The sequence below is a fragment of the Tinamus guttatus genome, unplaced genomic scaffold, assembly GCF_059628265.1.
Source record: "Tinamus guttatus ecotype Peru unplaced genomic scaffold, ASM5962826v1 Tinamus_guttatus_pri_ptg000194l, whole genome shotgun sequence".
NCBI classification, from domain to species: domain Eukaryota; kingdom Metazoa; phylum Chordata; class Aves; order Tinamiformes; family Tinamidae; genus Tinamus; species Tinamus guttatus.
This window is the reverse complement of record NW_028288728.1, coordinates 1,460,325-1,699,832: the sequence shown is the minus strand read 5'-3', so window position 1 is coordinate 1,699,832 and position 239,508 is coordinate 1,460,325. Positions and strand designations below refer to the sequence as shown.

The 239,508-nt window shown below is 45.5% G+C and overlaps 11 protein-coding genes across 15 annotated transcripts; 7 read left to right on the top strand and 4 right to left on the bottom strand.

Moving 5' to 3' along the window:
* The first annotated feature begins 25,643 nt into the window (after window positions 1-25,643).
* Window positions 25,644-70,428, top strand: RIMS4 (regulating synaptic membrane exocytosis 4). The gene is made up of 6 exons (XM_088523606.1): window positions 25,644-25,888; window positions 53,545-53,686; window positions 64,023-64,135; window positions 64,784-64,885; window positions 65,130-65,269; window positions 69,314-70,428. The coding sequence occupies exons 1-6, from the start codon at window positions 25,792-25,794 to the stop codon at window positions 69,530-69,532; spliced, it is 813 nt and encodes a 270-aa protein (XP_088379732.1). The 5' UTR covers window positions 25,644-25,791; the 3' UTR covers window positions 69,533-70,428.
* Window positions 70,429-79,109: 8,681 nt separating this feature from the next.
* Window positions 79,110-83,577, bottom strand: LOC104570883 (potassium channel subfamily K member 15). The gene is made up of 2 exons (XM_010217940.2): window positions 83,238-83,577; window positions 79,110-80,103 (listed from the first exon to the last, which is right to left on the bottom strand). Exons 1-2 carry the CDS (start codon window positions 83,518-83,520, stop codon window positions 79,190-79,192), a joined length of 1,197 nt encoding a protein of 398 aa, XP_010216242.2. The 5' UTR covers window positions 83,521-83,577; the 3' UTR covers window positions 79,110-79,189.
* A 17,843-nt stretch (window positions 83,578-101,420) lies between these two features.
* LOC148594854 (protein-glutamine gamma-glutamyltransferase E-like) lies at window positions 101,421-117,781 on the top strand. Of its 2 annotated transcripts, none has more exons than XM_088523613.1 (13): window positions 101,421-101,523; window positions 107,162-107,329; window positions 107,630-107,872; window positions 108,419-108,537; window positions 109,031-109,159; window positions 110,094-110,271; window positions 110,435-110,570; window positions 111,813-111,916; window positions 112,370-112,615; window positions 113,492-113,797; window positions 115,149-115,306; window positions 115,501-115,634; window positions 117,535-117,781. In XM_088523613.1, exons 1-13 carry the CDS (start codon window positions 101,517-101,519, stop codon window positions 117,680-117,682), a joined length of 2,076 nt encoding a protein of 691 aa, XP_088379739.1. In that variant the 5' UTR covers window positions 101,421-101,516; the 3' UTR covers window positions 117,683-117,781. The 2 variants fall into 2 exon arrangements, with proteins under 2 accessions (XP_088379739.1, XP_088379738.1); XM_088523612.1 differs by lacking the exon at window positions 101,421-101,523 and adding an exon at window positions 105,895-106,032.
* A 3,786-nt stretch (window positions 117,782-121,567) lies between these two features.
* LOC104570882 (protein-glutamine gamma-glutamyltransferase 6) lies at window positions 121,568-133,276 on the top strand. Its single transcript, XM_088523640.1, has 13 exons — window positions 121,568-121,574; window positions 123,861-124,034; window positions 124,255-124,494; window positions 125,955-126,073; window positions 126,491-126,619; window positions 126,785-126,965; window positions 127,215-127,350; window positions 128,945-129,048; window positions 129,128-129,370; window positions 129,829-130,146; window positions 131,036-131,199; window positions 131,909-132,033; window positions 133,114-133,276. Exons 1-13 carry the CDS (start codon window positions 121,568-121,570, stop codon window positions 133,262-133,264), a joined length of 2,091 nt encoding a protein of 696 aa, XP_088379766.1. The 3' UTR covers window positions 133,265-133,276.
* A 2,294-nt stretch (window positions 133,277-135,570) lies between these two features.
* On the top strand, window positions 135,571-151,011 carry LOC104570881 (protein-glutamine gamma-glutamyltransferase 6). The gene is made up of 13 exons (XM_010217938.2): window positions 135,571-135,577; window positions 137,307-137,480; window positions 138,253-138,492; window positions 138,830-138,948; window positions 140,289-140,417; window positions 141,574-141,751; window positions 142,551-142,686; window positions 143,586-143,689; window positions 145,558-145,800; window positions 146,410-146,754; window positions 147,747-147,904; window positions 149,292-149,425; window positions 150,858-151,011. Exons 1-13 carry the CDS (start codon window positions 135,571-135,573, stop codon window positions 151,009-151,011), a joined length of 2,121 nt encoding a protein of 706 aa, XP_010216240.2.
* A 12,159-nt stretch (window positions 151,012-163,170) lies between these two features.
* CCNDBP1 (cyclin D1 binding protein 1) lies at window positions 163,171-169,924 on the bottom strand. Its single transcript, XM_088523605.1, has 11 exons — window positions 169,840-169,924; window positions 169,713-169,772; window positions 169,030-169,109; window positions 168,208-168,289; window positions 167,690-167,786; window positions 166,468-166,541; window positions 166,085-166,161; window positions 165,408-165,661; window positions 164,962-165,022; window positions 163,873-163,919; window positions 163,171-163,478 (listed from the first exon to the last, which is right to left on the bottom strand). The coding sequence occupies exons 1-11, from the start codon at window positions 169,922-169,924 to the stop codon at window positions 163,370-163,372; spliced, it is 1,026 nt and encodes a 341-aa protein (XP_088379731.1). The 3' UTR covers window positions 163,171-163,369.
* Window positions 169,925-170,065: 141 nt separating this feature from the next.
* On the bottom strand, window positions 170,066-181,657 carry ZNFX1 (zinc finger NFX1-type containing 1). Its single transcript, XM_088523604.1, has 12 exons — window positions 179,668-181,657; window positions 178,750-178,881; window positions 178,346-178,494; window positions 177,989-178,132; window positions 177,378-177,495; window positions 176,894-177,141; window positions 176,629-176,768; window positions 176,167-176,321; window positions 175,447-175,592; window positions 174,987-175,097; window positions 174,085-174,180; window positions 170,066-172,498 (listed from the first exon to the last, which is right to left on the bottom strand). The coding sequence occupies exons 1-12, from the start codon at window positions 181,637-181,639 to the stop codon at window positions 170,066-170,068; spliced, it is 5,844 nt and encodes a 1,947-aa protein (XP_088379730.1). The 5' UTR covers window positions 181,640-181,657.
* Window positions 181,658-183,003: 1,346 nt separating this feature from the next.
* Window positions 183,004-188,867, top strand: DDX27 (DEAD-box helicase 27). Of its 2 annotated transcripts, none has more exons than XM_088523603.1 (21): window positions 183,004-183,101; window positions 183,179-183,304; window positions 183,410-183,469; window positions 183,752-183,908; window positions 184,264-184,307; window positions 184,482-184,568; window positions 184,825-184,930; window positions 185,011-185,184; window positions 185,472-185,622; window positions 185,766-185,865; window positions 185,967-186,108; window positions 186,183-186,336; window positions 186,427-186,508; window positions 186,590-186,767; window positions 186,910-187,016; window positions 187,168-187,273; window positions 187,394-187,488; window positions 187,591-187,717; window positions 187,973-188,057; window positions 188,411-188,485; window positions 188,753-188,867. In XM_088523603.1, the coding sequence occupies exons 1-21, from the start codon at window positions 183,012-183,014 to the stop codon at window positions 188,766-188,768; spliced, it is 2,262 nt and encodes a 753-aa protein (XP_088379729.1). In that variant the 5' UTR covers window positions 183,004-183,011; the 3' UTR covers window positions 188,769-188,867. The 2 variants fall into 2 exon arrangements, with proteins under 2 accessions (XP_088379729.1, XP_088379728.1); XM_088523602.1 differs by having other exon boundaries at window positions 184,264-184,310.
* A 927-nt stretch (window positions 188,868-189,794) lies between these two features.
* Window positions 189,795-192,436, bottom strand: SNRPB (small nuclear ribonucleoprotein polypeptides B and B1). The gene is made up of 7 exons (XM_010224238.2): window positions 192,418-192,436; window positions 192,199-192,350; window positions 191,595-191,706; window positions 191,192-191,344; window positions 190,650-190,788; window positions 190,215-190,340; window positions 189,795-189,983 (listed from the first exon to the last, which is right to left on the bottom strand). The coding sequence occupies exons 1-7, from the start codon at window positions 192,418-192,420 to the stop codon at window positions 189,946-189,948; spliced, it is 723 nt and encodes a 240-aa protein (XP_010222540.1). The 5' UTR covers window positions 192,421-192,436; the 3' UTR covers window positions 189,795-189,945.
* Window positions 192,437-193,948: 1,512 nt separating this feature from the next.
* On the top strand, window positions 193,949-213,765 carry ELMO2 (engulfment and cell motility 2). Of its 3 annotated transcripts, none has more exons than XM_088523595.1 (22): window positions 193,949-194,293; window positions 199,164-199,288; window positions 199,436-199,476; window positions 199,925-199,997; window positions 200,329-200,379; window positions 201,207-201,388; window positions 204,425-204,524; window positions 204,722-204,873; window positions 205,188-205,266; window positions 205,872-205,907; window positions 208,385-208,435; window positions 208,725-208,847; window positions 209,457-209,591; window positions 210,004-210,108; window positions 210,185-210,293; window positions 210,894-211,030; window positions 211,358-211,521; window positions 211,604-211,716; window positions 212,005-212,112; window positions 212,489-212,571; window positions 212,886-212,963; window positions 213,553-213,765. In XM_088523595.1, exons 2-22 carry the CDS (start codon window positions 199,211-199,213, stop codon window positions 213,751-213,753), a joined length of 2,199 nt encoding a protein of 732 aa, XP_088379721.1. In that variant the 5' UTR covers window positions 193,949-194,293; window positions 199,164-199,210; the 3' UTR covers window positions 213,754-213,765. The 3 variants fall into 3 exon arrangements, with proteins under 3 accessions (XP_088379721.1, XP_088379720.1, XP_088379722.1); XM_088523594.1 differs by having other exon boundaries at window positions 205,869-205,907; XM_088523596.1 differs by lacking the exon at window positions 205,872-205,907.
* Window positions 213,766-214,148: 383 nt separating this feature from the next.
* SLC35H1 (solute carrier family 35 member H1) lies at window positions 214,149-218,426 on the top strand. Its single transcript, XM_088523600.1, has 9 exons — window positions 214,149-214,264; window positions 214,338-214,488; window positions 215,498-215,561; window positions 215,783-215,855; window positions 216,052-216,220; window positions 216,462-216,545; window positions 216,885-217,060; window positions 217,474-217,603; window positions 217,750-218,426. The coding sequence occupies exons 1-9, from the start codon at window positions 214,166-214,168 to the stop codon at window positions 217,869-217,871; spliced, it is 1,068 nt and encodes a 355-aa protein (XP_088379726.1). The 5' UTR covers window positions 214,149-214,165; the 3' UTR covers window positions 217,872-218,426.
* The last annotated feature ends 21,082 nt before the right edge of the window (window positions 218,427-239,508 follow it).

The following is a 239,508-nucleotide window of genomic DNA, read 5'->3' as shown; positions in this document are numbered from 1 at the left end:
CACCCCATAACAGCAGAGCAAGGAGGAGGGCGCCCCTCTGCGCAGAGCACGACCCGCTCCGCAGCCCTCAGCGCGCGCCGGGGATCCAGGGTGCCCTCCCAGCACCTGCCGTGTCCCTCGGCCCCTGGAAGGGCCACCGCAACCCTTCCCCAAAGCTTTAACTGGTCACACTCACACATACCGCCCTTTGAAACCCCCTTTGTCCTGGAAGATCCTCACTGGTAATCACACACCTGCCATATCATGTCCCTGGTTAGCGTTTAAGCCCCTCATATTAGCTGTGAGCTCCGTTTTGCACAATAAGAGTATTCCTCACATTCCCCCACCCTTCCCAAAATCACAAGTTAGTAACAGAACTGCTTGTCAGAGTAGCATTACTGGAGCAAAAATAGTATATTTAGTTAAATTACCCTGGAATCCAACCTTGTGTTATATTTTCAAATAAAATACTGGTGCTGGCAGAGTCACTGATGCCCCTTTTTGGTGGTGAAAGGACTTCATCAGAGGTTCCTGAAAAGTCTCAATCTGAAGGTCAATTACTTGGAAAGCCAGGAGAAAAACACAAATCAGCACTTGCGAGTAATCCTAGTGATTCAGCTAGAAGAGTCCCCTCATTTTGCTTATCTAGACTAAACTTCTCACTCCAGCCCCCGTCTTCTCTCCAGGCCTTATTTTCTAGGTTTCCACCCTAGCCAGCACGCTTGTTGAGGCCTTAGGGCTCATTAATGGTAAAATTACCTTGTGTCACGTCCATGACACTCCTTTAGGGGTATCCCACCACCCTTTGTAGAAGGATGTTGTCCACTCTTCATCTGGTCACCCCTCATTCCCACTCCCTGGCTACCTGCCCAAGCTTTCAGTTCATCAGCTCTTCTTCCACTAGGCCTGCCCTATTTCTTCCATATTATTTTCTCCAATTTCAAATTATGATCATCACTTCAAGTGCTTACAATCCTTAGCTTTTTTTTTTTTTTTTTTTGAAATTTCATAGGTATATTTTCCATTGCATTATCCAAGTAGAGAGGTTCAGCACAGTGTAGTTTTATGTAGTTAAAACCATTGCTGTGTACTTTTACAGAGCATGTTACTGCTCCTGCATTTGGGTGCATGTTGAAGCAGAGACTACTTTGTTAATATTAGTTAATTACTGATTAACTAATTAGTTAATGTTAATATTAGTTAATTTTCTTTCCCTCTAGGGTCTTGCTAATCACTGTATTCCTGGTTCACTGACGGAGATAAGAAACACTTCCTCCAGTTCCTATGGGCACAGAAGGGCAATGGCTAGAATAAATACAAAACCTTAATTCTGAAACAAGTTGCAACAGTGTCAAGTGTTTACAAGCCTCACCCTTTAGAGGAGGAAATAGATCAATCCAGCTCAGCTTCAAGAAACTAAAAAGAGAGCCAAAACTTTGCAAAATGACAGTTTTTCTCAGGGGCACACTCAATCCACGAATAAAAAAGCTCAGCACACACCAACCAACCTGCCCAGCTCTTCAATAGAAAATATACTGCAAGTCTTCCAAAAGCAATACATTTTGGGGAAATAAACAGTGAAGCACAAATCCTATTTGGTTTTCACAGCTGGCCAGTAGTTACTGGTGTCATTGGTCTGCCAAGCACAGACTCACCAAGCTGAAAGCTCAGCAAGTTGCAGACAGGTGCAGGGAAGTAAAACCACAAGGACAGAAATCACACGTTGTGCTCCGAGGAAGGGACAGACAGCCCATTGCCAGGATGGAGCCCCCTCATTAGGGAAGCAGCTCGTTACGGAGCTGGGAAACTTGTGCTGTTACCTGGGTGCTCAACGTGCTTCACCCTTTGAGACCTCTGCAGACAGCCAGGATGTGGTGAAAGGGCAGTTTGCTTCTGTGGATGCATCTGTTTCATTACAGAGAAAGGACGATAGAATATTTCTCTAATATCAAGTTGACTTGATATCAATAATAGTACATAGAGGAGGAATAATTTCATTATTAAAGACAGCCCCGCTGATTCTGCTCTCCATGCAGGCAGTTACAGTCCTCTGTTTCCAGCAGATGGCACAAGGTACTTGCCCTTTGGTGTCCAGCTTCTTGCAGCATGAAAGCCAACCCGAGATATGTAGCAAAATAATGTATTTTAATTGATAAATAGTTGAACCAGTGACCACATTTCACATTTATCCTTAAGGAATTCAGGTAGTATGTCATACATGACATAATTATGCCTAATGTGTAAGGCAAACCATTTTTTTTCATCAAGAATAGAAAGAAAGTTTAGGTTCTTCCCTGACTCCCTAGAAGGGGAGCAAACAACAAAATTATCCCACTCTTCTAACCAGCTCTGCACCCTCTGAGTCCTTCCCATGCTGAAGCTGCTTAGCCTGCTTCCAAGGGCCAAAGCCCAAAGAATTGGCTCAGTTTAGCTTTTAAGCAGTTTAGCATCTGCATCTTCAAATGAAGGACCAGGTTTCTGGCCCTTCTTTTATATCAGGGGTCTTTGTCAGTTGTGAGCCTATCTCCTTCTGCTGCCTCTCCCACAACACAGTCACCCTCCCTGTCTCCTCAGTGCTGTCCCCTTGGTATCCAGTCTTTGTAGTTCCTTGTCCTAATTCTTCCTTCAGTCTCATTCCCAAAGCTCTTATAATTGCTCTGAGCAAACTTTTTTTTCTCCTGTGCATTTTATATCATTGACTTATCTTATGTATTTCTTCCTCTCACCAAGTTGTAGCCTGATGTTGGCTCATTGCATTAACCAGATTCTGAAGCTTTGGAGCTGGAAAGCTGCACACATGACACTATCTGCCAAAATAATTGGTTCCAAGCACAGTGTCTGAGGCACCAGCCATACTGCAAACTTATTAAAACACTTCAAAGAAATAAATTTAGCAAGAGCTTATGTCACATATAAATAAAATCCTGATGTGTTCATTTTTGCCATTTTTCTTTTGAAAGCAATAGATCTCAAACATGGATGCCAGATACAAATGGTTGATGGCCTTGTATGATCAGTCCCTGCAATTTAAGTTTCCCCACCCTGGCCAACAAGCTTTCTGTCAATGGAGAGTTGCTCTTTCATACTGTAAGAAAAATACTCAAGGTTTAATAATCCACTGAAAAAAATTCACTTCTCAATTCTTTTGTTATACATTTTCCCTCTATTTTTCATTTTTCTATTGAGCTTTAAAGTTTGGACATATCCTGAGTTCTGTTGTTCTACAGGTGGATCTCACAGATCACTAACTGTATTACCTAATGGATCCAAAGGGAATTAATATAATGGTTTGTGACAGATACCTTCCTTGTAGAGACTGATGGCTTGGATGTCCAGCAAAAGTCTGGTCAGATATATTAAAAAACCACATTACTCATGGCACTGATTGCAGTTGCATCCACTGGAGATAGCAGAAGAGCCTTGAACAGAAGCAATACTGAACAAAAGAGGAAAATAATGACTATTTTTTTTCAAATGAATATTTATGCAATAGGAAAAGCCTGCAAAGAAGAATTTTACATCTCACAGCTGTCTGCTATTTCCTTTCTACATAAGCTGCCAGTGACATTGACAGCTGTGATGAAGTTAATACTAGAATTAAATATATAAGTAATAACAGTACTTATCAATGGACTGAACCAAATTGGAGGTTCAATCTGCAATTGAACTGGGATCAGGGATAGACATTTTGCATAGAATTGAATATTAGCATTATTACTAGGTTCAATATTTAATTCAGAGGAATAGTTTTTCCTTGTGATCCCTTATTTGTGTGATCTGGACAGCAAGATACTAGACTAAATATGCTGGGCATCTTTCAATTCTCTCTCCTTTCCAAGGAAGGCAAATGACTTATTAGTTTTCCTATTAAATGCCACCTGGACTGAAGTCAAATAGCTGTTCTGATGTGGAGGTGTCTAAAGATGCCTTTAGATAACACCGTGAAGAGCATAATTGCAAAGTAAGAGAGAAGCACATAATAGAGCATAAATGTGACAACCCTAAGCAGCATAAAATGACAGGAAATACAAGTAGAGTAAATTTCTTGGATGAAATAAGAATTCAGCTCTAGGAACACAATTCTGGCAGTGTTATCCCAAAGACAGTGCTATTTCTGGGGAAATTTACTGAAACTCTAGGCCATGAATTAAATACAGGCAATTTATATTCACCTCAGTAAATAGCAGCAGTGCAAGAAGCAGCCATAAGTGGAATGGAATGGTGTTGTAGATTTTATGGCTGTTAGGACCTGTGGAGTAGGGTATATATCTGATCATGCCTGATGCCTAGCCAAATTAAAACCAACAAACAAACAGCAAGTCTTTCAAAGCTACCAAGTGAACAACCTTAAGCAAATCCAATTTCAAACCAGCAAGATAAGAGGGTTGAAGCAGCAGCTTCCCAAACACTGAGCTATCTTTATTAGCCATTTCTGATAAGCCCTAAAGAAAGGCTTGATTTTGAGTTGCTTGGCAAGTATTCATCATGTAAGGAACTCTGATCTTTAGAAAAGAGTCTAGTACCAGTTCACTTCCAATTTCTTTTTCTTCTTGGTATTTCACACCAGTGCCCAGGGATCTTCAATCCAGAGCACGTTCCAGGCCTGGGCTGCCCGGGACCCCAGAGCTCCTGCTTGCTCACAACCAGCTGCCTCCCGGGTATCTCTGAGGTACAATTTCTGTCAGAAAGATCTATAAAAACATACACATGAAAAACTTATATGCCTGTACTATAATCAGGATTAGGTCCCCTAAGTCTTTGGTGATGTTTCACTTCCCAGGAGGCCCAGGGCAGTGACCTTCCTTGTAGGGGAAGCGAAGGGGAAGGCTCTGTTGGCAGGAGGGTGAATCCCTTTGGAGACTGATGGGGATTGACAAGGCTGGGACCCATAAAGCGAATATGGGAAAGCCCTTCCTGATGCCGAGTGCTGGAGCTCCTTCCCTGGTGTGAGGCATGGGAGCCTGGCACATGTTTTCTTCAAATGTCTCTGGGAAAGGCAGCTTCTCACAGCAACATATACCTGTTCCCAGGCCATATGTGACAATAAACCTTTTTTAATCCCCCCCCCCCACTAAGTTTTAAAAACTATACAAGCCACAGAGCTCTGAAGACCTTCTTTCCAATTGGAATAAATATTGGAAAATTTTATGCCTAGATTCTGTACAAATCCAGACTTTCAAAAGAGCCAATAGCATAGGGTGGGTTTTTATCTATTTCTGAGTAGCTTCCCTCCTTCCAACTTTGTCCAAAAAAATCCAGTCCTTGCGTGATGGAGCAATTACAGAAGAATAGGCCCATTGCTCCCGCTCTCATTTTCCTTAGGATTTTTCCTTAGGAAATCAGGATGAGAGCCTTGGAATAACACAGTCTTAAGGGGATTTTTGTTCTTTACTCTCGTTTGCAATTCAAGGTGTCTATTGCTTAATAAACACCAGACACTAGACCATTAATTTAACAGTCCAAAGCTTCCAAGAAAATACTTACCAGCAGCCCAAACAGGAGAATGATTCTGGGATGGCAGAGGTCCGATAAAAGGATTAACAAATCACAGCACTGAGGGCTGTGACTTCAGCTTCTTCCCAACACGGCCACTATGGATTATTTCTATCTACTGCTCATAGTTGCTTCTGCTTCCCAGAGCCCAAGCCAACGGTTCAGTGCATTCAGCTCCTAGGACAGGATTTTAGGGCTTTCGCCCCAAAAATGACTTAGTAGCTTTTTTTCCAATTGAAGGTCTGTTTCTCAAAAGCTTGTATTTGAAGGATACTGATTAAACTGACAAGCTATACAGCATCAATTGAAACCTTCTTTCATTTTCATCATGGCAGAAGTAGGCTTTTTTTCCTCTCCAAAATAAAACTAAACAGTCCTAACCTGCTCTGCTATTGCACTTTTCTTGGAATTGTTCCTGCTATTTTTCTGAAAGTGAAAGACTTTTTGCTCCTGCTGCCTATTACATATATATACAAAAAAAGAGCTGTTCTGTTATGATGAAGGTACTATCTCTTCCAAAAGCATTTTGGACCAAGAACATTAAGTGATCTTCATGAAACTTCAGTAGCCAAATTCAGCATTACTAGAACAGATCCCTTGTCATAAAATGGAAAGGGATTTTCACACAAATTTCAAATACTGCTTCTGTTTTCCAGAGTGATTTCTGCTGAACTTTAAGACAGTCAGAACTGACAAAATGAGAAAGAATAAGAATAAGAACAAAACCCATCACACCAATAATCACTGTAGCATTCACATTTTTACTTAATGGAAAGTATTTAGAAGACAGTGTTTCACTTCCAAACACAAACCATATTTCTACCCCAGGCACAAACAGAGGAAAACAGACCAAAAGTTACTTCATGGCAGCCTCTTGATGAGAGCAATGGTTGGACATTTGAGGTGGCTCAAAGTTTGCCTTCATGCAAGCCAATGTCTTACAGATTCACTTGTGCTATTTAAAAAACAATTCAGACTTGTCTTTTGACTTCATGAGTAGCTTTCAAAATAGTCATCTCTACACCCACCTTTTAATGAAATCACTGATTTTATGAGCGCTGTTCTCCTAAAAGCATAGGGCAGCGAGTCCTGCTTTCCAGGCAGAGAACAAGAAATAAGTCAATGGGGCTGATTCAGGACCACCTGAACGTTCTCAGCAAGGTCACACAGGAACATTGCCAGCTCATCATCATGTGGAATTGACTGTCTGTAGTGTCTATATGCATGCAAAACTTATAATTCTATTTGCTTATAGAATATTCACAGATCAGCCAAAGCCCGGACAGCATATGCAAACGTGTTAATGCATTTTGGATTGACTGTAGCAGAGCACAACGATTCCCTTCACCCCTTAGCCCAGGCCCCAGCTGACCACAAATAACTGACAGTGCCCAGGGATGACCAGGAGGAACCAAGTGATACTGGTTGCAACTGGTGAGGCCAGGAATGGGCATGAGATCACCAAAAAGGGGTATATTTTCTCCAGCATGGCATGAGGTCACCACAAAGGTGTATCTCCAAGCCAGATACTGTATGATCATGAATCAAACTCCATGCCCATACAGCTCTCCTGCACAGCAGTGACTCTGTCCTTGACTTGGGATGCCTTAAGGATACTCTGCAAGAATTAAGAAAATTTCTCACAAGAAACCATTGGTAAGCTAAGAAACCAAGACTTAATAACAAGTGTGCAGCAAGATTTGCTTGCTATGACTACACTAGAGAGCCATCTTCAGTAAATCTGTTTGGAATAAACCTAGAATTAATCATAACACCCCCCACCCTACAACATTGACAGAACATTATCTAATTGTCTGCAATAATGTCAGCCCTCAAATAGCCCTCAAATAACTAACCCCAGTAAAGAAATCATGGAATGAAAATAGCAGGTCATCATTTCCCAACCTAGTCAAGTTTGAGATGCAGAAGAATATCAAAACCCTCATAAATCCACCCATAAACATTCCACCAACATAAACGTATCCAGACTGGGTTGTAGCCCCAGGAATAGAGTGTGCCTTTTTATTTTAAACCCATTTCCTGCCAGCTGCCTTGCTGGAAGAACTGCAAAATTGCAGTAAGCCCTGAAACTGTGGAAGTGACACCAACCACTAGATGTCCCAATACTGTATTAAAACCTGCAATACATCTGCTGGAAAAATGCAGAGGACAGTCTGTGATGCAGAAAAGGGAGTATATTTTAGTGGATTAACTGATAGAGGTAGAAAAACGTGAATTTTTGATCCCATACACCCTTCTTGAGCTCTTAGAGTCTCAGGGTTGTAACTACCATGGTACAAGGAAGCGAGCAAGGTCCTGAAGGGACAGGGTTCTGAAGGAGGGTGCCTGGATTTAAGAGCTCACTGTGCACCTCATTTATTACCTAATGAAGGGCTACAACAACACTGCTACCACAGCACAGAAACACGGGGAGGTGGGGAAGCCAACATCTGGAGAAGGTAACAGGGAAGAGCAGAAGAAAGAGGAGGAGAATGTGAGCTGCTGTCCTTGGCAGCAGAGCCTGTCCCTCCACAGGAGCGGGGCAGGCCCCAAGGGGTGACCAGGTTCAACCAAGGCTCCAGACCAAAGCACAAGTTCCTGATGATGGGGAGGTATGAAACCAAGCCAGGAAGCCTCCCCACAGGTCATGGGCAGCTCTGCTGATTGCCAGGCAGGTCCTTGGTGACCAGTCAGGGCTGAGGTCAAGCCCAGAAAGCAGCCTGCAGGTCTGGATTAAAAATGCCCATGGCCAGGCACAGCTGTTCTAGGACTAGAGAGCAGCACTCCTCAACACAGCTCAGGAAGGGAGCAGGGACCTTGGGCTGAGCTTAAGTAGAGCTCCTGAGCTATGGGCAGGGCTAGGTGGGAGCCCCAGGTGAGGCTGGTCAGGGCTGTTAAGGCTGATAAGTGCACTGGGCATCCTGACAAGGAAAAAAGTATTTCTGCTTCTGTAAAGATAGTATTTCATGAGCCAACAATGTGGCCTGCATGTGGTGATCCATAAAAAAAATGTGATGTCAAGTTTGCTTTTCATTTTCTGTTGCTTATTTGTGATTCGGTGGCTTTGCTGAGCAAGCTGTGATGGTGCAAGCTTCGCTACACAGCTGTGCACACCGCTTTGTGCTGCTGTTTTTTAATTGCCTTGACGTATTGATCGGAGCCGTATTTAGAGATGGTGCTGGTTTGTGATCCTCTGCGTAAGCAGCACAGAGGAAAGGTGCAGATAGCTAATTAAGAGGAGGGAAACAAAAAAAATGTTTTCAGTAGTCACAGTTCTTCATAGAATTCTTCATAGAATTATTCCCATAAACCCATCCTTACCATGCCCCCAAGTGCCTCATCTACACCCACACAAGTGCTTTGGAAATGGACACCTTTCTAGTGCCACACGACCCCCCGTGCCTCCCTCAGCCTTGGCCAGTTCGGCCTCCTCTGCTTCTTCTCTTCTCCTCTGACCATCTTCAAGCTTGCAGCCCGTATCTCTATTTGTATGAAGCCTTTCACCATGCTCGCAGTAAGGTGTTAGGGCTCTCATATTTCTCTTCTCCATCTTTTTTTCCCAAAATGAGCCATGCCATCGTACGGTATATCTGATATGTGTGGAGCAAAATGTTTTTAGAAGGCAGTGTCAGCGCTGAGGGAGCTCCTTCCTCTCCAGGGTCTGTCGGACGGATTGCACACGTACTCCGGGATTGCTTTGAATGCGGCCCCAGCATCTGGTTGGGAATTCGGGTGCCTTGCAGCTTCCAGGCACTCGGAAACCATGGGGAATTGCACACACTCATCTTTTCTTGCTTGCAAGATTTCTGTGTGAAAAAGGGGATCTGTCTGAGGAAACTCAACAGGAGCCTCAACCCTCCACTGCTCTGCTTCCTGCACTAAGATTTTTGTGCTTTCATCTCATGATTGGGGGAGTTAAGAAGACTGTGGCCATGTTACATATCTGGATCTGCCTTTTTCCTTGGTGTTCTTAACTCACTTGCCATTCAGTTGCTATTTCTTCTCTCTGAGCAGTAACATACACTGGGAAGCAGCCAACATATCCAGTAAAGGAATAGAAGCAATTTAATGTGATTCATGATCAGCAACGAAGCTAATTTTTGGCATTCTTTCCTGAGAGTAAGGATTCAAGAAAAAATAATAATAAAAAACCGCTATAATAGATTCAAAGAAAGAATAAAGTAGAGGAGTCTGCAACCTACTCACAGACAGACAGAAGGGCAAATTAATCAAGAAACGTTATTTGTTCCAAATTATTCACCACATAGCTGGGTGGGGAGGGAGAAAGGCTTGTGTCCAGCCACCCTGGTGCCACCACTTGCCTCTTCCCAAGCCATTCCTGCCAGAGGTATCACCCCTGGAAGGTATAAAAACTTGCAGAAGGCAAGGCTGGATGTGGTCATATCCCATCTTTGCAGTATTCTGAAGTATTCTTGACTCCTTCCTTCTGAATATATCTGCCTCAAACCAGGGTGAGATAGAAATGGGTGTCTTGGTGGGATCTGGAGGCAGGAGGGCGCCTGCTGCTTTCTTTTCTGGTGCAGAATGGGTGCTCAGCAGCTCCCAAGGACGAGTGAGAGAGGGCTAATGAGAACATCAGGAAGAAACCATTTCTTGGTGTGTCCATTGGTAGGAAAATCCATCACCTCCTTCTGTTCCTTCTACCTTACAACTCAGTGACAGTGGCATTTTTCTGCTTAGTCATTTTATCAACCCTGTGAGATAAATCACTGTCCAGTGAAGGAAATTAGCTCAGCACCATTTATAACGGTGCGGAGTCTCATGAAATCTTAATTTAAAATCTTTAGGTAGTAATAGAGGCAAATGTGCACCACTGTGAGGGGTTCAGGTCCATCCCACTTGGCAAATGGATTCAATTGAATCTCATCATTTGCATCTCTGACGACTCAGAGCCTGTGCCACAAATAGGCCCCACGTCCAAATGTTCCTCTCCTTTAGTCTGATGAATGTGTGCTGAGTGCTCATTTCTGCGGCCAGGGCTACAGAAGGAGGACTAAAGGCTTTTTCCCAGGACACAGGCAATGCTGGGAGCTTGTCAGCTGGTGAAAGAGCTGTCAGTGCTGTGACTGCCAGACGTGGGCTTTTATCTGGGCGCTCTAATAGTGTCCAAGAGCTGGCAGGAGAGGGGCAGGACAGCAGGCTGCAGTCCTGCTCTTTTCCAAGGTTGCTGTGGTGGCAGGAGCCTCGAGACAGGACCTGCTGCACCGCGAGCAAACCATGTTCCACCAAGGAAGCTGCCGCTTGGCACCTCCGTCCTGGGAGCAGCCATGGAGGTAGGAAGGCAGCCGAGTCTCCATCCTGGTATACCCTGACAGCCCTCCTGGTGCCTGGGAGCCTCCCGTGGGTCCATGGAGCACCCTGATTCCTAACATTAACTTGACACAGGCAATGAGTGCAATATATCAGGAAAAGACACTGGGAAGCGTCCCCCAAAGCCTGGCAGTGACACTGTGCTTGCACGGGACAGAAGGCAGCAAGGTGCAGAGGGGTTTATTTGGGCAGGTGAGCTCAAACTGCCTTCGTAGTAAGTTCCTTTGATGCCTACTTCTTCTTTACATGGATGTGCCTCTGCAAATTTCTCAGCATTTCTAGCTCAAATAACAGAAGCAAATCAAAAGAGGCACCACAGAACTTGTGATGCCACTGTCCTCGTAATCATCATCGTTTGTCATATCTATTATCAGCTCTGCATTGCTCGAGCTGGGTTTTATCCAGAAGATATTCCCTGCCGCTGAGAACATACAGTGCACTGCGGGGTGTGATGCAACACATGGAGACGGTCCAGACCAGCGGGCAGATGATCCTTCCTTGCGCGATGGCTCCGCTTTTGCCATGGCGACGGATTCCTCTGTGCTTGGCCAGAAAGCAGCCCAGGAAGCAAAGGCAAAGTCCCTGATCCCAGCCCTGCCCCACGGCAGGAGGGGGAGGGCAGCTTGGAGCTGGATTTGCTCCTGGTGGTGGGACCGTGCTAGCAGGAAGCCTGGCCAAGCCTGTCGGGCCTTGCCGCTGCGCACAGACCATCTGCCGCCAGCCGGCCCGGGCACAGCTTGATGCGAGGCTGCGAATGAGACGCACAAAGAGGAGGCCGGTGACAAATGCCACCCCACGCAGGGGTAGCGGGTACGGAGCATGGCGGATGATCCACCCACATCCCTGTGAGCGCAGAGCCCGGACACTCTGCTCTGGTAACGACCCGTCACCCGGAGGAGATGGTGCCTTGGTGCATCGCAGCGTTTGGGCACTAGTCACAGCAAAGCCAGCAGGGGAGGTGCCATCCTGAGGCCTTGGGCACATTTTGACAGGGCTCCCTCTTTGGAGCTGTGCGCTGGCCCCACCGCGCCTCATCCCGACTCATTTAGCTCAAGCAGATGCTGAGCACGACCCTCAGCCCCTCTGGCGATTCCCTGTGAACCCCAGAAGATTCATCATCTTTTGGGGCCCACACAGCCCTGATCCCTCCTGGACTGTCCACAAGGCTGAGTTTGGCCTTCACGTTCATGATTTAGCCAGGAACTACACACTGATCCCTCCCATGGAAGCTCAGACTTGGTGTCTGCTTTCTGTAAACCAAGGCCATCCTGGGGAGGAACTCACTAGCTTGTCATTTCATGTGATTGTCTTTATTTTCCTTATATCCTTATATCCTCTCACCTTTTTAACTGCCCCATGCAACTCTCCAAGAGCTAGAGGAGTCGGCCATTTTAAGAGGAAACAGCTATTGATGAGCACTAAGGATGGCATGTGTCTGATTTTGCTCCTCTCTTCGCTCCCGCAGACTCCTGGCTATTGCAGACAGACATCGGCACTGCCTGCCCTGCCCTCGGGATGAGGGTATCTCCAGGCAGCCCCGAGCAAACCGCTGCGTGAGGAAGCCTCTTGGGAATGGAGTGAGGAAGCAGCAGGCCCAGCCGAACGCAGCATTATTATCGTTATTACCGAGGCTGCGCAGCCGGCGCTGGCAGCGGGACGGCTGTCCCTGCGTGTCCCTCTGTAAACGGGCTGAGTTCAGCAGCATGAGGCTGATCCCGCCGTGTTACTCTGTGGAGCGGAGGGAAGTGACCGCGGTGCTCGTGGAGAGGCCGCGTTGCCACGGCAAGCCCGGCAGGCAGAGGCGGCTCCTTCCCTTCCGAGGGCAGGACAGGCCTGATGCCTGGTGGAGGGCAGGTAACACAAGTAAAGATGTTTTTTTTTTTTTTTTTTTTTTTTGCTATTTTTTGCTTTTTTTTTTGAATTCCACTACCAGGAACTTCTTCCTTGGAAACAGAACTGGGCTCCTCTATTTTCTTTTTCTCTAAAAACTTACTCATTTCTTCCCACAATGCTACAGCAAATTAGACTCTTTGGAGAACTTCAAAGGAAAAAAGCCAACTGTTGCCACACTTTGGTCCAGGTTCGTCACAGGGAGCCCCGAAAGCACAAGAAGCACAAGAATAGGACTGGTCCATTAAAAATTAGGACATTTTCCTCCTTAAAGGTCTTTCTTATTGCCATGGGAAAATGGCAGCACTGTGATCACCCCCGCCCTGGTGCGTGGTGAAGAACAGGCCTGAGGGCAGCTGGAGGATCCCATGACCCGCAGGCCCAGAGGGAGCCTCTGCAGCACAGGTGAAGGGCCTGATGCCACCGCTCTGCTCGTGACCTGCTGGGAGGGTTTAAAGCAGGGTACATAACACCCCTGGCATGGGCAGCACGTCAGCTGGGCAAGCCCACCAGGGCTTCCCGGGAAAGGCATCTCCCTAATCCTGTGCTGACAAAACCCGCATAGTCCTGACACTCGGCACACTGGGATCGCTGCCTTTGCAGGAGGAATAAACTCACCTGGGGTGACAAGCTGCCCAGCGCACTGCACGGGTGTTTGGGATGGGAAATCAGAGAGAACGAATATCCTGTCAAAATATCAGAGGACAGCGGGTAGTTACCTGAGCTGGGATGCGGCCAGGACTCCATGAGCGAAACTGCTGCGTGAGCAGAAGAGCTGAGGAGGAGGAGGGAGGGAGGAGGGAGCAGCGTGTCCAAGAACCAGGCACAAGCTTTTACGCGCTGTTAGGAAGGCAATAGCCGAGCAAAGTGGCACTGCTGGTCTCCAGGAAATCTTCTAGCTTTCTGGGAATAAAGTACAGGAGTCTTTGCTGAGGAGTTCTTCCAAATGAGGCAAGCTGTCCTCGATAGATTTTGCATTTGCATTTAAGAGCTCTGGATGTGCCTAGGGTGATGCTGTGCTGTTTATGTTAGGGCTGTGACGGGTTCCTTTGGGTAGCCACGTTTCAGTCCCCTTCCTCTCCTTGCGAGCAGTTTGGTTTCTGGAAGAGCAGCAGTTACACGGCCAGGTAGGTCAGACATGGGAGCATTCCTGGGCACCAGCCTCTTGTGCCTGTCTTGGTGCGGTTATCTGACAGCGAAGGAAAAGCAGCCTGGTGGACCAGGCTTCATGGAGGAGATGCTCCCACCGTGAGAGCCTGGTAGATGCTGTTCCAAAGAGATCTTTCTGCTTCGTATCTCTGGATCTGCTAAAGCTCAGCACAGGAGCAAAACCCTGGTGGGGAGCAAGGGATGCCTGGTGCGGATGGGCACCGCTCAGCAGTCGGTGACGTGTGTGATCCAACCCCAGCCCTCACCCCCAGACCTCTGTGTGTCAGTGAGCTCTCCCAGCTGGTGCTGAGCTGGTTCCAAGCCCAGCCGGGCCTGGCGGGCTGTGCCTTGGCCCCCAGAGCATGAGGACACGCAGGTCCCTCTCTGCACACAAGCAGCAGCCGTCAGCTCTTCCGTCCTGCTCGTATTGCTGCATATCCCGTCACACTTTTCAAGAACAATTTTTCTGCTTAAGCACCAGCCCCAGCTTTCAAAGTTAATTGGGACCAGCGAGGTATAAATAGACTTTGGACCAGATGGAAGCTCTGTCGTGATTTATAGCTAGCTGAGCCGTCACATGTTCCATTTGTAGCCCGAGCGAGGGCACCATTAATTATGGCGCTGCCCGGGCAGAGAGCATGGGACATTACATCGATGATATCCAAACGGGGGACTTAAATATAGCCCCACGGTGACATTTGCGGAGTGCGCGAGGCGCAGAGCAGGCTGCCTGCCGCAGCAGCCCCGTCTGCAGCGCGTTTGCCCTGCCAGACCCCAGGAGCCCCTTGGACGGGTCACCAGGGCGGTGACCGCAGGACCCTGCTTTGCCAAAGCCACAAAGTGCAACGAGCAGAGGGTGCCCCTCGGGGATGGGGGCTCCGGGTGCAGGGGACGTCGGGAGCGCCCCGCGCCGCAGACCCTGCACGTCCTCGCAGGGCTCCGCATGGAAGCAGGACGTGGCCCCCGTCCCAAGCGCCCACGCCAGCCCGAGGAGCTGCCGGCCGAGCGCGAGGGAGGGCGAGCGGGGGAGTTGTCTGCCTTTCCTGGCGGGATCTACGGATCAAAGGACTTGCTGAGGGTCGTCTGGGAGAGTCTGGAGCTGCACCAGGTCTCCTGGCTCTCAGGCCTCTTTTCATCACTGCCTCCTTTACCTTCCATCCCACACTAATAAAAACCTCTTCAGCTCTCCACTGTGGATTGGGATTTTGCTAATTACTGGTGGAAAATGAAACCCAGGGCAAGCGGGGTGGCCTTTCCCCAAGCCTCTGGGCCTGAAGAACATTTACCTCCTCTTTTAAGAAAAGTCTTTTTAAGAGCAGTTTGCAGATGTCCTGATTTTTCTGAGACCTGCTGCTTGGTGGTAAAACAAGAACAGGAACCGCTTGTTTTTAGCAGTCCTAGACTTGCACTCCCAGCATCTCGTCACAGAGCCATGGTCCCCCTCTTTCCAAGTACATATCCGTGTCACGCAATATTGTAAAATACCAGGAAATCTTTTCAAGAGCTTCTTGGGAACTCTTTGCATCATAAACAGAATAAGATTTGCAATTACAGAGCCATGATTTAAGAGCCTAAAACCCAGCTAAGCTTGATAAAGGGTATCAGACTTACAAACAATATGTAGAGAGTATTTAATCTTGCAGTGGCTACAGTTATTTGAGGGGAGAGATTTTGTTTGGGATTAAGAACCAAATTACTGAGTAAGTTTTTATTAATTCTTTATATTTCCAGCCATACCTTACTATGGCTGTTTGGGAACAGACTCTTTTTTTTTTTTTTCCTGATGGGCCTAAATCCAAAAGAAATAGCTCAGATTCTCTGACAGGGGCAAATGCACGAACAAAATGGATTTCGATCTTATCTGGGCTGCTGACTACTTAAAGCCACCCACGAGCATGTCATTAAGGCATGTAATTTTCCAGAAAGCATCGAAAGGAGGCAAAAAGCATCTAATTTCCCTAGTATTCCCAGGACTCGAGAGAAGCCCTCAGCCCTCAGGGACACCTGCTCCCCGGAGACATCCTCCCTTGTCACACGTGGATGCTGGAAGTGCCTGGCCGAGTGTCGAAGCGTCTCTGATTTTCAGCTGGTCTCAGTTGAGGCTGAATGCAGGAACATTCCCTTGGGGACGCCACAGTCAGGGGTAGGGAAATGCAAAGCAAAATGTTAAGCAGATAGACTTGTCCCCACGGTGGCATCTCCCCGGGGGCTGTAGGACACACGGCCACCCCAGCACACACTCCCACTGTGTCCTCATCCCATCCTTCTCTGGAGAAATCGCCCTGGAGAGGCAGGAGGGCTGCGGATCCGGTTGGCAATAGGGCCACGGAGTTTGCAGCTGGGTCAGAGCACATCCACACCTCATTCCCGCTGCGTATCCGGAGGGATGCGGCCTGCTCCATGGCAGCTGCTCTGTCCCTGCCCCCATGCCTGTCCCCATCCCAGGCTTCCCCGCGCAGAAACTGGAGCAAACCCTGCGAAATGGGATGAGATTAGCAAAGCAGTTAAATTATTCTAAGCTAATAAAGCGCCTTGTCCAGATGGCTCCCTCCATGAATACTATTAAAGAGAAAATTCTGGGCAAATTAAGAGATTTGAAGCTGAGGCTCTCAATTCGCTTGCACAAGGTGGTCTGCGAGGTGGGAGCAGCCCCTGCCCGGCGGCACCTGGGCACCGAGAGCTGCTGCCTCGAGGCTCTGCAGAGACCTGAGTGTGGCCCTTACACCCGTTTCTGTTAGTTTTTTCCTCAAAACCCATTTTGGGCTCATGCTGCCTCCTGGCACTCCCTGCTTGAAGGAAGCTCTTTCCCATGGCATATGCAAACCCCAGCGTGTGGGATGCATTTGCTGAATATTTCCCTGCCTGAGGGGTCCTGAGCCCTCAGACCCCCATGCTGGTCCCCTCTTTCTGGCTGATGGACAGTGTCACTCGGTGTGTGGAACAGGCCTATTTACAGCTGTATATTGCAGGCCTGGCTGGCGGCTCCCGGCCAAGGATGGACCTTTAGAGCACATCTTTCTTCCAACGGAGCTAAAAAAGCACATGGAGACAAGAGCTGGTTTTACCCGAACCCTCTGCAGCGCCTGGGGGCTGGATTCCTGGTGGCGTTAGCTTTGGAATTACCCTGATGAGAAGCCTAAGCTTGTTACTCGTTTTAATTAATCTGGAGGAAGCTGTCAGCGCGCCAGGAAGCGCCATGAGAAGGGAGCCGGGAGATGGAGACGGTCGGAATTGCGGCATCCTGTTAATATCGCTGCTGCTGCACGGAAGGTCAGTAACGAGAGATAATGCGGAGGTGAGGTCTGGCCTCCCATGCTCCAAGCATGCCGCCTTTTCCATTTGCACCAGGAAAGCCTTGTGATCCCCAGGGAACAAGCGCCGAGGACGAGATGGGCTCCTGCATCCCAAAGGTGGGGACTCACCGGGGTCTCGCAGGAATGAAGCTTCGCTTGCAAATTCCTTGAACTTCTCCTTTCCCCCCAGCATCTCCCCTGGCTTCCCACCCATTTTGGGACGTCCCTTCTTGGAAAGCAGGACGCTCCGTGGGCAAGGCCCTCGCCTGCACGCGGTTTCATGCCTGCAATGCCGGGCGAGCAGCGGGGATGACATGGGCTGCGCGTCACGTCCTGATGGCATCTCCACCAGGATGAGGAACAAAGACCGGCAGCACAACCTCGCTTTGCTTCCCGTGCTGATCCAGCTTTTCCCGAGGCCGACATGGCCAGCACGTGTCCCCAGCCCGCGCCGGAGCAGGGACTGCTTTGCCATGCTGGAAACAGGAGGAAACGATTAAATTGAAGCCATTTGCTCAGTGTCGCCTTATGCAACCGGGCGTCATAGATTAGGGCAGGGAGCTCCCGCCACCCATGGGGATTTGCCCAGCTTGCCCACGGGATGAAGAGCGGGAGGAAGAGCCTGGGAGCACCTGAGCTGCTGGGATCGTTGCCCGGTGGCCACGCAGAGGGAGGCCGCAAGTCAGAGCAGCGCCGGCTGCCGGGACGGAGCAGCGGGATCGGCTTCGTGTGTCCTGCCCTTGGAGCCGGGCGGGAAAACGGCTGAAGATCACGGTCACCCTACGGAGAAGGAGCAAGTGCTGGGTGTCAAACCCCCAGTCTGTGCGTGTCGGGGAAGGAGCGGCAGCATCTATAACTAGCAGCAGCTATTTTTGGCATCCTAACCTATTTTGCAGCTCCCAAGAGGACAAAACTGCTTCTGTTTGACTTTGCAAAGCCTGGTTTTCCTTCTGTGTCTGCAGCATGCTGGGTTCTGCATTTAAATTCTTCTGCCACCTCCTGCCTTCACCAAAACACACGGATGCAGGCAATTATTGTTCCTGCTTGTTTTACACGGAGCAGAGAGCCGGAAAACAAGGCAAGGGCAGCGCTGTGGAAGGCGCCGATCAAAGTAACGACGCAAACGGTCCTGCGGGCCTGAGAGCCTGAGGTCAGGCGGACACGCGGAGCGAGGACGTGCTCCCTTATTGCCCTCTTCACAGAGGTCCCTGGGCCACGGGCATTTGCTGGAGGACCTTGGAAAAGGACGTGGGTCCCTGGGTGCTGGACTGGAGCATCCTCCTCGATGCGGAGCATCCCCCTTGGCCCAGCCAGGGAGCAGGAAAGGCTGGAGCAAGGAAGCTGCTTCCTTGCAGAGCCTTCCCCCTCGCTGCCCTGGTTTTGCGGCCGGGTTCCAGGCGATGCGGAGCCCGGCCCATCGCGCGGCCTCAGGCCTTTCACTGGGCCCAGCGCTCCCGCTAAGTGGATTAGAGCAGCCGCATCCCCACGCGGACACGGAGCGCACGGGGAGCCGCTGCGGACCCAGGAGCCGCTGCACGGACAGGAGCAGCACGAAACCGAGCACAAACCCCCAGGTGACCCCCGCGACGGGGATCTTGCTGCCAAAGCCAAAGAACAGCTGGTGATGACGTGTGACGCGTAAGCAGTGGCAAGTACCTCCTTTCCATATCTCTACATCCTCCACAATCCCATGGAAATAAACAGTACACGGTGCCTGGCCCTTGTAGGACAAGGGATTCCCTCCACAGCCAGCTGCAGATTTACCAGCCTCTGGAGCACGTTCAAACCATATTTTCCCTCCAGGACAAGTGTCCTACTTTATTAAAACAATTTTTCAGCAGCCCTGAGTAACCATCGCGACTCTGTTTGGTCAAGTGCAAAGCCAGGATGGATCCCAGTGTAGTCGAGAAAATGGAGCGTCGCACAATAGAAAACAAAATCCTTTAATGTCAAGGACGGGAGTAGAAAAGAGGAAGGTTTTGAGACTGTAACAATAAATGTTGTAATAATTGAACTTGGAAGGCAGTCATTTTTTGCAGCAAAATTAAAAAATATGGCAAACTTTCTACACAACTCTCGCTGAATGTTTGAATGAGTGGGTCTAATATTTTGAAGACTGGAAGCAATTCGATTGAACTTGAAAAATTCTTCTTAGCAAAAAGTGTGAAACTCAGTACAAATGGCACTAGGAACTTGGACAACAAGGCCCCAGAAACATTGACAAAAGTGAAGAATTTTGTGAGTTTGCAAATATAAAACAATGTTGAAAGTAAATATGAAGATGGAAATAAAAATAAGACTGGGGAAGTAAGAAGTGGAGTGACGTATTCAAGGACTTCGTGTCAACTATAATCTCAGTAATAACATAAAAACATAAGCTGGGTTTTTATGGTACTACCAGCAACCAATGTTTCTTTAGAGACAGATGATAGGAAATATAATAAGCAAGAAACTTATCAAAGCAACCCCTGTGAAAATATATTTTCAAGATATACTTGCACTGAGTTTTCTATTATGCTTCTTTAAATTTTAAAATTCAGAAGATATATATTCTTCCCAATTTAAAAAAACCTTACTTTTTTATAATTATAGAATTAAGAGAGGAATTGCAAAACACGAGAGAGCAGTATGTTGGTGACACACATTGATAAGGCATTTTGCAAGGTATATCACATTATTTTTGCATTCAGGCTGGGTTATGGCAGAAGTTCTGTGCTAAAACTTGTGTTATCACCTGGTCTTGCCTGGAATCACAGCTTCAAATTTTTTGTCTTGTGTAGTCTTCTGTAAACAGTCTGTTTGAGGCTTCTTATGTAACCTCATCCCTACCAACTTCAGCAAAAGAAGCTGCTGTCATGAGAAAGGTGCATAATGTTACAGCAAATGGAGCCCTTTTGGTAATTATAAGTGTTTTTTTTCTTCATTTTGGAACATGGTTATGGCAGGCTGGGGGAGTGAAGATGGGGAAGGGCAAAGGGAAACAAGAAAAACAGGAAAAGCAGCTTTTGGAGTACCATAAAAATACAAACACATTTAACCAAACTTTTGCCAGCTTTTAGGTGAGGAGGAGGCCTCTGTGCCTTCCTCCCTCGTCCTGCAGGGTCTTGCCCGCTGCTCAGCGCTGCAGGAGCCCTCAGCCTTGGCGCCGGCGCGAGACGCCTTTGGAGTTAAGAACCCTCCAGTGTTTGCTGCAATTTCTTCTTCCAAGATGAAACTTTGCTGTCGCCGCTACGTTGAATCACGTCTTGCTCCATAAACCTGTCCCTGTCTATCCCGGCCCGACGCAAGTCCGTTTGCCGCCACTTTTACAGGCACCGCGGCCCATCGGTAGGGTGCTGCACGCAGGGTTATTTCTCTCCTCCTCCTCTCGCAGACGCAGCAGACTTGGTTCAAGAAGCCCTTCCACAAATGCGTGGCCTCCCACGCACGGAGCGTGTGCTGGAGCCTAGGCCAGCCCGAAATCCAGGGCCTCTGGCGGCTGCCGTGACCCTGAACACGCCGCTCCGGCCACAACGAGGAACGTTTTAGCCACCGGATTCGATATTCAGCAGCTGAAGGGCTCAAATCCCAACGTTAACTCCAGGCTGAATTGCCATGTGCTACGCAGAGCTCACCCAGCGCTCACATGGCCTTTTTATGTCAGGTTTCTCAGCCTTCTGGCCCAGGCTTTGCTGCTCCCCGGCTGTTTTGGAGCCAGGTTGGGGCTCTCTCCATCTCCTTCCCGTTCAGACACATGCAAGTGCCCAGGGCCTTTCCAAGTGGCCCCTTCAAAGGCATCTTTCATCCTTCATCATCACTGGCCTTTCCACGTCATCTTTCTAAGCAGGAGCTGGGAGAGGTGCCACAGCATCACTGAGTGATTGGGCCTGGTAGTGCCGAGCCATCGTAATCCTCCTGACTTGGCTGGCTATCACACATGCACTTCTGTATGCTGGAATATATATGTTAGCAGGGAGGAAAGAGGTCGGAAGTTTACAGTTGGAGTGGATGTAGGATTGGAGCGAAATTACCCACCAGTTGAAGTGTTATTGTGTTTTACAGTAATTGCTGATTAAAATTGAAATGCACTAAATTCCGCCTGTCACTCCCAGTGTTGCCTCTGCCGGCGTCAGAACGGAAGCGGCTTCTCCGCACTCTTCCAGGCTCCCCCCTCGGGATATTTTCCACAAAATGCCTGTTCTGCAGGATGCTCTGGGAAATGAAGACACCTTGGCTCCCATTTCCCTCTTTGCTTTCCCACCCTGCAGGACTGGGATCGTCCTCTGCGGCAGCTGTGGCCGCTTGGGCTGCTGCTTTTAGTGGCCAGAGACTATGGTCGCTGGTCTCCCATCCGGGTGGGCTTTTCTCCTGTGAAGCTTTTTAGGGCAGCTGAATCTGTTGTTCAAGGACAGGAGCTCCTACTCAGTGTGTGGGGTTTGCTGTTGGCCACAGGATGTGCCCCAAGCCCAGTTCTCCTTGCATTTCTCTCCATTTCTCTTGAACATGTGGCTGCAAAACTCCTCCCGACCATTTAACTCCCCAGCCCTTTGCCCCTTGCGCGCTGTCCAGCTCAGCGTTCTCAGCCTCCTCCTGCTTTTCCTCTTCCATCCTCTTTTTCGCAGCTCCAAGCTTTCCCTTTCCTGGCTGTATTTGCACTTTCTGGCCCAGCAGACTACTGAGCTCAGCCCCCAGGGAGCTGCTCCGCGCGCGGTAAATCTGGGAAGCGGATCAGCAAACACCTGCTCTTAGCAGGGTTTTCTCTGTGCATTTTCCTCCTCTCTTCTGCTCCTGGCTGAACGGGGAATATTTTTAACTCTGTGGTGAACAGAGCGTGGGTTCCGGCGAGGTCCCTCGGGATGGGCTCGTGGGACGCGTTGCCTGGGCAGGCACCGAGCCATGCGCTCCCGGCTCACCTGTATTCCAGCCCCGGGAAGCCAAGGATGCTGAGAAAGCCTCTCCGGCTGCAGAGTGTTTCCCATGGACAGCGTGATTGTGCTGAGGCCAGAAGACAGGAATGCTTACAACATATCAGTGAGAAGCTGAAGGAGGTCTTGAGATTAAGGCAGGAGATGTTGGTTCAGTTCCTAGTCGGTGATGAGCTCTGCTCTGGGGAAGACAATCAGGGAGAGCCAGGTAGCCCTGGAGGGCAAGGATATCGGTTTTGCATCTGTTTTGGGACCTTATACCTAAGTACATTGTGTACAGCCACCAACTGGGACTGCCCCGGTCCCGTAAAGGAAGTTTGGCTGGATCTGCAAACACAGAGCCATGTGGAGAGCACGAGGGGCAGAAGGCACCATATCCCTTTACCCTGGTAGATAAAAATGATTTCCTAGGCTGGTTCCAACACCTAAGACCCAGGACAAAAGTAGAAACTAGTGCCAACAGGAGGAGGCAGCAGCAAAATCCATCCGAGCTTTGTAGGCTCAGTCCATCAGCACCTACGGCACTGCAGAAACTACGAGTGAGCCCTCGCGCTACAGCAGCCATGGACAAGGTATGGGGGCAGGAAATCTTCGTGTTTATTCTGTTTCCCAGCTGCACTCTTATTTCCAGCATCGCAGAGTATTCCTCCCTGTTTAAACTCACTTTTTGAAGTTTCTCCCGGGGATTTTTCTATCACACTGATCAACAAAGAAGACCAGTTAGGAACTAATGGTTTCCAGCTTCCCTACAAATCTGGACTTCCTTAACATGCAGCCAAAACAAATTGTTTCCTCCAAGCATGTGGGCTGGGGCATTAGCTCTTTAACTCTCCATCTGATTTGCAGCTGCTAATGTATTTTGTCTTGCTTTAAGGCAGATGTTTTTGGGCTGGGATGTTTCGGTCCTCCTGGTGATCAAAGGGCCCTGCCAAGCCCAGATCAGGCAGATCCCTGCCCTGAAGAGCAAAATGTCATAACAGGCAAATGAGAGGCAGATGACACTAAAGCTGAGGATGCTCCAAGGAGCATCTCCCTCCGCAGCGAAAGGGCCTGGAGCACAACTGGTACCACGGAGATGCTAAAGAGGAAAGTGGGGGACAGAGCTGGGAGAAGGAGCCCCAAAAGAGCATTAAGAAGATCTAACTACAGTAAAGCATGAAGCTCACGTTGAGATTTAGGAGGAAGTGAGAAGCTATGCAGAGACTTGAAGGGTCTGAGCTGTGTCTGGAGCAGGGCACAAAGCTGACAGAGGCGTAGAGAGGGGGACAAAACCAACACAAGGAAATGAGACGCATCTAGGTGATGGTGGCACACTACAGAACTCAAATCTCCATGCTTCATCTACATTTTTTCCCTGCATATTTTAAACAGATAGAAATCAGCTCTCAGCACTTCTAGGTAGCTCCTGTGCCTGAGAACCTGGAAGCAAATTCTGATTCACAGATGTCTCCTGCTCTGCAGGTTGAATGTGCTGCCAGGACCCATAGACAGGAGCTGTCTAACAGCTTTAACGCACTTGGGTTTGTCCCTATAGAGGCTGCTAATGTCTTGATTGGTGCTATTGAAAACTCTTGTCAAACATATGGTAATAGGCTCCTCACGGATGTTCCTGCTCTTCAGAACTCAGACCTGGATTCATTGTTTTCTGTAACGAGTTCATTCCTCCACTTCTGCATCCTTGCCTGGCCAGATATGACAAGGAAAAAAAATGTATTCGATTTTTTATTATTAACACTAGAGGGGAAAAAAAGAACTGTTTAGATAAAAAAAAAAAAAAAAAAAAAAAAACCTTTTTACTGGTAAATCTGACAAATCCATTCTGCAATCTGATAGTCAGATAATCTCTGCTACTTTTCACACATCACCTGTAATAAGGTCTCTGGGTGTCAGGGCACTAATAGGTCTTAATTGCCCTAACTGGCTTCACCTGGGTCTCCCTGCCCGGGAGTTCCATTTAAACCTGGGACCAGCTCTTACCTGAGCAGGGTTCTAAAGGGTTTTATATCCTGTTTCTTCTTTTCTTCCTGCCCAGTTTGACTAGACTGGGACTTGGGATGTTACCTGGGCTGCTGCTAAGACCTATTGCTGTTGCTAGCCTGCCCTTTTTGCTGGTGTGAGAGACTGTGCCCTGTCAGTGGCTGCAGTCCCTGGCTCATTCCTCTGTGACTCTAGTAGGTCTTCCCAGTAAATACAAGGCTCTCTTTTAACTGTTCCAGAGAAAAGAGTAAGTATTTTTATGGACAGTATTTCTTCTGTTATGTTGCTTACTGTGCAGGGAAACAAAAGCTGCTCTTGCAAGCATGAGCACTCCAGTTTTGCTATAGCCTTAGGTTCACAGGCGGGTGAGCCAAGAGCTGGGAGCAACTGACCCTGGGACAGCACATCTGGCTCTCCTCAAGCTCGTGTGTATTAAGTGCTCCAGCACTTAAATATGTTCTTTAACTCTAGGCAGTTGTTCTGCAGCACCCAGGTTGTAGCACATTTGGCTTTTTTTTTTTTTTTCTTCCTCTTTCCTTCCTTTCTTCTGTCTTATGGAGATTCTAGGCTCTAATCTGTGTCGTGCAGCAGCAAACCCAGGCCTGGTGCTTGTGTAGATTACATGAGAGGGCAGTGGGCCCTCACACAGGGTGGATGGGAGCGCGTGAGGAATGTTTTCCTTGCACATCATCCTTGTTAGGGATGCTCAAGGCAGTGTCAGGAGCCCTGCGCTGCCTCCTCCGTATCTGAGGTTTAGTCACACCAAATAATCCATGATGTGCTGGGTTTCTTTCAAATAAATGGAGCTGGGTGCCACAGAGATGTCTCTGCTGCTTCTGGAGCAGCGTTCGGCTCCTGTGGACACATTGGACTTGGAGCTGTGGGTCAAGCAGGTCCCTCTGGGGATGATCTGGGTTTCACCCTGCTTGTGTAGCACCCCAAATTCCCCCAGCATCAATCCAAGGCTCTCTCGTGATGAGTGTTCCAGGGCCTGGTGGAGGGCAACAAATTTCCAATATATTTTTACCCTTTTATAAACAATCAAGGAAAATAACTTTGTATATGCTTTCCACTTGGGAGATGGGATGCTTTCAAGGGCTTATCTCAGTGCCACAGAGAGAGATATCTGGGAAAAGGAGACACTTCCCAACGGATGGCGATGACCTGCAGCTCTGGGAAGGGGGAGGAAGAGAGGGCACCATGTTCAGTGCATGGATTTGAATGCTATCATGGCCTTGTTTGGAGCGGAATTGTCCAAGGGCACGGGGCACCTGGTGTTAATTAATAGGACAGTGTCAGTGAGGTACTCGTCGATGCAGCGCGTGTTGGGAATGCCAGGGATGTTCCCACTGCGTCCCCCGGCTCCCGCTCGGGAAACCAGCCCCGGCTCGCGGGGCCGATGGCCGCGCGGCCACGCTCAAAGCGCCTCAGCGGGACCCGCCCGGAGCGCGCGGGGGCGGTGCCAGGCGGGAGGCCCCGCCTCCCGGGCGCCACCGAGGGCGCTGATTGGCGGCGACGCCGAGGGGCGGGCGCTGATTGGCGGCGGCGCTGAGGGGCGGTGGCGCAGCCGGCAGCAGGTGGCTCCGCTCGGCTGCGCTGCGCCCCGCGCTCCCGCTCCGCGCCCGCCGCCCCGCTCTGCTCCGCGCCGCCTCGCCGAGGCCCCCGCCGCAGCCAAGACGCCGCGGGCCGTGCTCCGAGTGAAGAATGGGGCGGCGAAGCTCGCCAAGCCGCCGGCGGCCGCGGCCGAGGCGCCCGGCAGCGCGCCCGGCCTCTTCATGGAGCGCTCGCAGAGCCGCCTCAGCCTCTCGGCCTCCTTCGAGGCCCTGGCCATCTACTTCCCCTGCATGAACAGCTTCGACGAGGAGGACGCGGGTACGGCGGGCGCAGCGGCGCCGGGCGCGCGGGGCGGGCGGCGAGGGCGTGTTGGGGCCGGGGCTGGGGGCACGGCGGGAGGAAGGTGCCCCAGTATCGGGGGCGAATGTGGGGCTGGGGGAGGCCGCGCTTGGGTCCCCAGGGAGGGAGATGAGGGCAGGGGCAGCCCCTGGGGAGGAGGAGGAGGGTGAGGAGCGGGGAGGAAGCCGCGCTGGAAGGAGGTCCCGCGCACAGGAGCCGGGGCAGAGGGGACGCGGGCAGCGCTGCTCTGCCGTCACTCCCCGTGTCGCCACGGCCCCGCTGCCGCGGGGGAGCCGGGCCGCTGCGCGGGGACGTGCGCGGCAGGCGGATTAGCGGGGAGCTTCCAGCGCGGTGATGGAACGCGCCGTCTCTGGGCTCGCCGGCGTCGGGACCGGGGGTGTTTGCTTAAGCCCCAGCTCTCCCCCGTGCCGAGCCGCCCCGTGCAACGGGAAGGACGGCGCTGGGGACAAGACGTCTCTGCTGCTGGACCCGGTGTCCAGCCCGCGCTGGCCTGTGAGCCGGGGGAACTCGGGGCAGTCCTTGTGCGGGGTCATTAGCGCAATACACGGTGCCTCTTTCAGGACGAAAAAGGGGATTACGTTGAAACCGAGGTAAAGTATTATTTACGTAATCCTTGCAGAATAGATGCAGTGATTTTTTTTTTTGATTGCTTTGTGAAGGCATCTTTGGCTTAAAGGAGTTGGCAGCATTAATAAAACGCGACCAAGCCTCAGAGGCAGGGAGGTCCGTAAGGAGAGCAGGGTGCAGGGACAGCGCAGCAGCTCTGGAGGGCACGCAGGGCAGTGTGTGGCGAGCCGTGTTCAAGCCCTTTCTCCTTCCCAGGGGTTATTTTAAAATGAGTCATGCTTTTTGTGGTGCACGTTGTACCAGAAACTGAACCTATGCTGAAATCTTTCAAATATTGAATAATGACACTTGGTAACTAAACCATATTTTAATGCTGGCTCTCATGTGTGCATCTCAAAATGCCGGCGCGTTCTTTTGTCTGGTAGCTCATCCCAAGGCATGCAGATTCCAGCAGGAATACATGGGCGAAGCGGCACGTGAGCTGCCGCACCTATAGCGCTGTCGTTTTAAAATGAATTGACGTAAGAATCGCTACCTCATCTACATGATTAACTTATGATAGTCATCAGCAGCATGCCAGGCTCCCAGGAACCCGGGAGAAGACCGTAGCTTCCAACTGATATATTTTTCTCATTTTGTTTTCAAAATCTTGCTAATGATTGATTTGCTCTTCGTACGCAGTTTGAATGCTAGGGAGCATTTGTGGCAGTAATGGGAGCTCTGGGAAGTCTCGGGGCTGTTGCTTCGGAAATGATTTATAGTGAGACATGTTGGAGTACAAGAACCCGGCGCAGCGACTCGAGCAGTATTTCATTCCCGGGTGCCTGACCTCCTTTGCTCTGAGCAAGTTGACAGTTTAACTGAATACTTCCTGTCCCAGTGCTTAGAAAAATGGTTTTGCACAGAATTTATCTATTCATTCTCGCTGAATGCTCATGCATGAATGTTAATAGGCTGCTCTTAATAGAACACAAGTCCTTGCCTCTGAATTAAATAAATCTACCATTAAGACCCCATTTTCCAAAGCATTTTTAGTGGAGCTTGCTTGCCTGAGTTAGTCTCATTAGAAGATCTGCTCGGAGTAACGCTGAGCACACCTGGGGCATTGCAGTATTGCAGCTTTATTTTAGAGCTATGCATATGTATTCAGATATGTACAAGCAAACAGCAAGAAAGAAAAACTGCACACATTGTAGCTTTTTTCTTTTTTTTTTGCAATCAAATTTGCAAGCGTATAATATTTTTCAGAAAAATAAATGTTGTGGAGGAGAAATGATACAAGGAATGATCCAATTGTGGCAGAGCAGATGCTATGATACTCATACTGATGCCTGCTCCTGAGATGGAATGAGTCTTTGACCGGTTTGATTGCAGTGTGACTCCTATCAAAAAGCCGGTTTTGAGAGCTAGTTTTGAGAGGTGAATACTGCGTTTGGCAAGATGTTCCCCATAGGGGATGGCAGCGAAAAAGAAAAGATTAATCCCACAAGCACTGACAAAGTAAACAGTCTTATTTCAGATGGACACATCATCCATTTTGTGTGAAGCTGAGAACCACATTTTTAAGGGAATAGTTATCCTACAGAGAAAGAAGAGGAGCTGATAAATGGCCAGCCTCAAAGGAAACTTGTTGTGCTTCTCTGAAAGGAGAGAATGGCCTAATGAGAGCTAGCTGAAATCTAAATAGGAAAGATTCTTGAATTGTGTTATTTGTTACTACAGGTGGGTCACATTAAAGGGTAGAAGGATGTTTGCAAAAGTGCCAGTTCTGAGAGCTCTGCAGTTGTGGAAACGTAGCTGGCTGTTCTTGATCAAGACTAAAAATACCCATGAGTTTTAGCATTTTCTGCTCCACATCTTGAAAAAATGGAGCAGCTTTTGAAAAACGCTTTTATTTGGAGAATATTTCAATTTCTGCTGTGGTACGTTGGTTCTTTACTGTTCATTTTCCCGTCAGTAGATGAGAAAACTGTTTTCATCCTCCTTGTTTCTTCTACCTGCCCCAAAGCCAGGGGTGTCTAAAATCATTTCTCAGAAATGACGTGGATGCAGATGGTTCCCGCTTATGTCAGTGTGTGTGAAAGCAGAAAGGTCAGTGAATGCAGGAGGGTAACAGCAACGCAGGGCTCGGAGCAAGAAAACTGACTTCTCTTTCAAATGCTCCTAGAACTAATCATCCTGTAGTGGTGTTGTGGTTGAGCTTCAGATGTCCCTGGCAAATATGGTCATGTGCTGGCTCTCCAAAGAACTGGATATGGAGTGGCACTGAAATTTGCACTCCTACCTTATAATAGCCAGTTCGTTTTTCAGCTGCTTATGCAAGAGGAGCTCTGTTCCCTGGTGAGGTGCAGTGGGGCTTTGAAATAACAGAAATTACTGCCTGGAGTCCCTACGTTATTGAGTATTGGTCCCAGAATGATAACATTGCTGGGCTTCCCGTTGGCCACCATCTTCACTCCATCGGGCTCCCCATCAACAGCAGTGAAAGGACTCCTCTGGGTCTGGTACTGGAGTTAGGGAGAGTCACTGGATGCTTCCTGCCATCCCAGGCCTGGTCTCCTGCCCCTGACTGCCATGACCGCTGGCCACCACCAGCACATGAATCGTTTCAGTGTGACTGCACTTTCTGTGTGCACATTTTGAGAAAGGCCTATGCATATTTCTTGCCATTTGAAAACAATCTTAAGTTCACTAAGAATCTGCTGTGTGCTCTGTCTTGGGCTTGGCTGGGTGCAGCCTTTTGCTGCACAGATTTCATGTGGCATCATGTCCTGAACTGCCTGCGCATGTGGGTTAAAAATAATGTTGAGGATTTATGACTGTGGGAATCTGCCTGTAGACAGATTATGAATTAAGATATTGTTTGCAACTTAAGCAGCAGTTTTATGGCATGGTGCATGAGATCTACCTTTTCCTGACAGAGGCCTTAGCCTTTACTGAATCCAGGCGAGGTCCCTAGGGTTAGTGATGAGGACCTCCTTAACCCTGTCTTTGCTGATAGGGAGGTGGACCAGCTTTCCCTGTGTGGAGTTTGGAGTTTGGAAAATTCCCTAAAGCAGAAAAAAAATTGGGACTTTTGATAGAGAGCAGTGGAAACTGCCTCTGAGTTACGTGAATGCACAAACCTGGTGAGTTTTGAACAGGGAAGAGAAGGTGGTTTTAGAAGAGGGGATATTCAGTTTGGTGGTGGACCCACTCCAGGTCAGGAAGGCAGAAGTGGCCCTCAGACCTGAGAGGTGCAAGCATCCAGGGAGGACCCTGTGTGCCAGAGAGGACGTGGGCTGCAGCTGGAAAGGCAAAGCTAGAGCAGTGCACAGAATCATCGGGTGTAAGCAGAAGGTCACCTGCCTTGAAGTCTGTGTGAGCTCTGCAAATTCTCTGCTGTCCCTCATGTCTGTGAAGAACGACATGGTCAACCCTGAGTGCTTTCAAGGTTGCAGCTAGCGGAGGAGGTTTCCCACAGCTACTGTATCTCACCTGCAGGATCCAAGAGCATTACTCTGGGTCAAGGCGAGTGTCCCAACAGGCACATCGGTGCCCTTTTCCTTCATTCCTTCCTAATTCCCTTGGGAAGGAAGCCACCCCACTGGCCGAATGGGTGTGAGGGAAACCCCAACTGGGATGTGAATTTGGTGTTTACACAGACCAGAGCCACAGCTTGTAGTGCAGAACGCCTGCGCCCCATGTCCAGCTATGACTTGAGCATCTGGGAAAAGGGAATGTCGGGAGGGTTTTGGGCCCCCTCACTCATGAAAACATGGACAGCAGAGAAGCTCTGCCCAGGACCTCGGTGAAGTTATAGCATGACAGCAAGGCACGTGTGAGAATCCAGTGCATTGGGGTGCCTGGCTTGGTGAATCTCTGCTATGGCTGTGAGAAGGCTGAATAAAATCATGTCTCAGCTGGAACCAAGTGTCTGGCAGACAGAAAATGGTTTCCAAAGTCAAAATGTCTCCTAGATACTGACAGTCAGCTCTCCTTGTGTCAGCTGCTCATTCAGGAAACAGTCAAGTCAGAAATAACAAAATCCAACCTAGGAGGCTTTTTTTTTTTTTCTTCCCCGCACTATCGAGTCCTGGCAGATACACTGCTACTGTCAATTGCTATGAAGAGAAGCTATGTGAAATGTTAATTTAAGGCATTGATAAAAACATATTTAAAACATGTTGGACTGGAGTAATGGGCTAGCTGTGTACTTGTGGGATAGCCTCAAATACTTATTTTGTCTGGGTTGTATCTGCTGAACTCCTCTATAATTTAAACATTAAAGTGTCATCAAGTTATTAAATAGAGAGAGCCCCTATGCGTGTTTCCAAGTTGCCATGGATATTTTTCAGTTGCCCTTCCGTATTGGATTGGAGTACACAAATTTAAAGAAAATGATGATTCAGATCTTTTCAGCTACACTGTACGCTTCTTAAACGTGTGTTGGAGGATGTTAAGTCTTTTTGGTGTTCTTTTTTTGTTGTTCTATTTCCTTAGCAATTTTGGATTATCTTGCAAAATTCTAACAGGTTTTGTTGTTTGTCAGGTAGATAGGACATATGGGAGAGTGGGGAAGTTATCTGAACAGCTGGCATGTTAAGTATTGTTTTTAATCTGTTACAAATGAAATGATAGCTCATCCCTTCAACCCCGGGAAGATGCAAACTGGGGTTCATCTGGCAGTGTGTTATCCTAGGGATGCTGCAGGACAAATCTGGATCCTTCTGGAAAACACAAGTATGTAAAGCCCATGGCTTAAACCTTGCTGCAGACCTCACCAGCTCTCCTGGTGGGTGCAAGAGGTGCTAAAAGCTGTGGCTCTTTCCTCTCCTTGTGCTTGCTAAGGTGCGTTCCCTTAGCCCTAGGTTATCCTGGTGATTTTAAGAACTGCCCCTCTCTGCTGGCTGCATCCCAGCTCTCGGCTCGCAGGTGTGTGTGTTATAGAGGGATTAAAGGAGTTATATAAAGCAATGACAGCAACTTAGAGCTGCTTTCAAACCGGTCTGTTATTGGAGGCTGGGGTACGAAAGAACGGCGAGTGCAGAAGAGGCCGCGGGAGATGTGTGCTGCACGTGGCAGTCCTTGTCCCCAGCCAGGTCCCCTGGAGCCAGACCTTCTCCAAACGTGGGGTGCAGCGGCAGCCTCCATCCCCAGGAGGCTGCAGCCTGAGCCAAGATCCACCAGACGGCTCTGGCCGCGCACGTGGGAGCGTGTGAGGGAAGAGCGACGGGATAGCGAGCAGTGCTCGGCACGGCCGGCAGCCTTCCCGGGGCTCTGGCTGCCACGCGGCGTCCCTGGCAGCGTCGGCCACGCTGGGGCCCGCGGCTCGTGCTGAGGGCTAGAGGAGCCTGGGCTTGGGCTGAACAGTCGGTTTTAAGAATAATGGTTATATGGGGTGGGAGAAGCAAATGGAAAGGCAGGTCCGGATCTATTTCCAGGGGCTTGCGTTGCAGGAGCAAGGGCAAGTTCCCAAAAGCACGGGGGCTACTTGGATAGCTCTAGTTTGGGGACAAGGTGAAACTGGTGCAACTGTCCTGGGACCAGAGCTGGCACCTGTGTCCAGCAAAGCTTTGCAGGGAGGAAGCGGCTAAGGCCAGGGTCTCGAGGACAGTGCTGTGTTAGGCTCTGTGGACCCTTCCTTAGTGCTCAACCAAGGGGAATCACAGGGAACAAGTCCATGGTGACACTTCCTGTGTGGCAACTGACTGCTGGAAAAGCAATCTCATCTCCTTACCTCGTAGATGACTGCATCTGGCCTGATATACATTAAAGGTGTTTATAGGGAGGTGTTTAGCTCCAGCCACAGGTCCTGTAAAATATCTGGTTATACCTGATGGCTTCCAACCACAAGGGAGGAATGTCCCTTTTTCTTATTTTGCTGTCAAGCTTTCCGCCTAGGAGAGACTGTTCCCATATTGCATCTATTTCATGTGAAGTAATTCTAATGCAACATTTATTAATTCAAAAGCAGTATTCTGTAAGCTAAAGAAAAAAAAAAGTTGTTCTGTCAGATTCCTGCATCAGGACAAGTTGTGAAATGCTGTAGCTACTTTGCTTCAACATTTTGGTTTGACAGAATGTGTGTATCTGCTTGGGCAGGGAGGAATTCGGCTTAATTGCGCTCATTGCTTTGTGCAATGATTTATCTATACAGTTATTTTCTGAAGCACTATCCACTTGTATTTGCGTGCCTTCAGCTAGATTAGAAATGTGAACACTCTAATTTACCTGCAAGTTGTTAACATGTTTTAGTGGGGCAGTGAGAACTGGTGTCCAACACTTCCCAGTCCCGCGGTCCTGTCTTCTGTGTCCGTCGTGAAACTGTGCACCGTTAGCATCTCGGAATAAGGATTTCCATCCTCTGCAGAACTGTGACAGAATGTGAATATCCATCTATGCAATAATGTGCCTTTGACGCTTAGTTTTCTTTTCTGGAAGAGGGTGTGAAAACCATGCTATGCTATGTGGGAATGTGTCGAGATGGATCACGCAGCGCAGCTGATGCCTCATTAGGGGCTGTTGGTTAAGTAGTGAGTGCTCGTTGTATGCACAGGTTGGGCCCTCTGCTCTTGCTATCAAATTATGCATTCCTCAGGTTCTGCATTTAAGTTACGTCACTGGCTTTGCTCTCAGAAAGCAGCAAGCCTGTAAAGCCTGAGAACCCTTCACTGAGCCTGACTTCACGTGGGAATAATGCAAAGCTCAGCAGCCCTCTCTTATAACCAAATCCAGCCACAGATAAATTGCTCTAGCAGATAATCCCCATTTCAGCTCCTCACCATTGGCCTGTTATATCATCATCTCTCACTGCACAAAGAACCCGAACGGCCTTGTGGAAGCCAGCGGTCTGCAGTGCTCAGGTGCTCACAATTTGGAGTACAGCACGTACAGAGGCGAATTTCCCATTTTTTGTCAAAACTATTTTATGACTAAGAGGAGCTCTTAGTGCTAATGCCTGCATGTCCTTATTCTTGGAAATATTGGGGTGGAAGGGGTCTTGATGTCCCCTGTTTCAGCTCGCCAGGTAACTCACTTTTTCCAGTATTTAATTTTCTGACTAGAAGGACAGTTTTCCATAACATTTAACCTAAATTTTGGAAGTTAAGCAAATTACTCTTGCCTTGACCCCTAGGCACATGGGAAGTGATTGATCACTGCAGTCTTTAGAACAGCTCTTTGTGTTACAAGGCTGTTTTTGCCTGTGCAAATTTGCAGGTCAGGAAATGATTCTGGTCATGACCATTGCTGTGTTTGTCACCCTCCTCCCTCCTTCTGCAGCCTGATAAACCTGATTATTTATTATTATTATCTTTTATTTGGAGCATAGAGCACAGCATTACAGGCCTTGTCTTGGCCTTGTTGCTGTGCTCCAGGCTCTCGTTTACTCAGACCCCTGCAGACACTGCCCTCCGTGAGGCTTCACTAGCTCCTCGTGGAAATGAATAATTGTCTCCTACACCTCATGTGCAACATCCCTATAAATACGTGTTTTGCAAGAATGTGCCCGTTCCTGACTCATGCTCAGGATGTGATCCATGCCACTTTCCAGATCATTCTCAGCAGGGCTGCTAGCCATTCTTTTTTTTTTTTTTTTTTTTTTTTTTTTTTTGGCCTTTGTACATTTAATTTCCCCCCCTACGCACCCACGCATCCTGAAGTCGCTGCATTTTACTTGGCCTTCTTGAATTTCCTCTCACTGATGTGGAGGGCTGAACTCGTCTGAACTGCAGCTCTGCTCCTCAGCAAGACCGTGCTGCCCGTGTTGGTGGCGTTTGGAGGCGGGCGAGTGTCTGCGAGAAGCTGCTTTGCCCTTGGGGCTGTGGAGCTCTGCGTCGTTTAATGGATGGTCTGTCCTGGGTCTGCTTTGGGTCTTGACAGCAAGAATCTTTGCTTTTTTAAAAATGTTAAACATCCAAAGTTAGAATATTTTCAGAAATGCCTCTCAGGCTTTGAGTTGAAAGTGAAGGGGATTTGTCCTGCCTTCAAGAGTCTCAGAAGTCACCCTCCACCCCAGCAAATAAGAGGCTGAAACTGCCCCTTTGCCAAAGGCCAAGCCCTGGAACAGCCTCCCGTTTAGATCCTGCAATTCACATAAGTTGGTGGAGCAACATGCAAAATGCTGCTCTGGAAACTGGGACAAGAACTCCTGGAAGTGGGCGTGCAGTTCTGGGCTCGGGCTGACAGACAACCCGTGGTAAATCAGCGTGTGGCTTGGGGAACTGTTTCTGTTAAAAGTTTCCAGGTGCACTTCAGAAAACCCCTTCGGTCGAGGCCAGGCAGTTCACGATGGCTGCAGCAAGAACCAGGCTGAAGCTCCGGGGGCAGCTTTGCAGCCAGCCCCATCGCTGCCGTTCCTCACGGAACAGACAGCGTCAAAATGTGACATGGTACGAGGACATCGCCATGGCAACGCAGCATCCCGTGACGCCCGCTCTCGTACGGTGGAAGCGGCACATGCCGTCACGGCCGTGCTTCCCTTCCCCGTCCGCGGCCCTGACCGGTGCCATGGCACAAATCGTGTGGGTTTGGTTAGTGCCTGTGCTGCTTGAGGGGCTGCGCACGTCTCCATCCATGGTTTTAGCCTGCCCATAAATAATTCAGTCCCTGCTGCTGCTGCTGCCTCTGCAATGACTGTGATTCTCAGTATCCCCCTCCCTCTCCATTCTCCCCCTCTTCATTCTCTATTTTATATTCCTACTAGGTGATGTTTTCCAGCATTAGCATCATGGGGCTTTTTCCTACTGTGCAGATGTGTTTTGCGTCTCCTTTTTCTTGACATAGGAAAAGTCATTCTCTACATCTTCCAATAAATGACAGTTTTTTTACAAAATAAAGGCCATAATAAAGATATTTTCAATGCTGTACTCCTTGGCTTTTCCAACCCTCACGCTTTTCACTTCTATTTGAAAGTACAGTAAGGTGATATTGGTTGCCCTGAAGGAGGCAGGGCCCTATAAAGAGGAATAAGAAAGGAGTAACACCTCTTTTTTTTTAAAAAAAAAAGTGCAAATGGTTGTTTAGTTATTGTGTGTGCATGGTTTCTGAAAACTGTATGGGCAAAGAGGCCCTTAGTCACCTAATAAGCAATTTGCCCCTGAGGTGCATCCGCTGTGGATGTATGAGCTAGGTATGCGAGTGTACAGTGTGGCCGTTGCTATTGCTGTAGCTTAAAGGGGTCCTGTGATAAAGCTTGGGCTTATGACTAATATCAGGCCTAAAGTGTTTCACTATAAGGGAATGAGGCAGATAGTACAGGTAGAAAGTAAAAGGACAACTTGATTATATCTGTTCTTTAGGACTCACTTCTGGACTCTTCCAGAGCAGTAATTTTTGGCTGTCTTGTTTGTCTATGCTCCACTTTAACGTGGTTTTCTGGGTTGACTCAGCTTTCTAGAAATTTTTCATCCATTTCCACTAAATTCTTAGTCCCTGCCTAGTAACAGGAACCTGCCGGGCCCTGCGAGTGCAGAGACTCAGCCCTCCTGCCCAGGAGTCTCCTCCTCTTGTTGGGTTTTGCTCTGTGTTTTCTATGTACAAAGCACTTGGGTTTCCCCCAGACCCAACCCAAACCCAAGCCCATCTAGTGTGGCATAGCGCCAGCCCTGTTCTGCTCTTTTCCTAATGATTAAGTGCTGTCTGCCTTACCTATTAGGGAGCTCCAGGTAATTTTTATGATTGGTAATGCAGAAGTTGGCTTGTTCTTCTAGGAATAAAACCAGGCAAATTACTTGCAGTTCGTTTTAGGTGGTGAGTTTGACACTGTTTTCACAGTCTGTTCACTGTAGCCATCTGCTGCAAAGAGCCTGCAAGCTTGTAGGGCAGATGGACTGTGAAATTCAGGAAATCAATTTTGTTTAATTTCCTAAATTCTATGAAATTCCCTGTTTCCCTGAACACCTTTTCCTTCAAGCCCTAAGACGCGAGGTTTCCAGAGACAAGCTGTACAAGGTATTAATTTTATATTCATGAGAGATGGGAGAAAAGTGAATCCCCCAAAAGGTGACAAGAGATGGACTGAAGTGTTTCATTCATCAAGGTGTTCATCAATAACTTCCTAAGCTTCTGTCAGTTTAGTTAAGGAAGTGCTTTTGTTTACAGGTTGACCAATGAAAAAGTATTCTACAAGTGTCAGCAATGCAGAATCAACAGCATTTGGCCTTTCGGCTCCATAAATGGTTTGTAAACAGGATTTTGCCTGCTCTCATGCTTAGCTGAACAGCTATTTAAGGAGACTCTTAGTCTTTCAGTCTGCAAGGGCGGTGAGAAAAGCATAATATCTTGATCAAGTACATTTTTACAAGGTTTAGGCATTATAAAAGATTTATTGACTTGTTCTATTAAGCTCTTACAGTCTTTAGAGATAAGTGAAATTGCAGGCAAAAGGGAACACTTTAAAACTCGCTGATCTAAGTGTTCTAACAGGAAACTGTTTCCCCTTGGTACCACAGAGCTTGTCTCCCAAGACCAGCAGGTTTTCAGTCCACTAGAGCTGTTGTGCAGAAGAGGGAAAGAAGAATTGGAAAACTAGGACAGATTTGGTTTATATTTAACGCTGCTCTATTTCAACTTGACAACCAGCTATCGAACACCTACAAGTTTGCAACTGTGATTCACTCGGAAACTGGCATAACTGATGTCACGTAGTATTAATAGCTACATAATTGTAACGGCATTTAGCAATGAGTTTCATTAACAACCTCTACAAACACAGTGACACTTGTTTGAAAACCTGAAAATATTAGGTGTGTATGAAAGCAGATTATGTTGTAAAGGAACCTCCCTGTGCTGCCAAATGTTTACAGCAAGTTCTTGCAGTTGTTATGCATAAAAAAAATCCTCTTTATCACTTTAGGAAAGTCTTCTTGATGGGAAAAGGCTTTTGCAGGTTGATTCATGCTTTGATTAATAAGGAGCTGCTGATCTAATGAGCTTCATGACAGGAGCGTAGTAGGGAGCTGCTGTGTTCATGGGGTTCTGTTTCAAGAAGTCCTTACTCCAAAAAATCCTTATTTCTAGGGGCAAGTGGAAGCCGTCCAGCAGCTTACTGAAGAGGGTTGATTTTTGGGGAAGCTTCTGGTCTTTCATTTGTTTTATTTGAACATGTTGAGCATTCTCATCCTATGAGCTCGTAGGTGAGATCTGGTCACCAGGATATCCAGAGGGTGCTTCAGAGTTTGCAAATTTCGAATTTGCTTCCTTCAGATGACTCTGTAGGGAGCTCTGTGCACCAGTTGCCTGATCTACATGCCTCAAGTTAGGAGCTGTGAATTTTCCTGTTCTGATACCAGACTGAGTAAAAGAGAGAACAGACGCTCTTTGCCCTAGCTGCAGCCTCCCCTGGAAATGTCATTTTCACAAACTGCATCGATTGTGCTCTGTAAATTGTGCTAAGTCGATTCAGCTCAGCTCTCCCTTGAGCTTTGAATGTTTTCCTTGACGTGGGCTGCCAGCCGCCTCGGAGCCTGGTGCGGAGAAGGCGACGGTGCTGACGGCTTCCAGCCATCTTTCTTGCAGATGGTGAATTGGTAGCTGATGTTGGTCTGTATAGTTGGTACTACGTAGCCTCTGTTAACTGTCCTCTGGACCGCTGTCTTCCACATTCTCAGTACACTCACCTCTGCATTAGGTGCATCCAGTTTTAAGGGTCGTGTGGCCAACGTAATAGGTCAAGACTCACTATAAAAGTTGCACAGAAAGTGAGATCTTAGAGATCAAGTGTTCAGAGCAGAGCTGGCTCATGGTTGTGTTGCTCAGTCTGAACCTTGCAGGGATCTACAGCTTCACCTCTGAAAAGGTTGCTGGAGGTAAATCCGTGGACATGTAAGTTTTGATTGGGTTTTCTAGTGCATTCACGTGCAACACTAAATGGTCATTCACCTTTCCTCCTTTAGAGTGCTTGCTGTCTGTTTCCTCTCTGGATAATTAAGTATTTTCATCTTCCCATATGATGGTTTATATTTTATATTCCTTAATAGTTAATGAGTCATTGGGCATATAGCACAGCAAGTGATTGAGCCACCTCTGGCTCGATTTGTCTGTGTTGGAACAGCCCATCACAGTGAAGGAGGGTAATTAGTGAGACACACAGAATGGGATTGAAAAGATGTGAAAATAAGCAGAAGGATTTGAAAGGGATTAGGAAAGTAAATGACAAACCAGTAGTTAAATGGTCCATGATTAACGACTGCAGAAGTAAAAGGTTGACTAAATATTGTGACTCTGTAATGCTGCCCGAAAGCAAGAGAAAATATTTTATTCAGACACTCCAAAAGTGGGCTTAGATTTTTTGGCTCTTGGGTTAGACAGGTTTCTTCTTTGATTTTTGGCTTAGATCTGGGTGATTGTCCACTCACACCTTCCTGTTTGACTTGATGACTCCACATTCATCTTCCTGGCACAGCAGAACTAGTTACATCTGTTCTTCATGAGCAGCACCCGTGCGAGGGGTGCCCAGGTCCTGCCATCGTCTGCAGACTCTTTGGTTGGGCAAACTGCAATTTGGACATGTCTGGAGTTAAGTCCATTCTAACCAGTCCCTTGGTGGTTGCTTCTTGTGGCAGAGCAGAGGATGGACCAGAATTGGCATTTACTTTAGCAAAGTGCTATATCTGAATCTCTCCTGTGTCCGTGTGTGGAGATTCCTGGGAACCTTCTTCGTTCATCCAAGTCAAGAATCCTGCTAAATCTCCTGGGCTTGTGGGCTTGAGACAGCTCCGAGCCTTAACAAAGTCAGAGACCTGGGGTGTCAACTGTAAGTAATCTGAAACTGCAGTAAATAATTAGCTCTCAGCAAAATGTCTGCAGCGACTTTCATCTCATCAGTGAAGTCATTATTAGAGGTGCATATGAGAGATCTATTAATCTTCAAAGATCAAACCATCTGTATAAAATGTATCAGTATGAAATGTACTGTGACACTGTGGGAGAAATCACTTTGTATGAGAAATAGATTTATGTTACATGATGCTTTATAATTGAGAAGTTTAAATACAATTCTGTGTTTGCTAAGCACAAATGTGGGGGAAAAAAGACTTTAATGCAACTGCTTTTTTATTTATAGTGTTTTATAGGAATATGTTTTCATTGTAATCAAACAGTCTGTGTAGGATGCTTTTGACTTTAGCAAGTTTAGAGGAATTCTGTTCTCCTGGCTGCATGTGTCCAAGCTGCACTGTGCAGGGACTTAATGGGAATAGCCAGCTACGAGAGGAGAAGAATACATCTTGAAGACAACATTTTATCAAAAAAAAAAAAAAAAAAAAGGTCAGCTGATCCTTTTGCAGGGCTAGTGATAGAAACTGAATGAGGTGGGGTAGAGATATCAGTGAATGAGTTGCTGCTAGCTGCACATCATTTTGGTGTCAGTGGCAGATTGGCAGATGGTGTCAGAAAGACCTCCAAGGGTTTTCCAGTGAGACTTGTGGATTATCACAAGTTTTATCTCCCCATGTTCTACAGAGGAGCTCTCTCTGTGGCTGTAGTGGTGTGGTGTTGTCTCATGTTTTGAGGATATTTGCTGCTGGATTGGTTGTTTTAGGAAGGGGATGGCCTGAAGTAAAACCAGGCTGGTCGTGCTGACTGTGTAAGACATGAGGAAGAAGCCATGGTAGGACCACAGATCTGCCACAGCAAAAGAACAAGCACCGAGCTCTTGGTTAAGGGCTGATAAACAAGTGTTGGGCTACACCTCAAAGTGAAGAAGACAGATAACTGAACAAAATATCCGCTGCCATTAAAAAGGGGTATTATTTCATAGACAGCATTGACTTACCATGTTTTAATGAAGAGATGAGCTGCAGGGTTTCCTCTCTGGGATTTTCAGTGGACTGGCAGTCTACAGCTTATCAATAGAACTGCCCTAAGGCAAATCAAACTCCATATTTAGTAGCTCCTAGGTTGTACAGTTTGGGTTTCTCTCTGAGCACTAAATTGCTTTGAGTTCAATAATTCATCTCCCTCCAACTGCTTTATTGTCATTTATTAATGAGATGGCTTGAACAGCTGTCCTAATGCTGCATCACAGCAAAGGAAAACGAAGGGCTGTGCAAAACACAGATTGCAAATGGGAACACATATTGTGGAACGATATCCCATTTCCCCATAGCCGGTCCCGGAGGGACAACGTGGTTAGCAGACTGGGCGTGCAAAAAATGGAGCTCCTAAATTCTAACCTTGTTTTGTCAGTGTCTCTTCCCAAGACTCATGCCCTCTCTCTGCAAAAGAGCTTTAGACCAGGCTTGCTTTTTTTCAGAAGTGGATTGTGCTGCTTAATTAGATGATGTTTGTAAAGCAGAGCACAAAACCTGCCAAGGGTTACGGTCCTCGCTGTTATTATTAGAGCCAGAGGAAGACTGCCAGGAGGTATTGATTACTTGGTAAAAATAAACCCTTCAAACTTCCTTGGTCTTTATTTGTTACTGCTTTTTATCTTTGCTGTCTGCAAGCGTTTCAGAGGGTGGTTTTGTTTGCCAAAAGATGAAAACAAAAAAGTTGACAAATCCGGGTGCCAATTCATAGCTTCCTGGGTAGGTGACATCAGAGGAGTTTGGGCAGCTCTCTTGAAAGTCTCTCTAGGATTTGCATCCAGTTAGATCATGGAGTTACTGTATGGCCAAAGCAGCCCAGTAACCAGGTACAGAGAGCAAACCAGGTGTCAAAAACAAGGACAGCATCTTTCTGGGCTTTGTGAAAATTTATATAAACTTCTGTAAATAATATATATAGTAAAGTTGTTATTTTGATAAACCTTTTAAAAACTATCCCCTGGATTATAGTGGTACCCTATGAGCAGTGATGGAGAGAGCATCTGCCTACCTCACTGCTAACCGTTGCCCTGAATTAAACTGCTGTTTTAGCAGTCAGCACTAGCCCCATCTAGTGAAGTGGCCTATTAGTTTGGTACAAAATGAATCTTGCAACGTACAGGGGGCTACTGAGACCTTGGGGCTTGTGGCTGCCTTTTGGTTTTCCTTGTTCATTTACAGGTTCTCATATACCTTGCTGTGGAGGAGAAAATGTCACACTTTGGATTCATTGAGTGGCTCTGCAAAAGAGAGAGGGTGTTGGAGGCAAAAATTCTTTCATACAAATAGTCAAATGGGAGAGGGGGAGAGACACACGCTCTATAATAGAAAATATATGAAAAAGAGAAGAGTTAAATGACATTCAGAAGGTCCAAATCATGCTGGGTAGAGTGAAACCCCTCAAGAGAAGTGATGCAACAGAGGGCCCTTAGAGATGGGATATGGCTTACAGGATAGCAGAGGGTCAAGCCAGCCGTCTATGGACCTAGAGGTATAAAATGTAATAGTGTCTTCAAATCAAGTGCAGCCCTATATGCTCTGATTGAAGTTGGCAGCTGGCACAGAAGCCAAATGCCAGCTCCTCTCTGAAGTAGGACAAGGCAGAACCCTCCAAACATCTGCACATATTATGACCTAGAAATCCTTTCAGCAGGGCAAGTAAAGGCAGGGTTGGGTGATGCCTGAGAAATGCTCTCTGCACATGTCAGACTCGCCAATAGACTCGCCTCCGTTGTCGCTAGTCCCTTTGGGTTCATTTTCTGACGTTATCCCAGCCGTTGAGCTGCTTTGAATGAATATTTGGGAAAATGGTGAGTTTTTAAGCAAATACTGATGCCTGCATGAAGTGAGTCATCTGATAGGTTTAAGAACCCTCCTGTCATGGAGGAAAGGACGCGTCTTGTCAAAGCTCCTCGTTACTGCGTGGATGTTGAGCGCTGAACTGGCTCGCAAACCTGCTTGCTCCCAAGTGCCTTGACCAGTCTCACTCTTCGGTAATCTTTAATAAATGCCAGTTTCTTTTCTTTTGAACTGGGGGCAATCCACACACAAAGGAAAGTCAAGAGCCAGCAACAGAGTATTTGCTGTAAACTCACTGCCTAGTGCTACTTGCTCCTCTTTCTTCCAGAAGTAACTAAGATGTGAGTAAGTCTTCCAGCTGCCTGCTACTTATGAGTGAAGCAGTTTTAAAAAGAGCTAATGGTGGAGGAATTCATCCGCAGCAGGTTTACTACCAATGGAAGGCTGATGGGAGGAATATTTCTGATGCTGAGAAGTGGCAAAGAGGTTTCTTCTATAATTAAAATGTGCCGTAACCCTTCAGGAACTTAAGAGCCGTGGGATTTGGGACAGAAAAGATTTGAGTGAGACTTGAATGTTCCTCTGTGTTGGGGCTGCTGCCCGGGTTTGTCTGGCTGGTTCTCCTGTGCCCTGGCGCAGCCTCCAGCAGCCCAAGGCTTCGCCTTCCTCTCCTGGTGGCAATTAGTGCTTTTTCCATTAATTTTGCCCCCTTGGTTTTTGAACCGTTGTCAGTGTCCAGCCGTGCCCTGCGGGCAGGGGGTGCAGCCGATGTTGGGTTTTGTGTCCGGCTGATGAGCCCTGCGCGTGGGCGGCCCCGGGGCTGTGCTGGGGCACAGCCCAATTTAGCTCCTTCTGCTGGGTTAATGACAGTAATAGAAAGTCAATTTGTAGGCAAGAACAAATTGCCTTTCCGTGGGGGGAGGAGGAGAATTCCTCCCCTGTGTTGCATTATTAAATTTGTAATCTTCTCTTCTAATGCTTGTCAAAAGTGAATATTATCAGAATCTAAAATGCGGATTTTAAATTTATGAGCTGCCCTTTTTTTTCCCCAAACTCTGTAAGTTCTATAATTTATCTTTTAAGGTGAACTTCAGTGAGGTAGGATTTTAAAAATTTTATTCAATTAAAATTCCTTACTCGCTACCTCTTTCTGGCCTAGCTTACATACCCCCAAAATACTTCATCTTTGAATAGAAATGCTGGACAGCTATTTTCATCTTCAAGGGGCGAGTTCTGCGCTCAGGTTTATTCTCCAGCAATAAGCGGCAGCGGAGACGACAAGGGACACGTTTGTGTGTGGTGTTGGCTGGCGAGGAGGCCGATGTGATGCTCTTTGGTTGCCAGGGAAACCTGAACCCTGAACTCATGGCTTTGCAGGCAAGAGGAGGAGGGAAAGACGTTATTAAAACCCTGCCTTGCAATTTTTGATCCAAGGCTGAGAGTGGTTTGGGATTTAGGGTCGCTTTCTGAAGCTCAGCTTTAAAATTGCACGTGTTGAGCCTGTCCGTCTCGTGTTGCAGTTGTTTCCATGTTAATTGAAGTGAATGTGAAGGTTGGAGCCTGTTCCCAAAGCTTCGCTCTGGTGCTGGTGACACCTGGGATGTGACTTGGTGCACATGGGCTGCCAGCAAGATTACAAGATTATTTCCTACAGCAGAGTGAAGCAATGCTCTGAATGCAGCTCGGGAAGGCAAAGGATTGTATCTTAAATTAACTTCTGTGACCTTGCCAGGATTTATCCTGAGAAATTTCACTGTCAACCCATTCTTGCCATGTGAGAATACAAATGTAAAATCTTAGAAGTGCAGGGAGCAAGAACTGGGTAAGTTTTGCAGAGCCGAATACTTTATAAGCAAATCTAATGTACAGTGCCCTGCTCTGGCCTTGCTGCAGCCCTGCTGCTAAACCATTGCCTGCACTTTCTATAAAGAGGTTTTGCCATCAAACGCTTTCTTGTTATTTATGGTAGAATTATTTTTCCCCTAAATAGAGGTACGTGCTGCTCTGTAGTTCATATTGGATTTTCCTGAGCTGGTAGCACAGTGTGCAAAGCTGCATCTGTATTGGCTTTATCACAAGTATGTACTTGGGTATTTCTTTTGTATGTCCTATCCTCTTTCCTGCTGCCCTGGTGTGGAGAGAAAGAAATCAGCAGGATGATCTACAGCATTTTACTCATCCCTGCTCCTTCTACAAAATATATTTAGAAATATTTGGTGTGAAAATGGGGTTTTGATGAACTTGCTGCCATGCCTGTGTCAGTTGTGGGATAGCCACAAAGAGCTTTCATAAATGAGGGCCAGCAACCAGATGGGCTGGTGTGCAGCTGTTTTACAATATGAGTGGTTAATCACCTGCAATTGCAAGAACCCGTTTTCCTGGTAACTGAGAACTGTTTAAAAGTAGCTCTTGGTGTTGCTCCTCAAACACATGAAGCTGCTACAGCGATGGCTTTTACTCTCTTAATCCAAAGTAATCTTTAAACAAGCATGAGCTTCTGATTGAACTCCCACATCCTCCAACATCTTTCCTCAGAGATGAAGTCTATTTTCCAGCTCCGGCCAACAGATTTTTTTCCTCTACTGGAGCCTTCAATACTTTGGTTAACAAGCAGTGGACTGAATTCCCCAAGTGGCTGGAAATCATTGGTTTGTTTTTGTTGTTAATTTGAGTGCTCCTTTTGCACGTACAGAGGACAGATGTTGGAGGCAGTAACATCTACCATAGTTGTCTGTGGGTGAGTTTATCACTGGATGGGAGTTTGAGTGCATGTCTTCAGGGTCTGGGCTGTGAAAATTTTGCATGAATTATATATATAAATTTCAAAGTAAATATGAATCACTTGTATTTTAGGTTACCATTGCAATAGGAGGATGTTTTTTCCTTGCTTCTATAAATAGGAAGATGTCTCCTTTGGTGCATCTGTAGTGACATGTGGTGGTTGCACGGTGGAGCACCAGCTGTGGTTGAGGAAACCTTTGTGTGAGCTTAAGCAACATGTAGAATTAGAGGGGTAAAACCATATTCCCCTTTATCCTTTGCATGGTTGTTTGCTACGGGTGTTCCTAAAAGCACCTCCCGGGAAGCCCAGTGTAGGTGGTTAGACTGCCTGGTGAGAGTGGCTGAAACCAGATGCTGACAGTCTGAACTTGTTCAATATTTTGGAGACCAGACCATCATCTCCCCCTCCCTACTTCCACAGGGGATTGAGCAATTGCTCCCAAGTGGGCACAAGTTATTAAACCACACGTGCAATTCAAGTCAGCATCTTGGGAATCAGAACCTTCATTTCCTTAAGGAAAATAAGCTGGAGTAATTACAGTCCCAGTGCCATGGAAATCAGACGATGGCTGCAGGGCTTTGTTCCTGCTGAAGAAAGGGTGGCTCTGCGCTGCTTAGTTATTTTTGCACGTGTTTCAAATGGATGAACGAGGTTGGGTGCCGCCTCCTTTGTGTCGGGACCATTGCTGCTCGTGTCCACACACGTGGTCTTGACAAAGCGGCTCCCTCCTAAAAGCCCCTCAGTGGGACAAGAGAGAAGGACAGAAAAACTTGTTGCAATTTGGGCTTGTCAGCTGCTTTCCCCTGCACTTTGTCTTTACCAGAACTAAGCCTAACCTTCCTTAGGTATCAGTTTGAGGCAGGCAATTATTCCTTCAGTACTTTAAGCAAGGGCAGTGGCAAAGCATAGGCAGGACAGCTCTTTCACCGGATGCCATCACCCTCTTGGGATGACGCTTCCCAGCTACTTCACCGCTGCAAAGTCACCTCCTTTTCCTGTTCACAGAAGGCTCAGGCTCATTCATATTTCAGCTGCTGGGCTGCGGTGATGTCCTCAGAGTTATTAATAGTATGAGATGGATGGCAGAACTGGGGCAGAGCGCTCTGCTTCTCTTGTGCTCCCGAGTTAAGCAGTTACCCTGACCTGGCTGTTCTGTCATCATCTGGTCCCTCCAAGAGCAGGGCCATGGACCAGCTCTCCCCATCCTCCTCATGAAGGGACAGGAGAGCCTTGAGACGGGCCCAGCGAGCAAACCCGGCGCTCTTCGCAGCACCCGGGTCTTCACCGTTTGCAAAGGTTTAGACTTTTGTACTGAGAACGCTTTGCAGTTATTAGCATTAAATTGGGCATTTCCCCACCTTCCTGGGGAATAAACATTACAATGCAATAGTTAACAACGCCTGACCCAAATTAGCTGGGCATTAATTAATCAGGCAATTAATGATTGCCTCGGGATGCAAAGCACTCCTTTGCCTCTGTGCTCCCGAAGGGCTGGGATGGGGCACTCCGAGATTTGGCTCTGCAGGGATGGCTGGGGCGGTGTCACCTCCATGCCCCGGGTTGCCGCCCGGGCAGGTCTGTGGTTTTACTAACAGCCTGCTGAATAATTCAGTATTAATAATTCAGTAATAATAACGGCGTGTTTCTGTGTGCATATGGACACTTCATTTAATCACAGGCTCCTTCCTGCAATGCCTGGCACATCGGAGGAAGGGAAAGGGGCAGCGTGTTCCTTTTCCCTGTAAAAATAAAAATGCAGAGCCAGCCTTCAGACTAAGCTATTTGGATCCTGCTGTCGCAAACAAGATAGAGACACACGGAAAGAATGCTAAAGAGTCAGACGAGCAGAGCAGTTCCCAGGAAATACTTTGAAAGAAATGAACATTTTTGTAGTGTTATGGTGCCGTAAATTTTTTTTTATGGTGAAAAGCCTAAAATGGTTCTAATTTTTTTTCATAGTTGTCAGAAGTCTCTTAAAAAGCCATTGACAGTGGGATATATATGTTTTACCCTTTCACGTCTTAGCTTTCTTTTGTCATTGTCATTGTCTTGTCTTTTGTCATTGAAGAGAAGAGAAAATCTCATTTTCCTAGCCACGAGTTGTGTTGAAAATGATGAGTTTTTTTTCTTCATTTTGTTAATAAGTGAAAATTCTGTCCTTCTAACGTATTTTTAAGTGGACAAATTACGAAAAATGCTAAGCCCCCAACATGAGAGCTCTTCATTTTACCCTCCAGAGGAGCAGAAAAGCACCACATTTTAAAATATGAAAATATACTTCAAGCAGATAAGATGCTGAAATGATGGTTTCTGCAGTGCTCTGTGTAATCTGCGGTAGGTGATAAGGTTTTCCTGGGGGTGGAGAGCGGCTTAAATCCCGGCACAGCTGGATTGAAAAGAGGCCAGAGCTCAGACCCACTCGGGACTGCGGATCCTGGGAGCCTGGGCTGTATTTTGGGCCGCTGGAGGTGGCTGCAGAGGCAGAGCAGAGGTGTGGGGTTGATGCTTGTGCTGCTTGATGCTTGTCCTGCTTTGTCTTCCCTAAACGAAGCTTTGGGGAGACTTTAAAAACAGGGAGCCTCTCCATGAGGCCTTGCTGCGCTCCGGGGCCACGTCCGGCAGTGCGGGGATCTGCCTTGGAGTCCGTTGGGATGCGCCTGGGAATGCGCTAAGGCTGGGAGCTCGGAGCAGGTGCCCCGGCTCCGTATGTGCTCGTGGCCCTGTGGCACCTCCGCTCCCTCCTGTTCCAGCGGCTGCCCCTGGGTCTGCTCTCTGGCAGTTTCCCTTTTCCAGCCTTGTGGCTGCACTTAATCTATGTGGATTAAGAATTAACATGTTAAAGTATTTCTTCCATCCTGCCGGAGATTTTCTGTTTAATTTGGAAGGAACGGTTGTGATCTCATTTGTGCCTGAATCTAGGACAAGAGGAGTAGGGCAAGTGCACCGGTTACTCTGTATATCCCCAGCCCTTTTCCATCAATCCTGGCGCGTTAGTGATGCTCCGGCTCGCTCTGCCACACGGGGAGCTTGGCCTGGTGTCAGAGCCTCCTTTCCAGGCTCCACAAGGCCGAGTTCATCTTGTTAAACTGCCTTCTGACACGCCAGCCCTGCACGTGGGTTCATATCCCTGCAGGAGCAGCCTCCCCTCGGGTGGAGAGCCCGGCTCGCTCCTGCTGCGGGCGCTGGATGCGAAGGGTCCACGAGGCCCCATGGAGCAGGTAAGTGGTCGTGCTTCAGCAGGATGCCAGCTCTGAAGCTGAGAGCCCCTCTGCTGCATTTGCTCTATGTCCCAGCCATGCTGCAGAGCCCACGCTGGGCTTGGGGACCCTCCTTTCCACTCTCAGAAGGTGCAGGGTCCCTGAGCACATGGGTACTTGGTGTGTTATATTGTTTGTTTTCACACCAGAACTGACTTGCAGTGTCTCCACCCTGGAACAGATCTTCCTGAGAAAGCAAGCCAGAATCAGCTCTCTCTGACCTTGAGAGTGAAGATAGTTGGCAGTGGAAAATGAAAGGTCTCCCTAGGCCTTATTTGAACCAAAGTTAGTGCAGGCAGCGAAGACAGAGCAAATCTCCTTTGCTGTGAGATCCTGTCCCATCCCAGCCACGTGCTGCTGATGGCTGGGAGGGTGACTTGAGTCTGTGCCACCATCTCGGATGGTCTCCCCTGTCACCTGTGTCACATGAAGGTTCTCACGTCCTGGAGACTCTGCCCTCTCAGAGGGGTTTGTTCTCTGGGCTCGCTGGAGTTGCCAGTTCTCTGTGCTGCACAAGTGCTGCTTTGTACCTGGGCTTCGGTTTGGGGTGAAGCTCGTAAATCACTCGCTGAGGAACCCAGGGGTGAAGCTGGAGAGCAGAGTGTGCCCAGCTCAATGTCCTGCAGGATGCATGGGTGCAAATCGATCCAGATCACTCAGCTCAGAGACGAAAAGCAAGAGAAATGTAGTCTCTGCCCAACTCTGGACTAGTCGTTTGTGCAAAATGCTATTTTGCCCAAGGCTTTGCAATAGGAACAAATGGAACCTGAAGGCAGGCACCTCTTCCCGCCTCCTGCAAATGCCTTTGCACCCCAAGGGGAGGATTGGGAAGGAAGAAAAGCAACCCAGGGCTCTGGAGCCGCTGCCACCTCATCCTGTGCTTCACGTCCTGGCATTTCATGGGCTCGGGGAGCCCTTGGCTCATTTAGCAGCCAAGCTCATTAAGTTGAAATTCAGTCAATTTCTAATCTCAGGGTTAAATCGATATCAATTAATTCTAAAGTATGCAAAGGCTCTAGCACATGCATGATGTTGATTTTTCTTTTTTTCCCCCCTCTGTGTTAGTAGCATCCAGCAAACTGAACAAGCACACAGAAAATTAAAAGCAAGAAACTGGAAGAGGGAGATGCCAAGCACCTAGGCAGGAGTAAAGGAAGCGACAGGAGAGAAGGTAGCTTAAGGATAACAGTGGAAGGGGCGTGCTTGATCCCTCGGGAAGATCATCTGTTGTAGGGTAGCTCTATGTGGTGGTAATAATTATATAATCGTGACCTTGCAATGAGCTGTTGCAGAGCTAGCATGGATTTTCGAGGCTTTGTGTCCTCTGAGCACAGACACACCTGTCAGGAGCAGAGGGAAAGGCCTTTGGTCTGGCACAGAAGATAGCATGAAAGGGACTGTGCTCCCTTAGCGGGGAGAAGGGGACAATGCTTTTCTTTTAATTATATTTTGGTTAATTTTCCCCAGGACTAAAATAGATGCTGTTCCTAATAGCAGTCAGTTCTGCCGCGGAAACTGCATCACCCTTGAAAAGTGCCTTTCAAGGCAGCTGGCCCCTGAAAATATCCCCCGTGCACCTGCGTGGTCACTTTAACTTGGGGGGGCTTTTGGTTAGTTGATCTGACGTCAGTTCTAGTCAGAATTAGGGGAAAGATAGTAATGAGATTCAATTAATAAAGGATGAAAGGAATATAATTAGTGCTAGTCAAGAAGGCTTTAGCAAAAATGGGTCTTCTTAGAAGCTTTATTCTGCTTTTTAGTAGAAGCAGGTATATGGGTAAAAGTGATAAGTATGTAAAGGTTTTGACCTAGAACAATGTGACCTTAAAAAAGTAATGTTTTGTAATAGCGATAAATGGATTAAGAACTGGCTTCACATCTCAAAAACCATCGTCAAGGAAAGTCTTCGTCAAAGGCAAGAGGCTGTTTTGAAGCCCTGGTGGCGTTCAGCATTTTCATTTGATTTGGGACAAATTTGAATTCAATCCTACCGTATTGGCAGGGTAGTAAATTGTCCTGAGGATGGAAGAGATGGATAGAGCCATTTGCATTGAAGTTTTCTTACTCTTTACAGTACAGTTCTGCAAGGCTGTACTGGCAGGAGGGGCAGGGACTGAACCATGACACTATTCCAAGAGCAACTCATTGGAGTCCTGGGTGATACAAGCAGAAGCTGAGAGTACCAGCTGGATTTTGCCTCTCTACGTGTTTTTGTACTAAAACACGCTCTCTACTTCTGCTGTGCATGTTGTCAAAAGGGTGCTTAAAACCTGGGGAGGTCATTAAAATGATTCAAGGACAAGTGGGGAAAAAATGCATGAGAAACGTAACAGCTCAGTCTGTTTAACTTGTCAAAAAGCAGATTGAGAGATGACTTGATTACACTGCAGAAGAGGCTCCACAGCGAGGACACAAAGCAGCCCTCGCTGCGGAGAAGGACATTAAAAAAAAAAAGATGGCTAAAAGCTGACATCAGGCAAGCTTAAGACATCTTCAGATGTCAGGAGTGAAATGAACTGCTCAGGCAAATAGCAGATGCATCATCTCTGAATGCTTTCAAACGCCTTTTTAGAAGGTATTTTTTTAGCTAAGCATAAACTGTTTGGTTCAACAGAGCACGAACTAGCAAAGTCTAAGTGCTTGCAGATGTGGAAAACTTGGCAAAGTGTCTTCTGGTCCCTTCTGGTTCTTGGAGCTCGATCATCAGGGTAACTGCTCGGGCAAAAAGAATTCTTCTCCCCAAGGTCATTCTGAGCCAGGTTCTGCTCTTTAGCTGTATGTTGCACTGCAGACTTGACTGGCTGCTTAACCTTTGTGGTTTACTGCTTAATTGGAAAAAGTGCACAGAATAAATCTGGCGACGCTGCAGAAAAAGTCAATACTATTTTTGCTTGTTCCAGATACCACTAACACAATAAAAAATTAGATTTGTCAGATGCCACCCTCACAGTGACGTGCCATTTACCCCCTTGATTTACCGAGGGGTGGAAGCACCAGTCTCTTCCTTTCGTCTGCAGCAATGCAGCTTCGTATGTACTTATTCCTTTCTGCATCTTCTCCGTCTTCAGATGTGCCGTTTTCTGTGGTCCTGTGCTTCCCTTCCAGCCGAGGGAATTAAAACACAATTTTTGTTGCATACCGACCACAGATTGTGTTTAACTGGAGGGTTTGTGAAGGGTTAGAAACCTACATCCCGTTGCTGCCAGTTCACTGGTGCTTATCCCAGTCTGTCATCCAGTTTCAGTCTCGCCTCGCGTGCTGCATTGGGTGGGAACCCTGCCCTTTTGGAGAAGCAGGATCATCTTCTGTTCAAGGGAAACTTGCAGCAAAAGAGAATGAAGGTGAAAAGGGCCAGAGACACCTTCTCAAGTGACAGTGGAGATGCCTCATTGGGTTTGTTAGACACAGCAGTTGCTACGTGTCCCTGCCAGGAAAGGATGAAGGATCCTGTGATCGCGGCTCATCCCGGGCAGCCGACCTGCCCTCGTCTGCCAGCTCTTGATTTCTGGAGCTTCTCTGTTACCATCACTTTTTTTTTTCTCCCTTGTAAATGAGAATATCCATGTGTCAGTGCTCTGAAAAAAATTAGGAATACTGGAAAAGCAGTCACTCGCAGAAAGGCTGAAAGAAGAGCTGGGAGAAGACTGGACTTCTCTGCAGTGGCTGGGGAAACAGGGCCTTTTCATGAGGCTTTGCTTTTATTGATGTCTATATTAATATTCTTACCTGCAGGTTTGTGTTTAGAAAGTACTTTAAAAATATCTGTTTTATGTTTGTGTAATTTCCTGATTTATACAATGTGTTTGATACGTTGCTCTAGGCACACGAACAGCACAGTTTGTAGTTAATGTTAACCCAAGGCATGCATAATGCTCCATCCTGCTAGCCCAGAGGGCTGCCGTGTGCGGGGTGCAGCTGGTGCAGAGCCCCGGGGCCGGCGCGTTCACCCGCTTGGAAACATCCTGGTGCTGGAGGAAAAGGGGACTTCAGGGCTGAGTTGGTATAAGAGTTCCCGTCCTTGCAGAAACTGTAGGCATTATGTGAGAAGTAGGAAAGGAAGCATTTTATTATCTCGGTGATTTTTTTTCCTCATACTTTTCTTTGATTCTTGGAGTGAAAGAATTTCTAGATCGAGCAGCTTTCTCCACAAATAACGATGTTCTGTGTATTTTGAGCATGTTCTTACAGATATCTCCTTGTTTCCAAAGTACCTGGCAGAGACTTAACCTCTTTGGTATTTGGGGGTCCTTGGAGTTCCTGAATACTGGAGACGTACATGACCGGGTCATTTCTCAAGGGATGTTCTTAAAAGTAAGGGCAAATGCAAAAGAGCATTTCAAGGGATGCTCTTTGGTTTTCCAAAAGAACCATTACTTAGGAGTGCGACATTCTCCCATCCATGCTACTGTCTGCTGCAGTCACAGCAACAACAACAAAAAATCCATAGCAGTATAAGGAAGGTTGGTTCAAAGGTCTGTTGCTTGAGACCTGATGAGCAGCATCTTCCTTCTCAGGGTTCTGGGTGGGCACCTGTGAAGGGATTTAGATATTCTGCCTTGCACAGAAAACTTGGAGCTGACGTTCTTCCAGATGCGTGCTGTATGTAGGATGAAATCTGGAGCTTCCTGACACCAGTAAAGGCAATCAATGGTAATGGTATACATTACATATTCATTATATAACATGCTTGTTCTGAGAAGTGCAGACTTCTGGAAAAGAAGGTTTAAAATAGCAGCTGCTAATTTCAGAGCCTTTGAAGCCTAAGCTCAGCAGAAGACAGAACCTACTTAATTCCCTTTTGAGCTTTGGCTGAGGGTGTGTGTGAAAGGCCCAGTCTTCTCTGGGGGGTTTTCCAGGACGGATGCTCTTCCAGGGTGGCCTGCAGCAAGGAATATTTTGGCTGCACGTCAGTATTTCCTATTGCCTGTTGGGGAGGTTCCTTCTCTCCGCAGACACATCTAATGCTGTTGGACTTTTCCTTCTTCTCTAATGCTTTGAAGCTGACCAGGAATTACGGCTTATTGCTGCTCCTCCCGGTGTGAGAGAGCAGAATTTAGGAACCATTAAGGGCACAGCTGAGTTTGCAACTTCAGCTGTGCCCATGGTCCTGCTGCTGTGTTCCTGGCCTGGGCAGCCCCATATGTGGGGTTGGCTTGGGGGTCTGCATGTGTCTGTGCTCAGAGCATAACTGACTGATACAAATGCTTAAAGTAACTAAGGTGGGGGGTATGTTTTGAGTAGCTGCTGGGCCCTGGCTTGCTGGATCACCAGGTGTGCTCCAAAGATGATAGAGCTGTTGTTGAAGCGCAAGGTGATGGCCAGGTTGCCGGGCTGACCTTCTAAAAGGCCTCCTTTGCTTCTTGATTGTGTTATTCCCAATGGGAATGATGGCTGACTGCCCTTCTCCGCTTCTGCTTGTAGATGGGGATGGTCGGAGACTCAAAGGAGCCATCCAGAGGAGCACGGAAACCGGGCTAGCTGTTGAGATGCCCAGCCGGACCGTCCGCCAAGCCAGCCACGAATCCATCGAGGACAGCATGAACAGCTACGGATCAGAGGGAAAGTAAGTCACGGAGCTGGGTAATCACTTGGGGGCTGCCCTGTTCTTGTTAGACCTATTAATTTTCCTCTAACCTGATAGAAGGTGTGTTTTTTTTGACTTGTCTGTGCTGCAGGTGTACTGCCCATTCAATTAGAGCCGAGCAGAGCTGTGCGTCTGCATAGCTGGCACATACTTCAGCTGTTTATGTAGTTTTTTTCTTACTGTCCTCATTATTCTGAGCTGAAGCAGATACCCATTACTTTTAACAGCTCTGCCTTTAGAAGAGTAGTTCAGGGTGAATAGCTGAGGATCATTACTGGCAATAAATTATAAACCAGGAGCCTTTAGTGTGTTGCACAAAAGCTGTCTGTCGCTTCTCTCCTAGCCTCTTGGACAAAAAAATATGCCAAGGAGTGCTGAGGTGATGACATGAAAAGGATACAAGTAGCAAAATGTTGATATTTATTATCAAAATATGTATTTAGAAGCCTCTGTATGTTTTGGTAGCAAGCTATTTTTTTCTATTTCACCTGAGTTAGTGTTCTCAGTGAATGTGTTTTTAAAAAGGTTTTTGGACCTAAGAACAATTATAACACACTTTGTGTATAGGCTTTACACCCGAATGGAATGCACAGGATCCAAAATGTAGACTTTTAGAGGCTGACTTGGCTCGAATTATGCTTTTTGTATTCCCATTATTTGAAGTAATATATGGAGAATATCATTACTTTATTAAGATGATGGCTCATGGAAATCTCTTGAGGGGAGGGGGAACATATTTAAAAAGGGGACAGAGGGGATTATATATCAGCAGATTCCATCCTTACAGGTATGAGGCCAAAATATTTGTATACCTAAGTCATGTGCTGTGTAGGTCAAATACCACAGTTGGCTTCTGTCTGTTCTCTCCAGTCCTTTGTGGTATTCCAAGTGTGCTGGTATAAGAGTAGAACAGTACAAAGGTTCTCTCAATTAATGCCATTTTCATGTTAAATAAGTAACATGCTATAAATTAAAAGGTCTTTCTTTAGCTTTAGAAGTAGGCTAACCCTAGAAAAGCCTCATAGATCTGCATTGAAGGTTGGGAATGTCAAAGAGAAGTCTGCAATAGAAACCTTGTCACCCCAAAGCTGGGCTGCTCCTTACCTCTCTGGTGAGTTGTTGTCTCTGAAGAAATATTCTTACTATACCACCAAAATCCTGTGGCTGGAGTGTTCCTCCACTACAGAATTCAGAGGATTAGAGACTAAATTCAGTCCCTTGACAGTATAGGGCAAGAATCTGCCTTCCATGCACAGGAGGATGCTTTCCTTTTGATGTTTATATAGCTTGCCCTCCTGGGAAGGCTTTCTCCCAAAGGCCTGTGGCCTGTTGTTACATATACTGGGTGCTTTGATTAGTCTTTGAAGAAAATACTACGTCCATGCAAGTGCTGTTTTACCCTTGAGGCAAGGAGCCTGTAGTTATCAGCTCAGTGAAGAAACACTCTGTCCTGCAATCTAAACACATTTGTTAGAACAAGTCTAACATGCAGTATTAGAGCCTCAAACATTGCTAAAACATCCTCATTAGCCCCTCTGCAAGGGATGGGACAGTTTCTGCTCTTATTTCTCTGGAAATGGTGCAAAATAGATCTTGAACACTTTGTTCCTAGGCAGGATAATTGATCCCTGGAAAGCCCTTGAGAGTCGCAGCTCTATGAGAACCACAAGATATCTCTTGTGAGGTATCTGCAGACAGGGCTGGGAGCACAAAGAGCTAAGAGGGCTCTATTCTCTAGGAACATGGTGGGAGGGGAGTTTCTCCTTTCTTCTCCCATAGCAAAGAAGGGAAGTGTTTGGGGAATAGCTCTGAGGAGCAGATTTTTTTCCTGTTGCATCAGATTTTGTTGCCCTTCTCATTTAGCCTGGCTGTTTTCTAAGGGGAGCCAAGTGAAGATTCAGGGCTGCATTGGCCATGGCAACCTCATTTCCTTTCAGGTGTTGGGTTTCTTACTGATGCAGATTCCTTCTTTTCACCAGTGACTATCAAAATCCATGCATCTTTTTTTAGATCAGAGACACTTTTCACCAGTGACTGTCAAAATCCAGTTTTCCGAGAGATGAAGTTGTCCCAGTTTTCCTTCCCTTGAATCTCTTTCAGCTCACACAGGGAAGACAGTGCAGTCAAACTTCATCTTCCAAAGTTCAGTTTGATTTCTTAAGACTGAGAGGACAACTTCCAGAGGTGATACACTGAAATGATCAAGGATTGCAGGTTAACTGTGCTGCAGAAGGCCTTAAATACCTGTTTTCAGCTATAGTCAAGCGTGCTCTAAAAACTGATGCTGTGTTTGGCTCGCATATTTATATTTATTTGCAGGTAGCTGCAGTTAGCTGGAACTGCTCAGCCTCAAATGCAAGGAGTCACGATAGAAGAATTTTCCATGCTGCATAATCCTGAGCAGCACCGTAGATACTGTGAACGGAGTGCATAAAATACGGGTGATTTTATGGAGAGGCTTTCATTATATAGGAATACACTTCTCTTCAAAAGTACTAGCACCTACTTCAAGAAAATACCCTAGAGTTTTACCCGAAAACTGAAATAAGCTGCAGACTGGTTTAAAGGATGAGTCTCCTGGAATTTAAGATCATGCAATGTGCCAGTAAAGTGCATGACAGCACCAGCACTGCTCCGTGGCTTTAATTTTTGTCACATACCAAGTCCTCCAGCCATTACTGGCCTTTATAGTGCACGGTCATTGTGCAGTAGTGTAAGAAATCAATATAGTGAAACTCAGTGTGAGATGTTACAGAAGGGAAAGCTGGTGTTTATTTTAAACAAAAGTGTTTTCAGTCATTCACACCCCTCCTCGATTTCGCTCGCGTAGTTCTCACCCCTGCGTGCAAGTGCCAGGATCTGGTATCCAGGTGGTCTGCACAAGTTGCCTTGTGTGCTGCAGAGGGGACAAGGGATGCCACCTGCCAAGTCCCCAGCGGGTCTCCTAAGTTCTTCTTGAGCAAAACAGATACTTGAACTGGTCTTTTATACCATCTAGGGCTTGCTCATTACTGTGAGATGATTGTTCACCTTGGAGTCTTGGTTACTTTGACTTCCTTAAAACTTTAGTAATGTTGGTACCTCCTTGTTTCCATGTTTTGAGGATCTTTACAGCTATGGTCTGTCTTCCTATAATATGTGCTCTCTAATCTCGTCCTCTTTCTGTCATCAGAGCACATGTCTCTGCCATCGCGTTGTTTATGCTTTCAGGCATGCAGATGTTTCCGTTCATAATTCATCCATCAATCTTAATACTGGTTTCAAGTCTCTACAGTAGTATTTTCTTCCAGGTATGTGCTTAAAGATCTGTGTGACAGGCCAATAAACCACTGTAGCAAGTACCTGCCAGGCTCTGTAAGGATAACACCTACATTATTGTAAGGACAACGTTTGGCAGATAACCCTAGGCCAAAGAAACCGTAGGATCCAAGAGAGCTCCAGCTCAGTTCTGGCTCCTGGACGACTTAACATTTTATTTTGGCTGGGTTTTGCTGCACCTACATGAGGCCACGTTGCAGCATTCAGAAAGCAAGATGCTGGACTCAGGTGTAACTTTTCCTGCCAACCACTTTCTTTCTGAAAATGAGGCAGAAAGACAAAAATGGACCTGGAACAGAAGATTGCTAGCTGCCTTAGTCCCTAATATGTAGTACTGTGGGTTTTTTTGTTCTTGCTGGCCACTGCTGAGATGATTAATTTACAGAGCTAAGGCAATTTTTCTCACCTTAGAAAAGCACAGCGGGTGATGACTAGCAAAGACTTAGGGGAGCCTTCTTGTAATATCTGAGGAGATTAGCATCCTTGTCCAGCAAGGAAGCATCTTGTTCATCACATTATCCCTTTTTTTCTCCCGTATCACGAGGGCAGTATCTGCCAGGCTGTGCTCGAAGCTGCCGTCACGGTGGGAGCTGGGCCCGTTGCTGCCGAGCTCCAGCCTCAGCGCGACGGCCCCGTTGGGCTCGGGCATCTCGTGGTCGTGGGGTTTGTTCTGCCCCTTAGCTGTTTCTGCAGACTGCAGCTTGTGCTGGTTCTCCCATCTGTGCGTGCAAGGAAGGAGCCACAGTGAAAACTAAGGACTGAGCAGTGCTGGTGAGTCTGATTTGGACCAATGTCAGGACCTCGACTGGGCTAAGTGGCTGCTTTCTTATAAAGCAGTGACTAAAAGAAGGCTGAAGAAAGTACTGGTCTGGCTTGTGACAACCCGACCATGTTAAACTCACCTTCCTTCATCAGAACAAGTGCCACAGTGTCCATGCTCATTCAAGAACTGCCAGGAGGCTGCATCCCAGGGAGTGCTGGTACCAGCTAGAAGATTCATGTTGTAGTTAACTCATTCAGTACCTTTTTTCCAGTATCCAAAGTATCCAAGCTTCTCGACTCTTTTATGAGAAGTTAACTTCAGTGCTCTCCTAATATGCAAGTCTTTTAAATGTAATGGAATGCAGCATTAATACAGTTCAGCCTGTAAGAAATCAAGGACTGGAGGTCTCAAAAAAGGTGACTAGGGGAGGCAGTGAGGACTGATTCTGTTGAATGCCAAGAAACCAGTCAGTCTTTTCAGCAACAAGAGATCTCTTTGTGTTGCTCACTTTGACCAGCATGGTTCGGAGGATGCAGCCTTGCAAGTGCTTTAGTTATAGCACTAATGCCACGAGTTTGCAGAGCACAACCTCTTGGGAGCAGGCAGAATTACTTGGAGGGCAGGCAGCCACCTTCCTTGTACTGGATATGTCTGAGACAACTTGTGATCTCTGAAAATGGATCTTTCCCAGCGAGGAGTGGAAGGGAATGGGGGAGGTCTTTGTACCAAACTGACTGCACAGTTTTTATAGCTCAGTTTAGGTGGCAGAATTCATACAGCAGAAGGAAGCTGAGGTACAAATGGAGTACACTGTGTTACAGCACATAAGACAGTACGTCACAGCGCTAAAAATGTTGCAGAAAGTGGAGTGGCCGGGAAAGAAGTCAAGCTTGTTGAGGAGCAGAGCCTGGATATTGCTGCCTGTGAGGAGAGGTGAGGGATTAGTGCTGTTCGATTGATTTTAGATGCTGCAGGGGTCAGCATTTACTGAAAACCTTCCCAGCTCAGAGAGAATAAAACATTTGTGTGGACTTGGACAGCGCATCATGCTGTGCTCGTGAACCTGGTCCCAAGGCACCGTGACTCTGTAGTCAGATGTGCCTTGTATTAATGGTTCTTGATGCACACCATGAATTTTTTAAAGGAAGAGGCAGTGGACATTAGACTAACCTTCTCCTTAGCTGACAGATATCTATTTGGCTTCTATATTAGATCCAACTTAAAGGAGCGTAGTGTGCACTGTGAATGAGCATGATTAATTTAAAGAACGTTACTGCTCCCTGAAATTGCAATGCTCTCCAATGCCGTGGTGCAAGGGAGAGGCTGGTGGGGATTTGGGCCAAGGAGGACATAAAGTTTCACAATAACCTGGTTCTTTGCAGAGCTCCTCGACAAATGGCTATTGCAGCCAGCCAGTGCGGGGAGCAGGAATGTCTCGCTCCAGAGTCCTGCACAGACCTCACAGCTGATATTGGCCACTACAAGTTGGTACGAGGTCTTGTTAAGATGGATTTAAAAAACACTGTAGCAAAGGCAAAAGAAGATACTCTGGCCTCTCCATTGACTAGACAACATGCAAATGGTGGTGAGGAATGATGTGCAAAGGGAAAGGACTGGAAAAGGGTGATTTGGAAGGAAAAAGCTAGCATAGTAAAGCACAGGGATGGATCCTCTAGGGAAGGTTTGGTATCCCCATCACTGGAGGGCTTTTAAGTACAAATCTGGCAAATATCTGTCATGAACAACATAGAAGAGGCTGATCTGTTCTTGGGGCCAGTGTGTGAGCGAGGCGACCTGTGGAGGTCCCTTCCTGCCCTCGTTGGTACGAGCTTGGCAGTGTCCTGGCAGGCTGGATCTGCACACACTTGCAGCAGCAGGATGATAGTACCTGGCATGGAGCAGCCCAACAGCCTTTTAAAAATAGATCTGTAAAGAGGTCACACAAACTCCACATGGATGAGGAAAGGAATTAATGATACATTTTCCCTAAATGTGTCTGTGCTGTTACGTGCTCTGCATGCTAATGCAGTGAGCAACAGCTGGGGGAGAGGAAACAGCTGAGTATGGTACGAGAGGGATCAAACAGGTATTCTGGATTCTTAGGCCGTTTTGCGTAGCAGTTGGCATTGTCCCTTAATGAGTATTCTGCCTGAGTATTCAAAATGAGATTGATTTTTAAAAGAGGTTTGAAAAACTAGCTCTTGGTATGAGTGTGTGTGAAGAGGGTGGTCTCATGGTGAAGAAACCAACCGTGTGCAGGTTGTACACAGAAAAGGACAGCATCAAAGAACAGAGAAGTGGAACAATAAAAGAGAAGAGACTTTAAGCTGCTCGTAAATGGTACCAGAAAGAGCAGATTTCACATGCACTGACCTTACAGCATCTACAACCCACGGGTATGGCCTTTGGCGCCTGCTGCGCAGATTTCCTAAATAATCAGGATGAGGAATGTTGGCTTCAAAAATCCAACCACCAGCTAGGCGGCCTCGGCCCCAGCTTCCCCACGAGGGACAGGAGGGCTGGAGGCAGAATCTCGTCCCGTTCTTGGTGAAATGGGCAGCGAGAGCCGGGGCCGCGCGTGCCCGCGGGCGTTCCTGGCAGCGCCGCGCTCCGGCCGGCGCCGCGCGGTCTTGTCTCCCTCTCGTGGGTGTCCGCACGAGTGCAGCGGTGGCGACGGCGCTGCCGGCTGCGGCCGCGCTGCGATGCTCCGAGGCCCCGGGGAGCTGGGAATGGGCTTGGGGACTGGGAACAGCTGGAAATGGCTCTTCTGCCTGGGCAGCTCCGGAGGATGTGGCAGCCGGGGCTGAGCGTCGGGGCGCAGCTGGCACCTGCAGCGACACAACCGAGGCCACGGGAGGTTCCTGCCGCTGCGGCTCTGCCCAGCGCCACCTTGATGGTGTTGGAGGCTCCAGGATCAACAGCATCCCGGCTCTCTTGAAGCTGATGCCTTGGTTGTGTTTGTCTCCTTACCTAAAGGCCATTTTTGACATCGCTGAGCAAAGCCGCCCTTCAGTCACCTTCACCCCACGGGTGTCACTGTCCCCCCCAGGTCAATAACACAGTTAAAGGCTAAAGCCAACACAGCCAAAACCACAGCCTCTAACTGTGTTAAATTCATTCTGATTCAACTGGGGCAAAACAGAGCCCGTGAATCATCATTAGTGAATGCAGAGGGCCAGGGACGAGGTAATTAATTTCTCTTTCCTGGTGGAAAGGCTGTGCTGCAGAGAATTTGTGCCCTTTAGACACCAGACTGACAAGTGTCACCTGTTAATCTTCTCTGCTCGCTGCTGCTTGTCAGCGTGAGATGGTGCCGCAGCAACAGCCCCGGTCCCCAGGGCCTTGCTAGTTATGACAGTTGCTATTTGCAAGTCAGCTGTGAAAATGCTCCCTCTTTATTCCTGCTGTTATTTTTAGCACTTCTTTTTGGATTGAAATACAGGGGAGGAAAAAAAGTACCGTTTTGGTGATAATCAGGTTGCAACATTTTTTTCCCTTAAGGTGGAGTGATTGTGGGGGGGAAGAAGAAGCTCTAAATGACTGAACCTGAAAGCAGTGCTGTAGCCTGGCTCCTATATGGTGAGAACCAAAAAGGCCATTTGAGGTTCACTCCCGTGCGTGTGAAACCCGTGTGTGGCCGCACTCCCTCCCTACCCGCTTCCACTGCGGGAAGAGCGGGACGAGCAAACGAGCCTGGGCCCCGGCGTCCGAGTCGTGCCATGAGCTGCCCCCGCGCTCCTCTATGAGCACTTGGCGTGTGCAGCTCTGTGAGCAACACTGAGCATCTGAAATTTGGCCAAAGTAGCTAAATAATTCCTGCTGTGTTTTTTTTCCTTCCTTTTTCTTTGCATGCCTGCTAGGTTTCTGCAGTTTTATTTCTCCCTTGCCTCTCCAGGGAGAAGCATTAGCTTTCATGGAGGTGACTTACAGTTTTTCCAAGCAGAAAGTATTTCCATTCCAGGTTTGCTGACAATATCCAGGTATGTGTTCAGGATCCAGCCGAGGAGCCTCATTCAGAGCTGCTACTTCTGGTGTCCGATAAAGCGACACGGTACAAGACCCTTCTCTGTACAAAGCATCAGGCAGTTCCACCAGCTAATGGCAGAGTCTATCAAAGAATTAATTCCCTCCATCTTTCTCTCCTGGCCAAATTTAACAATAACAGGGAACACTAAATGACTGAAGTAATTTTGAGTTTCACATAGTGCTATTAAACCTATGAACTGAAGGTGTTACCAGAACTGCCTGAGCCTTGACCTTGGCGTCTGGTTTTGGATGGACTTGTGCCTTTTCTCTACAAAACAGCCCCAGAGCTACAAAACAAGAGCAGCTCCATTCGTTCCAGCTCCTCCGTTGCTCCCCTTGCGAGTGTGCGGACGAGCGTGGCACGTGCTGCCAGGCACAGCCCTGGCCTCCCTGCAGCGTCTCCTCCACTCTGCCCTTGCTCTCAGTTTGCGCTGACAAATGTTCCCTGCTTCAGCCCAGTGCTCAGTCCTGCAGCTCGCGAGGCCGTGGACGGTCTCCCCGCTGCTTTGCACACCAGTAACCCACCACGTGCTCTGCCTTGGGGAGAGCTGTCTGAGACCCAGCCCTGGATATGTTTCGGGCTGCTTCTAGTCCCTGGGATTTTCTCCCATAATCTCATCCCAGGCATCTTAATGAGACCAAGCACCTGCTCTTAGCGTAGCAGTGAGTGTTTCTCCTGAGCTGCTCCAAATTCTGTCTTGTCAGCTTGTTATTTACGTGCTTGTGCAGGTCATGACTCCCTGGGGTGGGAGTCACCTGAGTTTGCCCCTCGCCGGCTCGTCCATCCTGCGTGGGCAGGTCCTGCTGTTTCTGTTGTACCTATAAGCATCACCAGGAAGGTTTGCCTCCCAAAAGACTTTAGGGAAAACCCTTCCCGTGCTAAGGATCCATCCCAAGCCTTTGCCTTCCAGGACATCAAGACACACTCCAGACTTTTCCCTTGGGCACAAGAGTGGCTACTGAAGAGCTTGAGGGCAGAATTTGTATGCTGAGCACTCCCAGCTCGCTGCGTGCCACAATTCCCAGGCATCCCGGTGTGTGTGGATCAGGGGTGCAGCTAGGGCAGATCTCGCTCTCAGGAAAAGCTAGTTGTTTCATTCACTGCCCTGTCACCATGAAAGCAGCTATCCTAAAACCTGTCATTTGTCCCCGTGTTTGTGACGTGCCCCTTTAGCCACGTGCGCAGTGCGACACCGAGGTCTGTGCGCCAGCTTCCTCCTCACTCGTACGGATAAAGAAATATTCCCAGCAGGCTGAGACTGGCTCTAGGAATAGCTAATGAGAGCTGAAATCTCAACCTGGCATTAACACCATTCTGGCTGAATGGGATTATGAAAAAATCTTCTAAATGTCTTTTAAATGTAAATGTCTTGCAGGGGGAAGTCGATGAATCTTTGTGGCTCATTCGGTTGCGTGTGTGTGAGCCTGACGTGCCCCGAATGCAGGTTTCTCACTGAGCTCATTTGTACCCATTTCAGGGCAAGCATGGAGAGTGTTTGGCCCTCCTCGAGGGTCCGTTTCTCAGAAATGCCTTTTGTGAAGCAGTGAGCGATATGATTACTTTGGTAATTGTCCCCCTCTGAGAACATTTGGAAAAGCGGGAGTGAGGAGGTTGAAATACTACCTGACATCCATGTGCAGCAGCTTCCCTGGCAGGAAGAGAGCAAGACCAAGGGCACTGATGGAGCCATCCCTGGCACAAACCCCTTGATGTGTCACAGTTTGGCAGGTGCCACGTTACAAATAGAGGTGCCTAATGGTGGCCTTGGCCATTAGCACCTGTTGGGGCAGCTGGTTTTTCTGTGACCTGTGACCAAATCCTAGCTGTGCAACCCTGCACTGGGGAGCAAGGCACTGTCTGCCTCACCAGGGACGGGTGTCAGCTCCCCTGATCTCACTTTTGATGCCTACTCTAGATGTGTTAATCCTTTCCAAAGGATTAAATTTCCTTATAGGCAATTAATTATAAACAAATATCAACTAATCAGTGAATGAAACCAGCGCTGATTTATTTACTTATTTTGTACAAGGAGAGCGACTTTAAATGGATCCTGTCTAAGCAGACTGCCTGGGAATCACTGATTTTTGTAAGGGAAGAGACTTCTGTAGATGCCGTTCATTTCCAAGATATGTCAAATGAGGCTATTTAATTACTAGCTTGCTTTAAAATGCAAATTAACCACTCGACAAATTCAATTTCTTTTGCAGCTTGAATTTCAGTGGAGTCCATCTGGCATCTGCTGGGCAGTTTAGCGACTTCCTGGGCAGCATGGGCCCTGCACAGTTCGTTGGGCGTCAGACCTTGGCCACCACCTCCATGGGTAAGGAGCACAAAGGGGTTTGTTAGGTGGCTTTAATTTGATACGGAACTAACCGCTTTTGCGAGCCACCTAATAGTGTGTCCAGCATCTGCTGCTCTGCCATTTCCCAGCTCAATTTCTTTGTTAAATTAAATAAGCCTGGCTGAGAGGTTTTGCTGGTTTCTGCTAATACGGTATTAGGAGGCGAATACCAGCTTTCTGCTTTCTTCTGTCAGATCTGAAAAGCACAGACTAGGTAGAACCCTGAAAATGCATTCTGTGCATCTTCATGTTTTTCTTGCTCTCTAAGACCCGCTAGACTCTCCAAATATTTTCTTATGGTGCCCCATAACTGTGTTTTCCAAAGCACCCTGCAATTCTAGGTGCTTCATTTTGGGAGGAATTAGAGGCTAGCTGTCACTGAAGAATATGAGACTGAGTCACCAGAGCTGTGTCAGAGGGCTGAAATTAAAGATTACTTTTGAAAATGTGGGCTTGAATCGCTGTAGAGCTGCCCTAGAGTAACTCGGGAGAAAATGAGGCACTCAGGGCCTACAATTTGTCACAGCTCAGAGCAGACGTGACAGGAGGATTTCTATTAAATATATATGTATATTAGCTCATAGGTGCATCTTTTAGAAAATCTTCTATTTTGACATTTTGGTTTAGGGGATGTGGAAATTGGCTTGCAAGAGCGAAATGGGCAGCTAGAAGTGGACATTATTCAGGCCCGAGGACTGACGCCAAAACCCGGCTCCAAAACACTGCCAGGTAATGTGCTTTGACCACCCGAAATAAATCACTGAGCCTCCTGCGATGCTTTCCAATAGGTACAACTTAGATTTCGCTTGCCTCATGTGGGAATAAGCTTCTGTGTCTATATATGGTGCTGAAAATGAGGCTGGTTGAGCAAGTCTTTTCGTTGCTGTAAATGCTGTCTTTAGAAAGAACACTGTCTTTTCTAAAGTGAGCATGAAGATTTTTTTTCATATTTGACCATATTTGTTTTTTCCAGCTGCTTACATCAAAGCTTACCTGCTAGAGAATGGCGTGTGCATTGCGAAAAAGAAGACAAAAGTGGCTCGCAAATCATTAGACCCTTTGTACAATCAGGTGTTACTCTTTCCTGAGAGCCCCCAGGGCAAAGTATTACAGGTAAGACGAGCAAGTCTCAGGTCTTCCCATCTGTCTTCTACCTCTGCTGGAATATATTAAGTCTGGCGAAGGATCTGGAGAACTAACACTGATGAGATAACGTTAATGCTTTCACTGGACCAACTGCACTAAACATTGCAGTGGAAAGGAAGAACTTTATTCATGCCAGAAATGATTCCTATTTGACACCCTGCCAGGTAACAGGAGCGCCCACCGGGAAAAGGTTGATTTTTTCCTCTTTAGGAGGTAGAGCAGCTAAACAGTCTCACAGCCAGGATGTCTTCTGTGTTTGTATGTATTCAGAGCACTCTCTGTGTCATCATGCAATCACATATCTTACCTCTTTCTACCTTTGCTCTTTTACTCCCATATATTTTCTGTCACACTGCTCACATTTTCAATTATGTGTTTCCATAGAAAAACTGATTTGCGTTGTTAATTCATTTCTGAATCATTTGCACCCAGTAAACCCTGGCTAAAATCCAGTGGTAATTCTGATTTAACTAAGTTGTGAGTTTCTGTTGCTTAACCACCACTGGCATATGAATTGGGAGACAACCTGAGGGATCCTTCTCATGAAAGGATGCCTCAAAGCTGTTCCCCCTTGCAGACGGTGTGTGTTTTTGATTGCAGTGTAGCAGGGCCTGGTTTTTCCTGCTCATGCACTGCAGGGGTTTCTTGCAGCCCTGCTGCCAAGGGGACCTTCAGCCTCACATCTCTGTGGAGCACAACGATGTTGCTGACACAGGAGGGAGCGAGGCAGGCAGGCCAAGGTACCTCAAAATTAGCTTGTTAGGACTGTTGTTGAAGACAGTGAGAACTGTTGATTTTGTCCCCAACAAGGCCAGGATCCAAGAGCATTAGAAGGGAGGCCATGTGTGAAGCAAAACATCAGTCTCTGATTCAGAGAGGTGAGCAGCTGGGTCTGTCAGGGGTGACTTGCAAAGACTGTCCATATTCAGCCTCAGCTGCTGCTGGAAAAGATCTCCTGGGTGTATCCAACATTGTCTGTTTTGGGCCAGCGTTTCCGCTTCTGCCACCCGCTTTGGCTGACAAGTCTTTGCCGTAGCCTTTCTTTCTCACCAGACCTAGGCAGGGAGGCAGTGAGAAATGCCCTTACCTTGTCTTGGCCTCAGCTACCAGGTACTGATGAGCAGTACAGCAGAAATTGAGAAGCAGGCCAACAAAATGACAAAATGATGTCCCTTGTGAGGCCTCCCAGCAATCTCCTAACTGTGTCTTTGTGTTTGCAGCAGACCTGGTAAGAAAGGGCAGTTGGTCCCCTTGCAGAGAGGGCTGGGACTGTGCCGACCTCTCTGCAATTCTGCCTTGCCCTGTCCCACTCCATTTATTTACGTCTTTCAGTGTATCTTAAAGATGTATTTCAATGTCTGGTTGGAACTTATTCAAAGGAACTTATTCAAAATAAAATTATGAGGATGATTCCCTGCCAGTTGATATGCCACCAAACCAGCTTTCAGCAGTGTCTTGCTCCATCTGGTGCCAGCTTCTAGAGTGCTCCTAGACTTTTAATTGACATTTATTGTCTCTCCTACTGCACTTTACAGAAAACTATGATGTTCCAAGCCTAGGGAGAAAAAGCTGTCAGGATTAGCCAAAGATCCCTGGTCACCTTCATAACCCATCATACTCATCTTCTCCTCTTCAGAACACGGACTCGCTCTGGAGTCAGGCGTCACCTTTGTCTTGAACCACGTAGGACCGTTTGGTCTCGTGCAGATCTCCAGCATGTTTAAGCCCATGACCCTCACTACATCTGTTGTTCCACCCACTGGTCTCCATCATGTCGTAAGTGTGATTCAGCCCTCCCTGCTCGTCTGTGCCAGCTCTCTTTCATTTGACCTTCCTCTGCAACTTGAAGCCTCTCTGGGCAGCCTGTTCTGCTTTCCCTGCATGCCACTCCATGTGTGCCCCTTATGTCACCGCTCCCGCTTGCCAGTGCTCAGCTCCTGCCCTTTCTCCAGGTGAGTAACCACGTCTCCCTGCCATCTGCCATGTGTCACGAGGTCTGAATGCAGCAGGTAGGACGTGCTCTGTTCCTCAAGCTCCTGGCTCCTGACCCAAGCTATTGCCCACCATTTTTTTTGTTGGTTTGTGCCAACAAGAAAATCAGATCAAGGGCCCTCCCTGCCCTTTTCCTGCAGGCCACTTTTTGCCTGTCATGTTTGAGGCCTACGGTCATGTCAGGAATTGCTTGAGGGCGTTGGAGTTGCAGCTCTGGGGGTGTTTGTGCATGGCGGGGGGCAAACAGCAGGTCCGTGATCGGTTTTTGACCCAGGATCCTTGTTTATAATGTCACCCACTCCCTTTGATCACTTAAAATGTGAGCACGCTGGCCTCACATGACAACACGGTGAAGTTTTGTGGGTATTAGTGTGATGGGTGTTCCTTGCTCATCTCGAGGAGATGTGGGGCTTGAGGGTTATTATATTGTCCTTTCCTCTATCAGTGCTAGGGTGTAGAGTGCTCACTTCATTGCTTCCAGCAGGAATAGCCCTGAGTCCTTCCCCTGCTAGTATTCAGGTCACAGTTTGCTCTTACTTCAGAAGTCGTGAGGAAAAAAAAAAGCCAAAACACTTTCACCTCTCAAAAAGGATTAAAATTAAAATTTAGGAGGGTTGAAATAGTTTAATTAAAAAAAATGAAGGAGCCTGTGCGTTTGAACTCCGCATTTGCAGTTCCAGTCCTGAAATACAAATTTATGCTGAATCAAAAGAAAAAAGGACAATACTGAACATGGCTGTGCTCCTAGATAGATGCCTGAGTCACAGATCCCTAGTCTCTTCTGACACAGACAGTAAATTGGTCTCCAGCAGAAAGAATCTTTTTCAAGATGGAGTGAAGCAGATGCATTAAATCTGTAACTTGGAGATTTTGTTAAAGAAAATTTCAGGAAGAAAATAAATTTTGTGAAGAAATAACTGTCAAGAATTTCATATCTGAAATGGCCTGTCCCATCACACTGCATAAAAATAGCAGCTACTAGAATTGAGTGAAAAATTGGCATTTCTTGTGCAGGAAATTGCAGTATTTCCATGATTCTTTTCACACCAAAGCAGGAGATAAAGCTCTGGAAACCACCTCGGTTGCATTGCTGTCCTGATGCATTGTGTGTTTCACCAGCAAGCTCTCCTGTGAGCTTCTGTGGGTGGAAGAATTTTGTGTTGCACAGACTCAGAGGGAAATAGTCGATTCTGTTCAGCAAATAAAATGTTTTGATTTGCCCAGTGCTGCTTTGAAATGACTGCTTGCCATGTGGGTTGTCACTGCACCTGCATGTTGTGTAGCAGAGCCCAGAGGCTTCTCTGAAGCTGTGTGGAGACACTGCAAAATCTAATGCAAGATTTAGAGGTGAGAAGATGACAGAACGGTCTCACTTGGGGGCCTTTTTCCCAGTTCAAGCCCAGAGGTCACTTAATATTAACTGACCTGTGGGGTTTTGGTCTAAAGACACAAAGGTAACAGACTTGGAAATGATCATTATTGTCATTTTATAGATGGGGAAATCAAAGGTTTTATGCCTGGCTTTGTGCAACATAAGGGAGCTTTTTGCAGATGCAGTGGAAGGAGGATTAAGTCTAAATCTAGAATGGATGCAGAGACTGTGCGTACTCTGATCCTGTGCAGCAGTTTGTGCTAGAGCTTGCATCCACACAGGCTTCCAGCTCTTTTTTTTCTGGGAAAAAAATCTAATATTAAGATCTGTAAAACTGATTAAAAAATAAAAGCAAAGCCTTCAGGTCACTGACAGCGCAGCACATACCTGTTGAAGGATTTCTGCACATCTCAGGCCCTCTTCTCTGAGACATAATGGCAAGTTTGTTTGTTTAACTGGTTGTCTCAAATACAGAAGAGCGGTGTCCTGCTTTGTGTAGAACATGAATGCCTTTTAAAAGTCAGAGAAGTTGAATAAATTGGAAGAATAGCAGAAAAAGAAGGAATAGAAGGATTGATCAGACTTGTGTTACCAAAGCAAGCGTGCAAGCCCAAGAATTAACTGTGTGCCCTGCTCTTGTTTTGAAGGTGATAGTGTGGGGAAACTACGGCCGCATGGAGCGCAAGCACTTCATGGGAGTCGCCAGGGTGCTCCTGGAAGAACTGGATTTGTCAACTTTAGCAATCGGCTGGTACAAGCTCTTCCCGACCTCCTCCATGGTGGATCCCACTACAGGCCCGCTCCTGCGTCAGTCCTCACAGCTTTCCTTGGAGAGCACGGTGGGACCCTGCTGTGACAGGTCTTAGTGAGTAAGGAAGGGGGAACTGCTTTTGTTTTTTAAACATGCTGTCAAGGTTTTGTTTGCTGGAACTCTGACCTCAAGCGCGATGCATGTTCAATCAGTTCTTGTGGAGCTGGAAGAGGAGGATAAACCAGTGACCTTAGACAGAAGACAAGGGGGAGGGCGCTGTGTCCTCTCCATCCGAGGAGGAAGTGCCATGGGGCATGAGTCCTAGTTGTCAATTTAGACATACACCTCTTGTTTCACTTCTCTCACTGTCATTCTTGGACCCTTGTTTCAGATCAGTATTAATTCTGGAAAGTTGCAGCATTTTAAAGGATTTAGAAGGAATAAGGAAGGTGTTTGTTTCTTAACTTTGTATCTTACAAATTTCTAATATGGACGCCATCTGATAGCACTTGAAAAATTCAGAAGCCAATATCTGACCTAAAAAGAACAGGGGCAGAAAGTTTAAGAGAAATCCTGATGGTTTTGTAAGATCTATTTTTTTCTTGAAAGAAAGAAAGAAAACTGCAACTCTTTCTCTAGTATAAATCCACCCCACTGAATCATGTTAACTGTAAAACTGTTGTTGCTGTGTTTTCAAACTGTGCCAAATTACCAGCAAGTGTCTTTACTGCGTTACTTGTCTAACACTGCTGATGAAGCATACTTGGTAGGAGAGTAAGTAGAGGGTCTTAGACCAGGCAGTTTAAGCAGAGGTTGAGTTTAGTGAATGAATTAGCTGCAGTTTTGCTCAGAACAAATACTAGGAGTTGAACATCAGACCTGCAGCTCGAGATGAGGTTTATGTTGTCAGATACAACGTGCTGCGATTTCCTGACTCCCTTTCTTGTCGCTGTGCGTCCTTCAGTCGCAGTGTCTTCTACCTCCTGCTTTCCACCCATCTCCTGTGTACCAGTACATATCTGCTGGAGATGCTGCCCTTCCTGTCGTGCTAGGGACTGAAACGGGGCTGTCGTTCTCTGCTACAGGAAGGAGATTGAGTTTTCTGAGGGTGCAGGAGAGAGAAACCTCAGTTTATCACCCGACAAGAGGGTGCTGGAGAGCAAATAACCTTCCATGCAGAAAGCAAAAGAGGCTGCTTTAGTGCTCAGTAGTCCAAGCTTTGGCAAGTGTCCTGAAAGAGGAGAAGTTGTCCCCAAAGTATGGAGTGGTAGTGGTTAAGGAATCAGAAGGCACGATGGTCACAGCATGTGTATTTTGTTAATTTAAGTGCAGCACTAGCTATAAAGAAGTCGTGTCTATTAACCCAGTAAAGCACATTCTCTGCAACGCTGAGCTGTGGCTGCTGTTGTCATGTGCTGGATCCCTCAAATTATTAAAACCTTTTGGTTGAAAACACTTGCTATCCAAAATACTAGGGAATCTTGAAAGATTCCCTGTCGGTAGACCTTTTCTGCTAGATTTTATTGTAACTTTTCATGAGGATTTGATGACTACTGTCTCAAAATAAGATTTTGGGAATATTTTACTTAGTGATTTAAAAGTCAGGGTCCCATGTCACATTTAGGAGTTAGCAGATTCTTGACCCATCCCTGAGACGTACTGAACACTCGTTTCTGCGTGGGGGCCTCCGCTTTGTTAGAATAAAGGCATGAGTGTTGAGTGGATGGTAAAAGTTGCTTTTGGTCCTAGCTTGTCTATGGCATTTTAAATTATTTTGAAGTAAATTACAAGATAGATGCAAATATAATAGGCCTTATAATAGTCTCTGTAAAAAAATGGTATATTATAAAGGGGAGGAAAGGAGGAGAAGGGACATAGAATGAAAATTTTTAGTCTTAAATGGCAAAAGCTTCAACATTTCAGTTAAATCTCTTAATTTCCTTGATCAAATATGTCTCTGGCCTCTCACTAATTATTTTTTCTAATCGTATTAGACAGTTTCTATATATTAACTGAAGAAAAGTTTGTTGCATGCCGATCAAACTATGTTGTGGCTCTTTTTTCTTTAAAGGAAAGCACATTTACTGTAATTCAGCATCTTTTCCTCTTGGTATGTAGTGAGTACTAGGCAATATTGTACAATATGTGTATGAACTAGAATATTAGGTAGATTTAGTGGTTTGTAGCACTGGATCTTTTACTAACTATGTCTTTAAAAGGACTGTGGGGAACTACAGATACATTCCAAACCTACTGACTGAGTAACAGGGGCTCTGTCTGTTAAAAACTTTATATGGGTATTTTGTTTGGACATTATCTACCTGTAATATCTAGGTAATCATGTTTTTCCTATGTCCTGTTATATGAATGCAACATTTTTATAGTCTTTAATGGGGAGTAGGAGACTATACATGCCAAAAAAATCCCCTCAGAAAACTTCCTTTAATGACTCTCTGTTGAAAAGCTAAGTTCCTCCCTGCCTAGCAAATGCAACGTGTCCAACCCCTCCAAAATCTCTGCAAGCTTCTTGATGGGTTTAGTTAAAATAAGCCTATTTAACATTGAGGACTATCTTCTGTATGTTCTAAATCCCTCTCCAAGTTCATTGTCAGGTTAAAGGTGACGCTGCTACTTGTGTTATTCTCACGTTCTGGGGTTCAGAGGCAGTTCTAATGGTCTGACCCTGGGCTGTTTCCCTCTGCTGATTTGCACTGTTGCTTTTAGTCACCCCCGCGTCCCACAGAAGGTGCCCGTTGGGACCCAGGGCCCCGCGGGGAGCCCGGTCGCTGCCTCCAGCGAGGCCGGGACGTTCCCCACGGAGCAGGAGCCGCTTCGGAGCGCGCGGGGCGCAGGGCCTGGGCCGGGGGCGTTTCGCTGTAGTGTCCAGTCCGGGCTCTCCCTTTGTTCATCCCCATGATTCCTGCACCAACTGTGGCGAGCTACAGTTTAAAAAAAAAAGAGAAACAAAGACAAAAATGAAGTCTTCTAGCTCTCCATCAGTTTAAAGATTCCCAGGGTAGCCCCCAGGGCAGGTCTCAGGCTTGGAAAAATTTATATTTGTAAAACTTTTTTTTTTTTTCCAGAAATTTGACTAGCCAGTTTCTGTCTAAGGTGATCTGATGATTATTTTGATTACATCAGAAGTAGCAGCTTGCTAAGTGATGGGCAGCTGAAAACTAAACTTTGGTCCCCTTTAGAAGTCCTGAGTTTTTTACGTGTCTGAATCTAGCTGTTATTTCTAATCAGGGAGCGGGAGAGAGAGGAAGAGCCAGGAGACTGGAAAAAGGACGTTGTAGCATTGTAGAGTGATGGTGAGGGACGAGGCTGGGGACAGACGAACGTGTGCCCGGCTCAGGGTTGGCTCCCTGTTCGCTGCGCAGCAAATACTGCACTGCAGTAGGAACGGGAGGATTGCGTGCAAGAGAAACAGAGAGCAGGGCCTTAAGTGTTCGTTTATGTGGGATTAATGACCCTGTTACTGCATCATGGCAAGCGGGACTGTCCCTCCCCAGCGGGATTTCCTGGTGCTCACAGGGAGCAGGAAACCCTCGGGTGAAAAACGTGCCGCTTTCCCAGTCTCCTGGTGTTGCTTCCCCTTTGCCCCATCGCGGCCGTGTCCCGGGCTCCGTGGGGCCGTGTCCCGGGCCATGGCGCCGGGTTGCTTGGCCGAGGGCATCCCCTCCTCTTGGCCGTGGGCTGTTTGGAGAAGCCCACAGCGCCGTTTGAATAGCGATAGATATTTCACGTTTCTAGCTAGTGGATCCTTTATCAATGTACTGTTCTAAATTTGCAGGTCTTCTGGAGTCAGAATATCACAAGTTCCTGCTCAGGAGCTATTTTTAAGCTGTTGAGGCAGTTAACAGGATCTCAACCTAAGCATGTTTAGTAATGTTTAGACAGCAAGACAACTTTTTTATGAGACTCATTTTAAGTTAGTTTATTACATGCTGTTAGTAATATTTTAAAACAGGAAAAATATTTTTCTTTAAAGACAAAATGATGTATGTTTTTTAACAGATAACATAATTTAGTGTTTTCAAAAACCTTTAATGTTCTTGGTATGGAGTTTACTCATTCTTTTGATTTATATGTTCCTTGTTATATTTTATCAACTTTTTTTCCAAAAGAAAAGAGGCATATGTAAATAAACACCAGAAAAGAGTCCTATAGGAAGCTCTGTTCAAAGTGACCATAAAATTATTAATAAATATTTGTTATTGTTCATTAAATCTCAGCTACTAATCAAGCCTTTGTTGAAAAAAAAATTGATGTTGTATTTTCAAGATGAAAACTACTTAGCTAGTTTTGTCATAATCCTGTACTCTGTATAAAAATCTTTTTATAAAGAAAGTCTAATAGGCTAACAAGCAATAATATATTCCATTTGGTGTGCACAGATTGTGACTTGCAGGCTGTAGTACATATTGTTGATACAGTTTATAATTGTCTTCAATCTCAATGACATCACTTTTGAAACAGCTCCATATTAACCTTGAAATGATTGTAAAAATGAAGATTGGGCTGTTGCCGTGTAAGAAATACTCATTGTATAAACTTTGCTGTGAGCATTTATGCCCATTGACATGAAACGTCTCTTAGGTGAAGAATGAAACGGCTGTAGGTGACTTCATACTACAGAGTTAAAGTAGTTTCGATATAAACTTCATGACTGTTTCAATCTCCCTGTTTTTCTTAGGCTATTTAGTATTTGTAACTCAATGCGAATGTTTCCCACTGCCACTGTAGCCCTGATGAAGCAAAAAAGCCTTTGCCTTGTGGGGCTGCCCGAGTCCTGCCTGGTCCCTGCCCGTGCTCCTCGGGAGACCAAGGCCGGCCAAAGGGCCTTTTTTTCAGAGTCAGCAGGTTGAGCTGCTCATTTCGAGGCTTTGTGGGTTATTTTGTTAGCTTCATAGATGGTATTTAGCCATTTCATTAGGAAAATTCCACCCAAGGTAGAGATAAAGCACCTTCGCTATGTATAACGTGGGACTGATGTGTAAATCAGGCTGTTTTGGACCATTCTTCAGAAAATTAGTTAATGCTGGCCTCATCTAAAGACTTTTTCAAAACGGCAGGATCAAGATACCAGATTTTAAGTCAGCTCCATCATTAATGCAGTGCATAAAGGTAAAACAGCTTCAAAAGAACATCCCAGTTCATTGCCTGTGGATTTCTCACGCTGCTTCCCATGGTTGGCTCTCAAGGTTGCCTGTCTGCTGGCCGTGCAGACCGTGGTGTCACTGGCCAAGCGAGGCCAGAAGCCCAGATGAACAGTGAAACTCATGGTTGTTTGTGAAATGCTTTGAGAATAAAAAGAGCTATGTAAATGCAAAGTGCTGGTGTATATAATTCCAGGAAAACACATCACAGCATCTTCAATAATGCAAAGGGACATTATCAGATCTGGAGTGAGCACCTCATGAAATTGCAGCTACTGAATTTGAGCCAAATATTTAGAAAGGGAAAATTACTAGAAGTCTCTTCATATTTACCCCAGCGTGCGCTTGCCCACGTGTGCATTTTTTTTGTGCGTGCCTGTATGAATATGTAGGGCACCCGCCACAAACACTGCTTTGGGAGGTGTCCTTCGGGAGGTGAGACCGCTCTGAAGGGGCTGGCTGCTTGTGCAGGCAGCGTCTTGTTCCCTGGCACGAGCGCTTTGCCCCTGGAGCCCTCCAGTCTGAGGTGCAGCCCTTGGTGCGTTGGTGCCAGGGCCCCGGGCTGGTGCTGCCACCCGCTGCCTCCCGGCACCTCCAGCGTGTGCCCACGGGCCGAGTGTTTTCCAGCACCGTGTCCCGCTGGCCGGCAGTGAGGAGTGAGACCCTTCCCGTGGGAGTGCGCAGGTACCCTCAGAATGGGGCTCCGAGGCTACTCGGCCGTGTCAGGCGTAGCTGGGATTCCTCCCCAGCCCCGGCCGCACACCTGGAGCAGCATCGGCCTCTTTCCTGGAGAAACTCGAGCAATTCCCATAGCGCAGGCGCCCTCCTGCCCTCCCTTCCCTACCGGGCATCCAAGGAGAGTTCCTTGTAGCGCTCGGTTCTTTGCACTTGAGCAGCCTTGGCTGAGGTGGAGCCAGCACCAGCCCTTTCCAGAGCACCAGCACAGAGAGGTGAGGAGCCTGCTCTGATCTGCAGCTTCCCCGCGGCCACCCCGGCAGCTGGGTCGGAGGTGGGCACTGCGTTGGGCACCTGTGTGGCTGTTAACGCTTTGTCACCACGTGCTGTCGCTGTGCTCTGATGGCCCCATCTCCTGGACCCGGAGGCCCTTTCGGCTCTACTTAGAGGGAGGAAGAAGAGCGAGTCTTGGAGGGTGGATAAAAGCCCAGGAGCGGGAACATGTCTGTCCCGCCAGCCATGGTGGTGTCCCATGGAGCCGCTTGTCGCTTCTCCCGCCAGAGGGGAAGCCTTGGGGACGCCGTGGCGGCGCTGCGGGCCCCCATGGGTGACTCTCCTCCACAGCAGGGTGTCGAGCGCGGCTGCTGCGGCCGGGCCCAGGGCGGCAGCGAGGGCCCCGCTGCGCGGAATGGCCCTCTTGGGGACGCGGCGCCTGCTCGGCGCCCCCCAGCACAGCACTGCCATGTGCGGCCCAGAGTCACAGCACTGGGGCTTCATTCCCGTCACCACCAGGACCCGGGAGCCTTCTGCAAGGCCTGGGCGGCCCGCGCAGGCTGAATCCCATCCCGTGGTCAGGAGAGGGACCCCAGAGAAACCCCCTTGGCCAGGGAGGAGCGCGAGCCCTTGGTGAGCTCTGCGCCGGGGAAACCCCCTTGCTTGGCCCCGCGCCTGCTCTGCCCTGGGTGGGTTTTCCCGTGTGTCTGGACACGAGGCCTTATTCCAAGCTAGGCGATGGGCCGCAGCACCTCTGTCCCCATGGACGTCCCCGCCGCAGAGCTGGCCTCTGCGCTGTGGCCAAGCACCGTCCCCGCCGTAGGGAAGCGCATTCTCCTGGTGTCCAGCCTCCTTTTTATGCTTTCCTAGCCACTCCTGACAGCACCCGGCTCCGCGGGGGCACCACGAGGGTCCCCCTTTTCCCCTTGCCCTTCCGCAGGAGTGGTGCCCCCAATCGGCTGATCTGGGCCTCTGCGCCCCTCTGCGCAGCCTCCGGGCGCTTTGCCCCAGGCCGGGCGCTCCGTGGGAGCGTGAGGAACACAGGCAATGGAGACAGGCAGGCACTGGCGCCGCGATTGCGGCCTCCCTTGGGTGGAAGCCGGGACGCGCGGGAGCAGCGAGCGCCGCCGCTCGGCTCCGGCTGGGAGAGGGCTCTGCTGGACTCTATTCCTGTCTGTAGGTTTTATTCAGACGATATGTAATGGTGGAGTGATTGGCAATTCGGTGTTAAGCTAATGAAAACGTTGGTGATAATAAAACGTTTTTCTTTTCCTACGCTTGTTTTGGAGGTTTTTTCACAAAGAGGTTCCGGGCCTCTGGGTTGCCACCGGGATCTCCTTGACCTGGAATTTCGTCCTTCACACATGTCCTCCCTGCACCTAGCGGGAACAGGACACGCTCCACCAGGGACACCCCCCGCCGGGAACTGGCTCCTTCCTGCGGCCTCTGAAAGGGTCCTCTCCAAACCAACCCCACTTTGAAACCCACATTTCCACACAAAATCTGCCTGCAGGCACCTCCAGGAACGGAGCTAAACTCACTCCTTGCTCGAACCCGGCCCAGGGCCTGGCTCAGAGCTGTCTACTCCTGCCAACTTCCCCCCAGTCTCTTGGTGGCCGACGCTGGTGGAGGACACTTGGAAGGGTGACCCCAGCCAGGAGGCTGCAGCCTGGCCAGCACCAGGAGACAAATGGCCTCTTAATACTGAACTCTCAGCAAGAAGCAGCCAGGCTCCCTTAGCCCAGGCTCGCTCAGGCGGTGCTCGTTTATGGCCCAAAGGGAGCCGAGCTCCCGGGAGCACCTGCAGAAGGACAACACGGTTATGGGGAGCTCTCTGGTCCTCCATCCCTCCTGCCCTGTGCTCCTCACAACCCGCACGTGGCCCTGCGAGGCCCCAGGCCCCACAGACCAGCACCACTGCCTGAGGCTGCTTTAGGGAGGCTTAACTGGTTCAGGAAGCTGCAAAAGTGGCTGCAACTGCTGATAAGAGACATTAAAATCCATCTGAGGAGCCTGCGGTTACAGGGAGTTCCTGCCCCATCCTTTCTGCATATCACATTCACCAGCAACACAAAATAACAGCGAGCATCCGTGATACTTGAGAATGTCCCCTTTTTCCGGGGATGCTTGCAGAGAAGCATGGGATGTGGGACCCAGCCACCTCACTCCGCTCCTCGTCGTAAAGAATAACCCACCACCACCAGCTGGTTTCACCTTTTATTAAATTTTCCAGAACAAAAAGAAACAAGAGCAAAAGGCAAAGCCTGCAGTGAGGCCTTTGTGATTCTAGTGCCCTGCACACCCTTCCTGCTGGGAAAAGGGGATTTTCCTCCCTCAGGGGGAAAAAAAAAAAAACACCACCACCCAGGGGTACTTTACATAGACCTAAGAGTGAAAATATCCCTATGAGGGGGGAAAAAATGGGAGGGAGCTTCTGCTGCCAGAGTCCAGGATGAGCATGTGCCGTGAGGGGAACGTGAGGAGCCAGGGCCAGGGCCTGCTCCCTCTCGGGTTCTGCGTGCCAGAGCTGCCCATCTCAGCCAGACTCCGCCCAAACAGAGGGCAAAACGGAGATCCAGGAGTGAGGAGCGGAATTTGGGGAAGGAGAGCCCAGAAAAGGTGGCAGCAGCACCCCAGCGGTGGTGCTGGGATGTGCCAGTGCTGCCCTGCTGCTGGCCTGGCCTGGCGGGCAGAGGCTCTGCGGTTCAGGCACCTGTGTCTTCCACAAGGTTTTCCCTCCTCCTTCAGCTCCTTCCTCTCCACAGGGAGGCCGAGGAGCCGCACGGAGGCGGGTGGGCAGGGAGCCGGCAGCCTCCCCGTTCCGTGTGGAAGGGGCAGCTCGCAGGAGCATGAGCTGGAGCTCGCAGGAGCAGGAGCGCATCGAGGGGCTGAGAGGGGGTTTGGGCCACAGGGACCCATGGCCTGGAGGCTCCCGGCTCTATCAGCACCCAGAAAGAGCCACACTGCTCAAAAATGGGCTCTCTGCACAGGAGGGGCTTGTGGAGCAGGACAGCCTGACCAGGAGGCTCTCGGGACACCCCAGGGCCCGGCCCAGCCCGCTTCGTGGCACAGAGGGAGCGGAATACCCCATCTCCAGCAATGCCCACACCGAGCCAAGGGCTTGTGCAGGTATGGACAGGGTCAAGGCCAGGTGATGAAGGAAAAAGGAGTTTTAAGTTAATGACTTAATCAGGACCAAACCCTTCATGGGTGACTTTACATGGCTCAGGACACCTCCCTGTTGCCCCCCAGCACAGCTGAGCTATGGTTTGGCTGGAGCAGCTCAGCTACCTCTGCAGCAGCCATCTCCAGCAAAGAGGACCCTGCAGCTGCCTGGCCTGCTCCGCCTGGGAAAGCAAACGCTCCTTGTGCTGGATCCCACATTGTGCGGGGGCCTCTTGCCAGGGCCGAACACTTGAATTGATTTGGGGTAAAAAAAGCAAAGAAAACTAAAAATGTGTAATTCAGTTTGGCCAGTCCTGCAAAAAGGAAGGATTATTTATCAGCAGGGCCTAAAAGACCCTGCGGCCCCTGAAAAGGGAGTGTGGAACAGAAGAAACATGAGCAACAAGAGTGACCTGACTTCTCAGTTAATAATTTATCATCCAAATCCGCCCTGGGCAGCTGAATATGGCTCAGCACGTGCCCGCCTGGAGCACGCGCTCCTAGATGGATTTCCTTCGCGGGCGGGAGTGCTGCCGGCAGCGAGGGCTGCTGGACGACAAGGTGCTCCCCGGGGAGGAGCCAGTCTGCCCCCTCGTGCTCAGGGAGACCTCGTCGATTTTGTAGGAAATGGAGTTGTAATAGACGGGGTTGGTGTGGCAGCTCAGGGTCTCGGGGTGGGAGGGCACGGGGCTGCCGCACAGCTGGGGTTGGTAGCACAGGCACGTGCAGAAGGAGGGCACCTTGGCGGCCGAGTGGGCAGACTGGCGCCGCTGCCTCTCTGCGTCCTCCTGCATCAGCGGGATGAGGTTCATCTGGCTCGTCCTGTCCTCAACGGAGAGAAAAATAGCGTTGCGGCTCCGGCTGTCCTCCTTCGGGTTCACATGGATGTTGTTCCTGGCTCTGCGCAGGGATGCCCTCTCCTCGGCATCCCGCCGCTCGTCCTCCGAGTTCATCGTCAGAAACCTCAGTACCACCAAGTTAAGGAAGGCGCCGATGACAGTTAGGCCCACCAGGATGTACATGAAGCTGAAGGCCACATACGGGGGCTTTTTTTGCAAAGCTTCGTTCTTCTGCAGAGCCACAAAGTCTCCAAAGCCAATAGTGGTCAAGGTGATGAAGCAGTAATAATAAGCATGAAAGAAAGTCCAGCCCTCAAAATAAGAGAAGGCCGCGGCACCGATGCACAGGGTCCCCATGCAAGAGAGAAAGCCGACCAAGACCATGTTTTCCATGGAGACATTGGTTGTCCTCATGCCCAGGCATTTCTTGATCTTTTTGAGCAGTAACCTGACCACGGTGTTCATGCGCTCCCCCAGGCTCTGGAACATAACCAGGGTGAGGGGGATGCCGAGGATCGCGTAGAACATGCAGAAAACTTTGCCAGCGTCGGTGCCTGGGGCAGCATGTCCGTAGCCTGCAAAGCAAAGAGGACAGGCAGGCATCAGCCCTGCTCCTGGGCTGCTGGCAATGCTACCCTGGGACTGGCAACCACCTGCTGAAAGCGGCAGGAGGAGAACACGGTAAAAATAAATCACTAACGGATTTGCAGTCCTCTAACTGATGCTAAACAGCCACGGGATGCCACATCACTTGGCTGATGGCACATGGGCAGCAGGTCGTCCTGCCCCAAAGGTGCACATCCAGCCCAGGCCTGCCCACGGGTGCCCCTGGGGAACCATGGTCACCTCCCCTGGCCCGCTCGTGTGTCGGGTATCTCCAACTCTCATCTGTGTGGTAGTTTATTATGTTGTCTGTTGAATGACAGCTCCAGGGCTGGTCCCTGCAGAAGCACATAAGCCTGTGAGGAGTTCTGCAGAGCAGCTTCTGATCTTCTCCAACGTTGCTGCAAGAAGACTCACACCTAAAGTACTGCTGAGCATCTTTAGGATAGGGAGAGGCACTGTCTTAAATACAGTGAAATATTTACTCCAGTGCAGCTCTGCCAGCCACCCTGTCCTAGAGACTGGAGAAGAGGCGGGAGCATCTCCCACTCTCCTTGCATTCCCTTCACAGCTTTAATTTCCTTGCATTGTTCTGAGTTTCAGAGCAGTGACTCAAGGACTCGCACAATTACGGTGAGCTGTAATGAAGTATTCACCGCGATCTTGCAGATTTCTGCGCCCACCTGACTTAATCACGTGAGTTTAGCCAAAACTGGTGGCCTTTGACCTAAACGGGTGAGTAACTAACTCAATGGACATGGAGCGCTGCGCTGCATGGGGGTGACGGAGGAGACATCCAATCCTTTCCTTATGAGAATCTACAGGACTGGCAATTTCCTTTCTGAACATGTTTGCAGAGCACCTCGGGGGGCCCAGTGGGGCAGAAGGCTCTTTCTTGCACCACTATATGTCCTTTTGCAAATAGCTTTTTTATATTTCACATCTTCCATGTTTTCATGTGATTTCTGCATGAAGAACATGGAAAAGGCATTCTTTATTCCTCAGTTTCATTCAAAGCTACGACTTGGCTTCTGCCTATGCTGCCTGTGGCTTTCCAGGGCTTTCAGGGAAACTATTAGGATGCAGTGCTGGAAGGATCAGAGGAGGATTCATGTGTTGTCCCAGGTGCTCAAGTGCACCTCCCACTCCAGGAGATTCTTGCAATTGGGCAGAGCTGAGAGGCCGGACACAGAGTTACCCTTGAACACGCTGCTCTCCCAACTACAAACGCAAAGGGCGAAGCATTTCTAATTGCTGTGTGTCTATAAACTCACACAATCCAAAACGATCAACCTAATTTCCGCACGCCAGAGAACCCAGAGCAGGCACAAGACTGCAGTGGCAAAAAAGTATCCCAGCCAGCTCATTAGCCTAATAACTAATTGTAATTACCGGATCCTGAGACATGGGAAAATACTATGAGAGCAACAAGGAAGTAAATAATGATCCAGAAGAGCAGTAAGTGGAAAAACAGCTGTTTTATCAGGAGCAGCTCCTGAAAGACCGTATGACTGATGCCTTCAGAATGACAAAGGGAATTAGAAAGAGTAAACACAGCTATGTTAATGGCAAACCTGAGATGTAGGGCACCGCTCTATTTAAAGCAATCTGCTGTGCCAAGGTTTGAGAAATATGGCATCTGGGCTGAAATTATTTATGGCATGGTGTAGGTGACTTGTATCTGTCAGAATCAACGGAAAAATAATGCAAATGAAGCCATAACCTGTCACGAGACGATGGGGATTTTCACTGGAGTCATTCATCTTGCCCTACTGTGGGGACATTGTGCTGAACGTGCCCTGACTCTGATCCCACCACTCCTTGTTTGCTCCTGCCCTGAAATATGGTGCTTTCTGCTAGTGGATGTGGTTTATCCATTGCAAGCCCTTCCTTAGGGCTAATCCCAGTCCCCCAGGATCCCTAATCCCAGACAAGGAGGCAGCCGCTCCCTGGGCAAGGCCAGGACTTGGTCTCTGGGTTGCTGCCTCCAAAACACATCCGTGCCCTGAAATCCCGGCGAGGGCCGCCGCGAGCACGGGCTCCCGAGGGCTGCCTACCCACTCGGCGCATGGATTAATTAAGTGGCTTAATTAAACCATGTTAAACACCCAGGTGGCTAATGCCACTTAGAATTAAAACAATCCTTATTCAATTTTAATTCTGTTCCAAAGTAGAAGGCAAATGAAGTCAAGGCTGGACTTTGCTCCAGGTACGGGCACCTGCATGGAAATTGAATGCAATTCCACCATTCTCTTCCAAGGTAAATTCACAGCTGTTCCTGCACCAACAGAGCAAGGTTCCGTGTCCTGGTCACTGTCCTGGCTCCCTGGTACAGGAAAACACGGTTTTGCACTGTCAGTGGGGCCAACCCTTCTTGGCAGGCTCTCCGGCCAAGCTGGCTGGCGCCGTTGGGAGATCTCGTACCCAGCGCGTGGGCACGGAGCCGCACAGAGCACGAGCTCCCACCTCCGCTGCCCTGCTCCGTTCCCGGCCGGGACGGTGCCCGCAGGAGTAGCGGGTGCCACGTGTCACAGCTCCAGCCACCGCAGCACCTCCGATGTCTCCCAGACCGGGCAGCCCCCAGCCTGCCCGTGAATCGCCTCTGCCAGGCCCTGGGTGCCAGCAGGTCACCCAAGGGGTGGCCTGAAGGGACACCCCAGCCTTCCCAAGCAGACAAGTCCCCTGGGCTGCCCCAGGGCGCCCGGAGGTGCTGAGGGTGTGAGAGGGGGTGCAAGGTGCAGGGATTTGAGGATATGGAGCTTCAGAAGTGAGGGGTGCAGGGAGGTGGGGATACATGGATTTGGGGGGGCAGGGATGTGGGGATATCAGAATTTGGGGTGCAGGGATGTGGGATACCATGGTGCGGAGAATTACGGATGTGGGGATATAGGGGTGCAGGGCTGTGGGGATGCAGGGATGTAGGGCTGCAGGGATGTGGGGGGTACCAGGAACTGGGATGTAGGGCTGTGGGGTTACAAGGATTTAGGGGTGCAGGGCTGTGAGGACGCAGGGATTGGGGATGCAGGGATTGGGGATGCAGGGCTGCAGGGATACAGGGAATGGGGGTCCACGGACTGGGATGCAGGGCGGCGGGGCGCGCACTCACCGATCGTGGTGATGACGGTGATGGCGAAGTAGAAGGAGCCGGCGAACTTCCACTGGCGGCCGGCGCGGTGCGGCTCGGCCTGCAGCACGAGCCGCTCCAGCTCGCGGTAGTCGGCGGCCGAGAAGCGGTACTTCCTGCGCAGCTCCCCGCGCTTCTGCTCCAGCAGCCGCTTGCGGCCGCTCTCCGCCTCCGACTCGAGCGCATCGAACACGGCGGCGCCCACGAGCAGGTAGGAGAAGATGCAGAGGATGAGCGCGGCCGTGCGCAGGTTCTGCCGCTTCATGGCGAGGCGCGGCCGCGGCGCCGCCTCAGCCCGGGCTCCGCATGGCCCCGCGCCCGCCGCCCCCCGCTGCGCATCGCCCCGCGGGACCCGCCGCCGCCTCCCGCGCGCGGCCCCGGCGCCGCCTCCCGCGCGCCCCCGTCCCCGCCTGCGCGCGCCCGCTGCGCACCCCGCCCCGCCCCGCTCCTCCCGCGCGCCCCCGCGCAGCCCCCGCCCCGCTCCTCCCGCGCGCCCCCGCGCAGCCCCCGCCCCGGCCCCTCCCGCGCGCTCCCAGCGCAGCCCCCGCTGCGCGCGCCCCCGCGCTTCCCCCGCCCCGGACCCTCCCGCGCGTGCCCGCCCCGGCCCCGCACCCTCCGCGCGCCCCCAGCCCGGCCCCTCCTGCGCGCGCCCCCCCGGCGCTGCGCGTTCCCGCCCCTGCTACTCGCTCCCCCCGCGCTGCGCGTTCCCGTCCCGGCTCCTCGGGCCCCTCCGCACCCGCCCCGCTTGCCCCGATGGCGGCTCCTGCGAGCAGCGACTCCCGCGGGCCGGCTCCTCCTCGCCCCCGGCGTCCCCAGCCCCGTGTCCCCTCCCCGGGGCAGAGGGTCCGGCGGGAGGTGCTCGGTGCTGCACGTGCAGCAGGGAGCAAAGAGACTCATCCCACACGGCAGCATCGTCCTCGCAGCCCCGGGCTGGCACCGGACACGTGGGGACACCCGCTGCGTCCCGCTGCACCGCAGTTCCCGGAGGGATGCAGCCCCTGCGCTTGGAGCGGAGACTCCCCAGGGACCCCAGCTGCCCCGGGGCCGCGGGGCCCGGCTCACTGGAGGTGGCCGTGCTGGGAGAGGAGGCCCCCAGCGCGGCCGGCCCTGCTCGTTGTTACTGGTTTTCTGAGCTTTCCTGTCACCACATGTTTCACTTTCAAAAATAGATAATTCTCCCCCGCCTCGTATGCGCCAGGAGGTAACATCTTCAAGAAATAACTCTCCTTCCTTTGACAGAGAAAAAACAAGCAGCCAGCCGAACCGTGGGCTTTAATCCCTCTTTTCTGCATCTTAGCTCTCCCAAGGAGAGGACGAAGGCTCCTGAGGCTTTAATTGCAGCAAGGGACATTTAGGGGGCACATAAGAGAAACTCTCCAACCATGCAAGCAGTTCAACACCAGAACGGATCGCGTGGGGACCTAGCAGCAGCCCGTCACCAGGAGTGCTTGGAAGCAGAGGTTTGGGGGCCGCTGATGCCTCGCGGCACAGGGGACACTCGGTGACATCCTGAAGCCTCTCCCAGGCCTGGCTGCTGCGTCTCCAGGGCCGGTGCTATGGATGCTAGTGTCCTCTCCTGCTGCAAGCAGGAACTCTCTCCCCTGGACATCTGCCACCGGCCTCCTCTTTGCTAAGCCTCAGTGCCAGCAGTTGTTCCTGGAGAAAGAAGATGGCTCCAACACCCATCACTGCTGGCAAACGCTGTCAGGGGACATCGGGGGCGCCTGGAGACGTTCTGGTGGATGAGTCTGGCTGGGAGCAATGGAAGCACCCGCTCGTTGCCTCTTACACCTCCCTTCTAGGGTTCCCTTGCTCTGCACGTCAAACCTGAAACCCCAGGTGACATTTGGACCATTAAGGCAAAGAAGCGTCGTCCAAAGCCAACCACTGCGTGCACTTGTTGGGCCAATGTGCCGGGGCAGGGCCAGGAGTGCAAAACCCTGCTGAGATGCTCTCCAGGCACAAAAGACAGGCAGAAGTTTGGGGTCTTTGTCCATCTGGGAACTGGGGGCTCTCAGCTTTTCCTCACCTTAGTGTCTGCTAGTTCTGTGGTGAGTGCAAGGACGACCAGGATCCAATTGCATCCCGTGGGATTTGGGGCAGCGCAGTCTGGTTTTCATGAGAGCCTCATGCTCTGAAGCCACCGCGAGGCTCACGGGGTTCAACCTTTGCCTTCCCTCTGACCCCCCTGCTCTTGACTAGGGTCACACGGGATGGACAGCATCAGCCCCAGCAACATAATGTGCACTAGCATTGATTTCCAGCAAGGAGCTGCATTATGAGATTAAATGTCTCATTTTTATTGCATGGGGAGGCAGAGAGAAAGCTCCGAAAATAAAACAGAAGCGATGCGTTTCTGCTGCAAGGTGCTTGTGACCGGGAACAAGCGTCCCTTGTTAATCCAGTCATTTTAAGGTGAAGTTTGAGAAACTTGTTGCTTGCTGGAGGCTGCTAAACAAAGTCAGAGCTCACCCTCAGCTGCTTTCGGTTATTTTTAAGGAGCAAATAGACGTTGGTCTTTAGCAAAAGCATCCACTCTTCTGGCCCTGATGCCATTTAATACCAAAATTATAGGCTCACCGTGCCACAGAGTATTACTGAAGCACTAGTTTATTACTAGTTTATTCCTAAAAAGGATTAGGTAGTCAGATATGAATAAAAACAGCAGTGGCAGCTGCTCAAAGGAGACTGTGGCTCCGCGCCCTGGGGGCCGGTGGCCCTGCACGGATGGAACTGACCTCCCTGCTCCGCTCGAGGCCGGGGGCTGCTCTCCTCGGGGCCCTGCCTCGACCCAGAATCGCTGCCTGGACGTTGACTCTTCCCTGTGATAATCTTCCTATAAAATATCTTCTGCCCTTCCGCTGGCCAGGGCTCCCCTGCGGCTGTCCTGCCGGCCATGGCGCGGGTCACGGCGACTCCCCCGGGGGCTCCCAGAGGTTTGCTCCCGAGTCAGCTCCGGGCGGGCGCTGCCGATGCCCGGGATGCCGCTGGCCGCCCCCGCGGAGCGTCTCTGCCGAGTCGCCGGAGCTTGGGCGGCCGCGGGCGCTCCGTAATCCGGAGCTCGGCACGTGCATTAACACGGCGCTGGGTACGAGCTGTTTGCAAACGTGGGCGGCCTGGGAGCGCTAAGCGCAGGTGAGGCTCGTGGAACCCAAATCGCTGGGCCCTCGTGCACCTCCGTGGCCACCAACCTTGCCTGGTCCATCCGTGCTGGCCCTCCGCTCAGCGTGTCCCTGCCCCAGCATCTTGCACGTGCTGGCACGGCCCCACGCAGCCCTCTGCAAGGGACCCCTCAGCACCGTCCTCTGCGCGCTGCACCCGCAGCCCCAACTGCTGGGGCTCCTGTGCGGAGTGCCCCGGCGCTGGGAGCTCACAGCAGGGCTCTGGACATTTTATGACCACAAACTCTATTTTCAGCCTAATAAGGTTTTTATAGTCTTGGAAAGCTGTCAGCTGAGCGTCAGCCAGACACCGAGTACCTGCCATAAACTGCCTGGATTGCAACCAAAGGTGCTGCTCTGCTTTAGCAAGTTTTCGATTGCATTCGCTTTTATTGGCTCGTCCGTTTGTTTTGAGGATTCTGACTTTCTTAAATAATAAAAAAGATATATTTAAAAAATAACATCCCTGCTTAATAACTTGTGAGGATATTTGCTGCAAGCAAATCGGGTTTGTCGCTAGCGAATCGGATGGAGCGTTTTCGGCTCGGACTGGGGACGGAAGGGGTGTCCCCTGCTCGGAGGGGCTCCTGCACGGGCAGCGCCGCCGCGCTATGAATGAGCGTCCCGCGGGGTGCCAGGAGGGTCAAGGGCTCTGGGAATGAACTGCAAGTACGAGCGGCTCTGTCGGCGCGCGCTGCACCAGCAGCTGCTCCCCTGGCTGGCGGGACAGCCGGGAAGGGCCCCGAGTGCCAAGGGTTTCCGCGGGGAGCTGTGACGGTCCCAGAGCGCTGCGTGGGACATGGGTAGCCCACGCACATCCTCCTGCCAGGAGCCTCTGGAGGCTGCAGGCACCGGCTGCTTTGACCCACGTGTGATTGCAGCAGGATGCAGTTTTCTGTCCCCACTCGTGATGCTCCACAGACCTGTCCCTGCCTCCTGCCCGGGTGGCTCAGGTCCTAGGGCTGCAATTTCCCACCTTAGGAAGCTGCAAAATGCCCTGCGAAAATGTTCCCAGCTGCTCTGTGCCTGCTTGCTGCTGGGGAATAAATAAAATAAAAGGAGAATACTTTTTCTCTCTTGCATTGAAAGCACCGTGTTGGGGCCATCTTCTTTCCTCCACCTCAAAATTGCAAATTGTATTAAGTCTTACTTGTGTGCAGATATTTTCCAGCTGCTTCTCTCTAGACTTTTCTCTGAGAGGACAAATCCAGGGGTTGAGGCACATCCTCTCCGAATCGCCAAGGCAAAGAGGTTCCTGTTCTCGCTTGGCCCAGCTGTTTGTGCCACATTCTGGCCCTTCCTCTCAGCAGTGCTCAGTCGCTGGGCAGGGTCCCTGGGGCAGAGTGAACAGCAGCACAAAAGTCACAGCTGGCCCTAGCATCAGAGCTCTAGATCATGAAGCAGTTACAGGGAATCAAATTAACACTAGGCTTTTGCAGAGGCTGGCAAACCACCTGAGCTAAATGAGAACACAAATCTGAGGCTGCTCTGGGGTCAGAAATGTTGAGCTAACTATTATGTCTCTAGTTTGAGTCTCTGGGGGTGGAAGCTGAGACACCCAACAGCAAAAGGAGATGATGCTCAGCTGGGTATCCACATCCACGAGGAGGCCCAGGGATAAACCCTGGCTGTTCTCAACTTCTGGCTCATGAACCACACCTGGTGGTTCCCTATAGATGAGGGGACTGAGCCCTGCTGAGGCTACTTGTGTTGCTTTTGGCCATCAGTGGGGGTCCCTTAGCGCTGTGCTCAGCGAGAGCCCCTTGTTCTGCTGTCAGCACCAGTGTGGCCCTGGTTTGGACCGGCACCATGGAGGGAGCAGCTCCTGGAGCTGAGCACCCTGAACAGACTTGAGGGGTGATGAGGGACCGCAGGGTGTGGGGTAAATGTCTATGGGCTCCTGAGTGTGTTTGGCCTAGGGATGCTGCGGTGCTGGAAGGGGTTGGTAAAAGGTGCCTGGAGGCTGCAGTGTCCTCTTCTTCCCAGGTGTCTCACGGCAGTGCAGTGCTGGAGAGCAATGGCAGCTGGATGGCATGGAGCTAATCCATGTCTTGTCCTTGGGTGTCCTCTGTGCAGTGCTGGAGCCAGAGGACAGGCTGAACCAGTGCATGACTGTGCTGTGTCCTGCTCTACCAGATAGCCCTGCAACTCCCATAGCTTCTCAGGAGCCTCCTCCCAGAGCTCCCCATCCCTCAACTGTCTCATCTCTGCACCTCCAGGCCTTTCTCCCATGGGAATACCAAGGGAATGTCCCAGGACAGTCTAGTCCATGCTCACCTGTGCAGATGTTACAGCTGTGAGCACTGCAGCATTGTGGTGGTTGAGCTGCCAGGGATCTCTTTAGCTCTGGTCCCATATGAGGCCCAAGCTAGATGGCATCACCTATTTATAACTGCTTGGCTTGCAAAAATAATACGAGATGGATGGCCTCAAGTGTTTGCATTAGATGTTGCTTGGTTTTTCTTAGCAACCCAGTTAGCCTCTCTGATGTCAAAACTCTCTCTTTAACATAGCAAAGAGCCAGAGTCTTTTTCAGTAAAATATTCTCCAGCAGCACCCAATCCCAGGCACATTTGCCATATTTCTCCAGTCTGTAATTGCCTCCATTCCTTTCACAGCCCAATCAATAGCCTCAGTAAATGTGATAAACTGAGGTCAGCTCTCCCTGTGGCCAAAGGTACTTGAATTAAATTGTCCTGAAGAAACCAATGTCTCTCACTGAGTTAGTGACTGCTGTGACCTTTCAGTGCTGAGGGATTCATCCCACTTCAGGTGTGCTTGTTCTCCCACCCCGCTATAACAGCGGCACCTGATCCCATTCCCTGGCACTGTGGGGACCCAGACCTGCAGGTGCCCCTTGGTTCCCTCTCCTCATTTGTGAACTCAAGCTTTGCTTTTTGATCTCTTCTAGATGAAGCAGGAGCTGGCAGTTTCTGGGTTTGCTGGAGCCCTGCTAGGTGCTAAGTGCATCCCAAGGACCCACCTTGGTCCCTCATGGCCCAGCCCTGCTATGCAGGGGGACAGAGCTGCACTGTGGATGGTCTTGCTGGGCTCCAGCAGCTCCTGCTCTGCAGGGCCCCATGAAACTCATTGCTTGCTCTTGCAGTGGGCAGCCCACAGAGCAGCTGCCTGTGTCTTCCTGCAAAGCTCTAGAAGAGCCAGACAACTCACGACTGAGAGCACTAATGTTTATTTGCACCCCAGCTGCATTAGCCATCCTAGCTGCAGCTCCCTCGGCGGCCCAGCCAAGGTGGGAAGGCAGGATGCATTGGGCTCTGTGCCAAGCAGTGCAGAGTTCATGGGCTGGCACTGTCCCAGCACTGTCTGGTTTTAACACTTATTAAAAATCACATTGCTGCTCTTGCAGGAGCTGAAATGCGTGAGCTGTTAGCATGTAGGTGAGAACAGCAAGAGGAAAAAGCAACTTGCTGCTTGGCAGCTTTTGCCCCTGTCCCCTGCCAGCAGCCCACGCTGCAGCCAGTGCAGCCCCTGTCCCTCCTGTGTGATCTCCCCTTTGTGGGACTCCAACCCCATGTTACCTCTCTCTGAGCAAGGCTGGGAGGAGGACTGTAAAGCAAGTACTGCTTAAGGTGGGCAGAAAATCTATTTGTAGCATAAAATAAAGTAGCAAGCTGGATATCTGACCCTCTTTGGGTTGGTAGATGTCTTTGCCCCTTGAGCAGTGGCTTCAGGACAGGTTCATGACAAATATTTCTGAGAACTCCCTAGCCTAAGGGAAATTCACAGCTCCCCACCCACTGCCTTAGGCATGTGGTTGAACATACCAGATGTCTAACCCTGAATGCCTGGTTATTTTTACAAAATTATCAGGAGGAGCTTCCACCCTTGCATGGGCAGACATGCAAGCACGTGGCTGCTGTGAACCTAGGTTAGCACGTGCACAAGCAATGCTGGGTGCAAAGGCCCTAACACGGACTGATCACAGCGCTCTTGCATCTACAAGCCTATGTAAAGAAAAAAGTTGCCACTTTTCAGACACTATGGTGTCAAACTTCTCCTGCAGTGGATCAGGTGCTATTGATAGCAACATTAATGGCCACAGATTAAACTATTAATGTCCACAGATTTAATGTTTGATCCTTAACTATTGCTAGGCCAGCTGTGGTCAAGTTAATACATGCACATCAGGTGTGTCCTTGCATGTCAAGCATTCTAATAATGCAAGGCTGGATGCAAGAGCAATATGCAGCCACCTACCTGAAGATTTAGAGAATCTGGGCTTTGCTGGCTGGAACCAGTGGTTCAGGTTTCTGCAGTTGTCTCCTTCCAGAGCACCAGTCTCCAGAAACTTCAAGATGCCGGTTTGTTGCTGTCTGTGCTATGCTTTTCTGGAAAGGAGTGAGTAATGCTGGAATGTATTTTCCTTCCTCAAAGGAGGCGAGCAATAGAGGACAGCACAGGTCCCGAAGCAGCTCAGGCAGCCAGGAACAGCTAGCACAGGAACTAGCACAGCTTAGTCATGTATTTAATATCTGATGTTTTTATGAATATTTCTATTTTTGAGGCACTTTCCCCTAATACCTGCCCTCAGCGCTCCTGCGAGCAGGGAGTCCCGTCCCTGGCCTTACCCAGAGCTGGGTAGCTCAGAGCTCCTCGGGAACCTGCTGCTCGCACAGAATGAAGCTGAACTTGCTCTCGTCTGCGCTGGCTGCCTTTGCTCCGGAGCACGGAGCGGCCGGCCCTTTGCCGGAGGGTCCTGGCGGGGGACAGGCCATCCTCGCTGGTCACGATGTAGAGCAGGGGGTTCAAGGTGCTGTTCAGGCTGGCCAGGACGCGGGGCACCTGGTAGGAAAAGTAAATGTTCTTTGAGGTCTGTGTGCAGATCCCTTTCTGCTGCCAGTGTTGAGGCAACAGGTTGATGTTTCTGATGCGGGGGGATGCTTGGGAACACAGAGGGACGTTTTGGGACGTGTGGGGGTATGTTAGGATGCGTGGAGATGCGTGGGGACATGTGTGGAGGCATGAGGACATGTGGGGACATTTGGGGACGCGTGGGGATGAGTCGGGACATGTGGAGACATATAGGGATGTGTGGGGAAGCATTGGGATGTGTGGGAATGCATGGCGACGTGTGGGCACATTTCCAGATGTGGGGGGATGCATTGGGATGTGTGGGGACACGGGGGGACATATTGGGACGTATAGGGGATGTATAGGGACACATGGGGACATGCGGGGATCCGTGGGGACTTGTGGGGAAGTATGAGGACGCGTGGGGATATGTTGGGACGTGTGGGAACGCATGGCGGTTTGTGGGGACATATTGGGACATGTGGGGGCATGGATGGGAAGGTTCTCTTCAAGGTCAAAAATACTTGCAGAAGAGCCTACAAAAATTCCCAAAATATCTGAAAGCCGGGAATAAACCTCTTAACACCAATTTAGTTAGTTAGGCAGCAGGCATTCACTCTATTGCAGTGTTGGGTGCCTGGGGAAATAGCTCCACTTATCGTGCACGCCCTGAGGTGTGTTTGCAAAAGCTCTTATTTCTAAACTCTCTACATATGCATTAAATTCTTGGAACGCTCATACATACTCATTCTATTTCCTAGAACTAATTTTACTATACCCCACCCTCACCCATGTGCACCCTCTGTCCCTTTGGTGGTCTCTGATGGTCTCTTTTGGGACCACCTGGTGGTTGTCTCACCTTGTCAACCCAACACTCTCTTCCTTATATGGCCCCATTGTGGCGCAGAGGCCCTGTTTTGGTCCTACTGCCCATTCCAGACAGTTCTTTGAAGATACAGTGGTCCTTATCTTCATCTTCGACCGGTCGTTGCTGTTTTTGTCCATATTCTCTCATGATGTTCCAGGAACGTCTGCTGTTTTGTCTGTATTTTCTGGCGACAACAGCAAAACCGTGTCCTTGGGCGCATTCTCTTCTGCGGTTTCTCATAACCTACGTGCGAGTCAGCACGGGCAGCTCTGCAGGGCAGTTTTGGGCACGTCTGCAAAGGCCGTGCCATGTTCACCTGCAGGTCAACCCGGACTCGGGCCTGTCCTCCAGGCCCTGGCGGGTCCGGGCTGAACCGGTGCAGAGGTGCCGGGGCGGAAGGTGGCGGGTACGCGGGCACGTGCAGAGCGCGCGGGACGCTCCTGCTGCCACCGCGTGTCGCAAAATCGGTACTGCAACGGCGGGGGGGCGGGCGGCGCTCGCTGCTGCCATCGCGTGTTGGAAAATCGGTACAAGGAGAAGGGAGCCGAGCGCTCTGGAATGCTGGAACGGTGCAGTGCCGATTTTCCGACACGCGACGGCAGCACCGAGCGCTCCCGAGCGCTCTGCGCATGCGCACCCCGTTACCGGTGCAGTACCCGAGTTACCGACACACGACGGCCGCACCGAGCGCTCTGCGCATGCGCACCCCGTTACCGGCGCAGTGCCGATTTTCCGACACGTGGCCGCAGCAGCGTCCCCCGGCCCCTCTGCGCATGCGCTCCTCTCCGTCCCGAACTCCGGTACAGATGTTCCCAGACGCGATGGCAGCCCCCCTAGCTTAACAGGATGTTTACCGCTTGGGTATTCTTTTAGGCATTTTGGGTATTTTTTTAGGCATTGGAGTGCAGCAGTTAATGGTTGGGAACAGAGGGGGCATGCACATTTTTCTGCAGGACTGAGTTTTGGACACTTGAGGGCAGCACTCGGCACCCCTGGGTGCACCTGGACAACCCCCATTTACCGTTTCAGTACCGGTTTTTAGCCATAGAAGGGCAGCACACAGAGTGACACACGGCAGAGTGCAGGCACAGTGTCCTTTGAGGTGCAGATTTGCTTTACTGGCACACGCTCGGGGCTTCCTTGCTTTCTAGAACGTCGAGGCTTTTTGCTTTTAGACAATGAGTCGGGTCAAACAGCTATCAGTATTTTAGAACAAAGTACCCTGCCTCCACTTTTATATAAATATGTATGGATCCATCGCCTTTACCGTGATGGAATCAGGCTGCTGCTTCAAAGCTGAATCCAAGGAGTGCTGCCTTCCCCTTCGAACATGTCATTTCTAGGAGCTAAGATGATGTCTGCCAGTCTCAAAATGGGCATGCTCCTACCCCCTTCGGCTGCAGTACTGCTTTTTAGCTAGGTGAGTGCAGCATTTCCAGGCAGGGCACATGTGCGCAATTCCTCTGCCGAGCTGATATTTGGCAGGCGCGGGCAGCACTGAGCGCGCTGGGTGCCCTGCACACGCGCTGCCGCTCACCTGCTGCAGGACGTGCTCCTGCCATAAGGGCAGTGGAGCGGAGGGCGAGCGGCGCAGCGCGGAGCGCGGGCGCAGACTCGTCCCTTGCCGTGAGCGCCGGCGCCGCAGTCTCTTCCCCAGGCCATGTGCATTGGCGACCCAGCGGGGCACATGCCCAGCAGCGTCCGCCCCCAGCAGGACATCTTCCTTCAGGAAGGAGAGGAGGGTGCTCTCCTTTCCAGAATATCTGGGTGTTTGTCTTTCTTAAACCACACTTACACCTGATGCGCTATTACAGCGTGGAAAAAAACACTTGTGTGCACAGCTCCCTGAAAGATGGGCCCAGCCACATCTGCCACTCACCTGGGTTGAAGACAGCAGCTTCTGAAGGCTTCAGGAACCAAGCTGGCATCTGAACATTGTGAAACACAGCAGAAAAAATACTCCGAGACTGCCTTAAAATATATTTCTATTAAAAAGATGAGTTTAAAATTAGTGAAAGCCCCCAACAGGCCTCAACAGACACCTGCCAAGGCAGATGATGTGCATTCTCTTTGGCCTTCCTTAAGGCGCCCCCTTCACCTTCATGACCCGACAAAACAAAGTGCTCACCTCCACAAATGCCATCGTCAGGGCATCTCAGGGCTAAAGCTGCAGAACCCAACGTCCACCTTCTGAGCCACAAACGGGAGCACTGAAAGCAAAAGGTCTGTGTTATTCCTGCAGACAAGCACTCCCATGAGAGAGAAAGAACAGCATGAACAAGAGAATTGTTCCACAGGGCTGCTCACTGCTACAGTAATTCTTCTAGTCATTAATAGCTGTTGCAGCAATATTTGGATTACAGAAAGGCTCTACAGGCGGAAAAGAAAAATCTACTATCTAGCATACCGAAAGATCTTTGCTACAGACAAGCTGACTAGTTTTACAGGAACTGAACCCTGCCACACTGAAATCCTCAGTACCCAACAGTTCAATGAAAACCTAAAAATTTTTTTCACAGACTGATATTTAATACTTAACTGCATATTTTAGTCCATTACCACACATCAATACTGGGAAATGCATCTGCCGTCTGTTTCTAACCATGTTAAGCAGTTAAGCAGTGAGAAACACACCACACTACTTCTCTGAGTAGTTAGTCCTTTCAGCTGCAGCAATTTCTTTTCTTTTTTTCCCCTCTGTCATTACTACCAGCCCATCTAGTGAGGAGTGAATTAAAAAAAAATAAAAACGCCATATTAAATACACTTCAGGGTCATAGTTTTACATTTCATTTCCCATCCAGGAGGGCTGGAAGTACCTTTTCTTAATATGGACAACTTTGGTTTCCCATATGGTTCTCCATTAGTCACATTAGTCTCCATTAGTCACTAAAGATCCCCCTTTGGCTTCTCACTAGCATTTTGTTCGTAGTGACTAGGAATCAGCGAGCTACAGCCTGCAGTCAGGTCCTGAGTCAGGATTTAAAACAGTCTGAATTTTTCTCCCATTCATAGTCAGTTTTCTTTGTGTATGCAGTTTTAATTATGAATCACAAATCTTTTGTACAATACGATCCGGCTCTATCTGGTTGTCAGGAGATAGGAAAACCACAATATTGAAACAGGAAAGTAATGACGTCTAGATATGTAGGTGAAACAACAGTTCACAGCCTCTCCTACAAAGCTAGCGGCCCGATACTCAGGAACTCCTCTTGCAAAAGTCTGTAAGTGCTGTTGTTACCATTGGGTAACTCTCAGTGGAGCAATTGCACATGAAGGAGCAGTGATATATTTACAGTCATTCTTGAGCATTCATCATACTGTCCTCCTTCAAAAAGAGTTAATTGATTTGAGTTTGAACCAGCGAGTTACTTTACACCAATGGAGTTTTATTGTTATTAAACCCTATTATGCCAGAATGACCATCAGAGAAGTCTCTCCAAAGGCAATTTCAGTACGACAATAACATCAGCAGGTCATTGAGATCTGCGCTCAGTGACTGGGAAAACAAAGGACAGCTTAAAACAAAAGACTACTCCCCAAGAGGAGTAGTAAATCAACAGTATTGCTTAAGGATTCCCAGAACTGGGTCCATAAATGATAGAGAACACAGCCTGATTAAGAGAATGGCCACCCATCAGCAAGAACCCAGGAGACATGCATATGACCCCAAATCCAGCATAATTTGTCCTCCCTTTCACTACACGTGATCCTCGTCAGACCAGCCAGCCAGATACCTGCTTTGTGCTTGCGAGCATGTCAGTATGAAAAAAATAAGTATTATGAAAGGCTGTGTGAATGAAATATATGAGAGTGGGTAAGAGTGACTCAAATCACTTTTGTTTAAAATAAAATCAACTTCTCCTATATAGTCTCACATTTAGCTTTGCTATATTCATTTTATACATTTTATATACATTTTAATACAGACCTAATTATTTGTGGTTACAGAAGCATACCAGAGAGAGCACTACATAGAGATGCAAGGACACAGCAAGCAATAGCTTGTCTTTTTGAGGCAATACTGCTGTTTCCCCTTTTTCCCCAAGAAGGAGATTTGGCACACTAATAATTTCTGCTATTACACCAATAACTTCTTATTTTACAGAAAAGAAATGACTGTTAAAACAAGTTGATTTCCCCAAATTAGGGCCCAGTATGAAATTACAGGAAATGTCCTAAACATTTTTGCAAGGTGACACATACACAACTGTGCTAGCATGAGCAACCTGAAGAGGGGATGGGCCAAGAAAATTAGTATTTTGCTTAAATACATTTGAGATTTAAAATACATATTGCAGATACAAAATATCATGTACAGATTACAAAACCCTGCAGATTTGGTGTTTTCTGAGAATGTTATTGAATATCTTAAAACAAACTGAAAGAAAAAAGGCAATATTGTTTTTACTAGGCAATATTGTTATGTTTCACAGTAGTAGTTTAAAAGTTTGGGGATATTTGTTATCAACTACTTATTTTTTCCCCTGTGTAGCTACCATGTCATGCCAGTGGTTATTTTGCTAAACACAAAGTATATATACTGTGTCATTCATTATGAGGTTATTTGCTCAAAACCTTTCCAAAAGGAAATATTACTGAAATATTTTTAAATCATAAGAGATATGATTACATAGGAGAAAAAAGGTGACAGTAATATGCGAGACAGAGACTTAGGATATGAGATTCTTTATGGTGTAAAGTCATGGCACCCATCTTTTCTTGTTTCCCCAATCAAAAAATAGGAATACTATTCCCTACGGACACTAGCTTAAAAACAAAGAAAAACAAGCAACCAAAAAAAAAATCAAGCTGATACTGCTATGGATGCTCTTGCTCTGAAATTATTGTGCTTCCAGGACAAATGAGCAAAATTGCTGCAAAGCATCAATATCTGCAAACAATAACATATTTCTTACCTGTTTCCCATCCTCTCTTTCACCACTGAAAGTGCACTTAGACTTTGAAAAGTAAATCTGGCCCAAATACTAAGTTTCTGCTGTTATATTGTCTCATGGTGATGACGGTGTGATAGCAGCCTCCCTTCTCTCACAGTGCTAGGCAATTGCTACCTTCTTGTAGAGCTAGAGAAACTTCATTTTGCCTTGTCCATAATGAGCAACAAATTAATGGTCTCTGTGATGCAGTGCATCTTCTTAATGCTTCTTTAAATGTGCAATGAGATCCACAGGCTGATCTGTTACCTTAGAAATAGCCCTCAGAAAGCCCGTTGTTTTGCTTGTTGTTTCTTGTTCTCCATGTCTTTCTCCAATCCTGTTCATTTTCTTTACTCCAGCCACTCTGATAGATTTAGCCCTGTGCAGGATTAAGTGGATTCTGCTCTATTTTAGCCATAGTCATGCATTCCATCTAAACTCGTGACTTGATATTTTACTGCATGTGAACTCAAAGCAAGCATAGAATGGTCTCAAAAGTTAAGAGTTTCTTGCCTGGTGGCAAGAAATGTCTTCATTTTGGTTTAAAATTGAGAAAAGCAATGTGGCCATGAGTTAAGTACAAGCTAAAGAAGTGGAAGTACCTCTGTATAGTCCAAGATTCTGCAGAACAGGTCCAGTTGGCTTAGCTTAGTTCTCTATCTCTAGCCTAATATACTGAGGGCATCACCTGTCCCCTAGTACTCATGGACACCAAAATTTCTCTTACCGTCAGGCACAATTATCTGCTACAGAATATACAACAAACTCCGAAGTATCTAGCTACAGCACTACAGTTACAGCCCTAAATTCCCGTCCAACAACATCTGCTGCAAGAAACAGAGATGAATGGTACAATTGCAAGAGAAAAAAGGGATGGCTGGTATGATGGGAGACGTGGAGCGGTAGCCACTGCTTCTAGAGAGTAATCCCCTAAACCAACAGTAGTTGCCACCCCTTGAGAGCAGTAACAGCAGCAACTTTCCAGGACTCTGACACAGATAAAGGGGGCATTTTGCTGCCCACACAGTCTATGCCAATTTCCTGCTTTGTCTCTAGTTAGGGCTTGACCTGAAGTCCAGCCCTCACTAGTCGTCTGCCAAAGGAGTTGAGGAATTGCAAAAAGTCACCATAAAATTTTATAGTTATACATCTGATTTACTTCTAAAAGAAGAAAATCTGTGCCTGTGAATGGATGGATTCATGGACAGAGAGGAAAGCACTTCTTAAGTGTAAGTAAAGTTCTGGATTCTTAAGGCAATTTCAGCATTGCCAAAATATGAATGCTATTGTACCGGCAGTGTTTTCTCTCTTAGAAAGATTTCTAATATGCCCCCCTTTAACTATCCATGGATCCAAACCCATTCTCCAGGGTATTGTTACCATATCTCACTATGACACCATTCTTTTCTCTTGGATGAACAAATACAGTCTTGAGGGCTCAGCTGACTAAATGCAAAACAAAACACAAACAACCCCCTAACCAAACTTGGCTTAATAAGAAATAGATCAGGAAATATTAAAAAAATCTCTGACAGCTTATTTGTCAATAGTATATTCTCCTATCCTGCATCATACTCAATTCTTGTTCCCGTATATCAAAGCCAAAACCACCACCAACAACAAAAAGAAATTAAAGGGGTTTCAGAAATGGGTACCAAATGTTCAAAGTAAGGTATCAGACTGTAAGAAAACTGAAAAGTCTGAAATTATGTGATTTGGGGGATAAAAATGACATAATGTTACAGACATTTGCAAAATACTGAACATTAAGTGAAGGAAAGGCATGAGTACCTTTTAACTCAGTTTAAGAATTAGTACATGTTCAATAAGGAAATATTTAGAAGATTATTTACACAATTCATAATTAGCATGTAAAACTGATTGCCATAAGGTACAAAAAGTCATGAACTTTTAACAGATTGCACAAATGAGGAAGATTTTTTTCTGGGTAGTTATTTTAGAATAACATATAAACATATAAATCACCCATTCCAAGAAGAAAGTCCTCAAGTGACAGAACACAGGGTACGCTTTCGCTACACAAGTTAATTAAGAGAGAATGTTGTTTGTGTTTTGGGAACTGGTCTGTACTAACAGAAACAGAAATTTCAACTGGTCAGATATGATGCTGACATTCCTCTATTTCTATAAAAAACATGCAATTATTTCTTTAAAAAGAACATGTAGAAATGACATTCAATAAATCTATGCTCTTATGTGTCATATTACTCAGGAATTTGGCAACCTTTCGTGGTAGGACACATTGTAAAGTTTTTTCGGCATGGCTAAATCACAGCAATGGAGCAATACCAAGGCAAACAAAACTGAATCAGTATTGATGCAGACTACACAGACTCAGTATATGGACTGATCCATGAGTCAGGGGTCAGCTCACAATACCTTTTTGAGGGTTCACAGATGAGGCTTTTTTTTGTTTTCCAAATTTCTAGTTGATAAAATAACATCCTAAATAAAATAATTTCCTAAGTCCCTCCACACATCATACAATTCAACTTCAAGGACTAAGAGTACATAACAGGAAAGTAAAGTGCCACTGTCGTTTCTTTGACATCAAAATATATGTGTCTGTACATACATGTATGCATACATAATTATCCTTGGCAGTCCATTTTTAATCTCCGTGGAAAAAATGATATTCATTTGTACAACTTACCTAGAATTTTTAGTGGAGTATTTATCTTTAGTATTAACATTTTCTCCTCATCCTTAGTGTCTCCTTAGTATCCTTAAGTATATCCTTGGTGTCTTTTTCGGTTTGGATTGTTTTTTTTAAGCCATTGATTTCTTTACTGACCCCACAGAAGCTACCATGTTTGTCTCCTTCTATAACTGCCTTTCATATTTTTAAGAAGTCATCATCATCATTATAATTTCTCCCCAGTTACCTCTTTTTTTTTCAGACTGGTCCACTTTGATTCCTCTGATTTTACTTTAAGTCTTTCAGTCTCCTCTGTATTCTTGACATGATCCAACAGAGGTGCTCTGCCCAACTTCAGACTTCAGCTGGACACCAGTTAAAAACCAGCAAAGCTCCAAGACAGCCTTTAATGACATCTCTGTGACTATGTCCTTCCACTTTGACAGCAATCCACATTTGTTTTAGTCCAACAAGTTATACAGATAACTGTTAGAAAATGTGCATAATCAGTGCTTATGAAGTATGTTCATGAAAATATTCTGTGGGTCGTTGCTGCAAATCCAAGTCAGTATGTATGACAGCTGCTGCTGCTGTCTTCTCCTTTGCCATATTGATCTGTCAGGGGAAAATTAAATGGACTTGACTGACTTCTGGCAATTCCGTGCCAGCTTTTAGTCATCCGTTAGCAGCTAATGATGAGCAGCTAACATATTGCAGTATTTTCCAGGAATTTACATCAACTAAGTCTATATACATAGGTGTTATGCATGCCAATTTCTGATCTTATGAAACTTCCACCCTTCGAGTTCTTCAAGCCCTAACATTCTTGAGGTTGCTTCAGGCTCCCTTCCTCACTGTAGGTAAGTGGAGTAATAGTAAAATGAGACAAAGTGCTTTATCGGTGTAAACAAAATGAAATGGAAGCTCCTACAGAGAAAGATCCATAATCAAATAGCAAGCGAGGTAATATGAAAACAAAAAGAGAATTAGGGTGAAATTAGGGTGGCCTGTCTGGGCAGATCAAAGTATTTTAATGTATACTTCTATACTAATGAACAATTGGGTGAGTAAACACCATAAAAGCACAAATTGTAGTTTTAACTTTTACCTGTTGCAAAAGGAATTTTATAAAGTTTCTCTTTGTGCAGGAAGTGTCACCGCTTGAATCACATTCTTAGGAGTTATTTAGCATTCAGTTTGTCAGGTTAATAGTAGGTTGCATTAATATCATTTCTAGCATTAATACCATTATTATTATTTTACAGAGTCTATAGGGATGGGCTGGTACAAAGGTACCACTGCGGTGATCCTGAAAACAGAATTCAGAGTTAAATGCAAGCTTTTTTATAAGGTGTACACTTACAAGAAGGAAACTAAGATTCTTATTATGAATATATACTTTTATTTCACATATGCTCATCTGTGGCTCACACTGGAATATACATTCAGACTGACTCAAAAAATGCTTCTTACTCTTCCAAAATGACACACCATTGTATGTGAAATTCTGGATTCCTGGTATGCAATTAACTGCTTTACTTTTCTGATCATCTCAGGCAGCCCTCAGGATAAATAGCCGGAATTGCATAAGCGCAGTGTGTTAAAACCCATGAGTTAAGATGTGGTCACTAGGAAGTTTACAGGCCCACTGGTATGATTTACCTGCCTCGCCCACCTAATGTGGATTATAATTGGTTTGTACAGAAGGAGAGGCCTAAAGTTCTCTCTATAAATGCTGCCACAAACGGAGCTGGAAGTCTTATCATATTTCCCTACAATTGCTCACGGAAATACAAAGTCCAAGACAAAGAGGAGCAAGGAAGCATGGCGGGTAAGTAAAAATGAGTCTCTTCATGGATATGTAGTGGGCAATAACCTACCAAACACTGTTTTCTTCTAAGGGTATATTTTTGGTAAAAGGCTCTGAATTGTTGGAGTATATTACATTCTGAGATTTTGAATAGGTTACTTTGATATTTTCTTTCCTAAATATTGAAAAAGACACAAACAAGGAAAAGAAGATAAACCATGTGTTATTATACTAAAGCTAATAGGACAATACTGCAGGCAGATAGGGCAGATGAAGTTTTGACAAGAAAATAGCTTTTGGTGTGAAACTTAGAGAATTAGAGAGTAGGCAAGAATGGATATTCTGTTAATGGTATTATTTCTGCCAAGAATAGGCTGTAGGATGGATTCCTTCCTTCAGATTCAGAGTCAGCAAGTTGCAATGCCAATTTAACTATTGATTAAAATCAGTTTGGAAGGCAAAGGCTCCTTAAAATATAGACAAAGCATTGTAGAAGTCCCAGAAATAAAGCCTTACCGGGAAAGACACTGAATCAATACAAGGTTGCCTTGCTCTTGTTTAGGCTAGACTGGACTTTCTGGTACCTCTATGAGAACGCATAATGAGGCGCTAGTGCTGGTGATACTCATCTAGGCATGGAGTCCATGCTCAGCTGGCCTTATGTGACATAAGCCTGAAAAGTTCAAGAAATTAAATAAAGAAAAAAACCTACAGAGCAATGTCTGAAGCACAGAAACTGCAGGCATTGTTTTTTTCCCTTATGGAGGTTAAAAGAGCCACAGTTTCCCCATTGACAGTGTTTGTCCACAGAAGATTATTTGAAATCCTTAACGTTTTCGACTTGAACTGCTTGCGCTGACATCCCTGCGCACAGTCTGCTGTTTGCCTAAACTGCCTGTGCTTTCTTAATGACTGTCTCAGTGTGTTTGCTAAGATACCTAAATGTTCATCTATTTAAGATCTGAACACAGGCTGGAAGGGAAATTGACACAGAGAATGGGCATAGGGCAACTGATCCATTTATAGTTCTCCTCCACTTAGCAAAAAAGCTTAAATAAATGGCAAACCACAGTTCTATTGATCAGTATCAATGACTGGCCTGGGTATAAAATTCCTTTTTTTAAAAAAGACAAAATCAGTATATAAAACTGGACAGTAAAAACCTTCAACTACAGCAACAGGGAAATAACCACAAACCAATTGTTTCTGCGTTATCACACTTCCTCTTAAGCAACAATGTGCCAACAAGTTAGCCAAGACATTTCAGCAAGGTGGTCCGCCAAAACTTCCTCCTAAGTATCACACACTAATCTACTCATTATCCATTTTCACCACATTGTTTTCACCACACTAAATGCAAGAAGCAGTAGCAGCATTTAACGAGCAAACTGATACTTGCTGATCATGGTTAACTCTTCCTTATCAAATATCCAGGGTGCATTTTAAGCCCAGTGTTAAGTTGGAAATGTCATAAGGACTCAAGGGATCCTCCTCGTAGTTCCATGGCATATTTAGGACATTTTAATGCAAACAAAGCTCTGTGTGTGTTTAAACATGTGTGCACAGAACTATTTTCACACACACAAACATATATCCTGCGAATAAACTAGAGAGAAAAAAATGTGTGTAACAGAATAGAGGAGTAAAGGCGATGCCTACAGAAAAGGCAAGCACCTAGAAAAAAATCCTGTAAATCTGATGGCATGTTTTCTCAGGGGCTTTTAAAATCTGCAACACACTACTACTACTACTACTACTACGGATTTGGCAGCTTGTTTCACAGTCTCACACCTAACTATCTCTTCTATCTATCACTGCTCAGACTCAGTGTCATTACAACTAAGGCATTAGTCACACCTTCAAGCATCATCTTTGTGCATGAGATAGAGCGCTTGTCTGCAAAACGGAAACATCATGTCAGATCCCAGCTCTTAGAAGAGATGAGCAGAGCCACATCATGCTGGGAGCTGGAAAAAAATAAGTATTCCTTGCTCATGAGTGTGCAGCAATAGCTGGAAGTTAGAAGATCCAAACAACATCTACATTCCATTTCAGAGGCACGTATGTGTGCATAAGCACGAGAGCAGGGCAATGCATTTAAATAGAATAAGCTATACTTTACAGGTTATGTGGGAACACGTGGGCTGTCCTGGAGGCCTGGCCTAAGTTCATCTCAGTGTGCACACTGTCATTTTGGCTTGTCCCACAGTAGTTTTTTGAAGTACACATATTAGGGTATGTCACTAATATTTCTGGAATGAACCCTCTTTCTCCTGCCAAGATCCCATGAGAAAATCTGAGCCCAACTAGCAGTAAGTGTGCTGAGTGTAGCAAGCTTGTCTGCCATCAGTCTGGCTACTGGGGAACTTCTGGACAATCGTCTAGGAATTTCCTAAGACTGCAGCCTTGCTATATGCTGCTTTTTGAATGGAAGAGGAAGACAAAAAATTAACAATCATGTCTAGGACAACGTCTACAGCCTGGAGGAGATCTCCACCAAGCGCTCTTCCATATGGACTTGGCCAAGCTGTATCAGAGGATTCTCATCCTGAAGAGTATTGACACCAATCAATCCATACCACTAGGCGAGGAGCCCAGGTTTCTCAGCAGGTTGGCCTGCAAATACAGCATACCTGTAGGAAACCACTTAACTTCCTGTATCTTGGACAGCTGGAGTGGTTTTGATCATTAAATACCTGGCTTAATCATCCAAGGAGGAAATGAAAGGGGAGACAAAATAGCCTAAGCTTCCCTGAGAACTAAGACCCAGGTGAGTCATGGCCAGCCTAACCAGATGATGCTTTAGGCATATGTATGGAAGAACTGTACTCAGAAAGAATAAACGGGCATAAAGCTGTTTTAGTGACTGTCTTCCCATCCTAAAACAAACACCATCCTAAATTAATAATAGGTTACATTGAATAGAATTCATTGTGTCATTGGATTAATAAAGAGCTGGTGGGAACAGGAAAAACAACGCCAAGAAGGAGAAGGTGAATTCAGCTGAATTTTCTATTACAAAAGGCTTCTTTCATTTCAGTGCTTAACTCTTCCTCCTTTATATTCATTTCATTAACACAGTTACTGGACTGAAAGAAGAAATCAGAGTATTACTGGAAAAGGATACCAGTCTGTAAAAGTATGATTCATATACTGCTAACTCTCAGTTCATGAAGCAAAATATTAAGCCGGCTCACGGCTTTCACATTTTGAGGTACAGAAGATTTTTCTCTAGCTGTCCTCCAAACGTGTAAGGCGCAGACCTGTGCACTCCTGCCATTCACACACTTAGGCAATACAACATCACCTGGCTTGCAGGAAGGTGCTTGGGCCAGGGCAGCTAGGAAAGAAATGCATTCTTCTTGACCAGTATTCTGACTCGTGTTAATCTATCTCCACAATGTAACCCTCATTCTCAACTCTGGCCCATAATCTTCAGTCCACAGGTCTGGCATGTATCATACATGTGTTTTAGAAGCAAAGCAAATAACAGGTCTGCAAGGCAAGTTAGCCAGAATAAACAAGGAATAAAATACAAGAAGCTGATGAAACAAACACAACTCTTTCTCCTTGCCATACTGTCTTCCAGGATACATGTAGTTATTTGTGTTTCTTAACATGCTGTTTTTAATGATGCTATCATATCACCAAGTAGAAAAAAAAAGTTATGTAATTGAACTGTGAGACTATGATATTCAGTACAGTGTTGTTATCACAAGAGAAAGATAGAAAGATAGATAGAAAGATAGATAGAAATATAGATAGAAAGATAGAAAGGGAAAGAAGGAGGGAAAGAAGGAGGGAAAGAAGGAGGGAAAGAGAGAGAAAGAAGGAAAGAGAGAGAAAGAAGGAAAGAAAGACAGGAAGGCTGACATTTAAAGAATAATCACTGATACACTTCACCACCACTATACCACCCAATAGTTACTAACCTTTTCTTCAAAGAGAAAATCTCTGCTATGTATCTGAGTATAGAGTCAAAGCCTACTGAGAATTTATTCTGAAAAATGCTAGGATGTGTGTTCAGGTCATTTAAGAGAAAATAAAAGCACGGCTAGAAAAGGGTGGCTTCTAAAAAGACCACCACTGAAAATATCGCTCACAAAGAGCCCCAAATTAAAAACAACATAATGAAAAGAAGGAATTGTGTTATTACTATAAATATATCATTATAACAGAGTGAAAAACTACTGAATAATGTAATTGTTACAGGTGTAAATACATTAAGAAACAGTTGGATAGACTGTTATGGATAAATGTTTTTGCAGCCTTAGATTTTATTTTTTAAGGAAATGAGCACAGGAGAAAGTGCTCCACAAGCTCGTCAGTTAGATAAAGGGCTGGGAAGGAAAGGAGGCTATTCCTGCTCCACCCCCACAGGAAATATTGCAAACAGGCAATATTACAAGTAGACTTTTAAAGAAGTGAAAGGCACAATCTATTCTTTGAGAGAAGAGGAGAAAGAAGGACATTCAGAGGAAAAGTCGGGAAGCTGCTCATACAGGACGTATTGATCAGATATGGGCCAAGGTGAGCAAAGGAGCAAGCCCCTTCTGTGGTGCTCTATTATTTTTTTACATCCATACATTATATTCAGCTCTCTAATGGACTGAAAAGCTGCTACTCCTCTAATGAGCTTTGATCCAAGAAAAACAAAATAGAAAAGGTCCTCCCAGTAAGATTTAGAAGGAGGATTTTCATGGGAATTGTATTTCTTCACTTACTGTACATATGTGGATAAAGCAAGCTTGTCAGAATGGAGTTTTAGAGATCAGGTATGTTATCTGAGGTAGAAATGTTGTCTTTTGTACATGGGAAGGAAAGGAAAATCTACAGCTATTTGAAGGTGCCAGACATAAGCAGTGTAAAGGAGAGACTGATAAATCTGACATAAGAGCAAGAAAGACAAAGCTGAACCTGGACAAGGTACCACTGCAAAGGCTGAGGGAGAATAGAACGTAGAGAGAGTTTTGAAACTTGACAGCAAAGCAAAAACGATTTAAAAAAAGCGGTTTTTCATATGCAAATTGCCCTGTTTAAAAATTATTTTGAAATATCCCACGTTGCTTTTCGAACCTTGTCAGCTAATTCCTGCCTTTCTAGAGACAAGGCTCCCCCAATCCCAACCTTGCTCTACAGCAGATGTGCTCCATTGCTAGATTTTTGAAGGATTTCTTTTTTTTTTCAGGTAGGTATGTTATTTTTCTTCTGTACCTGTGCACTTCAATAAACCATCAAGCTACCTCCCACTAAAGAACCTTCCATCAGTTTGGCTCTGGTGATGCTAGAGTACATGCAGCAGCTTCCTGCAACATTTTATACACATGCTTTAGAAGTGCTATTGCTCCAATTCTCTCCTACTGCCAAATAGCAGTAAAATTAGCATATTCTTGATAGCTGCTTCTAAAAGATTTTATATATTTTATATACTTTTATATTTAATTATGTGGATAGTTCCTAACTGTCTTCAGAAAGGGAGCCTCTCTCTCTCAAAAAAGGATAAAATATAAATAACTGGTTCCTATAAGATGGAAATCTCATGTGGCTACTAGTTACCTGTAGAGAGTAACATACAACTCTTGGGAGTGAGTCCTTGCTTCTTCCTCCTCAGAAAGCCTTGCAGGTACCCTCGATTTTTCCTTCTCATTTCTTTCCACAGGTATGACGCAGCCAAGTTTGAACTGGCATCTGAAAGAAAATGCAAAAGACCATCACACAAGTAAATTTTCTGGCAAAGAACTGATTGTCAGGAGAGGTCAGGGCTTCACTATCACCTTCAATGGAGCGGAACAGCCAGGGCAAAACTTAACATTCATTGCAGAAACAGGTATAGCTCTCAATTTCTTTCTCATAATTAGTAATGCCATCTGGTGATGTTCTTTTAGCTTGATATTCACTATATGGGAAAAAAATGCCTAAGAGCCAACATGATGTTTTACATAGCCATGGGACTGGTTGAGGTGATTTTGTTTTACTCCTACCTCCACTGATGGTAATAGCTTGCTTCAGTTTCAAACATACATCATGAACTCATCTACAGGGGAGGATGGTGTTTATTAACAATTAAATATCTATTTCAGACACCTGAAAACAAACAAACAAGAGTGTTCTTTATTTTCTTTAAAAGGTCCAAAACCTTCAAAGCAAACTAAGACCCAGGCCACATTTGGTATCTCCAGCACAGTGAGCAAGGAGAGCTGGAGTGCAGTTCTGAAGTCCACCACTTCCAACTCTGTGAGCATCTCCATTTCCAGCCCAGCTAATGCAGTCATAGGACGTTACAAGCTGAGTGTGCAAAATGCTTCAAGTGGCAGCTCCTCCACCGCAAACCTCGGCACCTTTGTTTTGCTCTTTAATCCTTGGTCTTCAGGTATGAACATGATACCTTTCTGCTGAAAGAAACAATTCTCTCATTGCATATTTGCAAATTCTCTACTTGATGTTTTTTATTACTATTATTTTTTTTTGCACAGGAGCTGAAACACATAACCTAGCACTGAGAACAGGATATGACTTAACATTTTGTTAGGACCTTCTGGTACATAAAAAATCAGACCTTTATCACACACATACTGGAGAGCTTCTTGCTCTGAAAGATGTAGATTAAGTTCTGTTTGTGCCAGAGCTTCCCTGCTTTTGCACAAGTTTAGAAGTATACCCACTCTCAGAGAAACCATGAAAAAGGACAAATCTACCAGCTGTCACCTTCTTCCAGATGAGACAGGTCCATCCCTCTTTCTCCTCTCTAACACATCTCCCTTTCTCCAAATGTAGGAAAATCTGTTTCACCATCTGTTTAAAGCAGCAAGAACAACAAAGGGTGGATACCTGCAAACATTCCTACTGAGGTTCCCATGCAGGGTTTTCATTTTTTTTGCCAGATGTGGTGTTACAGACCTTTGCTTTGGCTTTTCAGGTGATGATGTGTTCTTGCCTAATCAGGCTGAATGCCAGGAATATGTGCTAGAAGAGTTTGGCATCATTTTTGCAGGCAATAAACATCATATCAACAGCTTTGGATGGAACTTTGGCCAGGTAAATGCATAGTTGAAACTTTGGTGTTTTGTGCTTCTGTTTTCACATAAGCTGGGTGACAAGGGCTTGTTCAGCTTTCCCAGTTCATCATAGTCACCTACCTCGGAAGAACAGTAAAGTCCACTATTAAAATTAGAATTCAAGTCAAGCCCTGCTAACCTGAAAAACAGGAAGATTTGTAGGACCAATCAGTGATATGGCCAAGATGCAGCCTGCAGAAATCTTTGTGTCTGCTGTGTAGAAAAGCACTGATAGCAACACTGGGGAGCACAGGCCCTGGCTTCACTATATTGATTTGAAGTTTTCAAAAGCCCTTCAAGGTCTAATCTTCACAGCTGTTGAGGCCAGCTTTTCACAGTAATTCCTGGTTGAGCTATGACTTAAATCAGGGATATGAAAAATGTTAACCAATTATTTGGCTCTCTATATTTTCATTTTTAGTATGGTAGAACACTCTGTGGTCCCAATACACTAATATATTTCTGTAACACAGTTTCAAGAAGATATTCTCAATATTTGCATCTCCATGCTGGATCGAAGTTTAAACTACCGCCAGGATCCTGTCACAGATGTATCTCACCGAAACGATCCCAAATATGTGGGCCGTGTTCTCAGTGCAATGGTAAGCAAGCTATTCAAAAGTGCAAATCACTACCTGTTTGATTAGTCAAAATGGATATGGAGTCAATTCTCAAGAAATTTTAGGCCATTATTTTTGTGCACCCAAAACATGGGCCAGAGAAGCTTCTGGGCGGCTCTCTGATTTCAGCCTACTAGATTTATTTCATCTGGGGTATTCTGATACTTTATTGCTTGGATATACAGTTGTCAAAATGAAAGTGAAAATAGTGGTGGGGTGGTATGTAGAAGGACCAGTCCCTGGAGGGCTTTAGTTCAACCTCCCATTTCATGTGGGCCTACAGAGGTAGCACAAGATCAGCTCAGCCACTGCTCTGACAAGTTGTCTTCCCAGGAATGGAGGTTTCACAGCTCCCCTCGCTGACCTGTCCAGTGCTGCATTACCCTTGTAGGGAGGAATTTTTCTCTTGTGTCCAATACCACTTTTGCAAGCTGCAACCTTCTGCTGTTGCCTCTCGTCATGTAATCTGCCAGTACTGAGAAAAGTTTGGCTTTGTCAACTATCTCTCCCCACTCTCTGTCAGCCATTTTCCCTAATTTAGTATTGTGTGTAAATTTGCTAAATGTTGAGTCTGCGTCATCAAACAAGCTTACTCTGAAAGTTATGGGAACAGCATTGTGTACATTGATGACACCATTCTAGCATACAGGCGAGTTCACTACACACTGGTGTTTGTTTTCTTGTCTGATGTTTAATGTACTTGTATGGGAAAGATGATAGTTAAATGCTGTTTGTTATTTGAGAGGACAAATATTTCATTTCTTTAAAAAGATAGGACTTCCTGAAGGCCAATGAAGTGTGGCTTTTGTCCACTAAAATATCATTTAAGGCTTTTCTTCCCTTGTATACCCACACTGATTTTTCTATTTTAAACCCTGAATTTATACTTTCGTCAATTTAGTGAATATCTTCACAGGTCAACGCCAATGATGACCAAGGTGTGGTGCTAGGAAATTGGAGTGGAAATTATGAAGGTGGAAAAAATCCGAGCAGCTGGAATGGAAGTGGTGAAATCCTGCAAAGCTGGAAGAAATCAGGATTCAAGCCTGTTAGATATGGACAGTGTTGGGTTTTTGCAGCAGTATTGACTACAGGTATGTTTTATGTAATACAACACTGCACAGATTCTGGTAGAGGAAACATTAACAATAATGTCTACCTGGAAGTCTTTCAAGATATTATGTTATGTATGTTATATGAAGCTTCATATTCCAGCAGTACTTCTTTTTGAATTATGGCTGTTTATTGACTCTTTAGTGCTTAGATGCCTGGGGATTCCCACTCGAACAATTACAAACTTCAGTTCTGCTCATGATGCAGATGAAAATTTACGTGTGGATGAGTTTTACGATGCTTCTGGAAATCATTTGAACAGGGGAGCTGACAGTGTCTGGTAAGGCTCTACAATATTTGATCGTAAGATCTATCGATGAAGAATAGGGTCAGCAGGTAAAAAGTGTAGATTCTATTGACAAAAGTTCTGTTGACTTGTTAAAAATAGTCCTGAAAACAATGACACATACAGGATTAAAAAAGAAAAAAAAAAGTAATCCTATTAAACTCAGTGTTAAATATAAACAGCATTTTTTTCTCTTCCTTAGTCAAACTGAGAATTATCACATAAGTTACAAAGGTAAACTGAAGCCAAAAGAAATACACCTGTGATTACACAGATGATTAAAAGTTTGTGATACCACACTGAAATATCAAACACAGGAGGACTTGATTTAACTGGAACCAGTTTTTAAAAAATAGTTTATGTTAACTGTAGAAGTTCAACAGGACTGCGCCCACGTTTTTTTCTTGCAGCAAGATCATTTAAGCCTGCTACACAATGCACTTTTCAGCTCTGATCTGACTGAGATAGAATCACAGCGAAAATGGTCAGTCTCAGCTAAAAACCTGACAAAACATTTGATACATTTAACTAAGATGAAAGTGTGAATAGGAGTTTAGAGGAAAATGGCCCTTATCTTCATTACTTCTTCTGGAAGCCTGCCTCCTCCAGAAGTGTGTTATTTTTTCCTTTTTTTTTTTTTTTCTCATAGTTTATAACAGCACCATAGGTTTTATTATTTTTTACTCCAATGTTTAATTCCTATGTATTCCCAGTAGGCCAATGGCCGCAGAAAGCAATGGACAAGCTTCAATTTGAGAGTGCATCATTGAATCTGCAGATAAGACATGCATATGATACAACTGCAAAACATGGTATTTTAGAAAAGCATTCCCTATTCACACATCTATGAATTATCAGAATCAAAGAACAGTCAGAAAACAGCTTCTAGCTACATACTAGAAGAATCCTTAAGTGAAAGCATAAGTTTACAGACTCTTAATATACAGACATAGCCAGATCAATGTTAAGCCCCAGCAGATCCTGGATGTGGCAGCATCTCCCTGGGACTATAAGCAGATGAAGTCATTTTGTAGCAGTACTGAAGTATCCTAATGCTCTGCCCTGGGCCAGAGATAAGTCCCTCAGAAATCAACAGAAAAGAGAAAATGTAAAGATGACAGATGACAGGTTTTACCAAACCAAAACAAAAGATAGGTAGGAAGAGGCAAAAACAGAATTTGGATGACAAAGTAGATACACCTACTAGTAGATTGCTTTGTTCATTTTTTAATATAGGAATTTCCATGTTTGGAATGAAAGCTGGTTTTCTCGCAGTGACTTGGGCCCCTCATACAGTGGATGGCAAATTCTGGATGCAACTCCTCAAGAAGAAAGTGGAGGTACATGGATTTGATTTCAGGAATAATGCTGAAAAATTTTAAAGTCAATCACTTTCAGAGGGACAAAGAAATTCAACCACTGTCAAAGTAATTTATTTCCTTGCCCAGAAATGAAGTGGCTGAAGAGAATACATTCTCTGTTTCACTAGAGAAGCCTCAGCTCCTCTGTGGATCCCAAACTAGGCTTCTAGGACCAGTCTTTCTCAGTTAATCCTACATTTCCAATGTAGGTATCCAGATACTGAAAACTAAAGGATATTATAAAAGAAGTCAAGTCTAACTTCATAATAAATACACAAGATATATTGATGATTAGCCTGGTATAAGTCACTGTGTGAATGAAAGGGCTGGAGTAGAATACCAGGGCTCACTGATAAATAGTATCTGTCTCGGTACCTGCCTACTATGAAACAATTGACTAGTCCTAAATTATTTTTTTCCTTGATGCTATAGGGATTTATCGGTGTGGTCCTGCCTCACGGAATGCCATCAAAGAAGGAGACATAGATCTGGACTATGACTGTCCATTCGTATTTGCAGAAGTGAATGCAGACTGCATGTACTGGAATTATGATTCTACAAATGGAAAAAAAACTTTAATATTCTCTGAGTCTACAGTAATTGGTCAGTTCATCAGCACAAAGGCTGTTGGCAGAGATGATCGTGTAGATGTCACCAATGATTATAAACACAAGGAAGGTAAAGAAAAATTCTGATTCTTCTGGTTGCACAGATGCTTCAATATAGAACTTAAAGAAACTTTAAGATAGGAGTCTGTTGGTGGGCAATTCTGCTCATATATAGGGTAGGAACAAAATTTATACTCAATTTCTTGAGTTCTAATAAAAAGGGGACAGAGAAGGTTAAGGACTAAAATATTCTGCCCTGCCATTTCTGATACAGAGCTGATCTGTGGGATCTGAATAAGGCGAGTCCAATTACTTTGAGTAAAATACTCACTATTCTGTTTGTCTACACTAATGTGCACTGTCTCTGCTTTGTTAAAATTAGCCTACAGCACTGCTATTTGTCAGCAGATGAAATGTGTATTACAGAAACCTAAGCTAAATCACCACCTAGCCCAAGAAAAGCAACATTTTTGAAGGGTCAGACAACATGTAACTTCATCAAACCTTTCAATCAGATAGGACAAAAAAAAATAATCAACTGAATTTTCAAGTGCAAACAATGAACACTGCTATTAGAAATATATATCCAGAATGGTGAAAAACAGAACCCAGAAAACTATCTTCCAATGCCATCAACACTTCACCTTATAGATGGGACTTTTCTGCATTAGCAGATGAGAATTCATATTTATCAGTACTACTACTCTAAAAAGGGTTAGAAATGAGAAATGTGAGAAACTTTGGACTGAAGATTTGATGCCACAAAGAATTACTATTAAAGGAATAGTGGCACAAATTGACTGTAGATCCAGAAAATGATATGTGGCTGTGAAAAACAGGGGTTCTGTTCACCTTTAAGCATGTTCTGCTGACCAATCTTTAGCAGGAGCATAAAGACAGATTCATTTTAACTGCTGAGGATGATTTTCATGATTCTCATTAACAGGCTCTAAAAACGAAAGAGATACTTATAAGAAAGCCCGTAAGAAGCTGGGACTCGAGGATAAATTTGATCCCACAGCACCAACACCAAAGGAGATTGAACAAAAGCCTGACATCTCAGGGAAGTTCAAGGTGGCTGACACTTTAATAGTTGGAAAAGATCTCAGTCTGATTCTGGTTCTTGCAAACTTAACTTCTGATGATAAGACTGTTCAGGTAAATATGACTGCTTGGAGCACTGTATATACCAGGAAACCTGTTCATGAGATCTGGAAGGACTCCATATCTGTCACTCTGGCTCCTCAGGAAGGTAATTTTCATATAGTTTTTTATTAGAATTGTGTGATTGTTTTATCAGTATATGAGCATTAGCTCTGAAGGTAGTAAACTTGCAGGGGAAAAGCTAAAGCAAACTGCAATCCTCATTTTCTACACAGAAGAGTCTGAAGAGGCCAAAAAAGAAAGCAATGCACTTGAATTTTGTGCATTTTGTGCACAAAGCACAAAAATTGTATTTTGAAAAATATGTATTATATGTGAAAAGAAGGTGCCAAGTAAACATAAAGTTTCAAAAACTGTAACAAAACTTGCAAAGAAAAGACAGGGAAAACATACAAAGCATAGAAATTAACTCCATCTGATTGTCTCCTGGTGAACTACAAGGGGCTAAGTAAGGGACCTAAGATCTTTTTCTGGTGGTGTTTGATATGCCTAAATAGGAGTATTATTGGAAACACGAAATTAAGTTTGTGATAGAAACTTGGGAAAATAGATGCATCAAAAACTCTAAAGGGGAACTAAAAAATGATTGAATCACTATTGATACTGTATTGTGTTAATCCTAGGCTTTGAGTTACTATCAAAAATTGAAAAAAAAGAAGTTTATCTTCCTTAATATGTAATTTTGTGGAGTTGGGATCTACCAGCTACCTCTAAAGTATTAGAAACTGAACTCTCATTGAAGATAGAGCTTATACACAGATGTTTCTAACAGCATTACAGTTAGGGGCTGTTACCTTGGGGCGTCTTGTGTTTTACACATAGAGTGAATAACCAAAGGCTGAGTTTAGGATCAGGAGAGAAGTTTTTCACCGTGTCTGATGGCAGACATTTGAAGAGATTTTTGCCCTCTTCTGTCAAGTGCAGCATGCACCATTTACTAGGATTTGTACTTAAATCCCTTGCTTTTGGAGCAACTTCACCATTTCCAACACTGTTTCTTGTTCTCTATTGTGACATTTTACACTGCTAACTTGCCTTTTTTCACATAGGACTATGAAAGATAATAGAAATGCAAACACATAATTTGTGTGCTGCATACCATGAGTAAGAAAGACTGATGAGTCATACCAGAGCATGTCTTATAAGAAATGAGGGAGTACTAGTGAGTTCATAAAACGCCATCTGTCTTACCTGTCAGAGCAGCGAGGAGAGACACAAGTCGGACAGTGCAGCAGTAAGGGATGGAGGAGAGATTGTAGAGAAGAAATCACTTTGCCTCTGACTGACAGATCTGCACGAATTGGGTTTGCTAGTGATGACTGAAGGTCTTCCTAGTCACAGACACAACAGAGAAGGAAAACGCTAATTAAAGTATGAAACATCTGTTGACTTATAAAAGTGCATATTGAACTCCCTCCCCCCCTTTTTTTTTGTTACAGAGAAAAAATTTCCCATCAAGATATCATATACTGAATATCAACAGCGTTTAACTACAGACAACACAATCCAAGTAACAGCCTTATGTCACGTGGAAGGTGGCATTCCAGTGCTAGTGAGCAGAGACATAACCCTGGACAAGCCTGACATTGATATACAGGTAAAGCACTATCGGGGGAGAATGAGGGGAACTCAGCTCTTATAAGCACTTTCTTCCCTACAAAGAGAAGTTCTGCTCACATTCTGCCACGCTCCATCCTACCATCTCATAATATGGTCTCTGCTGAGGCCTGAGGAGGCTTGGAGAGAAAAGATTACTAAGAATTCCATCTTTCAAGCATTTTCTTTGTACAGGTGCTGGGTGAGGCAGAACTAAATAAAGAAGTGGATGTGGAAGTGACATTTACCAATCCTATTGATGTGGAAGTGATGGACTGTGTTCTGCAGGTAGAAGGCAGTGACCTGCTCAGAGGAATCCTCCAGATAAAGTAAGTACAGAGGGCCTCATTCCTGCTGTTAAAGATATATCAGCTGGCACATAGGTGCAAATTACTTCAAAGTAAACAGTGGGATGAGAATGAATTTTCTTCATGTTGTAACTAGAGAGGTCTTCCAGGGAGGATGTCTCTCATAGAGAAGTACATTGCAATTATTTGCCCTCCCAAACTTTGGGGCCTAAGCCCAAGTCATATGGAGACTTGGTTCAAAGCTGTCACTATTTAACAGAAGTTATTTGCCTACCTATCTAGTAGGGCTCTATGGTTCCAGCAAAAAATATATACGATACCTGAGCAATAAATTTTACTGAGGCTCTCTGTGCAGCTACCGGGCAGATGAGTTTAGTTTTTGTCTTCTGATTACAGAATCAGCAGTGGGGCACTTGACTGTTTCTACCTACGCTGTATCTAAACTATACAACATTCTAGCCTGGATTTCAGTTTATAAAATGCAGTGTCTGTGTCAGTTACAGTGTTCAGCCTTCTAAGCGATGTGCGTTTACCTCTGCCAGAGACGTACGTGAAAAACAGATGCACCAGTGGCTCTGCTTTGTGTACAAAAATTGTTATCTAAAGTTGTTATCTAAAAGGGCAGACATACTTCTGAAATGTAAAACCTCAAGTATGCTCTATGCATAATTTTTGTAGGCACAGTAAATCACAACTAAGGAGAATCACCTTTAAAGAACAGAAAAATCCACAACCTCAGTTTAAAAGTCACAGCAGCTGTTACATAGATAACTAATTTTGGTTTACAGAGGCCTAGATTTTAGATACAATTGACATTCATCAAACAGGAACAAAGAGAATAGGAAAATGGTGAATATTATGATAAAACTCTCCCTCTGTCCCCGCAAAACAAGAATGACAGGCACACTGATTTTCAAGCTTTGCTTTCAGAACACTATAGAATTAATTATATTAGGAGAATAAGAAAAATGCTTAAGAAAATATCTAATCTGCATCTCACTTCATTAGAAGACCCTTATATAAATGGTGCTGATCAGATGAATGAGTAGACTGGAATAAAATTGGTTCCTATTCCTGTAAACCCAAATTCTTATTTTTATATTTGGATGATTTATAGCTTGTTATGTCTTTTTTTTATTTCACAGTTACATAAAAGTAAGCTTGCAGTCGGTCTCCCACTTTGTACACAAACTTGCATACAAACTTCTATATGCACTGACAAATGCAGCTGCTTCAAAAAAACGCCCAAGATATGGGAGTGTACGTTATACCTGAACACGCACGTGCGTGCACGCACATACACCCCTACACAGCAACTTAACATTATCATTTGTACTTGGGCAACTAGGAATGGTCTATCTCCTAACTTACCGCTCCTGAGGCAATTTAGCAAGCCCATGTTATGAACCACCTGCAACTTCATCCTCTAGGCAAGGCAAGACAATATAACAGGGTAGGGCTGTTTGGGATGACCACAAACATGAGTTTTCAATTTAAAATCCTACTGTTTTAAAACATTTCAACTTCCATTTAGAATTTCCTGGTGCACAAGTACTTCAGTTTTCTTGGTAGCACAATCTATTCCTATTCAAGATTTTGTATTACCATTGTTCACTGCCTCAGTTCATTTATTTTTTGTAATTTAATGATCTCTTTCACATCTTCTGTTCTGCATGAAGTTTGATCTCTTATGGTATTAACATGTTTTCCTTTGCGTGCTTATCTAGTTCATTGCATCATATATTTGCTAGAGATCTTAATTCATGGGGTTGCACATTTAAGTACGTGTCACAGTTAAGTCCTGTACAGTCTTTTCATGGTGATTCTATTAATTCCACAGAGCTGGAAATAGTGAAGAAGTTCAAGCATGATGCATAAGGTTGTCTTTAGCTGACATTTTCCCTTTGTTTCCTATTTTTAGTGTACTGCCACTGAAAGCTGGTGAGAAATCTAGGACAAAGTTTAAAATCACCCCTTCTGAGACAGGCCTCAAGCATCTACTTGTTAACTTCTCCTGTGACAAGTTTGCAGATGTCAAAGCACATAAAGTTGTCAATGTGATTGGCTAAGAGGAAGGCAATAGATGACCCATTTCCGAATAACCTGAGCAAAACAGTATATGAAGTTGATGAAGAATAAACCACATAATTGCTGCTTCTGAAACAAAATACTCCCTGCAATAAAATAAAAATAAAACTGATGAGTAACTTGTTAAGTGGTAATTTCAAATAAACTGAGGAACAATTGATCCTTCAGGTACTGCTGTGTCGATGTTATCAAATACAGCATCTTACATTCTATCCAGAGACTGATTTTTGCCAGTTTTTCTTTTGAAATCATTCTTTCTGATTCCAGATGTTTCAACACAAATAAACACATGCTTACTCCTTCAGAGCTTTATGCAGAGCTTGCAAAGTGGTACTTTTCTTTTTATTGCGACTGTGATACTAGAGATTAGCTGGAACAAGGTCCATATTTACAATTTTAGTTCCCTCTTACTGCAAAGTTTAGCACTGTGTGAACTGAGCACCTATCCTGATTTTTGGGAGGCAGGAGGGAAAGAACCCAAGTGAGAAAGACCAAATTAGGCCTAGGAAATGTTGTAAAGGAATTTATACTACCTCCATCTAGAGAGTAATTTGACAAGCATGTTGGGATAATTGCCCAGGGTATATCTACAGGATATTTTGGCATGTGACATTTTTCACTTACTGATATTACCTGTGACTCAAAGGGAGCATAATATTAAATCATGGGGTATTTTACCTTGAGAACCTTTACCTTGAGAAATTAGGATTTCTTCATTTTAGATTAATCTGTGTCAGGAAGACATCCCTTTCAGCAAATAATAAACTAAATACAGAGTCCAGTTAACCTCAAGGTCAGAAGAGTTCAAGTTTACTACAGTTTAAGTAAACTCTTTATGTGGCAATAGGTACAGGCCACAGGTATGAAAGAAATTAGTGAGGACAAAGGATGTATCCAAATTTACTGATGTTGTAAGACCCCCAAATTCTAATATAATGGCGTGTTTTAATAAAGGGTGCGTTAATCTTGCTTTAAAAATTGTGCAATTAAACTTAACTCATGATTTCCACATCTTCCACATGCTGCTAAGCAGCGTGCATAATGCAAATGTTCTCTCATTAGCTGCCAGTTGCATTGAAGTGCTTTGTGTGGAAATAGAAGCTAAAAGCTGGGTTCCAGGAAAAGGTGAACTAGGTGTTGTACAGCAAGTGACTCGGTTTATGGCAGATAATTACATGGCAGCAAGTCAGTCTCTGAAGATTAACTGCGTGGATGAAGTGAATGGAAAGTAAAGCTCCTGCTCTGCTGTAGTTTGGACTGCAGGACCAGGGAGCCAGCAGGTTGGAGCCAGCCCCGTGCCTCTCCTTTCGTCCCTCAGCACAGGGCACTAGTGACTTGCCACAGGGACTCCTCACTCTTACAGGTCAGCCCACGCTATACCCCAGCTTTGCCTTCACACCTGCAGAAATGGCTTTAGGGAGGCACTTTCTGCCACCTGGTTTTCCAGTGCTGGGCATGTGATGAGAGTACAAGAGTAGACAGGACATCTAATGTTGAGATGGGCTAGAAAGAGGTTGTACAAATCTACAGTTGTGCCCTCTATTTTATTCCTGGTGCTCTTCAAGGTTTGTCAGAGCACACAGCTCTCATCACATGGGTCAAGTGATGGGCTCTCAAGCTTAAGCATAACCTTGGACCCACACTCAAAGCAGAATGTGGATATATACTTGAGGACCTCCTGTTACAGCTCCTGCACCAATGGAAACCGCCAGATCCCACTGAAATCAAGTGAATGGCAGCAGCAAAAATGAGAGAATCCTATAAACTGGACCTCCAAGAGAATTAAAAGGCAGGCAATACTTTCCTTGCAACACTTCACACACACAGAAAGTTAACATGTCCAATTAAACATGTGTCTAATGGGATAAAGACTCACAGAAGGACTCTGCAACATCCTTTGTGGATATTAATTTCCTCACATCCTTTGTGGATACTGATTTCGTCTTTCTAGTAAGGAGTAGAAACAGCACAAGTGCAAGGTATAATATGGTAAGCCAGGGGATTCTGATAATAAACAGTAGTGGAAAGGATTAAGGAGATGAGAGAAATAAAATGGTACAATCCCCTTGGAAAGACAGCAAACTGCATAGCAGTTTCAAGGCTCTACAACTAAGGAAAAAAGGGAATAAAATATCCTGCATGATTTTTGGTGAGGAGTGGGTGGAATTGAGCTAGGAAAAACACTTGTGACAATGTTAAGTCATTAGTCACATAGGAACCATGACCACTGCATTCCATAGGGATTACAAGAGAAGCTTTAGATGCTTTGGTGTGGTGAAGGTGCCAGTTTGATATGTAGGCCACTCTCTGCAAGGTTCTGGTGGTTTGGAAACACCGCTGTGGGTGTGTCATACAAAGGTAAAGGAGGTGGTTGCAAGCAATGCAGAAAAAGTGCTCGAGATGTAATTACTTATACGAGCAGCAAGGAAGAAGAAAGGAAGTTAGAGTCATACTCCAGAGGGAGCAGTGGGCAGTGTCGGAGGCAATCACGGTAAGTACCGAACACCCGAACTTAAGAACTGGTCAATGCGGTTTGTCACTAGCGCTCTGTGTGAAGAGCAGGTAACATCAGAGGCTTGCGGCTCTTATGGTTTCCAGAGAATATGAATTAAGGATAAGAGGAAAGAACAACTAAGCGAACTACGATCAGCACTCAGCTCAAAGAGATTCCTGAAACCAGCTTCGAGAGCCTGAACTCTTGGAAACTCCCAAGAAGAGGAAGGACCTCTGAATTATAATGTAAGTGGAGATAACACAGGATCACATCAGGTATAGTATTGCCAAATAGAAAAGGTTTCAGAATTTCTCTTTCAATACAAGGCTAGAGTGAATGCTGTATAAGTAACTACTCTTTTAATCTTCATGTTATCAAGACCATGTTTTCAAAAATTATGTGAGAAGACAATTTTATAAGATATATTTTAATGTCTGAGTTGCTACCTTAGGGAAAAAAAACTGTCAAAGACTACTTTCTGATTCTTTTTCATTTTTGTTTTCTCTGTGACTAAAAATTCAAAGTACTTTCCTCAAATCTTTACTGAGAGATCAAACATGATCAGTGGGACTCAGGAATCCTAAACAGAATTATTCCTCCCCACAAAAAAATGTCACTTTACTACCTGCACACCTTGAAGTGAGGTTGGTGATAATAGAAATATACTGACAGATGAGAAGATACAAAGGCTTAGAATTTGCACTGTTTTTAAAGAAAATACTCATGTTTAATACTTTTTGGGGGGGGGATGGGGAGGAATGGAACCACTTTTGCTTAAATAGAGAATAAGGAGCTGGGTAACAAAATAAGCAGGTAGAAAATTGTACCTGGTTCCACTTTAGCATTTCACATAAAAGCAGGTGGGTTTTATAATTTGAGACCTTTGAGACTTAAAAAGGACCACGGCTGTTGAACAAAACCAGAAGTGTCATTAACCAAGACGGAAGTTAAGCAATAAGGAAGTGCCCCTTTTCCTTCAGATGGCTTGTACCTCCCACCACACTCCCTGTTTCCTCATCCTTAAGGATAACTTATTCATGTCACACCTATTATTTTTTGTAGGAAGTTCTACTTGTCTTGGGATTCTAGAGAATGCATTTCCTCTGAGTAAATAATTTTGGTATCTCCTCCCATAATTACACCCACGCTGAGCGGGAACATTAGCATTAGACATACATCCATTATAGGAACTGGTTAATTCATCTGACAAGTTTACAGGTATTAACAACAACTGCTAAATACTTCTCAATTTCAGCCGACAGAACAAATAATTTCTCTCTCTTTTTTTCTTTTTTTTTTAAATGATTAATATGAATTGGACACCCTTGAAGAAGAAAGTAGAAGGTCTATGCAATTCACATAAGCTGCGGGAATGGCAGGTGAGTCCGCTATGTCATTTGCTTTCCTTCAGTGTTCTTTTCTCAATAAGTATTTCCTTAAGATATATGCCCTGTGGGTGTCTTCATAGATTTCTTACCTGGAGGAATTTTATCGTGTCAGCTGTTCTTGCACTTCACTTATTGTTATTATCGTATCTATTTGAAAATAAATTGTAAACTGAGCAGAAAGTGTTACTGAGGAAAAGAAATCCCATTATTTCAAGGCCCTTCTTCAGAACTCTATCTAGGCTATTTAGGCCTCTCCTTTTTTTTTTTTTTTTTTCTTTTCTTTTTTTAAAATGGCCTTTCAGAGATATTTTGGTGACATTTTGGGTGACAGAGCACTGGAACAGGCTGCCCAGAGAGGTTGTGGAGTCTCCTTCCCTGGAGATCTTCCAAACCTGCCTGGATGCCACGTGCTCTAGGTGACCCTGTGTGTGCAGCGGGATTGGACTACATGATCTCTAGAGGTCCCTTCCGACCTCAACCTTTATGTGATTCTGTGACATTTTGTACTAACAAAATTAGTAAAATCCATCTAATGGAGCTAGGAGCATGCAGCCTACAGATGGAAACTACATTATACTGCAATGTTGGACCACACCTTGTGTAGATGTTTACAAATACATGCACAAATCTGTTAAAACCCCGTTAAAGCAGAATAGTAATGACAGTATCTCTGTTTTGCATTTAGTAGAGATCCTTATTCAAAAGAAAAAGGTTTGGTGAACTGGATAATAGGAAGGCAGGTCTATCTTTTAGTGTAAACAGTCTATTCAACTCAGTTTTGATAATGTTACTTTGCAGGGGAAATAGCAGTCCAGTGCAGTTCACTACCATATTGTCCCAAACGTTCAGGTTAAATGCCGTTTCAGTCCATGGCTACTTATTATATTACCTCTTTGTAGTTATGGACTACAAAAAGGATGGCAAAAAAAGTTTTCTACTTCATTTAATTATGGCACTGAACTTCCCTCACAAGATGGATTTTTTTGTATTTATTCTGCAAAGATTTTGTATAAACTGTCATGCAATATGCAGCTATATTTGTTTCAGATCTGATTTATCATGGCTACATAGTATGAGATAAACTTGGGAGTTTGTTTGAACCATACCATAATACTGAATTTTGCTGTAGGCCTTAACTCATACTTTCTTTTCCTCACCTTTGCTGTTTTCCTTTCAATTCCCTTTAACCGTTCTTGCTGCCCCTTCGCTCTCCGCTCCCAAAGGGGAAGAAAAAAAAAGTAAAACCTCACTGCATATATGATACTGGCATTAAAGTGATTGTGGAGAATCTTTACTAGGATACCTTTCCTGGAGCGTAGGCCAAACTTTGCAACACTATGCTCCAACCATACTTTGCAGAGAATCATAGGATATACCTAAGCTTGAAGGACAGTGCCTCTCAGAGCTCCCAAAGAAAACATCACTCTGCGCAAGTTGAGCATGACAGTAAAGCATAAGCAAGAGAAGGAAAAACAATCTTGCAATGAGAACTGCTTAAGTACTCACTTGCCAAAAAGTCAGCGTAGGATTTAAGATGGTAAGAGTCACTTTGTTGGCTTTAAACTACAGACCATGCTGGCAATGAGGCAAGCGTGGCCTGTAGCACAACCACATACGACCAGGCATGAGATCATATATGCAAAGGAAGACCTTTGATATCAGAAATCCCCAAGCACAATGTCCCTCCACAACACTGAGGTAGTGTGGCTGCCCCAGAACACAGGCAGAACACAAATCCCAGTGGGCAGTTTGTCACTTTGAGTGGAGCTAAATTCTGTCCAATGACTTTTTGTCAAGAGCTCTGAATATGTCCACAAATAAATTTTGTTCATTTTTATAAATCTCATACTATGTATCTTTTCCCTACTATAAATCAGATGACAGAAGCAGTAAAATATTGGAGTAGCTGTTTCCAGATTACTTATAAATGTTAAAAGTATACAAGGTCTACTAACCACTGAATTTGGTGATAACTCTGAAATGAACCTGATTTGCTCCGGTTAATTTTTTCTACATTAATTAATTAATTAATAAGTATCCACCATGGCATAGGAAGAACATGAGTCCGTGGTGTGTGAGACTCCTGCAACAAAACCCCAGCACAAGATTTCTACTGCTGGCCACTAGATTTGATCCATTTCCTGAAGCATCTTCCTTTTAGTCTGACCTTCCTTCAAGAAGGGGTTCCTGGTGTTAGCAACCTCATAATCCTACCTGGCAGCAAATGGCTGTTTTCTTTGCTTGCTTTTTCTTAATGTCTTTTCACTTGTTTTATAGACCTAACACCAACACACATTTCCTGGCAACCATCAGCAAATGCCCGCGTACACCATACTGACAGATATGCCAACAGGGAACTGACTATGAGGCGAGGACAGGCCTTCACCATCAGCCTGTACTTCAACAGGCCACAGCAGCCTGGGGAGAGCTTAGGATTCGTTGCTGAAACAGGTAACACACCTTTCTCCACACTATTGCAGAGCTGTACTTTTTTCCCCTTCTAATTATTCCCTTATTCCGTTTAGAAATGCAGTCTTCCTTCATATTTTTGAACCTTTTTCCCCCCAGTGTGCTAATTTCAAATTGGAAATTAATAACGAAACTGTGCTCTGGAACACACAGAAATTACACAGCGTAACATGGATGTTGATGCATGTCTTCTCCCCGGCAGGACCGTCCCCCTCCGAGTCTCACCACACGAGGGCTGTATTTAATGTCTCCGAGGCAGGGGCTAGTGGCTGGCAAGCTACCCAGGAACCCAGTGAGTCTGGCTACACAAACTTCACCATATCCAGCCCAGCCAATGCTGTCATTGGACGATACAATCTCACCCTCCAGGTAACCTCTGGGAACAGGATCTTCTCCAGATTCCTGGGGCAGTTTGTGATGCTCTTTAACCCATGGTGTCCAGGTAGGTACTGCTGCCCCTGCTCTTAAATGTAACTGACCTATCTGCTTTCATTTCTGCACAAGGTTACTTCACCGAACCTGGGGCAGTACCCTCAGCTCTCTGTTCATAGACCTGGTTTTACTACATTGAAACACCCCCCTCCCCACATTTTTTTTCCCCTCCTCTCTCCCTCTCAAGTGAAATACACTATAGCACGTGACACTATAGACTTTTCCTTCAGGACTGAGTAGATATTTTTTCCATGTACAAGGGCTGACAGACTTAGAAAATTACATGCACTTTTCAGGCCTTTAATTAAGCTTGCAGGAAGTTTCTTTACTTGCATCTATATCAAAGCTAGACTTCTTGCAAATGTTGCATGCAAGGATAAAGGCTCAAGTAATTTTCTAAAATTTGTCAGAGGACTAGCCAGAAGAAAGACTAGCACTTCCCAGATATTTCATCATGGGCTTATATGGGGCATTTCTGCTACCATTTTTAATTTTTGCAGCCTCGTCATACTACAGAAAAATACAAATTTCTAAACTTGTTTTTTGCAAATATATGATAGTCTAGGACTCAGAGTAGCCTAAAACTAAACCACCTTACAGCTGATAGATCTCTTAGTCACCTAAATGACTAAAAAATCTTATGCAACATGAGAAGATAAAAGCAACCACAATCAGCCACTTTGTGTGCGTGCATGTGTGTGTGTGTTACTACATGTTAGTCAATTAGCTAATTAGCTCAGCATGCCTTGGAAGGCAGAATAATAGCAGAATTATATTCAGGAGATTCAGACTGCGTCTGCATAGTCCTGAGGGAATTACATCTGAGGAACCTCCTGAAAGATCAATTGCTGCATAACTTTTAATAGCTTGAAACTGCACTATGGAGAGAAAAGCTTGACAGTTCCTGAACTAGAACAAATGAGTGAGAGTGATATCACAAGACCAGACGAATTGTTATTTGATGAAAACTGAAGAAGGATGAGCATTTCAGTAGGCCATCCCAATAACGTTGCTGGTACCACCTTGGATCAGGCAAGTCTGGATTCTTAAAATGAGATGAACACATGACTAGAAAAATAAACAAACACACTAAAGATTTTTCTCTTAGAATACCTTTTCCACTTTTAACTAACCTGATAAAGCTGAGAAATCCAGTGAGCTACTCAGTGAGTAAGGTTGGGCTTTTCTCCATCTTCCCTTCAAAATAGATGGCAAAACACTTAGGTAATATACAGAGACTATACTAAAACTTGGCAAATAGTCAAAGTAACATAATGTAGATTTTTTTTTCCAGGCCATTAAGTAAATGAATTTCACCAAATTGTTTGCATGTAGGTAGATAAAACAATGAGATAGGGTTTTCTGAATACTTTATCTACTTGCCCATTTTAGGTCAACATTCAAGTGTTCTTCAAAGGCTATTGGTATCTTCATTTTTAAGTTCAGAAGTATGACCAACTTCTTTTTCAGGTGATGATGTCTACATGGCTAATGAAAATGAGAGACAGGAATATGTTCTGAATGAAAATGGAATTATCTTTGTGGGCAATGCAAAGTACATTGAAGCAAGAGGATGGTACTATGGACAGGTAAGCTGTTAGGAATTCACTTGGACTCATACTCTGTCTCCAACTTCATCTTCTAATTATTTGTATCCTTGATAGGTATACCTACTTATATGAAAAGTCAGGTAAAGCTGGCTAGCCTTGATTGTGATTTACTTACTATGTGCCTGGTAGGACTGTGGTGAGAGATGGTGTGGCACAGCACTGCAGTAAAGCCTGCAACTCTTGCATGTGCTACGAGCTACAAGCACAGCCATGCGCCAGATCCATGACCAGACTGCAGCAAATATTGCAGGAGTGTATGTTGTGCTCTCTGTGTTTTAAGTCTTGTTCTTACCATCTTTGGGCTCCAAATTCTTAGAAAGTAGAAACTGCAGAAGACTCCTCTGATTCTGTTTGGGAAAGTATCCCTTCTTAAAAACATATCTTATCTGATCACAGTTTCAAGATCCTCTTCTAAACATCTGTCTCACCATGCTTGATCTGAGCCTGTATTATCGTCAGGACCCAGCCATGGATGTATCCCGAAGAGGAGATCCTAAATATGTGGGCAGAGTAATCAGTTCTATGGTAAGAAATGGACAATTTAATTTGAATTCCACATCGTTAAGCAAAAAGCATTAGTCACCCCTGTGAGACTCAACAGTCTTTGCCTTAGCATTATAATCAAGAAACTAGATATGATGCATTACATGCAACTGATTTTGCCCCTTCTATCCACTTGTCTGCTTTTAGATCAATGGAAATGATAATGACAATGGCGTTCTCTTGGGAAAGTGGCAAGGAAGCTTCCATTCTCATGAAAATCCATCCAGATGGGATGGCAGCGTGGTAATCCTTCGGAAATGGCGCCAGGACAACTATAGGCCTGTTCAATATGGCCAATGCTGGGTTTTTGCAGGTGTAATGTGTACAGGTAAGTTTTAAGAATAAAGAATTACAATGAAATGGAGGCATTTATAACCTCTGTTTTTGTTTTTTTTTTTAAATCAAAACCTTAAATCAATTAATTCTACAAGAGGAACAGTACTTCAGAGACTGCAAAAAATGAATAACAACAAAATATTTGAGAAACAACATTAAATTGTTTAAATATTTGTAACTGCTGAGTTAGAGGGTTTTTTCTTTTCTTTTTTTTTTCCTTTTTGTTTTTAATATATTTCAGTTCTGAGGTGTTTGGGAATTCCAACCCGTTTGATTTCAAATTTTAACTCTGCTCATGATGTGGATAGAAACCTGAGTATTGATAAATACTATGACAGCTCTGGAAAGAGTCTTAATATCGGCAAGGATTCCACATGGTAAATATACATTTCTGCATTTCACCATCACTTAGGGAGAGGATTTATGTGATTTATGTTATTATTAGCACAAAAGTACTAGAACTTCATGCAGCTATCTAAATTTATAAAGCAGATACCAGTTTGGAAGGAAACCATATCTCATGGTTTTGAGACAAGTTACTTTTTTTTAAAAAAAAAAAAGACAAACCCACAATGTTTGGTGGTCCCTGACCTCAAACCGGTTACCACTTTTTTAAGAAAGTGGCAATGTTGCTTTTGAAAATGTACCATTCCAAATCTCTCATTTACTGATTCCTAACCAGTTTGTTTCTGGTAACACAGCTATAACTTCTGTGCGCTTAACTAGTTTGCTGCTGCTGTAGCTTCTTCTCATCACACATCTAAAGCCTTGGTTCCTCAGCTTAGCCTATCCTTCCCAGGTAGTTTGGAGCCTCCCCAAGAGGTTTTCCAGGATTCATTTTGCTAGTCTTTCCTCTTGAGGGAACTGATAAAAAGAGAACAGTCCCAGTCTTGTTAGACCCAATTATTGAGGTCTTGGAGTCTAGGAGTATAAAGTCACACTTCAAGCCCCAGATGAGATTAGCCAAAGAAACATGATAATCCTTAAGTCATGCCATTTTATTCTTTATTTACTCCCAAATTTGAAACTTTCAAGCTGCAGCTACTTTTCAGGAAATGTACTTACTAGGCCATACTTCCAAAGGTATATGATAAAACTCAAAAGTCTTTTGTGCATCCTAGGTTTAGCCAATAGTGGTTGTTTAGTCTGCTTCCTTTCACTGAGTTTATGTAGTAGAAGAATGCGAGAAGTCTTTCTCTTCCTAACACCCTTAAAAGCACTAGTCTCTGAATAAACACTCAGAGGATGAAGTTGTGTTTCTGAGCCCTGCTGTGACCTATCTTCTACTAAGCTTTTGTGCTGTTCTTTCTACTCAAAGTCTGTGGAACTCACTAGCACTGGATGCCATGAAAGCAAAAATGATAAAATATGTTTTAAAAATCCTCTAAAGACATTCTGAAGCAATCACTAATGAAAACTAATGAAATATAGTGTTCTCAATGTAGCCTTTAGTTCACAGAGTTCCTAACTCATGCTCTAGTATTGCTAGCAGTCAATCAAGGGTAGGGTCATTTCACTCCTGTTCTGTTCTTAATTTTTTCTAAACATCTCCTATTGCACACTACTACAGATAGACAATTGGACTTTATGAACACTTATTCACCACCTACTACAACTTTCCTGAATTTCTTATAAAAAAAAAAAAAAAAAACAGACAAAAAGAACCTTAGCACTTCCCACTTCTGAAGGATACTCAATCCAGTTTCCAAACATTGCAAGGTATCTTTCTCATATGGTTTCTCTTGGTTCCAAAGCAAGCTGCTGACATCTCTCTTCTCTCTCTCACACTCTCATTATATTTATTTCTTTTTAAAAGAGGTCAACACCTCAACAACAGAAAGGGGCAGTGAGTTGCTGCAACTAGACAGCTCATCTCACATCCTGATGAATGGGCAAAACAATTCCCCACACCTTTCAAAGTGGGAAGTGTATATTCCTACACTTCCTAGTCATTGTTCTTTCCATCTCCAGGGACTATCACGTCTGGAATGAAAGCTGGTTCACTCGTCGAGACCTGGGAGCATCATACAATGGATGGCAAGTTTTAGACGCAACTCCACAAGAACAAAGCAAAGGTAACAGTGCAAGTTCTTAATTGTCTTTCTCCAGACCAATCATTACTAATATGACTTCTGAAATTTGTTTGTGCCCTAGGACTATTTCAGTGTGGCCCTGCATCTGTCATAGCCATCAAAGAAGGTGATGTAGACTTGGATTACGACACCTTATTTGTGTATACGGAGGTGAATGCTGATTGCAACAGATGGATTGTATACAATGATGGCACTAAGAAAAGAGTTTATTGTGATACTGAAATAATTGGCAGGTTTATCAGCACCAAAGCTGTGGGCAGCAATTCTCGTGTGGATGTCACTTACAACTATAAGTACCCAGAAGGTAAAAAAAAAAAAAAAAAGTTTTTTGGGTAATTAATTCCTTCAAATTACACATTATACATTAATTCCTTAAATAAGATTCCTTACTAATACACAGTAAATACTTTACTGCCTCACACAAAACTACAAAATAGCTACAAAATATTTCCTAGCCGTGTTTTGTTTATATCATTTTTACTACCAAAAGCAACCAGATTCTCAAACTTCTGTAGAAAGTATATTTACTTCATTTCAGTGATTTACTTTAATATAATGCATTTATTAATTTCATTTAATATTAATTTATTAAACAAAAAAGCTTGAATGGCATTCTAGTGAAAAAATACAGGGAACATTTCAGCAGCATATGTTTTTGAGTGATGCAGAGCTGACACCCTGCAATGTTCTCATAACCTTGACACAGAGAACATGTAATGGCAATGAAGATATGAATTTTACTTGATTCTCTCTTTCAACCAGGTTCTTCTGAGGAAAGACGTGTTTATCGAAAGGCCTGGGCTAAGATATTTGGATCAAACGCCCCAGAAAGACACAGAGAGTCTTCAAATGAAAGATCTTCAGAGGCAATGAGAAACCCTGGAATCTCTGGGAAATTCAAGCTGGCTGAACCTCCAGTGTTCGGCAAAGATATTAGCCTAATCTTAATTCTCAATAACCTATCTTTCGATCACAAGACAGTGAAGGTGGATATAAGCGCATCAACTGTCCTGTATACAAGGCGAGCAGTGGCAGAGATCCTGCAGGCGACCACCTCTGTGGATCTTGGTTCTAATCAAGGTAATTGTTCGTGTGCTTCAAGAGCTAATAAACTCTCTTCTTGACCATTATAATCCCCTAAATGTAAATGTAAGGGAGAAACATCAATACCATATCTATATCTACTTGTCCTGTCTTTTAGCAGGAGTGTTTACTGCTGCACTTAACTAGATTTTTCTTCTTCTTCTGAAAAGGCCACATCTATATTATAGCCCCAGAAGCAATATCATAGTTAGGTACATATCTGTGGCAAATATTACACGTATCAGAACGCATCTTACTCTTTGAACAAATAAGCAAGTCCAATGCATGCCTTCTGGCACTTTACATGAAATATGGAAGAGTTTAATAAAAATTAATCTGGAAAAAATTACAGTGAAATTCCATATGTCTCTTTTAAAAAAGAGCCAAGGCTAATAAAATTATTAAATGGATCTTTTTTCATCCCCAGGGACTGCGAAGATATAGAGCTCTTCTCCATATACAGTAGAAAGGTTGTATGACTAAGACAATAAGTAGCTGACCAGGTTGCTCATAAGGGTCTCCAAATATTGATCCGGACTTTCTTCTTGACTGTTGTAAAATAAATAGGATATATGGAAGGAATAGATAAAAATGGTTATTCATGTAATTATAAAAAAATACAAAGAGACAATCCAGTGAAATGCAGATGAGCAGATGCCTTCCGTTTTAGGCCAAAATTCTTCTTTTTTTTTTTTTTTTAAAAAAAGAACAGGAAAGGACCACCAGCAGTGAGAAATACTCTACTCCCTTGTAAGACCATCTGTGTATACAGCCCCTGGGTGTCCTATCTTCTCTTCAATAGTTTCAGAGATCCTCACAATAACTGTGTCACCTTTAGCATTCTTTATAGGAATCTAATTTTTTTAAATATACATCTACATTCCAGAGAAACATATTCAGTTAAAGATTCCTTATACTTATTACGGAAAATATCTGACTACGGACAAAAGGATCCAAGTTACTGCTTTGTGTGAAGTCATGAACATGCATGGTATAAAGCTGCTGGTAGAGAAGACAATCATTTTAGAGGACACAAACATCATTATCAAGGTAAACAGCTCACTGCTGTCCTGAACAGACAGTAATGATCTAAAGAGATTTCTTGGAGCTCAGAACAGATGAAAACGTGAGGATAAAAATGTATGAATGTAGTCTACAGCCTTTCAGATATGGCTCTGAAGTTCTGCCTGTGTAATTTAAGAAAGTAAGCTTCCTCAAAATGGGATCCAACAATTTTGGATCTTTGCTTGAACCTGCCCAATTGTCTTCAGAACAGCTCTGTTCCCTTCTTTCTTTCCCAGTCATGTGCAATTGCTTTGTGTTTACAGAAATGCCTATATTTTCACTCCATTTTTATTCTAGTTACTGGCAAGCATTTGAGTTGCCTTTGGATGACTTTCCTTTTTCTCAAAATAAAGGCTTAAACCTTCCACTCCAATTTATCCATATCACAGAAAAACAAAGAAATTACATACAGCAAGCCAAAGATCAGACAGATTATAAGATATGCAATGAGGTCTCTATTTCACTGAAATTTATATATAAATTATTACACATATCTCAACAGCACTACTTAACAAATCCAAATCCAGCTTCAAGCTCTAGAAAAAGCATACCAAGTGTGATTAAATTCCACTGTTCTGACCTATATATTATTTATCCTCAAATATAAGTGATGATCTGCTTACAGTACCACTGAAATCTGACTTCAAAAACGTCTAAAACAGTGGACAATCAGAAATGTGTCTTTGTCATTTAGGTTCCTCAGCGGGTTGTAGTGAACAAAGCTGCTACTCTAGAGATCTCGTACGCCAACCCCCTCCCCGAACCCGTGGACAGCTGTGTCCTGCTAGTGACCTTGATGAACCAACAGGTCAAGATACAGTAAGTAAAAGCTATAGCATTTACTTAGGGCTTATAACATGACCAATATCATGGTTAGTTTCTCAATAAGAAAAAAAAAAAAATCATGGTTAAGTCAACTTTATCCCAAAACGCATGTGTTGTGTTTATGAAAATAAAAATGCCACAAAATACATATTGTGAAATGGTGATTTCTCAATCATGTATTTTTTTTTTTAACTTAGGGAATTCTCTAAGAACTAAAAACTGCTAATTTATTCCTTTCTGGAAAAGCAAATGGGAAAGTCAAATTCTTTTGCGTCTTTGATATTCCTTCTACAGCTTGGCTTCATATTTCTACTTTTAAATACAATAACCTGAAACATGGAAATAAATCTAAGCTAAAGGACACAAATACGACTCTGCCATAGCTTCCCTCATTCCAGCCAAAACAAGTTCTGTTCTCATTTAAAGTACGAAGTAGGCTGCCTTTTGGGCATATAAGAGCAAAAAAATCTAACTTTTTTTTTCCTGGATTCTGCTTCTTTATGGATTAACTCCATAAAGCATTTCATAAAATTCTTTCATTATGAAACATTCTGACTTGCTGCAGCTCTGAAGAGTTTGGACATGATAATTCATGCCCAATGAAATGGACGGAAATTTCTGAAGATGATAATTCATAAAATATGGAAAACACTATTCCTGTGAGGGGTCTTATAAATCATTTTTTTTCGAATTACCACATCATGCCAAAAAAGAAACAAAGCACTTTGGTCATGAGGAAAATTCAAGTTATTGACAAAATGGACATAGCCAAGCAAACACTGGAAAAAGAATAGACCTTTATCAGAGTTTTCCTGTTCTAAATTTCTATGTTTACTATCTAACCTTGCATTGAACTCCAAGTCATACTTCTACCTTTCATTTTCTATTGACAAATAAATGGACTATGCTGTCTTCTCCTGTTTCTTAGTCCACACAAAATCCCAAACCTAAATAATTCTCAGAAAACACCACTGATCTGAAGCAACCCTTTGGTACAACAGCTCTGTAGCTCTCTTTCTTTGGCATATGAAGGAAAGACAATGCAAACCTGAATTATTTGATTTTTGTTTTCAGTCTAGCAGGACTAGCACCGAGGGAGAGATCAAAAATTTACTTTGAATTCACACCTCGCAGAACTGGGCCCTTACAGCTGCAAGTAGACTTCTCCTGTGACAAGTTCTCGCATGTTAAAGGATTCATAACCATTGCAGTAGCACCTGCATAATGTGATGGAGACAATTTCTTCTTTCTGTATTAACAATGACATTTTCCCCTGCATAGGGACAGTAATGACAACAACACGTTTCCACAAAAACAGGCAATCACTTACATTGCATTAGAATTAAGTGTCCTGCTTTCACAGTGCTTAATTAATAGTTTCTAAGTGTATACCTTTTTTTGACCTCCTGTCTAGAAAAAAATGAAGCCTCTTCCTCATAGAAATATTAATAGTTTTAGTGAAATCTACTAATTGTATTAAGCTCCAGGTTTTAATTTCTCCAGCAGATAACACATAGAGCCTTTTTTAGATCTCATTCTAATTTGCCATCAATAAATATAAAAATTCAAATAACGGTTGTATTTTTGGTATGAAGTGTATATTCAACAGAAATATTATGAGAAATCAGAAGACTGAGCAATCTCTTCTTGAATTTTTTTTTTACTTTTCTCACTTAAAAGTCTCCATTATTCTTTTAATTTCCTTATTTTGTGCCACCTATAGCTCTATGAATAGAAATAAGTCATAAAAGGGCTAGACAAAGGTGATGTTTGTTGCCCATAAAAACAATGTTTATGCAACAAGTGGGCACAGGTCTGTCACAGAAGGGATCACATAAAGATGAAAATCAGTAAATTAATTCCTGTGTAATTTGAAAATCCCAAACAGCACAAAGCATAGAAATCAGAGTGTTGCATTAATAATATGGAAGTCCAGCAAAACAAGGCAAGATTTTTTGCCTGTTTTTAGTCCTGGTGACAAGGGGCACATTTAACTTCAAACTCAAACCCTTTCCCATGCAGCCCATACTCCAACACCTACCACGTTGTTTGCACATTGATGCGTCTTTTGCGGCTTCCCAACTTTCACATTGCCGGGTATCAGGTCACACTCCAAGTGCACAGGAGCTCAAGGCTTCTTTCTTACTCCAGGCAATGAAGCCTCTCCAGGGACAGCAGTGAGAACTGGTGAATGACCGGGGCATAGCAATTACCAGACCACACTTCAGAATTATGCTGAGAAGCAATAATGCTGTAAGAATACCTTTGTCAAGCCTGAAGAACTAAGTTTCTGGTCCTACCAGAACAAGGTTAAAAGCAGAATTAATAAGGTCAGAGCTTTGAATGTCAAAGCTGTCAAGATTTTAATCTGAAGACCTGCTGTCTAAGAGACCATAACCCATAGTTTTGGGCAGTCTGAGGCATGATCCCTGGCCCTGTATCCCTTGTTCCACAGAAGTTCCACGAGAACCAGAAGTTCACTAGAAGTTCAGAATAATTTGCAATTTCCTCTCAGGACGTTTTGGCAGAGGACATTTCTAGATAAACTCTGACAAGGTGAAGACAGAGAGAACATGAGAGCTTAAACAGTGGAGAAGAGAGCGTCTGTAATTAGAGTGGGCAGGGCTCTCACCAGAAAAGCAGCTCTGTAGCTTCCACCATGGCCAGACTCAAGAACTCATGCCAAATGGCTGCAAGCAAAATGCATGTATGCATTACTATTTCCAAATGATAAACAAAAATAATTAGTCAGAACCTAAACACCCCACTGCATAGAGATCCCTGATGCACCGGTGAGTGTCTATCATGTGTCTATCCACTCAATAACCACATTGCTTCCAATACACAAAATATACTATTACATTACATGGTTACTTCATGTCAGGAACATATAATCAAGACTGCACAACTCAGCACGTATCTGATTACGTAGAAGATCTTCAGATAGGCCTGTCTTTACTTACGTGGACTGTGCCATGCAAAGTCACAATGCTACTGAATGACAGAAACACCAATATATTACAGTCTACTTAGATTACTCCACTTTTCACACACCCAAGTTGAAGAATATGTATAGGATATTTCCATATACCTGCCCTATCCTCTGTACTTATAGTCTTCAAAATTCCAAACTGAAAACAAACTGTATTATCCAAAATTAAATTTCTTCTATTTAAAGATCATATTCCCTTCATTAGATCTCATTTGGGATGTTTTCCTCTCTTCATACTTGTGGTACCAGGATAATGTTAATCACCTTTTCTCAGTCATCCACCAACTTTAAATAAGCATATTCAAGATTATGCAGTTAAAGTAGTTTTAGGTAGGATGCTTGTGTAGGAAGTTGCTACAACAACAGTATCTAGGAACCATAGGTCACGCCCAGCTTATATAAACTCTAGCTTATTTAGGGGAGTCAGAGCCCTAAGACTTTCATTATCAACGTTGGTGGAAAAGGATCTAATGTTCTCGCTGAGTTTTGTACCCATAAACTGAATTACTCACCAGTGTGGAAAAGAAGAAAGAAACCTTATGGCTGGTAAGTTAAAAAAATAGCTTGATTGCTCCAGACATCACTCAGATATCTGATATTTGCTGAGGAAACAAGATATATTACACAAAACTGTTCTCTTGAAAAATAAGCTCTTCTTTAGATTAAATGCATTTATGGTTTAGTCTAGTAGAGTTGATTCTCTTCTCTAATCTCATGGGTCTTTAAACTCTATTTTTCTGTTATAAAAATAGTCAAGAAAAGACTGTATCAAATTAATTGTCTATCTATTCTATACAGCCATTTTGCTGCTACTATAGATGTACCGTTGGTTAGTGATTTTAGCATCAAGCTGCCACTTAGAAAGCCTACACTCTAATCCTTCTCTGATACTAAAATAATAAGGTGTCCTTGAACACCTCATGGCATCTGGATTCCCATGTCCACTTCACAGCAAAGTTAGCCTGCTAGCCTGAGTGCTTCTCAGTAGGTCAATCCAAATTATAACTATGTACAGCACTGTACATGTTCTCAATCCCAGACTAACTAGGAAGATCTGTAGTAAGACAGACATATAATTGACAGACAAAGCCTATTTACACTCTAATTTCAGCATGTTTTCTATCACAGCTACAGCATTCTGTTAGAGGTAATAAGTGACAAGAATCTTGTGTGCCTAAGGTTCAGTATTTTTAGAAGCAGACCCTGATTTTGCAGACTTCTGATTATAAGTGAACTCCCAAAGTTTACTTATTAGCTGGGTAAGTGATTATCTTCTAATTTTTCAGAAGTCTGTCCAACTGTACACTCATGAGTGCATTGGCAGGATTTTTGCAAAAGTTTTTCCAAAGGACAGATACTGGAAGTAGGAAAAAAAAATAAGGGCAAGATTTAAAATAACATTATAAAGAACAAAAGGAGGAGAAATTTGAAGTACACATGTTAAAAACCCAGTATTAAAATTTACTGTGCTTTGCCCCATACATAAACCATTTTTAGGTAATCTCTTGGAAGTATTCACCAGAAATAGCTTTGTAACTATTGACTTTGAGCAGAGGAAAGTCAAAATATGAACACAGCAAATTCTTAGAGATAAGCAGTGGTACCTACTGCCTTCTTTTCTCTTTTCCTTCTCCAAGCATTCTGTTTTATTGTGTTCTACATCTTGTCTTTACCTCTGTCATTCCTCTCTTAAGGAATTGCTGTTTTCTTTAGGCCCTCTTCAGTAAATTATATTAAAGCGTGAAAATAAAGTCACAATGCATGCCACAAAGTTCTCTAGCCATTTATGTCACATCACTGAATTACAGGTCCTATCAAAGTCTTTTGTTTGCTTGTTGTTACGGGGGGTTTTTGTTTCCAGGATCAGGCATGTACTGACTCATGAGAGTCTTCATGTTTGTTTCTGCACAGCTGTAAAGCATCTTGAGAAACAGAGATCCTGCATAAAAAGAGCAGAAACATGGCGAAACAGAATCATCTCTTCCAATTTAAAGAAAAATGTTTTTAGATAAGAATTTGTGCATGAGAGACAGATTCTATAAATGTTTTTTTTTTCTGTCTCTGAGAGATAACCCCAGAAAAAAATATTTTACGAGCTTGTTTGTTGTTACAGCTTTTAAAATAGTGTTTTAACCGTGGACTTTGCTGCATTTTCACAGATCATATATGGATAACTCTAGTAAACACAATAAAATAGCTAATGTCAAGTAAGCAAACAAGATGAACAAGTTTAAAGGAATAATACTCCTAATTAAGTTGCTTTGCATCTTTCTAGCCCCCAAAACAGCAAGTGTTAATTGGCAAACCAAACAGAATAAAGCAGCACATCACACATCTGACTACAGCAGTACAGAAGTAATCTTGAGAAGAGGACAGGCCTTTACCATCACCCTGAACTTCCAAACAAATATACAGTCTGGAGACAACTTTACATTTGTTGCAAGCACAGGTAATTCCTCCAAAACACTTACCTCACGTACAGGTTACTCCAGCTCCCAAAACACCCATACCCTCAAGTTTTCTATATGGCTCATTCCTGAATGACTTAAACCTTGCTGAGCCTGTTGTTCAGGTCTCGTTGACTTTAATCTGCGAAGTTGCTAAGCTTAGGGTCTCTCATTTTAAAGTTCAGTCTACACCCTACAGCAACAGACAGTTAAAATAATCATTAAAGACAACTCCTAAGAACCTACTTGCTATATTGCAAGATGTCTTCATTCTGTCTGTGCTCTCTGTCTCTCACAAACCATCATCACATGCTGTTCCCCTCTTTTGCCACTTCACCTGTTTACACTCGTTTACCTTCATGCCTTCTACTCAGAGTTCCCTGTCTCTGGAACACGACCTCATTTGCTAAGACTTACATCTGTACCTTCCAGGAGGCTTCTCCAAAAAAGCAGCCCATGGAGCTGCTAACTCTTAATGAAATGCGTATTTGAATGTATGTCCCTTCTTGACGAGTTATTTTTAAACTGTTGAGTTTTCAGAGCAAGGACTTGCTCCTTGTCTAGAATGATTATGGGCATATTCATCTTCAGTGGGTCAGGGGAATGCATAGTGCAATTCTGCATACTACAGCTCATTTACACTGAATGAACATGGTTCGGCAAACCACAGTCCTTCAATGTACTCGAAAAATAAAGAACTGAGATCTTCATTTACCCTCTGCTCGGCACTCACTTTTCTCACTCAGTATTGCTGTGTCCTGTTTCCTCTGGCAGGACCATCCCCAGCAGAATCCTATCAGACTAAGGCCATATTTAACCCTTCTGAGGATTGCAGCAGTGGCTGGAGCGCCATCCAAGAGTCCAGTGAGTCTGGCTGCATGACCTTCACGATATCCAGCCCGGCGAACGCTGTCATCGGAAGATACAAACTCATACTCCAGATTACTTCTGGGAAAAAGGTTTCTTCTACGCTCTTGGGCCAGTTTGTGCTACTGTTCAATCCCTGGTGTCCAAGTATGTTTCAACATATCACGTCCTTAATATAATTCATTGTCTCAGGAAATCTGGGTGTCACAGTAAAGCACATACTTGTCAACGACAGCTACAAAATGATTTTTTGCAAGGATCAACGACCTTGTTCTCATTCCCTTTTCAGCTTTGGAGTTCATTGAAGAAGCAGCCTCTTGCTAGGACAGTAAGTAATGAGAGAGAGGAAACAGGGATAGGGGACAGCCCTGAGTCTGAATGCTGAGGCAGCCTGACCTGTTCTGTGGAACACCCAGTGAAAAGAGATTTCCAGTCAGAAGAAAACAACTGTTCTTTCAGCTAACGTGTCTCATTCTATTTCTAGATGATGATGTCTATATGGCTAATGAAAAGGAGCGACACGAGTATATTCTGAATGACAGTGGTATCATATTTCAGGGACTGGAAAAGTATATCCAGCAAGAAGCATGGAATTATGGACAGGTAAACACATTGCCAATTCCTGATGTTTGACAAATAAGAATGGTGGATGGATGAGGGTCTTGAGGAGACAATCATTATCTTACAAGAGTTCTTCATTCCTCTTTCACTTTTGCCTTTCTTTCAATCTCCATATGTCAGTTAACAGTATGTTACATCAGCATCTGAATCATTTCTTCTCTCTGCCATTTGTTAGTATAGAAATAAAGGAAATAAAGAACGATCTTAATTTTCTTTTACCTAATACACAAAATAGCAAAAATCTACCTGTTTCTTGTCCTTTAGACAGGACAAAGGGAGACATTCCAGTAGTAACATCTACTTATTGTAAGGCTCGTACATCTAAACATTTACATAGTTGCTTCTGTAATAGGGGCAGAAAACAAAGAAAAGAAATTTAGAAGGCCATTTTCAGAAGTAGAATATCCAAAATTTACCGAATTGAAACAACCCAAGTTTGATTGATTTTTTTTTTTAAATCAGTTTGGCCTTCCAAACATACCTGCCACAAACAGTCATAACTGCAGCTCATCTGTAGTCATACAACTATCCCGCAATTTACTAGGCCAGTCACAACCATTCCTGACCACTTCATGCCTTACAGCTGCATTCCTATAATTGCACGGGTAGCATTCCTATAAATCCTTTTGAATACAGTGGCTATTTTATGCTAATAAATGAAACAAATACAGATTTGTTTTCTGTCTCTGAGATCAAGCGGGATCCTTGCTTGACCATGGACACAGAACATCGCACTCTACCCTGGGCCTCCTTGGGGCGCAGCATGGTGTGGCTCTAATGTATAGTAATTATTTTTGTGCTTTATTTTTAAGTTCAAATCATCTGATATATTGTGAAGGCAGCCCATCAGAGTGATGTGCTTTCATAAGGGGAAGCGTGTATGTTAGTGTGGAAGGAAGTGGAAGGAAGTGGAAGGAAGTGGAAGGAAGTGGAAGGAAGTGGAAGGATGTGGAAGGAAGTGGAAGGAAGTGGAAGGAAGTGGAAGGAAGTGGAAGGAAGTGGAAGGAAGTGGAAGGATGCAAAGCCTGCACAGACAAACTTAGAGTGGTCTTGTTTGTCCCATCAGGCCACACCTGAGAAATGGTTTAGTGGACTGATACCCAAATTATGGTTGTAAATATGCTAATTACTAAATACTATGGACAGTCAGCAGTCTATTGCTTGTGTTTTCTCCCTAGTCCTGTTTTCTTTAGCAGTGCAGAAAAAGCCTGTATTACCAACATTGTCTAACTGTGCAAGGGAGAAAGAATTAGGCAGTGAATTTATCCTTGATTCTATTCATAAAAATAACCTTAAAAATAAATTGCCTGTTTTGTTCTCAGTTTGAAGAGGATATCCTTGACATCTCTCTGACTATATTGGATCGAAGCCTGAACCACCGCCAAGATCCTGCCACTGATGTGTCCAACAGAAACAATCCTATCTACGTGAGCAGAGTCATCAGTGCTATGGTAATATGCTTGATTAATTACAGCCTTACAATATATAGACTATCAAAAATCCCAACACCTCTGTTGTGAAACTCCTCAATGTTTTATAGGATTTTATAGGCCCTGTGTACAAAATAGCTATAGGAAAGGAAAGGAAAATACTTTTTTTTTTCTCAAGGAAAGATACTTCAAAAGTTTAATTTAAGTTTTCCCAAAAAGTCTGGGCACAACTGAAAGAATGAAAAATGCTTCCAAAATCTTTTTTGGAACACTGAATCTCACAAGAATTTTCCTAATATATCTTCATGTACTTAGATGTCTTCACTGATTTGGAAGGCCTGTGTCCATTCTGAAATAACTTACTATGCTTTTCAAATATCTTGAGAAACATAAAGTATTTCTGAAAACTAGGATTTGTATGGCTGCATTTAATGTGTATATTCTATTATAATTCACTTAGGGGGAATTCTTTAAGTAAGCTTTTATGCATTTCCTTCAACAAACAGTTAAATCTTCCCCATCCTCATACAACTACAGATACACAATTAGGCAACTGAAAATTTTTCTGTTTTATATATAATACATGCCTTATCACATTCCTTATCTGAGATTCCTTTTATAAATGTTATCCTTTCCGCCCTTCTAGACAGTACTCTCTTTAAGCAATTTCAATATTAAGTAAATAACCTTATCTAGACTTACAAAATTACTGAAATTCCAAATACTAAAGAAAAATCCATCATCTAAAAGGAACTTATTGTTTTCTATACAATCACACATAACACTTAAACAGGCCTCTAAGATGGATATGCACAAATACACAGAACCACATTTAACACACTCGAGCAAACTAGATATATTCAGAGTTGCAACACAGACATGTTTAAGTCAGGCTCAGATTGGCAGTACTTGTTTGTTTAAGGGAAGAAGAAGAAATATGTACTTTATTTAAATAGGACAGTAGTCACCACATTTGGGACATTTTTACTGAAAAGCAAGGCAGTTTTGAATATCAGAATACAGCCTGAGCTGGATTTGATCCAATTGCTGCACGTGAATAAATAACACTGTCTCAAACAAAGAAACCTGTGATGTGAACTGGCTCACTTTTTTTCTATTTCCTTCTCTCCCTTTTGCTATAAATGTTGTAATTCACTCACGAGAAGGACTCTTTCAGGTTAACAGCAACGATGAAAAAGGAGTGGTGCAAGGGAAGTGGAGTGGAAGGTACTGCTCAGGAACCAACCCCTTGCAATGGAGCGGAAGCGTGAGCATCCTCCGAAAGTGGCACAGAGGGAGATACAAGCCTGTACGATACGGCCAGTGCTGGGTCTTTGCAGGAGTAATGTGCACAGGTATACTTGAAAGGAAGAATACTATCAAAAAGGAAGCTTCTTAGGATTCCTGTAGTTTTAAACTTGGAATACTATTGTTGAAGCTGCTGCAGTTTTGACAGAGAAAATGAAGATCCTATGTTCTTCTTGTATGAAGGGCTATTTTCCATTTTAATCAGCCATCATCAAACAAGGTGCAAAGTTGTTTATCAAGCTTGGCTGGTGAACGGAGCTAGGTTTGCTGGTATTCAGAGAAAATCAGTGCTCTGGTAAGTCTGCCTCCTTAAGATGCACATTTTCTACTGTTGTGTCTAGCTGTTTTGTGATACCAAAACAAATCACAATTCTGAGGGCCTGTAAAGGGAGCTGCAAGCAAGGAGAAGCATTTCATTCAGCTCAGAACTGCTCTGAGAGACAAGAATCCCTTTGAAAAAACACAAAGGGAGAATAATGCAATCAACAAGTATGTTCTAGAAAGCAAGAGCAAAAAGAAGCAAGTAATAAAAACAGACAAAAGGAGAGAATTAGAGAGAGAACAAGAGGAGGGATGAAAGATTAAAATAAGTATGTGAATCTAACTGTTCTTATAAAGAAAAGAACGTGGCAACTAAGAACAGCATGTGAAGGAACTGTTATATGAGCAATTGTTTATAACAATTATGTTACATCCCTGCAGCATATCTGAGAGGGAGGTTTCTGAGGGTTTCTTCTCCCTCCAAAAGCATGTATACTAAACTGTTTTGTCAAGAAAAAGATAGAAATACTTTCTAAATATCTGTAAAATAGGTTTATAGTACTTTATTGGTATTATATATTGCAGTTCTGAGATCCTTGGGAATACCTACCCGTGTCATCACAAACTTTAACTCTGCCCATGATACGAATATAAATCTGAGTATCGATAAATACATTGACACTTCCGGAAAGACCCTCTACTTGAATGAAGACAGTGTGTGGTAAATATAATCTTTTTCTTAGTATTTCCTCCATTCTCATCTAACCACAAGATTTGGAATTACATTCCTGGAAACCCTGGCCCGCCTCACGCTCCCAATGACATAAAACCCTGCACCAAAGAACGAACAGGGCATGTTCAGGAAGGCACGATGTAGTCAGTTTTTTTATTTTGAAGACTTAATAGTGGAGAGCCTTGGCACCACCTCTATTTAACATATATTTTTAATATGGCTTCTAAAAAGCTTTAGACTCAGCTCCTCTGCTAAACAGTGACTGTTTATCATTACACAACATGTAATTTTTGTGACTGTCATCATTTACACACCCCTTACACAACAGAGAGCGATTACCAAAGTAAAGGTAATGCATTTACTACAACAGAGAAAAAATTCATCCCACACATCAAAATAACTTAGGAAGAACTTGATATTTCTTCCATATCTCAGAAAAACTTTCTGTTTAAAATGATGCTTTTGACAAACAAGTAGGCAGAAACTACTACATTGCACATATGCATTGCATCTGTATGTACTACTGATTCATTCACTGAACACCCTGTATCATGTGGACTGAATGGAACAAGGGTCACATGAAGTAAAAAACAATTGGGAATTAATATCAATATTGATTAATAAGTAATGTACATGTGAGATCTTGAACTACACAACCTTAGTTCTAGAATGTCCAGATTTGGTAAAAATGGGGGTGAGGGGAGAGGGGGGAATGGAAGAGGGGGGAAAGAGGTTCTCAAGAAAGGAGAAAAGACTTGGCTTCTCCACAGAGGAATTATTATTGAATTGACTACTATCATTTCTTGCCTTCCACCAAAAATACAACAAATCTTCAATACAGAATGAATTTGATTAGTCAGGAATTCCCTATTTTCCTTCCCTTACAGGAATTTCCATGTTTGGAATGAAAGCTGGTTCATCAGAAGAGATCTTGGCTCTTTTTATGATGGGTGGCAGGTTCTGGATGCAACTCCCCAGGAAAGAAGCAAAGGTAACACTGTTGTAAATTTAAAAAGCTGTAAATATTCTTACTGTAACTGCAGGATAACTCTCTTCTGACTGCTCCTTGTAGACATACCATTAATTTGGTCACACAGGAAAAGCAATAACGAAATCAGTCTTCTGTAGATTGCCTTTCTGTCAGCCTCTGGAGTCCCTAAGTATATAAACATATTTAGACAGTGCAACTTCAGTTCACTCATCCTTGCTTTTCTTAGCTCCTAGCATTACACAGAATCATAAAATCACACAGAACAGCTGAGCCTGTGCTCAAAGCAGGTTGCTCAGGGCTGTGAGGGTCAAGGTTTGAATATCTCCAGGCCTGGAGAATCCACAATCTCTCTGGGCAACCTGTTCCAGCGTTTGACCACCCTCACAGTAAAAAAAGGCAGAGTTTTTTGTTTGTTTGTTTTTTATTACATTTCAATGGAATTTCCTGGGTTTTAATTTGTGACTGGTTCTTGTCCTTTCATTGGATATCTCTGAGCAGAATCTGGCTCTGTCTTCTTTACAGCTCCTATTAGGTATTTATGCACATTGATAAGATACGCCCCAATCCTTCTCCTCTCCAAGCTAAACAGTCCCAGATCTCTCAGCCTATCCTCTTAGGAGAGATGCTGCAGTTCCTTCATCACCTTCCTGGCTGGACTCATTCTAGTATTGACATGACCCTCTTGTACCGGGGAGCCCAGAACTGGACGCAGGACTCCAAACGCGGTCTCACCAGGCTGACTAGAGAGGGAAAAAAGCTTCTGCCTACTGGCAGTACTGTTGTTCATGTAGCTCTGGTTATTCTTGGCCTTCCTTGCCACAAGGACACTTAGTTGCAATCAGATTTTCTAGTTTGAAATGGATGGCTTTAGCAGCATAAATAAATAAATAAAGTCTTGTTAGTAAGATGCCAGGTAAAGTAGCTAGAGCTTGCAATTACAAGGTCAAACCAAAGACATTATAGTAAAAAACAAAATATACCATGTGGTTCTAGCCTGTACAAAACCCACTGGGAGGGATAGAAAAATATTTCAAAAAAATGTACCTGTGGCATTCAGCAATCCGACATACATCTAAAATACTAAATTAAATGAAAGAGCACATCAACTCTTCTCTGGTTCTGAAACAAAGTGGCATCAAATGGCTTTTGTTCACAGAACTAAATGCTCCTCCTTCCCAGGCCAGAGCCTGGGACAGCACAGTCTTTGTCCCAGCACAACCTGCTGGGAACGAAGCCAGGCCTGCCCCATTCCTTGCACAGGTCACAGCTGCTGTGTGAAAGACTCCCCATTAGCACGGCACGGGGAAGTGCATACTGAGAAGCTTTCTAGCAAGCAAACAATATGGGTGACCATTGGCCAGCACCTGGGTTCACACCTTGGCTCAGGCTTATTTACTAATGCAAACACAACCTCATGGATTGAGTATTATGACTCCCATCAAAAGATTCATTTATTTGGCCATTTTAAACCCTCCAAAGCCCAGATCAATTGTTTCTCATTCCCTGCTACATATTTTACCAAGTTGAACGTCCTGCTTCTTTTCTACGTATGTACATCATTGATCACATCCCTAAGTCTGATCGTATTTTTGATGCAGCTCACACCATCCTCTTGCTTTCACTACACAACTTAGCAAGCTTTAGAGGATTAGAACATTTCACACTGCTCACAACTTTCCTATCCCCTCTGTGCTCCTAGATTTTGATAGAGGTGCTGCTATCATAATGCACAGATCCTGAAATTGGGCACTTCATTCAAACATTGTTTGGAGCAATTACCTCTCCCTCTTGCTGTCCGTGTGAGGACTTGCGGGCTGCACCTGCCTTTTACTGCAGGTAATCATTTAACTTCTCTTTGTCTAATACAGGCATATTTCAGTGCGGTCCTGCCTCCACCAGAGCCATTAAGGAAGGGGATGTGAACCTGGATTATGATAGTTCATTCGTGTTTGCAGAAGTGAATGCTGACTACGTTACTTGGATCTGCTATAGCAATAAAAGAAAGGAGAGAATTTACTCTGATACTAGGAAGATTGGAAAATTTATCAGCACCAAAGCAGTGGGCACTAAATCCCGGGTGGATGTCACTGATAATTACAAATACCCAGAAGGTAAAGTCTTTGCTACAGTTGTCTTAACACTGATAGCCAGAATTGACAAGGACGTAGGCTCTGGCAGGGATCACTGATTTAATTTGCCCCTTCTGGATTGGAGTAATTGTGAATTTTCAATGTCTCATGGTTCATTTACAGTTAGCCTATAACGAGTAAATGTGGACCTCATGACCCACAATGAAGTATTAATTTATTCAATACCCAATCCAAGCTACTTACGCAATACATTCTGTCCCAGCAGTTCTGATCAGATGGTGACAACAGTCTGTTACAACATGCAGCAACAGGCATTCTGGAGGGTAATTTGGGCAGACTTTCTGCACGAGTCACACAGAATTTTTCCCCTTTTCATTTTCCAAGCAGATGGCAATTCCCCCAACTCAAACAGAAGAACTGAGTTCTCCCATGAGCTGCTAACTAAAGCCAACAGGCAGGTTTAACTTTTGAGCCTTCATGGCTATGTATATTCACTTGCTTTTGCGTCCATATTAGCCTTTAGGTTAGGCCTCCACTTTGTCCCCCCAGGCATCTTTGCCCTCTTCAGCTTCCCTTCTTGGCTCTACACCCAGCATGTGTAAAAGCTGACCATGTTATCTTTTAAAGCAGGATCCTTGAAAGAAAGGCAAGTATATAAAAAAGCACTGAGACTCCTTGGTGTGAGAAGCACTGGAAGAAGAACCAAAACTAGAGGACACAGCCAACGATATTCTGCAGCACAGAGACGACGTGTGACAGAGTCCGCAAGAAAGCCCAATATCTCAGGGAAGTTCATCATCAATGCATCTCCTGTAATCGGCCAAGATGTCCTCCTTACCTTGGCACTCAGAAACTTGATCTCAGATTTCAAGACTATCAAGATTAAGCTGAGGGCTTCAGCCATTCTCTACACAAGAAAACCAAAGGCAGAGATTTTGCAACGGTCTAGATTTATTAAACTTGGACCTGAAGAAGGTAGGTAATTTTAATTTTATGACAGCTCAGAATAAGTCATAGCTTTGGTTTTTGACCAAATCACATATAAATCATATATGGATCAGAAAGTGCATGACCTGATAATAGGTGAAGATTAGGGCTATTCAAGCTAATAGAATCACGTATACTTGCCCTGTTCTTAAGTGTTTGCTTTTGGGTATAGTCAGAAAAGACAGCTCAGTGACATTTTGACACAGCACAGCCAGTTTGATCTGTATCATGATCTTTTCTGCTAACAGACAACCAAGAGAAATGCACCACTACTCAGCTACCAGCTCTCGAGCACAGTAAAAAGACAAATGAAAGGAAGAGACATAAGCTTATCTCTTTTGCAGCAGTAAGACAGTAACTACAGACTGCAAAGGAAAAAGTTGTGCTACCTGCAGATTGTGGCGTTGACCCTGCTTTGTATAGAGACAAGAAAAAAATACTCTCTCAAGTCAATATCAAACATTACAAATCTTTCTACTATTCTGTCAGTAGGGTTTTTTTTTTTTCCTTTCAATGCACTGATTTCTCCTGCCTTTCATACTGGCACAGAGCCTCTGAGGGTGCGTCCTCTTCCAGGCAGAAGCTCAGCACCCTTGAGGCCATTTAAAACAAGTTATCTTTTCATTTCTACCTCCTTTGCAAGGAAGGAGCTTTAAATACACAGCTTCAGATTATTCATCAGATTGCCACCAGAAAGGTTTGCCACAGATATCTATCCTCTGATTAGTCCAACTTCTGAGCTATACTTAATCATTTAGCATTTGATGTCAATGTAAGTAAGAGTCACATATAAGCATAATTCCTGTCTATAGGCTGTCAACAGCCACAAATGGACACTCCAAGGTGATAGCATCCTTTCTCCTTAACATACAGAAAAAATACAGAAACACTACAGATACCTCAGGCAGTACTTAGATAAACACAAACATTAAAAAAAAAAAAGTAGAAAATGGGGAATTTCTGCTTCTTTTGAATTCCAGAGAAAAAGATTTCATTCAAAATCTCCTACTCCCAGTACAAAGACTCTTTGAGAGATGACAGGAAGATTCTAGTGACTGCTGTGTGTGAAGCCAAACAGGAAGCTTCACTTCTAGTGGAAAAAGATATTATACTTCAGGATCCTTTTATCACCATCAAGGTAAGAGCTAGTCTCTTCTGCATCCTCAGCAGGACAAGTGCTAGAAAGCAGCAACTAGAACCACGGGAAAGAATGTGAATCTTTCTTGAAGGTGATTCTATCTTGAGTTGTCTTTATGTTGCTTTAGTAACAGGCTTTATGATGCAAGTGAAATGAAATACACTAAAGAAAAGCAAACTACTCCATGGCATAGCTGTTGTTCTTATCCATAGTTGTTGACAAGGCACTGATAAACTTCTGTCAAGCCATGTTTGTTTCCAGATAAGATCATCTCTCTATATCTCTTTCTGTCTTTCTCCCTGCCTCTCTCTGTCCCATCTTCCCACTGATTACTAACTAGAACTGGAAGCTATCACATCTTTTTAAAGTAAAATCTGTTTCGGTCATTTCAGCACATTCATATGCTATATCAGGTGAGATCAAATGCTGCCTGTCTACTGGGCTGTAAACAACACAGAAGGAATACAGTAACTCTCAGTGTCTTTCAGAGCCTCCAGACTAGATCAGCTATCCCAAATCACACTCCTGGTAGCATATTAGAAAAGGAAAGATATACACAGGAATTAAAATTGGAAGTTTTGGTGGTTCTGTTTCCTGAATACATGTTTAGTTACTTTGTAAGTACCCTCCTGTGCTGTATCATGTAGGAAGCAGAGCTGGCCCACTAGGGTGGACATCTAAACTAAACTGTTCAGTAATAAATTTCAAAAATGGTTTGTGCTTCTACACATGGAAACCTCTATGCTTCCGACATACATATACTGAAGGATAGAGTAATGCAGCAGCGATGCTTTTTTCCACTTGTATTACATTAACGGAGCATATCATCTACACAAGATGATGAGATATGCCAACACTACCTTATCTTAGTCAAAATAAGGTTATGAATAGATGTATTGCTACTTGGCATTCTTTTTTTTTTATTTTTTTCCTTAGACACCACAATTCATCTCTGTCTCAAACCTCCAATATTTTCTAATTCTAATTGTAAACCTCAAAATATACTCATTTAACTTAAACCATCACAGTACTTACCCATGTACCATATATGTATAAGCTAATAAGTGTATTCTTATCCTATTCTCACTCTGACAAGTATCGTGTTCTATACTGTACAAAACACCATATCCTGGCCTAGTTAAAAGGTCAGGATTGATTCTAGAATAGTTTTTACTTCTTCAGACACGCTGAATCAGGCTTGATGTTAGAATCAAGCCTGAACTCAGATTCCTGAGCATATGTACACACTTTAATTCCTGGCTCCTCCCTATTCAGGTGATCCTAAGAAGGTAATAAAGTGGTCTGCTACGGACAAAAAAAAAAGCAAAGACCATGGAAAAGAAATGAGACAAATGCTGCAGCTCAGCAGAATGTTTTCCCTCCACAGGTGCTTGGTTCAACTGTGGTACATAAGGCAATTAACGTTCAAGTGACATTTACCAACCCATTGTCTGAAGTGGTGACAGACTGTGTCCTGAGAGTGGAAGGCAGCGGCCTTCTCAAAGAGCAGCTCAAAATCAAGTATGTAAATTCTGCCTAATAACTAGTTCTCTTAGGGTGGGAAATATGGAATAAAAGATTTTTTTCTTTAATTCTGTCAACCTCATGACTTTAATTTGTCACTAAGCTGGAACAAAATACAACCATGTTAGCATTCTCCCCTTATCAATGGAATATACTTACACCTTCTTTGCTGAGCTTTCAATCACAGAATGCTCAGGGAGTAGAGAAATGGACTGCTGTAATGATAAAATGTAACTCAGATTACTGTAGTTAGTGGCTGAATTACATAACGGGCAAAAAACTTAAATCTTTCTCTTTGCAGGTTGCCAAAGAATCACAAAACAAATCTTGAAGGACAATAAAAAAGTGACAATATCTTTTTTTTTTCCTCTTTAAATACTCAATCATCGAAGAGCCAGTATGTATACTCTAAAGAAATGATTTACAAACCCATCTACTGGTATCATACAGGCCAGAAAATGTTCTCTCATCTTTTCTATGCTATGCTGATTATTTAAAACATTTTAACAAGTCTCCAAAATATCTACGCTGGGGGGTTTAGCATCAAGAAAATATGTGACAGAAAAAAAAATAACTGGATGCTAGATAATGGGGTGAATCAGCAAGGCTTCATTTACATGAACACAAAATGCAGGCCTAGCTGCTGATCCTCGACTACTTAGCCTGCCTCAGCAGTGGAAGTCCTGCTTCCAGGCTATAATGTCCAAGTCTAGATCCTGAGGGACTGCACGTACACCATTTGGCTACAGAGTTCTACTCACAGGCAAAAAAGTTTCACAGGTATCCCCCATCAATATTAGCAAGACCAACTGATTCCACATGGGAAAGAGAAGGGAAGGAAAGAGCAGACAGCTCTTCCTCATCATGTCTGTGGGAGATCAGCTTCAGTATCTCTTTGGAGGAGAAGGATCTTCTTCCCTCTCTCTGCTTCTTAATTTTACTAACGGTCTCCTTTTGTTGGACAGTCAAGAGTCATGCCTAACTATGGACATAAAAACAATAAGTAATTACGTTTACTGCACTAAAATATATATAGCATGAGTATATCTAGAGCACTACAAATGTTCTGCGTGTTGAAGGTAATGCATGCAGTAATGCGTACAGTTGGACTTCTGCCCTTTTGAAGATAGCCTTCCCCACTACCATGCAGGTACTCAATATAACTGCCATCCTCAGGACAAAGTTTTTATCTTAAAACTGCTAATTCTCTACTGCAGATCGAGAGTTTCAGCTATTTCAGTACATACCCACTCCAGCTTGGTTAGATGGGCTGTGAACATAACAGGTTCTGTCTATCTGTTTCAGGAGCATGCGAACACAGCAGCCACTTATCTTGACTCTTCATATGGTCTTGTATTTGCAGACTTTCAAGAATACATAGTACAAACTTCTTGGATGTTTGAACTAAAAACTGTCTTCTCTCTTTTAGTGTAGCAAGAATGGCCCCTATGGAAAGCTCAACTGTTCAGTTTGAAATCATCCCCTACAAGACTGGAACCAGGCAGCTTCAGGTGGACTTGGTTTGCACTCATTTTTCAGATATTAAGGGATTTATTACTCTTGACGTGGCTCCTGTTCAGTGATAAAACCTGTGCATAAGTTCAGTTATGTCTTGGTTTATATGATGTTCAGGTGTTCAAATGTTATGAGCAGGAACACAGAAGTGCAGATTATCCAGTGATGTAATCAAAAGTGCACCATTAAATCAATAAAAAGCTATTATATGCTATATTGTAAATATTATATATTTTTCATTTCCTAACCTGTTTTATGGATCTTCAGGAATGGAAATACTAATGGAAATCATAACTGAACTTGAAGGACAGAGTCAAGTGTGAGGGTTTTCAGCATTACAAGCCTTCAAAAATGATAGCAACTACATTTTCAAGGGACATCATTTAAAATGACTGGTTTCATAAGCTTCATTAAGCATAATTGAATTACATTCATTAATTATTTCTAGTTTAACATATGACTAAATCATGTATCTGGGCAGGGGAACTGTGAATTAAATAATATTGTTTATTGAATATCTCATTTTTTCCAATCATGAGAAGTGCCATTCTATTACTGTCACATCATTGTTTTTCCTTTTAGAAACTAGCTGAAATGGCAAAATTAATTTTAGAATCAAGTTATCAGTTCCCTACTCAGAACTATGACTCATTTATGCGTTAAGCTAGAAATTAAATATTCCGCAAATAAGTGACTGGAATAACAGTGTGAAATACATCCCTGGCAAAGGGACTGGCACATCTGAATAAGACTAGGTTGGACATAGCCATTCCCAAAAACTGCAGTGAAGGCAGAATGCCACCAAACACATAATAGGTGCTATGTAATCTGGACAGTGCGATATCTTCACTCACACAACACTTAAGTCAAATAGGCCCTCACATATACATATTTGTCTCAAAATGCCCAGTCTCCTTCTGGATGAAGTAAGTAAAGGAATGAAATTTCTCCAAAAATGAAAGAATGAACCTGACAGCCAACTTCACTGAAACCTAAACACATTCCATCTGTGATATTCTCTAGTTAAGCGCTATGCCAATTTTCTTGTATGCACATCATACAAATGTATTTCCTCAGATAGCCTCAGTTATTACTTACCTGAATTAGTTGTATCGGGAAAAAAATAAAGAGCAGCATTGAGCTCACTGGGAAACAAGAGATATGAGGAAAAATACCATGTAAGAGATGCCTTATAGCCCTTATATTATGGCATCATCCCCAAGACTTGTTCCAGTGGCTGTGTTTGTATGGCATACTCTAAAATCACTCTCTATGAAGCTTCTGGACACTATAGATTCAAATATACATATTTGCACCTTAATGAAAATTTTAAATTGAATCTGTTAATGTTTTAACAGCAGTTTGCACAAAATTTGTTGCTGCATAACACTGTATTCAGATGTGACAAACCCACAGGGCTCATAAATGGAAATTCTCATGCGGGTCACAAAATACTTTGAAAAAATGGAAGATGAAACAATCAGCGTACTCAGAAGGTCTGCTAATCCACAAATACAATCTTCTCTCTTCCAGGAAGAACATACTGATTTGTTCATATCTTAAGTCTCTGCTAAAGTTTCCTTCCCGTATTGATCACATATGCAAAAAATATTAATTCATGGGTTCTTCAAAGACAATATACTCTTTATAGATACATGCAGCACTCTCTTTTAAGAGGCAGTAACAAAAGGTCTGAACTCCAGTTTACTAGTTTTAATGAGCTGATATAACAAATAATTAAGTTTCCCAACATTCTGACAACTTAGGTCCTCTGTTTTGCAAAACAGTTCTGGAAGAAGTTCCAGACAAAGCCAAAAATCATACGTATATTGCCCTATGGATGGAAAACACATAAATATTTTCTATTATTAAAACACTTCAAATTAAAATAGTAACTAGAGCACAGCTCAGGCCTAATATGTAACTCCAACCTGAATGACTGCAAAGGTTTATTGCACTTTAAATACACATGACAGACAAGGCAAAGGTGGCAATTTGAAAGACTTTGTGCAGGAAAAGGTGACTGAACTAACCTATTTTTTCAAATCCCAAAATGTGGTTTGTACTGCATCTTCTTCAAAAGGAACCGCAAAGATTACCATAGAGCATTTATAAAGGGTTTGCTAAGCCTAAACATGAGTAATTTCCCAAAAAGAAAATGAATGTGTATAGAATCCCATTTTAGAATGCTCTCTGGCTCATCCCCTGTTAGTCTGAATCTATTGTAGAATGAGTAGAGTAGTGATTAGAAGCCCTAACCAACACAACCAAGCAAAGGTAATCAGTTAATGTCTCAATTCTAATTATTTTGGAATAATGCACTTTGATAAATTTAGGGATATGGGGCTGTGGAGAGGGGTTGGGTGTTTTACTTGGCTCTAAGTGAGAAAATTTTTATGATAAAATGTGGAGAATAGGCTAAATTTGCCTAAGAAACTACTTCAGAAAAAGCAACCTACATAATGTATTTTTTAGTGTACTGGCAATACCTTTAAGGCTTTTACCTACCCATACCTGCTGTCAAACACACCATGTAGCCCTTTACCTTTAGCTTACAAAACCATTGTATCCACCCTCCCAATTCATGCCAAAGAAAGTTCTACCTGTTTCCTTGCATGAACATACATCACCAAGCAGACAGAAAAATAAGACAGATTTTTTTCGTCTAAAAGTCAGATACTTTGTAATACTTCCAGAAAGTAGAAGATCGGAAGACAAGGCTCAGAACATGACACATGACCAGAAGGATGTATGAAAATTCACAATTAACAGTCACACATCTTCATTGCACAAAGCTGCTTAAAATAGGTCATCATCCTCCCCTGTGAGGAATTCTTTATGGCACTGGTATCTAAATCCCAGCAATGTATCCATGCCTTGGAGAGTTTAACAAGCCAAGGTAATAACAAAGCAAATGTTTCTAAGGGACAATTGCCCCCTTTCATCTTTGCAATATCTAAAACTGCAAAATAATGCAGTCTCAACTGCCCCCAGAAACAACATGTCAGGTTGACTGTCACACAGATTAAACCGAGATTTCAATTCCTTTGATTTAAAGGCAGCAAAATCTTCAAAACATGTGAACTCCACTTTTATTACATCAATTACAATGTTTTGCCACCCACATATATCCTTACAAGGAACTCAGAAGCTTGTCAGAATTAGTCACGTCAGAGAGACTGGAATGAAGACTGCAAAGGGCAAACACACAAACAGGAATTCAGATTTCTCCAGGCAAAGCGGAGGGGAATATGAAGCTTTGTGCCCATTAATTAAGTCTTGCAACAACAGCAAGTGAGGATGTCCCGCTCTTCTAAAACCTCAGAAAAGGCCTTGAGGTAGTGATTGTATTCACAAAATATCATTCAATCTTGCAAAAACGCACAGAATCTCATTACATTTAATGCACAGTACAGCCACACCATTCAAATTCCCTAGGTATTTCTTTCAAGATACAACCCAGGAAATGAATTGAGATGCACTGTTTGCCACAAGAGCTAGACAGAGTCTCATTTGAATTAACTATTTTTAAGGGAAATCTCCTGTTCAAAGAAAGGTCAGCCCTGTAGCTTGTGCTTTGCAGCACTTTAGTGATTTTCAGGGTGTCAGTCCTCAGCAACCACACCTAGCTCAACCTCAGGATTAAAATGAACACCAACCTGGCCACTGCCATATAGAAGAAATACACATTCTTCCTGTGCCAGATGCCAGACATGTGCTCAATTAACATAATGATGTAGATGTTGTACAGAAAAACGTTTAAGTGCCCACGGAAGAATTTAAATACCTTTGGCAAACCTACAATCTTCACACAGCCCACAGTCAGAATTCAACAGGAGTTGGTGAAGTCTGGCTAATTACCAGCATGTGCTTCACAAATATGTGCTTTAAAACTGAGAACACAAGAGGCTGACACAGCCCTCATTCCATTCCGATCATTCAAAAATATCAAGCAATTGCTAGCTGAAATAATCATCATACTTTCGAGAGAGATTCTGCAAAGTCTTGGAAGACATTAGCATCAGGGTCACTGTGATGGTTAATGTTTCTCTCCACCATGCTGTTCTCTTGATTCATTCAGGCAGTCAATTAAATGCTTACCCTTCTACACTGAAAAAGAAAGAAAAAGGAGAAAAAGGAGAAAAATCAGAAAGAGAAAGAGAAGAAAGAGGGAAAAATCAGAAATAGCCATAGTTGGTTTTTTGAAAGCACTTTCATATTTTGGCTATTACCAAAGTTGCATTAATTTAGCATTTAGTGTACCAAACTTGGGTACCGAACATGGAGGATGCTGTTCACTATAAAAGACAAAATAAAAAGAGCAGTGTAAACATTTGTTGTTGCTCAAAAGAAAAGAAATTCCATCTAAGAGTAAAATTCACATCTAATTCATGGATGTGCCATGCCAGAGCCGTAAATGATGACAGCAAAAAAGGGAAACTTAGCTATCCATACTATTGATAACTTCACTGAGACCCAGATATCAATGATGTTACTGTAACATTTAAGCTTCTATTTTTAAGGATAATGCATAATTTTAGAAATATATGTTTGGACCTGTAAAACAACAGGAGTTATAGAAAACTATCAAGATAACTCTGTAAGATCTGGACAGGATGAATGCTTCAAAGGATACTATGCCTTTCTTTACCTTTAGACTTTTGTTAGCGGATCTGGGCAAAAAGAGTACCAAATTTGTTTGTGACACAATGCTATTTAAATTACTCAAAGATAAAAAAAAAATGATGAACTTCAGACAGGCCCAGCAAGACAAAACAGATGACAATACAATTAGTGAAATTTAACTTGCTAAAAAGTACAGGGGAAATGCAATTCTTACATTCTTATCATGCAGAATTTCATAGCATAAAGTGGAGAAAGAGATCTCAGCATAAGGAGACAGCTCAGCTGGTATTACAGCACCATGTGTTTCTATGTTTCCCGCTTAATGAGACATTAGACTGAAAAGCAGACAGGAGAAGACTACTACAAAGAACATTTATAAATAACAAGTACTCTCATAGTGAAATTAAATTCTGCATATCATGATATGCTCAGTCTTGAACATCATCTGAGATAATGCTTGATTTGCTAGGTCAGCCTTGTGCACATTCTTCTGAGGCATCTTTTGTGTATAATGGGAGACAAGACAACAGACTGGATGAACCTTTGTTCTGATCCAGTCTGGCAGGTTGCAGATGCTTATACTCTTGCTGAAGTTTAGAGACAAGTATAGATGTGGCTTGGTTAATTGCGGCCAAGTGAACATTAATTATCATTGAATCATTACAACGAAGAAGGGATTTTATGCAGCTGGTCTCATGGATCTTGTGCACATGATGTTAAGCATGCTAATTCTAGTGCTAATGATACTGGTTTTGAATTCGGAGGTTGAAATTAGCACAAGAAGAGTGCTGGTCTGGCTAAAATTACAGTTTTACAAACAACAATACATACCAGAAGCATTATTTCTGTGTTAAATGCATGAGCAAATTATGTTGACAAACAGCAACCATACTGTACAATGGAGTGAAATAATATGGAGTGGAATACATATTGAAATAAAGGAGAGCTTGAGCTCTCAGAGCATGTGGTGGGCTACTTGCTTAGACTGCTTGAATAAAAGGAAGCCTGAAAGCAAATCTGGTACCAATATAAACTGGAGAGGTCAATGTGAAAGGCTGTCTAGAAAAGTTGATTTTGTAGGGGACAACCAAATTACTTTGGTAAGTGGTGACACGTGCTCTTCTGGGAGCTCCAGCAAAGGTGAGCAGGTCCTGCTGGAAGTGTTTTGTTTTTCTGGAGTCAGAAACTCAGAAGCACCTCTATGCAAAACACATATGAAAAGAACTACCCTTAAAACAAGTCTTTAGGACAAAATAAGTTAAAACATTAATGAATTTGTATTTCAGACAAAACATATTATTTTTCTGAAGGGCCTGAATTTTGCTGGAAGATCTCAGGGCAAAACCTCTGGAGAATCCATATGGCAAAGCCACCTGTCATTGCATCCGAAGGACTGTTCATCTCCCTACCTCCTGATACAGAATATATCACTCCCAGCAGATAGCATTGCATTGAAGCTAGGCTACAAGTAACAGGGAGGTAGCCACCTTGTTACCACCAAAACATAATGAACAAAAATACTTCTATGTACACTTGGGAAATCACGTATAAAAGTTCAGACAGCCCTGTATAAAGAAATGTAAATTGTTGATGACCTGCAACAAAACAGCTGAATCAGTCCAAAACCAACTTTTTCATAGTGCAGTTATATTTGCAAAACAAAGTGACTACAGCACAGATAGTGTTACTGCTTGCATTTACGGAACATGTATTGAATCAGAACCAAATGGCTTTTGAACTCATAATGAACTGACAAAAATTGAAGAAACCAAAACATAAGAACCCCACATTCCAGATGAGAGGCAATTCACAAGTAGATAATCTCTGCACTTCCTCCTGTTGAGTGTTTTGACCTCTGTCATGGCCAATTCCTTTCTCTGACATCTCAGATGGGAAAGATGAAATATCTAAGGTAGAATTGAAAAATGTCACTAGCTAGAAAGGCACTAAAAGCACTTGGAGCACTGCATAAGGAAGACTCTTTCGAAAGTCTTAACATACAAGAGATTTCCTTTTTACATCCTTTTTGGGTGTAAAGGGACAAGGGACAATAAAAAAATGTAAAGAGACGCTCCGTGGGCCTCTTTCGAAGGGACGTATTGTCCCTTCATAAAGAGATGAAGGGATAATAAATAGTTCTCTGTTTACAAAGTATTTAATAGTGCCTCTAATTCAGCAATCACTACTTGCCGTTACCAATTTGATCGGGAGGTGAATCTGAACTGCAACTTCCCTGCAGCTGAACTGCAATGAGCTTAGAGGAATCCTCACGGACTGCAGGACAAGGAAATGCTATGACGGGATGTCCCCTTCCAAACGGCTGGGCAGCAGCCCCATCCTCTGGCAGTGGATCACATCGCAGCGCAAGCCTGTTCGTGCTGGGCAGTGCTGGGTGTTTGTGGCACACTGAGGGTTCAGAGTCTTTATGTGTGTGGAGAAAAGTCTCATCTGGTCCACAGAACTTCTAGCATACACCTAAATTCCCAGATTAGCAAGGATCCAAGTGATACAACTTTTAATCTTAGGTAAAATTAATCTCAGTGTTTCCTCCATAATCTCCACAGGCATCATCGACATTCAGCATTGCTAGCTCAGGATTAAAAGAGGGTCAACACGCACCAACTTCTTGAAGAGACAATGCCTCTTGCAAAGCCCAGACTGCAGGCCTGGTGTCATTTCCAATACGCCTAGTAGCAGAACGAGCTCTATGTTTATCAACAAATGTATGGCAGGATGAACAACTGATTTATGACTCGTTCCTCTGTACAGTTCTGAGATGCCTAGGAATTTCCACCACAGTGGTCACAGGCTTCACATTGGCTCACAACACTAACAGCAGTCTGAGTGTGGATGAGGATTATGATGAGAATGGGACACTGCTGACACAGGACAAGAATGTCCATGTCTGGTGAGAAAATACAGCATGGCCCAAACAGGAGCCTGAAACAATGGCTGGGTTTAGGAAGCGGAAAAGGCAAAAAGACAAACAGTTGCAGGGAAATTGGTGGGAGGCAACTCATCTGGGAGTCAGACTATCTGATTTGTTCTTGAGAAATCCCAGCAACAAAAATTCAAGAATTCCCTATTCATACAATCTGTAAAGGAAGAAAAATAGCCCAGTCCAGCTGCAGAAAGTCCATTTGTATCAAAAAACATGGCCTTCGGCCTCCCCAGCATGCACTGAGCTCTTCAAAAGGAGTATCAATGGACTGTGATTCAGACAGAACCTTCCTGTACCTCAGTGCTCAATCCCCCATGTAAGCTGCTGATGGTGTCTCTCACAGAATTTTCCATGTCCAGAACGAATGCTGGCTGGCTCGAAGGGACTTGCTACCAAAGTTCAGTGGGTGGCACACACTGGATGCCACCTGTCAGGAGAAGAGCAAAGATAATGTGCGATTCTGTGATTCTGTTATAGATCAAAGATAGGCTTGGGAAAGAGGAGCGTGGAATAAAGCAATTCAATATCCTTCACTTTCCCATACATAAACACAGGAACTAGTCCTATAGACTTTAAAGCAATTAATGATTTATCTGTATAGCTGAGGCTCTATGGCAGCATAGCTCTCTGATGTGCTCCTAAACTAGATACTCTGCAACACCAGTACGGGCCCACACTTGGAGCATGGACCTAGTAGATAAGCCGCATGAATAACCTGATCATTTTTTCTCATTAGGCCCATCCTTCTGTGGGCCAGCTCCCTTTCCAGCCATCAAGGAAGGGCAAACAGAAGTGGTTTTTGTCATCTGGTATTTCTTTACTGCCATAAATGCCAAGTGCCAGGTCTGGATACACAAAGCAGGTGACATTCTCAAGCCAGTTGCATGAAGTACACTGGCAATAACATCAGCATTAAGAGCACAGGCAGTGAATGCTGTGAGAATATCACACACAACTACAAGTATCCTGAAAGTACAGGGTGGGAAAGAGACTGAGCCCATCCCCCACCAGAGTTGGAAGTGAAGAGGAAGGGACAATAACGCAAGCCTATATCAGAGCATCAGTTAGATCTACCTCTCATTATTCCTCCTTTCTGAATAATACAAGAACACCTTACTCTTGCTGCCTGCAGAATGAAAACACAGATCATACCCCCAATTTCTTATGCTCCTTAATTACAGCAATCAGTTCTCTAATAGGCTAGGAAAGACCTTTTACTCACCAAGCACTTTCCTATTTGGAAAAACCTTTCTTCCTGATTTCTACCTGCAGAGTAAGAGTTCTTCACATTCATCTCCTAAAACCCTTGTACAGTATTTCAGATTCAAACTCTCTGAAAATGAGTACTCTGCTCCTAGATATTATCCAAATTCCTCTCTCAAAAAGTAACTCGCCTTTCAGAATCTACTATTGAGATATGCTCTCCTGTCCAAATCTACCATCTCATCTTAGCCTATGATACTGCATCTCTTTGGCTGTAGTCCCTCACAAGACAACATAACAGCAATGAATTCTAGTAAAGCTCACTACAGCAGCTTAAGTTAGTACAATTTCCAGCTGTCCCTTTTTTTCTGATAGATGCTAGCAGATGGTCAAAAAACACAATAAATCTTTCCAGGTTAAAATCTTTTAGGCAAATCCAGATGCCCTGTCAGCCAAAATCCCTTAGATTCTCCAATCAGAAACACAATGGTATAACTAACTGACCTCTTAGAAACAGTTATCTACAGCACCGCCAGTATAATTCACCTCCATCCTTCTACCTTATATTTACCTCTTTACATTAGTAAACAGGAAAGAAGACTAACATGTGTGTTCTTTTTTTTTTTTGTCATGGGTTCTTTTCAGGAAAGGAGGCACTTGAGAAAGCCTATAAAAAGATAAAGAAAGCTGAGAAAAACAGCAAAACAGAGTTTAGCTCCATTCCTACTGCCCTTGAAGGGCCAGTTAACCTTTTTATCCACCTCCAACCTGATAATTCTCTGTAATTAGGATAGGATGTTCCACTTTCCATTAAAGTATTTAACCACAGTGGCAGAGAAAAAGCTGTATGCCTGGTACTCGGGACCCAAACTGTACATTATAATCGTGAGCCTATTATCCAACTTTGGAGAGAAGGGTTTCCTTTTATTCTCAAAAGCAATGCAGGTGAGGATTGGATGAATTGCTAGAGAAGTATATATAGCTCTCTCGGTTAACAAAAAAATGCACTTGGCTTTAAGTCTACAAAAGGTTGATAACTGGTGGCAGGTGATTCAAGTCACCTTGGCGGAGGTGACAGCAAAATAGGCCGTGGCACACGCAATCTGTATACCTTAAAATTTAGAATTTGCATATCCATCCTGAAACACCTAGATTTTAAATGGCTGCAGCTTTTCATACAAAGCTGCACATTAGACTGGTCAGCCTGCATGGCTTCCCAAAACATTTAAACTTACTATCACTTGTGCATTTCACTACTCTTTTTTCCAGCAGAAACCATGCATGTCTTTATGTCTTACTCACTGTACAGCAAAGAGGTGGGAGAGAGCCATCTGCTTAGGCTGCCTGCTATGCTGACAGAAGACAACTCCTTTTACATATACTTTTCCCAGGAAGAGATCAGCATTTGCAGTTCCCCTCTCACTATTGAGGTTGGATCAATCTGCCATTCTGTTACTGAAGTAGCAAGAAAACAGCTTTCAGAAAGTAGAAATTTTGCTAGGCTGAGTGTCTCTCATGCCATTTTCTTTCAAAGCACTAAGATATCAGTTTTGGAAGAGGTGTGTTGAGCTGAACTGTTCCATACAGTACTCCCACTTCTAGTTTGTCCATGCTGATGACTCCTAAGTTACTCTCTAGCTTGGAAGTTGGAAGCTGCATTAGAAAACCACAGGTAAGGAGTGTAGTCCAGAAGACAGCAAACTGGACTTTGCCTCTTTCAGCATCCAGTAGTCCAGGCTGAGACCTTTGCTAAACAAAAAAAAAAAAAAAAAAAAAAAAAAAAAAAAGAGAGAGAGAGAAAAGCAAAAGAAAAGCACAGGCAATGGGGTGGCAGGAAGAAACCACTATACTGAAAAGTCATAGACATTCCCTTCATTATTTACACAAGGTGGGAGATTTCAGTCACACTGCAAAAGAGAAAAGGCAGAGACCAGAACTTTAAACAGGCGTTTAATACCAAAATTGAAGCTAGTATGACATTTGTGGAAGCTCCAGCTCCTAAGTCCTAGGCAGCAGAAGGAAGCCCCCTACCAACATAAAACATAAGAAAGTGCCACAAAATGAAAAACTAGGCAGATTATGCATATTAATATGATACAGTCCAGTGAACTAAGTCATACAATTTAGAAATTATTTGCTGTTTCTCTAGCCACTTGAATATCGTTAAGTGAGATAAAAATCACACTGTGCCATGTATTTCCACCTGTTACCCACAGCCAGCAGTAAGAACAGTCCCTGGCTATGGCTTTAACAAACTATTCCCTTAGTATGCTGGAGAACCAGGCAAACCTGACTTAGCCAAGTATCATCAAAAGGGGCATGTTGTTCTGCACATGAGAAAAAAAAACAGTTATTTCTCTCAAGAAACTACATAGGGACAAAGTAACCCTAGGTGCCTCCATGGTTCAACCCTCCTGCTATAACTTCCTCCCAAATTACTGTCAGATCACAATTTCAATGTAGTAGCTTAAATGGAAACTTTTTTTTTTTTGGCATCTCATTAATGTCCAGCAAATGCATCACCAAGGCCCTGAGAACTAAAAATACAGAGAGCTACACCTCCTGTATCATCTCCCCTCCTTGCCTTTCAGGTTCGGCTCTGCACAGCCTACAAGCACAAAATAGCTGCACATCCCATTCACCCCCACCCAAGCAGGGTCCAGAAGACTCACTGCACATCTGGACTACATCCAACTCCAGAACTTGAAGAGCTACAAAAGTATCAACATTTTAGCTGCCTGACACCCAACTCATAACAGGTTCTGCTGATCCCTTTTCAAAAGGGTGGTCACACCCTGTGCTGTGAGCTTAAGATATGCTCTCTCCATAAATGAAACTTATTGGAATGTAGACAAGCATAGATGTTAGTGGATTAAAGCTATGCTTAAAGCCATATCTGACTTTAATTTTTTGTACAAACTCAGCTCTCTCCCATCTGCCACTATGCCTTCTCTCAGGTCTTGTAAGTTGAACCTTAGTGTGAAAAAGATGGGCACAATGTTCAAGAAGACACTTCATTTCTCACCATACGTACTTGCTGAAGCCACCACTTAGTCAATTATTTTTCTACTCATTGCAGAAAGAATAGCTTAGAACTTAAAAACGATGACAGATTTTGCATTTTTCTAGAGATCTGCTTACTCCCACAGGCCCTTTAAAGTTGTTAAAACAATAGATAATAGTTTATACATCTTTCTAGGGGAATAGAAGAGAGATAGTTCATTCTTCCCTATGGTTTGAAAGAAAGTAGGAGCACTGCTACATTTATTTTAGTGATTCATTTGGTAGCTTGCAAAAGAAGCAAGAGTCTTTCCTTCTGTGTTTATCTTGCCACATGAAAACAAATAAAATCACTCACGCGAATCTAATATTTTATTGCTCTTTGCACCCCATGGGAACTGTAATGTGTTCAAATGGGGCACATTCACAGCATTAGGATGCAACACTGCATCATTCCAGGAGTCAAAGCAAAACTAACAGCTTTTGCAAGAACAAAAGGGGACTTCCCCCTTTGAAACGTCTGCCAAGAGACAGCAAAGTTCTCCCCTAAAAGAACTTCCCTCATCATTCTCCCACAGCTAGAGAACGGCCAGAGAGATTCACTAGTAAAGCATGTATCAGAGTCAGGGGCAGCAACACAAGCTGACATAGGAGAGCTAAAGTTCACCCTGTGTGAAGTTCTTGATTTTGTCCATGTTGTGATTGACTGCACCAGTGAGAAACTGCACCCAGCCTTCCTCTGATGGTGGACATACATGGCTTATCCTGCAAAAGTAGAGAAAATACCTTAGAAAAGTCCCCTAGGTACCTTATACCTGTGCACCTGTAGACTAGAGAAGCCCCCACACCACATGGCTGTAGTGAAATGCTGAACTCCAACAGCAGAAAAATACTGCTGTGCCTCAGAGAGTGCTTGGAGCAAGGAAGAAGCCATGTTCTTGTCTCTAATCCCAAACCCTGACACACTTGTCTTCAACAGGGACTGTTTTATTCCTACCATCCTTTTCCTATTCCCATCCCTTTGCTTCCAAACATGCTAAAAATAAGCATTTACTATTTAGAAATGAGTCGTCCTTGAGTATGAATATTCTCGTCCGCAGAGGCAGATGAGGCTTTCGTATTAGGTATCACATTCTCACAACCAGTAACTCAAACTCACTTTGTAATCTCCAAGACTTTCTTTAATACTGACGCCAATTTAGCAGCCTAGAAAGAAACAAAAGGGAAACAAAGTGAAACATAAACGAGAAAAAAAGGTCCAGCAGTATCTGAAAAGAGAGAGGCATGTAGGAGCGTTCAATATACCCCAAAATGAATAAAACTGCCATAGATCCTGATGCAAGAGGAAGCTAACATTGCCATGCTAGGAGTGTCTCCCAGCCTACTGCTGAATAGGGCAAGCAAAAACACAAGGCAAAAAGAACAACAACAAGATTGTATAAATATATAAAAATATATATACACATATATATTTTAAAGTATATATATAAAATATATATACTTTATATATATATACACACATAATGCTTTCTTCTTAAAAAGATAAGCCTGTGATAAATTGGTAATTAGAACATGAAGTGACTCTGTAAAATGTAATTTAATATTAAGCAACATTTAATATTTTGTACCAAAAGATCAATGCACTGGCCAAATGCAAGAAATGGGAAATAAGATTCAGAATAACAAATCTCAGATATGAGAAGGTGTATACATAATTTAGGTTGGAAGGTAACTCTGGAAGTTACCTAGTCCAACCTCCCACTGAAAGCAAGGCCCACCTCAAAGTTCAGGCAGGTTGTTCAGAGCCTTGCCTAGTTTTGAAAATCCCCAAAGATGGAGATACGGGTATTTCTCTGAGCATCCTCTTCTAGTGCTTAATCATGCTCACTGTGAAAACTACAGAATTTTTTAGTTCTAATTTAGATCGCTTCATTTGTATAAACCTCCCTGACACAGAATACACTGACAGCCTTTAGACACCACCTGTCTGAGGTACTGTCACTTGACATCTCTATGTATTATAACTCAAGAATCAATCCAAAAGTGGCCATGCTCTTCCCTGAAGGAGTAAAATGAAACAGATTTCCACCCAAAAGAAGCTAAATGTGTAAGAACCAAAGGGAACTCATCCCTAACAGCTGACTACTGATACAGTCACTGACATCCACCAGACATACAATCCCTGCAAATTCAATTTTCTCTCTTTCCTACAGCCAAGCAGATTTGCATGCAGGGTACAGATACTTACATTGAGTCGCACAGCTAGCTGGTTCATAGGTGGATACATGCTCAGTGCCAGCTCATCAACACTAGAATAGAAGACAGGAGAGTCATCACTGAAGAAAAGCCCCTGATAGCACAACTCATAGGAGGTCCTTGGTCAAAGCCTACACCTACCCTAAATGAAAGCCCAAAACTGCAGAGCATGACAATGAGACATCAGGCTTTGCTGCCCACTCTCACCCTATTCCCACTCACAGCCACAGCCCTACCTTAAGGTGCAGAATATGTTCCTTTCCTAACCTGCTCATGTCTCAACAACCTATGCCATATTAGCATCTTCACACACAACAGCTTCCATTGCCAGTTCACAGATTCAATTTTGTATAGATTTTCCTGATCCACCCTCTCGAATCTCAGAAAACATGGAGACTGGTCTGGAACAGAAAGCAACAAGGCGAGAGACCCACTTACCTCGGACTAATCTCATTGGCAATGTCTGCAAGGTCATCCAGCTGAGCTATCTGCTCTGAAGAGTCAGCTTTTCCATAAGCCTTCACTACACCCAAGACCTTCTTCAGGCAAGCTTTAGAAGCCTTCATTAATCCCATGCAGGGGCCAAGAAGCTTCCGGTCAGCTTCTGACCAGTAGGTATCTCTGTTGCCTCGAAAGCCTAGCTCGTCATCTTCCATGATATCACTGTAGGGGTCTTGATCTTCCACTAGAGCCTGAGAATACAGATGCACTGAAAATCTAGGGCCTAACATCTCTTCCAAGAGTATCCAGCAAAAAAGGGAAAACATTTTCTAAAAATCATACAGTTTATGGAGGAATCTCACACTAGCATCTCAGTTGCCCAACTGGGGCAATCCTAATGAGACTGGTTAAAGAAATATCACCCCCTGCTCCAGTCCAACAGTGAGCAGCAAGAATCTGGCAGACAGTCTCTCTCTTACGTGAGCCTAGAACCACCCACCCACATTCAAAGACAATCCTACATATGTTAGCAGGATGAGACTTGCTTGGGTTTAAAAATTCATTAAGATCTAGACAATGCAATAACCTAGCTCGTATCAAACCTGATTCAAATCAGAGCCTGTCTATAAAACCATCCCTGTATTGCATCAGTGCAGGTTTACTGCCTTCCTTACGTGTTCCATTTCTTCCAGAGCATCCTTGACCACACCAAGATATGCAGCTAGAGCTGACGCAACTGCTGCCTGGTTATCTGCAAAAACAAAAGGAAGAAAAAACTGACATTGAATTAGTTCCCAGCAACAGTCACCTAGGTTTGACATTATTAGGATCTTGATATTATAGGATCAAATGTTTTTGCAGAGCTCAGAGCTGTGTTGTTGCTACAAAAAGAACCCGATCTGGCTTCCCAGTTTATGCACTTCAAAGTATAGCAGGGTTTTGCAAAATGAATGAGTCTCTATTGCAGTAGCTACAATATTCCTCATATGGGCTATCAGTATTCTAAGACCACATATCCTAGTCTTTCTTTTTTTTTTTTTGCACACACAGTACTCACCTCGAGGCATACTAGATGCTTGCTCACACGCCTCCCACACACGACCAGTTGATATAAGTTGTTCCTGACACAAGCTGAAACAAACCAGAGCCACTCAAAGTTAGAATCAGTAACATTGCTCTGTTAAATTGTTTTTCTTTCCTGCGATCACCAAGCAGCTCGTCATTGGCATCTTTCATCTGAGCAAAGCAACAGGTGCAGGCTCCTCCTGAGTTTAAGCACTATTTGGAAAAAGAACAGGAACCTCCAGAGAGGCCTCTCAAGGTGCCTGTCTCTATATATTTTCCAGAACCTATCCAAATTAGTAGACTGTACCAGAGACTGATGATTTCTGTCTAAGGGCAGTGGTCTGTAATCAGTGAAAAGAAGTTCCATAATATCTCCTAGGAAACATAGTGTTCCAATAACTAACTTCCAAAAGTCAAGCAATCAATGTGTAAGACAATCCACTCCAAAGGCAAGAACTCTCACCAAAGCAAACACCATCCCAGCCTCTTTATAGGAATTCTGCTCCCAGCTCCTTTCTTTATCACAGGCAGCATGAAAATCTATTCTTTCTGTACAAAGAGATATCCCATTGGGTTACTGTAAGGGCCTTGAGTGGATTCCACCCTCCTAGAACCGGAGAGTGGCTCAGAGTTAAAGATTTTAGGCAGCCAAGTCCATGGTCAGTTCTTTTGCTGATAAGAGTTCTTGATAAAAAAGTTAGAAGTGAAGATCAATCCCTTTTTCCCCTACAAGGCACTTTAAAGCTGAATATCTCTGGCTGGGTCATATCTGTGCTACACCACAGCAGTACAGCGGCTATGTCTCATACTGTAGCGGACCCATCTCATTCCCCTTGATTTCAGCCCTGACCCACCGATTTGACTTCCCGGACTGATGTTGGGCCCAGTCCACCACTGATCCAACTGGGAAATCGTTAGTCTGTGTCTGACCCTGGTTACTGCTTCAGGATCTGATCCTAATTTGCTGGATTAGCTTCCCAGCTTGACCGCAAATGTACCTTGTTCATCTGGACTTTTTTGATGATCTGAACTCTGAAGGTGGCTACCTTTTCCAGGCCGGCTCTGCTTGCTCAGATACTGTGAAACTATGCCCTTGCCACTGAGGGCACTGCCTTTGCCTGCCTTATTGCAGTGGCCAGCTCCTGGTTCCCCGCTTCCCTTCCCTAAGAAGTGTACTTGCAATGATTTCTCACTTCTTTCTGGAAAAGCACTACCTCTGCAATGGAGTATTGAGAATGGTTTCTGTGAGCTGGATCATTCCTTCCACTACCTCGGTAACAGCATCTCGTACCATCTTCCGAAGAGTAGTACCTGTTTGAGGTTGAGAAAAAAAAAAAAAAAAAAGACAACAATGGCTGAAAGCAATGATCAAAGATGAGCACTGGCAGCTCTGTTCATGCAGATACAAGGTATGTCACAGGACTTTGAAGGAAATGACATTGGTTCTCAAGTTCCAAAAGAACTCTGGGTGAGACCTGGATGTCTTATAAATACAAATGTTCAAACATCTCTTCCTAAACTATCGTTTTTTCATAGCAGGAGATCCCCCAAAATAGACAGTAGAGCGGTTCACTCATAACCATGTAGCAAGTTTATAGAATAGCTGACAAAGGGGCGCTCTTTACTCATGAAAATGTGCTTTCCTGTAGATATCAGGTCCCTTACTGGGCTCTGGAATACTGCACTTCATCACACACTGATGAAAAAATAGCACTGCCCTGCTGTGTCTCACCTTGTCCTTTAGGGAGCGAGTAGTACACTGTGGCAACTGCAAAAATAGCATTTTGGACATCTTCACTCAGCTTCTGACAATCCTGAAAACGTACAGGCAAAAGGATTAACCAGGAAAGTTGCATTGCTGCATTCCATTTAGAAAGCCTCACAAGCAACCACTTAAAAATCCAAATGACTTTGAAAAAAGATTAGAGGAAAGCATAGCAATGGCCAACTTGCTCAAGAAACAAATACAGCACAGTAGTAAGTTACAGCATTCAGGTGTTTCTAAAGTTGCAAGTGCAGAATGGGGTAAGTCTCTGGAGTTCCAGACTCACTGCATGCATCATGCATTTCTGCATGATTTGGTAACAGAAAATACCCATTAGTCTGGTGGTTATGCATCAGAGAGGAAAGCTTAGATCATTATTCTGAATTTGTGGTCTTTTTTTCTTCTTTCAAACATAAGTGTGTTAAAGCTTCTTGTGCTTAACAGTAAAGATACTTCCATTTTTAGATAGGTCCAAGGCCCACATTACCCAATATACTGTCTCCACCAGCAAGCAACTGTACATGCTAAATAATGTTAAAGGGGACATAAGAATACTTATTTGATATACTCCCTTATTTAATACACAACTTCCAGAAACTAGTTCTTTAGGCAATTCCTGAACTAGATTAACATAGTCTACAACACACAGCTGACACATAAATGTCCCCTGCTTGCCTTAAATCCCAATCCTCTGCTTTGGTCTAGTGAGCCAAGAGATATCTGAAACTTAGCACACACACTGTAATGTATGAACTGTAAAACCCCCACTCTCTGGAGGTTTTCACTCACTTCTGCAGAAGGCAGTGGGGGTCTTGAGAATGCCAGACTCAGCTTTGTTGCTTCTTGTGATGTTGCTTTGAATGTCTGACCTAGGAATGATCCAGTGGGAAAGACATTTGTCAGGATCTCAAAGGCAAAAATAAAACAAAAGCAAACACACAAACAAACAAACTACAGAGCAGCTAGATGAGCAATGTCTTCTCTGATGCTGCTTTGCCCTAAGATCTATGTCTGATTACAGTCTCTCATTTCTAGATATGAGAGAATATAAGCTAAAACCTACAGAAGAGAAAAAAAAAACAAAAAACTCCCCACTGCAGCCGTGTCGCAGTAAACTGTCTACTCATCTCTACTTGGCCGATTCTGAAATCCACAATCACATCTTGTCTCTTGGCCACCTGACACCTTTACCAGAACTTTGCCAGCTGGTTTTAACTGAGACTAAAGCCTTTAAATACGTAGGTCATGGCGGTTATCCCGTACTGCCCGCTGCTTCGTCAGCAACATTGCCAAGGAACTGGGGTCAAACACAGGCACGCTGGTTGCAGACCTTCCTGGTGACCTCTCACGTCGCCCATAGCCAGGCCGTGTAATGACACCGGCATGCCCCCTCTGCCACCCCTGCGGAAGCTGTGTAACGAGCTTTTGCAGGAGGTTCTGCCCCGCTGCGCCGCCCGCCCCCCGCTCCATACCGAGCGCGTCCCAGAAGCGCGGCGGCTCGAACGGCTCACGGCCCTCGCCCGGTTCGCCCTCTGTAAAGGCAGAAAGATCTCAGCGGGGCCAGAGGCGGCGCGACGCGGCCCCGGCCCCGGCCTTCACCTCGCACCCGTGCCCGCGCCTCGCGCAGCGCGTCCCGCAGCCGCCCCAGCAGCGCCCGCGGCGGCTCCGCTCCCGCCGGCTCCATGGCGGCGCGGCGGCCGACACCGCTCCCCCGCGACGTCACATCCGCTTCCGGAGAGCGGCGCGCAGGCGCAACACACACGAGGCGCGGGCGGGAGGCGCTTTATTAGGCACGGGGCGGGGGGCGGGCCCGGCGCGGCGGCGGCTACAGCAGCCCGCGCAGCTCGGCCCCGCCGAGCAGGTTGTTGGCCGCGTCGGACCAGGCGGCGTGCGTGGCCCCGTCCATCTCGGGGGCCAGGCTGTTGCTGCTGTCCAGGGTGTGGTTCGTTCCCCCGATGGCCGCGGAGCACTCGGGACATCTGCTCCTCTCCATGGCGCCCCCGCACTCCCCGATCACGTAGATGTGCCCGTTTTTGCACTTGAACCAGTGACCGCGAGGGCAGCCAATGGCGCTGACGATCTGCACCCGCTCTGCCTCAGAGATGCCCAGCCCTGAGGCAGGCAGGGCACTGCAGAGCTCCTCCAGTTTAGCCTTCACCACAGCCTCATCCTCATCTGTGAACTTCTTTGTTCCCTCCAGGATGACACGGACACTGGCAATCTCCTTGGCAAGAGCGGGGGTTATCCGCCCGCTCGCACTATTGCATCTTGCTAGGAGGCTCACCAAGTAGGTCAGTCTCTGGATCTCAACCTGTAGGTCAGAGAGCTCCTGCCCTGTAAAACTGATGCGCTCCCTATCCAGCCACTCCTGGACTTCATCCAGCCGCTTCCTCAGCCCATTTCTCTCCTTTACCTCAATTTTGTTCATAGAATTGGTCAGATCAGCTAGACGGCTGTAGAAGTTAAGCTGGTTCTCAATTAGTCCAATGCTCTTTGTGGATAGACCAGAGGCTCTCAGTTTATCTTCCAACATAAGGTACTTAAGGGGCAGATTCCTCCGCAGAACAGAATTCCCTGCTAGCGCAGCCTGTAGGCTTTGTCTGCTAGATTCAATTTCTTGTATTGGGCCTTGTATTTTCTCTTTCACTCTCTCAATCTCATTCAGCCGCCTTTGTACAATGGTGCCATATCTCAGATTCTTCCTAATGGGTGTCTGACAGACAGGGCACACTTTCAGCTTGATGACATCATCATCTTCCTCCATATAGTGATCAAGGCCATAGGACTCAAAGACATGGCCACAGTCTTCAAGCTGTACAAATCGAGCATCTGGATCCTCCTCAAAGCCAAAAAAGATCTGGGTGACTTCTTTGTGGTCACAGACAAGGCACTTCTTAGGGCAGGGCTCTCCACACAAGCCAATACAAGGATGTCCGCAGGGCAGAAGTTTTGTACATGGAACATTGCAACGAGGCCTGTTGCATGGTTCAGAGCAAAGATTGGTACACTGGTAATGCTGACATCGCCATTCACATGGCTCTGCACATGGAAAGCAGCTCTCTCCACATTTCTTTTTACATCTGCTGTGAATGCAATGGTTCTGACAGTCCAGCTGACATGGAGGGCATTCTGTAGTACACGGCTGCTGACACCTGTGGGAACAGACTAAGAAGCGTTTGCACGGGCTCTTACAGGGCTTATGAAATCTTCCTTCGAAGCAGGTATGACAGGAACCTTGGCACACATGACCACACTGCAGTGTGACAGAACACTTAGTTTTACACTCCACAGGCATCCCATGTTTCATCTCCTCACTGATCCAGCACTTCACTTGCTGGATATGGCCACATTTCAATGTAACTGTAACCAGCTCAGGACACCTTGTGGTGCATTCCTGTCCACAGCATTTAGTGCATGTGTGTCCACAATTCAGCTTTTTCTGACAAGCTTCTTGGCAAAAAAACTCAGTGTCTGGAGTAGAGCATGGCACCATCTGTGAGTGGCCACACTTTGAAATAATTTTCTCCACTTTCACCATGCATTGTCCACACGGCTCATAGCACAACTGTGGACAGCGATGCCCATCTCTACAAAGCACCTTCTGACAAGGCTTCAGGCACTGATACTCTTTGTGCTCTGTGTCATATGGGTGACATGCCCTTGTGCAAACATGTCCACAACTCAATCTAAATTCACAGGGACGACTGCAGCCTCCTTCTGGGACTCTGCTGAAGTCTGCTGCTGTAGATACCAGTGTCTTGGTTTCAGGGTGGTTTTGGCAGCAAAGCATCAATGAGGGACCTATGCGGCCCTTCTCCCGGAGAGTGTGAATGATCTTGCTCCAGAGAGGAACCTTACCAAGCATTCTCATGTTTCCAATGCAATACAGCCCTTTCTTAGCTCTGGATAATGCTACACATATCCGATTAGAGATCTGCAAGAACCCAGATCTCTCTTCTTTGTTGCTCCGCACAAGTGACAGCAGGATAATATCATTCTCTTCTCCCTGGTATTTATCCACGACATGAACCTTCACCCCTTCAAAGGTCTTGGCTGGCATGAGCTTGCGCAGACAGAAAAGCTGCCCAGTATAGGTGGTGAGAATGGTGATTTGAGAAGGCAGATAATCCTGACACAGGAAATATTTGCACAACTCCACTACAAACTGGGCCTCGTGTGGGTTCTGGTGGCTTTTCCCTTCCTGAATCTCTTGCTCAGGAAAGTCATGCTCCACAAAGAAGAGGTTAGACAGGACCCCCTGAAACAAAAGAGAAGAATCTCAGAAGCAGAATTCCATCTCCTGTCTTTATGACCTCTTCCCATGTCCCTATATCCCTTACTAAGAAGATTCTTTAGGAGAGGACTGCAATATGTGGTTACTGCATACCTGAATACTTAAATGTGTTTTACATATCCGTACTATATTCAGAGGAGACTCAGAGCTCATCAGTGACATTTCCATGCTTTGGCTCCATGGGTTTAGTGCGTTGGCTGTTCTTTTTTTTTCTTCAAAACTCCCAGTTGCCTTGGGTTAATGGGGACCTTCACCCCTCCGCCCCATTACCTAGAATTCTATCCCCTAAAAATTCTTGGGCTGTTACACCAAAACCAAGACTGCTTTTTTTCCCCCCAAGAAATAATGCTTTTAATGTATCACATGCAGATCTCTGTTTTTCCAACAAGCTGGCCATAATTGCAATAACTGATTTATAATTTAATTCAATTGTCACCTCTATTGGTTACTGTACTAGATAGAATAATGAAATTGCTTTTTTTTTTTTTTTTTTTTAATATCTCAAGTTTGTTTCAAGGACAGATGGGACCATAACATTCTCCAGAATAGCTTATCTCATAGGAGATCACAAACATTTTAGCTATTTAGGTCAGGAGAAATAGGGTCCTTTAACTAAAGCAGCTTCTACAAAATACTTCAGATTTTGAAGATATCAAGAGGATACCTGCAACTTTCCTAAATAGCTTAGTTCTAATAAATAATCACTAGAAATAAAAAATCCTCACTATAAATCTTCTCCTGCCTGGCTTCAGCATTCCTAATGCTGAAGTGAATGTATTTTTAGGTAAAACATGCTCATCCAGTTATAGAGCTTCCAAGTAATGAGTACTGTCTTTTCGGGAACAGAGTGTTAAGTAGACTAAGCTACTGTAATATTTCCTCTGTAATCTCCTCTAATTCTTTGTCCCAATGCACAGAGTTGTTTTATTTCAAAGGATCCAAGACACAGCATTGCTGTGTAATCCTGGCTGTAAATTCTGAGGAAAATGTTAGTTGTGACGGAGATTTGTGACTGCACAAGTCTGCAGAAAAGGACTGTGAAAGATAAGATAGATAAAATTACAGGGGTACAGTTGTTACAAGTTCAAAGATAAAAGATGACATGAAAAGGATTAACCATAACTGGGGTAGAGCAAGAAAATAAATATCAGAAAAGTGGGAGTTAGTGGAAGACAATCTCAGCCAAACTTGCAAAAGCACTTCAGGCATCTTATGGTAAGGCAAGCATACCAGCTTAATAAATCATTAAATCCTAAATGTTGGTTACAGACATTAGGCAATGATGATTAATTTATATTTTTAAGCTGCATAGATCCTGTTTGCAGATTTTGTGTACAGGTAAAGGTGTTAAAAACAAAGAACCTATCTTACAAGGGAGTTTCAAGTTACACTTATATCAGTTTCATTAGCTGAATTTGATGTAAAAGTTAAAAATCCTAAATGTTGTTCTACACAAACTTATTTTAGCTAGTAGTGGAAAGCAAAAAAAAAAAAAAAAAAAAAAAAAAAAAAAAAAAAAGCACTTAGCACTTGGGCTGCTGAAAACTTACTTTTATGTTTTCATATTTCAGGACAGATGGATGATTCTCCAGGTCTTGATATATATGAGGACTGAGAAGCTGGGCAATTTCAGGACGCATGCGGTGCTGAAACACAAAGCGGCTGTGTATCAGTCTTGAGGAAGAAGCATCACATTTCCCTGCCAAGTATCTGTTGTTTCACTGTAAATATAGTGGCCAAATACAAAAAAGGGGTGACTGCAGTAAGAATCAAGACGGTAACCCTCCCTCCAAAAGCAATTAGTAGGTATGGTTACCAAAGCACCTTCATGAAAATCATTTGGCAAGGCTGTTGCAATAAGCATGCTGATATCTGTGCAAATCTGAAGACAACAGGGTTCCAGATTAAAAAAAAAAGAAAAAAAAATCCAGCACCTGACCCTAGCCACTACATAATCTCTTCTAGATAATTTTAATACAGGACTGCTGGAGAAGAATCAACTTCACCAGACTGAACAAAACAAAAACAAACAAACAAACCAGTTATAACACTTTAACAGGAGATACTCTGAGAAGATTTGCACTGCCATTCTTTTATATGCAAAACAAGCCATGTTCATAGCCCTGATATGTCTGCAGCTAGTGCCTGAGAGGGAAGTACAATTATCATACACGGCATGGGGAACAGGACAGTAATCTGTAAGTTTTGAGCACAGTCAGTTCAAACTACAGTGTTGAAGGCCACATCAGTGCATAGCCACTCAGCTAAAGTGCCCAGAAGAGCAGCATACTGTTTTGGCAGTTTGACAGCTCTTACCATTCTTCTCAGGATTAAATGGCATACCCTTTTCTTTTAGGCTGCTCTGTGAGCCGAAATAGGAATTTAGACGTACTGTAAGTTTAAACTAAAAAATGCAAATGCAATAACATGACGTTTGAGAGCTGCTCCTCACTTGGTATCTCAGGCGGACAAAGGGGAAATTGACTTTCACCAGTCGTTCAAAGAGAGAGACTTCCAGATTGAAATTCTTGGCCAGGTCATACACATTGGCACTAGGCTGCAGCTGAAAGAGAAGGGACATTTTAGGAGTCCATTTTTGAATGAAAAGTCCATTTTTAACACTTCTCCTAGGCAATAGTATGCTTTTTCACTCATTACCTTTTTCTGCCACTCTGATCCCCAGCAGAAAGACAGAGATTGAATATTTTGGAAAAGTTCTAAGTGTCAAGGTTAGGCACAGGCATAGCTAAACTGGATTCAAGTGCAAGTCACTTGTGACAGCCAAGTTACAAGACAATTCTCATGTGAGTTTTACTCCAGAACCTCAGAAAACAGGGCCAAAGACATCTGGGAAGCTGCAAGTTTCAGCAACCTTTTGCATTTGGTGTTTCACAATAAGGTATAGATGTTACCTGCTGGTGATCACCAATTAGGATGAGGTGTTGACAAGCTCTACTCAGAGTAGTAATGGTGTGAGCCTCCAGCACCTCTGCTGCTTCTTCTACAATTACAATTCGTGGCTCCACTTTCTGCAAGATCTGACGGTATTTGGCAGCACCTGAGCAAGGAGAAAAGATAGGCATTAGCAGAATGTAGTTAATGAGAGAGTTTTCAGGCTGGACACATGTCTAAAGAGTCTCAGGGTCTTCCCAAGATTTCACAAGCCAAGTCTCATCCTTTAGGCTTCTATATGGAAAAGTATTAATAAAGGTATGTGGGACTGACATCCTATCCTTGGCCTTTTCCTGAACTTCTCTTCAAACAGAGGACACACGTTCAAAACGTGGATCAACATACTTAAATGAACACAAAACCACTCTCCAAAATTGTCTCTCAAATTATAAGACTTGTATAACCAGAATTCACCAAAAGATGATGTGGAGATAAACACAGTTGATACCAGCACTAACTCAGACATGAGCAGTGGTTCAAGAGCAGAAACTGCTTTTGCAGCTAACAGACACTGTGACAGTGACATTTGCAAAGAGAGGCAGAGACTAAGAAAGTTTCAGATTCATATGGAATCTGGTTGTCAATCAGCACTGGACACATGCTAATCCTTTGGCAACAAGCTCCTTTTTATCATGACTGGACACAGTGGGATGTGGGTTTGCTCCTTAAATGCCACATACCAGTAGTTGTCATCCCCACAACATGAGCTTCTCTGAGAATGCAGAGATCTTCCTGCAGCCTCAGTTCTGCCAGCCTCTCGGCTGCTGCCTGGTACTGCTGTTCATATTGCAGAATCCTCCGTCGAATAAAGCTCTGATATGTCTGCAGCCAGTGCCTGGAGTAAGGAGAAAGTACCATTATCATACACAACATGGGGAAGAGGACAGTGATCCCTAAGTTTAGAGCAGAGTCAGTTCAAAACTTCTTGTGTCTTCTAGGCAAGAAAGAAATACCACCTATATTCAGTCCCCAATTCACAGGGCAGTGATAACAGCACTGTCCTGCCAGTATTGGCCAAGTGAGAACAAATATCTTACAGGAAGGAGCACGTTCAGATAATGAACTCAACATGTATGGACAGAAGCAACTCATTGATGCGAGGACACATTTGCCTTACGGACTCTGTAAAAGCGTTCTGTCACCTGTAAAGCCTCCAGCGAGTATTCAGGTCAAGTTGCCACACATTCTGAATAGTCTTGGCCTCCAGCTCTGTCACTGCACTCAGTTTACGGAGCTCAACCTTCATCTTCTGTTTCATTTTTTTCTTCTGAGCAGCAGTCATCTGCAGAAACAATCCCCCCACCCCACCCAAACAAGCAGTTATAGCAAAGTTTCTTCTGCATTAGCATCCTCACATTGCTGCTTACAAACTTAAGTACACCAGAATATGCTAGTATAAGAAGTTACCTCCCACTGCATAGCCTTCTGCTGTGGTTGGGCTGTTCCTTCTTCCTGGTTCTCCAGCTTCATAGCCAGCAGCACACTGGCCAGTTCATGAACAACCCTTTGCTCTTCCTCCTTCCTCCTCTGAGGCTTTGCTACCTCTTCATCCTCAATCACTCTGTCAGCTTGAATCAGGTCAGCCTCCTCTTGGATTTCCAAGAGCTCCTCTTCTGCTTCAGCTTCCTGCTCCTCTTCTCTTTCCTGCTGACCACCTGTGAAAGTCACTAGTTAGAGGTAGGCAGCCACAGTCTGGCAAAATCATAATGCAGCAGTCAGATCATGGTGTGGAAAAGAAGGTTAATTTTCTTTTCACTACCTTGCAGTATCATCCACCTTTCAGTATTTGCTAAGTAGCAGCATTTTTCTTTTGTCATGCATGCATTGCTTGGGCAGACACAGCTACAGAAGATGAGCTTCCAGACACACCTACAGAGGACAAGGTTCTTACCTGGATTCTCAGCCCCTAGGTTCTCTACAGCAGTCTGGGTGAAGACAGTTGCACCAAGGCCCAACCACTCCACAATCACTGAGTGTCGTGAACCACTGTAGCAAAACTCCTCTTTATCCTAGTACAAAGAAAGTTAAAATCAGCCAGGTCTATTGCACCTCAGAGTGTCTTAGAATAACGTCAAAACAACAACCTGCAGCAGCATACAATTAGGACAAGTGCCCAGCATGACATCCAGAACTAGAATGACTGGGCAAACTCAGATGCTCAGAAAGAGCATTCCTCTTTCCCTTCCATTTAAGGGGCTTTCTTCTGGACTCTTATATTTTTACACTGATGACAATCAATTGAGATCAGCACAGTTTACAGAAGCAAAATTTAAAGCTCTGACCAAAAACAAACAAAACGAACAACCCTCCCACCACCCCCAAACCTTTTTAGAGGCCACAGTCAATTAGCATGGCTTGCCATTCCTTTCACCTCTTTCCTAGTAGCTGAGTGAGGCTAAAGAAAGTGTGTTTGCGATCCTCAGTGTCATCTGCAGAAAGTGCATAGGAATATACTAACAGACACTGGGAATGCTTAACTCGGAAGAAAAGAACCTCTCTTACCAGACCATTCATCAGACTGTCCCAATGCCGGGGGGCAATGCACGCTTCCAAGTGGCGCTCGTGCAGCACTCCGTATGTAGTGCACTCCAAGTGCTTTGCTCCTTCATGAAGCTCCTGCTCAGCCTGTTTCATCTGATTGGTTATCTACTCAACAGAGAGAAGACAGGCACCATCATACCCAGATGTTCAGAAACAGCAGGACAAGATATTGATAAAGCAAACAAGGACAGAGGATTAAGAGTCTGATTTCAGTGAAAAAGACAAGGTGAAAGAGCATGTCTAGAAGAAGAAGCTTAGAGAGCTTCTCCAGTGGACAGGCAACCCTGTTCCCTGTGCTCTCTGGCAAACCTCACGTACGTTCACATAGGCCCTGCGAAGATGCATTGGCAAGTTGCGTCGGAATTCACACTTCTTCCTCAGCTCCCTCAAGGTGAATTGTTTCAGGACCTCGCTGCTGCTTCTTCCCCCAACACGCACCATCCCACTTTTTTGGAATGTGTATATTCCTGGGAATCAAACAGAAATATTAATGCTGAAGAGCCAAACTCTGTTTTCTGCAGCAGTTCAACAGGTAGGGAGAAGAGCATTTGATTACAAGCTCTACACTGGATTGATCTGAACAGCTTTTTTGTATGGCAGCTGAGGTGGAGTAAGTAGCAAAGGTCATAAGGGCATGTTGTTATGCCCAGAGGTGGGCTAGCTGGAAAAAAGAGCAAATACTGAAATTTCTATACCCCTGCATATTTATTAAACATTCTTACCTTCTAAGAACTGATCCAGTGCATGGTTAGTGTAACACACTACAAGGATGGGTGATTTCTGGACCACACTTTGCCACATATGCTCATTCGTCAAGAGAGCCTGAACAATCTTCAAACCCACGTAGGTCTTCCCTGCAAAACAAGCTCAGAAAAGTGTAATCTATCCTCTATAGGGTGTCTTGAAACACAGGAATCAAAACAAGATATAAGGCTTCCCTCTGGGTGCAAACATCATCAGTGCCAAGCAGTATCTTACCCCAGAGATATCTAAGTTTAGTATGTAAATAAAGTGGCAGGTCACTATTGCTAACTTTTCTGGGCTTTAACTGAGCAAGGCTGTGCTGTGCAAGAGTGCTGCCCTTTGGCTAATAAACTAGAGTCAGATACTGTTTCTGTGTGTGAGAGTTAGCTGTACATTAAAAAAAAAAATCAGATACTAAGAAGATAAAGTAGCAAATCCTTCAGGCACCATTCAGAAAATTCATCGACCTTCCCCACAACAATTGTGAGAGGGTTTACACAAGCCTGCAGTCACTACTGCAATGCTTCGTACACCTAGACGACCAGAGCTGAACACTCTCAATGTTTTAATGCACTATGAACACTTAGAGCAGTTGCTCAGCTAGAGACCCTGCGGTATTAGTCAGTTGAAAACTTCTTCACTCCAAAGCCTGGTCTAGGGTCTACTGGCAAATACGTAAGATCATATCTGACTTAGATGAATATATGGGTATTTGGGGATATTTTAACCTTCTTTCCCACAGCCCTCACTAATTGGGCTACTCAGGCATCTACTAGGCATGGGTCTGAAGCTTTGGAGAGACCAAAACTGAATATTTCAGATATTCAGATATTCCTAATTCTGGAAGTCAAGTACAAATTCTTAAATAATAGTGATTTAAAGCAAGTGTTTCTCACCAGTCCCAGGAGGTCCTTGAATAATAGCCAGCTCCTTGGTGAGTGCAAGACTCAATGCCTGCATCTGAGATTCATCTAATTTCAAAGCTTCCATTGTAGGCCACTGGTTAGGGTCTAGAACATTGACGCTCTGCCTTCTCAAGCCATCAGGATACATCTCTTCATCTGTTGGAGGATCTTCCATCAGGGGTGCAAAGTTATAGGTAGAGCCCATTGTCAGGTATGCTGGCTCCTTTACATGTACATCACATTCCACAATGTACTTCTGGAATGGAATATCTTCTTCACGGATTTCCTGTAAGCCTTCCAACACATGCCGATAGGCCTCAAAATAAGCAGTTGTCTCTACCATGAGGAATGAGTCCGAGGGTTGAACCTCTGCCAGGAGTGCCTGGCTCTGTGCATTAAAACATAGTTGCACAATCCCCTGGGCCAGATCTGCACTGTGGCGATTTGAGACAGTAGCAAAAAGACATGTTTCAAAGTGATCTTTAGACATGCACACCAGGGATCCATACAGTAACCTTTTGGAATTCTGCCATCGTACAAACTTCAATGGCTTTGTATCAAACTGGACCTTGTAAACAATACCAGATGAGGAGCAGAGGGGGGTGATAATACGTGTGTCGAAATAGATCCTGATGTCATCAAATTTTTTCTTCCTCAAACCCTTGTCCTCAAAGCTCTGCAAAAGTTCTAGGATCCCTTCCCTTAAAGGCCTTACAAAGTCTTCTCTCAGGAGGCGGAAATGAGTGTCCAGATAAATGCTGGTGCTCTCATATCTTCCAGAAACTATATTGGGGCGTAGAAAGGGTTTCTCATCATTATGTACCTCATTATATGTTGGATAAATAGCCATTTGACGATAGGTTTCTTCCTGACCATCAGCCTGAGGTTGCATAAGGCTATAGTTGTCAGCCCTCAGTGTGCCTTCCCGTCTCTTCTCCTGCAAGTGCTGCACAAGCATCTGGACCTTATTTAGATTCTTCTCTGTTTCTTCTGTGATATCCACACCAGAAGCTCGCAGGGCATTTAAAGATACTGGCAAGACTGTCAAAAGAATGGAGATGTTCTGTACAGAGCTTGCTGGGAAAATACTGACCAGGTCCTGAAGAAGTGAGATGATGTTGCCAATATGCTCAGGGTACTGATGTCGTACAGCAGGAACTGCCTCTGTTATCATGTCAGACACGTACTGCGGCAGACAGATCTTAAGAAAGTTGGACTCCTTCACCACTCCAAGAAGCTGCTGGACACTCTGTCGATCCATTCGGGAACTGCATGCCTTTCGAAGCACCTGACAGATGAGCTGAAGGAAAGAGGGTTTCATAGCAGTTTGGGAAAGAAGTTCCTTCAAACTCAAATTGGAAGCAAGCGTGATAACAATTTCAGAAGGGTCTTTCTGGAGGAGACTTTCTAGGAACTTGTAACCAATCCTTTTGGTTTGCTGAGGCTGCTCACTAATCTGGGCACCACCTGGGTTAGAGTTCTGGAAGAAACGAGGATTCTCCCCGACTTGCATCCTCCTTCCTCTACCTTCATTTTCCTGCCCATTCCTCGGCCCTCTAGCTCCATCAAAGGCTTGTCCACTCTGATGCTTCCTTCCCCTGTCCTCATTTTCTTGCTCATTCCAGGGTCTTCTGGTTCTCTCATGTGCTTTTCCACTTTGATACCACTTCACCCTATTTTCGTTTTCTTGCTCATTCCAAGGCCCTTTGGCTCTCTCATGTGCTTGTCCACCCTGATGCTTCCTTCGCCTTTCCTCATTCTCCTGTTCATTGCCGTGTCCTGTGGCCTGTCCACCTTGGTATTTTCTTCCATGATTGAAGAATCGGCCAGGACCACCAAAGCCCTCTTCTCTTTGCCCAGGTAGAAGAGGGTAATTATCAGCCTGTTTTTTTTTCACAGCCTGAGTTACTCTCGTATGAGCCTGGCCTGGACCACTATTTACTCTGTTCCTGCCTGTTTGCATAAAGCGACGATCAGCAGCATGCCCTACAAAGAAAAGAAGATACTCCTTAATTACGATCGAACGTATTATTTTTCCCAATATAACAGCTAAGTGTTTTGGCCTGGTAGTCAGCATATTTTGGACATCTTCCATCATATTAAAAAAAAAATATATAGTGTTTTACATTTGAGCCTTTGCGCTGGTGTTTCCTTGGTACCCTTTTTTCTGATAAAAAAAAAAAAAGTTACGCCTAGAGTTCACTTATGCTAATAAGTCTTGAATACACTAAGAAAATAACACTTTTTTCCACAGGCCAGAATGCAGAATTAATGAAGACAAGAATTTTCCTAGCACAGACAAAATTTCTTATAGAATGAGCTGTCCTTTGGATAACAGAAAAAGTAGCAGCAGGTGGCTCTGACTTTCTTTATACAACATAAGTAAAAACACAGACCTTCTGGCCAAAGCCCAACTCCTCACAGCATCAGGAAGCGGATGTCTTTATCGAGCACTCAGCTCTATACTCAGAGCAGCACTGAGCACTAGCACATTAAATGAGCAAAGAGATTCTTGCCATGCATTATTGCTTCTGGGGCCTCGGCCAGAATCCGCGGGTGGTGGGGAAGAGGCTGCAACCAAGGAAAGGCAGGAATCTCCCACCTCCGAGGATGCTGCTCCGCACACACGGGAGCCAGACGCGAACGGCTGGTGCCGCAGCGCATCCTCCCGGCTCCCCCGCGCCCCGCGGCCGCCCGCGGCTCTCACCTCTTTCGCCAGCCGGGAGCTGCCAGGAACGCGGCTCCGCTCCGGCGCCGTCCATGGCTCGGGGCCGAGCTCCGCGCCTGCACAGCGGGAAGCGGCGCTCGGCTCCAGGCGGGGCCGCCCCGAGTTTCACTTTCCAGTTCCCGGCGCGGCCGCGCCCGCCGCCCGCGGGAGGAGGGAGGCGAGCGGCGCCCTCCCTGCACCGGGTCAGCGGCCGGCAGCACCCCCGGCCCCACCAGCCCTCCCAGAACCCAGCGTCCCGAGACCCCCTCGTCCGTCCCGCGGGACGCGGCGCCCTTTGCCCCCCTGACACCCCCCCGTCCCGCCCCCGGGACGCGGCGCCCCTCGCCCCCCGGGATTCCCAGCAGCGCCACCAGCCCCCCGAGACACAGCCCCGGCCCGGCACCAGCCCCGGCACCAGCCTCTCTCCCGCAGCTCCCGGCGGTCCCGCCTGCCGCCGCCCGGCCGGCCCAGCGCCCCCCGCCGCTTTCGGTTTCCTTTCCGCCTCGGGAAGGGGGGAAGGGGCGGAGCGGGGCTGCGCCGCCCGCCGGGCGCGCTGCGGGGCGGCTCCGCGCGCACCCGCGCCGCCGGCCGCGCGCTTCCGGGGCGGGGCTTCCGGGACGTGGCGGCCATGCTGCAGAGCCTGGGCCTGGTGGGGACCATTGCGGAGGGGGACGCGGTGCCCGAGGAGCCCGAGTCCGGGGACTCCGAGGATGATGAGGTGCGCGGGGCCGGGACGGGCCGCGCGGCAACGGGACGGGCCGGCTCGCGCTCGTCGCTCATGGGGTGTCGCTGCAGGAGCCGGCCCGTCCGGGGCCGCGCGGCCTCCCCCGCGGGGACTTCAGCGCCGCCTTCGTCTTCGGAGAGGTGGAGGCGGGCGGAGAGGGCGCCTGGGCAGCGGCGCTGCGGCAGCTCCGCGGCAAGGTGAGGCCCGGGGCCGAGCACGGCGGCCCGGAGCGGGGCCCTTGGGCCCCACGCGCTGCTCCTCCGAGCCTCTCTCATGGAATCTCTGTCTCCATTCCTGCCTAGAGAGCAGCCACAACGCTGGATGAGAAGATCGAAAAAGTGAGACAGAAAAGGAAGATTCAGGTCAGGCAGGTTCAACTCGTGCTACCCCTTCTGGGGGAGTCCTGTGTGCTTGGCTTTCCCTGAGAGGTTCTGAAAGCTGCCTGAGTCCCAGGGCCCAAACTGCAGCTCAGCGCCTTGACTGGGCTTGCAGACACTCCTGACGGGTTGCTGAGCTGCGTAAAACCCTGGCTTACTGATGCTTAAAGTTTTACAAACTCATGCATTTGTGAATGGGCTCTTAATAAAAGATGAAGTTTCTTTTTTTTATTCTTTTTAACCCATTCATTTCATATGTCTTCCTAGGAAAAAGAAGCTAAGGAAGCAAAGGTGAAAGAGGAAGATGCAGAGATTGAGGATGATCAAATCAAAGAGAGAGAGAGTGAAGACTTCACTGGGGAGAAGGAAGAGGATGTGGAGTCCCAGAACTCCTTAGATAATGAAATTATTTTCGCTAAATCAGGTATTAGCAATACATAGAGAGGTGGTAAGGAGGAAGTATCTGACAAACTATTGGCTCAATGAAGAAAAGTCTGAGGTTATTGGGAATGTGCAAGAAACTCTTAATTTCTGTTGTTTTGTCCACAGTCCTTTGTGATGCTACTTGTCATCTTAATGAAGTTTATAGTCATAGCACTTGATTCAGAGTTGCTCTTGAGGGAAAATGTTTGCTTGGTGTTTTACTCTGTTGCATATCTGAGTAGTTTCTCCATTAATAACTCATTAAGAAGCAATAGTACAAGTAGAGAGCAGGAACTACATCTTGTAAAGGGTTTACCTGTGTTTAGTAAATTACCATTGCTTTTCTCTTTCTGCAGACACTCTCAAAGTGAAAGAACGGAAGAGACGGAAAAAAGGAGTAGTAGTAAGTGTTGGACAGAATGACACTAGATAATTCCACAGCATTTCATGTGATGTAATTTGACTTTAGTTAACAAACTGCAGGTCATAGAACAGCACAGAAGGCTTTGATCATCATGTTGGTCTCTATGTTGTTCTATTTATTTATTTATTTATTTGGTTTTGCTGTTTCTAGGATGCAGAGAACTTTTTTGAAGATGCTTCTCAATATGATGATAAGTTGTCATTCCAGGATATGAATCTTTCACGACCTTTGTTGAAGGTATTTCACCATTTTGCTTACTACATAAGTTACTGTAGGCAGGGTACATTTTTCCCCTCCATCAATCAGGACTGTCAAATTCTTTCTCTCTCTGCAGCCTCTCTGAACAAGAAATGTGAGGTAGAGGATTATAGTTAGCTTTTTAGGAGCTATTATTTTAAAATCATAGAAACTGTTACTTGATCTGCAGTATATGTTAATACTATCTTGAGGTGTCTTTTATATTAAGAGTTTAACTGTTCTGTGTCTTGTGCAGGCGATCACAGCTCTTGGCTTCAAGCAACCAACCCCAATTCAGAAGGCCTGTATCCCAGTGGGCCTTCTGGGGAAGGATATTTGTGCCTGTGCTGCTACTGGGACAGGTAGGAATGGAGCAGGAGATAGAAAAAACAGAAAATTAACTATTCATAATGGCTTGGTAATTCTTCATTTTCTTCCATAGGTAAAACGGCTGCCTTCATGCTGCCCGTGCTTGAGCGACTGATATATAAACCTCGTCAGGCTCCAATAACACGAGTGCTGGTTCTAGTCCCCACTCGAGAACTGGGAATTCAGGTGCACTCTGTTACAAAACAGCTGGCACAGTTCAGCAGCATCACAACTTGTCTTGCTGTAGGTGAGTATTAAGTTACTTGGATAAATAGTACATCTTACTGCAAACTGCTACTGCACTTGGAATATTTTAAACTGGAGAAGGTATGGTTATTGCAGATATGCTTTTAGTAGGTGTGCTGTAGCTTCAGTTCTCATTTTCTAATGCTGTGCTATTCTGTTTTTTTCTGATAAAGAATTCTAATTGTGAATGCGGTGTTAATCAGATTTTTTTCCTAGTCTTTGGAGTATTTGGGTCTATGCACTCTACCTTACACTCAGAGAGTCAGTGTTCCATGTTCACTCTTTCAGGTGGCTTAGATGTGAAGACTCAGGAAGCAGCTCTGCGTTCTGGGCCAGACATTCTTATTGCCACCCCTGGGCGGCTGATCGATCATCTCCACAACTGCCCCTCTTTCCACCTGAGCAGTATTGAAGTGCTGATTTTGGATGAAGCAGATAGGTAAGCTGAACAGAAGGGTAATAATGAATAAAGTGGTAGCTTCCTGCTTTCCTTTCCCCAGATTAAAGGGTAGTGTTTATTGCTGTGAGTAGTGGGTCTTGGCTAGAAACAGTTCAAACGGCCTTGCTGTTTCTTTTGTGTAGGATGCTGGATGAATACTTCGAGGAGCAGATGAAGGAAATAATCAGGTTATGTAGCAAACACCGTCAGACAATGCTCTTCTCTGCCACAATGACAGAGGAGGTAAGGCATGCTGCTGGGAAGCATATTCAAGCAGAAAGCTGAATAGAAGGTTGTTTAGCAAGTCTCTCAACTGAGACGTTTTTCCATACCTGTTTTGATAGGTGAAAGATTTGGCTTCTGTTTCTCTGAAAAATCCCACACGGATTTTTGTGAACAGCAACACAGACGTCGCCCCTTTCCTGCGGCAGGAATTCGTTCGGATCCGACCCAACCGAGAGGGGGACCGTGAAGCCATTGTATCAGGTGAACAATGAGCATGGCAAAATTGAAATTGGTAGGCGACTATGAACCATGCAGCTTAAAGAACTTTCTTTCAGCTCTGCTGACACGAACCTTCCCTGATCACGTGATGCTGTTCACCCAGACCAAGAAGCAAGCTCATCGTATGCATATCCTGCTGGGGCTCATGGGTCTGCGCGTTGGGGAGCTTCACGGGAACCTCTCTCAGGCACAGCGGCTGGAGGCACTCAGGTATAACCAGAGCTAGTGAGTACTCACAGGAAAAAAAAGAAGTTAAGTTAAAATTTGGAAGCAAATTGCTACATTCTTATCTCTGTTCAGGCGTTTCAAGGATGAGCAGATTGATATACTGGTAGCTACAGATGTGGCTGCACGAGGACTTGACATTGAAGGTGTCAAAACAGTAAGTATTTGCAGTGCTGACCCTTTTTGCAAGCTTTGGAACCTTGAACGTTGTGGTACTAACACTGTGTTTTTTTCATAGGTAATCAATTTTACCATGCCCAACACCACGAAACACTATGTGCATCGGGTGGGGCGGACAGCAAGAGCTGGCAGGGCTGGTCGATCAGTTTCGCTTGTGGGTGAGGAAGAGCGCAAGATGCTAAAGGATATTGTGAAAAGTGCAAAAACCCCAGTGAAAGCCAGAATTCTTCCACAAGGTATGTGCTCCATTGAGGTGGAAAAGAGGTGGGAGGCAGGGAACATCATGGCACTGATATGCTGGAATAACAGAGATGCTGAATTTCAGGCTAGACATTGTGTAGTCTACTTCTTATATTATTTGTGCTGGATTTCTTCCAGATGTCATACTAAAATTCCGAGAGAAGATTGAGAACCTAGAGAAAGATGTCTATGCAGTTCTGTGCTTGGAGCGCGAGGAGCGTGAAATGCAGCAATCAGAAGCCCAGGTGAGTTGTTGGTTTGGTGGCGTGATTGTGCAAGTGAAGCTTTTGTTTTTTTAAGATGCTGATATGGAGTGCTTAGAAAGATTGCTCTAGTGTATTTAATTACTATAGAAAGGGAAGAGCAACCATGAACTTTTTACCTGAATCTTCACAGATCAATAAAGCAAAGAAGCAGCTGGAGACAGGAAAACAGGAGGCTAAGAGTGAAGGTTTGGAGCGAAGCTGGTTTCAGACCCGTGAGGAGAGGAAAAAAGAGAAATGTGAGTCATAAGCCTGCTAGCCATTTTAAATTCCGTAGTAACTGGATTCTACCTTGTGTTTTAAAATATGTATATATATATACATATTTACTCCCCTGTTTTTCTCTTGTTTCCGTGCAGTGGCCAAAGCCCTGCAGGAGTTTGACCTAGCATTACGAGGGAAAAAGAAAAGAAAAAAGTTTATGCAGGACACACAGAAAAAAGGACAAATGACAGTAAGTAGATTTATGGACAAATGTGATGCTGGGGCGGATTGGCTTAGTTCCAACTCAGTAAAAGCTGACATCGCTTTATACTTGCATTTTAACATTTTCTAGCCGGAGGAGCGATCACAGTTTGAAATCTTAAAATCTCAAATGTATGCTGAGCGGCTGGCAAAACGGAACCGCCGTGCAAAGCGGGCGCGAGCCTTGCCGGAAGAGGAACCAGCAGCAGCTCCAGCGGGTAAGGCAGGACTGACTGTTGTATGTCAGTTACTCTATGACAAAGAAGTGAGGTAAACTAATTGTGTAGTGGTAGGTACCACTTGTCTTAAGAATAATTGCTGGCGGCAGCCAGGCCTTTGTTGCAGAGTCATTGTTTTTCCTGCTGGTTACACTGACCACAGTGGTCAGGACTGTTGGCCTCTAATAAACAGGAAAATGCTTTGGCTGCCTCCTTACAGCCAAGGTTCTGACTGTTGTCTCTGTTTCACACTAGCCCCCAAGCGGAAGAAAAAGCTGTCTGTGTTTGATGAAGAGCTTACCAACACAAGCAGGAAGGCCCTGAAGCAGTATCGTGCAGGGTAAATATATCTTATTATTAATGGATTTTCTGGGGATACTTTGTTTGATCCTGGGGGGAAGAGAGAATCATATCCTATAGTTATTTCATGGACAGAGCAGAGCATCTTGCAAGAAGTACCTGTAGCATGGTAAAGGCTTTCATCAGCCTTTTCTGATGTCAGAAACATGTCTGGAATAGCAAGGCGCTCCTTTTGACTGAGGTTAGATCAGTATCACACAAATACTGAATCCTAACATAAACATAAAAAAAAAAAACCACTAGCTACTGTTTATATCTCTTTGAATAGTAGGTCAGCTAAGCAATATACTTCAGTGACTTTTATCTTACTGTTCTTTTTTCTTCCTTTTAAAGTCCATCATTCGAGGATCGGAAACGCTTGGGTATGGCCCAACGAAAGAAAGGAGGAAACTTCAAATCTAAGTCCAGGTACACCTCTCAACTTCTTCAGTCAAGAGTTATACCTGCTTTCTCTTTCTTTTCACCCTGCTTGTTTAAAGGGCTGTTGGCCAAAGGCTTCCATTCATGCTGCGGCAGCTTGTCCTACCGCAACATCAGGTCTGATATTTGGGACAGTTAAGGATCCTGCCTTTGGGAGCATGGTTCTTGGTTTCTGCTTGAGAGGCATTTTCTAGAAAGTGCAGTTGTGTATTTATCAAGTGTGATGGAGTATGATTTATAAACTTTCTCTTTCAGATACAAGAGAAAATAGGAACTCTCTTGCCAAGTGGAAAACAATGCAGATATTCAAGACTGTCTACAGGGGCTTGCCCTTCTTTGTACTCAGAGATGGCAACATCACTGAAAGAGAACAGGCGCTTTTTTTTTTTTTTTTTTTTTTTTAAATTCTGGAATAGCTTTGGGCTGTTCATAAATATCTGGTAAAGACTCATCTGTAAAAACTACAGCTTTGGCAACCTGTGCAATAAAGGATTTGGATTTTTTTTTGTTTTGTTCTAGTATTTTATAGCAGCTGTGAAGTAGGATGCATATAATGGTTCTGAGTTCGTAAGTTAAGCTCCTGTCTTAAGGATAAAGTTGGAGAATACTGCTTTGCCCCTGTAGGATTATAATCCGTATTAGTTAAGAGGTTCTGAACTGTACAACTCGTTTTCAGCTTTATTTCTGAAATGTAGAGTGGGGAAAAAATCTGATGCAAATGATCATAGCATCCTTATGGAGGTACTTCTCAATACTATCTGAAGAAAGGATCTTCTCAAAGGGAAGAAAGGCAGGTGGCCTTTTCCTGCCTGAAATGGAAGCAGCTATCCATGATGCAGCAAGACTCTTTTAAGACCTCAGCCCAAATCGAGGCTGGTTTACAGTAGCGTGTAAATTAAGGACAAGTTTGTTTATTCAAGCCAACCTGTTCTTAGGAATATATTTGCCAGGATATGATAGTTATGCTTAATATGGGCAGCAGTGTACTCAGCGTGCACTGTGTTCCTAAACTTTAACTTCATTTAAAAAATGTATTTAATTTTTAAGTCTGTCTTCACTATCCTTCAAGATCCTCTAATCCTTGGAGATTCTTCTACAGGGTACTTGATAAATTTCATTGATATGCCTTAGTTTCTCTAAAGGGCACAGATCAATAAAGTGGGAGTTTGCTAACTTCTCAGCTGCCTATAAAAAGATCTTTTCCCTGCAACCCTGCCTTTTCATGTAATAGAACTGCAGTATTGAAAAATAACAGTTGCATCTCTGAAACACAGTAACACAGTAGCACAAGCAGGACTTATGTATAAGGTTTTCCAACTTTATTAAAAAGGGCAAGCTTTACAAGCACTGAATAGAAAATATACATAACAAAGTTTCGAGAGGTGGTACTGGTTAAGGGAATATACCGAGCAATCTTCTCACAGTTCACAGGTACATTATTGAACATCCTAGGGCCTTGGTGGACGCATGCCAGGTGGAGGGGGTCCTGGGAGTAAAGAAAAATGAGTTGAATAGTTGAATAGCAAATATTCAGCTTAAATATGGAAAAGGACAAAGGTGAACCAGGATTTTTTTTTCCCCCTAGTGATGGTGTTGGGACACCAAGACATCTACAGTCAATTACTGCAGCTCGAGAGCCATGGAAGCGTACCGTGCTTCAAGTATATCTTATCCAGGATTATTGCTTCTAATGGATTCTAAAATAATTCCTGCTCACCTCTCATTCCTGGGGGTGGTGGTCTCATGCCTGGTGGAGGCATTCCCATAGGAGCACCACGGCCAGGTGGCATTCCCATTGGTGGGCCCATGGGTGGTCTCATACCTGGAGGAGGTCCCATCATTCCTTAAGAAAGAAAGAACAAGTCTCAAACGGCTACACAGAGGGCTGTACCTGTAACAGACCAGACAGCCTTAACAAGGAAGGCATCTGTGTTTGCTAAAAAAAAAAAAAAAAAACAAAGCCTTGAGCAAGCTACTTCCTTTCTGTTCTTTTCAGTTCCTAGATTTTGCATATAAATCTGGCTTCATATCAAAGGCTGAATTGCAGAATAATCCTGGCTTAACAACTCTTCATCAGACTCAGATCACCAGATCAGTTCTTCCATCGCCAGTGCAGCCCTTTGCTGTCCCACTCATGCCAAGTGGCTCCTACCTGGAGGAGGTGCTCCCCTGCTCATGGGTGGTGGAGGACCCCCGCGCCCTGGCGTGTACTGAGTTGGAGCTCCTGCAATGCTGGCAGTGGCTGCTGCAGCAGCAGCTGCAACTGTTCCACGGCCTTGAGGTGTCATCACCTGAGAAAAGAAGGAAAAACAAAATGCTAGTAACTTGTTCACAGAGAAACACTATGTGTGCTTTATGTTATCAACAAACAACTTAAGATTTACTTATTCCTTGAGAAAATGTATTAAGAAGGCACCAGCATCATTATCTAACACTACAGACCTACAACACAATTCCCTAAATATTCCCCAAATACCACTTGAGTTCTGTGCAGGCAGCTGTACTTTTCAAGCCTCCAAGCCTCTTCTTTCAGTATATAAATTCCAGAGTTCCTTGTGGGAACTTACTTATCGTTAACACCCAGACTCTAAGTTGTTCCATTCCATCAACATCTTGCATCATATTGGCACCAAGAAGCAAAAGCTGCCCCAGAAGATATCACTCAAGTCCTTTTAAATGGGCTGCACCACTCACCTGCTGGGATGGTCCTCCCACTCCTCTCACAGGGCCAGCTAAGCCTGCTGGAGCCTGTGGCATGGGTGCACCAGCTGGTACTCCCCTTCCAGCCGCTCTCCCAACTCCAGGTCCTCCAGCAGCTCCAGCAAGAGGTACTCGGGCAATTCCGGTCTGAAAACAGACAATGCCCCCCACTCAAATAAATGATCAGCAAAGACTCCAGGTCCTGGAGTCCCCTCAGCCCTCCTTTGACCAGTGATTCATAGTGGAAGTTTTCACAGCGGAATTCATTGGATCCAGATTCACAGCAATATCTGGAAGTCTACAACAAGGCTGTAGTAATGGTCTCCTGTAAGGTAGGAAGTTTAACAGACATCCCTTCCCTTCCCTTTGTCTTTAGTACAGCGCTCATTTTCCTTACATCTTTTGGGGGTGGCCCTTCAACTGTCATGGACACCAAGTTTTCCCCTCGTAGCAACACTAGACCAAGAACCCGTTTCTCTTCCCGCTCCGGCTGTTTTGAATTCTTAGGTCTAATGAAGAGAAAAAAAATAAAAAAAACAAACACACATATATATATGGCAAGTTGAGTTTCACACTGCTCCTCAATACTCAAATCTGTGATGGAATAGTCTGCAGACTACAGAACTTGCGACAAAAATCACATTTGCATATGCCCCAAACTAAGAACACAGAGGAGTCCAAACACAGGATGTCTGTATTACCTCCATCAGGTTTCTTCCATAACGCTTGGCTAATTAATTAGCACTGCTTAAAAGTATGCTTTGGCTGTTGGACAACAATTGAAACAAAAGCGAAATAGCACTGTGCAAAAAAAAGTGAAATAGTACTGTGCAAAAAAAAGCGAAATAAGAACAAAACATCCCCCCCTTGATCTCACTGAGTTAAAGACACGAGGTTGAGCCCATCGCTACGCTTCTGAAGAGTCCCTGGGGCCTGGCACAGGACGGGCCTTGGGGTGCCAGGGGGACTGTGGGGAAGAGAACCGCGGCCCTGCTGCTCACTTGATCTTGCGGAACTCATCGCAGTCGCAGAGGATGAGGTTCATGTGCTTGTCGAAGGCCTTGAAAGTGCCGATGAAGACGCGCCCATCCTGCAGGATGCACCGCATGCGGTAGTCGATGTGCTGCAGCATCTTGCTGCTCTTTCCCACCGTCTGGAAGAGAAATACCGTGACGCGGTGCCGCGGGGCTCGCGAGGCGCCCGGGGACGCCCGCACTCACCATGGCTGCGGCTCTCGGCACCCCCCGCGCCTTCCCGCCACCGGCACCGCGCGGACTCCGCCGTCTGCACCGGAAGTGCCCTCAGCGCGGCCCTACTTCCGCTCGCGGCGGCCTCGCGCTACCCGCGCACAGCCCCTTCCGGCAAGGCTCGAACGCGCTTCTGGTGGCGCGGCCTGCAGAGGCGATAGCTGCGCGGGGGCGGCCGGGCAGGCGGCGGGGGCGGCCCCGCGGTGCTGGGACAAAAGACGAAGCAGCCGCCGCCGCTTTGTCCTAGATCCGTTAACTGTGCGGAGCCCGGGGACGGGAGCCCTGCTGGCCGCGAGAAATAAAATGTTGGCCGCGACGGAAGCCGGGCGGGGCGCCGAGGCCTGGGGGCGGGGCCGGCCTGGGGCGGGGCTCCGAGGCCTGGGGGCGGGGCCTGCCTGGGGGCGGGGCCGGGCGGAGCGGCTGCCCGTCGCCATGGCAGCACGCCGGGAGCGCGTGACGCGCGTTCCGCGGCCAATGGGCGGTGCCAGCGGCCGGGAGCCTCCGCGGCGAGCGGGGTGCGGAGCGGCTGGCGGCGGGGCCGCGCCGGGCCGGGCCGGGCCAGGCCGGGCCAGGCCGCAGCGGGTGAGCGCGGCTGGGGGCCGGGCCCGGGTGGAGCTCAGCGCGGCGGCGTCTCGGGCCGCCGCGGACCTGGATCCGGGCACCGCGCTGGGCGGAGGCGGCGGGGCTGGCCCCGCGGGGCCTGTTGCCGCTCGGCGCGCGCGGCCCCTTCCTCTGGCGGGCCCAGGGAAGCGGCGGGTCCTCTGCGAGGCTCCGGCCTGGCTGCGGCGCCGCGCCGCCCTGCCCGGCTGCCCTGGCTTTTGTGGAGCGGCTGGGCTAGATGGGCCTGAGGCAGGAGCGGGCAGCGCATTGTGAGGAAATGCTGGTATCGGCGCCCCAGAGCAGGTTTTGTTCTCAGCTGCGGGTGTTGCGGACTGAAGTCGCACACATTCTTCAGCTTTCCTGAAGGATTAAAAGTAATAATTTAAAAAAAAAAAAAACAGTACTCCCTTTAGCCTGTTACTCTTCCTGTCCTTGCTGGGATGGAGTCTGTTTCCAACTGTGTTGGCACTTGCAAGAGAGAGAGGGGTTGAGTGTCATGCAATTTCTAGTGTTCTACAGCTGGGTAGAGCCACAGGGAGCCTTGGTGGGGTGGAGAACATGATATTCTGGAAAGCAGCAGGTTGTTCTTTGATTTTGGAGGTAAAGTGTGTTTCTTCTTTGTTAGCTTCAAGAGACAAGGTGAAAACTCTCCTCTAGCCTTAGGGTAGGACTTTTATGCCTGGGGCCCCCTCCTTCCACACAGTGGAGGAAGTGTCTTTTCTGCATGCTTGTCTCGTTGGTCACTGTCCTGCTGTCATTTAACCTGTGTAGGGGGGATTGCCCTTCCTATTGCTACTGCCACCTGGGTGCTTGCTGAGAATGGACTAGAAGGTTTTGCTGCATCTGTGAAGCTGCAGCTATTCACTAGTCAATTGGGGATTTCTACTTGGCTTTTTTTTTTTTTTTTTGGAATGTGCTTTCATCCTCCTCATTTTCATTCCATGTGCAGCACGCTTTGCTCTTTGTCTGTAATGAAAAGAAGACTGAGTTGGTGAATAGGCAAAAATACTCTAGTTGTTTTAGCTTGCTGCTTCTGGGGAGTCTTTTGAATAGTGTGTTATGAGCTGCTCTGCTGATTTCTTCTTGCATTGCAGCTACCCCTACACCACGGCTTTGTGTGAAGGACCTTGTTCTGCAGAAGCAGAGTGAATTCATCTTTGATGGATTTCAGCTTGGCTACTCTCTCTGTGTGGAAAAATTGGGATTTGCTTACATGCTGTTATTGAGAAGGATGTGCTGTGGGAGACCAGTAAGTGACTGATAGTGATTATTGCAGAGAATTGCAGCCTCAGTGCTGCATCCCAGGAGCTTCTAAACGGTCAGAAGCTATGTAGGTTGTCTTACCAGATATAACGCTGTGGTGCACTGCAAAATGCCATGCAATTTAAATTTTAACATCTGTTACCTCTCCTATCTGCAGACATATAGTGAAATCTTTTCAACTAACATTTTCATCAGACAATTCCTCATTAAGAGGTTGCCCTAAAGTACCCTTTGTGTCTTTAGTCCAGCTTCTGTTCTGTTCTTCTGGAAAGCTTCTGCTGAGTAACTGATATGTGTAGATCCTTGAAGGGCTTTGACGCAAGCTGCCTGATGAGTTTCCTAGCTCTTTCATTTTTTTTTAATTCCTAATTCTTTGGGTTCTGACGTTAATTAGTTCATTTCAGTGTTCAAGTCTCTTCCTCAGTAGGACCATATGATATCTGTTCTGTGGTACTGCTGTCCAGTGAAATGGTCTTCAAGCTCCGTTTCTTTCACTTACATATTTGTTGTCATGTATGTTTGCTGGCCGGGCTAGGGAACATGGTTTCTATCCGTAAGGGGGTGTTCATTTGTGGAAGAAGTTCAAGGCAAATATAGTCTAATGTGTCATGCTGAGTTATTTTCTGAGCTTGTATGCAACTGAAAGATTTTCGGTTTTTGTTTCTTTTTTAATCGAGATGTGAAAGTATTATAGTGAAACCTTGCTTGTTTCTTGCTTTGGCAAAGATGCTGCAGGTAGAGTACATTGTTTCTAGGAGCTGTGTGCCAACTTCTGTGACACTTCTTGTTAATGAAACAGGAACCTTTATAGTTCTGTAGAATTTTCCACAGTCTTAATGTTTTAGTTTAATGTTTGGTTCCTGACCCTAAGCCATGCATGTTCTCCGCAAGGGAGAAGGGGTGTTAGAGATTTGTAAAGGCTTCTACCTATAATCTGAGTGTTTTTGCTGTGGCGTGTGAAGCACTATTTTTCCTTGTACCCTGGCCCAGACTTCTTTTAACTTACACCCCTAATCTGGAGGGCTTCTGTAGCAATGTGTAGGATGAGTTGCAATATAAATAAACTGTGACTGTACTTGAAGAGACTGAAGGAAGGAGTGATAATTGGTCAGATACTAATTAGCTATATTAGGTAAAAGACTTATCAATTCAGATCTTGATATTCCAGGAGGTGATCTCTGGGCCTTGCCTCTTTTGCTATGTATTTGCTGTGCCCTGACTGCAGATTGGTTTTAGGTAGTTTCTAGTCATGAGTGGGTTAATTCATGGAAGCAGCCAGTATTTCTTCAGTTGTTGTGAACCTGTGGGTTTATTGGAGGTAGTTGGCGTATGCAGCTTGGCTGTGGTATCTCAGGCTTTCAAGTTTGGGAGAGAACCGAAGGGAGACCTGAGTGGAAATCATGTACCATTTTGGTACCCGTTTGTTTCTAAACTTAATGGATGAAAACTTGTACATCCTGTAGATTTGTGCCTATCGTGCACATTGTGCATTTTGTCTAGGGAATGCGTAGAAAGCTGTGGTACTACTTGTAAACTAGTAATTGGTGTAGTGTGGGTAAAGACTTAGCTGACAAGTCACCTCTCTTTCAGGTTGTTACTGCAACAGCTGTGTGAATGTCTGTCCTTCTGCAATTCAGGAGAAGGAAGACTGACTAATCATGTAATTAGATTATTTTCTGTCCTATGCAAAAGGATCAGATAAAGCGTTGAGGCTATAGAGCTCATAGGTTCAACAGACTTTTTGAATCTGCATTGTCTCATTATTACAGTGTACTTGGACAATAATGAAAGTAAGGTATTTAGGATGAGAGAACTCCTCGTTTGCAGTGTGGCATGCACACAATATCAGGTATTGGGCATTGTCTTATGAACAGCCTGGGGATAACTGGTCTAGGTAAAGCCTACTGTCAATACTAACCCCAGTAATAAATGCTGTACAGAGGGTGGCAGTTTCCTAAATATGTCTCAGTCCACTCCTGTCTTTCTAGGTACTGCAAATCTGTAAGCACTTCCTCTGTCTAAATCATGGGGCAAGACTCCCTTCTGTCTTCCATATGCTTTATTGTCTTAATGACTAATTTACTTGTTTGGACAGAAGCAGCCAGCTGCTTCAGGGTGAGTGTAGAAGAAAGGGATACAGGCCCATTTGTTGATTGTTCTGGGTATGAAAATGGCAGCAGCAGCTGTGTGTTTCGAGGCCACTTGTGAGTATATTTGCTCTATGTTAACAAGTCTCTCCCAGCAAAGAAGAAATTGCTTGGTTATTTTTTTCTCCTGGAGTGAGAGGCTAGAACAGTGCTAATCAAAATTTGCTTTAAAAAAAAAAAAAGGGAATAAGTTAACACCTGCTCCTTGGCACAGAGACAGCATCTCCACAGTACAGCATGCACTTGGTGCTCTCTCTTTGTTGGTCAGCCCCGTTCTGTCGCTGTGCAGGGCTCTTTGAAACTCTCTTCTATTTGAGTTCATCTGAGCATTTCTTTTGTGTGACTTCATTTTGGTCAAGCTGGAGTATTCTTACCTGGTGCAGATTTTCTGAAGGACAACTGTTTGTGTTTGTTGTAAAGATGAAGATGGTAAAACTTCAATTGTTTGTGTAACTGGTAGATTTTAACTTACTTCTGTTGTTTTTTTCTTTTTTAAATCCTTTTTAATAGGCATCACTATAACTATGCTTTTCTGTCATTGTTCTGCAGACCCATTTGGTCTGACTGAAATGTTTCTCCTGGGTTTGTTGTTCTTGCTGCAGCAAACTGTTGTTTGTACACAAGGCCAGCTCTTACCTGGTACATTACACTGTGCTACTTATCTGGAAGGTTGAAGATGTTTTTACTGTGAGAACCTGACATGGCTGAACATAACTTGAGTGGGTTTTGGGTGCTTCATCTTGACTGTCACTCTTCCATGGGAGGTGTGTCACTTTGTGGGTTTATGGAAACTTGAGCAGCTCTCAGATTGATGCTAAAAAGGAAAGAGGCCATAAGGAGCACTGAATGTATCCATCTCTGTGAGCAGGAGAAAGTTGTATGTTGTTGGAACATGGTGAAATAAGAATCTGGTTTGCCAGATGCGAGGTGATTAATAGAGCTACTTTGCAGCATGACACTTTTCCTGAGCAAGTGACAAGTTTACACTGTCACACCCTGATCTTAGCAGGGACTCCATTACTTTTCAAGGGGTGGGATAGTAGTATGGCTCAGGTCTGGCTGTTGTAGAAATACTGCACTTATCCTCCCATGTCCTCAGTTTCAGCAGATAGGAGTAACTGTAATGTGACTATTGCCGAAGGCTGCACAGGAGACCACAGCATCCCGGGCTTGGAGCCAGAAAAAGGAGAGCTGCAGTTTGTCTGAAAATCGTGGGTGAGGAAGCTGCCTCAACCGGTCAAGTCGTGAGGGTTTGGTAAGGGTGTGCACACACGTGTGTGTGCCAATGCAAGAGCAGAGCAGTGTTAACACAGCTGGGTTGGCATGTATCCATATGGTGATACCAGTCTCTCCTAGGGAGGAGAGGGGATAGGCATGAACTCCGTTACTCTGGATCATCTGTCCATCTCTTCACAGTCATCTTACATTGGTCACACACATGCAACTTATGTGTTAGACTCAACAGGTTTCATAAAATGCCCTTTTCCAAGAGAATCATATAGAACACAATCGTGGGTCAGGTGTCTCTGTAGCTGCTTGGTCTTTGCTGATCCGTGGGAAGTTTTCCTTTCCGTACATCCTTTTAGCAGGCATTCGTCTTGCTTCAGGAAGACTCCAAAGGTTGCTGCTTTTCCTTCAGGCCTTAGCCTGTCTCAACATCCTTTTCTCAGCTGGTCAAAGAAATCAGGCTAATCTATTAATCACTAAACAGTGTCCCTGCTTGCACTGACTGGTGTGTATTCCGGGAAATGGGAAGTGTGTGGTCCATGGGAGATTGGGAATTGTACTTTGCATGCTTATTATTGAGCCTCAGAAAGAGTCTCTAAGGACAGAACTTCTTTTGTGGCTGGTCAGATTTAAGTTTTGACAACTTGAAGGTTTTGTACCTGAGGACTGCTGGCAGGGAGGATCATCTCCCACACGACAACTGGTTATGGCTCAGTGGGAGAGAGCAGGACCATTTCTTCCTCCCAGGAGAGGACTAAAACAGAGATGAGCAAATAAATTGCAGCCTCTTACTAACAGATGAATCACAGAGCAGCATGTCTCACAACATGTGGGACCGAACCCTGGGCACAAGGTTGTGCCCTAAGGCAGACATAGCAGTGAAAAGGTGCTCTTCCAGAGCAAGCCTGAAGTAGTTTTTTCTGTTATCATGGATATTCTTTTTGGGGGTATTTATGATGTTATGGAAAGGGAATGGGATAAAGCTAATTGCTGCTAGTCTGACTAATCTGAGAAGTGTGATTGTGACATCAATAATCATCAGCCCATGGGGGAAAATAATTCAAAAAATATTTGGATCACTTGTGGCGGGAAATATGTGATCAGTATATTTCTTTTCTCACACAAAGTTAGTAGGTGAACCTAGGAAGCTGTTGTTTTATCAATCCCCCAAGCTGACCTGGGAGTATAGACAGTGGGTGCAGATGGGGCTTTATTGGTTGTAGTCATGTTCCTTCTTGTGTGAGTACAAATTACCAAAAGTATTCCTTAGAAAGTAAGGTTGACATACAATTTCACAATGTGCTGTTTTGGCCATGCTGATGAGACCATAGTCTCTAGTATGCTTGATGATTTTTTTTTTTTTAACCTGTGTCTAGCAGGCCCAGCAAACCATCAGACTGGTTTTGTGTAGCTGTTTGAAGTCCGATGGTAGGTGCAATGTAACAACTAAGAGAAAGCTGCTCTCTGCTTATCTCTTAACAGGTGTGAGAGTGCATGCTGTCATAAAGCACCTAGAGTAGTCCGGAGCAATGCCACCACCCTCAGACATTGTGAAAGTAGCTGTTGAGTGGCCAGGAGCCAATGCCCAACTGCTGGAAATAGATCAGGTAAGAACCGGTAACCAAACGGGAGAGGCACTGGTTTCTTCTCTGCCCTGCAAACTTGATGGAAGAATGTGGGGAGAGCAGAAAAGGACAATATTTCTTTCTGGTTGAGAGGAATGTGGTACTGAGGACTCTCTCTCTCTGTTCTAGAAAAGGCCCCTTGCGTCCATCATCAAGGAGGTCTGTGATGGGTGAGTCTAATTCTCTGGGAGGCCTTATCCCCCTGACAAGTTTTGCTGGGGTGCTGTGGAAAGTCTCTGCTACTTTTCAATGTGCTTCTAGCGTGATCCATGCTGCCTAGTCCAAGTTTTGGCTATGGAATGAGCTGGGGTTTAATGAGGAACAAAATCATCTCCTGAAAAACAGGAGTTTGACACCATTATTCCTCTTTTGCACATGCATGTATGTATGCCCTCAGACTCTTGCAGTACATTCTTCTTCAGAGTTTCCACAGAGCTTAACTTAAAGGAGGCTGAAGTCCTCCCTGAAAGGAAGTTTTTCTTTCTCTTCACTGGGAGCCGTGGTTTCCATTGCAGAGGCCTTGCTTGTTCTTCCTACCTTCCCAGGATCAAGCTTCTATTTCTTACTGAAACGTAAGAAAGAGAAGAGAAAAACTCATGTATCCTTTTCCTTTGCCAGGTGGTCACTGCCAAATCCAGAATACTACACCTTACGGTATGCTGATGGGCCTCAGCTGTACATCACAGAGCAGGTCAGTGTGAAGAAATTTGCTGATGTTCTGCGTGGGTGGAGGATTCCTTGGTGTAGTGCTGTGGGTAATACTGTCCCTACTCCATAAGTGGCATTGTCTTTCGTATCAAAAATTTTCAGACTTTTTAAAACTGTCATTCAACTGAGGAGTCCTTGCACTTCTCTGTTTGTATGCCCATGAGTGCATGAACACAGCGGCTTCATTCAATACCCTCAGCAGGCTTGTATGGTATAGAAACTCCTTTACTCAGGTGTACAAATGTGTGCTATAGATGCAGTTGCATTCCTTTTTTCCAGTTTACTGTAACTTAAAGTTTATGTTTTTCTTTCAGACTCGCTGTGACATCAAGAATGGAACTATCCTTCAGTTGGCAGTTTCCCCGGTAAATGCTTTCTCGCATCTCTCTCAGTAGCTACCTTGCTACAATAGGCACTTTGTTGCCTTTCAGCCTTTCTCCTTCCCTTTCCCCAAACCACCCACCTTTGTTGTGGTCTAACCTGCACAGTGAGATGAACACTCTTGTTTTTCTTTCTGGTTGTGGCATGTGTATCTTATCTTTTCAACACTCTGCCCTTTCATAGGACTTACTATAAATAAATCCTGTCTGTGTTTTTATTGTATTTCCTAGGTTAGCATGTCACAAAGCACCTGACAAACACATTCTCATTTTAAGCATAATTAGTATGAATTGGAAAGCAACAATACTGGTGCCTTACTGCAGAAAGAAAAATAATAGATGAATTTGATCCAGCGGAGTGAATTCTTCCCATTGTGTCCTCAACCAGTTGTCCTCTGTAGACTTGCTGCAGCTTCCTTCATTGAAGTTCTTAAAGATTTTTAGGCAGATGTTATGGTGTCTAACTGGGAATGGAGGGCTCTCTATTTTGTTGAAGCTCATGGAATTAGGGTAAATAGAACAGGAAGAAGCACAGAATGGACAGGAGAGGATATTGCTGATCTCTTTGAATCTAAGAGATTTTTTTAACATCTGATTTCTTTACTGGTCTCATTCTAGCTTTCTATATCTACCTCCATCCAGTTTACGGAGATGGAATGATCTTTTACCCTAATATGTAAAATAACATTTGACTTATCTGCTGGTCGGCTCTATCTGTATCCAAGCACTCCTGGCAGAGTGCTGCCGTGGTTGGCAGAACTCGGTCTGTGGACGACTAGTTTGTATCAGGGAACATCCCTGTTTCTTCCCAGTCTAGGGCAGCTCGCCAGCTGATGGAGAGGGTCCAGTCGCACAGTATGGAAGCTCGACTGGATGCCATGAAGGAACTGGCTAAACTTTCAGCAGATGTCACCTTTGCCACAGAGTTCATCAACATGGAAGGGATTACAGTGCTGACACGGCTTGTGGAGAGTGGGACCAAGCTTCTGTCCCAGTAAGTTTTCTCTATTACAGGACTGTTGGGCTAATGGAGTAGGGTCTCAATAAGGATCTAGGGTTACTTGCTGAAGTGGCATTAAGCAACTAACGTGGCAGCAAATGTAGTATTTGAGATAAAGGCTTTCCACTCTAAATCTCAAGAAGGAAAAGGGAAACAGTTGTGTTTTGTGAAACTTGTGTTGAAAAGTCACTTGGATATTTTAGGTGGCTTATATCACTTCTCTTGTGCTCTCCCAGAGCATAGTTACTAATCTATGGTCTAAGTGAGAAGGTAGCTCATGAAAAAAACACCTGCAATTGCATTCAGATGTACTACTGTTGAACTGCTGGAATGTGTGTGCAAATCAACAGCAGGCAGAAGTTGCTGGCTCTCATATAGGCAATTGGTACTTTCTGGGCTGTGTCTTGGGATGAATTGCCATACTGGGCTATGCTGAAGGTCTGTTTATCTCAAGAAATGGAAAGGACTAACAAAAGTGTAGCAGAGAGAATATCACTAAATAGTCTCCAGTTTCCAGCAGTTTTCACTTTTTGGGTTTTCTCACCCAGAAATTGTATTTGTTTATTTTAAGAACCTTGGACATTTCTTTCATTACTTTTTTTTTTGTTGTTAATTCACTTCTGCTTTTGACCTTTACAGTATTGTGTGGAAATGAAGTTCCCCACTTCCCTGTGCTATACAGAAAAAAATACTTCCTTTATTTTAAACGTGTCACCTAACATTCATTTGCTTCTCTCTGCAGATTTTTTTTGTGAAAAGTTGTAAATGTTCTCTTTAATCTTCTCTGTACCATACATATCTCTCTCGTATCGCTGTAGGATTAGGATGAATTATGTGGTAGGATGATTCACCTTGTTTAAAACTAAGTAGAGCAGATGTCCCCTGTGTCTTGGTAGAATGGGAAGGGAAGAAACTGATCAGTAGAACAGACAGTTAGCATCCTTTAACCAGGGACAGCCTGGAACTGTCAGAATGTTTTTTACACATTACAAACTTGGCAGGAATACCCGAGGTCCATGTATCCTTAAGTGAATCATCTTCATTATAATACCCTCAGGCAGGTGAAGACCCTTCCTCTGAGGGCCTGCATCATGGTGGGCACGATAAGTAAGCAATATTATAATTGCATGTAAATTACTAACCAATCAGTGTAAGAGGGATGTACTTGGGAAAATTACTGATTGTGTAAATACAGTTTGGGATGTCGGGAGCATGTGCTGGATTTGTGGGAAACCACTGGGCACCTGGACTTGCACAGCTCTGAAATAAATGAGCGAATGACGCTAAGTGTGTGATTATTGGTTTATAGAACACTGAGCAGTGAATTTGCTTTTCAGATGACAGTATCAGCCCTTAGTCGTGTCTCTGCTAAGTTAAAGAGTCTGTAAAACTGTGTCCCTTAAAACTCTCTTCTATGGGAGCCATTCCAGAGAGCTAATCATTCTTTCCATCTCTCCCAGTAGCTCTTTCCAGCACTACTGTGCAGATGTGGGGTAACTTGTTACTTTTTGTCAGTTTATAACCTGCCCTTGTAACCTACCCTGTTTTGTTCCTTATCTTTTAGTTATCTCTTAATCCAAGAAAGGGCTTTTGCTTTTACCCTTTAACAGCTGAAGGCTTTGTTTGTTTATTTGTTTTTCGCCATCAGTGAAGTACCTTGTTAAAATCTTTTTGGAAGTCCAAAAGTACTATTATGTAAACTGTTCTCATCCTGTCCCATTTGATTTGTTCAGAGAGCTTCGATATATGTGACACACAACTTCCCTCTGTAAAAGCTGTGTGTGGCAGTTCTTCCTTGTTAGACACTGCTTCTTCCTCTTAGTAGTAGTATTCTTTTATTCTAGTTCTCACATCTTTCTGCTTATGAGTGCCAGAATTTCTGAAGTGTGCTACTTCAGAGTTCCCCTGGTGTCCTCTTTAAAAATTTTGAATTGTATTTGCCACTTTCTGTACAGTGCCTTTAGTAGTTTAATAATGGTATATTTTAGTTTCTTTGGAAATCTCGAGTAAAAATCATCTGGTCCTGGAGACTTATTTTTCTTTTTAATTATTTTTAATTTTAATTAATTTCATTAATTCTAAAATATAGTGGTGTTAAAATTACACATTTGAAAACTTTTCTCCCCCTTAAAGGTGGGGGGAGGGAAACAAATCAACTCTGGTTTGGAAATTTCTCTAGTCGTATTTATGGTGAACAGTGATGCACATCATTCACTTGGCTTTTCTGATATAATTATCTTCACTGAAAGCCCTTTTAAAGTTTTAATATGAGCCTTGTATTTTGAAAAATTGTCACCTAAAATGTTTTCATTGCATTTTATAGATTTTGCTCAATTCTGGTTCTGTGTTAGATTTTCCACAGTTCATATGTTCTGGAGTTTTGTTTGAACTCATGTCCCTATATCTGCAGATTGGTACTTTTGCTTGATTTTCTCTGATATTACAACACATGTATGTTTGTTTATTTTGTGTGTGTGTGTGTGTGTATATGTATGGATGAGTTACCTTTTTCAAAGATTTTTGCTTGTTTTGTTAAATTTACTCTGGACTGTTTTTTTTTTTTTTTAAAAAAAAAAAAGTCAAAACAAAAAACAACACTTGCAGGTGGTCTACATTTTTTAAAGTTGATAGTTTTAAAAGGCTTTTTCATTTTCAAGGTTTTCTGTTGTTGTTGTTATTGTTCAATACAGCGGCATTCAGCTTAAAAACTTTTTTTTTCCCTTCCATGTCATTAAAGTGTTGAATTTAAATAGTGGTACTGTGCACTAAACTGCTCTGGAATAAATATTGTATTGCTGCTTCTGTTGTTATTCCTTTAGTTGTCAGCCTCTGGTGGCTGGATCAAATGATTCCGCAAAATAATAAAAGCATAAATGGAGATACTTTATTGCTTTCCCAGCTGCCAAACTGTAGTCTTTTATTAGGAGGAGGTGGTGTCATTTCTTTTCTTGCCATTTTTTTTGCAGGTTGGATGAGCTTTTTCTCTTTTTCTGTGTGCAAATCTCTTAACTGCATTCTTCATTTTATCAGTTACAGTGAGATGTTGGCATTCACCTTGACTGCCTTCTTGGAACTCATGGACCATGGCATTGTTTCCTGGGACATGGTCTCAATAACCTTCATCAAACAGGTGAGCTTGCGCAAAGGGAGGCAAGAAGCACCATTTCATTTTATGCTTTAATGCAGATTTCGGGAACAGCAATATGACTCAGAGCACAGTGTGCTCTAAAGACTTCATCTCAGCTTTCTGAGCCATGTGTCCCTTAGCTGAAACACACAGGTTTCCTGGATGGCTGTCAAATGACTTGCTGGTTCTTGTGATTTTAGATTGCAGGGTATGTGAGTCAGCCTATGGTAGATGTCTCCATCCTCCAGCGATCCCTAGCCATCCTAGAGAGCATGGTGTTGAACAGTCAGACTCTGTATCAGAAGATAGCGGAAGAGATCACCGTGGGGCAGCTCATCTCTCATCTACAAGTGTGAGTGTCCACCCACCAAGAGTGGCGTGATCTAAATCAATTCATTAGACTCAGTCAATTTAAAAATACATTCTTTTACATTTAAAACACACTTCTGAATAACGTAGTTATCAGACAACAGTTTCTCTGTCAGCTCTTTGTATCTGTCCTGAAGGGTGAAACGATATCAAGGTAGATTACTTGGACCCTACACGTTCATTGAACCACAAGACAGCTATAGTAAATGTACTTGCAGGCAAAAAAGTAGGCTGTAATGCTTAATAATCTCAATTCTGCTCTTATGCCTGAGCTCCCTCGCATTTTTATTTCTGCAGCTCAAACCAAGAGATTCAGACATACGCCATTGCCCTAATCAATGCCCTCTTCTTGAAGGCACCAGAGGACAAGAGGCAGGTCTGTACTTCCTTCTTAATGTTAAATCTCAATAATGGTTATTGGCTGGCTGCTTACTTTGTCTCAGAAATTGTGTTGTCTGGGCAGGGCAGATCTCAGACTTTGCCAAGTGCTTAAATGCTGTTCCCATATGTCAGCACTGAAGAAAAAAGTCCACCCAAATGATAAAGAAACAGCACATCTGTGATGAAGAGATGAGGAAATATGAAAGGCCTGGGAGACAGCAAGTAATCCTGTACCCAGCACAGAATTCTTTGGGGTTGGAGGGTGGAAAAATATATGAAAGATTAATACAAGATAGAGGGAGGCTATGGGTAGTGTCCTTGGCATTGTATGTACTTACCGAATAAAATGACCTTTCTTAAGTTTTATGGGGATGTCCCTGCTGGCAAATGTAAGAAATAAAACACCTATCATACTCTGAGGAAATTCCAGAAATCTCAGCTACGTGCAAGATGTGCATATGTCTGTATTGTGTAGCTTTGCTGTGTTAAGCCTTTCTTTTCTAGTGCCCCCCTTTGTGCCTTTTTTTTTTCCCTCTTCCCCTGGACTCTGAGCTAAATCCTGTCTGCTTCTCTTTGTGCCTTTTTGCTTTCCGCCAGCAGGACAAGTTCCTTAACCCGCTAGACCTGCCCATCACTGTAAGTAACCCAGGCCTGGGGGCTGGTCATGCATAGCTATAGGCATGATAGCTTCTCTGCAGTTATCCTCCTTGCACCCCACGGGTGCTGCACACAGACTTCACACAGTGGATGAGCCTAGGGAGGAGGTGGGGTGGACTGCTGCTGATGCCCTCCGATTTGGAGGGGGCTAAGGGAGAGAATATTCGGTAGTATGAGAGATCTGAATAACTTACACACTAAACATATTAAGGATGATTCATAAAAAGGATTGCTTAGGCTTTGTAAGCTTTGGAAAGTACAAAGCTGATCAAGTAAACTGGAACCAGATCTATAGGAGTCTGGATCACTTTAAACTTACTGAAGTGCGAGTTTGCACCACAAACCTAACATACCTTAAGGTTAGCTTCATATGCAGCTGGGCCCTTATAATGGCAGAGATGTTTCTGGAGAACAGTCACAAAACTCACTGCTGGTAGTCTTGGGGCTGCAGCAGGTATTCTGCCTGATTCGTGACCTCTATTTCAAGGGTACTCCATTGTAAGAATGTGGGTTTTTTTGTTTGGGTTTGTTTTTATTTTTTCCTCCAAGGGAAATCACCTGTGATGTTAACAGGTTGATTTGGAACCATATGGGTCAGATTCTGTTGCACTTAGATTTCTTGGGAAGTGCAGAGAATACTGCATTGGGTCAGTCCCTGCAATAGTGGAAACTATGGTTTTAAATTGCATCATTTCTAAAATTATTAATGAATATGATTAACACATTCTATTGAGGAAAAATGTAGTACTTTGTCTCAATTCAACTTAAATACTAAACTTTATCCAAAAAAAAAAAAACAGATTCCAAGGAATCTTTCATTCCCCTCGGCCACTTGCACACACAGGATCCTGTTCAGCAGTTTTGGCACAACACAGAGGTTGAGCTCTGTTGTGGTTATGCTTCTTACTAAGCTATTCAAGGTTGTTTAATTGTTGTTGTCTTTCCTGCTGTTTATCTGTTTCATTACCTGTTACTTCATTCTGTGTAAAAACTAATTCCTTAGAGCATGGATTTTGTTTGTTGCATGCATGAACAGATTCTAACAGCAGGTCTTATTCTAGTACAGTAGTACCTTTCTTGAATAACAGTAAACAGTAACTCAGAGGGCTCTGTACTACCTCTGAAACCGCTTCCTACTTAATATAGATGTTTCTTGGATACCTTCCACCCAAGCACTGACTCATTTTGATAGTATGTAACATATAAGCCCTTTTGAACTAGAAGCCGCTATGGCTTGGCTATCAGCCAGTTCACTCTTCTATTTTAGGAGATTCCTGCCTTGAGTAATGTGTTACCAAAAAGAGCTTCACATTCAGTCCATATTATTACTATAATATATGCATTTGACCATACTCCCTATGCAACTTGTTAAGAGAAAGATTGATATGAACAATTTTAACAGTCTTAGACTGCTCAGATTGGACAGCTGATTGGTTACATTATCTTGAGACTCCACATCTGGTTCTGATTCTCAATCTACAAAGCATAGGAGTATCAAGAGATCTCAAACTGGCAATTCTTTTGGACTTCCAGATGACACATCACCCAGTGCATTTTCCTTACTCGGTGGTTTTACTTATGCCAGCAACCTTTGATAATAGTTGATCTTGACATTAGCTTTTGTACTGCTCTACTAGCAGGTGTAATCAGATTGTTGATTCTTTAAGAGCACTTCTTCAGGACTTAATGAGGAAAAGAAAGGTTAGATTTTGCAGGTGCATATGCAACTGATCTGAGTGCTGAAGGCTTGCAGCAGGCAGTTAAACCTATTTCTCATCATGATTTGATGACTGGGAAACAAACCTCATCTGGGGAAGGAAGCCATTCATTAAAAGTAGTAATCGGAAACTTTCTTGAAAGTTTTCCTTTAATCATGAAAATTACTTACTCCTTATTTTAATAACCTGAATTATTTCTGCAAATTGTCCTCCAGCTGACTTTAAAAAAATCTCTTTAGGAACTGAGACGAAGTGTAAGCTTTAGAGGAAGAGTTTTGGAGGAGGTTCGGGAGAACTGGCCCCTCTGGTCCATGTTACCTTGGGTGTATGTCCAGGTGCAGAAAGTTGGTCCCTCTTTCTGCTGTGGCATACTCCTTGCAAAAATTCTGCTGCAGCTGCCAGACTTTCTGGGCAGTGCACAGAACGCTCCCTGCTGCCGTGTCTCTTGATCATTACAGTACTTGGCCAAGATTTCTTGTTTTCTTGAACTATCCTCCTGTCTGTTGGTAGGACAACCATCCAAGAGATATGCCATGGTAAAGGTGGCCCTTGCATCCCAACTTGATGCTTGTTCTTTTGTGAAACCCCTGTGCTACAGACCATCTGTAGTAAAAGCAATTTGCCATGTGCCAGTGCCATCTCCTGTTCATAGGCTTCATTCTTCCTCTCCTTTTTGCATGATGTTGGTATTTTCCTCATATTTCGCTCATGTTGATTTCATTTCTAAATCCCCAACAGGAAATGGCTAATGCATTTGCCCAGAAGCACCTGAGATCTATAATCCTGAATGTGAGTATGAAATGCGTGCTTCCTAGTGTTTTCTTATTAGCAGTTTCACCTGAATAAAGGGTAAATCCTGCTGCCCTCAAGGCACTTCCAGAAGAGCAAATATTTCAAATATTGCAAATATATTGTGCAAAAGTGCATTAACAGCATGCTGCTTCCTATGATGGAATATAGAATTGAAACAGCAGAATTTTTATGTATATCTCTGTATATATTGCCTGACATATGCCTACAGCTAACTTCTTAGGGTCTGCTTGTATTCCCTTCACTTTCCCATTCTTTATGTTTACAGCATGTGATCAGAGGAAACCGTCCGATTAAAACAGAAATGGCTCATCAGCTGTACGTGCTGCAGGTTCTGACCTTTAATCTCCTGGAAGAGAGAATGATGACCAAGATGGACCCCAATGATCAGGTTACTGTTAATGCTGAATAAGATCTGATGTAAACAAAGTTAGAAGGGGGCTGTTTCCTGAGCTGCTTAACTCCGCAGAATTTGGAGTAGATGGTGCTATAGAGTTTCAGAATTACCCCTTGCACTGCAGTCCTTGAGATTCAGATGCTCTTATCACTATCTTGCTGTATGCTGTAGAGCTTTTATGGCTGTAAGTGTAGCCAGTGGAAAGTGTGTCTCATTTAGCTAATGTGATATCAACTATCAAACAGATTCCTCCACTTCTATGGAGGGCAAATCCTTTTATCCTGTGCTTTTGTTGATCCAGTGTTCAAGGAAGCTGGACACTTTCTAAGATGTCTGTTACTCAGCTGTTTGATTCATTTTAATGTTAAGTGAGGAATAATTTAGCAATATCTGAATACTTGTAAATTGCCTTTAGCTAAACTTGGGACAGTTCAATGTATTAAAACTTGCCTTTTTGAAATAGATTGCTGCTTATATAGAGATTAACTTGACCTTTGGTACCTGTTTATGCTCACTGTGTAAGCTCTGAGGACAGATGCATTATGTGAAAATGCCACCCTAGCAATTGCTCATGTTACTGTTCTCCTGCCTTCTGTCCCTCAGGCACAGCGAGACATCATATTCGAACTGAGAAGAATTGCATTTGATGCAGAGTCTGATAGCAACACTGTACCTGGCAGTGGAACAGAAAAACGCAAAGCCATGTACACCAAGGACTACAAGATGCTGGGATTCACTGTATGCATCTAGAAAGAGTGCTGGCTTTAGAGCATGTAAAGGCAAATTAAGGGATCTACATCAGAATGGTGGGAAAACAGGAACTGAAGCAGCTGTTTGCTTCAGTATACTTCTGTAACTGAGTTTCAAACCTCCAGAGGACATTATTGTAAACTCGCTATTTGGTTAAATCCTAGTGGTCAGTTAGGCACATTCTCTGGAGGTATTTATGCACCATGTACAGCTATTTTGAGAGGAACTCAGAATCAGCCTATCTTACCGAAAGGTTGGATAGTGTTGTCAGCACGTATCAAGTCTACCCCTTGGACAGATGTGAAGGAGGGTTTGAGGGACAGGCAAATGGAATTTTTTATTCAGAAAATCTTTTCGGTACTTCTTGAGACTGACTGGTTTGGCTTATTCCTTTTCACAGAATCACATCAATCCAGCAATGGATTTTACTCAGACTCCTCCAGGAATGCTGGCATTGGACAACATGCTCTATTTAGCTAAATTTCATCAGGATACCTATATCAGGGTAAGTGAAACTGCTACTTTTTCCAGATATTAACACCTCAGCAACTCTGGCTGTGTGTTGAATCCTCTTCCCATAGATTGTTTTGGAGAACAGTAGTCGAGAAGATAAGCATGAATGTCCTTTTGGGCGCAGTGCCATTGAGCTTACCAAAATGCTTTGTGAGATCCTGCAAGTTGGGGAACTCCGTAAGTAGCACTTTTTATTCCCAGCTTTCTAAGTTGTTGGTATGATGCTTCCTGAAGTAGCTTACAGTCTGCCTAAGTTTCCCAAGCATTTGTAAGTCAGTCTCATTTCTGCCTTGTGAAGATGGGGAACTTGTAGTTTCACGTCAGTATGCTGCTGGTAGTGTCAGTATTGAAGGAAGGGATGTGATCGTATGGGCTTTGCTTTTCCTAAAGTCTGAGGCAAGTGGAAGGCCGTCTTGTATGGCATTGTATGAAAAACACTCCAGAAACTTGAGAAAAGTATCTGTGACAGCCTCAAAGCAGCATTATGAGACATTTAACCATGATCAGAAGCACTACCAGAGGAAAGTGCAGAATAACTGCAAGCAGTCATTTGGAGGACTAGCCTGAAAAGGGTTTATCTGTAGGATGGGCTTGCATGGTGAAGACTGGGGATAATTGCAAGGGCTATGTGTGGGATGACAAAACATTGAACTGTCTTTTCTCTGAGTTAGTTTTCTTGTGCACCATCCGCTTCTTGCCACTGCAATGGATTTAGTTGCTTTTCGTAGCTCTCGTGTTATTTGCTGTGATGGCTGTGGTTTCTCTCTCTTTCTGAAGCCAATGAAGGCCGGAATGACTATCACCCCATGTTTTTCACCCATGACCGTGCATTTGAGGAGCTCTTTGCCATCTGCATCCAGCTGTTGAACAAGACCTGGAAAGAAATGAGGGCAACAGCGGAAGATTTTAATAAGGTTAGAATAAGGAGAGGTATCTGGGCAGAACTTTTAACAGAATAGCTTGTGTGCTTGGGTATACTTTGTAAAGAGAAAGGGGCAAAAGGCATGACAGAATACAGACTGGAGCTGTTAAGGAAAATAGTTCAACCTTTATTTAGTATGACCTCTGGTCTTTTCCCCTCCCTGCTTCCAGATCTTCAAAATCATCAGTAGGTTGACATTTCTGACCACCGTTATTTCTTGTCTGTTCTTTGAGGTCACTTACTGAGCCCTGCAGTGGTTCTCTACTTCTGTTAAACAGCAAGAATGTGACTTGCTTTTGTCTCTATCCAATCTCTTTAGGTTATGCAGGTTGTGAGGGAACAGATCACACGGGCTCTCCCCTCCAAACCCAACTCCTTGGACCAGTTCAAGAGCAAACTGCGCAGCTTGAGCTATTCAGAGATTCTGCGATTACGCCAGTCTGAAAGAATGAGCCAGGATGACTTTCAGTCACCACCCATTGTGTAAGTGCCTAATGGGCATAGTTGCCTTCCACGCTGTCATTTTCCATTCTTGATCACTCTTCCTTTTTCTTTTTATTGACAGAGAGCTGAGAGAGAAAATCCAGCCTGAGATCTTGGAGCTGATAAAGCAGCAGCGCCTGAACAGGCTCTGTGAGGGGAGTAGCTTTCGAAAAATTGGGAATCGCAGAAGACAAGGTGAGGGTAACACTGTCTTGTGCAGTTGTTTGTGTGAAGAACTGAAGATAAGTAAGACCTGGTGAATTAACCTGTGAGTTGGTGTGTTGCTAGAAAGAGAAGCTTGTTGCTGGTCATCTTGGCTAACTATACCAGTCAGTAGTTTGGGATGCAACAGTGTACACTTTTCCTCAGCAAGGCTGAGGAGATGGGGGAATGGAGGGATTGGGTGGGGAGACTATAATGTGGTGGCTGTAAGACTCTGTGTGAATGATCTTGTTCATCTTGTGCTACTTTTATATGTTCCAGAAAGATTTTGGTATTGTCGATTGGCTCTGAATCACAAGGTGCTACATTATGGAGATCTGGAAGATAACGCTCAGGGTGAAGTCACATTTGAATCGCTACAGGAAAAAAGTAAGTCCAGATTACTGCTGTGAGCAAAAAGCAGTGCTCTTTGCTTTGCCATGTAGAGACTGTCATTACTACCAGTCCCAGAGAAAAAGTATCTAGAGCTTGGACTGGGATAAGATCTTTTTTTGGTCATCACACAAATCGTTTGTAAATCTTGGCAATTACTTGGTATTTTTTGTAACAGCCAATGTTGTAAGGCACTGTCTCCCATAACGTCCTCCTAAGTAATTTCAGGAAGTATGGGTTAGATGAGTGGAGAGTGAGGTCAATTGAGAACTAGTTAGGGTGTTGACCTGCTGGAGAGCAGCCCTGCAGAGAAGGGTATAGAGGTCTTGGTTAGGATTTTTCCTGTCTGTGACCCTTACTTTTTCACTTCTAGTTCCAGTTGCAGACATCAAAGCCATTGTCACAGGGAAGGATTGTCCACATATGAAGGAGAAAAGTGCGTTGAAACAGAACAAGGTAATTGCTCCCGTTTGGCCTATAAATGATGCCTAACACTATACTGTGGTGGACGGTGGATGCAAGCCACAATCTTCCACACTGCAACCTCTCGTGTATGGTTTACAGAAATCTCATATCTGGGACTTTTTCCAGTGCTAGTCTGTAATTGATAGCTACTGCTCTGTTATGCTGCGGGCTACTCAGAGTTGCTTAGAATAGTGATTTGGGAAAATGCACTGAGCTGCAGTTCCGTGACTGCTCATTGGATTAGTAGGCAGAAGGTGCTGTGGTGCTTTGTTCAGTCAATGAGTGAAAGATTCTTTTCCATTCAGGAAGTGTTAGAATTGGCCTTCTCGATATTGTACGATCCTGATGAGACCTTGAACTTCATTGCACCTAATAAATATGAGGTAAGAAAGATGGCGGTTTAGCAGTAGACTAAAGCAATTAACAGTGTAATTAGAGACTAAGAAGGATGAGTTGCTTCTCATTAGAGGCTTGAGCAGGATGTCTTCCACCCGTTTCTTAAATATTGTTGCTGATGTTTTGTGTGATTTCCCCTTTTCCCATTTGTTCTTCTGTTTTAACAAATTCCTACACCAGTTTCCCTTGGTCTGGGCTACTAGTTTCTTTCTTCCTCTGAAGATGGTTGTTCGCTCTTCCCCATTCTGTAAATCACTATTAGTCTAATTGTATTAGCCTAATGCCTAGAATTGCTTTGTCTTTCCTGCCATTTTGCCACCCTATAAGCTCATTACCCTTTCACAGGAGGCCCATGGTCATGCTTACCTCTAGGTGTCTGTCTTCCGTTGGATACTTCTTGAGCATGTGGGTTTTCTTTTGTTTTGTTTTTGTCTGTTTTGTTTTTCCTCTTAACTCCCTATTGTGTTACCTATTTTGGAGCTATATTGGAATATTTCCCTACGTTGCATGGAGCGAGAGACTCAATATAACCTATGGCTTATGCACGGAATTGTGAATTTTTCTTCTTTTCCACAGTACTGTATCTGGATTGATGGGCTTAACGCGCTCTTGGGGAAGGACATGTCCAGTGAGCTGACCAAGAGTGACCTGGACACACTGCTGAGCATGGAGATGAAACTGAGACTTCTGGACTTGGAGAACATCCAGATCCCTGAAGCGCCACCCCCTATCCCTAAGGAGCCGAGCAGCTATGACTTTGTGTACCACTACGGCTGATGCGGGCTCCGCGCTGTGTCCGCACCCTGCAACGCGCCGGGGCTTGCGCGGGGCCTGCGGTGCCGGCGCGGGCTCGCTGCAGGCTGCAGCGCCGTCCGGTGCGCCCGGCCGGGCCCTGCGCGCGGTGCCGTGCTGGCTGAGCCGCGCGGGCCGCGCACGAGCGCCCGTCCCGTCGCTGTTCGACTTTTGTATGAGTTCCAATAATAACCAGTAGCGCTGCTGTGGCACCGCCGCCTCCGCGCGTTCCTGCGCCCGCCGCCGCCGCCCTCGGGCCGTCCCGGCGAGGGGCCCGGGCCCGGCTGCGGCTCCGCCCCCGGCGGGGTCACGTGGGCGCGCGGGGCGGGGCGGGGCCGGTCCCCGGGGCGGGGCGGCCACGCTGGCGGCGCGGGGGGGCGGCGCCGCTGCTCCCGGGATGGCGGCGCTGGGGCGGGCGGCGCTGGCGGCCGCGCTCGTGCTGCTCTACTACGGCTTCTCCATCGGCATCACCTTCTACAACAAGTGGCTCATGAAGGTGCGCGGGCGGCGGGGCGGCGGCGGCGGCGGGCGGCGCGGTGCTGACGGGCACCCGCCGTCGGTTCCCGCAGAGCTTCCGCTTCCCGCTGCTGATGACGCTCCTGCATCTCCTGCTCATCTACGGGCTGGCGGCGCTGGCGCGGGCCCTGGCGCGCTGCTGCACCGGCCGCCCGCGGGCCGAGCTCTCCTGGGGCGACTACCTGCGCCGGGCGCTGCCCGCAGGTAGGGGCCGCACCGGGAAACGGCCGGGCCGGGCGGGGGCAGCACCGGGGCGGCGGCCGCCGGCGGAGCAGGGCCAGCCCCGGGCGCGGAGCCCCGGGCGGCGCTTGTGCTCGGGGCCAGCGGGTCCTCCGGGAGGCGCGGGGGCGGCTCCGCCGTCCCAGCCCCGCGGACATGGCCGGGGGCTTCAGTAACTGCTCCGCGCTCAGCTGGTCCCTCTGCGCTTTAAGTGATGCCTCTCAGTTGTGACAAAATCAGTTAAAGTGAATGGAGGCCACATTGGACATGCCGTGGTGAAGGAGCCAGAGGTGACGTGTGTGCATACACAGCGAGAACACTATAGAATATACCCATAAGTTATCCCTGAGGGTTATTTCATCTCAGTGATGTCGGTATTAAGTTATGCATTTATGTTATTTCAGTAGCTTTTTCAGGTGGCAGCTTCTTGGCCCTCATGACAGGTTCATAATACACAGTGCGCAGAACCATGGTAGCTGAGTTCGGCGAGGGAAGCTCGTGCAGGGAGCCCTGTCACGCCGCCTCAGCAGCTCCCGGTTATCCTGCTCCGATCACCTATGTACAAGAGAAAATAGGCTGTAGCAAGGGCTGGACCAGGATTAAGGGTCTCTAATGAGGCTTGGCGCCGGACTTGTCTCTTGAGACTTCTTGGAGCAGCCTTCTTGCAAGCCATCACACTCAGATACGCTCAAAAATACTTTAAATATTGCAAGTCTGCGACAGCTTTCAGTCACAGGGGGGACAAGGGTTGTTCCTGCAATTCTGTGCGATATGAGTTCTTTTGACATGGTGCTGGGCTCTGCTTTAACCATAGGAAACAGGACAAATATAAAGAGTTGAGAATATCTGGGTTGTGATGGCATAGAAAAGTTCACCTAAAGAAGCTGGTTGTTTTCTAGGTTTGCTTTTCTCTCCATGTTCCTGGTCAAGGAGCAGGGTATTTTTATGCTGTGAAATAAGGTTAACTTTAGGGTTTTCTTCTTTGCTTCCTTAGCTCTGTCAACTTCCTTGGATATTGGTCTGAGTAACTGGAGTTTCCTATACATTACTGTCTCCCTGTGAGTACAAATCCCCCCTCCCAGGGATTCCTTTGGTGGGGTTTGGGAAGTGCTCCGTCAGGTTCAGTTTTTGGATGGCATGTGGCTTCATGGGGTTGGCACATGGAGAACAATGATAATCTGTTGGTAGTGATATAGAAGTGGGTGGTCTAGATCCTAATAGTGATTTACTGGGAAGGACTGAATTGGAAAAGACTGACAGTGTGTTCTGGTCATTACAGCTACACCATGACAAAATCCTCTGCCATTATCTTCATCTTGCTGTTTTCACTACTCTTCAAACTGGAGGAAGTGGTAAGAGTCCCATGCAATGCTTTAGGGAGTCAGAAGGTTAGGCCTAGGAAGATAGGGAAAATATGCTATACAGCACAGAGAAATATATAAATGGAAGAGGAATGCAAATGTGTGGATGGATCTGAAGAAGAGGAGGTGTCTGTCTTTGTTCAGTTCCAGGAGTCTCCGTAGTGACTTTGTGTTTGCTCTCACCCAGAGGGTGGCATTGGTGCTGGTGGTTCTGCTCATCGCTGGGGGGCTCTTCATGTTCACCTACAAGTCCACGCAGTTCAACACACAGGGGTTCATGCTGGTGCTGTGTGCTTCTTTCCTTGGGGGTATTCGCTGGACTCTCACACAGATACTTATGCAGAAGGCTGAACTGGGTATGTAGGGAGTTAGGAAGGGGGTGATGGTGCTGGTGGTGGGGAGGGGAATGAGGAGGCGGTAGCCTTGCTGCAGATATGCTGCATACATACTTTGTATGTAAGAAATGGCATTTGAAAATTGGGACAGAAGTGTTTGGTGGGCAATGGAAGTGGCTTGGCCTCTGCAGCAATGTAGGGATGGGCATTGCAAATAAGGCTCCTGGCCTCTTGTGTTCTGTTACTGATTCTCCTCTTTCAGGACTCCAGAACCCCATCGATACCATGTTTTACCTGCAGCCGCTCATGTTCCTGGGGCTCTTCCCTCTCTTTGCTGTGTTTGAGGGTGCGTGAGTTAATTGGTGAAAGCAAGAACGGCTTTTTGGAATGGTTGGGGAGATTGCTCAGCATTTTTTTGTCTGAGATAATTCATGAAGATAAGAGAACCACTGCAAATTTACAATGTAGTTAGAGACCTTGAGTTAAAAATGTCACAGATAGCCTTTGTGTTGCAAAATATTAAAGAGCATACAGGAATGGTAGCATGGTATACTTGTGAAAATAAGGTCTTAAAGAACCATCTCAACATCCTCCTGAAAGTGGCATGTGAACAGCCTACCCCTATCTTGTGGGTCATCCCAGCTGTTGGCAAAGGTCGTGTACTACTCATTTTCTTGTTCCATAGGCCTGCCTTTGTCTCGGTCAGAGAAGCTCTTCCGTTTCCCTGAAGCAGGAGTGCTGCTCTGCCTGATAGGGAAGTTGTTCTTGGGTGGAATCCTTGCCTTTGGACTAGGTTTTTCTGAGTTCCTCTTGGTTTCCAGGACATCTAGTCTCACGCTTTCTATTGCTGGCATTTTTAAGGTAAGGCATGGTTCCTTGTGCTATCGCCAGAAGGCAAGTGTTGTGCCATCCCTAATGGCCTTTGAAGGGTGGGACCCTACAAACCCTTGCAGCCCTAGGATCAGGGTCTCCTGTTGTTTTCGTTCTTGCTGTGAGCTTGCTTGCCTCTCCTAGAGGCTCAATTACGTGGCCTCATGATTTATGGATACTGGGAGGATTGGGAGGAAAGGAAGGTGAGTAAGGAGGACACTGTCTTGCTTCAGACCTGGATTCTATTCCTGAATCTGTTTTTAGAACTCTCCACACTGAGGAATATGCTGAGGAAAATTAGTAGCTTAATATAGACATCTTGATATAGGCTTGCGCTGTAAAATATCTCATGCCTATTCCATCAATTCTTGCCCTGACACCTCTCATGTTTTTTCTTTCCACAGGAAATCTGCATTTTACTCCTTGCCACACGTGTGCTGGGAGACCACCTCAGTCTCTTGAACTGGCTGGGCTTTGCTGTCTGTCTTTCAGGAATCTCTCTGCATGTCGTTCTCAAAGCCATTAATTCCAAAGGTGATTATGTTTTAAATGCCCTTCTGATTCTCTGTAGTTGTTCCTGTAACTTCCCTGTGAGCCAAGCCTAGGCCTAGCTCCTTGCTAATCTTAGGTTTCATGGTTATTCTAGTGAGTTAGTCACTAAATGGACTATCTGCATGCAGGTGAAAAAGCACTGAAACTTCACAAAGAGTCCAGCTCCAACCCTGACCTGGAGCTGCTGCTGCGACATGCTGAATGTGAGGAGGAGGAAGAGGAAGATGTTGGAACTGCACAGCAGCAGTGACTGAGCCTGAAACACAAAGTCGCTTGCTCTGCGTCCCTGTTGGACGTACCTGACAGCTGCCTAGGAGGAAGGTCAAGAGTCTCTGTCCCTGTCTTCCCAAAGGAAATCCAGGGCCTGGGTGAGAGTCCTGTTGTTCTGCTAAAGTATCAGTCTGTGAAGGTTGCACATGAAACAGGCAGTGCCTCGTCCTCCAGTGATTGAATTTGGAATACAAGCCCTGGATCTGTGGAAGTAGAATGGAATGGTGAGAATGGGAAATGCTATAAAACACTCGCTGGGAAATCCTGAAGAGTGTACAATGGGAATGTAAGTCACAAACTGTAGAGTGAACGTGAGCATGTCTGAGAACTGCAGGTTAAGCGGTTCAGGGATCATTTTGATATTCTTTAGGCTTTGGCTACTAAGGCGGGAAGGTAGATATATCTTCCTATACTCCTCTTACGGTTCTGCTAAGTGGCAGCCGCTCTCCTAGAGAGAGGAAACGATCATACACGAATCCAAGACGTGACCAATGGGAAGAAGAGCTTTTGACTCTGGTAACCAGTGTTCTGTGTGGATGATAAGGTGAGAAGTAAATGTCTGCTGGTGTTTTGGACCAATTGGATCCAATGGAGTGGTGATGGGCAAAGGACAAGGAGATACGAGTACTGCTGCTCCAGCAGGTCCAGGAAAGAGAGGAACATCACAGGAGGTGTGCGTGAGGAATAATCTTAGCAGAAAGTACGTGAGTGGGCGTGTGTGTGGTTTTTGTTTGTTTTTGTGTGTTTTTTAATAAAAAACTTTGATTCCCTTCTGTCTGTACATTATGTAACCATGCTTCAACAAACAGAGGTCATTCTTCTGAACTTCACTACCTTTCAGATTCACACTGGCCTTTCTACTTTATGCCAAATGATTTCTGAGGCTTGGCACACAAAATATTTGCCTATGAACAGAATCCTTGATCTCTAGTATAAAGAGGATCTTCTGCAGGCTGCTGTGTTTGTGTCAGCCAAGAGAGCAGTCTGACTTGTCTGCTTTTGTACATCTCCAAGACCCTATATCCTAAAAAGTTTTACTGTTGTGACTTCCTTAGGAATCTGATCCCTTTGTCCTTTTGGATTGGATCATTTAGTGCTGCAAATTCTAGTGCATGCCGCTAGGAAGACAGAACGGTGTAGAATTTATGGCACAACTATTAGCTTCTTGCTAATTCACAGTGGGTTGAGAAGACTGCTGTTCTCCTGCCTGGCAAAATCTTGGCCTCTTCAAGAAGCTTTATTCTGTGTTGGCTTTTGTAGTCCCTATCCCATTCTTGCTTTATAATTTTCAGATACAAAGAATCTTTCTGGGTGACTTTAATCAAGAGCATGTACTGCAAAAATAACTGAAGTTTTTAGGATAATTTTTTTGTTGTTTTTAACACTGTTGATCTTTAATCATGTTCTATTAGATGCTGACAGCTTTCTTTGGAACAGACAGCAGGTGGTGCAACTACCCCAGTTCAAGCTTCCGAACCACCAGTTCCTGGCTAGCCTGTGATGTGTGTTTTATCAATGCTGCAGCTGCTCTTTGCATTTTGCCTGTCATTTTCCTAGAACCGAATTTTTGGCATCCGTCGGCATAATTGGAATTTCAAAGCTCTGCAAATCTAAGGTAAAGATGGCTTTGTTCACAGTCAAGATTTTGCACCATGTTCTTGCAGGTGAAATTTGACTGTGCCAATGTAAGTGCTTCTTGTGAACTGCAGAGCTCAGTCTCTTGTTTCCAGAGTTGTCCTTCCTCTGAGAGAGGAGATGCCCTAGGGGGGTAGAGTTCATGCTTTGCATTTCTGATCTAGACAGGGGTCTTCATACTCAACTGTAACAATATCATTCAGTAGGGAGACAGGGCTAAGAATGGCCTTTGAGATGAGCAGTTAGTGCTGCAGCCTTCCCCAGAAATGTGTTTCTGGTGAGGCTTCGTAGGATTCCAAACACCTGCTTCCTCAGTGAGTAAAATTTACTTCTCTTGGGTGGTGGTGGGGGAAATAGAAAAACTTGGGAAGAGAAACAAAAAAGCATCTACTGGTTCATGATTTTTACCATAGCACATGGTACAGGGAGCCTGATTTGCTTGTGAGAGTAACTGGGCATCACTCATCTGCTCTGGAAAGCAATCCTTTTCCAATTTCTTCTGGTACCCAGCTTGGAATGGTAGAGGATCTGTATTCCTGCCCATGAATTAAAAAAAGTCCTTACAAGGAGCCCAGTGATAATTAACCATCACTCATGGAGTTTCACTAGAGGAGAAGGTCTGCCTCTGAGCTTTTAAAACAAGGCAAAGATTTGGTGGTGCAAAGAGTAGAGCTCATGACAGGGCATATTGTGCCCCTGCCTCTGTGACCCGCACACAGCAGAGAGGCCCTGGTCCAGCCCAGGCTGGAACTGCTGCTTCTTCCTGGCTCTGCAGTCCTAGGCTGGAAGGGGTTTTTGCTCTGTAACTGCATGGGAATTGTTGCAGGTGGTCATGTAGGGATTTCTGCCCGAGACTGCAGTTCACTAGGTCCTCTGCTTCTAGGAAACTATTGCAGTTTTGCAGTCTTTATATTACCTTTCCCTATACAATTCTCTACGGGAACTCTCCTGGCATAGAGCTGGCTATGCTGTAACTGCTTGTGTACAAAATAGCCTTTTTTTGCCTTTCTTCTCTCTCCTTCCCTCCCCCTAACATTTTGCTTCTTCCACTTCAGTAGTGCAGGAAGGAACTTGCTCTCTAGCACCCTGTTATTCCCATGGGGGTTTCTTTAAAACATCTCCTCTGACAGGACTTTTTAACCGTACTGTCACCACCCTGAAGGTTTTGTCTGGAACTCTGTCTTTGTCCCTCACATTCAACAGGAAGGTTGGGACTGAGGCAGACCCGGTGTCAAGCAAAGTCAGTGTTAGCTAGACTGTGTGTAAATGTGAGGATTTCTGAATTGCAGTGGTGCTTCTGTTCCGTTTGTTTCCACCGTATCCATTACCTTTTCATTCTGCTGTGTGTGGGTGAAGTTTGAGAGCTAGTTGGGACAGGAACTTCAGTTGCCTTTGCACTTACAGTTGGGATTATAAGTTATGATTTGCTTTAAAATACTTATGACAATAAGGGATGGAGGAAGAGGTTCTTTGTTCTTGAGGTTCGGCTTCTGAATTCGTATGTTGATACACAAGAGGAAATGCTGTTGGTTCCTCAGCACTTTGTTCCACAGGTCACCGAAGCAGGAATGCCAACAAACCTGGGTACCCAACAGGAATACTAAACATATGTGCAATATGTTAAAGCCATGGTCTGCCCTTTGAACTTCAGCTTGTAATGCTGTTGGGTACTATGGGCCTTGACCAGTTTTGCAGATCTGTTGAATCCTCTCTACCACACTTACTGGTGTTTACTTTAACATCTATGCAGTTATGTTTTTGTCTGGGCAATGGTTCTGGATCCAAATGGTTTTCTATAGCCTGGAGCATTCCTGCTGAGATCCATGCACACGTGGCTTCGTCGTCCTGTCATGCATTCCCACCCAGGAGTGCAAGGGTAGCTACAGATCTGTTATTCTACAAGCAGAAATGCACTTCCTTCGTCAAATTTTCAGAGCTCCAGCAGAGAAGATTGGATTTAAATACAGTGTAATGTTGGATATAAATGTCCCTGCTGCAAGTGTCTGACTGGGGTGGCCGAAAAATAAGCTGCGAGAAGCTCTGCTTAATTCTCTTCATCTTCTTGGCATTAGCTGACCAAACAGAGGGGGCTTTGCACTCTAAATTGTTGTTGAGTGCTAGGTGTTGCCTGGGAAACATAGAAGGAAAATGAGAGAATCCTATTGTTTGTGGGTTTATCTTGCTTTTGTAACAGCTTTCAGTAAGAGCATGAGCTTTGCAAGGGAGAAAGCAGAGTGTGTACGTGCCCTTTTCTCCCTCTCCCTCCCTATACCAATATTGCTGGTTATTGAGCCCAAGATGAGTGGAACAGTGATGTAAGACCAGATCTCCATGATAAACATTGAGGCTTTGGAGAAGGGAGATGCAGAGGTGGGGTACAGGCAAAAAAAAAAAAAAAAAAAAAAAAAAAAAGGGGGGGGGGGGGCAGCAGGGGGAAACTGTTGGTGCTTGTGAGAAATGGGCAAATCCTGGTTTTAAAGCAGGGAGGTGCTGCTGTTGTTGGGTAGAGCTGGCTTTTTGCAGAAACTTGCCCTTTCAGTTGCACTTCTTAGCCTTCCAGAAGCACTTGTGTTCCCTAAATTCTTAGAAGTAATAAGTTTGGGGTAGAATGTGACAGATGCTCTCTTACCACTTTTTTACCTTCTTCCCTGCTTCCCATTCAGGTCTGCTGTTGCTCTCGCTGCTCCATATGCAAGATTCCTCTATCCCAGAGCTTCGCCAGGCTTCAACTGCGTTGGCTGTGGAGTGTGCCTGGTTAGGACTTCTAGTGGAGAATGTCACAGGGTGCAGAGCAGAGCACCCTGTCCTTGGCTGCTTTAGCATTCTCTCCCAGCAAGCAGTGTTGTAGAAACAAGGTGGAAGCACTGGCTGTGCGGAGAATGTGTGTGTTTGTGTGTGTCTGCGTACATGTAGATATATATATATTTATATACGCATGTTTTTGCAGGCACATGTATTTGTATATCTTTGTGTACAGTCTTTCTATGAGCAATATAGAGGAGGATGCTGGCTATGATAAAATACTTACAGGTTTCAGTGTTATGCAATGCTGAATGAATCTCAGAAGTGCTGCACCTCCTGCAACCTCTATTCTTGCCTGTAAGACCAGGTGTTCACATGTATGGTGAGTTGGCTTTCCCTTTCCTCTCCCACCTCTTGTTGAAGGACAGATGTTTGCCTTCCCCCTGAAATTTCAACACGGTGAACACACTGAGGGCAAGGGAAAGTGCCCTGCCAATTCTTTGCACTTGCCAGTTCTCTGCCTAGCCAACAGGATGGTCAGTAAGCTTACTGTATGGCACAGCAGCCCCATCTCGTAGTGACAGAGCCAGCCTAGCTCCAAAATGCCCAGGACTAGCAAGGCAGGTCAGTAACATGGGGCTTGGTGCCTAGCAATGGGGCTGCTTCAAGCTGTGCTTCATTTCGTGTTTCAGTTAACTATCTCTGCAGCTTTAACTGTATGTTTGGTGCTTAGTGAAGTGGGGAAGGGAAGCCTGGGGGTGCATACAGCTGGAAGGCTGTCTTCCACCCAGCCTTGGGCTGCAGGCAGCCCATATTCATCTGTGATTTTTGCAGTCGTAAAACCTTGCCACTAGTTCTCTATCCCTGTTTCTGCACTGAGGCTCTGTTTATTTTTTTCCTTCCCTTGTTCCTTTTCCTTCCCTGCAAGTTTTCATATGCACAGCCTTGAGTCTGCACTCCCAGTGTGCTTGAAGAACTCTTGCTTCTAGTCTGCACCCAATTTAGGGAGATGTATCCCTCTTCTCAAGCCATGTGAACCTGAGAAGTTCTCTATCGTGTAGATGCTTGTAGAGTGATAGAGTTGGGAATAGCTGGGGTGGGGGGTCCATTTGTCTTGCTTTACCTTAGGAAAGATGATGCAGCCAAAACTGAGCTGGGTCTGGAACTTTGGAGAGTGGGTTTATTTGTGATAGTGCTTGCTGCTGAGGGACAAGCTCTGCTCAGTGAGGATCCTCCTGTAAGGACTGGGCTTTTCTAATAGGGCAGGTAGCTATGGGACACGTTTCTCCTCTCCCAGGCAGTCTTGTCACGGTCAGGAGAGCCAGGACGTCTGAGTGCCTGGCTGGGGCTGTGTTGCTGTCCTGTCCTCCCAGAGGAGCAGTTCATCCCAGCCCTTCCTGTGGACACTGCCAGGAGCAGAGGCTGCTGCCAGCTTCTGGCTGCTTGCCTGGTAGAAAAATAGCAGAATTGACCATGCGATTGTTAATGAAAATCACAGTCAGGAAGACGCAGCCAAGCCCTGTAATTGCACTAATTGGAGCCATCGTCATGAACATGCTAAAAGCTGCTCTCCTGGTCTCAGCCCAGCAATTTTTCTAACCTGATGTTTCAGCATATCCCCCTGCTCTGGTGCAAGGCAGGCCCACCTGCCTTGTTGGTGTAATTCACTGTACAAATGGAGCTGGAAGTTGATGAGTCCTTGCAGAGCCCTTGTCTGTGGAGGTCCTTCCTTGTTTTGAGATGGAGAAGCCAGTAGAACTCTCCAGGGAGATCAAGATGAGGAGTTGGGATGCTCTAGGCTGCCCAGTGCTTTTTGTTTGCAGCCTTGATTCTCTCTCTGGGTGTCATAGTGGCATGAGATGGATCAATCTTGGCCAAGCAGAAGCTTCCTGAACCCTAAAAGCATGGGGGTGGGAAAGTAAGCTTGACTGTCCTCATAAGGAAAAGGTTCTTTTCCTTAGTTCCAGTCAGAACTTCCGTTTCAAGTTATGTTTGTTGTCTGTCATTATCCCATTATGCATTGTTGATAAGAGCCAGGCTCTCTCTTAATAACCTCCTTGTAGGTACTGACAAATGGCTATGAAGTCCCCCCACTAAGATCTCTCCTCTTCAGGCTGAATCATCTACATACAGCCCTGGCCTGCACTGATATGTGTTTCAGGCCACAGGCACTGTAGAGATGTGTCCTTAGCGGGAGGAACTGCAGCCTATCCATGATTCCTCAATAACAGCATCCAAGCCTGTAGGTACCACAGGTTGGTACCTATAGGCTCAGCTTTGAGTAGATCAAGAATGAAGTTCCTGGACTCTAGAAACCAGGCTGCAGTGAAAAGCTGGGCCTGGAGGTCCTACTGATCCTGAAAACAGTAATCCCTCAAGTGAAGACAGAAAGGCAGACACGGTTTTTAAAAAAAAAAAAAAAAAAAACCTCACCGTGGTTTTGGTGGCTTGTGCTTGCAATGTTGGTAAATTAGAGCTGATGACACTGTAGCCAGGACTGAAACAGGAGGGCTTGGCTGCAAGGCAGCAGTGCTCTGCTGTATCCCTGTACTAGCCTGGCAGACACCCTTCAGAAGGCAGCCTGGACCACGAGGCAGACACAGGCACAGCAAGTTCTGAACCTCTGGTTCTTGCGCACATCCTGCGCGGATGAAGGCAGCTCCTGCCCAGCACTCTCCGAAGTTGTTTGTTGTGGGAGGTTTGAATCCTGCACCTCCAACATATCTCCTGCACTAGAGTGCTGTTTTCTGTCTTCCTTGGCGCAGGCCTTCTGACCCTGCTAAGTTTGTAGAATTGTAGAATACTTAAGGTTGGAAGGGACCTCTAGAGATCTTCTAGTCCAATGCCCCTGCAGACACAGGGTCACCTCGGGCATGTGGCACAGGGCTGCGTCCAAGCAGGTCCAAGCACCACCAAGCAGGTTGTGCCCATGAGCCTTGTCTCTCTCCAGATAGGTGTCCTTGACCTACCAGTGGCTCCTGCAGTGGTTGCAGCTTCAGCCCCCTGCATGTGCAGGGTGGGGAGGCTCCCCCTTGCAGCTCGAACACTGCTGTAAGTCTGTGTTCGTGTTCAGCAGCTTCACTGCTCCAATGACTTGGATCGGGAGCTGCAGCTGCCCTCCCGGCCAGGGCACAGCCAGTGCAGACAGCTCTGCACCAGCAGTCTGCAGGGCCCGCTGCGGGCAGCAGGGACAGCGCAAGCACCGAGGAGAGGTGGGGAGGGACGGGATGCAGGGGGATATTCCTGACGCCTCTCCCTGCACCAGCCTCATCGCAGGGAAGGAAGGTATTGCTATAGCCAGTGGGCTCCCCGGTGGCATGCCATGGAGTAGTGTTGCCTGCTGTGGATCTAGGCAGAGGCATGGCCAAGTTGGGAAGCGCTGGCATTCCTGGGTCCATCTCTAAGTGCCATGTGCTACCCATGGCTTCACCTGGGATACGTGGGGTTGCCCCTGCTGCAGTCCAGCCAAATGGAGACACCATGTAGAGAAGCTCCCTGCTTTCTGCAGGCATCAGAGTTGCCTCCTTACACAGAACCATTTCTAGCTTGTGCCCACATTTTCATGCATTTTTAAGGCCTGGAATATTGTGTGCAGTTCTGGGCTGCCCAGTACAAGAGGGGTGTAGAACTTCTAGAAAGGGTCTAGCACAGAACAACAGAGATGATTAAGGGACTAGAGCATCTATCATATAAGGAAAGACTAAGCAAGCTAGGTCTGTTTAGCCTGGAGAAGAGAAGATTGAGAGAGTATCTTATCAATATGTATAAATACCTCAGGGACCAAGCTCTTCTTGGTGGTGGGCAGTGTCAGGACAAGGAATAATGGGCATAAATTAAAACACAGGAAGTTCCATCTCCGTGTGGGGGAAGAACTTCTTTCCTGTGAGAGTGACAGAGCACTGGAACAGGCTGCCCAGAGATGTCGTGGAGTCTCCTCTGGAGATCTTCCAAACCTGCCTGGATGCCACCATGTGCCACGTGCTCCGGGTGTCCCTTCTGGAGCAGGGGATTGAACTAGATGATCTCTAGAGGTCCCTGCCAACCTCAACCATTGTGTGATTCTGTGACCTTGTTCTGCTGTGCTGAACCCAGCATTGCGTGGATGATGTATCTTCCATGACAATGTGGAAGATGCTAGGAGTTAGGTGGCACTTCCCTGGTAGTATGGCCCAGCGCCGTGGTTCCTGTTTGCACTTGCCTGACTACAGGCTCTGGCTCTAGCCACCTTTCTACCCTGAAAGGCTAATTTCCCCTCTACTTGATGATGGTGCAGATGGATCGTTCCTCTTGTCGTTACCCACTGAACATTCCCCAAGGTATTGTCCCTTCATGTCAGCAGTTGCTTGAGGATAAAAGACTAAGGAGCCAGCAGGGTTTTTTTGCTGGGAATTCAGCTGCCCATCATCACCACACTCCTCCTGTATCAACCACCTTCCCCACTGCTGCATCTGCCCCACAAAGGCAAAGAGGAGCTTTGGATGGAGAAAAGAGCAAGCAACGGGCATCTCCCAGGGAAGGGTGTGGAAACTGGGCATGGAAAAGGGAAAGAGAAAGGATGAGTCAGCAATGCAGTGGGGTATGTAGCTAGAGGAACCTGCCCCCTGTATCACTAGAAGAGGGCTTGCTGAAGCACCTGGAGGGATCAGAACGGTCCTGCAAGGTTCCATGCTAGCGTAAGCAGCCTCAGCATCTCTGCTCTTGTGCTTCCCATCCCAGTGAGGCTGAATCACTGCTTTATCTATCAGCTGCCTGCATTAACAAGCAGTAATTGGCACCTGTGCTAAAAAGCTTGGTTTCAATTACTGCCCAGCGCAGCTCAAACTCTCCAGAGCCGGGAGATGACGAGGGGGAGGAGCAGTAAAGCTCGTGTTTGTTCCCTGTCTTTCCACCAGGTGCTCCTCTTCCCCCAGGGCTGGAGCACTGTGGCCAGCTCTTGCCTTGTGCCTTGAATCCGCAGCTGCACCAGCAAGGCCTGCTTGGGAAGCAAAGCAAACTGCATCCCAGGAGAGGAGAGAGCAGGCACAACTGGCACAGTGCTGCAGCCCTGTTGTCCTTCGCCTGGATGCTCCTTGTAGGAGCCTCTACTTCAATCCTACACTGCATGGCGGGTCTGCAAGGTATGAATAGTAATTGCTCCTTGTAGATTGAGTCTTTGTAGACAGTGTTGTTCCCTCATCCCCATGCAGCACCAGTTGTGGGAGCCTCCCAGGCTCTCCCCTCAGCTGCACATCTCCTGTTGGTCACTGCATTAGTGCTCCCCTGTGTACTGGGCCCAGCCCCCTTCTGCTGCCATCCATCATTTCTGATCCAATAAACTATAACACCATTAATATGCAATGGAAATTGTTCTTCGTATTTTAGAGACACAAGCCTTTAAATTTCCATTTGTTTAGTGGATGATGAATGGACAGCTGTGGTAGGTGCTGGAGCAATGCAGGGGTGGGAAGAGCCCTCTGACTATGAGGTGACTGGTGTCCTCCCCACAGCTTTGCACCTTGTCTGTTTGTGAAGTTTCAGCTGTTGGGGTTTTCTTTCCACCAAAGGTCCCTGTTTTGATTTGTGGCGGGGTCAGAGAAGAGGAGCGAAGATGCTAATCGGAACAGCCGGGTTCCTCCTCTGCAAGGGGAATTTTGTGCCTGATGTTGGGGAGGGTGAGTTGAGCTGCTGTCCTGGCTGCCATGGTGAGGCAGATCTGGAGCCCTCAGGCCCTGCAGCTGCGTGAGAGACTGGATTCGTGTTGCCCCCAGGAGCCCTAATGCCAAGAAACAGAGAAGTAAATGGTGATTGTCAGCGGAGGGAAGGCAGTGAAATGAGGAGCAGTGTTGGACTGGGGACAGGAAGCACCAAGGACTTGCTGTGGATGTCCAGGGGAGGAAGGAGGAGGACAGTGTGTTAGCATCCAGGGAATGCAGCAGCCTGATGCCTTCCAAGTGGTGGGGCTAAGTCCTGCTGCGTGCTGGAGGGAAGGCAGCCCTCACAACAACATCGCTGTTGCTGATAGCAAGGTCTGGGACTGCTGGGGAAGTGAACCAGACATCTGTGGGAAGCTGGCCCAGAGCACCCTGCAGACAACAGTGGGGCCAGGACACGACCGCAAGACTGCGGCCATTGCCCAGTGCTAGGAATGGCCCTCCTGAGGACATAATATTGTTTACTGTGGGTTATATGTGTTCTTATGCTTGTCTCTCTTCTGCCCTCCCTTTGCACGTTTTTTTCTCCCTGTTCTCCCCAGTGAACTGGAGGAAAGGCTGCACCCTATATAGCAATGCTGGAGCTGTTGTGGGACCATGCTGGGCATAGCCGTAACTGCAAGGATTGCATCCTCTTCCCTCCATTTGTGTCCTTGCAAATGGTGTTTAAGCCAGTCTTTGTGTCTGTCTCATAGTTTTAACAGTGGATGTAGGCATCGCTCTGTGACTTGTCCTGCAGTGTTTGCGACTGCTGCTTGAGCAATAATAAATTCCTGCTCTAAGCTGCTCTGCCCAGACTGCAGATGCAGTTCAGTCTGCCTCTTCTGCCTGTTACTCAGTGCCGCAGCCCCCAGGAAGGGCCTGCAAGAGGCTCCCGGTTCTGTTCTCCTTCTCTGGGACTCAGCAGCTCTTCTGCTGCCCTTTCTCTGTAGGGCTTGCATGAGTGGGAAGACTATAGGAATGGAAGGAGTTAAGCAGTGCTGGGAAAAAGAAAAAAAAAACACGTATTTAATACTGTGCTGTCCCTTCTAGCAAACCTAGATGGGAAAATGCCTCCCTGTTGGAACTCGCGCTTCTCGGAAATGGAAATGCTGGATGGCTGGGGATTAGGGTGCCTATCGCTGAAAATGGGTTTCTTATCGTGTTTCTGAGCTGAATTGGTGGGACAGCCTCTGAAAATTGAATCGCCTTCCCTGTTTCTGTCCCTGCCATTGCCTCTCTGCACTGCTCCGACTTCGTGCTCACCTTCCTGGCGTCCTGTTTTCCTTGCTCCCCATCCTCAGCGTGTCTGAATAGGCCTCCTGTCTGACTGGTTGCATTTGAGGAATTTGTGCTCTGGGTTCTCAAGGCCAGGAGGCTAAAGACCTTCTTTCTAGGCTCTGCTCTGACCCTGCAAAGACAGTGGTGGCCTGACAGAGCTGAATTTAGGGCAGCTGAGTAGAAGTGTGAAGTAATCAGAAGACACAGGGCACAACTGGAAATGTGAACTGGTGATGAGAAGCTGGGACGGAGGGGAGAAGGCAGGGGGGACACAACAGTAGCTGAAATAAATGAGGGAGAGTGAACCTGTCAGCAGGAAGGAGACTGGCTTTCCCCGAAACAAGGAAGAGGCTGAACCCTGGGTCCATGCTGTACGTTGCCACTGGAGGCTGATGAAGCACAAAAGGTCTTGTTGGCCCAGCAGCTCTCGGGCTGTGTCCTGGGAGGGCCAAGGTGCCTCTCCTGGTTCTTCTTTGGCATGCCTCTGTTTGATTCAAGACACCCCACACCACGAGCACCAAAGTCTGTGCTTTGCTGTGCATAGTGCTCCCCAGGCCCAGGATGGATTAAGGCGAACTCAAAATTGACTCTTTTCCTCAGCGTGGGTGGCTGAGACTACGGATGCGGCTGTTTGGATGCACTGGCTGTGAGTGTCCAGACAGAGTGCTATGGATTTCTCCTAAGGCTTTTGTTTGCAGGATTTGCAGCAATTGGTCTTGGGATAATTCCATTCTTGTGAGCTACATTTTACTGCAAGTAACTGGTGCCTGATCTCATCCTTGTCTATGTCACAGTATGCTTTTGTAGAGGAATTTCCTGTTTGTTTGTGTTAATCTTACGTGTGAGCCATGAGCAAGAAAAGGTGCTGGTTGCATGCCTGTTGGTAGCTTTACAGTGCACCAACCTGCATTCGTGGTGCTGCTTTAATGTTAGCAATGGTGTTTGCACCCCATCCTCAGTAAAGCGATGTCTAAATATGAGATTGCATGAATTGTGGCAGCTTTGTCATAACAGCAGCCCTTATTACCTAGGCTGAGTGTGAAAAGCCCTGCACACCACGCGGGAAGGACGTGCAAGCTCCCAGCTTCAGCCCCCAGCAAATTTCCTCACCATGGCACGCTGCTCATGCCTGTTCCTCCCCACTGCGTGCTCTGCATTTGTTCATTTCTTCTGTGTGCATACACTGTTCACGTGCATATGCACGTGTGTGCATGGTCGGCTGCCTCTGGTGTTCCTTCACCTGCCACGATACACTGAGCTTAAAAATAAAAGATATTTGGGACTAATGGGTGATTTTTTTTTTGCTATTCTGGTGGAACTACCATCCACGGTGGGTGGTATCTGAACTGCTCCCATTCAGAATAGCCTTTTTGTAGTGGAGTGGGCAAGGTGATCACTGGCCGTCAGGGCAAAGCCTTTGCCAAGGGCCTGGTTCCTCTTGCACAAGCAGGTTGTGCTTATGCTTGCTGTGTGCCTACATTAAGAGCAGAAGCCCTCCCTTCTTCCAAGGTGCTGGTATTTGCCCTCTGCTAAAGGAGTCATTTAAATTACTGACAGATAATGGGGGAAAAAAGGTTACCCTTAATTCTAAAAGCACTTCTTGCATGCTGAGGGGCAAGTGGCACCAGCTCTGGCTGCATCAGAGGGTGGGGGAGCTGATGTCTCTGTGACAAAATAGACCATGGACAGAGGTAATTTGTTATTTGAAGATCCTGTTAAAGAGCTGAATAATTCCTGGGGTGGGATGCAGATGTTCTCAGCAGTTCCTAGCAGTTCTGCACTTGCATGAGAGGACATGGCTCAGGTTCAGCCTGGTGAAGTGGCCTAGAAAGTTGACGTGGGCAGCCCAGAGACCCCTACAGAGCAATTCTTGGTGCAGGTTAGGAGAGCTGTGTTTCCAGCCCTTTGGCTGCCATTCCGCACCGGATTTGCCCTCAGCTCTGCCCTAGGGAGTGCAGCTGTGCTGCTATCTCAGGAGGCTTTGGTCAGGACAAAGATGTTTCCTGGCTCTGGGCCTGTGCAGCTGAGGAACCACTGCCCATGGCGCACCCAGCACAGCCAGCTGGGTCCTGCCTTAACAGTTTGTCTGAGGCAATTTCTATTTTGTTTTGGGCTAAAACTGATAAATCAAGGTGACTTTGTGGAGAGGAGTAATTCCTTTCCCAGGATTTGCATAATCCTGGATGGTGATGTGATAATGGTGTTTGTTAAAGACAGAGCACAGCAAATTAACACTATTAAGTTGTTTCTGCACAATGCGAAGAGGGTGTTTTGCGGTGGGTGAGGAGCGTGGGAAGGGCAGGCAGGGCTGGTGGCAGTGGCACGGGCGGCCCGTACCCGGCCGGGGCGGCGCTCAGCGCCCGCGGCCTGCGTGGCGGCAGCGGCAGAGCCGCCCCCATCCATGGCGGGGTCTCTGCTTTGGCTCTGCAGGTAGGTCCTGCTTTGGCCCCGGTCACTTCCCAGAGAGCCGCACGTAGCCGCTGGTGCTGGGGGAACTGTAAGAGGTGGCTGGTGGCGCCAGGCTGTGTGTCCTGCTGGCACAGGTTGTCTGGGTGACACGCTGCAAGCAGGGGTGGAGCTGGGCCCCGGCTCCATGCGCGGTGCTGCCTTGACCCCCTTTGCACCCCCTGACATGGACACCACTGAGCGTGAGGAGGAAGGGCAGGCCTGAGGCCAAGGGGTGGAGTGGTGCCCCTCTGCTGGACCACCGGACCCCGCTCGAGTCCTTGCACCATCTCGGCAAGCGGGGACAGGCTGTGCAGAGCCCACACAGGGCTGGGAGCTACCCTGGTCTGCACCAGAGCCTTGGTGTCTGTCTCTGAGGAGCCACAGCACGAGGATTTCTTCTCAAGCCACCCTGGGTGCCACCGTCATACCTGGCTTTTGTGTACAGGTGGTGGAGGTGGAACAGCCCTGGCTGCGGCAATGCTGTTGCCCACATCACTTGTACTCCTCTTCGTCCTTTCTACAGGTGCCATCCCGTCCCCAAGGCAGCAAACACCAGGTGCCCCAGGCCAGCCCCATGGTGGTGGTGAAGGAAACCAAAGGGCTGGTGGCTCCCGGGCCACGTTCGTTCCTGTTCCTGCCCATGCTCCTGCTCCCTGTGAGCTGGGCATGCTGGGCATCCCCCGCACCACGCTGCTTCCCAGCCTTGCTTTGAAGCCTGTCAGGATGGGTAGGATTCACCTCATTAACACAGATTTATTCCTGTGTAAACATTTCATTGCTTTAATTGCATAGCATTCAGACTACAGGCAGCCAAGGTAATGGCTTCGTTGGGTAATGGCTGGGACCATGTGGCAGGTGCGTTTGCCTGCAGCATCTGGCCATCTGCGCGGGCGCGTGGCCCTGCGCGCTGCGGGGACCAGCAGCGTGCGGTGCTGCTGGGCCTGGGACGGAGGCAGGGCTGGGAGCCCACTCAAGCCAGCAGCGGTCACAGCACCGATGTGCTCCTGTGATCCGTGGTCCTCCTTGCCCGTTGGCTTGAGGCCTGCGGCCAGCACGATGCCTTGCTGCCCTCCCTGGACGGAGCTGCTGGCTGAGCTGGGCCTTTGCATCGCGCTGTGCTCCGGACTGCTCCTGGGTGCCCCAGGGTGGAACTCGGAGGCGCTGCCTGGCTCCCAGCCTCCCGGGGCACCTCTTGGTTCCGTGATCAGGACAGCACCACATGCCTCTTGGGCTCTGATCTGTGAGAAGAGTGTTCCCAGCTCCCAGTGCATTCACTGGGTTAAGGATCAGTGACATAACTTGTGCTCCTTCTGCACAAGTGTCTCCCAGTCTGATGCAGCAGCCCAGCTGGTCCCAGAGGTCCCTTCAGCCAGGACTTGCAGGTTTCAGCCCTTGTCCCGCCACAGCGCTGACAGGATTCCACCTCTCCTGGATGTATCCTGGCACCCTCTGCTTGGCAGCACGGCCATGCTCTTCACTTTTCTCCTCACATGCTCATCCAAATGTTAATTTCCCTGAGACCTTTATAAATCTTCCATCTTTTCCCTGTCCAAGGGCTACATAGATTTCATCTTGTTGAGAGGTGACACTTCTGGCCTTTGGCATCAGGCTATCAATTTAATACTCTGAGTGTAATAAAAAACATAGGACCGTATTAACTCACAATTACTCTGCTGCTCCTTTCTGTAACTCTTTTTGCACCACTTAAAGATCTTTGGTACTGAACGATTGCCTCTGTCACTGGTGAAGCCCCAGTCCCAGGCAGCAGCAGCCTCCTGGCTGCAACGGTGATGCATTTTCCAGGTCGGGAGCTGCTCTTCTCCAGATGGCCTAAAAGTGGAGGTAATGCCCACCGCTCTGTTTGAGTTGGCACTGTGAAGAAACCCCTGTGTCCCACCTCTGAGACCTTCCAGTGCCCTCTGAGCAGGGCACCGCAGCTGTGCGGTGTGTTGATTTGCCAGGCTAGAAACAGAGGTGTTTCTCTGCTCGCATGCGACAGTGTTGCTGCCGATGAGGCTGGAAGAACAAGGTTAGGTCATCGCATTAATGTAAAGGTTAAATGTTTAGTTGCAGCTATTGACAAAAGAGCAAATTAATTAAATAAATAAATAATGTGCTTTATCAACAGATGCCTGGATCTAAGATTTGCATCTAAGCACTGGCCAGATGCACTGAAGTCCCCACTGGGTCATACCCTCTATCTCAGCTGCTGCTGATCAGGGAGCACTTGTGGGCAGCCACACTTCATAATGTGTCAAGATGTAATTTTTGACTAATTTTTTTTTATTAGGACATTTTGAAGATGCTCCTGGTGTTTTAAAGCATGTCCCTATGATTTCTGCTTCTTACCCAATAAAGAGGGCCAGGGAAAGGGCCATTGATGGCTTCAGATAGAGAGTCTCTGCAAGAATGCCAGTGGTTTGAATGTAGAACTTTTGTTGAGTAAATATAGACCTGGAAAAGCCCCCCCCCCCTTTTTTTTTTCCTTCTAACCTGTTCTAGCCTTTTTTTTCCTCTCCCATCCCAGGATATCAGTAGAGTTCTCCTACCTTACTTGTAATGTTTTGCAAAAACAAAACAACCTTATGAGGTTGTATTTTAAAGCCATAAAGCACTTTGTCCTTTTGATAGCACGGTTTGCCGCTTCCATGACTGCATGAGCACTGTTAGAACCCTCATCCTGATGCAGGATGCTTGTCAGTCCCATGACTTTGTCAGTCAGCAAAGTGCGTGCAAAAGGACTCGCCGTGCAGCAGCGAGCGTTTGAACCGTTTAGCTCCTTGGTGCCTGACTGCTCTGCTCCTGTCAGCTTTATGAACCGTGCTTTGATTCACGGTGTGTCGGTACTGCCAACCCGTGGCCAGGAATTTCTGGGGAGGCCAGGAGTACCCAGGAAGTCCTGCGGCCAAGAGGGCAGTCCAGGATCTTGTCTGGGAATGCCAAGTGACGTGACTCCAGAAGCAGCAGGGCTGCTGCTCCTGCTCTGCTCTGCCAGCGCGCAGCCTTGTCGCATGCTCCTTTCCTCATCCTGCCTCCCCAGGGTCACAGTCAGGCTGCAGCCATGCAGCCGTGCATGGGCACCTCTGCAGCCATGCATGGATGACCCCTGCATGGATGACCCTGAAGGGGCCTTGGCTGCTTTGGGCAGGTTGTGGCAGCCCCCACGTTGCCTGCAGCATCCAGGGCTGCAGCAGGAGCTGTGCAAGAGGGGGGTGGCACAGGCGTCCCGCCAGCGCTCGGCCCTGGCTGAGCTGTCACCTGAGGAGCAGCAGCAGATGGATGTGAAAAGCCTTTAAATTCAGCACATGATCAATACTAAACCAATCTGGTGGAGTCTCTTATAAGATTACCCCAGTCTCATGCATCCAATCGAGAAGAATTGTTTTGTACACCAGGGAGACATGAGAAACACCAGCGACTCCGTTTAGGATGCACAGAGCCAGAGTAAGTGACTTCACAACTGTTTCTTGCAGTAAATAATTCACCCACTTTACATTTTGTTTTATTGGCCCCCATGGTCCCCCAGCTCCTGTGTCTCCGTTTCCCTCTCTCGTCCTGAAATTCCCCTGTGCTGTGGCATCTCCTGTGGCTGTGATTTCCTGCAACCCGTGTGTGTGTGTGTGCGCACACGTGCAGAGATGCAAATCTGTTCTAGTCCAAATCTGTCGGTTCCTGATGCCTGGTAGCCAGGGAAGGGATGGCTGTTTCACCGTGTCTGCTGTGTGCTCAGCCTGGGACCTGGCACAGCCTTGCCACCAAGGTTTGTGGTGACACATTTATGTGATGCCAGCAGGGATTAATAGAAACGTTTCATGTGCGCTAACTATGCTCATAGTATTTCTACACTCATTAGTAACGCCATCTGAATGAGCTGTCTTGTAATGGAACAAATTATCAGCCAGCCACGCGGGGAGCACTGATGGACCAGGGGGAAGTGACAACAGCGAAGGTGAGGGAGCAGCAGGCGCCCTGCGCCCGGCCCCGCAGCAGCCTGGCATCCCCTGTCACGGTGCCAGGAGGGGACACACGTGTGGCACAGCACGGCATGGCACCACTGGTGCAGGCTCTGCTTCCTGCACGGGCTGGTTTATAAGTCACTGCAGGTTGCTGCAGCTGCTGAAGGGCACTGACGGATGTCCCCATCGTGAGAGAAGCTTGTCTGCCCTGTCAACACACAGCGGGGTGGTTCTCTGCCCTTGGCAGCGTGCTCTAGCTCCCCGGGCCTGCTGCTTCTGGGCAGCTTAGTGGAAAAGACCGACTGTAAATTGGCAGTTGCCCCCCTAGGCTGAGGCTGAGGCTGGAGTTGGGAAGAGTGCCAGGAAAAGCATCTTCCCTGCTTGCACTGTCCCTCAAGGCTGGAAGGACTCTCGAGCTGGGCTCGTTCAGCAGCTCCTCCCTGCAGAAACCACCTTGGCCTTGCCTGTCCCACACGGGAGCCGCTCCGGAGCACTTCCCTCTGGGCCGCGGGGTGCCACGGGAGCTGCAGTCCTGACCCGCTGCGTGCTGCGGGTGCAGGACAGTCAGAATGGTGGCAGCGGTGGTGTGTCCCTGACACCTCAACCGCGGCCTCAGGACTAGCACCTCATCTTCAGGTACAACCCAGCCCTCGGCTCTTGGCTCCTTCCAGACAGGCGCAGGTGACCTTTTGGAGAGCAGTGATCCCAGCATCAACATGGTATTTTGCACCTGTCCCCTTGGGATCCATAAGTATTTATAGGCCAAGCCTGGGTTGTTGTAATTGTCTGTTTTGAGATGTGCTGGCAAGGTCTGGCCACATGGGGACATGTGTGCAGGGGGTCCTCTGGGGTTTGGCTTCCCAGTGGGCTTCCTGGGAATGCCCCGGTGATACTCCTAGGACTAGGAAGCTTCTGACAAGCTCCCTACACACAGCCCATCCGCAAACAGGCACCTCTCTGCGAATTGGTGCCGCGTGTTCAGGGTGTCACCCTGTGCCTTGGGTTCATGGCACCCTGGAGCCCAGCAGCCCCAGGCGGCTCTCGCTGAACCAGGGTAGGGGTTACTGCTCTCAGCAAAGCTGGTCCAGGCCCTGGAGTCAGTGAGAGGACGTGAAGAGAACACACGGCCCTGCCGCTCCCACAGTGCTGCTGCTGCCATGGCAGAACCCACCCTGCGAGCGATGGAGGAGCACGGGGCCTGCTGGGCCTCTCTGCGGGCTCTGGAGCAGCCCCTGGCACGGAGCACCCTGTGCATCCCTGCAGAGGGGAGATGGTGCCCGCGATGCCGCGGCGGCCGTCGCAGGGCTCTGGCTCTGCTCCCGCCTGGCTCAGCCCTTCGGAGCTGCTGCCGGCTCCGCGTGCGGTGCCCCTTGGCGCTGCCCCACGGCGCTGGTGGGGCTGGGGCTGCAGGTGGCTGCAGCCGACCGAGCCGACAGGCCTGCGTGGAAGAAGACGAATGGGCTGAAGCTGGTGAAAATGATTCTAATTTATAATCTGCTGCTTTGTGGAGCTCCCCAATTAATTCTCTCTAGATACATAAATAGGCTGCATGTTTGCTTTGCTTCAAATGTAATAAACATTACACGCTGTCCTCTGCTTTTGGTGCCGGTTCCTGTCAGAGCTCTGCTGCCTGCAGCTAATTCCTCACACCTGTCTGCCAGGCTCCGGGGAGCCAGGCTAAGCGCGGGAGGAAGTGCCGGGCTCCGGGAAGCCGGTGACTTGGAGAGATAAATTGCTGATCAAAGGGCCAGCACACAGCGCCGCTGAGCATTCAGTCCCCAGAGGCAGCCGGGCCGGCTTGGAGAGCGCTCTGCTCCTGAAGACCCACTCACTCGGCTGGCTCCGTGGCACGGGCTGGGAGCGGGAAGGTGCACTGGAATCTGCTGCCCTCCCTCCACAGGGTGTCCTGGCATGGTGTAACCCATGGGGAGCCTGGTCTCCAGAGGGATGCGGAGTTTCTGTCTGATTTTGTGCCTGGTCACGATCTTCACTTTGTCTTATTTTCCATCTCCTTCCTCAGTGCAAGCCAGTAGTGATCTCTCCCCCACGATCCTGCAAGCCAAACCCCCCTGCCAGGCACCGAGCAAGGCCTTGGTGGATGGACCTGGGGAGCCAAGTCTCACGCGCCCAGGCAGGAGGGCGACGGGTGCTCCCGGGGCAGAGCTGCCCACCCGGCCGCAAGCCCAGCAGCCCCAGACACTGCTGCTCCCGTGTCCTCGCGAGCTGCCGAGGAGGAGCCGGGCGGCAGCGGCTGGGCCTGTGCTGGCCCTCCTGACTGGTCTGAGAAGGGTCTCCGAGCCCAAGGGTGCCGGGGGCTCGGCCATGCACCCCAGCGGCAGCTGCTGGGCCTGCGGGACCTGGGTGCTGCCCAGCTGCCCTCCACGGCCCTGCAGCAACTTCTGCTCACGCTGGAGGAGGCGAGTGGCAGCCAGAGCCCGTCAACGGGGAGCAGCATCAGCAAAGCTGCTGTGGGGGCAGCCCACAGCACTGGCAGCCAGGGAAGGTGAAGGGACAGCCACTTCCTGTGACATCCTCCAGTGGAGCCAACCCTGGGCCCCGACCTTGAGATCTCTCCTGGCCCTCGCAGTCCAGGAGCATCAGGAGAGGGCTGAGGCTGTCAGCACAGAGGCCACCCAGTCATGGAGCAAGACGTGGTAAATGCTCTTCCTTGCAGCTCTGTCCTGCTGGAGCTCCTCTCCATTTGCAGTGGTGACATTACAGCTAAGTGAACAGGAACCAGGTTTTTTCTGGGGGGATGTCCAGGGGCTGGGGCAGCTCTGCACCTCCCGGCGCCTCCTGGCCAAGTCCCTCGGACAGGCCTGGCTAGATGCAGCTGCATGCAGCAGCCATGGGGACCCAAGGCCTCTTTCGAGATGGCCGTGTCAAGTTCAGCTGCAGAAAGGCAGCAGGCAGCCCCTGGCACTGCCCCTTGTCATCCGCATCCAGCTCGTCCTGGGCTGGATGCTCCTGCCCATCTCCTGTCACACCTGTGTCCTGCTCTGTTGTTGGATGGGGAGGTCAAGACACGAGAGAGATAGGAAGGGCAGCACGGACCGAGCCCCTGGCCCACAGAGCCCTGGGTTCCCGCACGTCCACGCTGAGCGCTGCAGGTGCCAGACCTGCTCCCAGCGCCTCTCTCCACTCCAGCCTGGCTCACGTCCTGAATATATTTTTACATTTTATGATTCTCAGAGGTTTTTAAATTTAATAGGTTCTTTTTTTCTTTCTTCCTTCTTAGCACCTGAGTTGGATCCTCTCTGAGCTGCTGCCAGCTCCAGGGATTACGAGTGAATAATTTAGGGCTGATGGTGTGTTTGAAGTCTATGGGAAGGAAGTGACATGTGCTGCCTGCTCCCCATGCCTGCCCCAGGGCTGCGCATAGACTGCTGCTCTGCAGGCAATTTCAGGATCCCCCACAACGCCGAACACCAAGCGCTTCCTGCTCTGCTCAGACGTGTTCTCCCCAGCCTTGGACACCACGGGAGGTCTGGGGCTCCCTTCGGGACGAGGTCTGGTGTGGGCACCCAGCTGCCGGGCTGGTGCTGCAGAGCCGAGGGGATCCAGCTGCTGCGGGAGAAAGGAGCCTCCTCCAGGGGCTGGCGCAGGCAGGAAGGGCTGGCAGGGCTGCAGCAGTGGCACGGAGCATTGCCACGTTGCTCGTCTCTGCTGAGTGCAGAGCGTGCCGCTGCTTGGCTCCCTGCAACGCACTGAAACCCTCATGCAGACTCAGGCAGTGGATGGGGCTCCCCTCGCTGTGTCCTGCTGTGTCACTCCCATCCAGGGTCCCTGGGGGTCTGTATTTGCACGTTCCAGGTGTGCTGCTGCTTCTCAGGAGCACAGAAAGATACTACAGAATATTATCTTGAACCCTCTACTATTTGCTCTT

What these genes read in the sequence shown, in the direction of transcription:
- SLC35H1 (XM_088523600.1), top strand. Translation starts at nt 214,166, where the DNA reads ATGGCGGCGCTGGGGCGGGCGGCGCTGGCGGCCGCGCTCGTGCTGCTC. An exon ending in GCGCCGGGCGCTGCCCGCAG is followed by an intron (nt 214,489 to 215,497) that starts GTAGGGGCCGCA and finishes TTGCTTCCTTAG; the next exon opens with CTCTGTCAACTTCCTTGGAT. An exon ending in CTATTGCTGGCATTTTTAAG is followed by an intron (nt 217,061 to 217,473) that starts GTAAGGCATGGT and finishes TTCTTTCCACAG; the next exon opens with GAAATCTGCATTTTACTCCT.
- LOC104570881 (XM_010217938.2), top strand. An exon ending in TCCCCAGGAAAGAAGCAAAG is followed by an intron (nt 143,690 to 145,557) that starts GTAACACTGTTG and finishes TGTCTAATACAG; the next exon opens with GCATATTTCAGTGCGGTCCT. An exon ending in TAAACTTGGACCTGAAGAAG is followed by an intron (nt 146,755 to 147,746) that starts GTAGGTAATTTT and finishes TTTGAATTCCAG; the next exon opens with AGAAAAAGATTTCATTCAAA.
- LOC104570883 (XM_010217940.2), bottom strand. Translation starts at nt 83,520, where the DNA reads ATGAAGCGGCAGAACCTGCGCACGGCCGCGCTCATCCTCTGCATCTTC. An exon ending in CACCGTCATCACCACGATCG is followed by an intron (nt 80,104 to 83,237) that starts GTGAGTGCGCGC and finishes TTTGCTTTGCAG; the next exon opens with GCTACGGACATGCTGCCCCA.
- ELMO2 (XM_088523594.1), top strand. Translation starts at nt 199,211, where the DNA reads ATGCCACCACCCTCAGACATTGTGAAAGTAGCTGTTGAGTGGCCAGGA. An exon ending in CAGCGGAAGATTTTAATAAG is followed by an intron (nt 211,031 to 211,357) that starts GTTAGAATAAGG and finishes CAATCTCTTTAG; the next exon opens with GTTATGCAGGTTGTGAGGGA. An exon ending in TGAATCGCTACAGGAAAAAA is followed by an intron (nt 212,113 to 212,488) that starts GTAAGTCCAGAT and finishes TTTCACTTCTAG; the next exon opens with TTCCAGTTGCAGACATCAAA.
- DDX27 (XM_088523602.1), top strand. Translation starts at nt 183,012, where the DNA reads ATGCTGCAGAGCCTGGGCCTGGTGGGGACCATTGCGGAGGGGGACGCG. An exon ending in CAGCGGCTGGAGGCACTCAG is followed by an intron (nt 186,337 to 186,426) that starts GTATAACCAGAG and finishes ATCTCTGTTCAG; the next exon opens with GCGTTTCAAGGATGAGCAGA. An exon ending in GGAGAGGAAAAAAGAGAAAT is followed by an intron (nt 187,274 to 187,393) that starts GTGAGTCATAAG and finishes GTTTCCGTGCAG; the next exon opens with TGGCCAAAGCCCTGCAGGAG.
- RIMS4 (XM_088523606.1), top strand. Translation starts at nt 25,792, where the DNA reads ATGGAGCGCTCGCAGAGCCGCCTCAGCCTCTCGGCCTCCTTCGAGGCC. An exon ending in CTTCGACGAGGAGGACGCGG is followed by an intron (nt 25,889 to 53,544) that starts GTACGGCGGGCG and finishes TTCTGCTTGTAG; the next exon opens with ATGGGGATGGTCGGAGACTC. An exon ending in CCCAGGGCAAAGTATTACAG is followed by an intron (nt 65,270 to 69,313) that starts GTAAGACGAGCA and finishes CTTGTTTTGAAG; the next exon opens with GTGATAGTGTGGGGAAACTA.
- LOC148594854 (XM_088523612.1), top strand. An exon ending in CACTCTGGCTCCTCAGGAAG is followed by an intron (nt 113,798 to 115,148) that starts GTAATTTTCATA and finishes TTTTTGTTACAG; the next exon opens with AGAAAAAATTTCCCATCAAG. An exon ending in AGAGGAATCCTCCAGATAAA is followed by an intron (nt 115,635 to 117,534) that starts GTAAGTACAGAG and finishes TCCTATTTTTAG; the next exon opens with TGTACTGCCACTGAAAGCTG.
- CCNDBP1 (XM_088523605.1), bottom strand. Translation starts at nt 169,924, where the DNA reads ATGGAGCCGGCGGGAGCGGAGCCGCCGCGGGCGCTGCTGGGGCGGCTG. An exon ending in GCGCTTCTGGGACGCGCTCG is followed by an intron (nt 169,110 to 169,712) that starts GTATGGAGCGGG and finishes GATCATTCCTAG; the next exon opens with GTCAGACATTCAAAGCAACA. An exon ending in CCCCACTGCCTTCTGCAGAA is followed by an intron (nt 168,290 to 169,029) that starts GTGAGTGAAAAC and finishes GTACGTTTTCAG; the next exon opens with GATTGTCAGAAGCTGAGTGA.
- SNRPB (XM_010224238.2), bottom strand. An exon ending in AAGGGCCACCCCCAAAAGAT is followed by an intron (nt 191,345 to 191,594) that starts GTAAGGAAAATG and finishes GTCTGTTTTCAG; the next exon opens with ACCGGAATTGCCCGAGTACC. An exon ending in CAGGGGAGCACCTCCTCCAG is followed by an intron (nt 190,341 to 190,649) that starts GTAGGAGCCACT and finishes TTCTTTCTTAAG; the next exon opens with GAATGATGGGACCTCCTCCA.
- ZNFX1 (XM_088523604.1), bottom strand. Translation starts at nt 181,639, where the DNA reads ATGCAAACAGGCAGGAACAGAGTAAATAGTGGTCCAGGCCAGGCTCAT. An exon ending in TCAAGGACCTCCTGGGACTG is followed by an intron (nt 178,882 to 179,667) that starts GTGAGAAACACT and finishes CTTGTTTTGCAG; the next exon opens with GGAAGACCTACGTGGGTTTG. An exon ending in ACAGTCTGATGAATGGTCTG is followed by an intron (nt 177,496 to 177,988) that starts GTAAGAGAGGTT and finishes TCTTTGTACTAG; the next exon opens with GATAAAGAGGAGTTTTGCTA.
- LOC104570882 (XM_088523640.1), top strand. An exon ending in AGGATTCGTTGCTGAAACAG is followed by an intron (nt 124,035 to 124,254) that starts GTAACACACCTT and finishes TCTCCCCGGCAG; the next exon opens with GACCGTCCCCCTCCGAGTCT. An exon ending in ATCGGCAAGGATTCCACATG is followed by an intron (nt 127,351 to 128,944) that starts GTAAATATACAT and finishes TTCCATCTCCAG; the next exon opens with GGACTATCACGTCTGGAATG.